This window comes from Dermacentor silvarum, chromosome 11 (genome assembly GCF_013339745.2).
Source record: "Dermacentor silvarum isolate Dsil-2018 chromosome 11, BIME_Dsil_1.4, whole genome shotgun sequence".
Taxonomy (NCBI): Eukaryota; Metazoa; Arthropoda; class Arachnida; order Ixodida; family Ixodidae; genus Dermacentor; species Dermacentor silvarum.
Genome location: NC_051164.1, coordinates 110,799,072 through 111,087,429, shown reverse-complemented (window position 1 = coordinate 111,087,429; position 288,358 = coordinate 110,799,072). Strand labels below are relative to the sequence as shown.

General features: G+C 48.0%; 6 protein-coding genes across 7 annotated transcripts in view; 3 read left to right on the top strand and 3 right to left on the bottom strand.

The window, feature by feature from the left end:
- The window catches only part of LOC119433447 (excitatory amino acid transporter-like), an 8,809-nt gene extending 8,728 nt beyond the window's left edge, over positions 1-81 (top strand). Inside the window, exon 4 of the mRNA XM_037700655.2 lies at positions 1-81. This exon is cut by the window's left edge and continues 108 nt beyond it. Within this exon, the coding sequence (XP_037556583.2) occupies positions 1-16 (16 nt within the window). The 3' untranslated portion in view covers positions 17-81.
- Positions 82-5,806: 5,725 nt separating this feature from the next.
- LOC119433006 (uncharacterized) lies at positions 5,807-13,327 on the bottom strand. Its single transcript, XM_037700161.2, has 4 exons — positions 12,913-13,327; positions 11,829-12,037; positions 9,437-9,741; positions 5,807-5,943 (listed from the first exon to the last, which is right to left on the bottom strand). The coding sequence occupies exons 1-3, from the start codon at positions 13,141-13,143 to the stop codon at positions 9,441-9,443; spliced, it is 741 nt and encodes a 246-aa protein (XP_037556089.1). The 5' UTR covers positions 13,144-13,327; the 3' UTR covers positions 5,807-5,943; positions 9,437-9,440.
- Positions 13,328-15,348: 2,021 nt separating this feature from the next.
- On the top strand, positions 15,349-30,618 carry LOC119432834 (acetylcholinesterase-like). The gene is made up of 7 exons (XM_049658408.1): positions 15,349-15,934; positions 17,271-17,543; positions 19,056-19,277; positions 20,294-20,514; positions 22,049-22,249; positions 24,677-24,901; positions 30,474-30,618. Exons 1-7 carry the CDS (start codon positions 15,533-15,535, stop codon positions 30,616-30,618), a joined length of 1,689 nt encoding a protein of 562 aa, XP_049514365.1. The 5' UTR covers positions 15,349-15,532.
- A 4,662-nt stretch (positions 30,619-35,280) lies between these two features.
- Positions 35,281-52,702, bottom strand: LOC119432833 (excitatory amino acid transporter 3). Its single transcript, XM_037699987.2, has 6 exons — positions 52,392-52,702; positions 49,292-49,334; positions 48,045-48,277; positions 43,797-44,030; positions 43,017-43,211; positions 35,281-35,479 (listed from the first exon to the last, which is right to left on the bottom strand). Exons 1-6 carry the CDS (start codon positions 52,682-52,684, stop codon positions 35,281-35,283), a joined length of 1,197 nt encoding a protein of 398 aa, XP_037555915.2. The 5' UTR covers positions 52,685-52,702.
- Positions 52,703-75,521: 22,819 nt separating this feature from the next.
- Positions 75,522-194,752, bottom strand: LOC119433376 (uncharacterized). Its single transcript, XM_037700544.2, has 14 exons — positions 194,448-194,752; positions 113,450-113,606; positions 104,820-104,887; positions 104,567-104,647; positions 102,364-102,534; positions 96,383-96,504; positions 88,799-88,913; positions 87,612-87,846; positions 85,980-86,044; positions 85,690-85,770; positions 83,287-83,538; positions 82,631-82,716; positions 81,013-81,124; positions 75,522-80,470 (listed from the first exon to the last, which is right to left on the bottom strand). Exons 1-14 carry the CDS (start codon positions 194,557-194,559, stop codon positions 80,355-80,357), a joined length of 1,773 nt encoding a protein of 590 aa, XP_037556472.1. The 5' UTR covers positions 194,560-194,752; the 3' UTR covers positions 75,522-80,354.
- A 59,654-nt stretch (positions 194,753-254,406) lies between these two features.
- Positions 254,407-284,686, top strand: LOC119433235 (endothelin-converting enzyme 1). Of its 2 annotated transcripts, none has more exons than XM_037700384.2 (9): positions 254,407-254,527; positions 267,808-268,008; positions 269,262-269,391; positions 270,446-270,623; positions 272,043-272,349; positions 274,162-274,480; positions 277,841-278,172; positions 281,936-282,448; positions 284,289-284,686. In XM_037700384.2, the coding sequence occupies exons 2-9, from the start codon at positions 267,845-267,847 to the stop codon at positions 284,572-284,574; spliced, it is 2,229 nt and encodes a 742-aa protein (XP_037556312.1). In that variant the 5' UTR covers positions 254,407-254,527; positions 267,808-267,844; the 3' UTR covers positions 284,575-284,686. The 2 variants fall into 2 exon arrangements, with proteins under 2 accessions (XP_037556312.1, XP_049514943.1); XM_049658986.1 differs by lacking the exon at positions 254,407-254,527 and adding an exon at positions 265,105-265,357.
- Positions 284,687-288,358: the final 3,672 nt, after the last annotated feature.

Genomic DNA, 288,358 nt, shown 5'->3' with positions numbered 1-288,358 from the left:
GGAATTCCCCCCATAGTAGTGCCCTCTCGCTGAGAGCGCACTGCCAGGAATCGCTCACTGGCGTCTTGTCAGTGATTAATGTGACGTCCATGATAAGAGCTTGAATACAAATTTATTTATTTATTTATTTGTACATTCCAAAGCACCAGTGGGGCTTAAATTCCATAGTGGAGAATTTCGAATTAATCGTCTGTATTTCTTTCACTTGCACCCAATGCTTGGCACACGAATCTGGAATCCATCACGCGACCACATTCTCAACAGCGGAATGTCATTGCCACTGCGCGCCACCGTAGTAATTCATTGAATGAAAAGCTGTACCAGCAATGGGCCGTCCAGCAGGCCCACGAAGCGGCCGCCAGGTATTCCCTGTCGGTCCCTACGTGGGAGACGCCCACTACGCCCTAAAAGCGTCCTGCAGGACCCAAATAAAGTTTGTCCAGTCCAGTCCAAAAGCTGTACACATCTGCCAAATATTTAATGCCTCACAAATGAGGAGTCTTCACTTTTGCGTGGCCTGAAGTGTGTAGCGCCTGTCTTGACTAACTGCGCTGTATTTTCCCCCCAGAAAGTTTACCCTATGGCATAAATTAACGATTAAATATATGAACGTAGGCCGGTTTCAGCAATGTACGTCAGTAGTGCTCGATTGTTGGTCCCATAGAGACACGAATCATAGTCCGGTGCTCGTGTGGGATGAAGGCGCACTGCTTGCAGGTAGCGCCGTCGGATCTGGTTTAGGCCGGGGTATGTCCAAATGGCGCTGTACTTGAAAAAATGTTGCAGTGGCTTAGCTCGGCTATGCCAGGATATACGTAGCGTTAGCAAAGGTTCAGCTGATTATTCTTAGCTTTCCTGGTTGTCTAGATTGTCAAGAATTAGCTTGATTGTCATGCTTACTGCTGCTCCAATGACACACACAAACGCCAGTCAGAAGCGCAGCGGCTCCAGCGCAGTGTCAGACGGCGACTGCACAGCGAGCGCGCGCTGGCGCCAGTGCGTCTACCACGGCTACGACGTCACTCCTCTGGAATGCGCAGACCGGCGGCGGTGAGTCGTGCGCGGCGGCGGCGGAGTGCGTGAGAGGTGCCGGCTCCGGTGGCTCCGGTGCGCAAGCCGTGTGACATCACTGATCCTTGCGCATGCGCAGCACGGCTCTTGATGTGCCGCGCGAAACGGGCTTGGCTAGGCCAGTGTAGCTAACGCTACAAAACGCGCTGAGATTTCTCCGTTCTGGAGCTTTCTTCTGCTGGATCACACAGCGAAACAAGGATTTAAACTTTGGCAATTTGCGCCCGCATGAAATCAAGAAGGCTTGCATGGCTTTGCTGGATGTTGGATGATGTCATGTGTAATCTATATAGCTCCGCCTAAAGTTGATGAACTTTACCATCTACTTGAACAGTGACTTTCCACGAGCCATTCCTCGTAAAGAACAATTTATTGCTCCATCTACACGTCAACCCAGCTAATTTCTATGATCTCCAATTACCCCTGCGCAAGACAGCGGTAATTCGAGATCGCAATCCTGCATTGGACATAAATATACGCTGATGATGAAAGTAGATGGACTTGGCGAATAAGATCGCAATCCTGCATTGGACATAAATATACGTGATGATGAAAGTAGATGGACTTGGCGAATATGAGACAACGTATCTCTAGCGTCTGTCCTTCGATAAGGCATCGATATACCAGGTTTGCCGACGGTCAACATGACCCCCCTTTTCGCGAGCTCATTGCGATCAATTCCACAATGTTTCGAAACCCTTTGAAATTGCATGCGATGGGCCCATTCTTCAAACCTTGTTGCTGACTCCTACAGCCCGGCCACACGAGCAACCAAGTGGTAAAGTCATTGTTTAAAATATAATGAATGACCTTTAGTGCTGCTTTCGCTCGTCTTTCGAGGCGACTCGTAGACGATGAAATGAATTGCCTCGCAGATGGCCACAACCTCCGCAACCGTCGGGGTTGTCCTGTGGTCGAGTTTAAAGCTTCGAGGAGCGTGCAAAACTCAAACGAAGAAAATATCCGTAGAGGCGTTAAATGATTCTGATTCATCAGTGCAGACGTGTACTGTAAAACGTATTCTACAGAAATTAGTGGCAACGTGTATTGCGTCATGCCACATAATAGCGACCTCGATGCTTTAGTGTTGCCGGGAGAAGAAAGTTGCATTAGAGGTGTTATGAGATCCGTGTCCTAGATATTAACTCGATTGACGTGTACATGGAGTAATAAATTGTTCTTTATGAGGAATGGCTCCTGGAAGTCACTGTTATAGTTCTGCTTGTGTTGTGTGCTATGCATGAAAGCTGATCCGGCAGAGGTAAACAAGCGGAGGTTAGATTGAGTGGTCTACGTCAATCGGAAAGGCGTCTGCCCAGAATTTGTGCAATAACAGGATATACAGCGTGGTAAGTTGGCGCATACAATCATAGGGCTTGATGCCCGAGGGACGCTCTGTCAAAACATGCAAAGTAACTTTATTAGCTTGCGATGTTAAGTTTATACTATCTGCTTTCTACCTACCTTATATTTTGCGCCACCATTGCACGTGACATCCACGATGTGTGTGTTGTGGACGAGAAACCGAGAAGCAACACTAGAAAGTCCTCCGTATTGTTGGCTGTGCTCTTCACCTTTATGATGCACATGTCTTACGAGCGAGACCAACACTGCGCAATGCTAATGACGATGCGTGCAAGCACTTCTAGGTTATAGAAAATTTTTGTGTGGTGGTAATGCAAGCTATGCATAATTAAAATAAGATGTTCTGTGTCAATGTCTATATAAATCATATTGCTGTATTTCAGAGGAAAATGCTCTTGACACACAATGCGTTGACCACCTTCGATTATGTCCAGGTCAAAAATCTCCGCAGTGTCTTGAACATATCGCCTTTCTAGGCATAACTGCATGCCAGTTTGTCCTCTCCGAGGCGCTTTCGGGCGTACGCAGCCAGCCACAGTTGTCCAGACACTCATTCACAGCTACGTTTCCCGCAACACCATGTGCTCACGTGGGCTTGAAGAAAAAATTACTCCATCTCCCGCTAAAGGGAACTATGTGTGGATGCGAAGCAGCGGGGAGATGGTTAGCTTGAGCGGGAGATGGTTTCGCGGCAGCGGCCCGAGCGCTCATGGCGGCGCTGCACAGGAGAGAGAATGAGGCGCGCGCGCTCCGTCATTTTCATACCGCGGAACTACCGTGGCGCCCCCAGCGGAGTATGCAGCTGTCGCACCACCTGTCGAGCGCACCACTCCGGATTCCTAGAGGAGAGAAGGGGGGGAGCGTAGGAGAGGAGAGGGGGAGGGGACGCGCATGCGCTGTGGAGGTGTGGCATACGGGCGCCGCTCCGTAGAGTGTTCCTAGAGGAGAGAAGGAGGGGAGCGTAGGAGAGAGAGGCGGAGGGGGCGCGCATGCGCTGTGGGGGTGTGGCACGCGGGCGCCGCTCCGTAGAGTATTCCTAGAGGAGAGAAGGGGGAGCGTAGGAGAGGAGAGAGAGGGGAAGGGGACGCGCATGCTCTGTGGGGGTGTGGGACGCGGGAGGGACGGACAGAGCCGCCGGCAAGAAATGCTTCGCATTTAAAAAATTGATCCACTAGCCTACGGATAACTCCCGTGTGGGCCAGACCATTCGCGGAGCCTCATCTGTCATAGAGAGTCTTCAAATAAATCTTTGTGGCTGCTGCACTAACACCAGCTGCAGCGTAATTATGGCCCCTGGGCCGTTGAAAGTCATTGGACGTGACTGCAGTCTTGTCCCGGACTGTGCTTGTAGAGGTGCCACAACTCGTTCGAGGTGGGGTAGCATTGATGCCGCCTAACCGAGATTTGTGGCCTTCTTTAATAGATCCCCACTGGTCATTACTTTCGCAAACTAGCATGCATGCATGCGTGTCATGTGCAGCACCCGATTTTCCACACAGGGTAGACTATCAGTGAGCGAAAACGGCCGACTTGATAATGAAGCACACTGCGGGAAAGTGAACGACCAAGCCGGTTGTTCTTGACACGACTTTACTGAGCAGTGCGCTATCGCGTGCAAAGTTGTTATTCTTGCCAGCTAGTAGACCAGAAAGAGAAAAAAGCAAGACAAAGCGTACTTTTTTTTCTTTAATGCAGCTAATATCCTAGCGGGAAATAAAGTTCGTCGCAAGTATAAATTTGTGCTCGTTTTTGGTGCCTCTGCAAGCTCCAGAAAAAGGAAGCAACTCATTAATTTTCCTTATCGCACAGTTCAATTTAGAATGCGACTTCCAGAGCGTGTCATAACAACTGCGATAGAAGAAGAATCGTCACGCGCTCGATATTGCGTGTGCAGAACAAGCCCGCTACCTCACTCTGCCAGGCGGCGCATTTGTAGATGCTTCCGAGTGGCACTCGTTTTGGAGCAGTACTTGCGGATATTTCGCCATGAGTCGTTTCCAGAAATGGGTCACGCAGCCGCAGCACAGTTTGGCAATCTATATTTACGTGGAAGTAAACATTGCCGGGGATCATGTAGCAATATGATCCATAAAAATGGAACCCACCGGAGATGTTTGAGATTACTACCTATACCTTCGACTGTGGCGTAGTGTTTCGTGCCCGATTCCATTAAAAAGCTTTTCTGCACTATTTGATATAGCATTCCCCGCTAACAGGCACTAGCTTTCTCTACGCGGTAGTAATGCAGGATTATATTTGTTCCCGGCAGTCTTGCTTAAAGTCTTGCCAAGAACCGTCACTAACCACACCCCCATCTCAACATTCGTCAGTATGCATCGACTCATTTATGCGCGTAGATGCGTACCATGATATAGCTGTTCGGAAGAGTTAAGCCCGTTTCACATGGTGCGATTTTGCAGTGCGTTTTTCGCAGCTGCGATTTCCGCAAATGCGAAATTCGCAATCCCGTTTCACATGGATCTACGGCAGCTGCGTTTTTCGCATACTCGTTAAGCATTTTGACTGGCGATGACGTATGAGCGAGCCGCTTACTATTGGTCGTCTGTTTCCACCGCTACAGTGGCTACCACCGCATCTGCGTTTTTCGCAGAGAAGTTCAGCACGCCGAACATCGAAAAAAACGCACGCACGAAGGGTCCGGCGGCCTATTTTCCGCAGCTGCGAATTCGCAGACAAAATCACATCATGTGAAACGGGCTTAAGTGTCCTGACTTGGATACCTTGAATTTTTAAGTAGGTATTAGTGTCTTCGATCATCACGTTATAAGTGCGGCTTGGAGGTGCGCATATTTCTGATTCCCGTGTGAGCGAGATGCGACCTATTTGTGCCGGAGTTTCCGCGTTAGGATAGCCTTGTTGAAGGTCGAAGAGTACGTTGTCCACAGCACGATGTCCACATTGAAATCGCGGCTGTCTCATCTGGGGCGGTATTCTCACGCGATCACTTTCGCCACATTTCGCGTGACAGCGTTCCTGGTATAGTGTGCTAAGCTCGCAATCTTCGCACAGCGAAAGTGATCGCATCCCCGAAAGTGATCGCTCAAGAATACCGCTCCCGGTTTGCCGCTCGAAACATACATGCGGGATACGAGGCATGCATTTATTCTGTCCCTCCAGACAGCAGTTCCGTTGTCGGCGGCAGCAGCAGCTACGTTCTCGTCAGACGGCCGTGGTGGAGCTTGAGGAGGAAGAGACGCCCTGTCCCTGCTTCGGCTGGTATCGGGACGCGGACTTGAAGAGGGCCAGTGCCATCAGGTCGTCTCGCAGCAGCGCTTCCCAGGCGTCGGAAGCCTGCACCTCCGGCAGGTGGGCGTCGATGAAGCGTGCCGCGTCCCGACATAGCTCCTTGTCGCTGTGTCGCACGGCCAGCTCGAAGACGCGCACCGCGTTGTCCGGCGCCAGCGCGTTGGACAGCTGGCGGGCGCACGCGGCCTTCACTGACGCCACGCCGTACTTGTCCGCCGCCACGTACAGATCCACCGCGCCCTGTCCAATGATGATGATGATGATGATGATGATGATGATGATTTATTGGCATCCCCTTTGAAACGGGGTGGCGACAAATAGTCACCTAGCCTGCTTGATTTAATCAGGTATACTACACATGTTCTTTATCTAGCATTTTTGTATACCCCCTTTCATTGTCTTTCTTTTTCAAAAATTTAGCTTGTACCGCTGCCTATGATTTTAAGAGATCAGGTCGTATCCATCTTTTCCCTGCTTTTTTTCCACCAGTACTCTAATCGTCTCTTGCTGATCTCTACGGCTGATCTGTTTATGTTTCCTTCCACTTTAAACCCAAGCGCTTCTGGGAGTTGCACGTTACCTACGGTTCTCGCTGGGTGGATCCCGTCGCATTCCATTAGGATGTGCTGAGTGGTCTCTGGATCTTTACTGCAGCATACACATGTCTCATCTAGTTCCGAATATTTGTTCCGATATGTTTTCGTCCTTAGGCAACCGGCTCGAGCCTCAAATAGCAAGGCACTGCCCTTTGTGTTATCGTACAGATTTTCCCTTCTAATTTCTTTCTTCTCATTCTTGTAAATCTCCATTGTCCTTTTCGTTTCCATTCTTTGCATCCAATTCACGGTCTCTATTTCTCTCACTTTCTTTCTGATGACCCCTGGTTGTCTATTTACAGTTTCGATTTTCCTGTACTTGGTTGCCAAGTGCACGCAGAGAAGCGACATCTATGCTAAAGTTCACTGAAGAGCCAGGCGCTAAGCGTCGTGATACGTGACTGCTTCTCGTAGCCGTCCCTGCCGAAGTTGTGATAATTTTCTATCCGAAGGAGACCGTCACAGTAACCAATTGTCTATGGCATTGTGCTCCATTGTCATCCGGTACCACATAATCTAACTTGAAACGCACCCGCCGTGATGGTTTAGCGGCTGTGGTGCAGCGCTACTAAGAGCAAGGTCACGGGATGAGATTCCGGCCGCGGCAGAAACATTCCGATGAGGGCAAAATACAAAGAACGACTGTGTGCCATGTATTGGGCGCACGTTAAAAGTTCCCAGGTGGTTAAAATTAACCCGGAGTCCCCCACTAGGGCGTGCCTCATGATCATGAGGCACGTGGTGTTGGCACATCGTGGTGTTGGCACATCGTGGTGTTGGCACATCGTGGTGTTGGCACATCGTGGCGTTGGCACATCGTGGCGTTGGCACGTAAAACACCAGAATCTAATTAAAATGTTTAAACTTCAAACGCCAGCGAATAGCCATTAAAACCAAGGAAAACAGTAAGAAAAATGGGATGCTTCTGCGCTTGAGCGGAAGGGCGTTAACATTGTGCGTTTTTTTATATATTTAACTGCAAGAAACACCGCTTTCCGTATTTTGATTTGCTTTCCATTAGTTTTGTTAGCATATGAATGAGAACCGAAATCTTATAAAAACTACTACATGTATACTATTATCAAAAGCTCAAGTTCTCCTATACGCTTTACTTCGCTTGTCAGTTGATTCACTGGTAGGTCGATTCATTTAGGTAGTTCTTATTGGCTCCTGTTCTTCTCACAGCGCTTCAGGTTGTTCAACGTCCCTAGCATATTCTTCAAATTCGGTATCATTATGTGATGATGCTTCGTGCGTTTCTGAGTCAGTATTGTGGCAGTGCCGTTTCGCTCTGTGCCATATAGCTTCGTGCCCGCGAACAAACACAGTACGGTTAAGGGCAACATAAAATGCACCTAAAAATTAGCAGCAGGAAATATTTATAATAATCACCGATTTGGTTAATTTACAACGTAGCGTGAATCTATGTTAACGAGAACGACAAGTATCTATTAGTCAGCTTTAGCTGAGTGTCGCTTACCAGTCCGCTCCGCTCACATTTCACGCGCTAGTGGGGAGGCATTGTTGGAAACTACGTTAACTTTGCGTATTTGAGAAACGCGAACGACGCACTGTCCAAGGTCGATCCAAATAGGTCGCGAAGCTTCGAGCGAAAATTGGTTCAGAAAAATTGTCACCGACATCAGCAAGGGTGGTTATGGGATCAACGATTGAAGCGCGACTATGTGAGGTGGAAACAAAAATTGTGAAAAAAAAGAGCGTTATTAATTAACTCTAGACACAACTTGATTCATTCAACTAAAATAAAATCCTAAGCAATTGTATATACACGTGGCGAGGAAAGAAAATACAACTTTATTTAACTTCATCGTTATCAATAAATACCCTTTTCAGCGCCCACTGACGCCTCTATCACTTGCAATGCGATGCAGCTCTTGAAGTGTGCACGCTAAAACAAAAGTGTGCACTGTATACACGACGTTGTGTTGTTTTGCTGGTCGACGTTTGTCTGAGCTTAGTAGCGCGGTTTATTTCATAGTTTCGTTACCTGTTCAGTCAAAAGTAGTGAGTTTCGACCGCCAGATAATTGTTTACTTTAGCTGTTCTCGTGCGGCTGCGTTGGCCGTTCGACACCCGTATACGGCTGACCTTTTGCTGCGTCGCTTTTCGCGCTCATCAAAACGCCCATCAATTTGATTGGCGGGGCATTTAAAAGTACAGCTCTAATGGCAGGCCAGCAAAACTAATTTCGCGCCTTTGACAACAACGTGACGCCACTTATGCTTTTAACGTTTAAGACCTCACATGATTCCTTCTTCCGCCGGAAGTGTTCCCTCGTCACACAAGATGGCACTAAGCCCCATGAACCGCCGATTAGCCCCATGTTTTGAACGTATGGGCTTCTATGGAAGCTTCAGTATACCAGGTATTTACCTTGCTCTGTATGCTTGGCTGCCAAATGGCAAATTAACCGAATGGATGTACCGTAGCGCGTAGAGGAACTTGTTCCCTCAATCAGCTCTGCAGCTGCACGAGGTCGTGAGTCTTATAGCGCATGAAAAAGACAAGGACGAAGGAAGAGGTGACACACACAGGCGCTTCGTCCTTGTCTTTTCCGTGCGCTATAAGCCTCATGATGTCATACCAACAAGCCCAAATCACTGCATTACTGCACGAGGTCACCGTTTTGCCTTTAGCTATATCGGAATGAGCGTTATGCGCTCGCGCACTATCGTTCTCGTTGTAGCACTATCAGAGCGGACCGTAAGTTTTCAGGCAAAGATGTCTATATTCATTGTAGTAGGTGCTGTAGAAAACAGAGGTTATGCCTGAAATGACTCCAGTTTACGGAACGTTCTTTTGCCGGTAGATATAAATTTTCGGTTAGCTTCTGCAATACGCTGTGCATGTACACCGTTGCACCATATGTTTATTCACTGTTTTTCTCTTTTTAGAGCATGACACCTCAATGACTGCTGTGCTTGTCTTCGGAGTAGCTGACAAGAATATTACTTTATCAGCGGGGTGTTACGAGCTTCTCTCTGCAACAGGGTATACGCGTTTATTGCTGAGCTTATAATAGTCCCTGCCGCTCGTGCTCGCGGAGGCTTGACTTGAGGTCTTGCGTACTACTTGTTCTGTGCGTTGTTCTCAAGTACCCGCCCTACCCGGCGCACCTGGCTAATTCCGCTGAGCGTGCCGGCGTAGAGGAACTCGAGCAGCTGTCGGACGGCCTCGTAGGACAGGTCCTCGATGACCACGACGCGGTTGACGGCCTCGGTGGTGCCGCCGGTGAGCATGGCAGCGAACACGGGCGACAGCCGGCCCAGCAGGTCTCCGTGGGCGCGCAGTTTCCTCTGGCCGACGCGTATCTCGACGTCGCCGAAAGTGGAGCTCTCCAGCAGGACCGGGCAGCTGACCCAGCAGCGGGCTGCCCGGGCACTCGTCCTGGCCCCCGCTGCGGTCCGTCATGTACTCGAACCTGCGCCCAGCACCACGATTCGCTCGCGTTGAGTGCGTCACTCGAGTGAACGGGATCGTGGTTAGACGAATGCCGTAGCTGGCAGATCATGCCGTTGTTTTAACGGGACTTGCAGGAGACATGTTGTTCTTCCGTCGTGTTTTGCCATTTCGAATGCACTACCATTGATTTCGATCATCCGCCACGGTTGCTCGGTGGCTCTATGGCGTTCTGTTGCTGAGCATGAACTAACGGGTTCAATTCCCGGCCATTGCAGCCGCATTTCGATGGGGAAAAATGTAAGAACGCTCATGTAGTACTTAGGTACACATTATAGAACTCCTTGTGGCCCAAATTATTAAAGTTGATCCGAAGTACTCCACTATACGGTGTCCCTCATAACCAACCAACCAACCAGCCAACCCTCCGACTTGATCGAGTTCGATCAGCATGTCCGAATTAGTTGTGCGGTAAGTCAAACATCATCGTAATCGTCATCATTTTCTTAAAGCAACTGTAATCAAATGTGGGCAACTTGGAATTTTCGGCCGTGCCTTGCTTGTAGTGGAGACATACTTTCTGCCATTGTGACTTTCTGATTTGACTTTCTGCCATTGAAGGAAGGAAGGAAGGAAGGAAGGAAAGAAGGAAGGAAGGAGCGAGTGGGCGAACAGGAGCTCGGAAAGCTGACGAGAATATCCACAGAGCCGTGCGGAGCTTGCGCACAGGTAGTGTGTGAGCTGCACTGCACATCGAAGCGGTTAACACAAAAGCCAGTCGATATGTAATGCACAAACGCAGCTTGTGCTAACGTACCGAAGAGTAACAAAAGACGAATTAGAGAAATTTTGAAAGCACGGCTAAGTCACGTGCCACGTGAGTGTGCCTAATCACTAGTGACGAAAGTTTAAATTTGTTACGTCTGCGCGCACAGACACATATCGAGAGGCTTCTTGCACTCATATAGGGTTGCAGCTCAGAAGATTGGAGAGGCAAAATTTTGCGGTTTTCACTTCTTGAGTCTCCTGGTACTCAACTTGGTGCCACGCTTTAAACATTTACAAAATTGCATCAGAAGTGATTACGTCAAATAGTCATCCCGGATATAAAATCAGATGCATGCGTAACTGTATGGAATTGGTGTAAGCGCAATATTGTCAGATTTTCGAAAATACCCGCTAATTCGGTTGTGTCGTCACGAACGACAAAAATCACCCGTGAAGTACATTCCGAATAAACTAGTTGATACGAAAGTCCAACCGCCGACAACCACATGCCGACCTGAATATGCCGACCTACCAGGTGACGTTACGTCATACCTGTGTTTAGACCAATAAAAGTAGTTCTTACTGCAAGGATTACGAGGAGGCGGTCACTTTCTCCACTTACATAAATAAGCTGCATTCAGCGTCTAACCTTGTTTTAAACAAAGAATGCGTTTTTCACATTTGTAACGTACGATCTGGTAATAGGAACCGACTTAAAAAGCAAATGTAAGCAAGCGTTCAACGTCTGTAAAACGTGAAGGCGAAAGCCTGCCAGCTGTGGAAGACGACGACGACGAACGCGTGCGCAGTAGCACGAGCACGAGGGGCAGTATGGGAACGCTGGCATGATCAGCGTCATCGGAGCCAGCTGTGGAAAAAGACGGCGAACGCGCCATCATTGCTACGAGCGCGTCTCTGTGACCACTTGACGTGTGAAATCAGGGCACGCACTAGGTACAGCTTTAGTAATCCCCAACCATGGAGCAGCCGTGGTTTCAGGGAAGTATGCTCGTCTCGCACCGCTAAGGCCCGGGTTTGATTCCCACCCAAACCGAAGTTAACGAAATTTTCTTTTCAAAGCCACTAATTTACTTTGTTTGCAGGAACCTCCCTGAGAAATGTGACGTAAATCTGAGCATGTTTAGACGTGTTTTTACTCTTTGTGGCGTCGGCCATTTTTCGTCATGGCGCAGTTTCGCCAAGGTCACTGCAAGGTCACCGCCAACATAGACACCTAAGGCTTTCGCCTTAATGAGGCAGATATGCCCAGTGTTCGAGGATAGCATATTTTAGGACTACCACGTGGTCTATAGTTAGAGCCCCCGATGGGCACATACACACCTGAAGAGGACGACGAGCGCGTAGCGGTCGTTGTCGTCACCGGAGCAGGCAGCGGACGCGACCGAGGCATTGCTGTTCGAGCTGCCGCTCAAGGTCAACCCTACCAGGCACTTTTTCTCGCAGGTGATGCGCGCCGCCGTCTTGGTGTTGCAGGTGACTTGCGCGATGTCCCGTCCCGTAGGGTCCCTCAGTGCCAGGGAGTACGAGCCCTGCACGGTGACGGTAACAAGCGGCAAAGACACTGCGGTAATCGAGAGCATGGCTAAAAATTGCCTTGCGAGAGAAGACCACAACACAAGGAATCTCACGCTCGTCAACGTAGAGTACACGGTCTGGTGTTGGCGAAACTGAATATTTCTCTGAAGTATCAGATTTTACTGTATACTTGAATGTTCTACGTTGTGAAATGCGCTGTATCGTTTCTGTACTAGGTGCTGGGTTGGTGGTGGGAATATGCTGTGCACGGAAGCAGTGGTGCACCTATGGTCCTATTCAGGGGTAATGGAGAATCATTGGAGAAATAAGTGTTACAGCTCAACTACATGCCTGTCTGTCTCCAGTCGTTGGCTACAACTCATTTTTAGGTGTGAGACAAGCCTGAAAGCGTAACTTTACTCCTATTGTCAAAGACTCTCGGTCAATATTGTTAAAGGGCGCTTTGCTGGTATATCCGTAAATTTGCCCCACGCTTGCTAGTATAAACCTATACGCATAAACACGGCCGGGCTGAAGCAGGTGCGATCTACAGCGCGCGGACTCCTGCCCATAAAGTTTAATAAAACTCCTAGAGGTAACTTTGGCCCTCACTCAGAGCCCTCGTCGCTGGGGCGTGGATTTGGACACCACCTTTAGTTCCAAATGAGAGGCAAGGGTAAGCGCGCAGATGAGTCAGTGTTTTCCCAATAGATGGCTAGCTCACTAACGTTGCGTCATGGCGCCGAGACAAAAACTTTACCCAGGTGGCGCTGGTTCTCGCACTCCAGAGACTAGGAATGATGCGAATAGCATTCGCGCTCGACTTCATGGCCCAAAAAAAGAGCTACGTTGTGGTCACTATAGGTTGTAACTTGCGACGAGGCTATACCTGTAGTGTGCTCTTGGTCTCGATGAAGCACGATGCCGTCTCGTAGCCGTAGTAGTCGACGTCCGTGGTGAGCCATATCTGGAAGCGTGGCTCGTCCCACTGGGCCGGGAAGGGCGAGCTGCAGAGCGAGACCTTGTTGCGCAGCCGCAACTTGCCGCAGTTGTGCACCGTCCACGTGTGCGTGATGCTGTGCGAGTGCAGGTACGTCTCGCTCGACGTCGCCGACGACATGGCGGGCCACTATAGGCTGCTGCTGCTGCCGCTCCCTTCTTTGGTAGACGCTACTGTACTTGGGCTTCTGTCGCCGCGATTGCGCCTTCTCGTTGTCGTCGTCTTCTTCCGCACGTGCAAGCGTTCACCAGTGTTGATGATGATGATGATCCCATGCATTGACCGGTGCCCACAACGGGTACTGGCCAAGAAGTGGGCGGTAGAACTTTAAGAATAATATCATTTAATGCGATTAGCATTCTTTGAGAACTTTACCCACTTTCCAGTTTCTCAGTTTGTATCCAACCTATTTCGCGCCAGCTTGGGTCACTTTGTCACCATTGCATTAACGAACACGGCAACGTTTCTCGTGTCTTGAGCTATTCGAGGCCGAACATCTTTCTTGCCGAGCGTTTAGGAGACATCAGCTGGTCTTAGAACTTGCATTTTCTGCGTAACGTTAATTCGCGAACACCATCGGATCTGATCTAAAGGACAGCATAGAAGTGCGACTGATGGAATAAATTTTCCTTGAATGAAAAATAGAATATGTGTGCAATGGATTGCAATAAAATCCTGGCAAAAGCGTTCGTACACTCGAAGCACAGTAGGGTGAACAAGAGCACGTAGACATATCTTCCAACCTGTGAACTTTAAAATTCGTAAAATCCCGCGGTCGCGACAGTGAGTGATTGAGAGGGAGAGAGCAGGGGGAGGGGGGACTGTAGTTACACGTTTTTGTTTTCTTCTCTGAAGCTTGCTCTGAATACACGCCTTGTGAATGATACATACGCACTTTCCTAACGGTCAATTACTTTAGACGCAGAATTCTAGTAGCATCAAACTTCGAACAACAGAGACTGATAATCAAAACGTTGTTTTTAGATTGCAGTGACCTTTTCAGCGACTGTGCTGTTGCTAGTATCGCGTGCTTTTGGAACTTGTCCGTATAAACGGGTTAGAAGCAGGTACCCTCTCGCATTTTTTCACCATCAGAAGACTTCCAGCGGAAAGTTCGAAGATCAATCAGTGAAACTTTCTCGCAAACATAACTTATTTTTCGGAAAACTTGATGCAACATTCGTAATATCGTAAAAGTAGCCCAAGTTCGTAAGCATTATGAAAAGTTCGCGAGGGTTAAGAGGCATGCGTAGACCAATAACTAAAGAACATTGTTTGCAGCGCCAGTGCCAACGTATGGTGACGTGTTGCAGCTAAATATCTTCTATGCCCATTTGTGTTTTAACCGTGTGCTGGCGTCGCTCTAAAACACCCGTGTACTTAGATTTAGATGCACGTTAAAGAACCCCAGGTGGTCGAAATTATTCCGGAGTCCCCCACTATGGCGTGCCTCATAATCAGATCGTGGTTGTTGTTGTTGTTGTTGTTGTTGTTGTTGTTGTTGTTGTTGTTGTTGTTGTTGTTGTTGTTGTTGTTGTTGTTGTTGTTGTTGTTGTTGTTGTTGTTGTTGTTGTTGTTGACCTGAGTGGTTGTGGCGAATACCCACAGTGGGGTATTGGCCATGAATCGGGTGGTTATATTCGGTGCATAAAAACAAGGGAATTAAGGAATAGAATACTGGAGCTTAGAAAGGAAGATTTTGTGAGAGGAGAAGAAAAAAACAAACAAGTTAATAATAGGTTTAAAAAGAAATAAATTAATAAAAGAAAACTATGGTGGTAAAGGTGACAATAAGTTTAGCATGGTAATCGATTTGATTCAATGAGATAATTTTGGATTGCCAAGCAAGCATTTCTGTGGCTGAACCCAATAATCGAGGCTCCAAAAGATAGATTTTTTGCACTTAAGCCTCAGTTTTTTTTTTTTTTGCGCATTATGATGGTGATCATAACTATGGCACATCCCCGAATCATCGAATGTCACGGGTCCGAAAGGCAGCTGGAATCTGGGGATCCTCCTTTGTTTTCATATATATTTATTATTGGTCATTCATACTGACTGTTCAAGAAAAAGAACTGTCTTCTCTACTTCCTTTCATTTACTTACTGTGATTTGTTCATTACTATATATCTTTAAAACTGATCCCTCTAATACGTTTAAGTCCTCTCGGCTCTTGGTTGGACGCCTATCCCCTCGACTCCAGAGTGGATAGGCGTCGCTGCCTTTAACATTATCATCATCATTTTGGAATCCGGGGGTCAATTGTCGGGACACCGTCAGATTGCGCTTCAGTGTCAAATCTTGTCAGCTCTGTTGGCTTGACAGGGACGCTGCGGTCTCTCTTACGGGCTCAAAACGCCAACATGGCGGAACTTGACAATGTCCACAAAAGCACCCCTGCTTGGATGTGTATACGGACCACTCGTCGCTGCAGGTGGCGCTGTGGACGCTGTCACGGTTGGTAAACACGCATCGGCCAGTGCGCAACGCTGCGTGGCGCTGGCGTGTCATGCGGCCTGCGAGGACGGCAGCTGCCCTGCTGGGCTGGGCCGTCCTCTCGCTGGTCGTTGCGGCGGCCAACAGCGCGGAGGGCGGCGCGGCCCGGCCTCCGCAGCCACTGGTGCTCACCCGGGAAGGCCGTGTGCTCGGGGTGCGCACCTCGTTCGAGGGTCGGCCGCTGCACGCCTTCTACGGCGTGCCGTACGCCCGACCGCCCTTGGGACGCCTGCGGTTCCTGCCCCCGGTGCCCGTCACATCGTGGCGCCACGTGTGGAGCGCACGCCGCTTCAAGGGGCCCTGCATGCAACGCCTCGATGAGGTCCACTACCCGGTGCACTTGAAGATGCTGCAGAACGCCTCCGAGGACTGCCTCTACCTCAACGTGTGGACGGCAGTCCCTGACCAACAAAAGGTGCTTCGGTCGGGGATGCCACATGTAGTATAGTAACTTAATGAGATCTTGTCGGAGAAGAATATATTGATTGCTTGTTTAGTCTTCTCCTTAAAAGCTAATGCCGTGGCTTATAGCTAGAGTCTTTCCTCATTCGGGTTGCTCTGCATATCGAAAAAGGAAGTGCTGCTAATCTTCGTCTATGTACGCGTCATATCTCCAGAACCTTATAACCCGTATACAATCACCTGTGCTTCGCCTATTGTTTTCGCTGTGACCAATGATCCTTCTGTTGAGGAGCTAAAGTGTTGCGTTTATTTAACGAAGACTTGTGGACAACTTATTCTTCACAGTTTTCGGCGTGTGGCCTTCTATTCCATCATGAGCATCACCAGTCGAGCATAGATGCTTACCCCGTCATCATCTTTATTTTGTCACAGTTCAGGAGAGAAAGTCGTGCTGTATTGTACACCGACCACATTTACGTCCTGCAGTGGGCATAAATAGGCTGATGGTGATGGTGATAGTGGTGGTGGATCGGTCACTGAGCAGCTTGAGATGCAAACGTAGCTGCATGTATTTTCACATTAAAAACATGATGTGTCATGCTATAGTGCGAGTTTAACTATGGCATAGAAATAAAAGTTGGTTGCGCAAGAAGGCCTTTTTGATGCAGGACTCGCCGTACTCGCCGGGACTCGCCACAGGTCAGCTCACAGTGCTCAATCGTGCCACAGGTCTTGCTCTCGCTCGGTGTGAAAAAACAAAAACAAAATAAAGTGCTACTACAAGGTCGAGAAAAGTGTAACTCCCTTTACGACCATTCACATCCAATGACGACGTTCATTCTCCAGAGGAGACAGCCAAACACACTTTTCTGTTTCGGTTGCTCAAGATTACCTCATCGCCCCTTTTCACACGAGCATGTACCTAATGCCCGTGTTTGGTTTCTTCAGTGGAATAAATGAATTACTGTAAATATTTCCTACATTACGATTGCCATGTTTTAAAGGGTAGCTACATTTGAACACTCTAGATGATACTACTAATTACAGTCTTCTCGGGCTCATCCAGCCATGGTTGCGGGGTTGCCGACGCCCAACGTAGATGGATGTACGTTAAACTTCGGTGTAACCCCCATTGCTAATTTTTGTTTGTTCCCTGTTTAAGGGGCGTGTTTGAGGTTGAAGTTTTGATTCTCAGTTTGACAGGAAAGTGTACGCTTTTGTCATGACCGGCTAGATGGCGTGACGCAATGTAAGATCGGCGGGAACTGCGGCATTCTACGACAGCTAGGTCCCAGAGTTGCTGGCGCCGCCATATAATCACGCGGAATCTGATTTGACTTGTCGTGAAGGTCACGTCTGGCACTGTCCTGAAGCCCGTGGTGGTCATCCTACACGGCGGAGTGTTCAGCTTCGGCAACACCGGTTCCCTCCTTTACGATGGCTCGGCACTGGCAGCGCTGGGCAACGTGACCGTGGTGTCGATGAACTTCCGACTCGGGGTGTTCGGTTTTCTGGACGCCATGAACAGACAGGCACCCGGCAACGTGGGTCTTCTGGACCAACGCATGGCTCTCCTATGGGTGCGCCGCAACATTCAGGCCTTCGGTGGCGATCCCGAAAAGGTAAGCCGGGCAACGGTGGAGGCTTGGTGCAAACCGCGCTTCTTTCTCTCACGTTCCCGCCATCCACACCTCCGCTGTGTCGAGCCTTGGCCAAAGCTTGTACTGTTTCGTAAGCTGTTTCCCCATTATTTGGCAGCCCACAAAGATAAACAACCGATATTTAGACGAAGTAATCTTGGTCGATTTCCCCACTCGCTGTGCTGTGGAAAAATTCACTGTACTTTGCCTGACACATGGCTCATGTCTTTCTCACCGATCTTTTCAAGTTTTACTATACATTTCAATATGCTGAAATTATTTTTCGTCACACGAAAGTGTCGTGCCGTTAGACGTACGGCTGTTAGGAGGCTATTGTCTGATATCGGCGCCTGTCGTTAACCGTAACGTCTGCTTTAGATACTCTGGACGGCTTTTCTGCGGCTTAAGAGGAGGCGCACGCTCTAACATGTGTGAAAAATCGCAATGCTGGCTGAATATTGTGTATGTATGTTGGCAATTATCAGTGATGCATAGACCATAAGCCGCGTTTTGTGGTGATATATTAACGATGGAATTTTTTTTCCTCTTTATCGATAGTCACCTGTGGTAGCCGACAAAGTTTGCAGTGTTTATAATTCTTTCAAGCTCAGTTCTATTATTATTCATCTGTTATCTTTTGTTCGTCCTCCTCATGGCATGTCTCACGATTTGGTGGTCTTTAAACGAAAGAGTGAGCCAAGTGAGTGGCCAGGCAGCTAGGGCAGATGCATGGGTGGGCGAGTGAGTGAGTGAGAGGGAGTTAGTGAGTCAGTTTGTTAAAGAGTTATTGAATGTGTGGATTTCTCATTGAGTGAACCAGTGAGTGACCGAGCTAGTCAATCAGTGAACACACCTACGTTGCCCTTTTCATACCGTTTGCTTTCGTTAATAATTTTCCGGGCTTATCAGAAAACGTCTCTAACGCTTAGGACATACCATTGATTCTTCTTTGACGAGTTGCGCTTCTTGCAATTGCCTTGAAGTATATATATATATATATATATATATATATATATATATATATATATATATATATATATACGGCGTGGACAATTCTACATCCTGTGTGTTTGGTTCGGGCTTCGGTGACTTGAATCCTGGGAATATTTTTTAAAAATTATGATCTTGAGTGCAGTTGTGATAGTGGCTGCTCGTGTATTATGGCGAATGCATGATGAATGTTCCCGGAGTATTTACCTACCTTGTGATCACTAGCGCTCATCGTGTCTTGGATCCTCAAGTGTGTACTGTTTGCATTAGATGCAGCGTGAATACACACGAAGTCTAACGTGATTGCCTGCCCCAGCTTAGCTACATAGAAACAAAGACCAGGACACGTAGTCGTATTGCTTGTCTGAGCGTGTACGACGCTGACAGTCGTGAACGTACTGGCTGATAAACCACTGGCGGCTACCTGTACCTGTCGAATACGTTTTCACTTGGCGCAAGTTTGAAAAACGCACTACTGAAAATGTCTGTATTAATGCCTGGCAGGTGACTCTCCTGGGCCTCAGTTCGGGCGCCGCGTCGGGCGGGCTTCATATGACGTCGCCCCAAAGCCGGGGCCTCTTCCACGCCGCCATCTTGGAAGGAGGCGGGCCCCTGTGCGATGCGTTCGTCGAGCCGTCCCGCCGTAGCCTGGAGCGCGCTAACCACCTGGCTGGATTGCTTAGCTGCTCGCGAATGGGCGCAGAGCTCGGGAACCTGCCCGGACAGGCGAGCTCAGCTTCTGTTTTGAGGCTTATACATGGTACAGTAAAACTTGGGGAAAAAGAAAAAGAACGGGGTTGGCAGTGTGGAGAATTAGAACTTGTGTTCGTCGCTTTCTTCACCGTTTCTTGTTGTCGGCCGGTACTGCTATGGATTCCTTTTTTTCAAGTTAGCGAAGTAGCTTCCACTTTGAATCTTGGTAACCACATTATACGTGGTGGTTCATCTAAAACCCTCTTAAACGTGCATTATCCTGGGCGGATAACTCTAAATGGTATTTTCACTCTGGTATAGTTCCGTAGCATGATCGGGCGGCGGGCATTTGTGGACGCCCGTCCACAAATGCGCTCGTCAATGCGCTCCGCAGCAGTGCTTCGAGTAAAATGTGTGGAGCTTATTCCAACTAATTTGGCAGTACGGCGTTCGAACATGGGAGCTAAGAATGTGCAGTTCAGAATTACTGCAAAAAAAAAAAGGGTTGGGGGTGGGGGGTGGCCACTTTTGTCGTTGAATTCAGAGCCGCAGACCATCACACACAAACCACGACACGAACGTCTAGTATGGATATCGAAGTTTTTATTTCAGCGTACCTGCAGATCCGTTCATATGCATGGGTTCGGCTGCGATCCCGATGATTACTTCTGCGCGGAAAACGGTATATTTCGTCATACAAGTTATCTACAAATAAAAAAAATTATTTTCTCGTGCATAAAGTGAATGTACTATATAGAATATGCGTTTATATACATTTCTGATACATTACAGCACTTCGGTGCACTGTGTTAGCATTTTAAGAGAGACCAACAACGCGCATTACCACTTTTTCTGTTTGTTTCATACTTATGCTCCTCTGTGTTCGGGCCCAGTGCGCCCCTGGAATTTAGAACCAGCTGCGCCAGTAAGCGCTGTCGCCGTTCACTTGTATAGTGACGATATCCCAGGACATGATGAGCGTATGGCATAGGAATCGCGGCGTTGGGAAATACCCCGTGTGACTGACCGCCACCACTGCGCGCTCTCAGGTGCTGGCCTGCCTGCGCAGCCGTCCAGCCGAAGACCTGTTGTGGGCGCAAGAGCGCGTCGCGTCCAGCTCCCTGAGCTCGTTCGTGGCAACGTACGGGAACTCGTTCCTTCCCAAATCTCCGTGGAAGTCCAAGTACCTGCCGGTGCCGCTGCTCATCGGGACGTCGAGCAACGAGGGCAGCCCTTTCGTTGCACGCCGATGCTTCGAGCAGCCGCCCAGGTGCGACACCCGTATACTCGCGGTCCTTGCGTTCCGGCATATGGAGCCTGGTGAACTTTATGTACGCGCTCTGCTTAGCTAAGCACGTACAGTGTTCTGAAGATTGGCCGCGACCGCCGCAGCGCATTTGCTGTACAACGCTGTTAACCGCAGGTCGATATTGAGCGTACAATCAAAAGCCGGGACATGAGGCCTAAGTTCTTGACTTTCCTGGAAATTCTCCTGGAAACAGGAACAGTTTAAACAACTTTGAAGCTGCTATAGCAATAGTTGTATCGGGAAGCGTTGCGCGTACAAATGGACAAACACAGGAAAAAAGACGTGAACGGATAGAGCGCTCTATCCGTTCACGTCTTTTTTCCTGTGTTTGTCCGTTTGTACGCGCAACGCTTCCCGATACAGCTATGCACCAACTCGCCCAGCAAGAAACTCTTCTAAACTACCTATATAGCAATAGTGTCGGTGCAACATGCTATGGACTGGCGCGAGACATCCTGAGAGCCGTCTTATTGCAGTTCATTGTATCCTGGTTCGTCCATTGTAATTTGCCATTACTTTGCTGCATGGATGCTCTGTGGGCTTCTGAGAAAAAAAAAAAGAACGAAAAGAAAAAAAAGAAACGTATACGCTAAATAAAAAAGATTAGCGGCAGGGGAAGAGGGCACTTGGACTGGCCGTATGTGCAGGACTATAGCAGCAGGTGATCTGGTAAAGTTAACAAAACATCGTTGGGAACCTTTTTTTATTTATTTTAATTTTTATTCAGTATACGCGGGTGCGAGCTCCTTTCGAGGTTGCCATCTTTGGAGGATTGGAAGACGTACTTGGAAGGGGTGCCTCTGCCTTGTGTAATTTAACATATAAGTACGTAACGGAAGCACAGTCAAGGACGAAATGATCGCGGTTCGTTCAGGATGAAAGTGGCTGGTTTGGGAAGGACGAGAGTCTCTAAAAAGCTAGCCAAGGTGATACAAATAAAAGCTTAGATGTGCTGTAGAAGCAACGTACGCCAGCCACACAAATGCAGCAAATATTCGAGGTTTTATTTCGTCTGCTCAGCGGCAACCGCTCTGCCTTAGTTTCAAAACACAATCCAACTTTCTTGAATGGGACACTTGACATAGCATTTGCCTAGGAATAGGTTTCGTGTTGCATTGAATAGTAAGAAATGACATTGATAATGCAGTGCATAGTATGTCGATACACAGTCACAGAGCTCTCTATGCGGAGTGGTGAGATTGCTTTCAGTTTTCATTTACAAAATATCGCAGGTGAACCTACAGTTTCGTCAAATTAACCAGAAGATCACAATATGCAGCACCTAGAGATGTGGGCAGAATGGCTTGCGTGTCTTGTGGCAAAACTGATTCGATGGAGGGATTGGTACCAGGAAACAGGTTGTTGCCGAATCTTTTTTGCATTTAACGACCCCCAAGATTTGTACAGCTTGGCGAGTAGTGCACGAAGTCACTGGGGGCCATTGTTTCTAACGCCTACACTCGAAGAGTGCTGCAAGATTGTGGCTGGCGCACAGGCTGAACAACCGGAGCGAGGCACTGAAGATGGTGGGTGGCCTCCTCGAGACTTACAAGATCCCACTGCCCTCCGGTCGGCCACCCATGGAACCTTACCTGGAGGTAGCCAGCAGCAAACGGAGAGCCCCGCAGCCGGAGGAGGACCTCAGGCGCCTGGTCGCCGACGTTTTCGGTGACGCCGCGCTTCACTGTCCCTGCAGGTGCTCACCTCCTTCACTCGTAGAGATTCTAGAGAATTCATGTAGTAATTGGTCGGTTATTGATGCGATTAGCATTCACAGTGGTGGTCTTGTGGTAGAGCGTCCGCCTGAGCTGCGAAAAGTCGAAGGTTGCATTCCCACCGCCGCCGGGAACCCACTGGTTATTTCAAAATGGGCACACGCGTACCCCGGCCTGGCGCTTGGATTTTTTCGGGAATGATACGCTTGGGCAAGGAGCCTGCGCCCTTAAAATTCCGTCTAAACCTTCGTGAGCACAGAAAAAAACGGAGTCTGGTGGTACCATGCTGCCAACTTCCCATCAGGTGGGTGTCCTTGAAAGCATCTGGAACTCCCATAGTTTCCGAGCACAGGGCCGGGAGCGTGCTTGTACCTATTTAGCAAGGTACCCGCCGGCAGCATTCGTCTGAACCCCACAGCAGCGGCAAATGCTGGACTATTTCTGCAAAGCTGTGGTGGGACAAGCGGTGCCCGGAGTCCTTCTCTCAATTTGGGGCCCCCTTTCGAGATGAGAACCCATCTAAACAACCGAGCGCCGGGTCGTGGTACATCTCTACTCATTAGTAAGCCGGCGCCTCTGGCAGAGGCCCCGGAGCCCTCCAGTGCGCTCTTTCTAATAGACCATGTACTGCTTTAGGACATTTGATCCAATCAATCAATCAATCAATCAATCAATCAATCAATCAATCAATCAATCAGTTTACATTTCCATAATGTGCTTCCATTTCGCGAACTTACCAGCGTTAAACTGGTAAATGATTTGTGTTTTGCCCATATATGAGTGCACTAGAAAGTGACCTTCAGGGAAAATTCGCATAAAACTTGTTCGATGTATGTAAAGCATTTCAAGGTATAGCATAAATAGCTTCAAATACATGCGAATGCATAGGAACGCCAAGTGTCACGAAACCAGAAACGATGTGGTCAGCAGTCCTGACACGTGCTCTTGAAGTCCTGTAGCGCATACGCTGCGGTGACTTTTCAAGCAGGTCGCTCAAGCTCCAATTGACGACACAATAAATTTCCTTAAAGGGCGAGGCATGGGCGCGCTTGAACGCAAGACCATGAGAAATGTTTTGGTTCAAGCACTTACGTTGACTGGAGGTATCTGGGCTCACCGAAAGCAAGACGCGCGTCTGTTTAACTCGTTCATAAACCGACCTCTCTATTGCGTTGAATCCCCGGCGGAATGGTCTTGGTAACTCAGTACATTAGTGTGAAGCGGCCGCACCGAATCCTGGTCATTGCATTCTCTCTATGGGGGGCGCACAGACGCCACAATATTTTCGAAAAGGCGTTCATAAATTGTCCGAATCGATTTCGGCGTGCCAACGGCCGGAAGCCAAATGCGGATAACTTGCGTGACACTTGACACTATCTGGGCGCTGTTCGAGTTCGGAATGCCGACAGGACCTGTTGTGCCTCGCCGCATTTCTTCTGGTAGAACCACTGTGCCGGTTGTACCGAGTTTAACTTGTCGACGTCAAACGCGGCGAGCGCAGCAGATGATTCGAACTTGTAGACAGTTTTAGAGTACCGTTTGTCGCCCTACGTACGTTAAACGTAAACACCTTTGCGGGACGCAGTGGCGCAATGAGGGGGGGGGGGGGGAATTCGGGTGTTGTAACCCCCCCCCCCCCCTGAGGCCGAGTTAATCCCCCCCCCCCCCCCCCGTGTCCAGCCCCACCAGTCCAACGTGTACCTTCAGCGCTCTGCTCATATTGTCATTACAATTCAGGTGGTGGCTTGAGGTCGAATTTTCCTGATTAACAAAAACACTTCATCACTGTCTTGTAGCTATTCATTCACGCTTAAATTACTTTGAGTAAAACGCTGAAGAAATACACATCGTCATCATCCTTGGTGTCATTATTAAAATTATTAGGCATTTTATTTGCTGTTTTATTGCTCTGGCTAAAACAAGGTGCTTGCTTGATTGCTCCCCCCCCCCCCCAAAAAAAAAAAAGAAAAAAAATTATCCCTCTCAAATAGTATACCTCTGAAATACTTCCGATATTTTTCAACTCGCAAAGCGCCATCACCGGCGTCACACTTTTTCCATATGTGGCAACGTTTTTAGATTATTTAATCTAAAAACGTTGATATGTGGTCACGCAGCTAACGTAAGTTTGACTTGGGCTGTCGATGCCAAGCTCGCCGAACATGCTTGAGTAGTGCATGCTAGATAGTGCAAAAGTGCTTCGACTGGGGCTGCTTGGTATGGTGTGATGACGGTGGATTGATGCACTGCAGAGTTGAACACACGGACACTGGCAAAGAAACAAGAAAGGAACACGGACCTAGATCGTCGCACCACCAATCTGCGTGTTTTTCTCCGATGCAACGTCACCACGTCAAGCGCGCGTTTGTCGAGGTGTTCCTTACGAGTTGTTTCTTCTCACGGCGCAGGCTTTTCGCGGAGTGGCATGCCAAGGGTGGCCAGCCTGTGTTCGTGTACAAATTCTGCTACGCGACCTCGTCACTGTACGTGCCCGAGTGGATGGGCGTTCCGCACAGCTCCACCTTCTGGTACATGAGCGGGGTGCCACTGCGGATGCCCGAGCGATTCCACGAGGTCGACAGGACGCTCAGCCGAGAGATGGTGCGCGTCGTCGCGCACTTTGCCGCGCAAAGGCAAGTAAGCCTTTGGTTGTCGCTTCAGGAAAGGGACCCGTTTGGCTGCTGGCCTTACTCGTAAACTGAGGCTGTGTTCCAGTACTTGCCGTAGACAGCTAAACAGACAGCAAAGCGGACAGCGGCCACCTTAAGTCTCATTTCAATTCTGACGAAGCCGGCAAAGAAGACAACTCCGGGAAGTCGGCATTGAACTCAATAACGATGTACAGTCTGTTTCACACTTAGGGGAAATCTCGGAGCGCATTGCATCGCGATGCGGCGAGCGCTGGAGTTAGGTGCCGGAAGCAGCTCGCGCAGGCGCAGACGCGCGAGGCGCGTTATCTTGCGTCGAGCTGTCGACGCGGTTCAAGATAACGCGCCTCGAGCGTCTGCGCCTGCGCGAGCTGCTTCCGGCACCCGACTCCAGCGCTCGCTGCATCGCGATGCAATGCGCTCTGAGATTTCCCCTAAGTGTGAAACAGACTGTACCCTACTTTGATGGCGGAAAGATGACTAAAGATGGAGGCTGAGTAGCCTGCCTGAAAGCTCGGCGGAAAGTTCGCCTGCACACGTAAAAACGTCGACAAGATTGACTTTTTTTGCAAATAAGGTAACCCACGTTACCTTTTTCTTGGGTTCGCAGGCGCGAAGTATTAAAATATAGCCTTGATCGTTTTCCTTACCCCTTTTGTCGACGCAGGTTAGCGTCAAGTCGAAGTCGGGTTCCAAATGCATTCCAATAATTCGGGTGAAGGCAGACTGCTTTCAGTGCTGACCACAAGTAAAACACCCTGAGAGGATACGGTTTATCTATCTGGTTGCTTGTATCACGGTTCTCTTGTCGAAAAAAAGAAAACGAAAAAAAAAAAAAAAACGTGAGCAACCACTAATGGTGCAATGCTGGAGTAAACAGCGGAGCTGGTGATCACCTTGCTTTTCTTCCAGGTTTTACTATAGGCTTGGTTAAGTTTTGCTAGGAAATGCTAAGTGCTGCTCTGCCAACAACCGCGCTCGTCGCTCGTCCGCACCGTCTCTTATCTCCACACGGCTCTGACCTTTATGCGCCGTGCATTCGCCGCTCAGTTTCCGTTGAAGCGATAGACCGCACGTACCTTCGCCCGCTGCGGCGTATGCTTGCTGCCAGCGTTTTGACAGTCGTCTGCAGTCATTCAGTGTGATCTATTCGTGTTTGTTTGTGCGCGCTCACACCACGCTTGTTCATTCAGTTAGTAATAGTCGGGCCACATTTTCCAACGCGCGCTACACATGTAATGCTGCCCGGATCGGCAGTGCAGCGCTACAGGTGTGTAACTTCGCACGCGCTGCCTACGGGAAGCGCTTCTCATCAACACCACCGTTTCACACGCGCCTTCTCGTGGTCATCGAGTCTCTCTTCATGTCGGTCTACTTACGCCGCAGCACACCTGCTTACTTAATCAGCTCATGTTTACTACAATTCATATTGCTACCAAAGCCGTTCACCTTAATTCGTATGACATTGCTGTGTTGCTATCGCATTCATTGCTTCGCCCTTAGGGCGAAACTGTGTCTTTTTTCTCTCTCTCTCTCTCTCGCTCTCATTTTCTCTTTCTATCTCCCGAGCATAGCACTAGCTCGCCGCTCGAAATGCTCTCCTTCCCTCTCCTTAACTTCCCCTGTCAAGGCTAAAGTCCCTAGATTTTCTGCTCTTTGAAAGCAAATATATATATATATATATATATATATATATATATATATATATAGAGAGAGAGAGAGAGAGAGACTTTTAGTCAAGGCAACATGTGCTCGGCACGGAGAGGAGGCGAAGCAACACCGCTCCGCGAGGTGGTTGCTAGGCAACGCGCGGTGACGTCATCGTTCAGCAATGTTTTTTGTTAACGCGTTACGGACTGACGGTCGGCTTAAACAGCTCCGCTGCTAAAACAATGCCTGCATGGGATTAACGTGGCATTTATAGGGGTCTTGACCCCGGCCGCTTACGGCACAGTGGTTTTATTGCCGGCAATTGATGCGCTATCGTGATGTGTGGTTTGAACTGTGAATGCGTAGTGAAACATGCTGGAATCTCAAATATATTATTTCTCATATGTTTACCTTGCTAACGCAGCACATAAAATATTTTCAGGTAACGAAATCATCAGACTGCTCTAGTGAATTCGGGAAACCAGAAGGTTGAGCATAATTTTGTCTGTAAAACCGCCACACGAAGGTTTGGTGACCTAAATTTGGCGTTGCAACGTTGCTGGGGCGATATGTTGACAGTGCTGAGAACGATGCACTCTGATGGATAGAACATGCAAAATGTTTTGCCTCTTTCTTTATCAGTGCCTTGCCTCAAGGTAATGTGTGCGAATAACAATTGCCTGCTACTTTTGAAGTTTATTGTGAGTTGAGCCTTAGCCACAGCTTGCCGCTGTTGCCGTAGTACGATTGCCACGTACGATGTTTTGTGACTGAGGACTGATATCAGCAATGCTTAATGTTACAAGTTTCTAATAAGAACATTTACACCTCTGGTCTATGTAACGTAGTAGTGCCTAATAGTAAATATACTCAACCGAGTACTTAGAATGCAAGAACTGCGTCATTGCACCCTAAATGTCTCGAACGAGAAAATGCGTCTTCAGAATATATTATTATTTAGGTTCTTGATCGAGTTGAATAGCAAGTGGCGATAAATATTTCGCGAATATAAATTATACGGAAACATCGTAATCACGCTGATTAATTTTGTCAGAAGCATGTCTGCTTTAAAGACGTGCTTGCGTTTGGAAACGCAGGAGCGGCATTTTGTGTTGGGCCATATATGGGTCAGTATCCTGTTGTGATGCGCATAACAACCCTGTGGTACCCTGGTTCGTTGCTGTGAAAACAATAACGAAAGTGTGCCGAGATTGTGGAAGCGTGTCCTGTCACGTCGTGGTGTCGTCATAAACCCGCTTTCGCGGAGGTGCACGTGACATGAGATTTCGTTGCTTCTAGACGTCTCCTTTGACCGCCTTTTAACGCGTTCAAGCGCGACGTCGTAAAAGAACACGTCTCCTGTGCATCTTCATTCGTGACACGCAGTTAGCCTTGTTGATATCGTTATAGTTATCGTGCTTCTGCGTTTGCTGTGCGTACGATATTCTTATGACCATGCATCGTTGCGGGAGGTAGGACTTACTTTAGTCAGTAATCGCAGCGCACGTACCGCACCCAGTACTAATCTACCCAGCTTTTTCCCCGGCGTATGCAGTTCCCATAAGAGTTGACAAGCACGTTCTATTTTCGCGCCCCAGTTCTTTGCTATTTGCTGCACCGTCTTATGATAAATACTGGTGTTATCAGTTGAGTTGCTGCACGCGCTGATATAGCTGTCTGGCCAGCCACATGACACTCTATTACTAACCTTTGCTAATTGCTATTAACAGAACGTGAGCCTCTTGCTAGAACTTCCCTGTAGAGTCCGGGAAGTCTCCCTGCTCTGCTTATTCTCTACAAAGCAAGCAGGTGACGTTGCGCATTTAACATGCAAAGTGAAACGTGAATAGCTTTGAAATTCTTAGAGCACAAATATATGCGAATTTGGTACAAAATCACTACTGTGCGGACCTGAAAGATCAATCTGCGCGAGCTAATCCATGCGTGAATTCGTCGTTCCTGCGTCAATAACGGTACAAAGAGAGACGTATACATAGGCTCCAGCCAGATCTGTTTGAAGGAAACTTAGTGATTTTAACAAAACATGAAAACAATCTTTTTTTCAACCGTAAATATTAAACACAACTTCAGGTATTATTGCTCTGTATTAAGGACTTCATGTCTAGCGGTGCTGAGAAGGCTCCTACAAATTGAGCACCCCCCTGAAAGCCGGCAACCTATAAACGTCAGCTCGTCGTAGTTTGTACAACGAAAAAAAAAAAGAAATTAAAAAGAAAGGAAACGTTTTAAGGGCGACAGATGCATCAAACGGCGAATCTGACGCTCTTCTTCGTTCTATAGCTTGGTTGGAATTATTCAGGTAAACTTCGAAGTCAGTGCCTGTGTATCTTTCTGTCGTATTTTTAGCGTCGTTAGGACGTTTTCGAGACGTCGAATCTCGCTGCACTTCTTTTTAGCGCGTTCCCGATCTCCTCGGTATACTCGTAGCTTACACAGAGCTGCTCGGCTGTTGTGACGTACACGGTGGAAATAGAGCGCCCATAGGCAGAGTCGTGCGCGTGCACGCTCGCGCGCGCAGCGAGAGCTGCTTCCGCCGGTAATGAGTGCGGCTGCTCGCGCGGCGCTGAACCCGAAAGGGTCCCCCGCTGAGAGCGAACCGCTTACGACGACGACAACGATTCTTCCTGCGCGATTTTTCGCGCGCCTAGCGCGCGCCTCGACGCTCCCGTCTCCGCTTAACGCGCGCGGTTTAATGGTCTGCTGGCTCGGCGAGTATCGTTTCGCTTCCAGCTGGCGCCGTGGGAGATGCTGCCGTGCGCGCGTTCGAGCGTCGCTATGATTGTGGAGTGCTTCGCAGCCGTCACGTCGACAACTGCGACGTACGGCGCTTGCCAGGGACGCGAGGCCGTGGTCGGAAGCGTGTGGACACGACATCATTAGGGGCGCGACAGCGCTGAACCTGACGCAAGTTGATGAAATCGCTTGTTAAAGAAAAAAGATAAAAGGAGAACGGCTCGTGCGCGATAAGCAAGGGCACACGCATGAAAAGGTTTACGAGATAGGGATGTTATCAAACGCATTTTAACATATCATTAAAAAAGAAAAGCACAGATGCACCTGAGAATTCTCAACGAACCTGTGACAGCGAGCCAGTTGAACCGCGCAACGTGCTTAAAGCGATAAGATCAGTCACAATGTAATCGTTGTGACGAGGAACTAACGTCTCACTGATGCGCGTGTTTTCAGCTTTGTTCGAAACAACATATTCAGCTTGTTAAGGTGTACGCTAAACGCGCCTGTTTTATGTGAGGATGGCAGTAAGGTCACTTGTTGAACGCAGCTGGAATACGGATGTAGCATTCGGCGGCTGTTTGACTTGGGTGACTGCGACTACCGTGTCAGGCGCACGTACTGCACGCACTTTGTACCTGGTGTGTCCAAAAAGGAGGCAGAGTGTAAATCTAGGGGCACAGGAAGCATTTAAGAAGGGAGGAGATGAATACTTAATTAAGGAGGAGGCTATGCGGGTTACGTGTCTCAAATCTTTGGCTGAGTGTCTCGGCCACGGCCACACAACCACGCGCTTTGATAGTGCCGAATAGCAGAGATGAGACTGCTGCCAAATATGGCTGCAAGAAAACCAGTAATTAGCCAGCACACATACCAAACAGCTATACACATGATGGATGATGGTGCTGGTGTCACCAAGGTCTAGCTAAAAGTGTACCAGTATGTGAACACGGCATCGAACATGTACATGTACGTTGAACAATTTGCCTAAAGTACGCGCTGCTCGTTACGCGTAGCATTTTAATACATGATGATGCCCATGATGCTGATTGATGTTTCTTGGCAGAGATTATCTTGTACAACGACTCCTCGCTAGCGCTCACACCCTGCGCTAAAATTCTCGGGTGGCTACATTTGGTCGTCGTGGCTCGCTCAGGGTTCCGGGGGCCTTCATGGGCCAGCCGTGGGCGCCGATGTCCAGCGGCTCCTCGCTGGCCATGCACCTGCATCCGCACCAGGCCGGCGTACGAAAGGACGAACGCTCATCGTACTGCCAGTACTGGAATTCCCGGGATCTCTGAGCGTCTGCCCCTGCACTTTGCGCTACTACCACGCGGGGCACGGTCCGTTCGAGCATTGGCAAGCTTCAAGAAGCCTCCAAAACCCCGTGACCACGAGAACGCCGCTACACCTAGAGCTGTGACCCCGAGATACGAAGGCCGTGTGCAGATGACAAACTGTAACGTCAGACGCACGCTATACCCTTCCCCCGGAAACTTTGTTTCTGAGATGGTGGTGTGGGAAGAAATAGAGGGGTGCAGGATTTAAGGACACCTGCGTGCGTGGGTGCCTGTGTGTCGGTAAATTGGGTGTCACGAAGCGAACTTAGCATGCGGATCTCAGCTTACTGGTTGCTTAGAATTCGAGAAAATAGTGAGGATACCGCGAATTTCAAAATGTGCTTTCATAAACATTTACATATAGTGGTGTACTTAATTTTGATATTGAGTAGCAAATATTTTTTATGCCTATTTGCCGAACGTTGCCTAGTTTAGTACGTTATTTTCTGACACCGAGTTTTGAATAGCCTTAATAATTCCTTACAAATATTCCGGTATTATGTTCCATATTTTTGACATTGAACTGGACACTGAATATACCGCACTCGGCGGACCGCTGCCGCGTGCAGCGAAGTCTGCTTTATTTAATTATTGCCAGCATCTGATAATATCCGTTCGCAATTACTTCGGCAAAACTGAACTTGACCTTCACCTTGACAAACAGGACGCTTAGATTAGAACCCAAGGTTACGCGACCAGGGTTGGACTGGGAGAATTTAAATACTGCTTATAGCCAGGCTCTGCGTGTGAAAAAAAAAATTATCCTGCTCATGACCGTGAGTTAGAAGCACATGCTTCAGTGATTAAGTCTCAATTTTAATTCTATTCGCATCTGGTGGCGCCGGTCGAGTCTTTCAAGACCGTGGTTGCTCAGTGGCTATGGTGTCGGGCTTCTGAGCACGAGGTCGCGGGATCGAATCCCGGCCACTGGCGGCCGCATTTCGATGGGGGCGAAATGCGAAAACACCCGTGTACTTGGATTTAGGTGCACGTTAAAGAACCCCAGGTGGTCCAAATTTCTGGACTCCCTCATTACGACGTGCCTCATAATCAGAACTGGTTTTGGCACGTAAAACCCCATAATTTAATTTTTTAAGAATAGCGCGGGTCCTGGTCGAAACTGCATGTAGACGATCATGACATTATAGTACTTGCACTGCATGCCCTCACTGAGTCGTACGTCTGATTTAAGTGTAAGCGGATAATTTATATACGACCAACTTGTGCGTAAAGCCCAACCCGACACACTTACTATACTGAACGAACGAAGCACATATCGGACCGATTGGAAGAACTTCGACAGTGCATCGGACCTGTCAAATCTCAACGTTCAAATGAGCATGCTGTTGAGCAAGTTCGCACATATTTCTTTTCTTTAATGAAAGGGCTCGACTTCAATTTTGTTTTTATTACGGGGCGGCGAATCAAGTGCCCTTAACGAATTGCCCAATACTGCTTGGCGATATTCACATCGCAACCTTTCAAGACAGTGATGTCGGCTCCACTACTTCGGCGTTGAACTAACCACTTCTCTTCTTGTCACTCGAGATTTAGCTCTGTCAGCATGCACTGAAACACCGCACAGGCCTACCTTGTGCATTATGAGCCAACTTAAGACCGGTGTCACACGGCCGCTTTCGATTGCGATCGAGCCCGATCTGGATGGAAGTTCTGGACTGCGATCGGCTCCCTCCCGCAGCTTGCGCAAAGAAGCCAAGCTGACCGAGAAACTTGATCTGCATTCAGCTCGATCGCGATCAAAAGTGCGCCGTGTGACATCCGTATTGGCCATTTTCGCGGTGATCCCGTGGGCGCTGCCATTTTTCATCACGTGGTGACGCGTCCATTGCTTGCCTCAACTGCCTCCGTTGCCTCCTTGTTTACAATGGAAGTGTAAGACGCCGGCGCGGCTTAGAAAACCTCTGTTTGCGGAGATATCGTAGACGGTGACTAGGTGGACGACACGAAGCTTTGGTCACAGCTTCAGAGAACATGCAAAAGCGATTTCGGAGCCGATTAAGCTATGTCCAAACGGCGCAAGCAGCGTATATGGTGCTTGTTCTAAAAGCGGGGCTAAATATGTATTCGAAGCTATCCAAGCTTTCCGATTATGTATTCAGTCAGGATTAGTGTGTTTTGCTCTTTGTTCTTTATTCTGAATCAGTGAAGTTCGTCGGTGCGGCCACTATCTGATTTTCCGCCTAATCGCTCGCGGGTGTGCTCAGTTCCGACAGATTTCTTCTTGCTGCGCACAAGGCTTGAAACGTCGCTGTTTTGCACACCGGGTACCTTGTAGCAAATATATATTACAGCTAGTAACTCGCTTACTATTGTGGACCGTCACGGAACATTCAGCTTCGACCATTCGTGCGCCATAGTTGTAGTCCGTCATTTATTGTGCGTATACAGTGCGCATATATTCAAGTGTGCGCCCATTCACTTATTGTTGATACCTTGGCGATAGAGTGGGCGTAAGTTTTTCTGCCATTTGGGACAGATGTATATAGATAACGTGCGCGAAACTTACTATCACAGGAAGCAGCGCTGCTCCCTTCGTCATTGTTTAACGAGTGGTTCTCACTCTTGCCGACGTTCTGGGGATGAAGCCCTTTCTTTGAAGGTTAGCCATACAAGGCCGGCGGATGAGCAAATTTCTGTATCCTTGAGGAAAGCCGCACATCTCGAAGAGCCGGTAACACGTTCCGACACTTGCAGCAGCGGTCCGCCAACTTGGCCACACAGATTCATTCTATTCCTTAACATGCCAGTCACTATTTTTGCAGCCAACTACTGCACACGTCTTCAATCCACATGATTAAATCTAGCATCATTGGAGCACAGTGTGTTAGCGAAAACTCAATTGCATTTTCGACAGCTGATCGCACAGAAGCAAGGTAGAAGCGGTAATGGTTTCGTATTCGTGCGCGGTCGCTGAGGAGAGGTATGGCGCGCTGCCGTTAGCGCCATCTTGTTTCTCTAAAACAAACTGCTCCGCGAAAAGGGTCAATAACAGGCCCGGTAGACGCGCGTTTAACGGCACCAACTTTCACAGACACAATGACCGCCGGACTGGTTGTAGCCGGTGTGCTTGCTTTCGGTGTGTTCGCAATTTGTCAGCTTATAAAAATATCAACCCAAGGTTGGTACTCATTCGCGTACCGTCTTTGCCTATACTGTTTCGGCGTCTCAGTGTACAAAACGCGAGTCTACTGCAGCCTGCACCGTATACAACGTAATGCCAAATTCCGGTTGGCTGCGAACTTTAATAGCAGTGCGACAAAAGCGGCGTCGCGAGACGGCCGAGGCGCGGCCTGCCGGGGTCACACGAAGGCCTTGGGGCGGATGGCGGGCGACACGCCAGTCATCTTCCTCGCTGTACGCCGTCCCTTTGAGATCGGCGTGGCTCAAACGATTAACCACGGCGGCACCCACGCAGTCGCCCATCACGTTCACCACCGTTCGGAAGCGGTCACTGCAGCCAAAAAAAAAAAGAATGCATTCCAGGTTGATCCAGCTATTTGTGATACAGCATCGAGTAAACGTGCATTGTTGCCCCGGATCCGGAAATCTGAGACTTGAGAAGGAAAACAAGAGGCTTGATATTCCTGGCGTGCTACGGCAGTCTGCCTTCTTCGCCATTCCAAAAAGGGACCCTGGCCGACAAAGGAGTGTCTCATCTTTAAGGCGACCGCGGTGAATGGTTAGTTTCATTCGAAGAGTCACCCTTCCGCGCCCAGTTCGTGCCGGCTGTTGATTACCACAAGAAATAATGGCAAAATTGGGGGACGCTTAAGCTTTGCCTTTTAGAGTGGAACGCGATAGCATTTAAAGGTCCCTTAATGCTTGCCAGCCTTCTCGGCAACTGCAGCTTTCTTTTTTCGCCACCCTCGCCTCCGTGCGCCGCTGTTGGTATGGTAGAAATGCTGGAAAAGGGATTTGTGTTTGAGTTTCGTCGTAACAGAATTATGTTTTCTCGCACATTCAAATTACAATCCGACGCTATCATGCGCCGGATTGGCAGACGCTCGGAGATCCCGGCAATTCCAGTACTGGCAGTACGATGAGCGTTCGTCACGCGGAGGGCCTGCGCGGTCGGGGTGGTTCGGGTTGATTTTCTCCGCCATCGATGCACGCCGGATTTTCTGCGACACGGGGCCCTTAACACTTTCGCGTTAAAAATCATTGCTGTCCTAGGCTGCGCGTACCTAGACGAGAAGTACGGTCATACGAAAGCCCGTAGCACATCACGCACCCATCTCGTCTTCATGTATGGTGAGATAGATAAGCCTGCTGACCGCACAGTGTGCAATTTTATCGAGGAGCAGCCCCCGCAGAACGACCGCCATTTTCTCTTTAACTTCCAATAAATCAGACATGGGCACCACCGCGGACGATAAGCTGTACCGGCTTCGATAACTTTGCTTTGGCTTCCACGCGTCGTAACTATTACGTTGTGACATTTTCGTGTCTTAAATTCATTCAACAACCATAAGATGGCGAACTTATTCGTGGCCTCACTGCTCGTTTGATTTGTTGCACAAGCGATTGGCAATACATGTCGTGTTGAAGCATATTGCGGTATAATGGCAGAAGCTGACGGTGCTCTTTTGACAAGCAAAATGGTTACAGCGACACTTGTCGCCTACACAAGGAGCAGAGCGAGACGAAGGAAGATGGTCGCACGCACAGAAACCAGTCGACCGTGGCGATGAGTCCGATGTCCTCGGCTGGCAGCCCGACGGCCTGCAGGACAATCACCATGGTGACCAGGCCCCCTCCTGGGATACCCGCTGCACCCACGCTGGCTACCGTGGCAGTCACGCTGCAGGCATATTTCGTAGTTGAATGAATGAATTTACGGATTTTCGTGCTCGCTAGCAGGATTCTTTCTGCGATCTTCTCTACACTATGCGCAAAAGAAGCGCCTTTTTTTTCTCTCCTGTCTTATTTATTTATTTATTTATTCAAAATACCCCCAAAGGCCCTCATTATGAGGGTATTACATGGGGGGGGGGGGGGGGGGTCACAGGCACTGGTCATAGATTATACATCATATTAAAGAACAAGATAATATAACAAAAATAATAGAGTGATACAAAGGTAATATACAAAATGAGTCACAATTATTTCAGAGAAAAACATTAGTACATATTAGGAGAACATAAGGCAACTGCAATGAAAAGCAAAACAGCAACAAACATCGAAAACACTGTAAAAGTCCCAAGATAATAATAATAAGATTAGTTGACAAGTCGTGAGCGAATTAAATCTTGAAACTTAGTCAAGTCAGGTTCCGTGGCAATGTCTGATGGTAAGGTGTTCCACTCAGTTATTGTGCGCGGTAAGAATGAATATCCATAATGGAATGACTGGCAGTTAATGCGTTTGACTTTGTATTGATGGTCACGACGTGGAAAGATAACTTGTGGTGACTGAAAGAAATCATCATGAAGTGATGGATGATGATAAAGCTTATGGAAAAGTGATAGGCGAGAAATCTTAATTCCCACCGCCCTAAGGTGTTTACTCACTGCAATAAACTAAGAAAGATAGCATCACGGTGTGTGTGCACAAAGTTCTTAATGGTGAAAAATAATTTAAATTGTTGGGTTGTACGTGCCAAAATGACGAATTGATTATAAGGTAACCCGTAGTGGGGGTCCTCCAGATTAATTTTCATCACCTGGAGTTCTTTACCGTGCACCGATATCTAAAGTTCTTAATGTAAAGGAATAGCACAGCGCGCTTTCAACAGTATGCACGCGTAAACGCAAGAAAAAACAGAACAGATGCATTCTAAGACAGGTTGGTTGATTGATACATTCGTTGGTTCATTCACTTGTTCAATCTGTAGTAAGAGCTCCAGAATCATATACAAAGCTGTATATCACATAACCAAAAACCAAAAAGTTACTCACTCGCCATACATGATAAAAAACAAACTAATAACGTTAGCTCGCACTGTAAATGAAATTTTGAACTTAACTGCCAGCGAGTAACTGCATGCATGTATGTATAGTATGCATGTATGTATTGATGAAGTAGCAAACACGGTCAGTTGATGTCAGTGCATGCTTCAAATTGGCGTTTATCATAATGTATACTTCTATTGTCTTGACAGAAAAGGCATTAGTTAGCTGTTATTACTTAGTTGTTAGTTCATAGTTGTGTTTTTTTAAACAAATTCGCGAAATTTGTGCTGCATGTACGCCACTATTATTGGCCGAGGAAACAAAAAACACGTGACGGGCCTAATCTTTCCTGTCATTTTCACTCGCGTAGGAAGACTTATCCAGAATGCTGGGGGAATACGACATTGAAAATTGCGACGTATACCTCCGATTCTCCTTTACGGTAGCATTGTTATAGTAAATAAGCGTACCTACCATTTTACTACGCCTAACCAAGCATAACCTTTATTGACGCAGATCACAGAAAACTAGCAAAGGTTTAATTGTAGGCTGTTTAACATAAGAATTCTAAAGCAAGCATGACCAACAGGAATGGGAAAGTTGCAGATAAGGACAAGTTAGAGCACGGAGTAATCCTGTCAATATTTGCTATTGCTCGCATTTCATGAACGCTGTTTGGTTGAAATTCTAATGAACTTAGTCACTGGGTATGTACCGCTCCTCAATGACAAAACAAATCCTTTAACATTTATCTGGTGCTGGGCAGAATCGAACCCGCGCGTCATTCTATTCAGATAATCGTGCCTGAATTCAGACCGGCTCCACGCGCGTAGTTCACGGCCGCGGCGCTATATGGCGCTGTGTGTCCAGGGGGAAGGTTTTCAATTGCTTGGATTTGAAGTGGACGGAAGCATCAACCTGGGTCAGCTGCCGAGATAAGCAAGAGACGTTATTGGTGGAAAAAATGCAGGGAAAGGATTGATACGACCGGATCTGTTACACTCGTAGCTAGCGGTGCAAGGTAGAGAATTTTTTGAGGAAGAGAAAAATGTATACAAAAATGCTAGAATGAAAAGCACGTGTAGCATATCTGAGCAACTCAAGCAGGCTATAGGTGACCATTTGTCACCGCCACGCTTCAAAGAGGATGTCAATAAATCAGCATCATCAAGCACAAGAGAGGAGTGCGGCCGTAGTACACGCCTCATACATAACGCGTTTTGGAGGTGGCGATACGGTGCTTCGCTATATTGCTTCAATGCTAATCGCATAAACCTAGGTAGTCATTCTGATATGGGTTCCGCCGGAATTTTCATTATGTGAGCGTTTGCCTTACGTTATGGAAAGGTACATTTTTCTTTATCCTAAACTGAAACAGCGCAGCTTGTCCTCGTTGAATTTGCTGTACTTTGGCTCCTCATTAAGGTGTACCATTGGCTTTATCATTGACGCGGAATCATTTAGGATGGCACTGTGCAACCGTTCAGTCTCTCTGCAGACAAAAAGACGGCGCATTGCACACCGCCTCGTTCTGGATATAGAGTTTCCTACAAAACATCACTAGAGGGACATCTCGCGCTAGTGTCGGCGGAAGCTGCAAGCACGGTGCTTCAGCCAGCGATAATTAAAATTGGCAGGCGCGCTGTCTTATTGCCTTCACTGGTATAGAAAAAATACAATTGCTTGGGAATTTAGGCCAATAAAGGCTGACATTGCAAAATAAATAAAGTCAGAACAACGTTTGAAGCCACAAGCAAGAAGATGAGACGAATCCGTGTACTATTAATCGTTCCTACGACAGATGAGCGATCGCAGCGCCACAGTTCCATCTGGTGATTTTAGTAAGAAACGCTGGCGTAGGAGCCTCGCACGCAACGCAGGCAAGGAACATGGACATTTTCTTTTTTTTTTCTTTTCTCTTTATTGCGATAGCAATTACACAGGACACTTCAAGCGTATTTCCACCGTCTCCGCCGTCGTGAGGTTCCGTATGAAGTCCAAGGGCGATAAAATCGTCGCCGCGCGCCGTATGTGCGAGTGAAAGCGCGCGGTGAACACGCGCTTACACGGAGAGCGAACGCACGGCGGAGAGCAAACGCCACTTCTGTTGCGCGAAAGGACGGGGGGGGGGGGTATGGGAGGGAGGGAGGTGGGAGACGCTGTGCTGCGGCACCAAATGCGTATCTTGCAACCGGGCGCAAGGGGAACTGGCGACGCAATCTCCCACGCGAAAGGAGGAAAGCGGGAAGGTAGCGCGGGAGGGAGGGAGGGAGGGGGGGGCAGCTTCTACTCTGCCAACAACTGCGCTTGTACTTTGTGCCGGTGCGGCTGTCGCGCGCACCGTATCTTGAAAGCCATCTCCACACGGCTCTGACCTTTGTATGCGCTGTGCATTCGCCGCTCAGTTTCCGTTGAAGCGATAGATTGCACGAACCTTGGCTCGCTGCGGCGGCCGCGCTTGTTCACGCCACCGTTTTGACAGTGGTTGTCTGCGGTCATCGAGTGTGATCTATTCATGTTTGCTTGTGCTCGCTGACACCACGCTTGTTGATTCAGTTAGTAAGCGAATGTGTCCAAGTTTATGCAGCCGATAAAACTGCTATCCCTACTCCGTATAGCTCTCGACTAATTTGCTATCGCAATTTATGCTTCGCCTTTCAGGCGAAACTGTTTTTGCACTACGGAGGATTTCTGGGCATTGTGTTGTGTTGTGCGCAATACGGAAATTTCCTTTCAAGACTTATCCAGAATGCCGGGGGAATACAACATTGAAAATTGCGACGTAGGCTTTGTTGCATCGCGTTTGTGCGCCCTCTTACGCGCTCGCAAAATAGCGCAGCTCGCAACAGACCATTACCCTCCGAGAACCGGATCAGGTTAATCGAGAGCTCTTATCTGAATTTTATTCTCAGCGACCACGCGTTCTCCAGCACTTCAGCGCTGGAATGCGGAGATCTTGCGCCTGGTGTCAGTGAGCGTAAGCGCAAAAAGCGTCCCGCTGCGACTCCCGCTGCCAGGATAGAAAACTCGCTTTCACCCGCTCACTGCAAGAAAGCACTTCCGAGAGCTGCAAGGCAGGGTTAGTGCTGAGAAACCGTCGTCGTTTCTTGCGCCCGTTTTTCTGGCGTCGCAAAAACACGGACGGCGGAGCAATGCGGTTCTTTTTACAACTCGAAAAAAAAAAAAAGAGGGGGAAGGGGGTTTAGAGGCGTGACAGCGATTGTTCGCGCAGTGCGCCATTCGCCCTGCTTTTTTTTTTTAATATTACTTGCTTTAACAGAAAACAAAGGAAAAAGAAATAATCCTCGGCAAAGCGACGTTCCATGTTTGTGCATTGAAGTGGAGCCTTCGCTCTTCATCGGAAGGCGTAGCTCTCCCGAGGCGACGCCGGCGGAGAAACAAAAATGGGCGCGCTGGAGGAAAGGGCTGGCGAGGGGATGGCGTCCTCTGCGCCCCCTAGGGAGAGATGCGCGCTTTGCGACTCCGAAGCGCGACGTCGCTTGAGAGGTGCTCGTTGTTGCGAACGCTCGCTTTTCGCTTCCGGCGCTACCATTCTACGGGCGTGGAAATCGCTCCGACTCCGTTAATAGGTCGTATTCAGCATCGGTGATGTATACGCAACAAGAAACTGCCATTACTACTGCGTTTATGAGAGCGAGAAAAAAAGAAAGCTGTTGGCCTTCCATGCAGGCGTGGGAAGTGGAAGAAGGGCGCGTCTGACGCTGATAAGTAAATGTGCTCTTTCCAAATGTTTAATCTCCAGGGCTGGTGACGCGCACCGCGTAATAAGTCTGGAAGTGTATAGTGAGCAATAATGCTTCACGTTTTTAACCAATCTAAACAGGTCATGAGAGGTGGTCTGGCACTGGCTCTAACTTTACACCGCCTGAACAAAGGGCGCTAGCATGCTGAGAACGTTAAGCTATTGGTTGGCACGTCGATCGGCTCCATGTTCCACGCAGTGGCGCAGTGGTTTATAAAGAGGTCGTTACGCTAAGCTCGTACACGCGTGAGACACGCCGGCTGGAATTATAGTTTACTGCTACAGGGCAAGGTGCATACGCTTATAGACCCTTTTCCCGGTGATCACGTGGGCGCTGCCATGTTTGATCACGTGGTGACGCGTCCATTGCTTGCCTCAGCTGCCTCCATTGCCTCCGTGTTTACAATGTATGCGCATGACGCCGGTGTGGCGCAGCAAACCTCTGTTTTGGGAGATATCGTAGACGGTGACTGTGTGGACGACACAAAGCTTTGGCCACAGCTTTAGACGACATGTAAGTGCTTTCAGAGCTCATTACGTCTTGACCAAACGGCGCGATCAGCGGCTATAAATGTATTCCAAGCTTACTAAACTTTCCGCTTATGAATTAAATCAGGATCAGTGTGTTTCAATCTTCGTTATCTATTCGGCAAACATTTTGAAGCAGCGGTTTGTCGTGTTTCTGACTCAGTAAAGTTCCTCGGTGCGTCACTATCTGATTGTTTATTTTCAGCCTAATGGCTCGCGGGTGTGCTCTATTGCGATAGATTTGTTCTTTCTGCACACAAGGCTTGGAACTTAAATGTTCTGTGCTTTGTGATAGCTTGTAGCAAAGACGTATTATTGCTAGTCACTCGCTTACTCTGTGGACCGTCGCGAAACGTTCAGCTTCCAACATTCATGTGTTGTCGGCGTAGTCGCCGTCACTCATGCTTCGGCGCATTGATTCAAGTGTGCAACCATACACTTACTCTTGATACGTTGGCGATAGAGTGGGTGTTAGTTTGTGTGTGCGTAGGGGTGGATGTGTGTAGATAACGTACGAGAAACACACTATGCCAGTAAGTGGCGCTACTTCCTTTTAGATGCGAAGCATCTTATGGTCGGGGATATGTCACTCCATCCCTCCCTCCCTCCCTCTACCGTGCGGCGTCCACACCCGCACTGCGCATGCGCATCCTCCTCCCCCTCCTCTCCTTGTCTCATCTCCTCTCGGCATTCATGCGCATCATCCTCCCCCTCATCTCCTCTCCTTGTCTTATCTCCTCTCCTCTCGGCATTCCTCCTCTCCTCTGACGCTCCTCTCCTCTCCGGATTGCGCAACGAATGGCAACACCTGCGGCTCCATGCGCGATAATGCGAAGCAGCTTAGGTTAGAGGCGCGACGGTAGGCGGCCCAGAGGCACCGGCAACAGTCTCCAACGCCGCGCGCGTTCGGTGCGAATGCGGGCAAAACGCCGACGGCGTCGACAGCAGTTCTGCGCGTTGCTGGTGCTGCTGCATGTCCAAGTTTATACAGCTGATAAAACTACCTTGAGTCGACCCCATGGCTGCTTCGCATACTACTCAGGGTTCCCCTACGAGAAGATGGTGTAATTTTTTTTTTTGACGAGTGGTATTCACTCTTAATTGCCGACGTTCCGGGGCTGAAGTCCTTTCTTTGAAGGTTGGGAATACAGCGCTGGCGGAGAAGTTCTTTTTTATTCTCGAGGAAAGCCGTGCATCGCGAAGGGCTGGCAACACAGGCAGTCCTTATGTAGCAGCTGCCACACAGATTGATTCCATTCCTTAATATGCGAGTCACCGCACACGTCTTCCTTCTATAGTTCCACATTTTGCAGCATGAATTGAGCACAGTGCGTTAGCGAACACCCACTTGCATTTCCGACAGCTGATCGCACAGTAGCAGGGCAGACGCAGTAATGATTTCGTATTCGTGCGCTTTCGATGAGGCAACGTGCGGCGTGCCGCCGAAAGCGCCATCTCGTTCCTCTACAGCAAACTGCTCCACGAAAAGGGTCAATATACTATGAAACAAATCGGGCGCTATGACATCCAACACAAGAAAGCTTGTGGGGAGTATCTAGTATTAAATGAAAAAGTGAGCGTGACGTGTGCGATGACTCTCGACTTCATCGTTACTCACAGTTTTGAGTGATATTCGGTGGCAAAAGAACTTTTGAAAGTGTTATTTTCTCTTTCAACAAAGCTTATGCGAGTGCGAGGTTCGTCGTATTATGCTGTCAAGTTCGTTTGCACACGGCAAGAAATCGGGTTGGCCGTCTTTGCATACACGAACTGGTGGCTGTGGCAAAGCAAATTCGTGACGTCAAATTTTGCATCCTAGCTTCGCCAAATACCCATTCAGAAAGACACAGACACCGTAGCTGAAGTCGCAGCGCAACGTAATCTTCATAGTGAAGGCTGTACATACATTGACTTCCACCGATTGTTCGTATATTTTGCTAGTTGCACATTAACCAGGACGCCGTCCGTTGCTAGGCACAGCTCAAAAGCCCCTGGAATAAGAGTCGAAATGTAATTGGTATATGTTCACACGTTTTCCCGCCGTTCATCTTCTAATTTTAATTGTACTCGCACCTCGGAAACTGCTGCCTGGATTCGTTAACTACGCATGACGGCACTGCAGGAGAGGGTAACCGTTGTGCATGCTCAGATCTTACCTGACAGCCAGTACTCGGCCGATGTCCATTTCGATGCCGTGCAGCTGTGCCAGGAAGACGGCGGACACGGCCTCGTAGAGCGCCGCGCCGTCCATGTTGATCGTGGCGCCGACGGGCACCATGAAGCGCACCACCCGCGGGTCCAGTCCAACGCGGTCCTCCAGCGTCGCTATAGTCACCGGGACCGTCGCCGAACTGCGCATTTGTTATGGGCGAGGTGCGAGTGAATGACCAGTCGCTGCCATATAGGTGCCGTTCGCACGACGTGGAGTAGCGTCGAAAACTGGGGATTGTCGTGATGAGGTCGAGCAGTATAAAGGATATGACGTGAAGACATCCAAGCTACTGGCAATGCGCGTCTCTGGTAGCTCGGGGAGCTATGACATGTCTGGAGACAGCGCCTTTGCTCGTCTCGTCTTCGAACCAATCTTTCAAAACGTTTATTATCGCGGATGCCAGCCCTTTGATATCTTTGAATATTTTATTAATGGGAATACGGAAAATAATTCTCATATCATCAAGAAACGCGGTCGTTTTTTTTTTTTTTTTTGGTGACGTAGGATGAAAGTTGAGATCTCAATGTTTTGCAAGCGCGACATGCTTGTAATACGAACGGTGAGAAGTGAACGACGTACACAAGCGCTTCTACCAACTATACCAGCTGGAGTACTAGTAGTTGGCTGTAGCGCGCATGCCATGTTCTTTTTCGCGTTGAAAGATCAAATCTGAAGTTTTCTTTTCATGCGTTTTCTTTTACGGCAAGAAATTGGGGAAGCGTGCCTGGAGGAAGTGCTGATGGCCATTAGGGCGGGCGTGATCATGGCCATGGCAAAGGAGCCGAGGCCTGAACGCACGAACAGCAGGTACAAGCCGGCCAGTACGACGAACAGGTGGCAGGCGAGCCCCGTGAGCACGGTGACCACGTACAGGCCCAGCTGTGACAGCACGCTGGCCAGATCGCCCGTGGCCAGAATGCGGTGCGCAATCAGGAATCCTACGCCTGCCGGGCAGTACCTACGCATGCGCAGGTGGCGGTGTGGGCGAGTGAGCGTTAAGGCAGAGTGCTGAAAGGATGGCCGCCAAAGTAAGTGCGACTACATAATCCGAAACTGAATGCCAAAATAATATACAAAAATTATGCAGATCCAAAGAGCATGTCGGAATCCTTGTGAAGCGAAACTTCGGTTAAACTATGTGTATTAGATTCTCTACAGCTACAATTGTGTTTACTTTGATCCTGTGCAGCGTGCGACCTCATGCAATGTTTATCCCTAGCAAATGTCTCAACTTTAATCTCATTGAATTTTTTAAAGCGAAGCTTCCTTATCGAACGTTCCCGGAATTTCCTCACCGTGGCTGCTGTGTTGCCGAATAGGCGCCTCGCATCGCGTAGCGCGTGCGCGCCGAGACCACGTTCCCATTGTGCGCGCGTGCCAATCTCTATTAGGTTATGGACGCATAAATGAAACGGGAAAATAATTGAGTGAGGTTTAAATCTTGTAAACCTAGTTATCACTAGCGAAAGGTCCGTTTGGCTTGGTTTTGCGAAGACTATGCACGCAGTGTTTCATTAATGCACGCTTCCGCGCTTGGTAAGCTTCTCTATAACCTGCTAATCTGGCCTCCCTTTGCTCCGGTGTTTCAGCAGCCAACTTTGCCTTTGCTTGAAATTTCGCAGCCTGCCGTCTAGCTGTATCTACTGTATGATTGGATTCAGCCTGTCGCTTGCGCTCAAGCGCACGTACAGACGGCCCAGCCGGCGCGCCATCCAAGGCGAGACTGAGCGACCAAGCGCCGGCGAAGCAGCCGTTATACCCTCGCTTAGTCACGTGGTACCGCAGCGGCGAGGCGTATCTGCGAAGCCTCTCGAGACGCAGCGGATCACGTGGCGTGGCGTCAAACATGCCACACTTGCGCTCCGGCGGCTCAAGGTCATTGGGACGCGATGGATGACCTTGCGAGACATGGCGTAGTAGAGCGTTCGCTCTAATAATGGTTAACCTTACACCTCGGTCTTCCGCGTCATACTTTTCTCTCAGCATAGACCTGTCCTCACCATTCTTCTCTCGACAAACGTCGCCTTCGTTGTGGTGACGTCACTGCGTCGATGTCAACGATGTCACGAGGATGAAGGCTATGTGTGAGGCTCTTCGAGGGGTGATGACAGGTGTACGCACAAAGAAATACGAACACACATCTATAGTCGGGTACAACTTTAGAAGACAGCGGCATTTGCCCCCTCAAAGGCGGATGCATACGAGCCTCCACCAATGGGCGCGTACTTAAGACTTGTGTCATGAGCTGGACGGTCGGTGTCCCCGCCGACGCAGAACATGGCAGCCCACGCTTCAAGCCGGGGCGAGTCGCGTCAGCGGGACTATTTCTTTAGTCGCGGAGGAAATCGGCTTATGCGCTTCGGTCATCTGAGCGGGGCCTCTCCTGTCTTCTTAAGTTGTACCCGACTATAGCTACATTTGAAGATTGTGCACCTCTTGTGCCGTAGGGGCGCGTACACGTTCTGGAGGATTGGCCGAGAATGGGCACACCCAGTGGCACATACCGAGTGGATAAATTGAATAATATGTTGAATATAATGCGTTATTCCATGAAAAGGTCGGTGTTCTTTTGATATACCGTATAGACTCGTGTAAGGACCACACTCCCAACTTGGCAGCCTAAAATTTGGAGAAAAAAATTGAAATGGAGAAGCAATCGTGTTCGGTGCCCCGATGCCGCGCGCGCGCATGGGCGAATTCTCGCGCGCTGCGTGCTGTTCCGCGTGCCGTTACTAGATGGCGAGAGCCGGCGTGTGCACAAGATCCGGGGTGTGCACAAATCGCTGGCTGCGCCGGAATCATTTTAACCAAAAGGTGCAGTCCCGTATAAGGGCCACACCTCATAAAGATTGTGCAAAAAAAGTGTGGCCCTCACACGAGTCTATACGGTATCTACGAGCGGACATGAGATGTTCAGGTTTTATGAAGGAATGCATTTTTTTTTGTTCATTACGCAAAACAGAGGTGCGCATACTCGCACTGATTTTGATGCTCGTTTGATGGTACGAGCATTCTACACACAGATAAACTTCGTATGTAAATCCCAAAATATATCTGCCTAGATACAGAGTGACCCACTAGCAGACAGCAGTCACGTCAAACCCGGGGAGTCAAGCAATGGAAGGCTCGCTTTAAAAGCAGTGGACGGATAGAGTGCTCATCTGCAATTTGCGATGTCTAAGCGTCACTGGTCACACTTTACCCCTCTTTTTGCCATGTGTCAGGCGAGTTCGACTCGGTGCATTACCGCACGGTTTCGCCGTGTCATTCAATTGTACTATAGTGGGCGTGCCAAAAAGCAGCTCGAAGCAGCATGTTTCAACCTTTTCGTAGCTATATAAAGGAATATGTAGCTTCTCCATTCTATGGGGCGATAGAAAGGAGGCGACAGAACTCGCAGCGACACAGAATATACTCGCAGGGCTAGGTAATGTAAAGATCTTGGGGTATTACGTGCCAAACCACAATCTGATTATGAGGCACCCTATAGGGCTAGTTAAATTAGCATTACATAAATATACTCGAGAACGTGGGCGAAAGTACGGCCGTTGGCGGCGCTAAATTGGTAGAGCAACGCGCACGTCATACCGAGGTTGCGGGTTCGGCCTCTGCCGGAGGTAAACTTGTCTTACACCATCATTTACCCTTTTCTTTTATAAGGAATACGAAATATACTTGAATTTACATCTAATATTTAACGATTACCGAGAAAGAAGAAAGTTGTCGCAGTTTCACCCGAAAGCGAAGCATCAATTGCGATAGCAAATATGCAGAGAGCTATAGGAGTAATGATAGTAGCTTTATCAGCTGTGTAAACTTGGACATGCAGGAGCACCGGCAACACGCAGAACTGTTGTCGACGCCGTCGGCATTTTGCCCGCGTTCGCACAAAACGCGTGCGGCGTTGGTGACTGTTGCCGGAGCCTCTGGGGGCGGCTCGGAGGTTTTCGACATCAGAACGGGACACTTGTCGAGCAGCATCGGAAGTCTTTACACCTTCTCGCCTCAGAACGTTTTTATATAAATAGGCACTTGGTGCCGCAGCTAAACGTCGCCTACCTTCCCTCCCTCCCCCCCCCCCTCCCCCCACGGCCTTTCGCGCGTTGGCAGAAGGCGCGTTTGCTCTACATATATGGTGATTGTAAAGGAGGAAAGAGACGCCTACTTGTGCAGCCCAAGGGAGCACGGCGCAGAATGCGCGTTTGTTCTCCGCCGTGGGTTCACTCCCCGTGAAAGCGCGCGTCCCTCGCGCCCTTTCACTCGTACATACAGCGTTCGGCGCGCGGCGACGATTTCATCTCCATTGACGTCATACGGAACCTCACGGCGACGACGACGGCGACGCCGACGGCAAAAATCTGCTTTGGAGTGTCCATATGATTGCTATCGCTATAAAAAGGAAGTTTGCTGCTAGTCCTTAGTTTACTAGGTTGGCGTCATACGGTAGTTATTAAAATCGAGCCGTTTTGTTTGCCTTAATCTTCTCGCTCATTCACAACGCTCAGTGTCTTGCGATGTTTTGCGTTTTCTGTTACGGCGTATCACTTTCGTATACTTCCGTAGTGCTGTCTGTATTGCTTGTTCTTTATTACGCGTTCTCCTCCTGTTCAGTGCCTCGTCATTCGCGAAGAGTAACCGAGCAGGCGGGGCAGGCCTGTGCATGGGCTGACAGTGCTTGTTATGACAGCAACGCAAAGGAGGTGGCGTTGTTGGAAAAGAAATATAAAAGAAAAGAAAACGAGACAAATATTACACTGGGTGAAGGCGTTGAATGATGACGGCAACCTCGATAACCGTCTCGTTCAAGTTTACGCATTGTTGCTCAGAATATGTTTTCCGGGACTGTGCAACTCGTTTCTCTCGCCTGTGCCCATCGTGAATAAAGAAAATGCCTTAATTACCGGAACGAAAACAAACAAGACATGTCGGGCCAAGCGCGGACGCCTCGTTCTGCGACGCTTCGCTCACTGACCACATGATGATTCGTATGAGGCTCATCATGATGTCGGTGATGCTGACGACCAGGTCGTGCATGGCCCGGTTTCGCTCGCCGGTGGATGCAATGATGGCACCCACGAAGACGGCGAACACCAGCAGGCCGAGCACGTTGGTGCCCTGGGCGCGCTCCACCACGAACTGCGGCTCGAGCTCCTCCTCGGTGCTGTCTGCGGCACATCTGCCGCTCAGATCAACGCTCTCGCCCCCCTTCGCAAATTGTAGTACAAACTTTCCCAGCATAACTATTTGGATAGCTTCGCAGAAGCGTGATAGTGCAGGTTGCCCTGGAGGTATATAAAGCAGATGCAGCACTGCGACGCTAAGTTAAATAAATAGATAGATAGGTAGATAGATAGATAGATAGATAGATAGATAGATAGATAGATAGATAGATAGATAGATAGATAGATAGATAGATAGATAGATAGATAGATAGATAGATAGATAGATAGATAGATAGATAGATAGATAGATAGATAGATAGATAGATAGATAGATAGATAGATAGATAGACCAATAAATCGATCAATCTGCAAACTCTCCTGTTTGCACTCCTGCAATCACTTGTACTAGTGGCGTTATTGTGCTATTAATCTGAACTCGATCGCACGCGACAAGCTGGTTCACTGCCAGTAAATTCAAGTATGACTCCATGAGCCTTCCTCCATCTCGCGGGCTGCCGCGGAACTGATTTACTCAAGCACGCTTAGGAAGCTTACATTAAACACTACCTCACAATTTTTACTACTAGAAATTGAAAAGCGTACATGCCAGCTGTAATCTAACTACAGTTTCTCTCTCTTTGCCAACCACTTCATCTCGCTCTTCCAATCATCACTTGCTCCAGCAGCGCCCAGCCATCGTTACTCAGCACAATCTGCTACTCACCAAGGTCTGCCACCTCAATGCTATTGCGTGTAACGTTAGTTTAACACTGATATCACGGCTGCAAAAAGCTTCTAGGAGCTAGACGTAAAAAGAATTTATTCTTGTGCTGCCGTTTCCTTAAGCACATTCTATAGCGCTCTATAGAGCATTCTGTGCAAACAATTCATGGGTATCGCTGCAAAGACAAGTTGCACTTACTGCTCGAGTTATCATACTCTGGCGGAGGTGGAAGTATCGCCTTGGTGGACCACTGTGGAAGAGAAATGGAGGACTTAAAATGCCTTCCTTTATCATTAGCGCCTGATTTAACATAAACATAACTTTAAAACTTACGGAATAAAGGGCCGCTTCTATGATGTTTGGTGGAATCATGTTCCTGCATAAAATTACAAAATGCGTCAGCCACAGCATGGTTTCACGGAGCGTGAGCATGGTTTCACGGAGCATGAGCATTAGTCGCCAGGAAAGGGCAGCTACTGTATACCGGCGGCGTTTTCATCGAAACGCAATTCACAGACTGAAGTCGCCACGAAACAAACTGTACAGCCAACGAGAGAGTTGACAAGCAAAGCTCATTTGTCCGTGGTTGTGGCACTGGTCCTCGAATGTCGACCGCTTAAACTTAGATGTTATTATGAACAATGTCAAATTCTGCATGTTGTCAAACTTTCCGCCTAGTCTTCCGATTGACTCACGGGGCAACTACAACCTCTGTGATTGGCCCGAAATGCTAAGATGGTGCAATCTGAGAACATGGCCGAATTTAACAGTGTCCAGAATCGCAGTTTCCTACAAAAATTATCAGAGGGAACTCTATAGCGCTGCGATTGCCAGGTTAGCATGAAAAGGATGGGTAGTACGTAAGTCTTCGAGCCTGTGGCTTAACACAATCTTGTGAAGCTATGTTCTACGTTTAATTTTCCAAATTTACGAGCCGACATGTTTTTTTGTTAAACAGACAAGGCAATAAGCCTCCGCGCACAGGCATAATCATTGCGAATTGTTGCATTCATAACGTAACATTTTGTTGAAAATGTGCAATTTTGAAAGTCGGAAAGCCATTTGAAACGAGAAGGAAGAAGTTTGCCCGAACCCTCGTTTCCATGGTGACCGTACCCCCATACTTGCAGATGCCATGGGCACTATATAGCGCCAGAGTTCACTCAGTTTTTGCAGCAAATTATGTCCACAACTGCACCCCTTGTCGTCTGCGTGGCGCACGCCTCACACACGCGCCTTTTGAAACAAACGTTTGTCACGGTTTCTCCGAGGGACCAATAGGGCGCCATATCCGCAGCGTCTTCGTGCAATAGCTTCCAACCCAAAGCAACGAAGAAGACAGTGCAGAAAGAACTGACGATAATATGTATCAAAATAAGTAAGATGAGTTAAGGGATATCGCTCAAATGAACGCCGTGATCTGGTGATAGGAAGCGTGGACAGCCTGAACTCGTGTCTTTAGTTGCAAATGTATACAAGCACCGAGTGACTGAGTTTCTGTTCCTGGCTCCGAAGGTACAGAGAGTGCAATTTGCGCTACGGTGATACTGCTTGACACAAGTCTACTCGTTAGTTTGGCATGCACTGCGTAGCGAGCCGACAAATGTGAGGACGTATACCAGAGTTCCAGATGACGCTAAAGAAAAGCACATGGCTAGCAAGCTTGCATAGTGGTCCGTCATCATCAGTGCGGATAACCACCGGTGCCCGCTCACTTGGAGGAAACGAAGCTTCTATCAGGCGGAACAAAGGGCAACATGCAAACGCTATGGCGCCATTTTGTCTTCCCGTTTCTCGATCCTGCGTTCACAAAGCGCGTGCGGTGTCCGGCTTACTCTTCCGTACTCGTTTTGTGTGCACTGTATGCTACGGTGGTGGAACTGCCCGACCACTGACTTCAATTGACAGCTTGACGGACGGCATGAAAGGCACGATCATGATGCTCTAGCGCGGTACAGACGGCACGGCATGGCGTGACCTGGGAGCACAAATCAAAATGACTTCTGGCACGCTTTGAGCCCTCACCTATGTAACGGGCGAGAAAGCTTGTTGCTTTGCGAAGCGGGGACGAAGCCGTGTGCACAGCATCAGCTGGGACCAACCGAGCTTCCCTTTGTAAAGTGACCTTTTCCGGCCGTGCTTAAGTTTTTGTGCGCAGCGAGGGCAATATTAAGTAAGCAGTTGCGAACCGTGGACGCTTTGAATTCTTCTCACTTGTGACAATAGAATACAAAATTAGATTCTGGAGCTTTACGTGCTAAAGCCACGATCTGATTATGAGGCACGCATTAGTGGGGGACTCCGAATTAATTTCGACTACCCGAGGAACTTTAACGTGCACCCAATGCACGGTACACGGTCGTTCCCACATTTTGGCCCCATCGAAATGCGGCCGCCGCGGCCGGGATTCGATCCCGCGGCCTCGTGCTTAGCAGCGCAAAGCCGTGGCTATTGAGCAACCACGACGGGTGGTGGGTCAAGCAGGACTGTTTTGTTGCAACACGGTTCGGGCAGTTACCATGCTCTTTATGCTATCGTTCATTTGCCTTTCATCCCGTGACCTCGAAGACAGTTTCAAGCAGAAAGACTGTACCGCACATGCGTATGTGTCAAAATTTAAACTAAGATGCGAAACGCAGCAGTGCCGGGGTTGGATTTATATGCGATATCTAAACGTTTTATCGTAGGGCCGGTACAGCTAAGCACGCTTTCAAGACTGCCTTTGCGTATTGACCCACTGTATACTGCATACAGATAACATAATTCTAGTCCTTGAGCTGGATTATTCAGATATTCAACTAATTAACAAAAATGATTAATTATCTGTTGAATAATATTATTGACAAATAAATTAATTATTTACTTTACAGCACATATTGCAATTTATTAATTGTAGCCGGCGAGTTTGCAAGGCGTATCCACTTGGAATGAATTTCCAGAATGACGCCGTTTGGAGATATGCGCCATCATACTTGCTGTAAAAATGCACTGTTGTTCCACTTACTTTTATTACCAAAAACGCTCCTTTATGCATTGAAGCACAAAAGTAACTAGAACGCCCATGTATTTCGTTCCACACTTTGGGAAATATCTCGAAACTGGTGTCATCCTGGAAATTCAAGTGGATACGTCTTGCAAGCTCACCGGGTACAATTTGTATATTGCAGCATTTGCCGTAAAGTAATTAAGTAAGAAGTTAATTAGTGAATGTTCGTTAATTACTTGAACATGTGCTTCGATTTCTCGTGCTAGTAATGTCCGCCTCTTCGAATAATTCAGCTCAGGGACAAGAATTATGCTATCTTCCGCAGGCGATTGCTAAAGATTGTATAAAACTTTAAAAAAATATCACCCTGTAGTTTGCACCAGAGTTCCACTTAAACGTATTTGTGGTAGTTAGCGGAAGTGCTTGAAGTGAGCGAGGGGTCGGCACCTGATAATGTCCATGATGGCATCGGCCAGGTAGAAGACCCTCTTGGGCGGCGCCTTGGAGTCCACGTCCACGTTGGAGTGTGCTCCCGGCCGGATGAGGAAGACGAGTGCCAAGCCCTCGATCTCGGCGATCACCGTGGTCGCCATGTAGTAGATGAAGGCCCGCCTTCCCAGTCGACCGGCCAGGCGGAGGTCCACGCCGCCGATGGCGGCCACGATCGAGGCCGTGATGAGCGGCATCACGCACAGCTGGAGCATGCGCAGAAGCATGTCTCCCGGGAACGCCACGTACATCAGCTGCACGCCACGGCGGGGACGGTATATTTATTTATTGATTTTATCTTTTTATTTATTTGCCATTCATAATCATCATCGTGATATTTATGATGATGATGATGATGATGATGATGATGATCAGCTGCATACCCTTAAAGGTCCTGTCAGGGACATTACATAAGGAAGGGAGTGTAGACAGGGGCGCGAAGCGGTCATACATAGGCATGGGAAAACAGAAGTGAAGAACAGCACAATAAGAATAAAAAGAATAACAAAAGGGGTAAAAGAACGTCAAGTAAACCAATTAATAAAAAGCCAAATATGACAAGCAATGTACCAGTCTATAAAAGTACAAATTCAGCTGTGCGGGTGAGATGAACTGCGGTGAGCAAACAAGGTGGCCAAAGATAAACACAAAAATGGGAGATGACGCAATAATACAAGCAGATCGTATTGCTGGGAGAGGAGCGCGAAGGAAGTAACTATGGTAACCGTTGTTTTAGACTCAGTGAAGGTCTTGGATGGCAAGGCTAAATAAAGGCAGAGAGTAATCTACCTGACTGTCACCCGTATACATTGTTGAACAGTGAATAGCATACTTTATAATAATAATAATAATAATAATAATAATAATAATAATAATAATAATAATAATAATAATAATAATAATAATAATAATAATAATAATAATAATAATAATAATAATAATAGTATGTGGGGATTAATGGCGCAAGGGCCAATCATGGCCAAACAGCGCCTATAGAAACGTATACATGCCATAAATATCTGCATCATTGCACGTCTTCTGAACGAGAACAAGACAGTAAGTCCAGCACAATACTTGTAAGAAATCTGGACAAATATATACAAGCAATGAATGAATATGATGTTATACGCAAAGTCTGTCTCCTTGTCTTGTTTCACAAATGACACACAAACGTCTGTGATATACAGACATTGAACAAATTATGGAAACAAACATCGGCTACCAGATTATGCTTTTATCTAATGACTACCCTTGTAAATTGATATGGCAAAAACGTGTACGTGCCGCCGTTCAAATTTCTTTAGAAAATACGATCCATGTTTATCGTATAGATTGGTGTTCCTGCAGTCACATATGGCGCTGCTCCTAACTTGTAAAAAGCAAAATAGCATTTCATTGATGATTCACGTGCAAATGTTATGTTCTCTCATTTTCTATAATGCTTTTGTGAGTAATGTTGCATCACGCCAGTCTTTGTATCAGTTATGCCCTTATGAGGCACACCCTTTCCCTCATTTGCGGTTGTATAATTAGTGTTTGCTCGAAGCTTACTTAATTTACCATTTGACTAACATTTCTGGCATTGTTGGTAACCCAGCGTTAATCTTGACCTGTACTGTGTGTTACTACTGTTGCCACTGTGCCCGGCGGGTTCGGAACTTGGTCAGGAGGCTAACTACTGTCTTTTGTCCTGCCTCGTGGGCAATACTTGTGTATTGCCTCATAAATAAACAGAGAGAATAAATTTTCATTCTGAGCAAGCGCAGTTTGCGCCCTAGGTGGGCGGCCTCCTTATTCCAGGCAGCCGCGGGCCATCTCCCGTGCCCGTTCGATCAGGCTGCGCTGTCTCTTCGGGTCCGGGTCTGTTAGCTTGACCTCTCGCTGCTCTTCGGTTAGTGTTTGGGTGTCTACGGTGCTATGTTTTCCTACACATCCCCGTACCATCTGGCATAGGGCGTCTAGGATATCACAGTACGTGTAGAAGTATGAATGCTGAGTAAGTGAGATTCGGTGCAATAGTATACCGTAGACGTAGCTGTTGGTTTGCAATATCCTGAAGGTTACTGTCTCTTCCCTAGTTAGGCTGGGGTGACGTAGCGGGTAACTTCTTCTGTCTAGCCTGTAGTGTTGCAGAATATCGCTGTATTGAAGAAAAAAAAGTGTGTTTCTGTGTGTTTATTGGACACAACCATGCAATGTTGCTTTGGACGCACCGAGACGCATGTCGTCGGCACGATTGGGTTATCAGCTACAGGCGTGTTTTCGGTACACGACGTGCGCGTTCAACTCATACGCTTTGCAACGAGCCATGTCACTGTGGACAGATCTTCCCGACGTGACTGCTGACCTTCCCAACCGCGATACATTCCGCGAACAACTACAGTCTCATTGTCCTTAGCATCACTTCATTACGCACTTCCATAAATCGATGTATATTCAGCGAGTGCTTGTTTAAGTGTTGCTATTATATTTGTTGTTGTGGTTGTTGTATGTATGTACCTAATTTATATAGTTGCACAGTTCGTGCGCTTTTGTATCTCCACTCCTGTGTATACGCCCCCCCCCCCCCCCCCCCCTTACTTACACTATGGACCAACCTTCAGAGCTTGTAAGGCATGCTAAATAATTTAAAAAAGTTCCGTTGGTCCGTTAGAACGGCAGTCTACGAGTAGGCCGCCAACGTGCAATACTCAATTTCCAAGTATCCATAGAGTCACGTTAGCAGTTTCAACGTTCGACAAATAAAAGTTCCTCCATACAATTTTAACGTTTCCAAGGTGGCAGTGCCGATGGCGCCAAGTTAAACACATGGTCAACTCTGGTCAGTTTACTTCCTCAAAGGCCATCTTGCAGGACTGTTACATAAAGGACGGCATACGTTTGAGTTGAGCACTTCCACGGATCTTCAATTACACAATAACCTCATTAATCAGGAACGAAGGACATAATAACATGCAAGAAAGAAACTCAAAGAAGCAATGACCCTACAGCTTCAGGATATAGAAGAGCAAAGATTACAAGCCGAGGTGAGAGCGTGATGTCAATTCGATAAACAAACATGTTGTTAAATCCAGAGGGGCAGGTGCCTAAAAAAATTACTGCAGAAACTCCGTAGTGGTACTTGTCAGATAGTGCGTAAGCATTATTTGCAGTCGCTCATCTTCTGCAGATACGTCCCTGACGTACCTGAACGCATCTGGTTATATATATATATATATACAGGGTGTTTCAGCGAACACTTTCAAAAATTCTTAGTTTACCTGTGGCAGATAGCACAATTCTAGGTAATGAGACAGTCTACTCGAAGCTGCGGACATTACTTGCGTACAAAATTGAAATGCATAATCAATCATTTAATAAAAAAATCACTAATTAGTTTTTAACTAATTACCTGATGACCCATATTGCAATCTACAAATTGTATCCGTGGAGTTCGCAAGACGGATCCACTTGGAACGAATTCTCGGTATGACACCAGTTTCGGGATAATAATTCCCGAACTTTGCGGAGAAATGCATTGGCGTTCCAGTTAATTTTGTGCTTAAATGCATAAAGCGACGTTTTGTTAAGAAACTAACTGGAACGCCAATGCATTTCTTCGCAAAGTTCGGGAATTAATATCTCTAACGCGGTGTCATCCCGGGAATTCGTTCCAAGAGGATCTGCCTTGCGAACGCCACGGCTACAATTTGTAGATTACAATATGGGCCACCAGGTAATTAGTTAAAAACTTAATTAGTGAGTTTTAATAATTAGTTGATTATGCATTTCAATTTTTTGCGCAAGTAATGTCCGCCGCTTCGAGTAGACCGGCTCATTAACTAGAATTGGGATATCTGCCACAGCAAACCTTAAATAAATTTTGAAAGTGTTCGCTGAAACACCCTGTATATATAACCATAACTCTCAGCAGTCATACGTAGTCATGTGGCATTCTCATATATACATATTTCTGAGGGAAGTAGCTCTAGTTGTCTGTACTTTGCGAAAATCACAATATTTCATTTCATTTATTTCTGGGAAGTGCCCAAGGACACCTCTAGGCCTTAGTATTGGCGCACTTGTGTTACACAAAGAACAGAAAATAAAACAACAAAAAACACTCAGAAAACCTGAAAGTACAGTGCTAAAATGCCAACAAAAATTGAATTACATTAATGACAGAAATCAGATAATGAGCAAATGCAAGAGCTGAAAATATCAACATCGTAACTCAAGGTATTTTGTTGTGTCACAAGACGTGTTATAGCGTTATAGGTGCAAGAGGAGTTAACGTACGAGGCACGCCGTAGTGGGGGACCACGGATTAATTTTGGCCACGTGGGGTTTTGGCCACGTGGAGTGTTATTGCATTTCGCGCTCATCGAAATGCCGCCGCCGCTGTCGGGATTGAGCCCGAGAGCTCAAGCTCAGGAGCGGAATGCCGTATCCAGTAAGCAACCGCGGCTAGTTTCAGATGATGGCAGCATCATGGTAGGGACGGCTGTTCTAGGTGCTGCTATTCGGAAAAAGGAAAACAAATTAAGGTTTTAAGTAAGAAACGCATTTAGTAGCCTATAGCAGCGGTACTCAAAAGTGTGGTCGCCATGATTTTCATGGTCCTGAGGTAGAATTCGCGGGGGGGCTTCCTGTTAAAGCTGCGTTCTATTAATTAGGCACTGCAAACAAAGGCAATGTTTAAACAGACAGACGACTTCAGCTATACCGACATTTTAGCCATTCTCGTTGGTCCGATGGCGAGTGGCATAACGGCAAAAAATAACAATAGTAATAATGATGAGATTCCAGGTGTAGCATGTAGCTAGGACTTTTTGTTATACGTAGCATTTTTATGTGTAATCTAGAAGGGAAAAAATGTCTTGTGTGTCGTGTTAGCAGACCAACAGTGGCTACAACGCATTGACAATTTCTTACTGTCTCGAGTTTCTTACAAAGACCTAAACGGGAATGTGGAAGTGTCAGGTGCACGATTCTTCTTCTTTTCTTTTTTTTTGAAAAAGCGCCTTGGCCAACACGCGGGAGCTGATATGTTAAATACACGGCAACGGAGAAATAGTTATTTTCTCGGCAACCACTGCACCGATTGTAATGTGTAGTGCTTGCGGTTGGGCTAGTTGCTGCATGTCGAACGTTAATGTTCGATTGTAATTAGGCTTGTTGCATTTGCAAAACGAACTCTAATAAATGTTTATCAAATTTTAATTTGTGCCATCATTTCTTTTAAATTGCAAAAAAAAATCAAGTATCGAGTTCACAACTCCAATTTGGCGGTAAAGAACCGTATCACAATTCTGTAAACTGCACCTAATAATGCATCTAAAGCGGACAAAGTTGATGTATCACACACCACTCTGAATTATACCGCTCATTTGTGAGAAAGTACTCTTTCAAAACACGCGTAAACATAGACTTTAAATTCCTGTACAACACATTTGTCGGCTGAGAACAGATTCAGTTTGAAGAACTGCGATATTCGTTTTTAAGTGCACGCAGAGTTAGGGATTTGTTAACTCCGTGCTTCTATTTTTAGAACCTTACTGATTTTTGGCAATCTTTGTAAAACAAGTTTAGCTCCTAAATCAAAATTCTGCTTCCTACAATTGTTACAATGTAACTTTCCCTCTCTAATGCAAGAATTTTAATTCAAATCGGTTCAACGGCGTGTCTCAAAAAACAAAAAAAAAAAAATTTCTGCGTTTTACTCTAATGGAGAAACGGGTTGGCCCCGAGCTCTAGCTTCCTTTGAGCCAATCCATGACTGAGTGACTGAAGCTCCGAGGCATGACAGAGCAGCGCGAAAGAAAGGGCGAGAGTGCGAGCTCAGGATAAGCGCACGACTGTGCGACCGTAGATATCTCTGCTGATTACTAGATTGCAGCCAAGCCACTGAGTGGCAGCCCGTCTGTAGTGAAGAAAGGCGCCCAGCGGCCGACCGTGAGAGCACGTGATACCAATCGCCGCGTGACTTCAGAAGAAATGCCTGATTTACTGCGGTAACCCGTCGGCTTTTGTAATACCCATTACAAGTTACATTTACCGCCGTAGGAACGAAACGAGAGCACACTAAGTGCTTTCGAGAGAGCCGAAGCGGGCACGGTAATGCGTTGGCTATATTTCACTGGTGCTGCAACCCTGCGGCGAAGTCCGTTGCCTGCCCATCATGTGCCCGTCACGAAAGCTGTTTGGCGGCATTGTTTCCCGTGCTTAGCAGACGGAGTTGGCTTGTATTCATGCTGCGTTGATCGTCGCCGTACTCGTTACCAGAAGGTAAGCCTGCTTTTGCTGCCTCAGTTAGAACATTCCTGATTATCTGTCTCGTTACATCACTCGCAAGCGATGTCTATTATATAAACGTGGTTATCGGCGCCCACTAAACTGCGTGGCTAGCTGCCGGCGCACGTTACGTGTAGCGCAGGTCATGTATAGTATCTCAAAGATAGCAGAATAAAGCCAACAGACAATGAAGCCAAGGAAATCATCGGGGAAATTAAGTGAGGATCAAATTAAAATGTAGAAAATAATGAAGAAAAGGGAAATGAAAGTGGACGAAAAGATAACTTGGGCGCCGGCGGGAGCCGAACCCGCAGCCTCCGCATTACGCGTGGGTTGCACTACTGTGCTACGGCGACGTCCATCAGTTCGTCCACTAACTTGGGTATTTATGTTTACTAGATCTGGCCCTAGGAGTGTTAGTCAGCGCCACTCAGAACCATGGTGGGCGGATGTGGAACATCCTTTTTATCCGATGGCGTCACGTAAAACGTGATCTCAGGAGAGCAGGCGCGTGGCTATTAAACCCTCGCACGTTACCTAATTACATCAAGGCTGCCAGATTCGAGACCCTCGCAATGAATAAATGAAAATAGAAGGGAAACCGAGGGGCTGAATAACAGCCCTCGGTTCCCCTTCTTTCTAATAACCGAGGGTTGAATAACAAAATCGAGCCCCTCGGTTCCCCTTGTTTCGTTCAAGATAGCATAAGCGTGATATTCCAGCAACCCGCCGCGCGGTAAGCTTAGTGGCTGTCGAAAACGCGGCCTATATCGAGGTCGCGGGTTGAGTCTCGGCCCCGGCGGCTGCATTCCCACTGGGCAAAATGCAAAATCGCACATGTAGTCAGATTTAAGTGCGGGTCAAGAAAACCCCAGGTGGTCAAAATTAATCCAGAATTCCGCACTACAGCGTGCCTCACAATCAGATCGTGATTTTGCCACCCCAGAATTTATTTACATTCCAACATTGGGTTCGCAGCATACACTCGTCCGTAAGCGCTGTGACGACGCAAATCAGTTCCTATGGTTTAAGTCTGTGATACGCCTTAAATTTGGCACCGTGGGCTGTGCAAGCAAACCTTCAGAAGAAATGAACCTCTTGCCCGGTTTTATCGCCTTTCACTTTTCACCTTCGTTTGAATTCTACTGCCGATATCGCTTTTCTTGTTCGCCTGCTTTTTTTTTACCGGTTTGTTTCGCGCCCATTTCGCCGCCGCGTCACTGTTATTACCGATCGGCCAGTCAGCTCTCGTGCCAAATAGTTAGTAAAATCGGAATCGCGTGTGTGCGCGCGTCCGTGGTGCTGCGGTGTGTCCCTGGTCTGAGACGGCGGCGGGAGCTTGCCTGCCTATTGGTGAGCGGCTCCTTGAGCGTGTGTCGCAGCGTCAGGCCCGCCAAGACGCCGCACGAGACGCCGATGAAGAGCCACAGGTTGAGGTAGCGCTCGGCGCCGCTCGTGGCCAGCGCCTGGTGCGACGCCTCGTGCAGCCGCTCGGTCGACGATCGGCGGCGCGCGCCGCGCTGTCGCTCGTTCCGGCCCGACGGTGGGATGAGCGCCGTGTCGCTGCGCGGTGCCACGAGCACCACCTTGGAGCTCAGCCGCCGCGGGCGTCGTAAATGGGCCGCATCTGTTGGAGCCCCGCTTTTGGGGAGGAAATGAGAGTCACATGGTTTCTGTGCCAGGGACACTTCGAAAAAAAAAAAAAAAAAAACGCTTCGTGAGGGACTTGCTGGGATCCCGGCCTGCGGCGGCCGCATTTCGATGGGGGCGAAATGCAAGAACACTCGGTGTACCGTGCATTGGGTGAACTTTAGAGAACCCTAGGTGGTCAAAATCATTCCGGAGTACCCCATTACGGCGCGCCTCATAATCATATCGTAGTTTTGACACGTAAAACCGCAGAATCTAATTTAATTTTTTTTACTTCGTGACGAGCGAAATGTGAACATTGTCTTCAGCAGTAAAGAGTAGTGGGCGGTAGAGCATTGAAGCTTATTCACAGTAGGCCGACACGACACCGGGAGTTTGGTCGGCCGACTGTTGGCCACAGCGTTTTCCGTCCTGTAAGCTGCTGTCGCCAACAGTCCGCAGACCAACATCGGTGTCGTGTCGATCTAGTGTGAATGAGCCTTTAACGGTAATTTGTCAAAACCTATCCTTATCACAACGGTAGCTTAGCTAGAGACCTAGCTGTCGTCATGAAGCGGGTCTAGTCTCTCGATGCTGAGGCGCTCGATCAGTAGCCATATATTAAATGATGGCGGGAAAGGTCACAACAGTTGTCTTTGAGAAAAACCTGCATTACGGAGGAGCCAAGCACTGCCTCCATTAGCGATAGAGTATTTATCACTGACAATTGATCTGGAAGTGCCTTGTTGTTGGATCCAGGCGATTAAGATCGCGACGGTGGGAATTCAGTTAGAAAAACGTTGTAAATAATTATTGGCAGTGTGCAGAAAATAAATGCCGTCTTGAATGACCCGGGTGTTTTTGCTCCATTGTCTATACACACTTCTGGTTCTGTTTTACGGTTTTCACCGAAATAAATGCAGCGACGATTCCGGTGCGAGACACCGTCTATGCCATGATTGCTTAGAAGATACATTTGGGATTGACTCTCATGAAGCTTTCAGGCATCTTTGTCGCATATATTGCGATGAGAACCCCATATATGCGTATCGAAGCTTGTCTTTCTCTCTCACTTTTCCTCTTTTTTTCTTTTTACTACGCTCTAATATATGCACTTCAAGGAATGCCCTAAATGTATCTATAGTAACGTTATCTGATTTGACCAAGGCCTACAAAAAAGCGCCCATCAGGGGCTTTCAGACACCTGAATTTCAGACGTCCTATGGCGCTGAGTAACGTCACAAAAGCTACAGAGCGGCGCCTAAGTAAACAGAACTTACAAATAATTCAAAAATAGTCAGACGGGGCAGGCGATCGACGTTACTGCCGTGCATTCTGTTCAGAAAATTCCGCGCAACAATGTTTTATCGGTCGGCGGTGTTATAAGCTTACGCGCTGCGGCGCTGAGGGCTTATTGTATATGCGTTCACCCCAGCTATCAACTCCGCATAGCTACCGCGCTTGGTTGCATTGACTGACGGTGTGTGAATGTATTTCTCTGCGGGGTGTGCGTTCTAGCACATATGACTGGTAGAGTAAGTAAATGATTTCCGCAATAGGCACGAAGGGTTACGGATCGCTCGCTCATGTGATGCGCAGATGAAGTCGTGGACGTAGCTTTACGTCTGTACAGTGCTCTACTAAACTACCTAAGAACAGATGGGCCTGGGAACTACGGAGCGCACTATAATTCGGTTCACTTCGTGCTTTTCTTCTCTCAAGTGGAGAAAGGAGCAAACGCAAGAAGCAGCTGCAGTTTAACGCTCGAGAAGGTGACTGTTCTAGAGGCGTGGAAGCAACGGACCACCGCTTGTATGCCTCCGCGGCAACAGAGCAAAACATAATGTCGATACTGTCGTTCGTGCTTGATCACAACAAGCGATGCTTAATGGTATAATGCGGTGTGAGATTGCACAGATGTCACAATACATTTTGCAACATTGTTTCGTCGCGGCTACACGCACCTCGATGCTGGGGAGCTTTTCGCTGCTACCTCCTTGTCTGTTTCGGGTATCGGGGCCAGTTCGGGCTGCGTGGCTGGTGCTTCGGACCCCGAGGGAAGTAGAGGCCCGCTTTCTGCAGCCGGCTGCTTCTCGCTGCTAGGCTCGGTGCTAGGCTCCGGAGCCACCGGCGTTAGGGGAACTTGGGACGTGCCAGCGCTCTCGTCCGGGCTGTTCGATGCCATCTTGTATTGATCAGCTGAAATAGTTTTCCTCATTTTTAGTTGACGTTACCAGTCGCACTTCCTGACGATGCGTGTTCGCTAGGACTCTTAACAACGGTTATTGCATAGACGCATGTAAACTTTATTGCAGAAAAGAGAAGTACTGCATTATGACACTAACGCGCACCGACAGTGAACGCTTCGGTGGTCTCACCACTACGACGTCTCGATGCCAGCATTCGAAGGGACGCTGGCATCAAGAAGCACTACCAACGCCACCTAGGTGGCGTTGGTAGTGGCGTTCACCGTACTCAGCACAGCGGAGCGTGGCCTTTGCAATTAGCTCTGAAAATGTTTCTGAAGTTGATCGCGGAGGCTGCAATTACGACGCGCTGTACGCGCTGATTTGACTCGGTGACGATTCAGTTACGTGCTTTGTCTTGCGCGTTGTATTAGTGTGTCAGTTACGTGCTTCGTCTTTCGCGTTGTGCTAGCGTGTGCAGCGTAGTGCAGCTTCCATATGCACGACGGTTGCTCATGGTCATCGACGTTGGTAGTCGTGATGGAGGAGACGTGCCACCAGGCGTCAGCGTGGGTGCATCAACGTCTAAGGGCGCTTTAGCCACAAAACACCAATAGACATTATATATCAATGTGTATTCGCCGTATATTATCAGCACACATAATCATTCATAGACAACGTATTTATCGAATTTTAGCCTATAGATATTGAAAGCAGTAATTCTTTCTTATTATTTGTATGTGTAAGCGTGAAGTTTACAGCGAAGCTGCACCATACGTATTGCTGTGGGATTACTTATTGTTGGGATAGTTTGTGATGCATAACTATTAGAAGAGGCGCTCGCCCTGTCTCCTTCCTCTGCACGTTAATTTGCGCTCCTCTTCTAAATGTCATATAGAGGTGGTTGAGGACGTCCCATCCAAAACATGCGCTTCTACAGAGCCGTCAAATATTGATTGACAGAACCACTATATAGATCCACAATTTTCTGCTGCTACAAACCTCGAAGAATGAACCAACTAGCTGAGTTAAACGCCCTTTTGAAGCTATATAGAGCTAGCGCAGTGAAATTTTGAGGCACGTTAGGTCTGTCGAGTGTGATGTGTGGGGTTATTAGGCGGGCCGACGGAAATTATGTAAAAGTTCGTAAGCGTTAATTTAAGAGCGCTGATTTTGAACGATTCGTGTCAGCGCTGCTTCAGGCGCTCGTGCAATCGCCGTAGCTTCGTGGCTTGATGTAGCGGAATTATAGGATGTGCACAGGAACTGTCGAGACAGTTCCACAGGAGCCAAATCTCCTCTTCACCAGCAAAATGCTCCGAGGAGCTTGCTGAAACTTGGCGGCCAGCGTTGCTTATGGGACGGTATGCTGAAGTCCTGCCATCTGCTGTTTCAGTGAAGCCACTGTATTAGCGAACGATCGGCCTTTTTGTGTACAATGTCGTTATTTCTATTCATTATAATTATTCCTAGACACAATGATGATCTGTCAGCCCACAAAGATAAATCCTATGTGATGTATTAGAGGAAATCTTTTATAGCAGTTGACTGAAAGCAAAAGATGGTTGATGGCGTTTGGGATACTAAAACATCTGAGCTTGTACACGTGTCCACGTCTATTGTAGCACGCACTTAAAGCACAATTAGCTTGTCAGCTATTATCATAATCGAATTTCAATGCAGTGGCATACTACCAAGATTTTCCGACTCGTGGTACGCAAGCACAATTAAAATTCAATGAGCGCAGAAGACTAACCATTCAGTCGAGAAAGCCGCGTTATAAAAATCTGATAACTTGAGAGGACTAACATTATTGTTCAAATCAGAAATAGAAATTTTAATCGTTGAGAGTTGGTCAACTTATAACCAATATTTTGTAAATGTTTAATTGGTGGTGCATTATGAGCACGCGATTGAAGACCTCCGACTCCTGGCTATTTGGGACGCCGGAACTTTACCTATTCCTATCACCTATTCTATCGCACGGAGAAAATAAACTGGCACATGAGCATAAATCACCACTCCATCGCTGACCTCGTGTATCACAGTGCCTAGAATGGAAATGAGAAAGAAAACCATGCCATATGACATACATTGCTGGCCTTGATGTAGATGATTAGCGCGAATGGAAAGCTTTGGGCATTGGGAAGAGCACCCCATCTGTCAACTTGAAGTGCTGCGCAACCTTTCTGTAGACTTTCATATTCCTGCAGTTTGCATCCGACGGAGGACCACCACCATTCGTTTATGAAGATATCGAAAAGTTTCTGAAGTAAACAATAAATTATATAGGTAGAAAGCGGGCTCCACTTTCCATCCAAAGACAAATGAGGGAACCGGAAGATTGGGCTCCCGATAAAACAAGTTTTGGTCAGGAGAGGATCTGTAAACTTTTGGCGCACGTTCGTTCGATTTTTTTTCTAGAGCACTCTACAGTGCACGCACTAAGACGACATCATGCGGCTGCTTTGAAGGCTCGTTGCATATCGTTAGCTACAATTGGCTGCATTCGATGCGGACCATCATAACCTAGCTGATGCTTTTGAGTACAGTTCAACGGAGACGTTGAGAGGAATGACAGCCGGGTAATTTGTTTATATGAGGCATTTCCCAGAAACGCCTCAGTGCATGGTGAGAAAAAATCAGTTTAGGGGGCTGGCAGCAGGGTTGGCTCATTAAGCGCCGGCAAGCGGCATCCAGGGGCGATATCTGAGTTCAACGAAGATAAGAATGGGTACAAGTGGTTATCGACCTTTCATCGGTTCGCAGCAGGAAAATGACACCTGGACCAAACTGTTTCTTGGCAAGCACGCACGACAAACAAGGTTGCATATTTTAACGTTTAGCGCACGAAATATGCAGGGAGAGCGTAGACAGACGTGGACGAAGCGGTCGTGTGCATCAGCCTGCACTGTCCCCGTGTCTTTTGCGCGCTAAAGGCTAATATGGAATACCGAGATGCCCAAACTGTTATTCTTTGAACGTTGTATACTTCAGTTTGCCAAGCCAAGCGTACTCGATTCGATCCATGCCGCTGCAAGGGCGGAGAAAGCCAGGGCGTCTTGAAAACCTAGACTTAACTCCGTACAACGGCACCTATGCTGACGAGCGCCTCGCGACCTGCTATGGTGGCCGGTAGGTTATTGTATGCAACAAAAGCACAATGCGCATTTGAACTAATTTAATGCATGTCTGTGGCCGCATTTTCACGTGGGCTGAGTAAAGAATGTTACAAAAACTAAAGGGGCATCCACGTTTTTCCGAAATCCCACCGCATCTAAAACCTCTTAGTCTGTAGACACTGGTCCCAGGCGTAGTAGAAAGGAGAGTTGGGTTTGTTCTGAGTGGCACATGATAGCTGTTACATGGCCACACAGGCACGGTAACGCCACACAGGCGAGCCCTCAGCTACATCCAGACAATCAGAGAGGATTTTAGAAAAGTTCTGTAGTGGCAGCCTCCGCCGATTCTTACAAGCAGAGGTGAAGCCAGGGCTTTCTCCTGCTTTGACCTTGAAATCGTGCTGAACTAGATAGAGAATAGTCGCAGTTCAACTGCACTTGTTCTGGTAATATAACTGGTAGACTAATTGAAAAACAAAAGCTTGTTGTTTTGAGCTAAAATATTGTCATTATGTGAGTAGCGATATCATGATCTCTCATAGGTGCCAATACATTCAAGGTTCATCTTAAAACCAGTGACACAAACACATCGAGAAGTATCTGCGGGGAAAATTGACCTAGCGATAGCCAATGGAAGTCAAAGAAAAACACTTCCTTTTTTTTTTCACCACATGCTAACGCTAATCGATTACACTAGTTACACGGCGGTTGGCTGCACTTTTAGGACATCTCCACTCCAGAATTTCTTTTTAAACCTCCTTGCTGCCAACTCGGCGCTCCACCAAGTCTTGCTGGCACACAACGTAAGGAACACTCTTACAGGGAGCGCTAGCGATTTGACTACAAACAGAACCTGAAGAGCGCCGGTATTAAATCTGACCTGTGAACTACTGTCGCCCTTCTAGCTCACGTCCGAACGTCGGAACATAAAGGGGCGATCAAGTTTCCTGCAATTGTTGGCTGGAAACGCTACAGTTCCTGTAATCTTCTGCCCACTTGGCTCCCTACCTGAATGGCCGAACTTTGTAGCTCTGGTGGTGGATGTAGCCCTGACCGGGACGTGGAGATTTGCTGTTTCTGGCCTGGTGGCAGAGCTCCGGAAGGATCCAACCGTCGCGCAGCGCTTTGGGTGCACCTGCTGAGGGCCACGCGGCGCGCGTGCGTATGATGATGATGATCCTCTGTATAAATGGCACATACCCACCGTGGGGGATCGGGCAAGAATGAACGAAAAAGAAAAAAAAAAAACTAGGAAAAAGAGAAGAAAAAAAACTTGGGGTATATGTATTCTGCTCGGTGTTCAAAGTGGAACAGTCGTCATGCTAAAGTGAATCCAAAAGAATGCTAATTAATTAATATAACTGACTGTTTTAGGAAGGCAGCCGATTTAAATCAAGAATAAAGTTCTTCATAGCAGTGCAAACAATGGTGCATCGCGCGAAGCAGTATACCAGACGTCAGGCAAGCACTGCTATCTTAACGTAAAGCTGTTTTTGATACTATGTAGGGTTTGCAGTGCAGTAGTCCAATTACTAAATAAATAATTAACATACAAATTATTTTTCTCTATTTGCATTTTCTTTCTTCTTCTTTTTTCTGTATTGAAGTACTTTCCACGGCCAGAAATAAATGTGAATAATTTGTTTTATTTTCGGGACTGGTGTTTAGTCAGATTGTGGGGCGAACTGAGGCATGGCGTAAGCCAACACTTTTCTTCTTCCAGAAAGAATAGTCCTTTTAGTGTATTGTTAACAGTCGCCGCCATGGAGGAAGTTTTGCCTTCCTCCGTGGTCGCCGCTGCACATCTGACCGCCCGCCGCCTGCCGAGCTAATTCGCGCCGCATCCGCCAGGTACGTGCGCAGTGCGAATCGCTAGCGCGCGTGAAGTATTTCACATTGCAAGAACGTAGCGCTATGCTGTTGCTGCCTAGTAAGTACAGTCATACCATATTCATCGGCCAGAAGTCTCTCCGTCCTCTTCTGTTACTCTCTCCCATATGACATGCATTAATTTCTACGATTCTTGCATCTGTCGCTGGTCTTTATGTCTGGTTTCGACTGACACTGTGCACGAGAAAGTCCGAGTAAAGATCGATAAATTGCTGTACGCGCTAAATTAATTATGTTCTGTTCAAAGTTAGGGTTGCACGGTCCCCCCCCCTCTCTCTCTCTCTCTCTCCCCAAACAATTCTCGAGACATCTGTTGGAATAGTATATATATCCTTCTGATCTTATCTTTGTAAACAAACCGTTGCTTCTTGACCGCTGGTGCTGGTAGTTGGTAAAGACGATGTTTTCGCCGATGGAGCATCTGGGATTCTTTTGAACGACCCTTACAGTATTCGATTTTGGTGTGTGTATGTCGTAACATCGGTGTCTCAGCATTACGAACGTCGTCCTTTTGCGGGTCGTGAGGGCAGCGCGCTTATGAAACGCCTACCGTGTTTATACACTCCCGCAAGGGCTCGACAAACAGCTGCGATGTCGTTCGTTGGCACTTATAAAAAAATATACCAGTGTTAAGAACGCATGATGACGGCACTTGCACGCAGCTTAGCTTTTGCCTCGCACTTTATTTCAAATCAAGTCCCACAGATGGAGGGAGAAAAAAAAAAGGGGGGGGGGGGTAGAATGTGGCGGGTCCTGCTGCGCAAACAGCGAGATTCATAAATTATTTGAGCACATTCGACATGCTATCATGTCGTTTTGTTTAAAGGTGCTGGTTGCGACATCGTACGGAAGGCCAGTTTTAATCAAGTGTGTGTCATATTAGCTCAATTTTTTTTTCATTCTGCCTCCTTGGGACAAAACGGCAAATTTGGTAATACATATCATTAAATGCATGGCCCAGGAAACCGCTCTGCCGAGGAACTTCGAGAACTTACCGTTTCTTTTAAAGACGATAGTCTTTCTTGGGCTATACCTAAACGTGAAAAACTTTGTCTGTCACTCGATTCAACCGCCCGTCCAAAACCAACCAAGCTACTAGCACTGGTGGCACGGGGTCGTACACGTCAACGCGCAAAGGAAACCTGAGGCCTATTTGAGGCAAAATATATGTACATAACCGTGATCCCAAGCGTTCATTTAATTAAAAATACACATTGGACTGGTTTTTACGTTAGTAAATGAAAAATCAACGCGTTAGAAATGCTGTCGAAGAGACGCTACGCGTTAAAAACAAGCCGACTGAAGCCGCGGCTATGTAGCCGGCTTCAAGCCAACAGTAATAAAAGGTCCCAACAGATGGTGCGAGAGCAGGGCGAACGCAGGAAATTTGAATTGAATTCAGCTAAAACCTTCATTGCATCCATCATGGGAGGAGTGAGAGGGGAGGTGGAAGAGCGTGAGGGGTGGGAGGGGGATAAGAGAGGGTGTTACGTATCACGGGCGGCAGAAGACTATCGTCTTTCGACGTCATTTGCAGCGAAGCAAACAGATATGCTGCCAATTTTTTTTTTCTTTTCGACCTGGGTAGTGAGAATGGCCGCAGATATATTTTCATGAGTGTTCTGCCGCTTTATTCTTGTTTCCTATTCTCCTAATGCCACCTAATGAAGGCGGCAAGTGCTTTACATGTAAAAAATAAATAAAATAAAACTTACCGATGTCGTCCGCATTTATAGGAATGCGCGATAAGAAGGAATCTATATTTGCAGAAATGTAAAGAGGTTGGCCTGAACTATAGTTTGCTGCGGCCTGTTACTCTGCACTGTGGAAGGGTGACAGGGAAGAAAAGCAATGATGAGGATGAAGTGATGGTGATGAAGACAAAGAGGGGGCGTGTTAGCAAGTTCAATACTTTCCAGCTTCTTCTTAAAGTCGTGTCGCTTTTATAAAATGCACTGAGAATAGGCGACAGGTTGTTACAAACAAGTTTAGTGCATACGTAACGGGAGTACTGCGAAAATGTCTGCTCATCAACATAGCTCAGCAAAGAATTCAGCTAGACCTCAAGCGCCTGAGGGCCCTTACCCACGGCTGCACACGTTATGAAAAACCCTCAGGCGCGTTGAAGTTGTTTGCAACAACTTTTCTCCGGGGGCGATTCGAGTAATTTGTTGGTAATAGAGAACTCGGAAGTTCCAAGATCCGAAAGTTACATATCGAATGGTTCCCCTGCTCGCTGAACTGCCACATCGGCGGCTCCCGTGTCTGCACCAGCTTGCGCCGCACTTATTGGTATACAGTAATCCTCGTAGGAAGAAGGTCCGTGCTCGCACATCGTTTTCGAAGCGTGGGCGCCGGCCACACCGCCATCTCGAGCGAGGACACTTGTCTTTGGGCCGTTAGAACACGAACCGGCGGCATTCGTGTCCCCGTAACTGGCAGTTTCATTTCCGCGCGGTAATGGAGGAGGGACACACACGCGCGCGGGGCTGCTGCCGCTGGCTGGGCCTTCGCGGCCAGGGCACAAGCAGCGGCGGCGCGCTCAGCCACCGTGCGAATGACAAGCCCGCGGGGCCGATAAGGGAGGCCAAATTTCCGGCACTGGGGCCCCCGGGGCTGCCTGTCGCCCGCTCCTTTGGACACACCGCGGGCCGAGGCGAAGAACATCGCGCGCGCGTCGGGGATGACAAAAACAGCCTCGGTGCGATTGTGGCTGCCAGGGGGGAGACACGTGCGCATTTTTTTTTTCTTTTATCGCTTCGCTACGGCTGCGAAGTAATTACGGGTATCCGCGCACTGCCTGAATAGAGGCACGCCTCGCCACTGTTACTTCTCGGTCTAAGATATCGGAATTCACTGGCGGCTGCGCAGGAAGGACTTTATTTAAGACGAAAACGCGAGCTCGCGTGTGAATGGTTTTACGTTTGATAAAAAAAGCTTTGAGCTCGCATTTAAAGGTATACGTTTCAGGTGGAAATTGAACGGCTTTTACAAACTTGTAGCGCGACATTCTGAGGTGCAAGAAATTTCAAATGGAGTCGTGGTTATATAGGTCCAGTTGGAATTTTGTTCTTGGCCGTAATCGCGAAGGTTCCTGTGCCGCGGGCCTGCAAGGCTAAAGCGTGTCAATCTGGAACTATTATGTACAACTCGCAAACACACAGAAAATGTGTTTGATTTTTGTTCAGAATTTGCTGATCTGTTGTAATATTCAAGCTAATCTGGCTTCACTTTGAAACTGCCACTAACAGAGTTGCTAAGGACTCGCGTAAAACTATCCCATTTTCTTTATTTAATATTCGTTGTTCAGCAGATTCAGGCGGGAACAGATTTCGTGGTTTCGTAGTGTTCAGTCGTATGACTATATTCATGAATGTCTGTGTTTCGAAGCTGAAATGGCAGGGCAATTTCCGCCTTGATTCTCGCCGTCACTGCCGGGTGGGAAGTTCAGATCGTTCTCGTGAAAACGACAAGAGACTTCGCCATGAAGACCCTGTCGTGCGTGGTGCCGAAAATGAAGCTCCTATGAAGCCGCTCCTCCAGTTTATGCTGTGACTATGCTGCGAGTGCCGCGCAGGCCTGTGACATTTTTTGAACTAAGTTGAACCAAACCAACTATAGCTCAGAAACAACCCTTTTTGGTAAGACTACGCTGAACGATACAGGCTGATGTAGTATGTTCGGATGGCACTGCGGAGTGGGCTGGTTCTATTGTAACAGCTTGTACCTGTAAATAATAATAATAATAATAATAATAATAATAATAATAATAATAATAATAATAATAATAATAATAATAATAATAATAAAACGAGCGACTGTAAAGTAGACGTGATGGTAGTGGCCACTGGCTGGTGGCAAGCGCCGGAGAGGCGCCTCCACCGGAGTCAACAAGACACAAACACACACACTGAAGACGCCTTGCGTGCTCTCCTTTAATCGTCGGCTCTCTCCAGGCAGGGGGTATGGGGCTTCACAGTGCGGGACATGAATTCAACAAGCGCCTGTACGGGGAGCCTCGAAACGAGCCCGAAGGCGGCAGACACGCGGTACATGGGCGTGCAAGCGCGTCCACACAAAACACAGTCATCACTACTGGAAGAAACAGTAAGGCACCAAATATACCGCGCATATCACACTACGAATGTTGCGCCGCGGGACCTTGCGCGTCCGGCGTAGCGTTTACTACAAATGTTACTACACGGCACTAGTGTCTATGGGGACTGCAAGCATGGGCATTTATCCAGCACGGGAATGATGGTCAGTATTGGCTAAAATGGCGCAGAATGCTTGTCTCACAGAACCCGCCTGAGTCAACAGTTCACGTGGGGGCGACAGCGCACGTGACCATAGATTCTGCGGAGCGTCCTGTAACGTTAATTGGGTTTTCACGGTCTAGACACCGTCGAGAAAGTGTCTTAATTTTGTACGTTCGTAGCGCGAGGTATATTTCAGCTAATACGACCCTTCAACTATAGGAATCGCTGGCACAGTGTAATGCATTCTTTTGACCGAGGTTGCGCTTCTGTTTTTTTTTCGGCTGCGGTGAAAGCGGTAATTATACTATCAGTAATGCGACATTTGACTTTATTAGACGATGCTCGGTGGCCCTGAAAACGACCGAACGTTTCTATGGACAAAAAGAACAACTCGTTTTTGCGAGTCTTTTTCTTATCCGTGCACAGATAATTCTGGCTAAAGCGCTTCGCCGCCTACTGGATTAAAAACAGATAGCGACAAAGTTCCTGATCGTGCACGAGGGAGCGTTAAATCACCCAGTCCTCGAGAAATCTGAAACAGTTTCACAAAATGCGGGCATGCACCATCGCGCGGCACGTTAGATCTGCGAGGCCGTTGCGTTATCGTTGCAGAACTGTCGCTGGTTCTGGGAGGTGCTGGTATATGAGAGGAAACGTAAGTATTGACCCCAAAGCAGAACGCTGTGTACTTCGACCGGTGGCTTGCGCACGCGAGATGACCACTGATGTAAAAAACAATTAGTTGGAGACTGCAGCTTATATCAGCGGATGACGACGAAGTCTCAGCTGACAGCGGCCAAACTGCGTAGGCCGCTTTGCTCCACAAAGTGGCTCTATGCGCATGCTGACAAGCCAAACAGTTTGGCTGCATATTGGTCTTTGCGAGGTCGTTGATACAATCGAGTGTGCGGTAAGAGAACGTCGCATATGAGCAACCTTCCATAAACAACGACACGTTCGAAAGTCGAGTTTTGAACGCGTTGTTTAATATGAAGTTAGAGTAAATCGAAGCAGTCTTAGAAGCACTGTCGAGACCGAAATAATGAAAGCCGGCTATACATGCGAAGTACTGCCATGACTTCTGAGCCTGACAGAGTAGATGACAGCAATATCTTGATCATAAAAGCGTTCTTATATCATTGTTGGGAAGAGCTCTTACCAGTCGAGACGACACCGACATGTCGCATGAATTCTACTACGGCTGGCAGAAAAAAAAAAAAAAGGGAAAGTGCAGCGGCCAGCGATTCGAAGGCGTCTCTTCCAAGAGAGTTGGCCTCTTTACTTCATCGCTGTGCCTCTTCTCGCCTGACATTTAGACCGCGAGCGGACACGCACAGAACTTGTTTTATCCGGCGACGGAACATTCGTACCACAATATTCGCGGAGTATTGGATACCGTCTTTACCGCGAGTGGCGTCACACCCACAGACGGTGTGCTACGCAGTTTAGCGTGGAAAACTATCGAGCGTTGTGCCTTCCTACGCGGCTCTGTACACGGTGCATGGTGAATGGACGGACGTCGTCCGCGACAGAACAAACGCTGTACACTATGTACACTGGCAGCAATCGGTCAAAGGACCGCGGGGCTGCGGCGCGGAGCAGTTGCGTCACGGGCATGGCTTTTCCAGCTCCGTCCTGAACTGCAAACCCACGCACAAAAGTAAGGGGTGCGCGCTCTATTTGTGGCATCGCGTCTCCTCGCTATCTAAGCCCTCTGAGGCAGGAATGTGAAGACATAGCGTGGTTTCGCACCATCTTGTAAACCAGTGCTTCCCAAGCTCTGGTTGTGAAACTGCGACCTGCCTCAGATATATAAATTATGCGTAGCGACGTTCCTCGCCTATGCAAGTTCGGTTTTCTCTGTGCGATGCTGTAAGCTTTTCTATTTGATCACGTGAACAGCAGTGCCAGAAACTCGCCCTGAGGTCTTTGCATGGCATTCATGAGTCAGGATTGATCGGCTCAGCTGGGAACCAGCTCGGTGGCTTTCATTCCAACGTGGAAGCAGTGCGTCGCGAGTGAGAGACTTATACCCTGCTGCATGTGTATTGTAGTCCCTGGTGGTCACGATGCGCAGTTTTGGGAAGCACTGGTGTAAACCACGCGGTGCATACGAGCGCTCGAAACTTCGCACTTGGCGTTCGATAGGTTTTGAGTTTTCGGGCTTAGGAAGCCACAATGCGCGTACCCTTTACTTTTGTCACGGGGTGTACATAGACACGCGCCCCAAGTTACGGAGCATACAGCCGCATGTCGTCACTGCTTAATTCACAACGGCGAGAATTTCGAGCTCGCGTTGTGTCATCACGATAAGCGAGGACGACATGCGGAATGGTTTGCTGGAATGGTTTGTTGTTTTACAAGCTTCGGCACTCCAGTAATTCGGTCAGCAGGCGCTGTTTTTTTTTTTTCTCATTCTCACAAGCATGGACACATTGCCCACCTAGCGAGCCAACGTCCCCAGCTGTTATAAATGATCACAAACCGAGCATTCACAGAAGCGCCTACTCGGTCTTTGTAGCGATGGAAAGCCAAGTGAATTCAATGTAGTAGACCATTCCCGGCTATATATTCCCTATGCTATATATACTGTCGCAGACATACAAACTCCAATTTCGGCAAATTTTGGCGTCGGGCTGCGTGTCGCGCAATGGCCCAGTTACCAATCCTAGACGGCAATGCCTGGCGTCGCCTTGCCGCGCTTTTGCCCGTGGAGAAAGATTTTGCCCGTGAAGAGACAAGGGCACAACAATAATTTTATAACCGCGTCTCGTGCACGGAAAAAGCAACGGCGGGCGTGTTCTCGTCTCCTAAAGGATTATAAGCACTGTTCTAGATTCCGTGAAAACAGCCAACCATCAAGCAGATTAGGGAACAGAAATCCACAGTGGCATGTGGATCTTCACACTTTTTATTTATCCTTATCTGCTTTGATCTCGCACCCGGCCCACCCTCACAACCGACCAGCTAGCCCAGCGTGCTTGTGGCAGCCGAGGCTAATGCGATTGAAATGCAGCTACCATTTCTGCTGCACTATGAGGAGAACACGCTGCTACAAAAGTCGCCTCAGCAGGTCAGTTCTGGCAGGATCTGTCCACGTGTGAACGCGTGATTCTGCGTACGCCTATTGGCAGTCGCTATTATTTTCATGTTCAGTAGTGTAATTGAGTATACCTATAGGCCTTTCTTTTCTGTTATTGTGAAAAGCGAAACAGTCGCTTGTGAAGACGGTCGGTATTTTCTAAGCACTCTGGGCACTAAATTCGCAAGAACAAGCTCATGCCTATCGTGATGCCAAATATTAGTAAAGGCGGCCAACCAATGCAAACAGGCGAACAACTGACCGTTGAGCTAGTTGGTAAACATCAAGATCTGGTTAAAAGTGTCCAGAAGGCGGATACATTGAAGAGGTAGACAAACGTAAGTTTTGGAGAACATATTTCATATGAGTGTACGCAGTAAAGCCATCAGTTGCGAGACGCACGATGTCTGTCCACATCTTCAGTGTCTCTGTCGTTTGATCCCTGAGGACCAGCGGCAGAGATTTCTTAACAACTAATACTTCTTGCAAATTCGGCCTAAAATCGTGTGTTTCGTTGACAGATGCCCCTTCTCTAACCTATGTAAACAGTGACCTTTACAGATACTCAAGTTGTCAAAATGCGCACGCGACACATACATTTGCTGCCGGTGTGTGTTGCAAACATCGGGAATGTTAGACGCACGTACTTAGCTTCTAGGCACACCTTCTATAATCCGTATATCTGACAGCATAATATTCGTAAAGGCCTCGCGATAGCATGCCCTCGTAATATTGGTCCTTTCGATCTATAGTCGGAAGCAATCGTTTACATACCACCGGTGTCGCGAAGAAAAGCTTCGTTTCGTAGCCTAGACACACAGCCTGAAATAGTGACGCAATACGCACGTGCGTGCTGGAAAAATATACTGCATGTCTCGTATCAGGACTATACGGTCGCCCCAGAAGAAAAGTGAAAAATTTCGCTGCTTCCGTGGTCTCTTAACTATTCCTCGCGAATGTCACTGTCAGACATTTATGCGTTACTAATGTACACCACGACGGCCTGAACTGAATTCTCCTACAGTCTCATGTTTAAAGCTCACAGGACACATTTTCGACAGCCGTGATTTTGTCGTTTGTTAGTTTAATGAGCGATTGCTGGCCCTATGGAATCAATGCGTCTGACCTCAATTTCGATTGCTTTTGGTTTGTTTATGGCATCGTGCTCATTGTGACATCACTCGGGAGCCAAGCAAATGTAGATCTAAACTGAGTACGTGCCTATGTGAGCGTCGCTGTGCCGACACTGGCATGATGATGCAGCTAAAAAAGCTTTCCGTTGCAACAGCATCACATTGAACTCGTCGTAAAGTGAACATATTGCTCGCACTGGAGTGTTTTTAATGGGTGTACGTACACGCATTTTGTGTTTGACTTGAGCCCTCTCGGCAAGTCTAGACGGTGCTAAATCAGTGCTCTTGGCTATTCAATATGAAGAGTCGTCTCGAATGAGTGACGACGTAGCTTTAGCGGACTATTCGTTGCTAGCCGGAGAAAGTAGATTTGCATACTGGGCCGATACACCCTTAAGGTAACGTCTACAGCCTCCTTCTGCAATCATCTGAAAACAAACCTGCGGCGCACATCGTGTGCTCGAATGCCTGGCAGTTCCTAATTCCTGATATCACTTTCACCATTGCGTGTTTGAATGTGTGGCAGTTCCTAATTTCTGGTATCACTTTCACCCTAGCCTAGCAGCAAGGCGTTAGCACAGCTCTACTGAAACATGTTTAGACAATAAAACTGTCAGTGTGTTTCGCTTGGCGCCTTATTTTGCTGGCACCGCTGTCAAAGAAAACAAATATATATATATATATATATATATTGATGGCGTGATCGTAACAAATTTCGCCATCAACTAAATCAACGTGAAAAACAGTGCCATGATTGCACATAAGGCCCGTGAATAATGATATCTAGTGAACGAATTCATAGAAAGAACCTCTATAACCAACTATATCTCTTTATTACACAATATAAAACAAAACATTTCAAAATGACTAAAGATTGACAGCTCGCAGCATCTAAGTAGCCCCACGTGTCCTTGGACTAGAAAGCATCGCGCGATATGCCGACTAGAATAGCACAGTGCAATAAATTGCCCTTCTTATTTTACCATAACGCTTCTTCTTTTCTAAGTGCCCTTGTAATTCACAAAGGCAGTTTATTATTCCTTTTTCTCGCATCGCGACGAAATTCCTTTCAGTGGAGGACAGAAAATAAAGCAGCAGACCGTGGACTATATAATGAGCGCGCCTTATGCATTTTTCTGCTGCCTTTAAAGTTGGCTAGTCCGCTTTGGTGCCGCAATTAATGGTACAGTACCCTCACTGATGAGGCTCATATTTAACTGTTTTTCAACGCAGTCACCTCATTTTGAAGCAATATTCTTGGACTGCTCGGGGGACAATTACGGCTTTACCAGATGTAAAGTTCGCGAACTACAAAACTCAGTCGACGGAAAAGCCTGGGACCTGAATTCTAATCAGCCACGAATGTCGCAATGCGGTCCTAATTTGCGTATTGTTCGCACTGTGGACAAAAGGTTGGAATGTTCAAAGGACGCCGGTCTCGGGAACACATTGAGGACAATTTCTCGATCAAAGCGCCAGCGACGTTCTCGGAGGGGTTTTGTGCATAGAGCGATTCAGATCACATGGCGGGCAGCCCTCCTTGACCGAAGACGGCGATAGTCGCGCAAACAGTTACTCGGGCGGCGCTTCGCTTAGGGAAGCGATCACAAATTGCGCACAACTGCGAGATCACTGCTACATGTTTTAGGGAGAAGAAAATTACGCCATCTGGTGCCGTGAGGCAGCCCGTTCTGGACCATGTTTGAGGTACCTCGCCAAAGCATCCAAATCTACGCGCTATGCCCTGTGCCCACAATATTCGTGCGTCGGTATTCGACCTAGGCTCTAGAAAGTTCCATGTTACGCGGCCACTGTATTGTGTGGTGTGGTCGCGCACAACCTCCTTGAGCACACAGGACTATCACTACGCAGAGCTGGTAACAGATGGCGCCACATAGTAACATCAGTTCCCTTTAACGCAGTTCTGGTTTGTAGCTGAGCCCGCACATGCCTCAACAAAGCAAAAGAAGACAGACGCGAGCAAGGTGACCAGAACATAAAGTTTAAAATAGCTCCGCGAAGAGCATCGATCTCGCCTGTTTCGTGGTTGTCACAAAAGCTAGAAGAACGGCGACTGAGCGCCGCCGGATAGCAGCGCAAAAACTGAGGAAGACGGAAATTTCCAATTGCAAGATTTTTCCAAAATCCACAATATCCACGCTTATAGGTAGCTGGGGATGGTTGGATGGAGGCTATGAACGTCCCATTTAACAGGGAGCGGTGGGATGCGCAACCAAGCTCTTTTTCTTATTTTGCCTGATGTCTTACCTATCTTATTATTATTTTTTTAGATCTCGGCAGGACGTGCTGTGTTGCGTTGCAGTATGCTGAGTGTTATATCCTTAATGGCGACGAATATGGTGTGCCCTGCACATCATTGGGGGGTTTGATCTCGCATGTTCAGTCTTGTTGAACGTCTCTACTTCATTGAGGTAATTGCGTGCATTAACAAAAATAAAGCGTGCCATCGCCTGCGACGGTGCTTTACGAAAAGAAATCCTGAGGCAAAAGGCGCTGACACCATCCTTTGCAAGGACGGGGATTTACCTGCCGTGCAACGTTGCTTAGAGCACAGGGAACTTGCGATAGCGGAAAAGTTTTGTTATTTGGAATGGGCAAAACGGTACGCATCTTTTCGGACATCGTCTACTGATGAACGTCTTTTTTCTCTCTCTGTCTACAGATAGCGACACTAGACTGTGCATTCTGAAATTCGTAATTCAGACAGGAGAAGAATTGAAGAATTTATCCGTGCCGTCATTAACACGATGCATACGGTATGTAGCTGCCGACCGGAGAATCAAGACTGTGCCGCCGTACCGCTAATTCTCGTGACCACCACTTCTCTCCGTTCATTTCGTCAAGCCCGACGAAACTGCCATTGATCGCCTTGTATTGGCGACATGAGCTCGTGAAATGTGAGTTCCTCGTCCGGTGTTTATTCCGCCTGCTTGCACTCAGTGGTGTCGGCGGAGCGCTACTCCGCGTCAGGACAAAAAGTTATACTGATTATGCAGCTTGCATAAGTATGCCCTGTTGTAAACGCAAAAGGAAAAAAAAAGAAGTAAAGAAAAAGAAATCACGCGGCAATTAGCGAAGTTTTTCAAAACTTAATTCTGGGCAGAATGCATCGTGCATGAAGCTACTTGGTGCAACGATTGTTTTACGTGCTAACTGAATAGACTTTTTGATATGCGCCTTAATAACAGAAAATTCTCGGTTAGAGCCTATTCTAAGCGGCTATAACGCCACAGCGTCTCTCGTATGAAATAAGGATTGCGGCCGCAATGTCTCTCAAAAATATGTGCGCTTATTTATCGTTTACGTACATGGAGCAATAAAAAGAAACGATTCGATCGTATTGCATTTTTGAGGCCCTTATTTGATTGTTGGTATATTAAAAATATTGACAACGTAGCGATCGCGTATAGTAGCATTTTTTTTCTCGAAAGTGTCCTTACAGAACACACGTATTGGACGCAATTGCAACTCCGGAAGCTGGTTGCAGTGCGCCAGGTTTCACACATAAAGAAAAAGAAGCACTATTTTTATGTTTTGGAGCTATCTTATCTGCGCACTTGCATCTGGAGCTGCGCTTCGCTTCTACCTGCACGCTGGCGTATCTGCAACCACGTTTTGGGCGCATGCGCGATGGCTATCTTTCTGCAAAAAGCTCCTTTTTTGCGTGCTGGTTGCATCTGACCGCTAAACAGCGATCGAAACATATACACAGCTAATCTGTCCCCTCATGACGTACCGAGATATCACCTCATCACGCTGGTTGGAGCAGGGGCCTTAGCTCGTCGTAGTGACACGCACATCACCGAAAAGGTCACCCAAAGGTCTCCCACAAGTCAAACACACGTCACCCACACGGCCGCAAGAGTTGTTGGCGCTGCCGCCACCGGGCGCTGCGAGCCAACGCATCGCGGAGAGCTGATGGTCGACAGGCTTGTTACGGAGCTTTGGTGCACAACGGTGTCTGTAACTGGGGTGGTGATTTGCGCGTGTGACGCCTTCAACGGGCCGCTTTGCTCACAGGGTCTCCTAGCGATCCTTGGGAACGCGAGAACACGCTAGAGAGCGCGCACGGCGTTCTTCCAGCACGTTTGTTCCATCACGCCAAGAGGGGAGCGCAGACCTGCCGCGGGACACTGTGGACTGTTCGGTGGTCACCTAGCGCTCGCACAGACACAGACAAACACCGAAGGGTTGTGACGTCACGCTCTCTGGGACGTCGTCTTGTCGGTAGGTGGTGGTCGTCCTCCGGGCGCAATCTTCCGGCGGGCGGGGCTGGTCTCGGGGTGCAGGCACGGCGGCAGCGGATCGGTCTCTCGCTCGAGACCGTCACCGCGGCTGCATCCATCTCCACAGGCAGAGCAGCGCCGCGAGCAGCGAAATGATGGACGACACCGCACTGGCCGACGGGCACGGCGCTCCGCTAGGTTGGAAGTCGCAGTCACCTGCGTTGCAAACGGAAAAACGAGCGAAGGTGGGGCTTTACACGCGCGAAACGCGAACAAACATAACGCACGCATGAGCACAGCCGCGGCTTCTTGTTGAGGCAAAATATAATGTGTTGTACGCTATATATCCGCGTTATTCATAATGCATCTGTACACTAAACGTGAAGTTGGGGAAGCAAGATAGAACAGGTGCGTTTATTAGCGCCAAAAATTTCTGTTTCTTAATTCGGCTCTACAGGAATTCTTACCAACCACCAGCACAATTCGACTAAGTACCCGCCGACTATATGATAGAAACACGCACAGGCACAGGCACACACGCACACACACGCATCTAAACTGAAGCTCCTTGAACTGCAATGATTCACCCTCAGGCTAACATACATTATATACATAGTTGGATTACAGCCTTCTCGTTCCGTAAATGAAGGTGTTTAAATTAGATCAAATCACGTTCTGTGTTTGCAAGCATGTGCCGCAGAAGACACTTGTCAGACCGCAGTGCCGCTAGAAAAGGGTGCACTTGCGCTGCCACTCACCTGCGGCGCTGATGTTGAAAGTGATGTTCCCCGTGACGCCAGGCAACACCGTGCGACGACACGTGTCGTGCAGGCCGGACAGCTGGGTCACCTTGTCCGCCTCGGAGAACACCTGCGAGTAGCCCCACGAGCGTTAGAGCGCGTTTGTGTGCGTCGGGCCGCCTCGGCTCAAGCGTTTGTCGTGAAGGTGTCATATGGCACCTTCACGACAAACGATGTGGCTCAGGAGCGCTATGCCTGCACCGTCCGCTGGCATGACCATGCCCTTGCTAGAAGTCACGCGCGACCACCCGTCCAGGATTTGGCCGATCTCTGTCTGCAGACATTAGTAGTGACGTCACAGTCATCAAGGCGTGTGGATGTTCTAGCCTAGTCTCGTTAGCATTTCCCCCATTCTTTTTCTTCGCTGCGGTGACGCGTAGTGCTGCTTGCTATGTCGCACAAAAGTTAGAATGTCGCCCAAAGGGTTCATTTCAGAACGGTCCTCTCGTTAGAGAAGATTGTCATCCACCCGAGAGGGGCACGAAGCTACAAACGAAAATCCTCCACCTGCTCCATCTGGCGGACTTTCGCAGCACTGATTTGCCATATTATGTCCCTGAACTTCGAGTTGTCGACTAATTCGGCCTTGCGCTACAATATGCTAGCCTCCTGGGGAAGGAGGGGGGGGGGGGGGGGCTATTTTGGACATCGTCAAATTCAGCCATGCTGTCGAATTCTGTAATGGTGGCATTTTGAGCCAATCAGAGACGGCGTAGCAGCCCCGTGGGCCATTCAGAGCTGACAAGATGGCAAGTTCGACAATATGGCGGAATTTGACAATCTCCGGAATATCACCACTGGTTAGCTGAGGTAGCAGATCGACCGCCCCGAAAATGTGTTGGTTTCGTGTTCGATCTATGGACCAGGAAAACATTTTCAACTGCGACGCTTTCTGAGAAACCCATGTGGGTTTCCTTTGTAACTTCCTGCTATATTCGGGTGGATGCACTTTCTTTCTCCTTCCACGAACGAACCTTCTTACAAATTGAGGATTTCTGTATAACTACTCTGGCACATACCGGTCGTCTGATTCTGAATGAGCTGGAGCTCGGCATCGCTGCGCATGAACAGAGGGCTCAGATGTGGCTTTGCGCGCATAATTCGTGACTTTGAGACGGCACCGAAAACCATTCTCGGACCAGATTTCCGATTTGCTGTGCAACCTTAAGAAATAGTGCACAGCGGAACTGCGGTTAAACCTGTGAAATACGGCAATCTGTAAATCTCCCCGTAACAATATAACAGGCGATGAAAGATCCAGTCCACGCATCGCAGCCACCTGTTTATTCTACAATACCCGAGTTACGCTTCCGTTGCGTTCGTTATATCGCCTGCCCGCAATCGTTTTTGAGGTCGTTTTTCCCGCTACACGGATTACGTCAGGCAACTCTGACTAGCCGTGACCTGAACCGCATTTCCTGAGAGCCCGCCTTACATGTCTGTAAATGCTACAAACTGGGTTAGCGCTTCAGTGACAATCCCGCTGCGAACGTGTGTGCGTTTGTCTCTTTAAGGAGCGACTCCGCGGGGCTGGCCCTAGTGCCACGAACAGAGATGACGGCTGCAGTTCACTTACGAAGCAGAATTTGTCCTTTGAGCCCTTAAGACCCGTGATGAGGTAGTTCCGGCCGTTTTCCTGCCAACCACCGTGGCACTGGAACGCTGAAAGAGAACACCCAGGTCACACATACGTGCTGCTTTCGGGACACTGCAGAAAAAGACGGAAGTCCGCCAAGGAAACGCGCACTGCGAGCAGTTCATGCCATTCAGAACAATCTGTACACTTTGATCGTGAACCGACGATGGTAGGGCAATCCCTTATATTTCACAAATGTAATGCAAAGTTCCCCTACAACATTTGGTTATACTATTTTACTGAGAGCCAGAGTAAGCTGCCTACGTTGCACAAAAGTCGGACGTACAGGTTGAATGCTGGATACAGCCATTTGCGACTCATAGACCACGCGTGGAGCTAGCAAAGTTTTCTCATTATGGCGTTGATGGCTCGGGCGAGTCCCGGCTCATTTTTTCCTCAACTAACCGAATTTCTGCTACTGGTGAGACTGTTTGGCAAAATACGGCGACACCTCACGAAAGTTTCGAGACTCTACGAGGATTTGTCAGGCCTTGGATGAAACCTGGCTGAACACCGCCTGTGAGCGTTTCGTGCAGCCAAGTGCACGCGGCATGTGGCGGTAGCACACGTTCGTAGAGGTAGTCGTGGCAACTCACTCCGGCTGGCGACCAGAGCGTGGGGAGTAGCGGCCGCCGACGACGTGGCTGCAGCCGGCGAGACCTGCTCTTCACTGCCGCATCCCGCGGCCCGGAACTCCAGGTGGCTGTGGCGCCGACAGCCGAGCACGTCCCGGCACCCGTCGGGCTTCCACGAGGCCCGACCCGTGGCGCGCAGGCCGTCAGTGAGCGCCAGCGCCGGGCACGGGTGCGACAACGCAGAACCGTCGCTCCCGAACGGCGCCGACAGCGCTGCAAGCGAGGATGCCAAAATTAATGCGCGGAAATGTTTGCGTGAAGGTACAGGTAGAGAGCATTGGGTTTCTATACTTCGGGTCCCGAGGTCCTGTCGGGATCCTTTCACTACGTTATTGAAAGTTGGAGGGGTGCCTGAAACCGGCTAAGGAAAAAAAAAAAAAAGGAAATGCCGACAGCCAGAGTCAGTGCATGGCGTCCAGGTACAACCAAATTAGGAAGGTCACATGGTCTTCAAATAGACGCACTCTCACCAGAGCAGAAACTGACCTCCCTGGCGCAGTATTTCGCCATTACCTCCTTCATGAATCGTGTACTTAGTCTCCAGCAGCCGCGGAGCACCTGACTAATGCGGCGGTCATACCTGCGACGTGGCAGAGGGTGCGAAGCATCTCTGGCTCCGGTAGCCACTCGAAACTGAACCTGACAACCTTGACCACACGAACCCACTCGAGTGAAGCTAGCTTGGCAGTGCTTTTGGGGAATTATCTGGCATTGCCAAGGATTTCAATGAGTTGAGTGAGGTTAGGAGAACTGTTGAGATATGTACATTGCTGACTAATGGCCAAGTCCTCTATTAAACAGGTTTAGAGGAGAGACTACGCGGTAGAAAATAACCGTGCAACGAGCGATGAAACGAAGAATAATAGGCGCAATATTAAGTGGATTACATAGATAGCAAACGGGGATAGCCGATAATCTAGTTGAGATTAAAAGGAAGAATGGAGTTGGGCAGGCCATGCAATGCGTAGAGAAGATAAACCGTGGTTGCAGAATAAGTGCTAAGAGAAGGAAAGCGCAGTCAAGGACGGCGGAGAACGAGGTGGTTGATGAAATTAGGAAATTTGCAGGCATAGGACGGTGTCAGCTGGCGCAGGAGAGGGGTAATCGGAGTTCGATTGGAGAAGCCTTCGTCCTGATGACCACTGCCCGATTTAAGAGACCCTGAAAGGGTCTCCTCGTCTTAACGTGCATATAATGACTTCGAAAAGGTCTCTGAAAAGGCACAGACTCACAGATACTCCAACTGTCTGCATCTGTTGGTCGGAGGAAAGGATGGCTTGTTGAGGCAAGAAAGGCCAACTTCGCTTTTGGAATTTCACGCTCTTAACATGGCTTCGCCGGCGTCAGTGTGACTTGGCGTTGCTTTCACAATTGTTCATAAATTTTTCTACCGGCTCAAGACACTTTTTTTTTCTTCTCCCGAGTTTTACTTCGGTGACTAGGTCATGCACTAGCTGGTCATGCACCAGCCTATGTAAAGTTAGCCTTATATAGGCTAATCTATTGTATTCTATTTTTTATCGCGATAACAATTATACGGATACTCGAGACGCGTTCGACGTCGTCGTGCTGTCCTCCTATCGACAGCGCATGCACTGCACGCGCGTGGACGGTTAGAGGGCCTCCAGAGGCGCGCGGTACGTTTCGCTGCAAAAGTGACGAAGCCAAGTGGACGCGGCTTCGCGCTTTGCTCAATCGGATCTGCCGAAGCCAGGGCAGGGCTCTGGCCACCGCTGCTGGCTTGAGCGTGGCGCTCCTGCTGACGTTGGCGTTCCTGTATGAGGGGCAGTGTGCGCACCACGCCGCTGTGCATACACCGGTCTGACCGGAACGTGTAGTAAACGTCAAGTCTATAACCCTTTCATTGGGCGCGCGTCGAAGGTTTTCCATCTCTTATCCATGGCACTATCAAGGTGCGACGCCTGTAAATCTGCTGCCGGCGTTCTTCATCGCGCCAACATTGTGACACGCCTGGTATCTGCTGTGGCGCTGTTCTTCCTGAGCAGCAGTAGTTGTCTCGGCGTGCTGCGTTGCGCCATGTCGCCTCCGCGTCTTTTAGTTTTTTTTTTTTTATTTTATTGTTTGACATCGTGTGGGGAGCTCGAGCTCAACGCTAAACCTTGCTGTCGCTTTCAATGCTACGCCTTCGGGCGAAACTGACAATTCCTTTTTATTTGTCTAAAAATGTCCGTGCTTAGGTCGAACCGCTTGCTTGAAGCCTGTTATGTGTATTTAATAATGGCCTCAAAAAGAAAGAAAAAAAGGCCATTCGTTGTCTTGTTCCACCTCTCCGACTGCGAAACTGCAGTAACTCACGTCTACGTAACATCAAGCACAAGCTTTGTAGCATTTTCTTTTTCTCACCCAGCAATGTGATGAAATCCTGTGACTCTGGGTCGAACGCGGGTGGCACGCAGGCGTCCCGCGCTGTTCGGCTCAGCTCACCTGAAAGAAAATCATTTTTGCATTATTTGAGGCTGCTCTACCATAACCACGACAATTCGATATGACGTATACAGCCCAATGAAAGCTTGCATCCACAAGCTATCTCTTCGTAATGTATACGCAATACTCTCCTAGTGTTTCTTCTACATTGGTGTTATCAGGAAATAAACATAAAACGAAGCCTTTGCTTTGGTGCAGCAGACACTCACCCATTTGAATTTCCAATACATGCGAGTCTCTCCGGTGGATAGCCACGCAAACGTAGCCATTGTTGCTGAAAATAAATGACGAAGCGAAAGCAAGTATTTATGGAAGTGCGAAGATAGTAACACGCATGAACTGTTCTAGGCAGTATAGCATGCACAACAGTTTTAGAGAAGAAAATGTATCATATAGACAACTCAACCGTAGAGTCTTCTATAATTCCCACATGAGCATGAGTGGTTGAATTTTTGCTTGGAAGATCATTCAATTCGACGAGAAAAAATGTTCCGTTTTTATTTATTTATTTATTTATTTATTTATTTATTTATTTATTTATTTATTTATTTATTTATTTATTTATTTTTAGTGTTTGTGATCCCGGTGCATGGTGGGGCCAAGGACGCTGATTTGACTGTTTGTGCACCGGCGTCAGCGCAACCGGGGCTCGTAAATGACTACAGAATCGGTTTAATTTGGTGGCCGCATTCTTGACGTCTTGTTGCTTATTTTATTAGCCAGATGACGTTTCCGCTTCGGTTGTAATCTTTGTTGCTCCTACACGAAAATAACGCTCGCGCTTTCCTCCTCCTTGAGTACGAGAGAGGACAAATTTTATTAAACATGCCACTTGCTTGCCTTGCCTCAGCTGTACATGGGTACCAATGCCTCTTTTAGACGCGTGAGCCGAAAATCTGGTTCCTGGCCCTCTCCTCTTTCCTCCTCTCCACTGGGGTCGGCTGCGAGCGCTAGCTGCGGCGGCCGCTCCAAACCTAAATCCCGTGACCCTGCCTCCGAGATTACAGCGGCGTCTGTAGCGATCCCGGAGGCCTCTCGTCAAGCCATTGGTCGAGCGCGTGCCAGCCTCGTAATCGTCACTTCCTCCGCAACAGGAAGTAGGGTTGGCAGCGAGCGCCGTCCCTCCGCGACTACCCTGAACTACGGGAACCTCTGATCCAATGGGAAAACGAGCGATGCGACAGGCATCTAGTAAAGGAGGCATTGTGGATACTCATTGTCCGACCTTCACAGAAGGATTTCAAGCTGTCGCATACGGCATCTGCTCTAGGATTTCGAGGCTATACTATGGCGTATATTTTAGAAACGATCTAGATATTTCCAGGCCTATCGCATTCAAAAAGTGCATTCTTTTATTGCTGCAATCTTGGTAGGTGACTGCAATCACCAAGCAATTTTGAGCCAGAGAAAGAGAGACCCGCCGTTGTAGCCCAGTGGTTATGGCGTTGCGTCGCTGAGCTAGAGGTCAAAGGGTCGATCCTGATTGCGGCGGTCGCATTTCGATCGGGGCGAAATGCAAAAACGTTCGTGTACTTGGATTTAGGTTCACGTTAAAGAAACCCATGTGGTCAAAAAAGTATCCGGAGCCCCCGTCTACGACGTTCCTCACTATCATAAAGTGGTTTTGGTGCCTTAAACTCCGGGATTTAATAAATAATGAGCAAGAGAGGCCAGCGCCTACGACCCCATTTTTTTTCTCCTGCGCAGCCGAGTACATCGGGATTAACGACAGCAGGAAACGCCCGTGCCATGCTCTTGCTCGTTCATTCTTGAAAGCGGGTCTGCACAGGGCCCCCGAAGCATAACCGGGCACTATTTAGTACATGAGCTGGGGAGCGTACCAGCCGGAGGTGCTGTACCCGATGAGGGTGCTGGCGTTGGTGCCCTGCGCCAGCTCCTGGATGCACGTGACGCGCAGCTCGGGCTGCTGCGTCTCCCCCGACGAGTGCTGCGCCCGGTGGACGCGCATCTGCCGCGAGCCGAACACGAAGCTGCGCCGACCGTCCAGGCTGTGCCAGCGACGGGAACCCGACGCGCTCCACGGCGGGAAGTGGCAGCCTGCGCTCGGCTGCCGGCCTGGCAGAAAAAGATGGGGGGCTGTTTATATACGGCAGCGTGCATCGGGCTACCCTTATACATAAGCAACTGAAGCGGGTGATCGATACAGTTTCCCCGGACACACTACCGCAAGTAATACAACAACGTAACGTTATCTAACGCGTGGAGACTTGCATACTAACAGTGCAGCGTGTTCTGGAGAAATATCCCAAGAGCTTCCGAAAGGGTCATGGAAAATATTTAGTAGAGCCAGCCGTTGGTTTGCTTTCCCCCTCTCGTTCATATTGCAAGCGCGTTCTCCCGCGTTGTATGCATAACGGGCCAACGACTGCAATACCCTAGTCAATTTTGCTTTTACGTGAATGCGACAAAAGTATGCCGCGTCATGTTGTTGGAGTCATCTTTTTCTGTCATTTCGTGCAAACAATAGCTGTGGAAGCTAAAGCAGCGTCGGATACAGTCAGATCAGCCAATTGGTAATGGGTGGATTAGATGAGCCCCATCCGTTTGTAGAGTGCGGACGCGGACTGGTCGCGTGCCCACGTCCACCAGTGCGAAGAGTGATTGCTCCTGCGCGTAATTTTGTTTGAAATTGCGAACAACGGTGGATTTATTTGGACGCTGAGGCAGTTCAGCCGCGCTTCTAAAAGTTCGTTTTGGATATGGGATTACAGACGGGAGGCTTTGGAAGAACGCAGGTCGGTGGGGGTGGGTGTTCATGCAAAGCATATTATCGGTGACCCTTCCGAAAAATGAAGCAACACACACGTAAACATTCTCGTACCAAACACCATATTAATGGGAGCATCGCGCTATCCTAAGCATCCCCTCTTATTGAGCATCGTACTTACGAAGGAGAGAAAGAGAGAGCACACTTCAGCAAGGGGTGTGCTGTCCTCTGCTCAGTAAATCAGACACGCTTCGAGGTTGTTTGTGCAAACGAAGTGTGCAGTTGTGGACGGTCGCTTACTCTTGGTGAGTGTCATGATGCGCGAGCCCTCGGAGGCGGAGACGAGGCCGTCGCAGGTGGCGTCCGGCGACTGCGACACCCGGAACGTGTTCTGGTGGCCCACGTGCTCGTACACCTGCGCAAGGGCGCGTGCAACGGGGGTTATAGCTCGGCGACGCTGCGCATGGGTGAGCCAGCAGCTGTCTGTCGCGCAAAGTGTGTCGCGGAATGCAGGAATCCGCTTCTTAAGTTGTTTAAGCGTGCGCATTTCATCAGCCTTCGGAATGTCATAAAGTGGAGAGCAACCGGCGAAGTCATTGTAGTGCTAATTATCATACTAGAAGCTTGGGTCAGCGCTAATATATTGTTGCGAGGTAAAAGCGAACACGTGAACAGCCCGTCTGACGTACCTGAACCATCGCTAAGGATACAGACACGTAAAATTAAGGACTGCAAGGAGGCTACACTGGTCGCACGGCGGCACAGCGTCCCGAGTGATTGGTTAAGGCTTCGTTATTTATTTGAAATATGGTCTGTCGTTTTCTTCCTGTGATCTAAACGAAAGAGTAGGTATCGGTGGTATCGCGTCATGTCCCAGCGTGCTTAGCCGGAGGTGATAAACTACTGTAGGAGGGGGGATTCGCCTTCTTCGTTTTGGCGAGCCACCATGTGCGCCTAGCCGGTCAGCGTAGTGGAGCGGTCCTGCAGGGCAAGGGTCAGGATTGCCTGGGATTTCCGACTCGGAGCGTGTGCGCTTTGCCGGAGGTATGATAGGACATGATCGAGTGTTTTTTGCAAAGCGTTGATGATATCGCTTTTTAAATGACTTCGTCGGGGGGATTCGTGAACAAGACCAGCTTTAACTTCGGGTGTCATGGCTCTAACCGCGAAGATGCTGCGTAAGTGGGCCACTGCGGCGCAAAGATAGCACGCAGCTGTTATCGTTGCCCGGGGAGGGCGGCTTTAAGCGCATGATGCCTTTCTTTGCGCCCGTGCTTATCTCATAGCAGTCGGCTTCGTCTGGATTGTCATCGATCAGAGCAGAGAGCTTCGTAGCGTCTCCCTCACTTGTACGCGACCTTGCCGCGGATTTCGCTGCGCCCTGGGATCTATGTAGTACAGGTCTAAGGTATTTCAGTTTCGCAAGCAAGATGTATTGCCCGAAACCCCGCCCTTTACCGCGTGTTAGTGCTTTATACGTTGTGCGCCGTTTGTGCCGCTTTTGTGACAGCAGAAATCAGCAGCCGCAAACGCCAGCTTCTGAAACTGTGAAGCCAATATCAGCCACCACGAAGTCAAACCACAAGCAAGTCAAGCCACAATTGCCTATCGGCACCAAAGATATCTGAGTTACGCATTTTGTGAACTCCAATGCAATCAAGGCCGGAGCCAATCGGAAACCGCGCTCTCGTGGACACGCGAGAGTGTCCCGCACAGCCCGCAGAGCCCGCAGCGGACGCTACGCAGCTTATGGAAAGCTGCGGGCGTACGCAAGAGACCCTGCGTGCTCCTGCGTACTGCGCATGCGTACTGTCGCCTCCGCGGGTTGTTGCGGATGCCGAGCTGTTGCGGACGCCCAACTGAAGCTGTCTGTTGTCCGGTTTATCCGCCGCACTACGGGCTAAAAACGCCCTCCCCTTAGCTTACAGCGTCATGTTGAAAACTACTAAAGAAGCTGTTTAGACATTGTGGAAAGTGCACGGGTATATAGTGTGTATGTGGATGGGGAGCATCCCTCCCTTTCCCCCCGCCACCTCGTCCCCTTCAAGGCTACCCTGGATCCGCCCTTGATCACCGGCGTAAGAAACCCGAAGTTTTATTCGAGACTTTCCACGAGGGACAAAGCGCCATGTACTATCAACATAAATTCAAATTTACACAAGTGGAAAGCGGCTAAAACGCGTTGTCGCGTTGTCGTGTTCGCCTGCATTTGTAACAGCGGCTTAAGTCAAACTGCGAAGCGTTCATACTATAGGTCTACCCCGTGCTTAGAAATGTGCCACAGCACACATAACTGCGCGTCTCACTCATGTGTAATCACGCGTAACGGACGTCGTGGTCAATTTTTCTTTTCCTGTTCGTGTTTCACGCCATGACCGCTCAGGCCACCTAACCGAGTTGAGTGCGTGTGCGGTGCATAAGACACTTCAAGCCTGCGATGTCGGCCTTTTGTTCGCTTTATTAGGATCGTTCATATGCGTGCAGCAATTTCAAGATTGATTGATTGATTGATTGATTGATTGATTGATTGATTGATTGTGATTACATTTTGGTCAGATCAGCAATCGGGGCATTGATGGGCCTCGCCATTGCACACATACAACGATGGATCCACTTACGCCCCCACGCATACAGGCTCGCGCGCGTTGTGCTTCACTCCCAAGCGTGCATGCTAATGATCTCGCTTAACTATTCCGTGCGCGGCAACTCATTCCCGAAATTGCTGCACATTGTTACTGAGCGGCCACTAAAACGCTATTTTGAAAAGCGCAGGGTGCGGCTAAATAGGATACGTGAACTGCAAAGGCCGTACGCAGCGCAGGCGTAGCTGATCTCGTAACGCGAGCTTTGTTGTGGCGTAACTTTGCATAATGCGTTGGACCTCTTCCTATGTGCATACTTGTGCGTGTCTGAGCGCGTGCGCGTGCGCGCGCGTTTGTGCGCGTGCTCTCCTCTGTATTCACAACGAAAAATAGCAGAGAGCTTTGAGATCAAAACACCTGAACGCAAGTAGACCGGAACTATCGCTCTATACCCACAGCTGCGCATGCAAATGGAGAACACGTTTTTTTAAGGATAAGCTTTGGAAAGCGAAGTGCGTGCGTGTTGCGTAACTTTAAGCAAAGTGCGTTACAATTTCTTTTGTGCTTTTCTTTTACCTGTAGCTTCAAAAGGAATGGAATTTCACTAAGAGGCTTCCGCTAATGCTTCGACCACGAGCTCTTTATTTATTGAGTGCAGTCGCACGGGGAAAAAAAAAATAGAGAAACCAAAAAGGGATGCTCTATCCCTGCGACGAACGTTTAACGTGCTCTAGTCAACTAGACTACCAAGAGCTGCAATACGGTGGTGATAAATAGAGGTTTTGCAAGATATTTGGCAATAAATATTATCTTGCGTTGAAAGAAAATGAAAAAAAAAATGGGGGGAGGGTGACGTGACGTACGCAGTTTCTTCATGCACTCAGTGCTTGAAATATTTTTTTTTTTTACTTCAAGTTTCCCGATCGTTCTTTTTCTTGTTATCAGTTCATATCACTTGCGGTTTAAAGTTTTAGATGCCGCATTTCGCCACTAAAATGATCTGGAACGTTAACGTCTCTGCGCAAGCTAGCGGGTATCCTAGTCACGTAATGTTCAAAATGACAATTTTATTCTGTTTGCGTGCCCTCCGGTGCAAGGTCCGAAATTTGCTTGGTAGAAAAAGAAAAGCCTTGCACGTCAGAAGGGTACAGGCACGTGGGACGCATTTGTTGCTGGATGCGTGCTTCGAGCTCAGTACATCGAGCATTGTACGAGTCGCGGTGCGCTTTCACAAAAGCGAGAGTCGTAGCCCGGCGTCGCTTTATTTCTCCGGCAACCGTGGCCGCGAGTGCCTCTGCAAAGAAAATGCCACGGCACAGCGCGCGAGGGGATGGCTGTCCCGGCGGCGCGCCGAGCCGAAAACCGAACCGTGTGGTGGGGGCGGACTATCCGATTCCCATTTCAATTTAAAACCAAGAGCGACTCTCTTTCTGTGCGAGCTCGGAGGAGAAAGAAATGAAAGCAATCAGGCTCGCATCAAATCTCCATCAGCTGCCGCGGCGTATCGGATGCCGACCGGGCGCCGCGGCTGCCTGCCCCCTTTTTTTCTGTCCGTCCCCCTCCCGATTCCTTTTGAAATGCCTTTCTCAAAGCAGCAGCCAGGGCGGTCCACGCGCGGCGGGAAATTTGAAACCCTCTCTTTTTACCCTTCTTCTCTGAAGCGCCATTTCAGTCTGCTTTTCACGAATTACCTCGGCCGAGTCGGCTGGATGCTCCCTTCGCTGTCGCGAGAAGGGGGGAGTCGAGAAAGCGTCACACTGCGTACTCTTACGGCGGAGTGCTTTCTTGACGACGCTGGCGGCGGAAGTGGGCGATTTGTGGCCACTTTGGTGGCGAACCGCGCTAAACGGGCGATTTGTTACGTATGGCTCGAACAAGTCCTCGCTTCTTTGTCCCAGCTCGAGCGCCTTTCGGGCGTCGGAATTTTCAAATCATGTTCTGTATTCGTTTCGAAGCAGTCGGTGTGCTTTCTGCCGGTACTCTGCAGGGTAGGCGCTGATTCGGTCCGCCATCGTTGCTTTCATTGCGCGACTTACATATAGGTTGCCGTCGACGCCGTGGCTTGCAACATCACGTGTGCGGAACAGTTCCAACGCGATATTCGTATGTGCGAAGAAATGATTCAAGTCTGCCTGGAGATGAAAGTACGTTCAGGGATATTTGAAACGAAAGGAAATCTTTCTCTTTCTTCCTTTCTTTTCTGTCTTTCTCGTTTTCTTTCTTTTTTTTTTTCTTGCCACGACCTTGGAAACACTGTCGCAACTTCTCATTACGAATGCGGACCGCTTTGCTAGCTGGCTAGCCATTTCGCGGAACATTAGTCGAGTACTTCATTACTTAAAAAGCTCATCGCTGATCGAAATCGGCGGTCCCGTGATAAGCCTAGCTGGGAGAGCGAGAAGTGAGCTCATGCACTGCGCATTGCCTTCGAAGTTCAGGAGATAAATAAGGCGAGTTTCATTCAGTATTGTTAAACGGTGGCCCGACGCTGTACTGGTTCGACCGTTATAGAAGATTCACCAATTCTACACAATTTGACGTTGGGTTTGCATAGGCCTGTGCTTTCATGCTCAGCGCTAAATATGGTAAATAAAGAAGAAAGGGAAAGCATGACGGGCATCACCTTTCTCTTCGTATACCGGGTGTTTCAACGAACACATTCAATATTTTTAAAGGTTGCCTGTGGCGGATAGCACAATTCTAGTTCATGAGCTGGTCTACTCGAAGAGGCGGACATTACTTACACAAACAATTGAAATGCATAATAAACTAATTAACAAAGATTCACTAGTTAAGTTTTTAATTACCTTATGGTCCATATAGCAACTTACACATTGTAGCCGTGGAGTTCGCAAGGCGGATCCACTTGGAACGAGTTCTCAGTATGACACCAGTTTCGAGATATAATTCCCGGTCTTTGCGGAAACATGAGTTGTTCCGCAAATTAGCTGATTATGAATTTCAATTCCTTGTTCAAGTAATGTCCGCCTTTTTGAGTAGACCCGCTCATGAACTAGAATTGTGATGTCTTCCACAGGCAACCTTCAAAACATTTTTGTGTTCGCTGAAACACCCGGTAGATGGACCTTACTTTATTTACGCTAGTCAATAACATGAATGCCAGTACTACCCGCCCAGTTCTTTAGTATTCTCCTTTGGTTTATTGAGTGCGTGCGTCCTATCGTTCCGTCACAGCTGTTATGTGCTCAATATTCTTAAATCTGTTTAGCCCGGAATTGCTTATTCGTCCAAGTTTTTCATTTCAAAGACTTCTGAGCTTTTTAATGACAGCCAGTGGCACAAGGCCGGCTGACTTATTACACTGATATATACGTACGCGTTTCCTTCTGATTGACAACTTCTGGCCTGCTGTCGAAGCTTGCGACAAAATGTCGAAGTTATCTGCGATCAGCGACATTTCAGTGACGTCATGTTTCTAGTGTGTGATACATATTCAAAGCACCAAAAAGTCATGTCTCTAATGTGTGATGCACATTCAAAGTACCACAAAAATTCAGATTCTACCTGAATTTATGTCTAGGTCAATTATTTAAACGTTGTTAAGCCTTCTTTTCTTTCATCTTCAAATCTTTGACGTTGATGCTGCGATTTATATTTTGTATAAGGCCATTTACTGCCGATTGACTATCAGAGGTCCATTTCTTCAGGACGTGGGAAAAAAAAAGATCGAGAGAGAGAGAGAGAGAACGGTATGGATGAAACCATATTTGATCATAAGAGTTCATTTTGTAACGTGCAGCGCTTCTCTTCTGAAAGTGTTGCAGTAACTTAACTTGGCTAATTAAACTTTATTAAAACTATTTATAAAATTAGAATGCAGCCGGGACAAGGTATCTTGATTCAATTATATTCGTGTAGTGACGTCACACTGACACGTGCACAGCATTTATCTTCTTCCTGTGACCGTTTTTTTTTTTTTACCGGCCTAATGGTTCGCCCAATAATGTGTTAGATTCGTGCCTCACAGTTATCGCACTGGCTGGTTCTTCACCATCGTCACAATATAAAGTGCACAGCACATTTTTTTTCCAATCCCCTCCCTCCACTTCAAGTGCGTAACATCTGAGCTGCCTTATTACCGACACCACTAAAAAACAAACGAGTGCTGAACATTATCATGAATACTGTCTATGTCGCCAACATTTCTGCTGATTGGAGCCGCTTTATGTGTACGAAAATTAAATGTGGAATAAAGTAATTCCGGCGAAGTGTCAATAGTTCTTTAAAAGGGTCTGAAGTTGAACTTGTGGGTAGGGCTTCGTTACGGGAAAACCGCGCGAAAGAAGCAAGACACAAAAGAAAGACAGAACAGGCGCCGAATAGTCAGTGTCTGTCCAGTCTTGCTTTCATGTCTTGCTTTTTTTTTTTTTTTGCACTGATTTACCGTAAGGAAGTCATTTCTTCGACTTTCTTGCACAATTTCTTGCCAAATGACTAATGTAGCATAAATGGAACAGCTTTGAGCTTTCTCGCAATTCTGATAGCAATGGCAGATGATGCGCTTATTCCGCTGAAATTATTGTACTCTGCGAAGCGCCAGCTGGCCGATTATGATGATTTCAAAATAGGAGCACTGACTCGCATAAGTGAAGAACGGCTAACAAATAGGATGAGAGCAGTGCTGAAACGTAACGGGCGTATTATATTAAGGCCAAAATTTCAACACTAATGACATTGCACAATATGAAATGGATATGTTCTAGCGCCGGTATCGTATTTTTTTTTATTTATGCACACCTCTTTCCAAGTGCGTATATCTCAAATTGTGTATAAGAAAGAATTAAATGCCTTGTACCAATACCGTTCCTAGCACTGGAGAAACTTCCTACGGTGACATTTTCGCATTATTACGTCGCTTGGAGCCCTTCTGACCCTTCATGAACGTTGCAGTTCCGTCATTGGCAGATACGCATTATTCGGCTCATTTTATTGTAATCTGCGCAGCGTTAGCTGGCTTATTATGATGATTATGCTGACTCGAACCACTGGAAAACGGCTAACAAATCGGTTGAGAACAGTACTGAAACGCGTGCTTAAGTTCACTGTGGTAACCATTCTGACCCTTCGCGAACGTTGCAGCTCTAAATATTCGGCCGTTCGGAGTCGGCTTTCTTCCCAGGCAGTTTGAGGCACCGACTTGTGCAGAAATGTGCATGAGAATGGCGACAGTTGTATGTAAGGCTCGCGTCGTTCTAAGCTACCGAAAAAAAAAGTGTGACGACGTCACTCGCAAAGCTCTGCCCGCAGAGGCTAGCGCCGCTCGGGCGCAGCTGAGACTCACAAAGCAGCGATAGCTGTCCCCGTCCGAGTAAGGCAGCGCGTGCAGTTTTCGCTGGACCATCTTGCCGACGAGATAGTAGGCCGAGCCTTCCTTCCACGTCGCCAGGCACGTCAGCTCTTCCACTGCGAACGCAACACAATAGGAAATTCACTTGGCACTATGCAGCTGCCATAGCAACGAAGTCGCATTTTAGACGTGTATATATACCAAGATGCCAAGCACAGTTTCGTGTAATGCAGTATTTTATACGGACAGAATACGAAAAGGTGAGCATCAAACATGCATATGTTTTGGCTCTGCAATGTCTTATCAATGTCCGTTCATTCGCTGCAGACCGGAAAAGCAGCAAGTTTCAAATAATTTTTCTGACCTTCCACTACACACTATACACTTTTGCACCATGCCTGCTCAAGCAAGATTTTTGAGACGCTTTCGGTTTAATTCCCGTGCTTTGATTTGGATGCGTAATCTTTTTCGCCTATTTTGTTATTCATAATTATTAGAAAACCATGTCGCAAACTCACTCGCGCCGAGATTCTGTCAAATTAGTTTTCTCGTATGTGCTTAATGCGATGGTTATCAAACAAAGAACTCTGGTACCTTGCGCACACGCCTTAATGCATTGACGCCAACGTTGTCTGTTGTGTCTGCCATATTATTATTTTTTAAGAGAATAGCATCTCTTAGCCTACTTCAGCCATTTTGGGTCTACTTATGTGGCCTCCGTACGCCGCTCTACAAAAAAAAGAAAAAAGAAAACTCATTTAGAATGTATCCGTTGCAGGTTCACCTACACAGCAGCCTGACGCACTGCGCTACGAGAAGCGGCGTAGTACGTGGCCGAAACATGACGCGTTTCTCTGCTGGCAATACGGTGTGTCGGTACATTGCTTGAATGCAAATCACAACGACAGCAATTGTGGAATCGGTTCTGCCGCAATTTGTTTCAGTATATGCTCGTTAACCTTTCAATAAACGGCAGTTGGAAGGGGATCCGTGTTTCTTGTACGAGGTTTTTTGCCTAGTCCCGTATGTAACGCGATTTCGAAGATTACTACAAATAACCAATTTGCCCAGGTTCACACCTGTTGATAAAAATTGTGACACGGCTTTCGAGTGCCTTAGACAAATATAGGGGAAATAATTGTGAAAAAATATTGTAAATATAGGGAGGAAATCGACTAATTCTCGCTTACAAAAAGCGAGAATTAGTCGCAATGCAGGTAAAATTAACTGTACGGGCGTAATTACCGCTAACCACATTGCACTATGCACCTGTAAAAGGTGCACCGCCGTAGATGTCAACATGTTGAGGGAAAGCCGACGTACGGCACACTTTTGAGAAACGGATTGAGTGCGCTTGAACTAAGCAGAGCTCGAGCGAGATAATGGTGCCTTGAATCCGGCTTCAGCAGTGCTTACAAAATGCGAGAATCAGTCGCAGAGCAGGTAAAATTAACTGTACGGGCGTAATTACCGCTAACCACATTGCACTATACCCCTGTAAAGGGTGCACCGCCGTAGATGTAAACATGTTGAGGGAAAGCCGCCGTACGGCACACTTTTGAGAAACGGATTGAGTGAGCTTGAACTAAGCAGAGCTCGCACGAGATAATGGTGCCTTGAATCCGGCTTCAGCAGTGCTTACAAAATGCGAGAATCGGTCGCAGAGCAGGTAAAATTAACTGTATAGGCGTAATTACTGCTAACCACATTGCACTATACCCCGTAAAAGGTGCACCGCCGTAGATGTAAACATGTTGAGGGAAAGCCGCCGTACGGCACACTTTTGAGAAACGGATTGAGTGAGCTTGAACTAAGCAGAGCTCGCGCGAGATAATGGTGCCTTGAATCCGGCTTCAGCAGTGCTTACAAAATGCTAGAATCAGTCGCAGAGAAGGTAAAATGAACTGTACGGGCGTAATTACCGCTAACCACATTGCACTATACCCCTGTAAAGGGTGCACCGCCGTAGATGTAAACATGTTGAGGGAAAGCCGCCGTACGGCAGACTTTTGAGAAACTGATTGAGTGCGCTTGAACTAAGCAGAGCTCGCGCGAGATAATGGTGCCTTGAATCCGGCTTCAGCAGTGCTTACAAAATGCTAGAATCAGTCGCAGAGAAGGTAAAATGAACTGTACGGGCGTAATTACCGCTAACCACATTGCACTATACCCCTGTAAAGGGTGCACCGCCGTAGATGTAAACATGTTGAGGGAAAGCCGCCGTACGGCACACTTTTGAGAAACGGATTGAGTGAGCTTGAACTAAGCAGAGCTCGCACGAGATAATGGTGCCTTGAATCCGGCTTCAGCAGTGCTTACAAAATGCTAGAATCAGTCGCAGAGCAGGTAAAATTAACTGTACGGGCGTAATTACCGCTAACCACATTGCACTATACCCCTGTAAAGGGTGCACCGCCGTAGATGTAAACATGTTGAGGGAAAGCCGCCGTACGGCACACTTTTGAGAAACGGATTGAGTGAGCTTGAACTAAGCAGAGCTCGCACGAGATAATGGTGCCTTGAATCCGGCTTCAGCAGTGCTTACAAAATGCGAGAATCAGTCGCAGAGCAGGTAAAATTAACTGTACGGGCGTAATTACCGCTAACCACATTGCACTATACCCCTGTAAAGGGTGCACCGCCGTAGATGTAAACATGTTGAGGGAAAGCCGCCGTACGGCAGACTTTTGAGAAACTGATTGAGCGCGCTTGAACTAAGCAGAGCTCGCGCGAGATAATGGTGCCTTGAATCCGGCTTCAGCAGTGCTTACAAAATGCGAGAATCAGTCGCAGAGCAGGTAAAATTAACTGTACGGGCGTAATTACCGCTAACCACATTGCACTATACCCCTGTAAAGGGTGCACCGCCGTAGATGTAAACATGTTGAGGGAAAGCCGCCGTACGGCACACTTTTGAGAAACGGATTGAGTGAGCTTGAACTAAGCAGAGCTCGCGCGAGATAATGGTGCCTTGAATCCGGCTTCAGCAGTGCTTACAAAATGCTAGAATCAGTCGCAGAGACGGTAAAATGAACTGTACGGGCGTAATTACCGCTAACCACATTGCACTATATTCCTGTAAAGGGTGCACCGCCGTAGATGTAAACATGTTGAGGGAAAGCCGCCGTACGGCAGACTTTTGAGAAACTGATTGAGCGCGCTTGAACTAAGCAGAGCTCGCGCGAGATAATGGTGCCTTGAATCCGGCTTCAGCAGTGCTTACAAAATGCTAGAATCAGTCGCAGAGACGGTAAAATGAACTGTACGGGCGTAATTACCGCTAACCACATTGCACTATATTCCTGTAAAGGGTGCACCGCCGTAGATGTAAACATGTTGAGGGAAAGCCGCCGTACGGCAGACTTTTGAGAAACTGATTGAGTACGCTTGAACTAAGCAGAGCTCGCGCGAGATAATGGTGTCTTGAATACGGCTTCAGCAGTGCTTACAAAATGGGAGAATCAGTCGCAGAGCAGGTAAAATTAACTGTACGGGCGTAATTACCGCTAACCACATTGCACTATACCCCTGTAAAGGGTGCACCGCCGTAGATGTAAACATGTTGAGGGAAAGCCGCCGTACGGCACACTTTTGAGAAACGGATTGAGTGAGCTTGAACTAAGCAGAGCTCGCACGAGATAATGGTGCCTTGAATCCGGCTTCAGCAGTGCTTACAAAATGCGAGAATCAGTCGCAGAGCAGGTAAAATTAACTGTACGGGCGTAATTACCGCTAACCACATTGCACTATACCCCTGTAAAGGGTGCACCGCCGTAGATGTAAACATGTTGAGGGAAAGCCGCCGTACGGCACACTTTTGAGAAACGGATTGAGTGAGCTTGAACTAAGCAGAGCTCGCGCGAGATAATGGTGCCTTGAATCCGGCTTCAGCAGTGCTTACAAAATGCTAGAATCAGTCGCAGAGACGGTAAAATGAACTGTACGGGCGTAATTACCGCTAACCACATTGCACTATATTCCTGTAAAGGGTGCACCGCCGTAGATGTAAACATGTTGAGGGAAAGCCGCCGTACGGCAGACTTTTGAGAAACTGATTGAGCGCGCTTGAACTAAGCAGAGCTCGCGCGAGATAATGGTGCCTTGAATCCGGCTTCAGCATTGCTTACAAAATGCTAGAATCAGTCGCAGAGACGGTAAAATGAACTGTACGGGCGTAATTACCGCTAACCACATTGCACTATATTCCTGTAAAGGGTGCACCGCCGTAGATGTAAACATGTTGAGGGAAAGCCGCCGTACGGCAGACTTTTGAGAAACTGATTGAGCGCGCTTGAACTAAGCAGAGCTCGAGCGAGATAATGGTGTCTTGAATCCGGCTTCAGCAGTGCTTACAAAATGCGAGAATCAGTCGCAGAGCAGGTAAAATTAACTGTACGGGCGTAATTACCGCTAACCACATTGCACTATGCCCCTGTAAAGGGTGCACCGCCGTAGATGTAAATATGTTGAGGGAAAGCCGCGGTACGGCACACTTTTGGGAAACTGATTGAGTACGCTTGAACTAAGCAGAGCTCGCGCGAGATAATGGTGTCTTGAATACGGCTTCAGCAGTGCTTACAAAATGGGAGAATCAGTCGCAGAGCAGGTAAAATTAACTGTACGGGCGTAATTACCGCTAACCACATTGCACTATACCCCTGTAAAGGGTGCACCGCCGTAGATGTAAACATGTTGAGGGAAAGCCGCAGTACGGCACACTTTTGAGAAATGTATTGAGTGCGCTTGAACTAAGCAAAGCTCGCGCGAGATAATGGTTTCTTGAATCCGGCTTCAGCGGTGCTTACAAAAAGCGAGAATCAGTCGCAGAGCAGGTAAAATTAACTGTGTGGGCGTAATTAGTGCTAATATAGTCGAAAATACCTTGCACCATAGAGTGCACTGTCTCTGGGATCGGCCCACTTGGCCTACTGGTAAAAAAAAAATAGTCGTGCCAAACAAAGTCGACGCGAAAGAAGACAACGTCGACGTGCATGCGCGTGAAATACGATACGAATAACATAAGAAATTAGTGAATAATCAATATGAAAAAGAGACAGAATAGAGATATAATCAACATTTAATTATCGAATCACTTGAAACACCATGTACGTCGACCTTGTTTACTTTAGCGTCGACACTTGGTCAACTCTTTTCTTTAATGTCATTGTTTTCGCACTGTGAATTTAAATTTCTTAAAATACTCAAATGCCTCGCCTAAATTAAGTGGCTCCAAAATGCATTGAAAGCATGGTGGTGGTGCCCGGCTGTTGTGATGGGAAACGATGCCACGATATTAATTAAAACGGTACTGCTGCATAATTCGAGATATCTCGCATTCACCATATCCATGGAGATGCGACTATTTTAGTATGCGGCATAGTAAAGTGTGGCGCAGGCAGATGCCTCGAAATAATCAGATAATGTACCAATTCTACCACGCGCCTTTTGTATTCCCCTAGTTCGAGCACATGCACATCCTTCTGCACGGCTCCTTCTGCACGCGAGACCAGAACATGCCTCGCCAAGAGGCTTCCTGTTGACGCTGATGACATCAACGAAAACGGCTGATTAAGCTGATTAAGTTCACACTAAAAGTTACTGTACTGAAAACAACGACGTTTGAGATATCATGGACGAAAAAGAGCTCATTCCAGATAAGTGCAAACGCAAACGGCAGCGACCGAAATAACTCTTTTATTATCCTTGCGCTGCCGTAAGTACACTGAGACACGAACACGAATAAGGAAGACTAAACGTGCGAAGCGATTCACTCGTTCAGTCTTGTTTTTTTCGTCTTGGTAGTCTTGAGTACTTGCGCTAGCTCAGGAATCTAAACAACTAGCCCGGTATCAAACGTTGTTGACGTAACGTCTTCAGCTCTAGTGACATTGTTCATTGTATCTCGGCTATTGGATATGCACACTATGGAAGTCTCTAGCAGCGATCGCATGGCGTTATCAACGTGCAACACCGACCGCTGCTCTCGGTGCCCTGGACGTCGGCGCAGGCCTGGAATCTGAAGAGTATGCGCCAGTCGGCGGAGCAGGAGTCCACCGTGGATACTGGGTGCCGGCACTCGCCGTGGCCGCGGTTGTACGTGAACGTCAGCGGGCCCCGGAACGGACACGCCACCGGAGATGCCTCCACTGTAACAAACGCAGAAGGTGGCATTAGGATACAAAATGGCTCGCATAAAGACGGACTGATAGAACGACACGCACCACCAGCACCGATGCGAAGAGAAATTCTGGGCCCCAACGCAATGCGTACAGAGGAAACACAGGACGAGAACTTGACGTTCTCTATCCTCGTCAACCTTTGACAGTTTTCAGGATATTCCGTACATGGTCATCGAAACCAGCTCAACGCAAAGCGATGCAGGTCTTTCAAAGTTTACAGACAAGAACGATATAACCGAGCGTGCGTTAGTACGGAGCTGGTGCACATTATTGACCACCTCATGAAAGTGATACCCATGAAAGAAGCGTTCTAACCTTCTTCGAATGTTATGTGTTCTTTCTTTTTTCCTTTTCTTCTTTTTTTTGCGAATCCTCTCTGACCGCTCTGGGCTGCGTACCGCATTTGCACGTAAATAACGCGACCCCGAATATAACCCGAGGGGGTACTTTTGGTCTCTCGGAGAAATACAAAACTATATATATTACGAGTATAACGCAGTGTGATGCCGCAAGGAAACGGGAAAAGACGCATAAAAACAAATGCCCGAGAACCTTCACTCATGGTTACTGGGGATTGACATCGCAAAATAAAGTTTAAGGACTAGTAATGGCGTTTTTGTCCCTGTCGGCGAAGAACGGCGTTGTCCTCCGTGACACCCACCAAGTTTATTGGGAAAACAGCACTTCAGAAATTCGCGTAAGAAAATCGAACATGGCAAATCTTTTCATGGATTGCGCGTTGATGTAACGCGCGACATCGAAGACCGTGCGCTTGACGCGCCTGCACAACGCCTGCGGATTATCTTGCTCAAGCTTGCAATGAATACACCGTAACCGCGTGGATGCGGCATTAAAAGCCTTGTGAATCCGGAGCAATACGACGCAAAATGCACAGTGGCAACTCCCAGTTCGCCGCTCTTATGCGAGGCGATGTGGCAGGGCACAGACAGCACCGCGAGCACGAAACAAAAAATTCAGAGAGCGAAAGGAAAAGAAAAGAAAACGAGTTTCATTCGTGGTCAAGAACCCGAACATAACGCGAGGCGCGTTTTAGGCTATACATTGCAGAAATTAACCCGTTTTACATCAGTGCAAATGTTGTATATGTATCTGTATGCGTATACAGTATGCGACAAGTGACTGGTGGCTGGAGCGGTAAAATCACTACGCGCGGATCAAGTGACTGGTAGCCGGAGCGGCACATTCCATGTGCCTCTCCGGCTACCAGTCACTTGTAGTCACTCAAAGCAGGAGAAAGTCTGTCGTGAGTTTGACGCTCCGGCCGCCAGTCACTTGTGTTAATCTTTTTCCGTTGGGACTGTACATGTACACCCGTGAGCAAAAGTATACGGACCATGGGGTCGGCGAAAAAAGTGAATTTCTTCATAATTAACAAGCATAAACTGGAATTGATGGGTACACTGAAAAGTTCGCAATGCCAAGTTCGGACTGCAGTCCTCAATTTCAAGTTGCGTTCATAGGCAGAGGAAAGAAATCAGCTTTTTCGCGCAACCCCTGGTCCGTATACTTGTGCTCACGGGTGTACATGCATTTGGGGCCACATTGACCCCTTCTGTGTGTCCTTAGGCGTCTTTGAACTAGCGTTACTGAGCGCCTAGGCAAAAATAGCGTTAGGCAAACGCTACGAGTGCGTTTGTTTTATATTTCTTCTTATTTTTACTTTTATGCGAACAGTGGTAGTTGTTCACATTGGCATTAAAGAATATTAGGCGGTCAGGAAGAGGGGCGAAAAAGAGCTTGCGGCCTGTCGCTTCACGTGCCGTCGGTTAAATGTGCTACGGTGTGCGTGGTACAAATAGAACCAGTAAGAAATTTATCGCCTGAAAACTCGGTTGCAGTTTCAGAGACATAATAAAGGAGATGAAAACAAGATTCGCGGCATCCGCCACTAATGCGCCAAAGGCAGAGCTCTCACTACCCGTCTATCTAACTAGTGTGCCCCGGGTCACACGATAGGAGGCGACGGGCTGTGTCTCACCCCTGAACAACGAATGCAGGTGGGCGTCCACGTTCAGCAGGTGACAGGCTTCCTTGAGGTTGTCGAATTCGTCACAGTAGGCTGCAGAATAGGAAAGAGCATCACAAATGCAAGTTCATGGTGTTGACATCGTGAGGGTCCGTATTACAAGTATCCTGCTATTATGATGCACACGCTACCCTCACACATTGACAGAACGGACGAGGCAACAGTCCTCGTACGAGCATGCTAGAAAAGAGTCAAAGAAACCTACTTTCTCGGTACTGAAGAACATTCTCGTGCTTCTCGTAGATGGCAACGCAACGAAAACACCGCTCCCTCCTGAAAATAGAATTAAGATATATATACATTAGCAGTGTTCATTAGCGCAGACCTTAATGGCCGCTGACTGCTGTAAATTGTTTGAACGAAACAGCTCAAAATATGGAACACGGTGAGTGGCAAACAGACCCACAGAGTCGCGAGCGTTGCTTGTAAATGTTCATTGTAGTCGGACACGAGACATACGAGTTATCGATCACAATGACCTCGGCGGCTCTAACTTTATCTGTATGACAGACAACGCAGAACATCAATACAGAGGCAGTTGAGAACCCAAATTATAGTCGCTTTTGAGTAGTAGAAAACTGCGATTAAAGTGAGAAAATTACACAAATCGATTAAATGATTTCATCCCATTTCATGTGGCTGTGCCCATGGTTATAATAGCTTCGACTGTCTTCTTCGTTTAATTTTATTGTTTCGGTTGAGATCGGTCAACCTTTATCCGTTCCCTAACATGTACATTTGTGTGTCGGGTGGCATGCTAGGCAATTATTGAACGCTATGTATTTGAAGTACAAATTTGTACAACTTCTATAAAGTACTGGCTGAAGAAACGCCTTTCTTATTTTCGGATAGTAACAAGTTACAAGTCAAAATTTGTTTCGACTTTAACTGTGGGCAAATTATACATCCATTACAACGACTATGTATCGATCAGACGATGCTCTAGAGTAGCTAACTGTATCTTCGTTACCGTTTCTTAGATCCGCTGCATGTTTAATGAGAGAGTTTCTTTTTACCTGTGTACTAATTGACAGACAACATTTGCTCTCGCTGCAGTGCCGCCTATCATCATCGTTCTGCAGAACTACGTCCACTAACCGTTGAACTCTTTACCAGAAGTTTAATACCAAGGATTCACAAGAAATTGCATCTATTTTACGGGCATTGCAGATTGAAACACCGGGCGTAGAGACATGAAAATTGCCAATTAGTACGGGCCTCTAGAGTTCCGAAGTAAAGAACAACCAAATTCGCAGTAATTGCACGCACATATGACCGTATCAAAAAGAAAAGTTCAGAGCAGGAAGAAGCACTGCCTAGTGGCAAACATGTCTTTAAAAGTCATGTCTGGTTAAGCAACGCTTGCGATAACGAAAAGCAAGATGTTGATTGCTTTAAGCGCTCAATATGTAACATTATCTGCCGCGTTAACTCAGTGGCTGTGTTATTGCGCTGTTGAATCCCGGCCGCGGCGGCCGCATATGGATGGGGCGAAATGCACAACAGCGAACAGATGCACACGCACACGACAGTATCCGGCTGCATCCCAGTCATAAACAGTAAACAATCGCGTGTCTCGCGCTATTAGTCTTTCTGCGTTGTTTCTTCTTTTTTTTTGTGAAACGAAGGGCACTTGACCGCGAACAACACGCACGCAGAAGCTGTTCTGGTTGGTTGAATGCTGGACACGGTAGAGGGAAAAAACAACAACAACATAACATTGACACGATGTCTTATTTCTCGGTTCACACCTCGCTTTAGCGATCAAATTCGAATACATGCAGAAACCAACGCAAGAAACCACAGTGTACGTTAAGTATATACGAGGTAATTCGTGTTGTCCACCTCTGGTGTATTTTATAGAATCCCGTCGACGTGCTGCTCAGTATGTATATATATATATACAGATTAATGAGTGGCCAAGGGAGCACAAAGCGTCACTTTCGCCCACACTGGCGGTGCTCATTTAACAGCGCTTTGCAAGGCTTGCGGCTGCTATCTGAAGTTAGAAAGACTGGGGTGATCTTCATTGCGCTAAGGTAACGAGAAACGAGAGGTAGGAGCGTGTGCGTGTGTGCGTGCGTTTCTCCGACAGAAAAAAAGCCGTTGTCGTTTTCTTCAACCGCAGATGGGGCTTTCTGCTCGTGCGCTACGGATAAGGATTTTTGCAAATTGTTTTTTTTTTCTGCGTGTTCTAAAGTTTGCTTCCTTTCTTGGTCTTGTGTTACGTAATATAAACCGTTGCATGCCACACCTTACACTACACACCTTTGTAACCTTGGAATGATTTTGGCTGGCTTTGCGAATGCGTCATGGTCTACCCTGGCGAAAGGCTTTCATTCGACATTCTGTTGTTGCTTGTAAGTTACCACTCGTGTGTCCCATTCTATTCTTTCATTCTCGTGTGTTTCGCACTGCTTCCAATTTTTATGCGATGTACCAATTGACCCAAACATCTGCCCTTCTGGGGTTCACTTGTTTCTCGCAATGCCGATTTCTTGTGAGGGGCTCCTTGATATGTACCGTCACGTTCAATATGAGCTGCAACACGGTGCTCGTAGTCGAAGGGGATTCAAGATGGCACGGTGGCGCCTGCGTACAAACGATTGGGGACCCGTTCCAGCACCGCTGTGCACCAGATTTAGTTTCCACGGCAACTGCTGAAGCGTCACATTTTAGTACCAACGGTTTGTCCGGGTCGTAATGGGCAAGAAACTCTGCTTTAGACGCTTCGACCACGGCACCGTGTTTCAGATTACTAGATTTAACGCGACTGTACATAATGATGCGTGAAGACACACGACCTACAAAGAATTGGTGTAGTAACAGTGCGTAAAACAAGGAACTTGACAAGAAGAAGAGACAGGCAATGCTGTGTATTCTGGTAACGTCCCTTGTCCTACGCGGTTACCGCGTCACATAACGCGGGTGATTTGGAGCGCTAGAAAAGTTGTCTAATCCATCCCGGTGGGTGCGATATATAGTACCTAGCAAAGGTTCGTCAGTCAACTCTGATCTGCAAACGAATTAAATCCTCAGTGGCGGCATAAGAACATTTTTTTATTGTTGTGCTACAGGTTCAAATTTCTAGAATGGACCAAGTAGTCTACAAATAACCTGTACTTCTACAGTCATAGTTCACTCCAAGCTGGTATACGTAGCCTTTCTAACCTCTATGTGAATTATGGTGAAGTTTCATTGCCTGCCTTACGTACAGTTAATCAAATGTGTGTTGCAATCTTTCTTCTTATGTTTTGCCACAGCCGGCAGCCTATTTCTTATGGAGAGAGACAACTGGCAAGTTGCTACATGTTCACGGTTGCAAAAGTCGCGCTGTTGCTTACTACGAGCGTGTTACTACTTATTTCGAAAAAAAGATCGTGTCGGTACCAGTCGAGCTATAATGTGAACACCTACAAGTGACGAACTTATGCCTGTCCTGTCTTCGTCGGTGCTGTGACACTCTACACACGTGTACCTAAAATACTTGAAGTTGGTTCGATCATATATATGCATTATCGTTCACTTGGAGGCCGTCACAATCCATCAGCTTTTTCCCGCCGTCCACTTCAGTTTGGTCACTCGAGTTTTCTTGCGATCCAGCAAATAGACCGCGTCTCCGCTGTTATCGTCGATTGCGAGAGTGCGCCGCTGGTATACGACAGGCAAAAACCGTGTTCTTACGGAGCTGCGCAACTTCGGCTCCCCGCAGCCGTCTTCGCCGTCACGAAGAAGGCAGGCCCGCTCGGTGATTCAGTCACGTATGTTCACAATCAATACCAATAACGTCACCGGTTTACAAATAGCCGGCCCGATGCGAGCCCGCGCACCGGCCAGAAGGAATGGCCTTGGCCGCGGCGGCGTCTCGAAGCCAAGAGATCGAAAGCGGCTGAGGAGAGCGCGGTGCGGAAAGGCGAGTGAGGCAACCGCGCTATTGATCCGCCTTCGGATCCACACGGCCGAGGTAAGGGCGGTCTCAGGCCGGCCTTAGGGAACTAATCTCACCCGGCTCCCGAGTTCTTGGGCCATTAGCCTCTGACGAGTCGGCGGCCCGTTTGGCCGCTGTATTTACTAATTTGTATCCGAGGCAACGCTAGGTTTGCTGTGAAGAAGGGCGAAAAAAATCAAGCTGCCAGAGGAGCTGAAATGTATGTTTTTTCCGCGGCACTTAGGGCCGGAATGGTGGTTGCGTCGGCCGGCGAGCAACAGAGCTGAGCGCTCTCAGGTGGTCTTTCAAGTCTGCTGGTCGAAGGAGGCTTCGTCATGCTTCGACGCAGAAACGCCGTGCACCAGTGCAGGAAACGTTATGCGAACTTCGACGAGACGTGGCCTGAAAGCGGCCGAAACGGAAGTTAAGCGATGGTTAGGCTTAACCCTGAACGAAAAAAAAAATATCTGCTGCGCGTGTGCTTTTATCGGAATATGTTGAAACATCTAGTTAATCGTTATAGCGGGTAACAGCGCCTAGTGCATCGCGTCATATATCGTAACGCAGAAGAAAAAAAGGGAGACGGATAAAAATGTCTGTTGAACGCGTAGCTAAGTCCATATATCGAAGGAAACTGCGGACGTATTGAAAATTAGTGCTTGCGAGTGTTCGTGGGAGTACTCGTTAACGAGCACAATACGCGAGACGCACGAGCACTCACAATAGCCATAGAGCGCTATCTCAACAAGTCCAGTTTGGGTTGAACACGCTTCGAGATGGGCATCAAATTTTGCATTTCTCGCCATTCGTGTCACTGATATTTATCGATTGTTTGCCGCAAAGCGTGCCGCTAACCGAGATTCCTAACCGTAATAACCTTCTTTACCTCGGCACCGCTCTTGAGTGGAATACTTATTGATCTTGGACGCGCGTTGGTTACCTAATTCGAGTTCGATGCTTATAGTCACGCGATGGTTCAGTAAAAGTGCTTGTGGTTACACTCATTAGCGGACCCGTTAAGTTTACACGTTAGTAGAAGTCGCTTCCGCTACCTACGGTGGCAACGCCGAACCAATTGCACCTCATACGTGAGCCCGAAAGGAGCAGGTAGAGTAGGATACCGGGATTTCCAGTCAGCCTGACACGCAATAATTTGAAAAACAATATACCTGAGATAAGAAAAAAAAAACCCTGCTCAAATCCTACGCTTAATGTAGCTCCAATTTCGCTCAAATTCTGCGCTTGTGTAGTTCAAATCCAGCGCTAATGCAGCTCCACTAACGTGAAACCTGGGGAAGTGCGGAGCGGTGATGCGCTGGTGTTTCCCTTATGTTATTCTTGTGCTTATTCTTGCACAAGTGAGGAGGAATCAGGCCCTTGTGGGGTGGTGACGCCCTCTCTTGAGCTGCGCTCAGACTGGCGTTTTGGAAGCGATTTTTACGAGTTTCTGCTAATTCCCGCATATCCCTGGCTCATACACGCACATCCAATGCGGGTACGTGCCACACGTGATTTTATTATCGTTAATCGTGACGTAACTGGCGAGCATGTGATGTTATTGATTTCATGACCTGACATGCCGATTTCGGTGTATACCAAGTGAACGAGAAGCGAGTTTTCGGCAGATATTGTTTTCGCAAATGACCACGACGACATGACATCACATTAGACACCGACAGCCCGGGCCCCTAAAGTGCTTCGCATTTAAAAAAAAAAAAGAAAGTTCTCATTCGCTTAAAGTACGTAGCGTAAAACAGTACACAGTGTACCAGTTTGTACGAAACGTCAGAGGGGGGGGGGGGGGGGGGGATAAACATTATTTAATGGACGCTGGAGATATTCGCAGAAATATCAGAGTATTAGTACGATTGAATACTTAGATTATTTTAATGAGAAACAGTGTTACGGTGGTGCTACATGCAGGACGAACAAAAACGACGAAGTCTGCAAGAGCGTTGGTTGCGCGACAAACTTGCGAGTTGATCAGCGAGTTCAGAAGTTCGCGAATGAATTGTGAAAGTTCCCATTAAACGTCAGCGTGTACTGGTCCAACTTTTTTTACGCTAGACTTAAATGAGTTTCGCAGCCTTGAGAGGTGCCCCATATTCTCGTTCTCGTGTCCCCGTCATTCGTTTGGTCGAAGCCCGTGTCCGCCATGCCCAGACTGCTTGGCACGAGCGGAAACTCGTGTTCCGCATAGCTCAAGCCCTCGGGGCGCGAAATTCCTGTGCGCTGACCGCGTCGAGTTTTTTGGCGGGGCAATTTCCACAGACCGGCGTTGCCGGCAGCTCCGGGAGGAAGTCAAGTGACGGGAGACTGCGATTCAACGCCGCTCAGCGTCGGAAGCGGAAACGTAACCAGCAAAAAAGAAAAAAAATGGCCAGAAATACGCGAGGTGAAGCGCCTCAGTGGCAGCTTAGCGTATACATGCGCACTGCGCACGAAACCATACTTGCGGGCGCGGAACAACACGTCACTCAACGGGCAGAATCAATCACGGCTGGCCTGTCGCGCGCTTCCGTGAAGAGCGGAACCGCGGGACAGCTGCGGAAGCAGGCGAGGAAGCGGAGGGGGAGGAAGACAACGAGACGTCGAGACCCCCCCTCCCCCGACTCGAGCCGGGGGCCGCCAATCAATGGGATGGCTAACGGCGTCGCGCACACATATTTCAGCCGCCGCCGCCGTCGGTGCACTCGCTCGGCTGCCCCCAAATTTCCCGAAACAAATCAACGCGCCCTCCAGCGGACGGCGGCCGCCGCTTTGCTGGCGGCCTTCCAGAGGAGCTTCGATTGCGCTGCCAGTGGATTCACCGAAAACAACAGACACTGGCCCCCCCGAGCGCCCCGTTTCTTTTCCCGTCTCTCTCCGTCCCTCCCCCATCGCCGTGCGCAGCGTCGTCTGGTTTCTACGCGGGCAGAAACCGAAGCCAAAGCCAGAGAAGGAGAGAGAAGCCGAGAGCAGCCATCGCCGGGTTCGTCGCACGGATCGAGACGCCGATGAGCCCCGCGCCTGCTCATTGTTCCGAGCCGTTTGGTCGCAGCGACCCCGCACCTGGCGCGCGTCACACCCTGGCGCCGGAATGACACCGATGAGGCCGAGCCCTCCGCGGATGGAACTCATCAGAGCGGCCGCTCGCGAATTCCGATGATGGCTAGATCCAACACGTCGCGAGCGGCCAACGGCGATGACGGTGGGGCAGCTTGGTCGTGTGACAATTTGTTGTGGCATTACAGGGTCGAGCTGAAGGATCGAAATTCGACGATTGCACCGACCTGATGAAAAAAAAAAACAATACACGGTGCTCAACACAAATACGAAGATCCGATATTTGTGGAGACAGTCTGCCTAAGGTGTCACACTTGGTTTAGAAATTACTGTAGAGGGAGCGCCCATTGGTGACTCTATGATCAGCAGGCATAAGTAGCAGTCTTGTTTGTTTCGGTTTCTTCTCGAAGTGTTCTCGTATATATAGGTCGCTACCATGAGGAAGGAAAAACTGAGAGGCCCTGACGTCACTCTTTGTGAAGCCAAGTGACGTCGGAAGTTGGCGTTACTCCGCCATATTGTCGTGGCAGATTCTCCTTTCTTGTTCACATTTCTCGCGAAACCACGACGCGCTGGGCGCAACCGGGCTGCTCGGGCGCACGCGCACCACAGCGATCCTAAACCGAAAGATGTAATCGCGATGTGTCATCGCATTACCGTTGTCGACTTCATGTTGAAAGAAGTTAATCATGAACTTCGGAAATTCGACCGTGCGGTCGAATTCGCTGCTTTTACCGGCTTTTATGAAAATAAAGATGCTTCTGGCAGCTTAGCCCCGGGCACCAACAGCCATAACCGTTGGACAAATTCCTATCCTATCCTATCAGCCCAGTCAATTGAACTGTTCTCACTAACAGCAGGTACCGGCCGCTGCCCAGTTCTTGCGTCTTTTTAAAACGATACCTTCATCGCTCACTTCACCGCCGAAGAGGGCAAAATTTCCCGCAGATATTCCTTAGTCCGTGGCCATTGCCGTGGCGCGGTACATTGCGTACATCGTTGCATGCGCATTCATATCACGCGTTTGGGTTCCTCCAGTCCCACCTGGTCACATCAACATCCGGGAGAGCACGGTCCAGATAAAACAGCGGAACAAAACGCAGACACTAACGCAATAAACCTGCTCGCACGACGCCTTTGCCACGGTACGAAACCTACGGTGCAGCAGGTGTGAGCGCACACACCGTAACAAAGCCGCCATTGTGCCACGACAACATGGCCGCTACAGGGCAAAAATCGTGAGAAAATAAAGAAAAATACCATGACTACATCACCATGCTACGTCACTTCCTCCATACTTTTCTCCTAGCGCGCAGAGGGGGTAGGGCCCCTCCTCAGTTTTTTCCTTCCTCCGTGGTCGCTACCAACATCGTGTGTGAGCCAGCGTTGCTAATGTTCCCGTCCGTCTAATATATATAACCATATCTACGTCAATGAACCCTCGTTTTTCATCTGAATACACAGTCTCCTTGTCTCCAGCAGCCTTCAGATCCGATGCCTGAGCGCAGTGTTCGAGAACTCATCATATAACACCGTGAATTCGCCAGTTTGCGTTCGCGTAACAAATACGTTATCTTATGAAAGACGCTTTGAGAGGTTCGTTGGCTCAACGCGCTATATGATTAGTATTGCAGCTTTTCTTGTTTCTTATAGATTTGGCCCGACCCTTCTCGTTCATCCGCGGTAGTTGGTCGGTCGCGTTGGCCCGGTCAAAATAACGTTTGGAACAATGCACAATAACAGCCAACAGTGCTTCTGTTTGCGCGAATATGTTTAGTTTGAAGAATGAAGAACCATGAGTCATTTATTTGCGCGGCTCCACAAGCGAATAGCAGGGTAAAGAAAAAAACTCGGTAGTATACCTGTCTTCTATGAGGAACATGTCTCCGTCTGCTTGGACGCAGGTTCCCTTGAATGTGATCTGCGTGCGCTCTATGCTGATGGCCGGGTGGGCACCCTTCTGGAACCAGACGCCCCGCCAGCGCTGAGGGAACTCGCACCCTCCTCCGCGGCCCGGGTCTGCACACAGGAAAACGAGGGGGTGGTGAAAGGCATGGTAAGCAGTGTTCCACGAAGGGTTCAATGCGCGCACAACGCGCGTAACGTTTTCAAAACGAGCAAATGAAAAGCTTTTTCTTGGTGAATGAACGGAATACGCCAAAACGTCACTGAAACTTAAGGAAGTATACAAAGTAGTAGTAGCATAGAAAGTGGTAGTAGCGTATCAGACAAAGGCGTAAAATAAATTCCCTAAAATTTTCTCCGTTACGGGTCTACAGAAGCTTGGACAATATACATGTTCGCACAATAACTTGCACGGCCGACGTCGCAGAACTAGAATCTTAACTCTCAAGGTTGAAGGAATGGTGCAGTATTTGGCAAATGGAAATTAACGTCGAAATAACCAAGCACTTAAGATTTACTAAGATTTCTTCTGCATGCTCAAAGTCTCATAAAATAAATGACACAGTAATCGAAAAAGTCACGTCATTTAAGTACCTGGGCGTCATACTTACTTCCGATTTAAGCTGGGCTGCTCACATCGAGCATATTACCAATAATGCTTTCAAGAAGCTCGGCCTCCTTAAACGATGCTTGCATTTCGTTAATAAAGATACAAGACTGCACGCTTTCAATTCATTGATTCGGCCCTCTCTAGAATATGCTTCTATCATATGGCATCCTCACCTGGTAGGTCTTACTAACATGCTCGAAATGGTACAGAACAAAGCCGCGCGATTTGTCACGCCATCCTATTCACATTTCATAAGCGTTTCATTCCTAAAAGCAGAACTTAATCTAGCTATGCTTGTCATGCGCGGGCGACATACTCGACTATCGTTTTTTTTTTTTTTTTTTTTTTTTTTTTTTGCTCGCTTTACCACGGCAACGCAACGTTCGCCCAATCGCACATTTTTCCAGGCACTCGTACTTCAACCCCGTCTCGATCATGCGCGCAAAGTATCACCCATTTTCGCTCGGACGTAGAAGTACCAAAATTCGCCTTTAGCATTGTGTATAAACGAATGGAACTCCCTGTCGTCCAACATCACCGAGATATCAGATACTTCAATATTTCACTCAGCGCTGCTGGGCTATTTACAAAGTGAAAAACATTGCTAACTTGTGTCTGCCTGTCTTCGTTTCATATACAGGTATTTGTACGCGATATGCATGCAGTGTTCTTTCCAATGTATTCCTGATCAGTATTTTAATGGCTATATAACAAAATGCTCTGTACTCGTCATCGATGTATTTGGCTTACTTTTTTTTCTATGCTATTCTGGACACCTTGGTTCAAATTAACTCGCGGTTTCTTTTTTCTTGTTTTGTTGTAAGTATTCTTGTCTTCGATTTATAATCTTTATAAATGATATTTATGTACTCACCTGACCCCCCCCCCCCCCCCTATGTAGTGGCCGCTAGGGCCTTTAGGATATTGAAATAAATACAATAAAAAATTAAAATAATCAAAGACAGCTAGAGTAATGTATTTTCTACTGCAAATACTGCCATGCATTAGTAGGTACATGGACTATGCACTTCTTAGTGCTAAACTTGAAAAGAGTGAATAAGACGTTCAAATTATCCTAGTGCAAGCTGGCCTGCGCTACCGTTAGGTATATGACAACATATATCACAGAACGCTGCTTAAATAATGTACAACGCAAGCATTACAGAACACATATACTACATACCAAACATTACGCCTTAAAACAAGTACCCATAGTACCAAGTACCCATAGTACAAGGAACACCACTGAACTGTCTGCTTATGCCGCTACATTAGTTGCATAAAATAACATGGACGACGGCACATTTGAGTAGACAGTTCCAGCCATCTTCTAGACATTTGCTGTGTATAATACCGTTGGTTCAAATAAGCATGCTGCATCTTGACCCTTTGTATTTCTCTCTATCTATAAAACAGCGATGCTGAAACTCCGGATTTGCTCGTGCGCTACGAGTGTGCAGGCAGCTATGAAAGGCGCAAAAGAATGTTAATGTTAAGCAATCAATTGAGGACCTTAACCGAGAAAGTGTAAGAGTAAGGTTGAAGATTAATATGCAGAAGTGAAAGATAACGTTCAATAGCCTAGCAAGGGAACAAGAATTCAGGATCGCCAGTCAGCCTCTAGATATAGTCTGTACAGGAGTACGTTTATCTAAGTCAATTACTTACAGGACGCCCCGATCATGGGAAGGAAATTTAGAGGAAAATATAAATCGGTTGCAGTGCATACGGCAGTTATTACCAAATCCTGACTGGAAGCTTACCACTGTCGTTGAAAAGAAAAGTGTACAACCATTGCATTCTGCCGTGCTAACACATGGGGCAGAAACTTAGAGCTAGGTTAACAAAGCTCGAGAACAAGTTAAGGACCGCGCAGAGAGCGAATATATTATATCAACCACTAATGTTTGTCCAACACGTGAGTGATAAGGAACAAAAGTTTCTTCGCAGTCAACTGCCGCATCTCGTGCAACACAGACTCTTTAATTCTCGTATCTGCAGACAAACTAAGAGGAAATGCCTACGCATTTTCCTTCGCGGCTCGTAAATTCGAAAAAAAAAATGTTTGGCCGGGCGGCGTACATCCGCTAAAGATTTCACTCCACAGCAGGTTTCAATGCGGAACTATACTTTAACCGCGCCTTGAAACCAGTACGCGTACTTTGACGTCTCTGAGCGGATTCAGGCGGAACATTTTTTTTTATTTGTATACTCTTTGCCTTGACATCCGGTGAAGGCGGTAAACCGGAAGGCACAGCGAACTGCGTTGAGTTCGCGCGCTGAATCGGTTGATGCGTGCGTCTTTTTTCTGAACGAGTTTCTCTCCGTGATAAAGGACGGTCACTCTCTACGTATGTTCTCCCGCATCTTCCAGACGTTTGTCGGTGGTCTTGAAAAAACGCGGCAAGCGCTTAGCTTCATCCCAAACTGGAAACACGTGACGATGAAAACTTGTTTTCCGGATAACAAATTGTTAAGCAACGACGAAAACGAGAGCGACACGCGCGGCGGCCACTACCAACGTTTTGGCCGCTCCTTCGTGAAAACGGAAGTGGCACCAGTTAACATTATAAATACTTAGCTCCATCGCTGCTCCCACAAAGCATCATGCTCAAACAAATGGCGCGCCCAGGCAGCCGCACAGCCGTCCAATAAATGTGATTGCACCGTTTGTCGTAAATCGCAAACTTTTCGCGGCGTTTTGGAGTGCGCGCTCGTTGAAGCAGTGGGATGTATACTTGTACCCCCCCCCCCCCCCCCCCCGCTCCCACTATTGTTATACGCGGCGGTTCCTGCTGGCGGCAGCACATCCGGTGTTCACTATGCATCAACCATTCCTCTCCTGTGCGTTAAGCATTCTTAACCTTTACTGCGCATTAACCATTCCTCCCAAACCTATGCTGTGCGTTCTTTTACAACTTCTATGCGCGTCACAACGTAGTGCTGTATGTCCTAATTACATCATGGCGTTTGTATTATTGCGTAGCCTCGGTTTCGAGTGCAGTAGGTTCAGTGTTATCAGAAACCAAAGTAGGTTGTGAAATACTGTAAAGTAGACGTTCCTTAGCGCCAAATTCTTCATCGTGATTACTCAAGAGTGAGTGCAGCTGCTTTCTTAATTGTGCGGAAATAAACGCAGCCAACATATTGGCATGTGCGCTGTTTTTGTTTTACACCGCCTGTACTGCAGCGTCGTCTGCAGCAGGCGAGGGTGTGTTTCGACTTTTGCGCCGTGGTTGGAGTAAATGGGCCGACGCCCTCCTTGTGCCGAGTGGGAGACGAGAGCTCGACCTTTCGCAGTGGTGCACAGTTTTGTTGAGGCCACGAGCGAGGCAGCGTAAACAGCCTCCCGTGCATTCTGTACCGCGCTGCTTGCCTGCTGTTTCGAGACAGGAAGCGCGCCGACTTATTTGGTCAGGCGTACAGCTTCGGAGACCGATCGGCCTGCTAGAACAGAAGCGCGATGCCGGACGCTCCTGGCATTCTAGCCTCGGCGTGCCACCGTCGTTGGCCGCGAGTCCGAGAACGTGAGGGGGTTCGGAAAGAGGGAGGGGGGGGTAATGTGTTGCGGCGGGAACAGCAATCTCGTTTCCGCGCAACTGGGCAGCAGGCCACGAATCGGCACTCATTGTGTGGCCGCAGCGCGCGCATAAAACGATAGTGCGCGCCGCCGCCGCTAAAGGCAGCAAAGCGCGCGGAACCCAGTCCGCGAGCTCGCGCCGCTATTAAAGGCCTCTTATCGGCGCCGGCCGCGCATTGTGCCGCTCACGGGCTGGACACGCCGCGCTAGTTCGGTGCAGCGGGGGGCCGAGCCGGGGATTGAACGCGTAATCCCGTGCGTGACAGATTGAATTCCCTTGCCTCGCTGCCGCGGTTCCTACCGCTTTACTCGTTCAGAGGTGACTCGCTCGTGCGGGTTTCCTCCTCTCCTACTTTGTTTTCTTTATTCGTCTAGGGCGTAAGAATTCAGAGCAGTGAATTTAGAGCAGACCGTCTCTGCTGCTAGATGTCATTCACTAGAATGCGGTAAAACTAAGGGAAAAAGATAAAGAAAACAGAATGCAAGCCGTCTTACATAACGTGAGATAGGTGCAGCAGAGTTGCCTTATATCTGTATACATCTCACGCATCGCGTGCTGCTTGTACATTTTCGACTGCGCGGAAGGCTAAGAAGTAAGACTGTGTCTTTAGAGAGCGTAATCCTTGGCGATTTAGCCAGTTGGAGTGATCGATGGTTCATATATGCACGAAGCTCGCGCCACGTACAGCCTATTGACCCGGGGCTAACCATTGCCAACAATCGATCTCCCTTGTGATCAATCGACGAACTCGTTGTTTGCAATAACGACGCTGTCTGCTCTCCACATCAGGCGCAGTCATTCTGATTGCTTTTTGTCGACTACCAAAGCCCTCACATTCTGATGCCCTACTTTGTGGTCACAATTTACTTTAACATAGCCTACAGTGGTCCAGTACCATGGAATGTTAATGACATTTTCCATCTGAATATAATAATCTCAACCCGCCAATAAACATACATTATACTCACATAACAGAACATTTTGCATTGCTTTTTATCCTTTTGCTCTGTTGCAATCACCAACAAGGAAATCACGCCGAAAATAACAGCTTCAACTTCGCTTCATTGTTACAATACAAATATATGTCATCTGCTGTATATGGCTGCCAGTACCACTCCGCGTCAGTCCTTGGTTGGCATCATCATTGTCACAACTGCAAATGTCAGCCAATATATTACGCACGCCCACCTTATTAGGCGTTCGCTGCTGCTTTCAGCCTCAGCCTGACATATGCCGTTGTGGTAACGAAGCATACAATGCTTCGTCCATAGTCAGGTCAAATAGCGTCATGCGTTCAATATTGGCCGTGCCTGATTCGTTAATGTACTGCGTGCGCACTCCGTGACTATGAATACGCATGCACGAGTGCAATCACGCGAGCTGACTGGCATCTACGGCGCACAAAGGATGCTAGGGCAAAGTAATTGTAGCTACAGGCGAATAATATAAAAGCAATAACAGGAATGGATCATAGGTGATTTGTGAGGGTTTGCGATTGCCACAATATTTGCTGCTTCTTTTGAGCTTTAATCGTTCAACCAAGTACGGCTCCTCTGCGAGGGTCAATGTAAATCGGGTGTCGCTAAGCAAAACTGATTTTTTTTTTTAATGTCACGTTTGGAGGCGCTTTCACTAGGTCCCGTGGCCGAAGCTAGAATGCCTAGAATGTACTTCGCTTGCAAGTTGATAGTGAGCAGGGCGTCACGAATGCGGGCTAACTGTCCCAGTGGTGCACGCAAATACGGCGATGGATCAGTCGCGAAGCAGCAGCAGCGCCGGCACGAGGCACAAAAGCGTGCGCTCCTCCCCCCTTCCCGGTTCTTCTCCGCGCGCTGCTCGCAGGACGGTTCGCTGGGTAACAAATCTGCCGGAGTCCCCGGCCGACGTGGTGGTCCCATGCCGCGCGCTCCCGTTGCCGCTGCAGCCGCCGCATCGATTCCAGCGCACCGACGGGTGTGGAGCTCGCTTTGTCCGCCGTCGTGCGAGGATCGTGACTCATGGCGGATGCTTCCCCGCCGAACACCCCGCCCTCCTATCCGTGCCACGAGCGGACATCCACTCCCCCGCCGCCCTCGGTCGCAGTTGGGAAAGCATGTGTGCCGGGAGGTGTTGGCTGCGCCGGTGCTTAGGCACATTCAGCCCTCGCGAAGGAGACGTCACTGGCTTCGAGACGTCCGGGGAGAGCTCGGCATCCAGCAGATGGTTTAGTGGCCCCGTCGGAGCCTCCACTTGTGGGTTTGTCGAGCTTTCTTTGCGAAACATCGCCTTTACACGGTTCCCTGAAAACTACTTCTTTTTTGCTGGGAAGAAGAAAACGGCGGGAAAAAAAAAGAAAATGCCACGAACGCGCAAGTCAGCCGATGACTAAAACCCCGAGAAGGCGTGTTTGCTTCGACGCACTAACACTCACATTGTGGCAAAGCCCGCTTCGCGGTTGTAGTGTACTACCAGCTGCTCTTCTTCACATGAAGGAAATGAAAATGCATCACACATTATCACAAAGGCAGAAAATACATTACAAAATGGCAACATTCTGCTGTCGACATGTCCTCGTGTGCCCACCTCTAAGTTGCGCTGCAATATCATTCAGGTTGCAAAACACATGGCGTTGCTTCAGGCATGTGGGCGGAAATTGTCAAAATGTTCCTAAACGAGCGTAACATCATAAAAAATTCGTACAGAACTCATCTACGATGACTACCCAAGTATGCGAATAGCCGAAACGCGCCATATATGAGGCCTGTACTACGACCGGGCTCCTTTCTCGCGCTTGCCTTAAGACACGTAGTGCCTTCTGGCGGCGTCACCGCCGCGAAGTCCGCGTACTGGCACATATCATTGACCCAAGTTCGCGTCATATAGGTTCATTGAATATTGACACATATCCAGTGGCACATACCCACGTGAACGGCTCACATTTTTAGCCTGCGCTATACCTCCGGGATCGGTCCACATTTTTAGTGGGATAGCTAGATAGCGAAATAGGCGGAAATAAATTTGGTCTGACAATTCCAAGAAGGATATTCGTATTAAAACGGTCAAGAATTTCAGTGCAAGCTTACTTCCGCGAACCCTAAAAAGCGCTTTGTGTTTGATGTTGAAAGCAGTGTCATTGTAGCCAAATGATTTTAAAGAGACATGGGCAAGCGACTCCAAGGTTAGAGGATACAAAAGAGATTTTAACTAAAGCGAATTAAAGGGAAACTCCCTTTAGGTTTCCCTTTAATTACTTATCTCCACCTAGCGGATTTCCGCTGAACTATTACGTCAACTAAAGCGAATGTACGCCACCTCCATTTTGTAAGCAGCGTCTTTATGTGAACTAGAAAGGCATCCTAACATATACCCCTCATATGTACATGTGCCGCCCACATACATATACCGTGCAGAGCTTCTGTGAAAAGTAATAATAATAAGCTGCCACCGAAGCGGAAGCTCGGTGTCATCGTTAAGAGCAGAAGCTGTTTTCCCGCCTGGCTTGCGGTACATACTCACGCAACTATGACAATAAAATAATCATAGCCACAATTAAAAACGAGCCGGTGGGAAAGCTTTCGCTGTTTACGATATATTTTCTCAGTATTCCCTACTGAATGAAATTGCTTACTTGACTACTTCACTTATCCATCTTGCTCACATTCTTAGTCTATCACTTGCTGTATTGTTTTATCTCGGTTGCTACCTTTGTCAGTTTCTGCCTACCCATTTCCAGCAATACCAATAAAAAAGCAACAAAAACAATACAGCATCCTTGGTTAGTGCACACTTACCCTGTTTGATCGATACCGTCGTCTTTGTCAGAAGTAGTAACCAATCGTATACTCTGCTACGCAGTACTTCTATCTTTAACTGTTGCTGTCGTTGCAAGTAATCTTATACGAGGTGGCAAACACGTTGCACACGCCCGCTGAATCTTAGATTTAGTTTATTTTCGCGGTTGTTAAGTTGCATACGGTGGAAATTGCCTAAGGCTCTCCATCATTGCATCTCCCGCGAATGCTTTAAAGGGAAGCTTTACAAGACTACAATCCCGGCCCCTCCGTCCCCCTTTCGAACCCAGCAGGGACTTCACAATAAAGAAGTTTTATCTCTCTAAGAAAGTGTAATGAACGCTCTAAACTACATCGTAGAAACGCGGCAATAACTAACGTTAAAAGTAGGTTACGTTACGGAAACTAAACCAGGTACTACACTTGTCACGCCTATGTACCGATTCTAGCGCGCCATTAAGCGGTGCCAAACATTTTAGCTTACAGTAAAACGGCACGGAGACAATCGGTATGCCTTAGGCTACGCATATGCGTCGTCAGGCGTTTCTGCATAAATAATTATTTAAACGAGTTGTCGCAGAAAGAACAATGGGTATATCTAAAGCGCATTGAATTGGTTTTATTAATTGACTGTAACGGTCTCGTCGCTTCCTTTTGAGCCAAGCGTAAGCGAACACTTCAAAAACCGTTCGCTGCTTGTTGAACGTGATAACAGCACAATCAGAAGCAGGTGTACGGGGGAAGAGAAACGGGTACTGTCTCTATAGAAATGTAGCCCGAGCACAGATGTATCACGGCACCGCAATGGTATAATAAATAAGACATAAAAAGAACAGTTCTCGCTCGCTCCAAGATCCAGACTCCAGTACTCCAGACGTTTTATTTCAGCTCGCGCGGTGAGAATATCTCGAGATGCGTGCGGCCAGCCTCGTTGTTGTTTGCGGCCAGCGCATCCGGCGCAGGTGTGTACACATCTCCTTGCCACCCTCGCCCACTATCGACACGTTCGCGCTGTAGCGCGCGCTGCGCGCAGCCCCAGCTTCGCCCCCAAGCATTTTCATCTCTCGCGCACAATGGCGCGCGCCGACCGACGCACAAAGAAGAGCGGCGAAGAAGAGCCGGCAAAGATGCGAGCCTGCAGCTCCTTTGTTGCGTCGCACACACTCGCCTATCAGGCAATCTGCGAGGCTCGCTCGCCAGCGCGTGGGCTTTTCTTGAGTTCGAGCGAGGACTTCAATTTGTGCTTGGCTCTCACCCCCACTTCGCACTGTACCGGCTGCGGTGTACTGGTCGCAGGTTTCGAGTGCTTAGGCACTCTTTCTCACTGAATCCGCGCGCTGTTGTGAAAGCCAGATTGGTTGAGGGGAAGCTGGGCCAATCGGAACCTAGAACGTGCCAATGCGCCCTGTGCCGCTCCACGCTGTATTCTTTTATGCTCACGTTTGGAAGGACGATCCGACGACGTTATGGCAAGAACACGTGTGTCTGGTCAAAATCTTCTGCGAAGGTCGGAAACTTGCTTACATCCGCACTCACTAGGAGATTGTGTAGGTTTCGTCGATAAAATTTCTTATTTCGCTCTGTATTTGTCCATGACCATTTGACAATAAAGCTACTAGAGTCGATAAATTTACGTGGCTCCGCCCCTGTGGCACGGCATCAAGAAAGGATAGTTGCTTAGTAATGATATTATAAACATATCGAGTCGAAACATGCAGTTAAATTGGTAAACATTTGCTGACTCTTTTATCGTGATCCTTAGGGCCCCCGTTTATGACCTGAAGACAAAAAGCGTACGCCGTTCTCGAGTGCTCGTTTTCCTGCAGTCTTGACCGCACCTGTGCTCGATCTGCAAGCACGAAGCCATGATCTATAATACAGGTGCGCGGAATATAACGTACGCCCACAATATCTCTTTTGTGACGGACTCTATTTGCAGCTCATTCATCCTGCGAAAGCACTTGCAAAACCTCTCCCTCACTCACAACACCACAGGCGCAGCGCACGCTAACCATTGTTGGAGAGCAGTGACGCTGCCTGGTTCGTGACTAAGGCCATGGCAGTGGTAACGAGGGCAACGTTCATAAATCAGCAGTGTTGCTTTGCTTGGAATCGCTGAAACGGCCTTTGGTGTCGATGACCAAGAGAGCGGACCAGATCTTCAGTTGATGATTTCTTTAACTTTTAAGAAAGCCCTTAATAACGGGGTTGGCGAAAAGCATGTATGCACAGGACTTTATACATAGAAGTAGACTCTGGTGGCTCATACTCCGCAGGCTTACGATTACATGATCAAAACGATGCGTGTAGACCAGCTGGAGCGCACAAAGGCAAAAGACAGTTTTATTAGTGTCTCTTTAAACTTTTCCGCTCTTGCTTTGTTTATCATGTGAGAATCTCGTATATTTGATTCCGCTGTCACTCGTTGGGGGGAATAAAAGGAAATGAAATGTGTTCTTATTGCTGGGTTTCTTTATGGATACCAACATCCGCTTCTAGCACGTCTCCCTTTAACAATCGATATCATAGTCTGCGCTATTTGTTTTAAAACCCTATAGTAGAGTTTTCAAAAATCTTAACTCTTTTGGTGTAACAGTACAACTGCCCGACAGAGTAGCACCATAATAAGTGGAATTATCGCGTGAAAGAGTAACACGCCAAAGAGTGTAAAATATTTAATGTGCGTAAAATCAGGTACTGAATCCATGTGCCTTTCTGTGATCTGACTTAGCTCTTCACTCTTTTTATTTTCGCTCACCTGCCTTTTATACATTTAATTTGCCTGAATTTAGCTTTGCGTGCGTTTTATGGTACTTATTTCATAACTCTGGCCTTTCATTTGTTTTCTTCCATCCTCGTTCTTGCATCGTCAATATACGTAAGTTTATTTTCAACAGAGTATTCGAGGAGGACGCTCAAAGACGGCAACATTTTCTATCATCTATTAAATGAAAAGGTATATCGAAACGACAGCTGTTCCCTGCACCGCATAATTCGCTGAGTAGGCAAAATGCGACTAAGGCGCTGGCGGGTGCACCGTAGACGTCAGCGGTGCCCTAAATATATAGAACGTATATAGTATATAATATCGAAAGGCCAAGCGGGCCGTTTTCCTGCTTCGGCGTCGTCGGTTTTACTTGTCAGGATAACCGGAAGCCGACAGATGGCTGCCCGCTGCGCGGTTTGCCATTTCGCCGGTCGCACTCGACTGCCGTCATCGCGGGTACAACCCCCCCTCCCTCCCTTTTGGTCCAGACACGATCCGGCGCCATGCTGCGACACCGCGTCCATCGCGTCCTCGGAGCACGTGACACAGTCGCGCTGCGCCTATAGGGCCGTCCCTTTCCCCAGTTTGAACTGTGACTGCTTGCAGTTCTTTACAGTTTCGTTTTTTACTGCGCTGGCTGCAACCGCGTCCGTCGTAATTGCGTTTGGGAGACACGTCCCTAACCGATTATATAGGACAGCGGGTCGCGACTCGGGTTTTTGTAGCCTTGACGGGTCGCGTCGCGGCAGTGTTTGAGAACGAGTGAACCAAAGTAACAGTGACTCCAACGCGCAGAAGATGAGGAACGATGACGCAAGAAACCACAAACGCGGTGCGGTCGCCATATTCCTACTCGCCCTCCGCGCGATGCTTATTGATTCCGTAAACCGACTCGCATACAGTTAATTACAGGGTGTGTTCTGGTTTTTGTTTCGTTCCACTGAAAAAAGGTTCCGTTCTCGTTACCAAAAACGAAAAAAATGATACGTAACGGTTTATAACGGTTTTGGCTCACATGCAAACATTTTCGAATCAATTTAACGATAAAAACATAGTATTAATTTTTCTCAGAAAGCAAATTTTGAATTCTGAGATCGTGCTCAGTGCTTGACTCAAGGCACTGAGCATCATTTCAGAAACAGCACGTCATCGAGTGTACTCGCCGTAATTCGAGATCGCTGTTCCAATAAAACCAACTTAAACGAACACAAACGAAACATAAAACTTCGGTAACAAAGCGTTGTACCCATAGGAAATGAAACCATAAACTAATAGCGCGTAAGCCCTGGGTTTTTCTACGATGCCGATCTGCTAGTGCACCGAGTGGCACCGCGCACCACTAGTGCACTAGCACTAGTGGAGCGCTCGACCGGCTTTCGCTCGCACTATGCCTGCCTGAGATACGCGCTTATTTTCTTTCCTCATTTTTAATTTCGTCTATTCCCTCCTCCTGTAAGAGTAGGCAGGCGTTGTGCCCCTCTCGGCGGCAGTTGTCAGCTTGCTTCCCCCCTGTTTCCTTCGTGTCCTTGTGTTGTATGTATACAAACGAAATAATAATAATAATAATAATAATAATAATAATAATAATAATAATAATAATAATAATAATAATAATAATAATAATAATAATAATAATGGCAACGCCTGCAATGGTGGCTTATAACTATCTGCACAATGAGTTCTCAAAAACGAATGAAAGTGCGAGCTCATTAACAGTTAATTTACGTTTGCGGTGACCTCTCAAATCTTGCCCAGTCACAAGTTCTCCATATACGCCATAGAACAGCAGCAATTTGAAAGCACCGTCTTCACTAGAGCAACGCTAAACGAAGTACACCACCCAAACGGCAAACTTCCTCGGACATTCGACATAACGCAAAGGTTCCAGGTGAGGAAGAGCCACTAGGAAGGCCATAGCAACTCGGATGGAGTTGTTTTCGATTGCCCAATGAGCATATTCTCGTGTTTTCCCAGCCTCAGTTTCTCAGAATAAATAGAAGCGTAAATAATTTACACACGCCCGCCCTTGTTCTATTCCGTACGCATCCAAACCTTAATCAGGTTACCGCGCTACGTCAAACTATAGAAACAAAACAAACATATCTGGTCCGCGGAGGTTTCCTTTAACGAGACTGTACAGTAATTACGTAAGATAAATTATTCCAGAGTTGAAACCTTCACCTAATAAAAAAAAGGTTAATTTGAAGATTTACCATTCACGACTTTTTTACGGATTTAGACGCAGTCAGAAGGGTGTGTGTATGTATGCACTCGCGTGAACACCTCCAATAACAAGCCGCTGCTGACAAATCGAGTTTAGCACGCTACGCGAAACTACCATTAAGGATATCATTTCTATAGCAATTAGTATGTGCGGACGCTCGAGGCGCGAAAACGTCGCCGCCGCCGTTGTCCTGCTGTCCCTCTCGACGGCGCATGCGCGGCTAGCGCGCGCGGTTGGTTATAGGACCTTGAGAGACGCGGGGTGCGTTTGGCTGCAACAACGACATCAGCGAAGTCAACGCACCGTCAACGCAACGCTAAATCGCCTTAAAGTCCCTAGATTTTAAAGCAGAAAATGTCTAGGAACTTTAAATCGCCTCTGTGCGGAGGCAGCGCTCTGCCTTCCGATGCTGGCTTGAGCGTTGTGCACGCACACTATAGCGATCCTGCTGAGATGCTGCGTCTATGCACTGCTCCGAGCAGAAAGCGCGGTAAACGTTATGTAATATTTCACTTGGTGTTGACTGACGCCGATGGCAATTCCCGTCGGTCCCGTCTCGACCACCGCTGAGGTGCGACACCTGTATCGCCACTGGTGGCGCCCTCATCCCGCCAGCGGTGTGAGACGCCTGCTAGCTGCCAGGGTGCTGTTCCTCCTGCGCAGCATAGTCTCGCGTGCTGCGTTGCGCCAACATATCGCACCAGCGTATAGTTAGGACATGGTCCAAGGAAGCCAAGCACAACGCTAAACCTTGCTGTCGCTGCCAATGCTTCACCCTCTGGGCGAAACTACCGAATTTGTTTTAGACGTAGAATCCCTTGTTCCTGGCGCGTTATTTATTTACGTAAACAAATAAGTGAATCTGAAGTGGCTCATATTTCTTTAAAAAAGCCGTCTAAACAGCCTCAGGAAAGCTAACATGGGCGCTCTTTTATATGCAGACGTCGGCGAGAAGAAAACACGTGAAGAAGTGCCTCGGAAACAGCACGTAAATGTTCAGCCCTGCAGCAAGCCGTTCAGTCTCGAAGCTTAGCTGGAGGCGACGACCATAAGAAAATGGCGCCTGAGATGTTCTACATGCGGGGGAAAAAGCTCATAATATAAAGGAAGGAAACAATGGCGCATCGCTGCGAGAAATGGCCGAGATCATTTCTCAGCTGTCACTACACAGACAGGTAATACGTATCGGGGCGCGTATTTCTTGTCGAATCGAAATGTAGCGCCTGCCCAATCCTTTGCATCTTTTAGGCGTTCAGGTGGTTTGTTTGTTTGTTTGCTGCTTGCATCACGGACCGCCTCTGCTCAGCCCTTCTTGGTCCTTTCTTTTTTTTTTTTTTTCTTGAACACCGAGATTTTTTTTTCGCGTTTTCTTGTCGAAAGTCTTTGTTCAGCTTCAATTGAGTTAACTGGGTGTTATGCGGCACTCTATATTAATTTTTTATGGCGAAATGCAACTATCCGTATAAATCGGCAAGAGCTACTTTAATGTACTTTGTTATCTATTTCAGTGGAAATAGACTGATTATAGATCCCCAGCAACACATACAGATCGCAAATGTATCACAAACTGAAGAGTCATTCATACATCGACGTTCCAGTTAACAATAATCTGCAGGGTGGAAAATGCAGTGCGGGTAAATGTTACCTGTAACATCAATACATTTCGCCACCGATGTTCAGAAGGTATTTCTCGAAAGTGGTGCTAAGCACATGATTAATGCTGAATGAATACGACTTCATTACTCAGTTCAGCAACTGGAACTTGTGCGGTTGAGTGATTAATTACAGTGTTAACTTGTCAGAATTTGTAAACTTTTCAAACATAACTCTTCAAGTTGTATTTCAAGTAGTGTCGGACTTATCGAGATATTCAGTAAAGGTTATGGAATTACGATATCTACCAGAAGAGCTTTTGAATGAGTATGTTCGCGTTAAGAGAGACAGAGGAAATGTAGGGAGGTTAACCAGAGGCGAGTTTCCGGTTTGCTACCCTGCACTGGGGTGGGGGATATAAGAACTGGAAAAAGGGCAAAGTTCACATTAAAATTGACAACTCAGTATTTTAGGTGCACAACAGTTGGACAGTCCAGGCGCTTCTGGCGGGGCTGCGCAGTCTAAGCCTCATCAAATACGCATGGCGAAAACTGTTGGGGACATGCTCAGTTAAACGCCGTGTTTACTATACCGTTACCATTTATGACTTCATGAGCAATACCGCATGTATAATGATATCATCATGTCATGATGCTATGACTCGTGCTTCTAACCGCACCATCCGATTCTTCGTAAGATTTGTATTTCATAGCTAATGGCGCCAACAAGCCAACTTTAAAACAAACCTTTATGAGACGACGCGACAGAGGACAGACATGCTTTCGTGCTTCAACTTTGCGTCATACAGTCGCCAACCAACGCTTTTCCTTCGTAACTATTATTTGCCATTGGCCATCTGCATTCGCTAGTATTCCAGCATCAAAATTCACGGATTTTCTTTTTCTTCTTACGAACAATTCTAACGTAAGAGGTTTTTGTGAATGCGGACCTAGATGAGTAATGTTGTATCACGCACAGTCTAATGCACTGTACACGATGCTTTCTTAAAATATTTAATGCGTGTTTTCCCCGCTTAAGGGTAAAACAAAAGAATTATTTTTTTCGGAGGACAGCCACCATGTAACAACGATACCAGAAATAAGTGGTCGAGCTCTTTACAAATCGTGTCATCGTGTGTAATCGAAAACTGAAAAAAAAATGCTAACCAGGTCAGAACTTTTGAAGGAAGCACTGTTTTTTTTTTTTTTTTTTTGCACTACTTGCGTGAACAGTTACGAAAACGCTGATCAAAGATACCGAGTTCAACCGGAAGGGCAGGATAAGTGCACGGTCCTGACGGTGTGTGCGTTTCCTAATATATATATATTAGGAAACGCACACATAAGGACCGTGCACTTATCCTGCACTATATATATATATATATATATATATATATATATATATATATATATATATATATATATATATATATGGAATCAGCTAGTGCATGACAAGGGTAATTAGATCGCAGGGAGAGGCCTTCGTGCTGCAGTGGACATAAACAATAGGTTGATGATGATGATATATAGGAAACGTTCTAGGCGCGTGTGACATAGCCATTTCAATTTCTTTTGGTTCTTTTTTTTTGCCCAACTTTACCTAACTTCCGTTTATGTCGTCAATACATCGAGCAACGCAATCACCGTTCCTTACACTTACCAATGTGAGCGACGCTTCTTTCTGATTCGGCGTTTTCCTCTCTCCCCGTCCAATATAGCACGTCCCCGCGGGCCTTTAGGGGTAAATAAATGATGATGATGATAAAAGAGCGTGTGCGCGAATGCCAGCCGCACCTCCTCCGCGCGCGGCAGAAATGTGGCCGCGGAGGGGAAGGCCGCCTCCGTATATATAGAAGCGCGTCGTGAAGAGAGAGGGAGGCCGTTTCCTCGTCCCACCAGGTTAGCGGCGGGCGGACAAGCGCCCAGCCGGAGGATGGGCGACGAGGAGGCGCCATCATTGGCACCATTATCGGCGCTCGCCGATCGAGAGGTTTGAGCCGCCGATGGGCCAGAGCCGAGAGAGGAGCGGGCGCGTTCGCTCGCCGAGATGATCGCGGAGAAGCGGCCGTTATATTTAGGCCCCCCTCGGCTGCACGCCCTCGCCTGCCGGACGGCCGCCACGGCTGCGGCCGCACTTTGAAGGCAGCTCGGACCCTCCTGCGTCCGGCCCTGCGGCCGGCGAGTGTGGAGGAGGGGGTCTACGGCCAATCGATGGCTGCCCCGGTGTCCGCTTTCCAGCCGGTGGTCGACGGTGCGCGCGCGCTTCACCTCCGACGAGATGGACAGCCGCCGAGGAGCAGGTATACGGAGGGAGAAGGGAATCACCTTGTGCGAGAAGGCCATCGACGTCAATGAAGAACTCCGACGGGTCCCAATACGCCTGATACCTTTGCCGCCTTGATTTGTTGTTTTCCTTTTGATCTGTTATCTATCTTTCTTCTTTACTTCCAATTTTGCCACCTTCCATTTCTGTGTTTGTCCTGTCCTTCCTGAACTGCCACCGGCGGGCATTGTGCCCCTGCCGTTGGCAGTTCCCTGCTGGCCACTTGCTTTGTTTTAAAGCTTTAGCTTTTTCCTAGCTTGTTGCTCAGTTTCTGCGCCGTTGGCACCGTTGACAGTGTTACGTGGGCCGATCCGGAAGATAGTGCAGTCTAATGCTCCCATGGGTATGCGCTGGTGGGTGGTGTGTCGTCAGGCCTCTGGGTAGGCCCATTGTTTTCTCGCCGTTGTCGTCACGCCATCGTCGTCATCCGATTCTCGTCATGCTGTATTCGGCTACTATTTAATAATAATAATAATAATAATAATAATAATAATAATAATAATAATAATAATAATAATAATAATAATAATAATAATAATAATAATAATAATAATTTTGTTTCGTTCAAGCACGGATCGTCGAAAGTGATTGCTGAACGATCACAGGAAGCTCGGGTAAGGCAATGCATGATGCGTGTACACCTGTGTGCAGCGGTCCACTGCGCAAATGCATAAAAGACAATGACAGAACACATTGGTCACATGACCGTTCTGAAGGTTTTGTTAACTTAGGACTGCTAAACACATTTTCATTACAGCGCGTTCAAACAAGTGGGCGAATCAGACGAATAACTCTTTTTGCCTTATTTTGTACGCGTGGTCCGTGTGACTTTAACGCCAGCGTTGACAACGAGGGAAAAAGTGGCACAATTACTCCTGACGCCGAGCTCGTTCATTTTGAACACAGGTGTGTATTGTGGTTCAGAATACTGGAAACTGTATTTTAACTTTCTGGAATGATGTCACATATTTAAATAAATTTGTTTTGAACTTGTGGTAATGTTGAAGCGTTGATGAACTGGAAGTTTGCCTTCCAGTTCATTCCAGTTCCAGAAAAGCTTCGAAGGTTTCTCCATCAATTCACTTTCAAGAGACGCAATTCTTTGTTGAAAAGAACGAGTGATGGCTTGCTGAGGCATGTGTCGTTCGTTCTTTCAGTTGAAACACGGGCTTCGGAAGGCTACTCTCGAGACGGGTCAAGCCGCCTTTGAGAACGACGGCAGAGCGAGAGTGACGCTGATCGAGTTAACGACGTATCAAGCACAACCCAAGTGCCCGAATGCAGCTTTCAAGATAAAGGATCGCGTATTAGTAGCTAGATTTACAATAAAAAGCTAATATAATACTAATACTGTCAACGGAACAGACGGGAGCGTGCGCAAGGATTCGTTCGATTCAGTGCGAATAAGCAGCTCGCCTGGTTTCCGAAGCTTCAATTAAACGCCTTGACTTGGACACTGACAACAGCGCTTTGTTTCGTAACTGCGGTTCTGTAATGTGTTCGCCCCGAAAGAGGACGCAAGCAAAAAGTTTGGTAGATTGACGAAGTCTGTTCCAAGTTCACGTGACAAGAGGTCCAGCTCTACACTCGCAGCTCATGTGTCTAAAAGGGGAGAGATCGATCTGCTTCGTCTAGGACAGTTAAATTAATTCGAAATATCTTAACCGATATTATGGGTTCGCAGAGGACTCGCTCGGAAAGTGAGTGAATCAGTGATAAATCTGCCCAAATGTTCGCCTCGCAAGGGAATACACGTCAATATCATTCCCCCGTAGAGCCATTCGATCAAGACGGAAGGACGAATGACAGCTCCGTATTTTCGCAGGCCATTCTGTGAAAGCAGGCAGACTGCCAAGCGACAGCTGAATTTGGGCTGGCCTATTGCTTTGTACTTATTGAAAACAGCGAGGCCGTTTCGCAGCTATATTTTTTTCTTTTTCAAGAACACAGATGCTAACGGCAGTATGCTCATGACAAAATAAAAGAAAATAAAAAATAGAAAAAGTAAATTATTACGCGTAGAGCACGTCCTTCCGTGATGCCACGTCAACGGCGTAATTGCTAGCTGTCTTTCTACCAAAAGCTACCAAATGGCGTGGTATCAATAAAATAAGGCGCTTTACCAAAGCATAACTTTCCTTCGCGTACGCCGTACGTACTAAGGTAAGTCTTTGAATGTCAAGGCTACCAGTGGCCGACGCATGAAGGAATAAAAAGTAAATGGCAACGCTTACTTCACTCGACGTAATGCGAAGTAGTGGCGAGACTAGATGTGACGGCTTTGTTTCCCGCCGCACGACGCACGGCAGGCGTTCCGAGTTGCCGTGATTACAGAGCAGCTTCATGAATTCTGACAATCTCGCGTGCGCAATATGTGCGCGTCCTCTGAACATTGGGATGGCAATGCAGGCCGTCTCTAACTATAACAGGATCCCCGCGATGCTCGGTTTACGCATGCTCCGGGACTGCGGGCGAGCCGAGGGCGAGAGTAGAAACTCCGTGCCATCTGCGCACATTTCATAAATGAGGAGCGCGAAATGAAAGATTGCTTCCTTCCGTGACGAGATCCTCCGCGATGCCGCGCGAAGCGCAATGAGAGAGAAAGAAATAGACGACAAAACGGGGAGCGCGCAGCGAAAAAGCGGTTGAATCTGGCGAAAAGCAGCGCCATTGGGCCAAAGCGGGGAGCAAAGGGGAAAACGAGCGGCGTCGGCGACGTGTGGGGGGGTAGGGAGTGCTATACGACGACGATGAGGACGACCAAAGTGAGGAGAAGGGGGAGGCGAGGGGGGGGGGGAGCAAATGCGGCTCGCAATAGCGCTCCAACACGCCAGCAGTCGGACGGCCAGAACGGCCTTCGTCAGCAAAGGAGGAAACAGAGTGCGCGGAGGTTGCATCGCGCTGCGAGCGAGCACCAACCGAGCGACCAACCAACCGACGGAGGCCGCGGGCGCGCGCGTTGCAGGTCTGTAGAAATGAGAAATCGGCCGGCCGCGCCAGCTCGCTCGCCCGAAATGCGCCGAAATGTGCGCGCACAAGGCCCACGCCTCTGCTGTGTCTCGTACACCGCACCTCCTCCGCCTCGTCGCGCAGCCGTCGAGGCTCCAGATGAAATAATCATCTCGCTCCTCCGTCAAATGCCTCTCCTCCCCCGCGTGCAGCGAGGTTCATTTCGTTACCGGCAACTTTCCCGCCCTGTCGGCGTTTCTCTCTCCGGCACCTCCCGTCACCGGCCCTGTTTCATTTCTTTCCGCTACAGACTCGACGTGCGTTTTATACACTTGCTTTCGTTCTTTCCCTCGACGAGCGCTTCGTTGCTGGTTCAATTTAATCCTCCACGTGCCCTCAAAGACGAGCTGCGTCTAATGCTCTCGACGCGGTAGGATTACCCTAGTGACAAAGCTGTGAGAGCTGCGACGCACAAAGACGTGACCGAAAAGGGGCAGACAACACTTCTTAGTCGGAATTCAGCGCTGTCTCTCAGTACGTTTGGGCAACTATAAACATGCGTGATAACACCGCGTAGAAAGAGATAACATGAAGCTGGCCCATGTCGCTGTGCCCTGCAGATTTAACATGCATCACCTAATAAGTCGGACCTACGCCTTTGTCTGTAACCACCATGAACCAACGATGCACTGTTCGTGCAATGGACGATGACCACTGGTCATCTGAAGATTATTACTCAGAAAGCAATTGATAGGAAGCTTGAACTTCCGTTTTGGTATTGCCGTTGTAAGAATTGTAAGATCCTAAAGCAAGTGGCGTCATTCTGCACTTCCACGACTATCATCATACTTATCGCCGGCATCGTCATAAGGATGGTTACTTCTAGGCTCCTCAAGGTGCGTTACTCGACTCGGTGGGCAACGAAAGCTTCATTTTAAAACACTAATCGAAGAAACGCATGCGTACCCCCAAACACGCACGCACACACAAAAAATAAAAGCGAGAGAGAGAGCGGCCAGCTTTGCTGTCGCCAGTATATTTGTCACTCATTTTTGTTGTCGAAAACTAACGAATTTACGCAATCACTGTTTCTGGGAGACACCGTTCTTGTTTCTTTAATTTACGTGATGTATTACAGGGTGTTTCATAACACAAGTGCTGATGAACGCGTTGTGAAACTTGTTAAGGTTTAGCCGGAGTAGTTGGCGCTCACTGCAAAATAATTTACACCCTCATACCCAAAAATGGTGTGAAGGTGCGAGTTATACACCGACTTACACCTTTTTGCACTTTTTAAGGGCGTAAATCATTTTACAATCTAGGGGGAAGAATATCGGCGGTTATTTTACATGCGCTTGTTTTTCTTGCGGTTGCCGTGAACTTATTCGCTTATTTTTCTGCAGAGTACCGAGGTAAAGCAGGCCTGCTCAGGTCGTCGCCTTCTTCGAGTCCTGAAAGTAAGTTGCCTATCAGACCGAAAATTCGTCGCCTGTTCAGTATGCAGGACACGTGCGGCGCCATTTTGCGCGCTAGCAAATGGCTCCAACATTTCTCACGCACGCGCATTTGGGGTCTAACTCGTGACGCTTTCTACAGCTTCACTACTATCTCGGCGCAATGTAATGTTAAAAGAGGCGAGAGAATATAGCGTGGCGAGTACAATTCCCACGTTGTTCGTGATGTATAGACCATTTGTTGAAGATCACTTTTAAGTGGCACGCAAGTACTCTTCCAGTTGTAGAATGAGGTTTCTTATTATTAATGCGGTAACGCTGAAATTGCTTTCACTGCAACGATTCCTTGAAGAAAAATACAAAGACATTATTCGCAAAAATTGTATGAAAGAAAACACGATCGCTTTTAGCTGTCATGCGTGACCGTTGTTGAAAACTGAGAAAACGAATATTAACGTTGTCACTGATTGTCGTTTTCCAATACGATTGTAGTGGAGGAGGCTCCAACACGCGGAAGGCGGCTTCTGCTTTCTTTGACAATCCTAATAACTGTCCTACCAGTCAGGCGCGCTTTGGTTTGTGACTTGTTATCATTCAGAAATTTTCGTCAGTACACCACGTACACCCGGCCACAAAATATTACGGACCATGAAATCTGAGAAAAAGCTGAATATCTCCGCAGCCTCACAACGCAGCCAGGTATTTGCATATCGGGCATCCACTAGAATCTGCTAACAACATTGCCGTATACAGTTTTACTGGCTACTGCGACAGGCTGCTCGGGAATTGAACGTTTTCCGAGATATCGTGGTCCGTAAACCTTTGTGGCCGGGTGTACGTGGAGCTTGCGAGAAAGTGATCATGCTTGTCGAAGCAGGTTAAGAATCAGGCATGAAAGTCATGACATCACTCTCGGGTCATCTCTCTCGCCTCAAGGGCTGATGCTACAAATATTATGCACACATTCGATAAGTCAATCAACTAGACGTCCCACGTGCAGTTGGCTGTCGAGCCGGGAGTAGATTAGGCGCTCGTCACCTGCACTTCTTCAGCGCGTCGTTTTTCTTTATTTGTGATTCTTTCCGCTATACGCAGAGGAGCAGGCCAGACACACTTCTCCCATCCTACCCTCCTGCCTTTATCTCATTAAATATATACCTCTCTCTGGTCTGAACGAACAGTGATTCCGCAACGAAAACGTGCCCATTAAGAAGGCACTGGGTGGTACGTTTTGCAATCTCCGCGCCGGGTCGTTGCTCGTTCTGGCGCCGTTGACTTAATACAAGCTATAGTGCGGATGGTCATACAAGTACTCCTGCTTGGAGGAGAGCTCTGCGGCCGAGGTCGCAATGTACGCATTGCGAAAACGTTATACCGGGCGAAGCGGGCAAGAATAAGTTCAACGTGCTGCACCCTGCACTTCGAAAGAGGAAAGAGCGCGGACACTTTAAACGGGCAGAGCGAACAGTCGAGATGATGTGGTGACTATAGAAAGTGGGAGGCGGAGGAGGTGATGGGCGCCCGTTTACGCCCCGTCAAGCGGTTCTCCCGTTGAGCCCGCCGGCGGAGTGTAGGGAAACTCGGAGGATGTGTGTGTGTATAACGGTACGGCGCGCGCGGCCCAGTGGCTTCACGCAGAGGAGGCGGTCGGCCCAGTAGCGTCGCAGGCTGGCCGGTCGGCAGTTCACGAGCGGAACCGGAAGGCAATTTCCCCTCGTCGAAGGCGCGCCGGAAACGGCCGTGGGACGCGCACTTCCGGCCAGCGTCGTCGTCGTCGTCATCGCCGATGTGCCGCCGTCGTCGGGGGTTCATCCGACTGCTCTCTCTGCGCCGACCCGCCTCCTTCTCCACGGCTGAGAGGGCTCGGCGTGCCAAATTTACGAGCTTGCGGCACCGAAGGCCCGAGAAGCCGCCCAGCGAACGCCGGTTCTGTTTCTCGGGCTTCGAGAAAAGATCTCGGTGAAAAGAAGGAAAGAAAGGAAAAAAAAAAAAACACCTTCATCGAGAGCCGCTCTCGAAGATCCGTCGAGACGGAGGAGCTCTCATTCTCGAGCCAAGAAGCTTCTCTTCGCGCCGATCGCCGACGAGGTGCCACAGACACCTTGGCCAAGAGGCTTTCCTCGAGCACTTCTTCCTTTTTTTTTCTCTCTCTCTCTCCACGTCGGCTGCCAAAGAGAGAAGCAGAGAAGCGGAGCCAAGCCGTATCGCTTATAGGAGCCGTTGTCTTATGGAAGAAATTTGGACCCGTCGTGTCGCTATCGATTTTCGCACCTTCTGGTGCTCCTTTTCTGCTTTTGTTCTTTCTCACTAGCTTCGCGAGCGCCTGAAGCATTAGAAGACGGCACTGCACTCATGTGTGCCTTAATAATGTAGCGCACAGATGCCTTTTCCCGGGGTTTGTCTCTGCTTACTATGTTCGGTTTCATGTATAAAAAAAATAGTATCGCTGCACATTTTTGTTTTTTAATAGGATATCTCGGAGGAGATTCTAACTAGTCAACGCAGGGCGCAAAGGACTTCATTTATTTCTAATAGATTTACGTAAGAGAAGTAATCAGCGCGTTAAAAACGAGGGACAAACATAGAACTGACATGTCTCTTCTACCTTTATCCCTTGTTTTTTACGTGCTGAATGACTGACTGGCCTGACGCGGTGGCTTTGCCATTCTTCTTGCGAGTGCCAGACCGTGCGCTTGATTTGCTGACACGGCGGCCGCGTTCAGAGGGGAGAAAGAAGCGGAGAAAAAGAGAAAAAAAAATTACAAAAAACCCCGTAAAGCTCGTGCTCTTATATTCAGGAGCAAGTTAAAGAATTACACGCTGCAATAACCAATCTGGATTCCACCAAAACGGCGTCCCTCACGACCCACTGTGTTGCGTTGTAACGTGAAACCTCAATTCTTCATCATTACTGTAGTAGTTACTAGTACTAGTTGTAAGCGAGGTGAATTAGGAAAACCGAGGGGCTCGCTTTTTTTTTTTTTTTTTTTTAGTAACAACCTCATAGAGCCGAGTGATACACAGGGGAAATCAACTCTCCTTTTTTACTTACATGCAAAAGTAAGGGTGAAAGGAAGGAAATGAAACTGGAAGAACTGACAAAATGCAACCGGTAGCAGCCGAATTCAAACCTTAGGCATTACGTCTGCGATGCTCTGCCAATTGAGCCGCAATGACAGTGGTAGCAGTAAAGAACAAGTTACCAATTGTCTATCCTGAATATACGAATAAAAGTACAGCGCGAGGAAGACAACACGGACAGGAGGAGACTCACACGGCGCCACTCCTGTCCGTCATGAATCACCAACATGCACAACGCCCCACAATTCGCTCCTGAATAGTCTTCTCAGGCAGTTTGAAATAGCCGAATAGAAGTTCTCAGCAAAATTTCGCGGCCCTGCATTCAATAATTCGGTCGAGTACATAGGTCACGTGGCACAACAACAATGAATTGTATCTGTCCACGCAGGCTGTGTACGAGCTACAGGTCTCAATGAGACCTTGTGAATGGTGTGTACGTGCGTATTCTTGGGTGTATGTACCGTGTGTGTGTGTTTGTGTGGTCACGATGCATATCATCTCATACCTTGGATTAGTATACCAGTTCCTCAGCCTGATAAATGTCTCTCTATATGAGCACAAAAAAACAATGCTAGAAACCTTTAGCGCATGCATTCAACGCTTAAAACAATGGTAAAATGACAAGCTAGTCCGTGTCTTAAGAGAACTAAAAGAAAGCTGTACTTGAATGAAACCAGCTACGATGAACGGTGTGTGTCATCACTTCAATTGCTACAATTGATGTACTGTAAGTGGCCCTCTAATCTCGGCGATTTCGTAACATGCCATACATGCCGCACATTTTAGTGAAAGCACTGCATATTTGAGGAAATCGGCCTAGTCACATATCGTGCTTCGGCACATAGAGGTCATGCCTGGATGTGCCGATTTCCAGGAAATATTGTCCAAAGCTTTTCGTTCTCTAAGATATTGAATCAAGTGTGTCGGTGCTACTTCTTTTTCGCTTCTTGCTCGAATAACTCAAATGAAACACACGGCATATCTAACGACGGAGAAAACCAAAAGATTTGATTCTGTCCTTTTTTTTTTTCTAACCTTGTCTCTAGCATGTCACCCTGAGGAAACAAACAAAAGTCCCGCTGACCTTGGCATGCAAATTGCGGCCCGACAAACCGCACTTTAATGCGATATAATGACTCTTCCTCGACGGGCGATCACTTGCAACCTAGTTCAGGCGAAGCGGCAGTGATTACACATCTTTTTTTTCTTGACCCAGCGACCCAGCCAACGCACGGGAGGCCGCTACTCCGTTCTTCGCATTTCTCTTATAAAACCGAGCGGCCGCGTTCTTCACAGTCGACCATCGCTCACAGGGAGCGGCTGCGCGCCATTTCGAAGCGAGACCGGGCTGTCGCCGTCTCACTCGAACGGGCCCCGCAGTGCGACAGAGTCAATTGCCAGCGGACAGTGGCGGCAGGGTCGTTTTATGGGCGCGCTGCCTTCAGTGGGCCTCCTCCTGGCCAGGCGGGGTGGGTTGCCCCCACCCCCCGTCCGCGACGCTGCAGTGAAAACGCGATACAAAGACAAACGGCTCGCCCCATCTCCCAGCCGTGCACGCTGCAGCGAAGCGCCGTCGCTCGGATCAACTATTATGGATGGCCACCGGATCACACATTCCTCTTCGCTCCCCTTCTGCCTTCTTTGTGCTCTGTTGCATTTTTTTTCTCCTACTACATTCGGAAGAGATGGCTTCGTGAATTTCCAAGAGCTTCACCGCGGGGTTCCGCGCTGGTTTGATGCGCTTTTTGTTTTTTAGTTTCTTTATATTTCTCCGTCTCCGTCAGACTTGACGAACAACGGCATTTCGCTTCCAAGAAGGCGCCTCGCCCTCCATTCTGTCGATGGGAGAAAAAAGTAAGGGGTTAGTCCCGAAACAAATGGTGTCGTTCCAAAGTACCTGCTCTTCATTTCGAGTCTGAACGCTCTCTTTTCGCCATAAATGGCTTCCGGTGTGAAAATCGAAAGAAAATAAAGGAAGCCAAACCGGCGTGTCTAGGCCCATTAATTCAGGTTTTTTTTTCTTTTTTTTTTTGTCGCTTACTGCAGCTTCCATTGCATAATAGTGATGGTCAGCCAGACATGCTTCAACAAAAAGTGTTTATATGTTTCTTTATTGTGCGTTATGAATGTTTTATTACTGTGAAATACAGTGTTTTTTTTTTTCTCTACCCGAGTCCGCTGTAATACACAGTGGTGCGTTCTCTCAATGTATCTTCGAATGAGAGTTTGGTAATGTGCGCGTTTATGAATGTCCTTCATTAGTAAGTTTTCTTTTCTCTCTTATTCTTGACAAGTTCAGCTGAGGAACATTTTGATGGTTTAGCATGTATCTACGCATTTCTTGTGCGCAGATGACATCAAAATTTGACGTCGGAAAATTAGGCCCATTGAAAAGCATAATGCATTTATGCTTACATTTCCCATTCAGGCCTGCTGGCTGAATAACAGCATTTACACTACTGTCTTTTTCAGGCGCGCGTAGCTTATACGCCTGATATTATGATCGGGAAAGTACTAATAGCAGTAATGAAAAATATGTGTGCTGTTCTATTACTGCGAATAGCATTCTTAAGGTACTTCACGCATTTGAAGTATCCGATATTGATCTATGTCCGGATCTATTCATATTAATCATCATCCACTTTTCATATTAATCATCATACCATATTAAACATATCATCAATTACACACCCTTCTTAAGAAAAATTGCTAATCACATTAGCATTGCCAATTTCTCCATGGATGGATGAGCCACCAATTTGTTTATCAGGTGGCGTAAATGAATATTCCCTTCCAGACAACCGTAGAAGCCGCCGTTGCCTGGCAAAGTGTGTCTGGAGAAGTACGTACAGTCAGGATCAAAGGTTTACGGGATTCAGTGTTCGAGAAAAAGCGGAATATTTTTTTGACCCTGGGCACAGCAGCCTTGATTTCAAATGTGCTACGCGTACGCGATCAACATAGTATTGTACTGTTATAACGGCTTCAAGGTAAAACTGGGCTGATATTCGACTTTCTCGCATAAACCGCATTCCCTGACCTCCTGACCCTATCTGTAAGTGCCAAGCTCGTTATGAAGCTGTAGACGCATGCAACCATCGCGAATACGCTTTACTAAAGTGTTGTGATGCGACGCACAGTTTTTCACAAAGGGCTGATAGATACGCCCTCAACCGCGAGTGTAGTGCCGCTTTTCTAAATATGTCCCGTGCCAATATAAACTATTGTGTATCGTTGCGGTGAGCCATTGTATAATTACCACTTTCAGAGTAAGATGTTTTTCAGTGTTCCGTATGGCAATAGCTGGTGCACAATTTAAGCGGACATTCGGTTCCCGACTATTTCTGGAACCTGCTTACGCCAACAGGTGTTCTAGAGTTCGCTCTTTACTCTTCCCGTTTTTCACTCTCTTAATTCTAGACGACAAACGAACTCGATATTTTTCCGGGTACATTGAGGTACGGAAAAAGCGTGGCCTCCAAGGCTCTAGCTCTGCAGTAACAACAGAGCGCCACAATCACGGGGGCTACACGAAACTGTTGCACGTGGAAACCTTTATTGCAGTATCATTATGTTGAGCAGGTCCTATTGAAAACAAAATTATCGCATATCGCTGCCTGACTTCTTCTACTGCCATCTTAGCTCGCGACGGCGCAATGCACAGTCCGAACCGGTCCGAACTATCTTTTCTTTTCTCCTCCTTCCGCGGGACATTTGTCATTGAATCACTCGCCGTTGTAGCTCACTGGTTATAGTCTTGCGCAGCTAAGCGTGATGTCGCGGGTTTTACCCCCCCCCCCCCCCAAAAAAAAAAAAAACGGTTATCCGGTTATTCGATTCACCGGTTATTCGGTTGCTTATTCGGTTAATAGTATCCGGATGTTCGGATAGCCGAATATTTGTTCTTCTGTACTAGTGCCGAAGCTACCTCTCTTTCTCTCTTGTATTGTAATTATTTTTGCAACTGCTCGTGCAAATCCGATATCTGCTCTCGTTAACCTCATTACCTTTCCTTTTCTAAACACCAAATATTCGTGTCTGAATATTTGAATGTCCGGCTCACCGGTTATTTAAACCGGATATCACTAATATCCGTTTCTGGAAATCCGGATAACCCGTTTTCGAGACCGGTTTCATTTCCCTCCGGTTAAACCGGATAGCCGGTTTGACGGGTATTTGCAAGCACTAGTCAGAATGAATCCGGAGTCCCCCAATACCGCGTGCCTCATAATCCAATCTTGGTTTTCGCATGTAAAACTTTATGACAAAGAAAAGGAGCAACACAAGGACGAGCGCTTTATAACGCAATTATTTTTTTTAATTGTCATTGCATTGTGCAATATATACTCTGCACCCTTCCTCACGCGCGCAGCGGTCTTTCGGGCGTTTTTGCGTTACTCGTGTGTTATGCATGACACCATGAGACTTCCCTAATTTAGTAAAACGGCGTCAACAGGAGGCGATTGCTTCTAACTTCATGCGCCAGGATTTCCACTGTGTTTCACCGCCGGGTATGGCTCAACATTTCCAGAAGTTCAGTTAGTATTGATTATTACCGGGCCTGGTGGCGAAGTGGCATTGGCGTTGCGCTGCTAAGCCCGAGGGTGCGGGATCGAATCTCGGCCGCGGCGGCCGCATTTAAATGGGGGCCGAAATTCAAAAACCCCCGTGTACCGTGCATTGGGTGCACGTTAAAGAACCCCAGGTGGTCAAAATTAATCCGGAGACCCTGATTACTACGTACCTCACAATCATATCCTAATTTTAGCACGCGAAACCCCAGATTCGAGATATATTTTTTAAGTACTGCCTACCACATATGCGGGTGCTTAGCGCGCCGAAGCTGCGTGTCTTTACAGAACGCAGGACCAACGCGCGCGAAGACGATTCGGTCTCAAACGAAATATGAAAATGCAAATGAAAGGAACGTCAGGTCAGTCCGATGCGCCAGATACGCCGTTGCCTGAATTGGAGCGAGACAAGCACAAGCGAAAGCAATCGCAAAGGACTTCCGATTACGATCGCAAAGTTCAATATATAAAGCAACCGCTCGCAAAGTGGTCGGCGCTGATTGCGTACGGTACGTATGCTTTGCGCGGTGCGCTGGCGCCTGCGCAGAACACCTGCAGTTATTAATATGCGCTATGCTAAGACATTCTATGAGCTGGACATTTGCAAACGATTGTGAGGCTCTGCACGCTGACCAACAGTACGCCTTTTCGTCTATGATTACGCGGCGAGCTCGACCAGCCCGCACACAGACGCAAGTCTGTTCGGACAGCGCCAGAAACGAGCCGTAACTCACAGATTTCGTTAGCATGCAAGCGCTGCTGCTGCGGCATCGCTATAAACTTCAAGAGCCACCATATTTCTCCGATAAGCGATGATGATGAATGAATCGTTAAATAAAGGGCGGAGCATCGGAGAAGGCTCCCCCGTCAACGTTGGCTCCCCCCGATGGTTTGTTAATGAGAAACCGTTTCGTGGACGGGCAGTTTTCGCAGCGCTTGACTAATTATCCAGCCAAGACGTGACCCGAAATCGCAACGGAATGTCCCGGTCGATAAATTTTTGATAGTCGCAGGGACGGGTCGTGGGCGTGGCATCCGTCGTTGCCTGCCTCGCATAACCTTTCTTTAAACTCATTCCCGGTGAAACTTGTCATTCATAACTTTTGATGCCTTGATCACCGCTGCTACCGAGGCGTGCGCTGAGTGCGGGAGAAGCATGTGATCATATCTGCGCGAGCTCGCTGTCTTTTTCTTTTTTTTTTTTTTGCTTCAGTCGATGGTAGGCTCCTGCGTTTGCTTAACGCCGTGCTTGTACCATGACTTGACTGCTGCGAAATACAGTGGTCGCTACTGGAGAAGTTTAGCCCCTGCACTCGCGTGAGAGTTCTGTCTCCTAGTTGTAGCGAGGACAGAGAAGATCGCTCGCAATCGCGATAGCGCGCCGCTTTGGCCAAAAATCCTTTAACAGAGGAAATTATTTTAGAATGCCGATATCACAAGTAATCGCAGCGGCGAGCGACGAGGACACTGTTGCAGTCTTTAAGGACCCGCTCCCATGTGTAGGGTAGCAAACCGGTTGTGCTGAACTGGTTAACCTCCCTTCCTTTCCTTCTCCACTTTTTCCTTCCTTAAGGACAACGAACTTCGACAAGTGGCTGTAGCCTGAACTGGTGCTTATAGTGCTACAAGTGCTACTGTGCTGTGCGTTGATAGTATGCGGTGACAGTGACCAACTGTGATTGTGTATCGGTGTCTCCTTTCTTTCGCTTAATGCGAATAGCATTCTTGCCATTGTCAGACCCGTTTTCTTTCGGGCCGTCTAACAATCCCACCAAGAATGTGGGCCGATGTTGAAGGTAGTGAAGTCTACAAATGTGGGTCAATCCCGATGGTTGTGCCGTCTAAAATTTGGGCGGTTCACGTGGGTATGTGCCGCTCGTCAATGAACCCCTGTGACAAGAACTTTGATCACTGCGTATGTGCCTCTGGGTATGCGCCGACCTCACGGTGGTGCCAGCAGAAGGCACAGCGCGTCCGGAGGGAAGTGCAGGAGATGATCCCGGTTAGCTGTACATGACATGTTTCGGCTATTCGCATAGTTGGACCGTTATCGTAGATTAATTCTGTCCAAAATGTTTTAAATTTGTCGTTCGGATATTAGCCTGTTTGTGATAGCGCAGGTCTGGATACGCTGCTATTAAAAAAGTGTGGTTCTATTTATGAAGAATGAATAGTTGATAAAATTTTCACCTCCCGGAATGGACTTGTTAGGTGATTACTGTGAAATGTAGTCACAACAAACGACCAAGAGCTCTTGGTCGAGAGTGTACTCATGTACGTATACTAAAGAAAAAGTGAGACAGAAGATTATTTCTCTGCGCTTCTAAAATAGTTAAGAACATACTGTTCCAAATGGAAGTAGCGCTCTGCATGACCTACCCTTATCAAATTCAGAGAAATCCAATTATAAAGTATTCATCCGCCTGAAGAAGCGGCGAGCTGGTGCATGCCTGAAATGTTCCTGCGCTGAGATGGATCGTCTCCCAAAATAAGCGCCCTCTTGCGAGATATCTCGCTGACGTATAAGGCTATTTGGTGAACTACAGCATGCCGGCTACTGCCGATCACCATTCCAGGCACAATGCTCTTGTTATGCGAGCGAGTGAAGTGAGCTGGTCGGGTGCGTTAACGAGGTAAAAATAGCTACCCGAGCGGAATCTCTGCCCCTGTTAGACTGTCGCATGTCTTCATCGATTGCACGCACGGCCATTTGTCCTGAGCCGGTGTATTACCTTCCCATCCTGTCCTACTGGTTCGTGGGACCTTTTTTGGGTTTTAACAATGACCCGTATGACCCGGACAATCATTAGTGTTCTCCTTTCTTTCGGTCATTAGGCGGGATCATTTGGCATAGAACTCTGAGCTCGCAACGCAATCTCGGGGATTCTCTTTTTTTTTTTACCCGGAAGTGGACCTCTTTACGAAGACTATCCATCCATGTCGTACAATCCATGCAACGATAGTTCACTTGCCGTATTGTTGCACTACGTAATGGAAAGAGCCTGTCGAAGAATATCTGCGTTCCTGTCTAGCAATTGAACAGAGCATCCGCTACTGCACTGATGAATAATTATTAGGCTACATCAAAAGAAGTTCAGGGTATGCAAGCTGTTAGATGGGAGAATATTGAGAGGGAGTAGATTAGAGAAGAAATTTTTTTTTAATTTGCAGATCCGACGCACTATAGGAATCTATGCCATGCGAAGCATACTGCAGTCACCTGGCTGGTCCAGCATTGTGGTTCCGCAAAACGATTCCATATGGACCAACTTGTTCTTGCAAATTCATTAGTTGTGGGTGTGGGTCGCGAGCATACGTGTGTGTGACGAGAGAAGTGCGACGACAACCACGCTGTAGACGATCGTATCACGCCAGTGGTATGAGTTCTACACCGGCCGTTCGACCCGAGCCTATGGCATGGTAATTGTTGGGTTCTGCATAGTTAGTAGACGAGTGTACGCGAGATAAGGATGGATTATGACGTCATCAGCAAGTACGTCTTATACAATACTACGTACATATGACTATTTCATGTGGTGTATGTTAAAACGACACCGGCACTTGCGCTTTGGTGAAGAAATGTTAAAGATTGATTAACTTGTTCCGGTCATGAAGTCTGTACAACGTCGCACAGTTTTTACATAGCGTAAGCTGCTACAAGGAAATACTGGGCAAAATTGGCCGGTCCCGGAAATAGTGAAGCCTAACACGGCGCTTCATAGCGAGACCTCTCACAAGGAAAGAAGACAACAAAGTGGCAAGGGGTGCACGCGCCGCGTGTGTGAAAGAGCTGACGGGCTTTGAAACGAAGGAAACATTCGTGTGATCGTGGCCTCATGCTAGTACGGTGAACCTTTAGCTGTTGTTCGCTGAATACATGTTATGAGTATTTCGACATGTGAAAATAAAGTTACAATCTGGGAATCTACTCCGGTGCATACGTCTGCACTTTCTGCACTTCGAGAAAACGGGACACAGATTCGCAAGAATATTCGCGAGCAGGTCTACCATCAATATCTTCATTGTGCACAGTCGTCCGAGTATGCCATATGCTTGTTCAGGTCCAGGAGCATAACAAGATAAAAGGAACGCCATTATCGTTGTCAACCGGTATGTAAAGAATTCCATGCGGACTGCTATTGCCCTATTGTTTTGAGTTTGTAAGCTATGCTACACGCTAGGCAATAAATAAAAGAATGATCCTGACTCAGGTTAGAGCACCCGGCTGCTGTTCGATTCCCACAGCGTTCAACCATTTTTTTAAATTATTTTTCTTAAAGCAAGGTGAAGCAGGAACCTACCTACCTACCGCGAAATGAGGTAGGTACCGCAAATAAGAATGAGGCAAACAATGCTTCGCATTAAAAGCTGCTGTATCAACGCAGCTAATTTCTTTTTTCTTTCTTTTTTTTTCAATCTCGACAGTTATACATGTAATAACTAGCCTTCGTCGACAGGCTTGGTGAGTACATCAATTTTTCTGGATATTTCGTAGTTCGTTATATATATATATATATATATATATATATATATATATATATATATATATATAATTGCTGACCGCTTTGATATGGTGAATGCAACCTCTTGCTTACAATGAGAACACTCAAGTGTTCGGCTTCTTCTATCGTTTGTATGTCTTGCAGACAAAGCACGCTTTACAGGGGGAACACGTACTAGCACGTGAAGGGAGTAATCGCGCGCGCAGTTTGTCAAGGGAAAATAGCTAAGACTGGGAGGACGTACGTGCCACTTCGTTCAAGTGGCCGAAGATGGCTCCTCGTGGCACACGCAGCTCCCAATGGCTGCTAGAGAACAGCGTGCGAGACATTGTCCGAGTGAATTCTCATTTTCGACGTAACGATCAATTCAAGAGTGCATGACAGAACATCGCACAGAGTTCATGGGGGCATATGTCACGGTATTTCTGGTGAACGACATAACAGCCGGGAAACAAAGTCGAACAGAACGCTCATGAAGGCACGCAGACGTGATTTATCAAAATCGGCTTGTAGGTCATACTTTGGTACAGAGGAGTTGTCTCTCGCATAGCGACAATAACGCTCGTTCACGGTTAATTTAAGCTTTCAGACCCTCGTTTATAAGGTTTGTAATAACCCTGCTGAGCCAATTCTGTCCGATCTAGGTTAGCGGGTCAAGAAACATGACAGAACGCGATCATTGACTATCTTCGTCTCAAGATAGAAGTTAGATATGAATTTATCTTGCCGCTGACGACATTGTTCCAGGGTTGGCCTACGTGCTACGCTGGGCAGATTTCACCTCATCAGAGGTGCGCGCACTTCTTTCTCTTGCACAAGTACAGTAACTTGAACCCTTGTCACATGACTGCAAGGCAAAGATGGCATGACGGTGGCGTCGTAACGGAAAGAACTGTTGGACAGGCATAGCGCAACAAATGCGGTTTCGAGTTCTTGAGTTTTGTCGCGGCAAATGAACGAAGAACTGTACTTCGGTTCCGTGTTGTTACCTTTCTGCGTATTGCAGACCTGTATGTATGCGTATATCACCGCATGTTTCTCTTTCGCTGTGCGATGCGGTGTACCGGCGGCATTTATTGACGACAATCTTTTTTAATTTCCCGTCATTGAAAAGCATGCCAGAGGCTGCATCCGCGAAGATACGCCTGCACTGCCAGATAGTGGTTTTAGAGAATGTTTACAAGGAAAACTCGACACTGTTCTAAATACGGATGAAAAGTGGTTTACGAGCGTGAAACCGCGCTCTTACACGAGTATCTTGACGGTTGTTCCTAGACGAACAACTAATAGGTCGTTTTCGTTTACTCCGCCAGAAAATTTGCGTGCTTGCTCTTCGTCAAAGCCGTACAATCGTTCCTTTGCCCCATATAACGGTGACGGCCCACAACCTTCAAAGGAAAAGTGCGCAGGACGGCGCGAAGTACATCAGCGAAAGAAAATAAATTAAAAATTATATTCTTGGGTTCTACGTGGCAAAAACATATGATTATGAGGCACGCCGTAGTGGGGGACACCGGATTAATTTTGATCACCTGAAGTTCTTTAACGTGCATCCAAAACACGGTACATGGGCGTTTCTGCATTTCGCCCCCATCGAAATGCGGCCGCGGCGGCCGGGATTTGATACCGTGACCTCGTGCTTAGCAGCGCAACGCCCTAGCCATTAAACAACCATGGCAGGTAGGAATAAAGAAAAAAGTTGTCGCAGTTTCACCTAAAAGGCGAAGCATCAATTGCGATAGCCAATTTGTAGAGAGCTATACAGAATAATGATATTAGCTTTATCATCTGTATAAACTTGGACATGCAGCAGCACCGGCAACACGCAGAACTGTTGTCGACGCCGTCGGCGTTTTGCCCGCGTTCGCTCAAAATGCGTGCGGCGTTGGTGACTGTTGCCGGAGCCTCTGATATAAATAGGCACTTGGTGCCGCAGCTAAACGTCGCCTCCCTTCCCTCCCCTCCACCACGGCCTCTCGCGCGTCGGAAGAAGGCGCGTTTGCTCTACATATCTCGTGATTGTAAAGGAGGAAAGAGACGCCTACTTCTGCAGCCCTTAAGGGAGCACAAAGCAGAACGCGCGTTTGTTCTCCTCCGTGCGTTCACTCCCCGTGAAAGCGCGCGCCCCTCGCGCCCTTTCACTCGCACATACAGCGTTCGGCGCGCGGCGACGATTTCATCTCCATTGACGTCATACGGAACCTCACGGCGACAGCGACGACGACGGCGACGCCGACGGCAGAAATCTGCTTTTGAGTGTCCATATAATTGCTATTGCAATAAAAAACTGTCAGCCCTTCCACAGGGGTGAAGGTGGAAGACCAGCGAAGCTGTACTACAGTGGGAATTATGTATTTCTAACTATGCCTATTAGGATGTGATGGTGTAATTGGTTATTTGAACTATTAAAGAATGAGAAATATATATGATCTGGTGGTTTTCATTTATTTAGTGACCACAAGTACCATGGCCTTATGGTCGCTACGGTACACCACCATAGGGTGTACGGCAAAGGTTGGCACGCTCTTCAAAAACACGTCACCAACGCTGCGCGGGTTCGGTGCGAACGCGGGCAAAACGCCGCCGCCGTCGACAACAGTTGTGCGCGTTGTTTGTGTGGCCGCACACAACCGCTGTCAAAACGCTGGATACATGACGAATGGCTAAACGCCGTTGTCGACACTGTAAGGGAGAGAGGCGGGCGAGATCCCAGAGAAAGTCGGCGGCAGAGGCTGGCAGGGCTGCGCGCATGCGCCGCAGTGGGAGAGCGGGAACGCAGACGCACAGTCTAGGGTGCCTCGATGCCCTCCTCGCCCACCACTCCACTTCCACTGGGAAGTCGCGTTTGCTCTCCGCCGTGCGTTCGCTCCCCGCGAAAGCGCGCGTCCCTCTCCCTCACGTGCTTTCACTCGCACATAAGTCGTGTTTGCTCTCCGCCGTGCGTTCGCTCCCCGCGAAAGCGCGCGTCCCTCTCCCTCACGTGCTTTCACTCGCACATAAGTCGTGTTTGCTCTCCGCCGTGCTCCTGCGGGGAGCCGGAGCCGGAGACGATCGAACATCTCCTGCTGGCCTGCCCGGCGTACCTCCAGCAGCGGGGCCCACTCCTGCAGGAGTTCCGCCGCCTGGGCCTCCCCTCTGGCAAGGAGGAAGATCTCCTCTTCCCCGGCCGACACCACCTTTCTGCACTTCGAGGCGTCGTGGAGTTCCTTGACTCGTCAGGGCTCTCCGCACGCCTCTAAGGACATTTCTACAAGCGGGAAGGCCTCACGGCCTCCCACCCCACCCCGGGCCTGACAGGCCTGGCACAACACCCCTGCAGACTCTGCAGCACACCAAGGCCTTCCATCTCGGCCTGATACGTGCCGCCTATGCCTGCCGGTTTTGCTTCGCCCAGCCGTGGCGACTCCACTCTATCCCTTCTTTCGCTCCCACTTACCCCTCCCCGTTGGCGCTGAGCCGTGCTCCCTCAAGGGCTGCAGAAGATAGCGCCAACCTTTCCCTTTCCCTCAAGAACCACTTATCATCCGCCGTGCGTTCGCTCCCCGTGAAAGCGCGCGTCCCTCGCTCTCGCTCGCTTTCACTCGCACATACAGCATACGGCCAATGAAAGTTTCTTTTTTCTATAGCCGGACGCGACGATCGAAAGGTGAGCCCTTAACAGGTTCGCTGTAAAAAGAAAAAAGAAAGCGAGACTCAAACGCGGTAAGGTCGGTGGACTTGATTATGGTCCTCAAATGACTGAGGTGCAGAGGCACCGACTAATAGGTCGTTTTCATCTACTCCGCCCGGAATTTCCTGTGCTTGCCCTTAGTCAAAGCCGTAGAATCGTTTCTTTGCGCCATATAATGGTGACGGCCCTTATACGGCACACCATATATTGTTTTGGAATAAAAATGGTCTAAATTTATGGTGTTAATCTCCCTCATATTCCGCATATTTCGCGTTACATATTTGGCGAACGAGGCTGGCTTCCACATTTTCACAGTGCTGTAGATGTGCGATCTCGCCTTATAAAGCCAGTCATGGCATGCGACGAACATACCGGATATTCTGTACCGGGAAACATCAGCATCGTCAGAGATGATAATTCTCGCGTAGAGATAATCGACATTTATGCGCATTTGTGATTACAGACACGCCTCACTGACTAAATTTCAACTCCAGCTGAAGCTGTTTTCTCATGTACAACATCCCGCATTTTCAGCTATATCGCGCGAGAACACTATAATATGGTCGTGCGTCGTTCTGTAGGGAACATTGCATTAAACGACTCTTGCACAGGAGAGTGCTTAGTGCACTTGAGAGTACTTCTGCCGGTCTCGCTGATTATCGCCGCTTAAAGGCGGTAAAACGACGCGTGATGAACGCTCGCGCGATATAGCTAGAAATGCGGGAGGCTATGCATATGTTGTACATCCCTTCTCTACCTCCTTGGCTTTCTTTATTCATTTCGTCCTCCCCTGCGTGGGGTTGCAAACCAGATTTTGGGTTCTGTTATCCTTCCAGCCTTGCCCCGTTCTTTGACCCTCTCAACAAAAGAAAATTTGGAAGTTTATTCTCTGCAATCTTAATGTTTTGGAATAAAAATGGTCTAAATTTATGGCGTTACACACCTGACTAGTGCGTGCTACAAAAACGACAGTACCGATATTTTCAGGTAAGCTTCGTTATACGCAAGGGTTAGCATATGACTACTGCGGAGTTGCCAAGCTCAAGCCAGGGTATGGAAGCCTGGTTTGAGCTTGCGCGAACAGCTCAGTCGGCGTTTGCTGCCGAGATTAAAAGGACCATTTCTTTAGGACGATGTGCTGTCGGTCCCGCAAGCGTGCCAGTCGCGGAAACGCCTTGCCTCACGCACGAGCGTAGCCCCGGAGTAGCTCCAGGTTGGCCAGGAAAAGGGGGCAGGACCTAGCTCGTAAACACTTCGGTAGGAAGCATCGATAGTTGCCAGCCCTCGGAGAAAACGGAAGTTTAGGCGGAAGCTTTTTGAGCTGCGCTGACCTCCGTTAGAAGCGGCGTCGTCAGCGCACCGCGGTGAACGTTTAGTACGAGCGCGGCTCACTTAGGCGCCGGAAACGGGGGCCCGCTTCGGTCCTTGGCCGCAAGAAGCGCTCGCGTTTCGCGACGCCACAAAGTGGCCCCGGTCTCGTTCCTTAGAAGCGTGCAGCACTGCGTATGTTAGAAGTACCACCAGAGACAGCATTCGCACAATGTTTAAGCACAAGTTCTGTCACCATGCATATATTTCGTCATCCCCATGTATGTGGACCCTTTACTGTTGCCCCATAACTGAAGATTACTGGTTTACAACCTCAAACATGCTATATTGTCTACAGTAAAAAAATTATTCGTACAGTTGACGTAGGAATTATTCCATTCTCACGTATCGTGTACACCTTCGGTCATTCTGCTGTATGGTTCGCGCTTGGAAACAGTTCGTGATGAGCCAGGCAGCTTGCGTTTTGTAACTCTGTTCTGCCCAGAATTATCTGCTGTCGACAGCTTGCGGCCTTGCCTACCTCGGCTCTTCCAATGCTGTTCGAGTTTCCCAATGATTCAAACAATTAATATTTAACCAAAAGTAATGGTTCATTCTGACACCTGCATCTATTACATGGACCTCGCAAGAAGCTAAGATAAACCTACTCACCTAAATAAAAGCAATCACGGCACCGTAAATATCCAGCAGATTGATATGAGCATACGGTAACTTAAAGCGTCTCACCTTCGGGTCTCCCGAAAACGCAGTACATCATAATGGAGACTAAGCGCGCATCCGAAAAGCACAACACTCTCACGTCACCGTTCATGGCGCAGTCTGCAGCACAGCTTTCTCAGAAAGAATGACCCCCGTATTCTTAAACGATCCTCGACTCAAAGATCTTCATCCACTCCATTGAGTTGAGCACAGCGACTCCCTTCGACTGATAAAGACACCACATTTCTCAAAAACCGCCGTGGATGATGACCACGTCTGACGAATGGTGGCGCTAGAATCTACTTTCTTGAGTCTAGGTGGAATTTAGAGTGCCCGAACGTTCTGGAATACAGGGGTGAGTATCGCTATACCACTTCACACCTTTGGTTGGTCATGCACGACTCACGTATTGAGGTTTTTGAGCTGCTGTGAATCATTACCGCTAGTTATTGGGCTTGGCCAGCGCACTGACTTCATCTACATGGTATTCTTTCATGAAGTGTTTATGCTGCGCACGAGGTAGCAGGATCGAATCCCGGCCACGGCGCCCGCATTTCGATGAGGGCGAAATGCGAAAACACCCGTGTGCTTAGATTTAGGTGCACGTAAAAGAATCCCAGGTGGTCTAAATTATACCGGAGTCCTCCATTACGGCTTGCCTCATAATCAGATCGTGGTTTTGGACGTAAAACCCCATAATTTAATTGTAATGAAGTGTTTGCATACCCTTTTTATCATTATTTTTTGAAATACGTGCTCTCGTTGGCTGAGACGTCAGCTTCCACTATAATGCGTGGTTTTAACCAGATCAACTATGCACAAAAGAAGGGTTGGCATAAACAAATTCGTCGATTCACGCCACCAGGCCATTTGCGCCAGGACAAAGTTTAAAAGAAGGAAAAAATGTACCGTTCGACTAAAGCATCAGAACACAATAGTTTGGCTGCGTCCGCTTTTGCGTGCTGTTGTTTCCCCTCCGTGGGTCTTGATCTACTGGCGTGCTTTGAATCAACCTTTGCCCGACAAGAGCACAACGCGCTTCGATGTTTCCGGTGCGTGATCGTTAGTAATGGGCCGGACCGAGGTTCATGCACGTTGCGAAGTGTGCTATCGACATGTTCGCGCACGTGTCTGCTCTTTTATGTAAGCGCGTGAGGCAAACAGGCTACAACGGGAGTCATGAACACGCCGCCTACGCACTGCATCCGGCCTCCGACGCAGTTGCTGGCGCAGTGTTCACCGCTCAGTGAACTTGTCAACTTTCGTCACTGAAGTGGATGGTATGCTGACATAAATATCATAAAATTGGAAAGACAAAATCGAGAGGCAGAGAAATCATTTTCAATAAAAGCTACAGAGCCTTTCTTTTCTCTCCTCATCCGCCGCGATAGCTTAGTGGCTGTCGCGTTTCGCCGCTAAGCTCGAGGTGGCAGGTTCGCTCCCAGCCACGGCAGCCGAACTTCGATGGGGCGAAATGCAACAACGCTCGTGTAGTTAGATTTAGGTACACGATAAGGAACCCCAGGTAATCAAAATTAATCCGGAGTCCCCCTCGTAATTAGAACGCGCTTTTGACACGTTAATGCCCCACAATTTTTCTTTCTACATTTTCTGGTTGCGTGCCTGTATTTAGGCTTCCCTTCAGTTTCGGACGTGTGACAAGTCGAGGGACGAAATTGTCGCTCCTGCAAGCAGAGTTGGACTTGAGGCTTATATCCATACGAGCGTAGCCCGTTAACCCTCTCGGCGTCAGAACCCTGTGATACATGTCCCATTTGCAGTACGAACTTAAACCTTGAATTCGTTCCTAATTAGAATGGTGGAGAGTGCCAATTGCAAAACAAGCGGCGTAGAAGAAACTTTAAAACACCTCCTCCGTGACTGCTCATCATATGAAGATGATACAAAGATGATATATCATACGAAGACGATCTTAAGGCACTTAGATGACTAGCCTTTTACAGAAGAGAAGATCCTTGGACTGTCATTGCACGTGCGTCTGCGACGGGCAACGCCACAAAAGCGCTGCTGAGCCCCTTAAGATGCATCAGCCTATACGACCACCTGTAACGAACTGCACGATGAACGGTTCACTCCATGCGTGTCCGTGCACGCTACGAACTTCTCTCTTTCTTCTCATCTTTCAGCCTCCCTGCCTTTCAGCATCCATGCCTTTCTCTTATCACTTCTCTCTCTCTCTTTCTCTCCGAATCGAACGCAGAACTTTGCCAGAAGAGGTTTTAGAATAGCAAGAAATCGATAGTGCAGTCTTTCAGATCGAAGAAGGACGTTCTTGCCCGGGCACAGGTGCGACTAAATGGCGAGCGCTTCTGTTTTTACGTATGTTCACGTGAGCTCTTGCCGAACGGCCCGCAGGTCCGCGGCCACACGAACGTTCTGTAACAAGATGCGCGTTTATTGCACCATGCGCGATCATCGTACATGTTCTTGTTTGTAGAGAGAAAGGATAAATATTTAGAAGTCGATTTTGATTTGTAATTATATCTCGGAGGGTACCTCTGCGATGAACAAGATCGAACTTACGGGAAATTTATATACCGCTCTTGAAACTTGCCCAAGATGCGCCGGCTGTCAAGATAAAATATTTATACTGGTTCACCCTGCATTGCGATAAGGGCGCCGTCGGAACTGTTATGTGCCATAGCCTCGATGCCTGGAGCGAACGAGAAGTTGCAGCAGCGATTTACTGTGATACGCTCAAGAATGCTCCACGTACATTTGCTAAAGATAGTTCATGACGTCAAATTATTGAGCAGTAAAGCAGCGCGTATCAAACCTTGAAAATGCACAGTTTCTCTGATTAACGGCAGCACGCTTCGTTGCAACATTAAATAATCTATGATAGTAAGTAATAAACAATATTTTTATTACCTTAATGCCCTGGGCCACCAGCCATTTTACGACCTCGATGCATCAAAATTCTTGCGGGCAGAATTCTGCCGACTCCCGAACGCCTGATTTTGAATAAGCCGTTCCTTTGTTTTTTTTTTTTCAGTGAAAGCGCCGTGCATATAAAGGCATCGTAAAGTGGGGCTGAAGTTTTTGTTCCCTGGCCGTAGCACGCCCGTAATTCTCGCAGGCGTCACAAGCACCTCGGATACGGATTCTTTGTTGCACTGCGCACACATTAGGAGGCGCTCGGGTCGGGCGCCGCTCACGCTTCAACCCCCAAGAAGGACGTACGAGACGGGGTCAGCGGGCCGGCAACGTCGTGGCATGTCGGGCCCGCGTCCATATTGAGCGAAGACGCAGCGTCCGGAAACAAAGCCGACGCTGCGCGACTACACGTGCAGATGCTGTTTACGGATTCCCTGCAACAACTGATTTTGATGAGCAGCGCGGAACTATTCATCAGGCTAATTAAAACATGACGCTGTCTTTAATTAAAACGGGTCTCGCTCCTGTCCCCCTCCCCCTTGCTTCTCCGCACCTCGCTTCGGCAGGCAATCTCTCATATTGCTGCAAGGTCGCCGCCGCGAGTAAGCGCGCCTATCCAAAAAAAAAAAAGAAAGGGGGGGGGGGGGGGACAAAAGACGCAAGAGTGAGATGGCTGGCGGTTTCATTAATCACGCTAATGTGGCTGTCATCCGGGTTGTTCGGCGGCGGTGGCGCTGCGCGCGTGCGGGCCGACACTTGACCGCTGTCGCGGCAGCTTCGTGATTTTGCGGAGGAGATGAGCGGCAGACCGCCGTGCGCTGCGTGGTGAGCGCGCGCGACGTGCAAAAGTGACAAAGCGGATAAACGTTGTCGCAACAGCCGGCCGACATTTGAAACACGTGGCCCGCGTGGTGATTGTGCAAGCCTGCTCCGTATAGATGACACAGCGTCGACGTTGCATGCATCTCCCACGAAGGAATGGCGAAACTCTGTAGACAGCATCGATTACGCACGGTTGCGTTTCGTGTACGTTTGCTCTGTCATTGCTTTACCCACCACGGTCCGCCTTGAGAAGCGCACTAAACATAAGTGGCTTGGATAAGCATAAAGAGTGTTTTTAGCGTAGTCTGTGTCACCCCCCGCCCCACATCCCTCTCTCGTTCGTAGCACACAACTCACTCCAACACACAGCGCAGGAAACTGCCGACATCTACGGAGATATATGCATGACCGATGAAAACATGGCTGAAAATTTGTCAAGTTGATGGTTGCGTAGTGTGACGGCACAGGGAACGCAGATGAAAGAAATCAGACAGGCGCATGCGCACTTCCAACTACGAGTTGGCACACGCGTACCTGCCTTTCGCCCTCCCGTGTCCCCTGTTACGTCATCGATGACATAGAGTCACGGAACTTCAGAACGGGGGAATCACGGCGCAAAAACAACACGTCTCAAGTTTGCAGACAGGATTCGAATAAAATAGTGTCGCCACAATAAAAACGAGTCAAACAACAACCACTTTCTTTCGTTTAGTCAGGACCCACGTCATGTCGTCACACGGCCCCATCTCCGTGTCACCGATGTACCAGACGTTGAGAAACGAAGCTAGCGTAACACTGTCCTCGCGGTGACCGAGTTGTATTCGACCACCCTTGCCCGCACGCAGTGAAACACTTCACGTTGCAGCATCTTTGTCCGTTGCCTAACGCCATTCTAGCGAAACCACGTTGCCTGTTTTACTCCTACCACTCGCTGTCGAGTGAAGCTTTTGCCACGATATTTTTTTTTCTAGATGCATCACGAGTGCAGAACAGTCGAGGACAATTCTCAAACAGCACCTACTGTGCCCAAGCGCAATGCCACGCCGCTTAAGAACTCTTCGAAGGGTAAATGCCGGATAACCGCGTGATTTACGTGCATTAAATGTTTAAAATGATTAAAACTCTCTAATATTTCTATACTTAATTTTCTTCTTGTGAATTTGGTGCGTCTCCCGCATTCGCAGTTTTTTTAATGCCGCTGCCTTTCTAGCCAGAAGCGTCACGTTGTCTTTTCCCCTGTGCTTTCCGTGTTCCCCTCAGTCTAGCAAAACTTTCCGTTTCGCATAATTCGCGTAAACTAAAAGCTCGCAATCTAACCGTTTCACGCCGTACTTGTATCTGATACTCTAACAATAAATTTCCATTAGTTGTCTTTTATTGCTGCCAAACCAGCGCTGTCAAGCGCGCTCTGTCCAGCTTTGCCACCCCTTGACGTGCCGCACGGAGGGTAATAAATAAATATTTAACCGCATAAGGGACGTAGCTGTAGATAAAATGCTCAACTGCCGTCAATATCACTTCGTCTGGTGCCTTGCCTTGTACTTAGTTGAAGTAATGTACGTCGCGTGTGTACGCGCACGCGTCAAAGCCGCCTCAGTGCACAGAACCATCGGCACCTGTCCCTCAGCTCTCCTTAACGCGGGGCACATTGAGATTCCGCCGGTGTCTGAGCAGCAGAAGGGAATGCGCGAGCAAGGAGAAAGGCCACCGCGTCAACCGGGGTGCCGCCGCTGACAAGCCCGTCTTTTTAGAGAGTGATTGTGTGCGCGCGGCGTCACGCCAGGTCCGCCGATTGGTCCCTTACGTGCCCTGCAAGCGTCTACTCCGCTGGCCTGGCCGACCGACCGGGGGTGCCTTCGCTCGAACGGGCCCGGGCGCACAAAAGTAAAGCGTTTTAAAGCTTAGTGAAAAACGAGCGTTCAGCAGGGCGCCCGGGGTGCGCCTCTTTCCCACCAATTCACACACACACACACACGCAGTGCTGGGAAACGTGCCCTGGCCTCCTCGAGTGCGGCATGAGCGGAGAAGGCGACAGAGGTGGCAGACGACAGCCCTGAAACCTTCGGAAGGCTGCACGCCGAAGGTTCGTGCAAGCATTGATTCGGACTCCAAAAAGGAAAGTCAACAGGGAAAGGCAGTTACGAAAGGGCCGTCGCTGCATCGACCGACCTGCCCTGTAAAGCGGCCTTGCTGCACGCCAGGGGCGCCGCCCCGGGAAAGGATGCCGGGCCAGCGAGCGCTTTGGGACGCTGACGAACGAGAGACCTGGGTTCGAGCTCGGCTTTAAGGCCGTATAGGCGCGGCCACGTCTACCGAGAGGCAGTAAAAAAAAAGAAAGAAAGAGAAAAAAGAAAAGAACGGAGCTCGGCCCCTCAGCATCGCAGAAAGACGGCGGCCCGATTGTTCTTGCTGGAAAAGAAGGTTGCGACGGGAAGGCTTAGCTTGGCGTACGGACTTATCTTGGCGTACCTTCCTACAGACAGTTTGCTTCGGAGAGTGATTGTCGCGTGGCCCACGCCGTCGCTGGCTTGTAGCACCGTTCACCGGCGAAGGTCTAAAACACTGACGCAGTTAGGAACACGCCAACAAAGCACTGCCCTGTACACGATTTTTCCACCTTTTATAATAATTTCAGATGATACACGTGACAAAGAAACACCAGTCAAGCGGAGAGGCCGAGTGTTCTATATGGTACTGCGGCCGGCTTTTAAGTGCGCTGCCAGAACGCTTCCAACCATTAAGTTTAAGGCTCGGAAGTAGGCGGTAGGAGAAAGCTGGGTTGGAATAAAAAAGGAAACAAAAAGAAAAAAGTGACGAGACCCAATGGAAGATGCTCTTGAAGAAAAGGAGTTCGAGAAGCAATGGATATATAATTGAGTCAAATGGGGAAATCTTCGGCTCGTTTGAAGCCGCGACACTATATAAAAATGGGGCACAGCTATTCGAATAAAGATGAACTAGTGCTTCGTAATGTTCCGGAACCAAGACAGTCCAACACATTTTGGTCGACTGCACGCGCATTCCAGTGATGAGATGTCGTTGCCTGGAGACTTTTCTCCGACGACGAGGCTTAACTTTGTCCGAAGTCCTAATTCTATTACTCGGGACGTCGTCAGCTGGCTTCCCATTAAAAAGATATTAGCCGGGCGGTTCTTTATTTTCTCGTTGGGCCTTAGTGGCTATAGACTATTAAAGTCATCGCCTGCAAGAGGTCCAAATGTCTTGGAATCCTTTCTTACGAGTTGCAATAAAAAAGAGCTAGCTTGGTTGATCTTCCAATGTGGAATGCGTATACTGCGTCGGAAAGAAGAAATCCACGTCAGTGTTTTACAGCCGCATTTTTTATGCTTTCCATTTGGTACGAAATATTTTTCCTTTCTCGCTGGCCATCTCGAGACTTAAATCGTGAAAGATAAGAACGCCAAGCGTGCCTTGGATAAAGCATCTCAGTTTGACGTAGCTTTTGGTATTGTGCAACTTCCTAATTGACACGTCGCAAATTAACACAACAATTGAAAGCTCGGCTAATCATTTTTACTCAACTACTTGATATCAACTAAAATATTACTCGCGGTTTCTGGACTCGACTGTGAACAATGAGTGCTTGGTTTTGTTCACACTGAATTAGTATATTCGTATCTTTATGCTTAGTGCGTGATAGTTGGGACACCACGTGTGCGTAGTGGAGGACACGCTGATGAACAAGAAATAAAAATGTAGTTCGTAGTTAAACATTGTATCGTCCACTGCGTATATACAGTATGTCTGCTGATTCCTGCGAAGTATGAGTGAGAAGCACTCACAACTTTACCTCACATTTAAGCTGCGCACGTACAGTTCAATGCGCTACGCCTATAGCATGGAGATGAAGGGAGAAAGTGGTGTCCAGATTAGCATTACTACTGTAATGCACTTAGATGCGTCAACTGTCTGCAATACCGCGCGTTTCGTAGCCGATGTTAACTTAGACATCTCAGCGACCTTCCAGTGAAAAAAAAATGTGAATAGCAGCTGTTCGTCGCTTTTATGCTGGCGGTCGCCATAGCTGCTCCTATCAAGCTGACTCGGGTGAAATGTTTGTAGGCCGCAAGTGCGCAAGAACTGCTTTCATTATTCAAATGGACAATATTTTCACTAGTAAAAGTGATATCTTTCTTTTGCGTTTCTCTATCAAGACTGAAACGTTACACGCCTGCGCTAGACTGCAACTCGACGAAGAGCACACAACAGGCGTTTCAGTTTGCAGTTTCCTTCGTGAGCCTGTAAGCAACCATCCCCATAATATTTTAAGTGTAGCGAGTGTTCCGCTCTTACGCTATTTACCTCTAGCCAAATAAAGCGCCTGTTTCTCGGTAGCCATCTATATTTTTAAAGAAGTCGCAGTTTCGCCCGAAAGGCGAAGCATCGATTGCGATACCAAATTATTAGACAGCTATACGAAGAAAGGGTAGTAGATTTATCAGCCGTATAAACTTGTAAACATAGGCATACTAACTTAATTAGCAAGCATGTTGTCACGCGCGCACAAGCAAACATGAACACATCTCACTCGATGACCGCGGAAACTCTCTGTCAAAACGCTGGACTGAGCAAGCGCGGCTGCAGCAGCGAGCGAGTTGACCTTCGTGATGCGTCTCGCATCAACGCGAACTAAGCCGCGAAAACACAGCCCACGGCGGACTGTCTCCACGTCACAGATGGCTCTCAAGATGCAGCGGCCGCCTGGGCCGCCCGTAGTAGAACCCCCCCCCCCCCCCCCCGGAGCGTTGCGCACGACGAAAGACGGAGCGCTTCCTTCTCGCTTTCCTTCCTTGCGTGTGCGAGATTGAGCCGCGATCGCCGGCTCACCCTCGCACGCTTTCACTCGTAAATACAGCATACGGCGACGAATTTATCACCCTTGGACTTTATACGGAACCTCACGGCAACGGCGACGGCAGAAATGCGCCTGGAGTGTCCATATAATTGCTATCGCAATAAAATAAAATGTGTGTGTTTTGGAGTCTGTTCATTTTTACTATACTTGCGATAAGTACTAAAACACAAACGGCAAACACGCGCGCACACAAATGGAACGCGCGCGTTACGCTCTAATGATTTATGCATAGTAAAGATGAACAGTATAACTAACTGAAGCCATTCGTGGGATTTTGTGCGATGTCCTTGTGAAAATGCCAGAATGCGCTAACGTCAGTGAAAAACGAGAAAGCGTATAAGCGCTTCATGGGCACTTCATCTTCAAAGCACATTGCCAAACACACTGCCTGGGCCAAATCTTTAATGCTGCATAAGCAGACGCTACAGCTTACAGCAGGCATGCTGAGCTAACTATCAACTGTCTCATTTCGTTTTTTTTTTTTTTGCCAAACCGTATTTTTTTTATTTTTTGCGAGAGTTAAATATGTTTGTGTTTTCTTTTTCCTCTAACAAACAGTGGAAGCATATGAAAACGTAACAATATATCGCGTACTAACTAAAGCTCGGCGATCGCAATAGGCTACCACGAGCACAGGCGCGCTTTCTACGCAAACGAAAAAAAAAAAAAGGTTCTAATTTCCCGTAAACATTTAGTGCACGCTTGACTTGCGTTAAAAAATGATAATCGGTCAGGGGAATGTTTTATCTTACAAACGTGTTTTATTTCACGCTCAGCCAGAGGTCGCAATGAAGTGGCCTCCTCGAGTATACCTAGCACAGAAAGGAAAGACTGCGTGGTCGCCGAATAAGCGTTTCCTCTCTTCAAGCATAATGAACTTCTTTTAGGTATTCTAATATGTGCATATTCGTATCGTGGTCGTCCAAAGAAACGGATAAGTGCGGTTTGTGGCCTTCTTGCGTTCAAATTCGCCGCTACCGTATTGCAAAACACTCAATACGACAGAATATATCAAGGTCGCAGACGTCCAAATATAGCTGGGTTTTCGTTTTCACCTTTTTATCGGCTGACAATTTTCGTCGTTTTTCGGTGAAAATCAAGAAAGTGGCGAGGCCGATATATAGCTGCCGACAAACATTTGAGTCTCAGGTATGAATTTGTCTCAACGACTATATTTCTGCGTTAGCATGAATTAAGGTTCGCCTTATAGTAAGGATTAGTTGTAAGTGTTGCACAGTATTATTGTCGCTGACTGCCTGCATTCTCAGCTAGACGTTCAAAGCTAGATCTTGCCGTCATTAAGAGAGAAAAAGGTTTCGCTGGCAGATCAATTCATAGAGAATCAATAACTGCTAGAACGGGAGCTTGAGAAGGCACGACGGTGTCTATGTCGAAGGCCACGCTGCGCGTGGTAGCCATAGAGAGACAAGACAGGTGGTTCCGACGTGCCGAGCCCCGCCATGTGAAACATATACAGACAATATCGCGCAACGCTCGCCGAATCTCGACCGTAGCGTTCCGCATATTGTCGACAACTGCGCTCGCCTCTCGATAACATGGCTTTGTGATGCGAGACAATAGCTTTTCGGTCCCAAACACGGAAACCAACTCCAGCGGAGCAGGTTCTCTGGGAAAGCGCCGCCTGACGACAGCCGTTTTCTGGCGGGCGAGGCGGAGCGCGGGACATCGCTGATTAAAAAGGAAGCAACGAAAGCATTAGGGCTTGCAACATTGTACATTCTAACATTAACGCTAACCTACAAATAGAAGGTGAACTTCAAAGTCGATATTGCGACGCTAGTAAACGCTGCACTCTTAGTTTTCTTTCTAGCCGCGTTGTTAAGGGAACAGACGTTCAATTGCAATGTTTTGTGAAACGGGTACTTTGGGCGCCTTTTGTCGCCTGGACGCCGGCGTGCTACCCACGTACGTGCACAGTGCACCAGCAATTATGACACTGTGTGCTGGCTTTCCTTTCTTTCTTTCTTTCTTTCTTTCTTTCTTTCTTTCTTTCTTTCTTTCTTTCTTCTTTCTTTCTTTCTTCTTCTTCTCTCTCTTCTTTCTTTCTTTAATTGTTTCCATTGCTAAAAATACAATGGCAGGGGCTAAGATAAAATCTGCAGCGAGGCAGCTTGAGGTGCCCTTAGCCCCCGTGTTTAACGATGTTTCTCCTTCGTTATTGCATTATACTCGATAAGAAAAAAATGTACAAAAAAAGCCTGCAAGGCCCGAAATGTTTCTACGGTAGTCAGCAATTGCCCAGTGTACGTATCCTTAGCACCGAGAATACAAAGGCGTCTCGTACCTGATCGGCTCCTGACCATCGGTGCTGCTTTCAAAGCCGTTCACGTGAAATCTATCCCGCGGTCACGGTTCCCATACTGACCCTGCAAAGAACGCTCGACAGTAATGAAGAACGTCCTGGAGACCGAGGACACGTGACGTCGCAAATGTGTATTTCACATCCCCCTGCGGTCGCTAACTACATTTAACAAAACGCACGAAAAGAAATCAAATGACAGTGGCACCCTGCTAAACTTGGCGTGCGGCTCTACGCATGCCGACACACGAATGGCATTTTTTTTTTTTTTTTTTGCTACCGCGGCATTTGTAACGTGGCAGCTTGCGAGCGTTATCATCCAATGGCTTGCATTCTACCAATTTCCTAGCGGCTATGGTGCGGAAACCGCGGCTATGGCGTTGTGTCCGTGGCTCGACTCACCGCCGCCGTGGCCGCGTTCAGGTGAAAGCGGAATACTTTTGTACCATGCTATTGGTGCACGTTAGAACCCCCAGGTAATCAAAATGGTTCCGGAATGTTTTACTACGGCGTCCCTCGTGAGTCATAATCCACTGCGTAGTTTCTAGACGTTAAACCCACGATTAATTAAAATCTACAAATCTCTATTCCGTTGTAAACTTCTACCAAGCACCGATGAGCAAGAACGATGCTTCGGAACCCTGGCACATTTTGTGCAATGTTTTAGGTGCGAAGCACCTTATGTGCTCGGGCTGTCGGCGTCTCCTGTCGTCGTCGTCACGGTAAAGCAAGCGGCTCGTGCTCGCGCTCGGCACGCGCTCGTGTCCCGCGTTCGTCGTCGTCTTCCACAGCTGGCTGCGTTGCCGCTCATCATTCCAGCGTAGAATTTCACTTCTCTTCTGTCGTCGTAATGGGGAGGCCGCGTTTACAGGGTTATGAGCCATTGCTTAAGGCAGTATGAGCCCATTAGCGGTGCATCACTACATGCTTCGCACCTCCCCAGGTTTCACGTTAGTGGAGCTGCATTTCGCTCAGTGGATCATTTGACACTTACGCATAAAATTTAATTCACCGCTCAAACCGAGCCTACGACTTAACCCGTGCTAACTGTAATAACTAATAAAAACTAAAACAGTAAGAAAGGCGTCCATAATGGCGAAATTGCTGAGGGAGCTAAAGAAAAAAAATTATGGTTTCGCTAATACTTCATGGTAAAAGACATCATCTAGTTTGTCCTAAAATAATACTAGTGACGGTTCTTGTAAATGCGTCCTTTTGGCCCACTGCAGGACTTTATGTGCTCTCTCTCTCTCTAAGATACTCAGTTTTCTGTTTTCGTTTTCCTTGTCTCTCTGTTTGCAACATTCTCGCATGTCGTTGAGTCTCAGCCAAGGCTTTAAAAAGATGGCCGAGATAGTTTGGCAACGTAGTGCGAAAGGACAATAACTTGCGCGTGCTGAAATATCCTTTTTATTATCGTTATTGTTCTTTCTGTTTTAATGTATGTATTGTTAAAATGAATTTATATTTTGTATGAAAGCGGCATGAAGTATCCGGAGGCATACTGCTTCCAACCTTAACTTAGACCACATTGAACCCTACCTACCTACCTACCTACATTGGTAAACAAAAAGGGCGCGACGCTAAAATAGGCGGCAGGAGAAAAACGAGGCAGTCTTAAGAAGTTGCCGTAGGACACTATCGAGGAACATCTTAAAGTTCAAGAAGGCGGCGAAGTCGAGAATTAGTAACTGACACGACAATGCCGAAGACTCTCGCACGAACAGCCACACCATATACAGAACGTCAGTACTGAAGCACTGACTGAACAACCCCGAATCCCCGACCCGAATATCGCGCAAGCGCGCCCGTCCGATAGGCGTGCCGTGCTCTTGGCCTCTAGTTTTCGGCGTCTATACGTGAGCGGGGCACGTCTCAGCGAAGCCGTCTTCGATTTTGCTCGACTCTCTGTAGAGAGCCGCTCGATCTTCGCCCCTGGGCACTGGCTCGTTGGCAGCGTAGCACGAGAACGCGGCGCGGTCCGCCCTGGCTTCCCTAATCCCCCGCTCACGTTCTCCTGTGACGCCCGCGCGGATCGCGCGTCGGTTTCCGCTCCTTTTCTCGGCTGGGAGAGAGCGTGCGCAAACACGGCGGTCCCCGAATGCCGGGAACCCCTCGAGGCGTCGGCGCACAGAACGCGCCGACGCCGCGGGAATAAGAGCGATCGAGCACGGGCCCGCGCCACGGATAATTGCCTCCTCCGCGCGCAGCGGGGCCTACTACGCACGCACGCCGAGCGCCAGCCACGGAGACGCGATTCTCGAGCACGGGGTCTCTCGCCGCGTAGCCTCGAGTTCCAAGAGACACGTGAGCTGAACAACTACGCAACAGTCCACGAATAGTCATCGACACTTGTTCGCAGAGCGCAAAAGTTTTGGCGAGTTCGCAGAATCGCGCGGGGGGTCGTGGCCTCGTGGCCTCAGAAGCGGCGCACCGAATGGTCGAGGTTTGTCACATTTATGAGGAACTTGAAATAGCACTCCGTCATTTCCCATTAAGTGCGATCAAGTATATCCCAGTAGCTTTAAAGCGAATAGCTTTCTGGCTCTCTCGCTCGTTTTTGTCATGGTCGCTACTTGGTGGTGGTCAGACTTTCACCGCCGATAAAAATACGCCTCTGCAAAAGGCACGTGGTCTCGCACAACCGATTTGCAGAACGTGTTCGTCGCTTATCACACCAGCGCTTTGAGGCGTCTGAAGCTTTAGATGCTGTGATGGAGACCTAACTTTTGCCTAATTTGAAAGACCGGTGTCTGATATGCACACACCGTTAGTTTCGCACAAATAAGCAATGTGCAAATGGATTTCATGGAAGCGAATGTTGCCAGCCGTGTAAAAACTTTTCCTTTATTAATTTTCGTCGACAAACGGTTTTACGCGCTTTCCTTTTTTTTTTTTGTATTATGTCAGGATGCTGCGCACTTTACGCTGCGCATAGTAAGCCTCAAAAGAAAAAAAAAAATATCGTATAACTCCGCCCACAGGAACTGACATATTCCGATTAGTAGGCATAGAAAGCTTCACTTTAAAATGCATAGTAAGTCTAAACACCAATGTGCCCAAGAATAGGTCCTGGACTATTTATCGCTTTCCTTTTCCGGCCAATCTCAGTGTACCCGACACATCGACAGCCGTTGAGACGGCCACCGTGGTGACTATGACATTATGCTACCGATCCAGCACGAGGATCGCAGGTCCGATTCCCGATCGCGGTGGATGCATTACAATAGGCGCGAATTCAAAGAAATGAAAAAAAAAAACGTTCGTGTGCCGGTTATTGGAAGCTCATTAAAGAACCCTGAGTTGGTCAAAATTAATACGGAACACCTCGTCACTACGGCGTATTTCAGTACCTATGTTGTTTTCAGGCTTGAAACCCATTCATCCAGCAAACACATTCTCGTTATTCCTACTTATCGACTACAGCCGCTGCTACAGTGAGCTCACCGATTCAAATGCGGCGTGCAGATGAATTACGTACGGCGCCTGTATACAGGCTGTTCGCGTGCGAAACACAGCCGGTGCTATGGTCGAAACGTTCCCACGCACCGCGTCTCGATTTTTTTTTTCTATGCTTAGCTTCCTCTGCTTAACGAGCGGACGCCGTCGACGAAAATAACTCGGGGGTGCTCGGCGCAATAGCAAAACCCCCGAAAGAGAGCGAGCTTTTTTTTTTTTTATCGACGCTAATGTGAAAGTAATACTCTTTCCTGCCTCGTGCGCTAGTAATCTGTTCATTGCCACATAAGTGAAGCAGTTCGCCGTAATGGCTAGCCTGTCGCCATCAAAACTAGCTACTAACAAACATTTTAAGACCCGCTTTGACGTCAACACCGATCGAGCCCCGCCACGGGCAAGAGCAATAACGGAAGAGGAGAGACGGTTCTACGCTGTTGCGTGGGGCATTCCAAGAACGGAAAGCGTCTCCCTAACGACACGTGCGCGTCCTTTCATCTCCCAGCTTCTCGTCGGAGACGGCGGGGTTCTTTAATGTCGCAGCGCTCGCCGCGCTCTTCAAGACGACCGCCCGACGAGTGCATCGAAAGCGGTGTTTTACCTGCATAGCTACGGAGAAACACCTCAAGGACCGCACCAGCTAGACGACTGCATGGATTGGCAGAAACATGTCCTTTTTGCTTGCTTCTCTCTGTCTCTCTTTGAGAAGTAATACCTTGCTGATAACAGATCATTCGCCGACTGTTGCCTTATAAGGCAACGATATACCTGTTCGGCTTTACAGAGTTAAAATCGCTAAGAACTTGCGTCCATTCGTGTCCGTCCGTGCCTAGGAAACAGAAACTTCAATGAGAGAAAGGTGGAGAGGTCGGCCTGAGTGGTGTGGCTCCAGCCTGCTACTTCACGTTGAGGAAGGGGGTTGTGGGAACAACAGGGACAGGGTAGGAAGATGGGAGTTGGTGTGAATGAGGTGATGATGAGAGCTGCTGCACATTTCTACTCTTTCTGTGCAACACGCAGGTGTACGCTGCACGGCATATCCACCGTAGCGGAACGGGGTCGAGGATAACTGGAGCGTACGTATAGCCAGAAGACCGCCTATGGCACGCGTGATTTCCACAGCCGGTCTCGCCACAGATAAAGTCGATAGACCAAAGCTCTTCCTCTCACTTTTTGAAAGCGACACTAGTCGCGATTGCCATAGGGTCCAACAATATTTTGTGCACATGTAGTGAAATCTTGGGAGGAAATAAAGAAAATGTAAGAAAATGTACCGTCACGAGCAACTGCCGAATTTCTGTTTCTTTAAAAAATTTAATTAAAATTATGGGGTCTTACGTGCCGAAACCACTATATGATTATGAGGCACGTCGTAGTAGGGGACTCCGGAAATTTGGACCACCTGGGGTTCTTTAACGTGCACCTAAATCTAAGTACACGGGTGTTTTCGCATTTCTCCCCCATCGAAATGCGGCCGCCGTGGCCGGGATTCGATCCCGCGACCTCGTGCTCAGCAGCCCAACACCTTAGCCACTGAGCAACCACGGCGGGTTTCTGTTTCTATATATTAATTTCTTGATATGTTTGGTTCTCTTTTTGTGTGCTGTGCTCACAAAATCACGCGGGCCACTGAGCTGCCATGGTTAAGCACTCGCGAGCAACGCTTATCAATTACGACCTCGAGATAGAGCTGGCTGAGAAGCGCGCCGCAACAGCATAGACTGGATGCCTTTGGCATGGACGAGCCTATGGCATTTGGGTGTTCCACTAAACTGAACCTACCTCATGAATGCATATATGCTATTACGGCCGTTATTGCTTCGTTTAGGACACGTTGGAGCTAAGGTACAAATGTATGCACACATGCATGCAGCCTTTCTTCGACATTATGTAAAACGCTAGAGCGCAAAGCACGACGGGAGATTCGAGACCTACGTAAGTTGTGCCCTCTGTATTATGTAGGCGCTTTCTGAATGAATAAACAGCGCTACAGATGGTCACGCCCAGTCGCAGCAAGTAGAGTGGACGGAACGTTGTACTTTTGTGTAGCCGTTTTGTGTAGCCGTCTATCGCGCTATCTTTTCTGTAATGTAATTTTTTACCAAATCATTCCACCTACATTCTTGTTGCTCATTCCAAACATATTTTATTTGTCTTCTATTGTCTATAGAAAAAAAAAACGCGGCATTCACACTAAAGCGTTCTTGTTCTTAACTGTTACAAGCAACACTGAACTATACTACAAATACGGTGGCGACGGAGACTTAGTCCGTGTTCTAAAATCATTTTAAAACCGCCTGTATCTCGACCACTCATTCGTAGTGGGTAAGTAACATCGCTTGGGGACAGGAAAGCAACGCCTATACTGTGTTTTTCTTTTTTTTTTTCGTCGTGTGCACCAAATACGAGAACGTAATACTATTGGGCAAACACATACCAGTAAGCCGCAGTCACCAATACAGCGTCATCGAGCCCATACCACACGTTTCTTCAAAGGGCACCACCCAGTCCACCGGAATTTCAACGCGTAGCTCCATCTTCGGCTAGTGAAGTATTTGAAGGAATCGAAATGAACGTATCAGGCCAACGTCCGGCACCTTCTAAAGGCTTAATCCTCTCATATCCGCGTGCGCGAACTCGGATGTCTCGCAGTCAGCGCAGCATCTTACAGGAACAGCGGAGAAATCAAGTGACGCTGTGACGCAGCTTTAACTTCACATACGGGAAAGTAAGATGTCATCGATGCGGACAAAGCCTTAAGAAGAAACACGATGGCTGCACAAATTCCGGAAGGGAAGGCCCGATACGCACCAATGGCTGCTTAGAGAGACTTCTTCGCTTTAGTATCAGACTTGCCTCCACCTAAGCCTTCTGAATAAAAGATGTCGAGGCCAAAGTAACACTGCTATTGACGGGCTGAAAGGCAAAGAGACACCTCCCGTAATTTCTGGCGTTGCTCGCGCCGCTTGGTGCATTAGTTACAGCGGTGACGGAGCTGAGAAGAAACGAGCACGCACACACACACACAAAAAAAAGCTCACTATTCATTATCACGCCAAGTAATCGATTTTCGGGAGAAAGAAGGTCGTCGCCAAAGCACACAAATGTTGAAAGTGGAGAGAAGATGGCTCAGAGCACACGTCGTCTTCGCAGACTCTCGTTTCGGCTCGCAAGAGCCGAGCAATAGCGCTTTCACTTTTTTTTTATGTACTCCGAGCAAAAAAAGAAAGACGAGAAAAAGGTAGAACTAGACTCCATCGTGTTTCCTCCTTCCTCCCCCCCCCCCTCCCCCTTTTCTTGAGCCGTGTTCAAAGAAGCATCGGGCCTTGGCGCTAGCAATGGTTCTGCTAAAAACCTCTTGACGCGGCGCCGATCGTCCTGGCGCGGACGGGCAGCAAGGTAAGGCGAAACCATTTGAGGAAGCGCGCCCGCTGCCGACGTGCTTCGGGTGACCCGTAATTACGAGGGGCGACGCTCGCCATCCTCTCGCGCGGAATCGCGCCGTGCCGCGCGATCGAGCGGGGCTTCGTGAACTGCGCCGATCACGGGACCCGCACGACGCGCGCGCGCGAGCGCTGAGCTGACTGCTCGTGGCATGCACAACGAAGACGTACAAACGCACGAGCGCGCGCAGTCGTCGTCGTCGGCGGCGGCGGCGCGTAATCGAGGCTGGCACGCTCGCGAGTCCACGCCCGGACAAATTCGCCCCGCGGGTCCTTTTCCTCTGCCGCGCTGGGTGTGAAAAGGAGCAGTCGTCCCACGCTGCTTCGTTCTTGTTTTTTCTTATACTTTTTTTTTCTTTGGAGTGGACAAAGAAACGGAGCTGTCATCTGCTGGCCGCTTTAATCGTTCCGAGACTGCTCACACGCATGCAAGGTGGTGCGCGCGCAGCCGTACTCGTACTTCGCCGTCGCTCTTCTTGCGATTCTGCCGTTCACGAAACCGACGGGGACACTTTAGCAGACGTCACTCGACGTACGAATTTCAGCGTGGCGTGCAGCGGAGCTCTCAACGTCGAGACCCGGGCCCCGACTGCGCGCTTTACCCGACACAAGTCAAATGTTGGCGACGAGAAAGGCGGATTTAATGACGGGGAACTCCCTAAAATGCCTTCTTCGGTCGATTTTACAAAACGTCCCAGAAACGGTGAAGCACCATTTCGGGAAATGTCCTTTCGATAGAACGGTCCTGAAATCGCACTTACGGCAGCGCAGTTACGGCAGGCTGTCGTTTTTTATAGTGCCCCCCTCCTCCAGTTTCTTTCTTTCGTGTCTCTGGCCAAGCTATAGGAGCCGTGCTTAGCGGGTACGACATAGCGGTGCGGTACAGCAGCGCAAGCCGGATTCAGTCGAACTCTAGCTAAGATGGGGAAGGAGAATTGAGCTTGTGCATCGCATATAGAACGTATGTTCCTGCAATATCCACTTCTCCCCCTGCGCAAAATGCCGAAGTACGTATATTGCGAGCACAAAAATCGTGCTCAAAAGTAACTTTAATATGTTTTCTCTCGCGCAGTGAAACCACCCATAACCGCTGGAAGATTGTTTGCCTAAAATTGTGTTTTTGCACTGATCATCAAAGAGATATAAACAGGTACGGGTTTTATTATTTGCCTCGTGCTACAGTCGGGTGGATGACAATTTTTCCCTTTCATTAACTTCCCTCAACCTTACGGGCTTCCGCATAGCTGATTTGCCATGGATGATGTTTGTTGTTTCGCTCGTCACAGGATGATGCCGCAAATCGCTTTGCAATGTTACGGTTGCTGCTTGTATTAAGGTAAAATGTGAAATTGCTTTATTCTTACATACGTTCTGCTTCAAAGTTGGCAGCACAAAATTACAGGTATCTTTGCTAAAAGGAAAGAAATGAGGTGGGCAGAAAGCTGCAAGTTGCCGTAGACCCGTAACCTCACGAACAGTGCGGTTTTATAATCTCACGTTCACTTCGCTGTCTTGCGATCGAATAGGCAGTGTGTGTATATTTGATTCATTTCGAAAATGAACCTTCAGTTTAATTTCCCACTAGTGTCCGTGTCATTCGCCTTCGTCGTTGACATTACCGAGCTGTTAGTTGCATAATGTAATAATATAACTGACAAGAGGTTAGTGACACGATGGACACTAGGTAACACGAAACGTAGCTATAGTCGGCGAAAAATGGGACGTTCTTTAGAAAGGGAAGATTGAGAAGTTCGAACTACGTTATGCTTTTCCTGGGAAAGAAGAAATGCGGAACTATTGGGCAAGACATTCACCCTGAATTTAGGATTATAATCACATTTATTTATCAGACAATAAAATTGAAAGTCTGCTAGGCTAAAAGCCGTGAAAGCGGCTTGACAGGACCCTGGTGACCGTTACGTGGAAGCAGCTCTTAAAGTGCATATGTTCAGATATAAATACGCCGTGACAAAAGCAAAATGAGAACAAGCAAATTACAATGCATAATACAAGATATTTAGCAATCATGCAGATACGCTGAAAATGTAGCAAACAAAACATAATAATAATGTGAAAGCAGCATAGTCGATGTAATTTATAAATACTTAGTCATTTTCTATGACACATATATTATAAGAAAACTATTGAAGTAACTTTTTTTGTTTTACTTCAGCTGGTTGAATTTTTATATGTGTTTAGTGTTGTCGCGACCATTGTATGCCAAATTTGGTACTTATAAAAGTTGTCCGAGGACGTTCTATACATTATAAGCTTGTAATGAAGTTCGAGAGTTCATTGTTGGAAAAGTAGAGTGCGTACAAAAAACGAAATGGTCATTTCAACGACTATATCAACTGACCTAAATAACTGGGGAAAATGCAGGCAAGAAATCGATACGACTGGATCCGTTACAGGCATACGTAGCGGTATACAAGGTAGATAGAAAAGTTTTTAGGAAGAGAAAAAAGATTGAGATGCATACAAAAATGCTAGAACGAAAAGCATGCACAGCATACTTGAGTAACTCAAGCATGCTAGGTGACTATTTGTCACCGCACCGTTTCAAACGGGATGCCAATAAATCAATGTTATCATTATTATCGTCATAGTTGCCTCCCGTTTTTCCTAATTTGCAGACACCAATGCGACGTAGGTACAGCGCAGTACGCGTCACCGCTTCGGGTTATGAGATCGTTTGTGCGCGTGTGTAACTCATATCTGCTCATTTTCTGAGATCTGGAGAGAGAGAGAGAAAAAAGACTCTATTCCAGGTCAGACTAAGACCTAGAAAACGCTTATGGGCTCACTGGTTCCTGAAACCCACGATTTGTAAGGGCAAAACAAATTTGCACGGGTCAAACGTGTGCACCCCGCGCTTTCTATTCTTCGTCCTTTCGTAGAGCCTCACAAATAATCACACTCTTTCTACAGCTTGGACTACGCCTTACTTAAGATGCTGCCCTCTTCATCTACCTCCCTCTCATTGCTGTATGTCGCAGGCTGCGCCTATTATTATTTTTTTTTCTTGCATGGAGGCAGCGCTCGCCAACAATGACTTTGTTTACGTTTCACACGAGTCAGAAAGCCTGCCCTAAAGGTTACCGCAAAACATGCTTCCGCGTGAAACACAAACGGCGTGGCTGCACTTAATATTACGAATAGTGTTTCTTCTCGTAATCTGGGAGGAACGTGGGGTGTTTATACAGTACTGCGCCTGCGTTGCGCTGTGTTGCTGCGCTTGTGAAACGATCGACCTTGCTTGCACTTAGGAGAAAAAACAGCTGGTGAGTCTCGCATTGGCATTTTGCCCGAGGCGCGGGAAAACGAGAAGGCTGCCATGCCGGCATGTGCCTCTTTGCTGAAACATTTCTTCCAGCGTTCTGGTAACGTGCACAAGTAGTGACGTCAGTTCCGTTACATACGTGCTAAAGAGTGTACTCTGGCTGCGAAGGGATACAACGCGGCCTATCGTCAAAAAAAAAAAGAAAACAATGCAATGCAGCCACACAGAAGATGATCATTCGAATGGCATCCCCTGCGGAAAGGAGTGTCGAGAAATAGTCAACTACCCTGCGTGAGCTAACAAGGTTATACTATATATAGACATATTGCAGTGTATATAATGTTGCCTATCTCTGCTTCATCGTTTAGTGTTACATATGCCGGTAACGACCCCCCCCCCCCCCCCCGCACTCCTTTCTTCCATGTTTTCTTTTTTTTTTTTACCCACCAGTATTCTAGGCGTCTCTTGCTTACCTCGACCGCTGATCCATTAACGATCCCATCAGCTATGAACCGCAGCGCTTCCAAAAGGTTGACGTTTCCTACGGTTCTGGCTGGGCGAATATCTTGGCATTCCGTTACAATGGGCTGAGTCATAGCAAGCAGGGCTGCAATTGGGGCTATTTGGTTATATGTGAACTGTTTTGGATAAACGCGTCATTTTGCACAGAAACAACTTTAGAAAACGCACACGCCATCTGTGTGGTGTATGTTCCGTCTTGTTTCAAGGTTGTTCCTTTACCAGCAGCGCGTTCATCCAGGACGGTGCTGAGTCGTCTCCGGACAATTCTTTTTCTGATGTAGACACATGTCTCACCCCGTTGCGAATATTTGCTCCTGTACGTTTTTGTCCTCAGGCAGCCTCAGACCGCTGCCTTCGCAACGCACCTTCTGGGAGAGTCGTCAAACGCCTATATACATGCTTCTCCTCTCCGCGTGACTGTTTGTTACATTTCGCAACGACTCTGTAGCCTCCGGGGTTGAGGAAACTCCTTTCTAGCGCTCGCTCTTGTAGCCTGCCTGGTCTCTCCTCGGGGCAGCGTCGGCAGTGACCGAAGCGAGTCGGCCGGCGCAAGCGAAGCACGCCCCTGCCGCCGGCATGTCTCCCGCGCCGCCCAGGCTGCAGCAGCGCTCGGCTCGCCGCGCGGCCAAACAGAGGGACCATGCAAATGAGCGGCCATTTGCATACGCGACGAGCGAGACTCGCATCCGCGCTACAATCAGCCGGACGACGGGGAGGGAGGGGGGTCGCATCTCCCCCCTTAGCCGTGCACTCGTAACCCCTTCTCTCGTTCTTTACGCTATACAACCCGATGGAGTGTGGCGGGGGCCCGCCCTCTAGCTGAAGCCGCGTATCAGCCGAGTACCCCTCATCTCAACTTCTGTGGTAGGCAAACTCCCGGCCGGCGTCGCAACGGTGCGTGTTGTTTGTAACTCGCTTCCACTGTTCGCGAGTAGCCGCCGCCGAAAAGCAGCCCGGCCGGCCATGATGGCCAGGTGTGCTGGCGTGCTCCGCTAAAGAAGTGCACGAACAAACGCCCCCGTCACTCGCTCTGCTGCGCTGTTTGATTTCCAGGGAGCGCGCACTGCTCCAGAGTCCGGCGACTAGCACTCCTCCCAGTGGAGGGATGAGGCGCGCAGATTGCAAGCAGCCAGGCGGGAAAACGCAGAGGCGAAAGGTCGCCGCGCGCCAGTACTCTGTCGCATTCTATCGCGCCCGTTGCCATAATAACCGTAACAGTTTTAGTTCATTAGTACTCAGCCAGGATGTACTCGACCGCGGAATTAACGAAAAGACAGCGGCCCAAAAGAACACCAATCAAACGGAGCCCCTTTTAAAACAAGCTGCATGGTTCTCACTACTGCAAATTAATATTGCGGGTAAAAGCTTCTGAGAAAGTGAAGTCAAAACTGTGTGTACAGCCGACACCATAACAAAACAGCATCAAAACAAATTTGGAAGCTGGAAAAAAAGTGAAATGAAAGCTGTTATGTGAAAAGAAACCCTGCGTGTACTACTTGAACAAACATATATAAGCCAAATGTCACATTTCAACAGTCCCCTGTACGTGCACAATTAAGCCAATAGTTCGAAGCGCCGTCAGATTTATCAGGGCATCAGTGTGCGTCACGGTAAAATGCCGTCGAGGAAACGACTGAACATGGGTGAAGAGTTGCATCGGTGCACAACCCTACCTGCTTCTTCGGAGAAAGAGAAACCGGTGTGGAAAAAACTAGAACTTTTCGTCTATTTGGGTTTTTGGCATTCGCTATTTTTCTTGATTGGAGGCTTTGCAAGTTTCTAACTGTGCTCATCGCCGTAACCGTAGGAGCCGCACTTGCGAAGGCAGGTGCGGAGCTCTTGTCTTTTGTACAAGCAGGTGATATATTTCATCTTGAGACCGTGAATGACTGATGCGTGCAAGTTTGACAATGACTTTGCCAAAGCGATGGCTCATGCTCTAGAAAAATAAACAGTAAGAATGCAAACGGCATATGTCATCGGCTCTTTCGACTCTGAATTCATTTACTGCGGCAGCAACAGGCTGTCGCAGCGCACCTGTTTTGAAGAACTTCTATGCAGTGCGTGTCCGCTACTGTATTGCCTACCGTGGGGCCTCCGAAATACATGCACAGATGCCGATATTCTCGGAGTCATTGTTTGCTATGGGGTGAAGATGAAGTTTGCGTGACGAAGATGACAGAATAAAGACGACACGACAACAATGTAACGAAAAGGAACGACGAGTGAAGAGAACCCAGTTTCAAACTGTCGCAGCAAGAGAGAGAGAATAAATAAAGAAAACAGAGAAATTTAACTTTTTAGCATCGCTGGTTTCTCGGAAAGAGAAGTGATCCGTTCTGACCTCTTCTTGAAATGGTGCACCGAACAAAACGTTGGCTAGTTGGTAATAAATTTTTATTCCAGATTCTCATACGACAACGCTTCTTGTCGTCTCTCCTACTCTTAGCTAAAAATGCAGGTGCATTGGACATCTGCTCTTGGATGCGAACTAAACTAGAATATTCTGCCTCCGTCTGGGATCCAAGCCATGAAAACCTAATTCGGTCACTAGAAATGGTTCAAAATAACTCCACGCGTTTAATTCTTTCTAACTGCAACAGAACAGCAAGCATATCTGCCATGAAATTAAGTCTTGACCTATCAACCCTTGCATCCCGTCGTAAGTTGTTTCGTTTGAGCCTTTTTCACTCCATATTTCATCATCCTCAGCTCCACCATGAGCTTATATACCTCCTCAGTATGTTTCATCTCGCTTAGATCACGCACAAAAAGTCCGAATTCCTTTTTGCAGAACTGACGCTTTTTTTTTTCAGTCATTCTTACCACGGACATCCGAAGAGTGGAATCACCTTCCTTCGGATGTAATCTCCATCAGAAATCACCACCTATTCAAGAACGCCCTAGCTAACATTGCATAATTAGAATTTTATGTGTTTGCTCATTCTTTGTTATGTATATATGTACATTCTTTCACATGTAACCCACTCCCCTCTCTAATGCCTTTGGCCCTGAGGGTATGTTTAATAAATAAATAAATAAATAAATAAATAAATAAATAAATAAATAAATAAATAAATAAATAAATAAATAAATAAAGTGAGATACAAAAATGTAGGTGCATTGTTCTAACGTTGCGAAAAAAGTTCTGGTTTTATTTCGCCTATGTGAGTGTACTACCTTGAACGGCGCCATGCATATTCCTTTTACTAAAAATATCTGTGCACCAGCGTCGTCTAAATCACTCCAGAGCTTTATATTTCCGGATACAATTATGCAAATTGCCGCATAGAATGTTGAACACCTTTACTATTGAAGTGCCATTGAACCGCGCCCTACAATGGTACTGGGATAAGGAACTTTTTCATCAGCAAATGTAACCGTTCTCCATTTATTTCGTCTGTTTAGCATGATAATTTAACCCACGACTCCTATTACTGCGAATGTTAATCAGATGTCAGTCAGTCAGTCAGCCAGTCAGTCAGTCAGTCAGTCAAGTATTTAATTAGTTAGTTAGTTAGTTAGTTAGTTAGTTAGTTAGTTAGTTAGTTAGTTAGTTAGTTAGTTAGTTAGTTAGTTAGTTAGTTAGTTTAAAACCATGGACGCATGCAGGAACGTTCGCACAAAATTTTGCAACGCCGCTTCTATAATACTATTCGCGAAGTCGTGAACGTTAGATAAACCACTCACAAAGTTCTGCCAGAAAAACGGAACCTTCTAGCCGAGAATTTTTGCTATCCTTTGCCACATGACCGCAATCTTTCCAAACGGGCATGGAAGCGAGGGACGGGCGAGCTGTTCATGTCGCGGCCTTGCAGAAAAAAAGAAAGAGCCGATACCCGTGCATTCGTACCAAGGCCACCGATTCCCTCGCTATTTGAGCGGCGAACACATCATCAGACCAAGACCCGCCAGCGCTGCCGAACCGTCGTGCGCCGCAAACGCTCCGTCTGGCCACGCGTTCGCCTTTTTTGCTGTTTCCGCCGGTGTTTGTGTTGTCGACGTAATTGTTGTCGGCGGCGCGCTGCGTTTGCTGTGCCGGGGCTGCAGCGCGGCGACACAATGGGCCGCCTTCTGAACCCCTCTCCCTTGACGGCACGCCGCGAGAAACAATCAATCACGGGGAGCCCGCTCGCTGCGGGAGACAAAAATGCAAACAGACGGCGCCTTTCTTCGCCGCGTTCATTCTTCAAGAACATGGCGTCTAGTCTTACGCTGCGAAGGACCCAACCTTGGGTGCGTCAGGCGCAGAAGGCGCTTCTCTGGCTTCGTCCTCGTAGCTCTCTCTTTCTTTTCTTTCTTTCTTTTTTTCTATATGTGCTCGCTCTTTCGGCTGCCTCAAGAACGTCAGCACTTTCAGGAATCTTCGACTTGCATGCTTGCGCTTGAAAAATATTTCGGTGGACGTGCTTTCACGAGGGTGCAAACATCCGAATTTTCGCTTCTGCAAGCTTTCTCCAGGTGTTTTTGTTTCCCGAACGGTGCCGACACGTCATTTCTTGTGACGGAAACATGAGAGGCTCGCTCGCGAGAGCCCGAACACACCACTTGGTGTATAGCCTGCCCCAATTAGTATGTTCGTGAGACTGGACCGACTCAGTTGAGATCGCAATGACCTCAGGAGTGAATGCGTACTTTTAGTTTTCACTCCGCACGTGGACAAAAAGATGTGTGCGCCAGTGTCATCCAAATATCAATATTTCTTACTTGTTCTGTTGCTGTTGCTTGCGCATCTTAGATGTTAAATTACTCCCAAAAACCCCAAACACCATTCCACATTAGGGATAACTTGAAAAACTTGTTTATCTTGATTTCTTGCAATAGGGGAAACAAAAACACCTGGAGAAAGCTTGCAGAAGCGAAAATTCGGATGTTTACACTCCCTTGAAAGCACTCATACCAAAAATAATAAAAAATAATTGACATTTAAGTTAGAAATTGATTAGTATAGTAATTAAGTAATGACCGGTTTTCTGAACTATACAGAACTGAAGCGTCGCCCTAGGGTATCAAAAAAACCTGATACGGGCTTTGCGTTAAGCCTCTCCCTCTTAAATCAGAAAAGTTATACGTTGTACTTCTTCGCGTTAATGTTTGTTGTACGCTCTGTAGCTTTATGGTTGTGTGTGTGTGTGTGTTTTTTTTCATGCTCTTTTTCATGCGTGCAGGCTCTGGAAGGTTCTCATTATCCTGAACAAACTGCTTTTGAATAAGCATATATGAGTATAAGTGTATTAGAGCATAAGAGTGCCCGACGCCGTGTTCAGGCGCCAACTTCCTTTTTCTGTCATATCAATAAAAAAAAGGTACAGTCACGTTTGAACTTCGTGAACGCAGGTTACGCGCAAGCGTATGTACGCCGCGAACATGCACAAAAAGCACCGCGTCGTCGAAGGACGCGGTTGCGGTTGACCTCGACGGTGCAACGCCTGGTGTGTCACAGGGAAAGCGCATATTGATACTGATGCAAAGAAAAGACTCCTTGAACATGCACAATGAGCAGCGTGGCGTCCAAGCACCAACGGAAAGGACGCGAACGCGGCGATTCTCTTCTCCATCTCCTGGCGTTTTCCTCCTCCACGTCACGAAGCGCGCTCGTGATGTGGCGTCGCAGCCAATGGGAAATTTCGCTGCTTTTTCGCCCAACAGGTCATTTGATGCTTTCGCATCAAAAGGATTTGGACCACCTCGGGCACCTCGTATAGGATCATGCACGATATGTGATAATCGTTAAATTTTATTGCGATATCAATTATACGGACACTCAAAGCGGATTTCTGTCGTCGGCGTCGCCGTGAGGTTCGGTATGACGTCAACAGCGATGAAATCGTCGCCGCGCGCCGTATGCTGTATGTGCGAGTGAAAGCGCGCGAGGGACGCGTGCTTTCACGGGGAGCGACCACACGGCGGAGAGCAAGCGCGCGTTCTGCGCCGTGCTCCCTGAAGGGCTGCAGAATTAAGCGTCTCTTTCCTCCTTTTATTGCGATAGCAATTATATGGACACTTCAACCGGATTTCTGCCGTCGGCGTCGTCGTCGCCGTGAGGTTCCCTATAGATAAAATCTTCGCCGCGCGCCGTATGCCCGAGCGGAAGCGTGCGGGGACGCGTGCTATCACGGAGAGCGAACACACTCAATCTCCCACGCGCAAGCAAGGAAGCAGGAAGCCAGCGCCGGAGGGAGCGGGAGGGGGGGGGGGGGGGTGGCGCACTTCTACTCTGCCAACAACCGCGCTCGTCGCTCGCCAGCACCGTCTCTTATCTCCACACGGCTCTGACCTTTATACGCCGTGCATTCGCCGCTCAGTTTCCGTTGAAGCGATGGACCGCACGTACCTTCGCCCGCTGCGGCGTATGCTTGTTGCCAGCGTTTTCACAGTCGTTGTCTGCAGTCATTCAGTGTGATCTATCCGTGTTTGTTTGTGCGTGCTCACACCACGCTTGTTCATTAAGTTAGTAATAGTCGGGCCACATTTTCCAACGCACGCTACACATGCAATGCTGCCCGGATCGGCAGTGCAGCCCTACAGGTGTGTCCGTTCGCACGCGCTGCCCACGGGAAGCGCTTCTCATCAACACCACCGTTTCACACGCGCCTTCTCGTGGTCATCGAGTCTCTCTTCATGTCGGTCTACTTACGCCGCAGCACACCTGCTTATTAATCAGCTCATGTTTACTACAATTCATATTGCTACCAAAGCCGCTCACCTTACTTCGTATGACATTGCTGTGTTGCTATCGCATTCATTGCTTCGCCCTTAGGGCGAAACTGTGACATTTTTTTTTTCGAAAGCTTGCCCTTAGGCATAATACAATTTACAATCACCATATATCTAGAGCAAACGCGACTTCTTCCGTCACGCGAAAGGCCGTGGGGGGACGGGAGAGAGAGAGGGAGGAAGGGGAGGCGACGTTTAGCTGCGGCACCAAATGCGTAATTATATAAAAACTTTGCGAGGCGAGAAGGTAGTAAAGACTTACGACGCTACTCGACGAGAGGACAGTAGTAGTGATTTTATTGAAGAAGATAAGCGTGATTTTCTTCTTCAATAAAATCACTACTACTGTCCTCCAAGCCGCCCCCGGAGGCATGCACTGGCAACAGTCACCAACACCTCGCGCGTTCGGTGCGAACGCGGGCAAAACGCCATCGGCGTCGACAACGGTTCTGCGTGTTGCTGGTGCTGCTGCATGTCCAAGTTTATGCAGCTGATCAAAGTACTATCCTTACTCCGTATAGCTCTCTACTAATTTGCTATCGCAATTGATGCTTCGCCTTTCGGGTGAAACTGCGACAATTTTTATTAATTAAATGAACGGTAATGTAAATTTGAACGACTTTCCCGACACCTGCAGTCCACGCAGCCGGGACGATTGGCAGTACGACTTGGGGTAGGGCTTAACTCAGGATGCAGTGATGGCTTATTAATTTACTCTGCTCCCGGGCGTTCGCTATTTCTATCCATTGCGCAAAAACGCATAGAATTGGCGACACCTTTTCGTTGATCTTTAGCCGTACCTTGGCCCACGGTTAACGGACTGGCTACTGCTGTTTCGAACGCATTACAACGGCCTGTGAGCGCCCCGCTATAGTTTCGGCAACTTTCTTTCCGATTGTATTTGTGGGCGGCGAAGCATATTATGGATGGACATGTTCCGGCGGAGATCGCATTTTATGCGGTAATTGCCAACAAGATCATAAGTCCACTAGTTTTAACGAATTAAAGCATTAATTAGTGTCTTTTGGTGAACTCGATTCTTCCGATTTGCAAGCATATATTATTGTTATCGAGATTAAAATAAACAGAGTTGTTGCTGTCGCAATTTGCATGGTTACGACTACCCCTTTTCACTTCGTCAATAATGTAAGACCAAAAAAGTTGTCGCAGTTTCACCTGAAAGGTGAAGCATCAATTGCGATAGCAAATTTGTAGAGAGATATACGGAGTAATGATATTAGCTTTATCAGCTGTATAAACTTGGACATGCAGCAGCACCGGCAACGCGCCGAACTGTTGTCGACGCCGTCGGCATTTTGCCCGCGTTCGCTCAAAATGCGTGCGGCGTTGGTGACTGTTGCCGGAGCCTCTGATATAAATAGGCACTTGGTGCCGCAGCTAAACGTCGCCTCCCTTCCCTCCCCCTTCCCCCCCTCCCCCACGGCCTCTCGCGCATCGGAAGAAGGCGCGTTTGCTCTACATATATGGTGATTGTAAAGGAGGAAAGAGACGCCTACTTCTGCAGCCCTTAAGGAAGCACGGCGCAGAACGCGCGTTTGTTCTCCGCCGTGCGTTCACTCCCCGTGAAAGAGCGCGTCCCTCGCGCCCTTTCACTCGCACATACAGCGTTCGGCGGCGCGCGGCCACGATTTCATCTCCATTGACGTCATACGGAACCTCACGGCGACGGCGACGGCGACGGCGACGCCGACGGCAGAAATCTGCTTTTGAGTGTCCATATAATTGCTATCGCAATAAAAAAAATCACAGCATATCCACGGGGTGAATGATGATGAGTGGGCGAAGCTCCGGAGGGAATCATCGGATCTCCCGCTTAAGGGGACGCTAGCACAAACGCGTTAGAAACGTGCAGTACTCTCTAGTAAGGGGGAGCGGCCACAGCGTCTTACGCAGCCATTTACACATGCCGGAACGTGCACCGCGTTTGCCGACGCCATCACATGACTGCTGAGAGAGTATACCCCCCGTATTCATAAACGCTCCTCGACTTGAACTTGACTTGCCACCGCTTTGGGCAGCGCGTTCGAAACGCGTTGAAGGTAAGGCGGAGAGGCCACAGCGTCTTCCACCAGCTTCTTACACGGGCCGTAACGCGCTAGCACAAACGCGTTAGAAACGCGCTAGAAACGCGGCCTTTCGTTAATGTTGGGTATTTATTGCCATCGTAGTGCATGTGTCCATGTCCGCTTCGTGGCCTAGTGGGCTAACGCCGCGCGCTCGGAAGCGAGGGGTCCCTGGTTCGATTCCGCGCTACGGACACAACTTCGGAATTTTCTTTTTTTTTTCTCATTTTTCTCAGACTGGTTACACACTACTACTACGACGACGGGGACGAACGGGTGCCGCTATAAGGAGCTTCGCCCCTAAAAAAAGGACGACTTCTTGCGTTAGAGAAGCGTTGAAACGATGCCATTGCTTTGCGATGCAGCACTTATCTGTTCAATTGAGATCTGTTCAATTTGAGCAACTAGTGACACATCGAGTTCCAAGTTGGCCATGAAAGGCCAGAGGGTGACAAACCGGAAAGTGGAGACAAGAGATAGAAAAAGAAAAAGCTGTCGCTCTGTTGCATTGTGCCACTTGCTCATCTCCACGCATCTCCGAAACGCATCGGGAATGTGGCATGTTTGGCATTACATGTTAGGAAAATAGGAACTTTCCTCATGACTACAATGCTCCAAGTCGGCTCTACATGGCTTTTGTTTCACCATCACCAAATATTTCAAGACAGAAACCGTTATTCATTGTTATGTACTGCTGGTACAACACATTGATATGGTTCAGACTTTCTGCAAGTGTGGATGTTTGGGTAAGACACTCAGCTTCTGAGCGTGCGGTCGTAAGATCGAAACTCACCACCGCCAATGTTTTTCCTTACGAATTTATTTTGCTTGATACATTCATTTCTTTATAGCAATTCGTCCTACGCGACAGACGGACGGATGAGTTTCCTCGTTGAGTAGGCATAGAAATGCTTACGCATTTAAATTTTGCCACTTGTAGTCGGGAACCGCCGAAACATATCTTGGTGGCTGCACGGCGGCAAGATGTGCCGTCCGCTACAGTGGAAGACAAGCCCCGACTGAAGAACATAATATTGCCCCCCACGTACCATTTCACCGGCTCCATGTATACTGTCGATCTCTCACTTCGTTAAATTAAATTCTGGGCTTGTAAGTGACAAAACCACGATTTGATTATAAGGCACGCCGTAGTGGGGGACTCCGGATTAATTTTGATAACATGGGGTTCTTTAACGCGCACCCAATGCACGGTACACGGGCGTTGCCGGGATTTCGCCTCCATCGAAATGCGGTCGCAGCAACCGGGCTTCAATCGCGCGACCTCGTGCTTAGCAGTGCAGCGCCATATCCACTAAGCAACCACGGCGGGTCTTGCTTTGTTTGTTCACTGCGATTTCCCCGCCGCTGTGGTTCACTGGCTATGTTGTTCTGCTTGCGAGCACAAGATAGCGGGCTCAATAGCTACTGCGGTTTCCGGACCCTCCCGTGCGGTCTTTGTTGCCGACCGGCACTTCCTGCGCACCTCTGCTCCGTGATGACTACGTCGGGAAGTGGCGGTGTCGCTATGTGCGTTCCTTGTAAACCAACCAATCAGCCCTCGGGGGAGTCTACCAGCCCTTCGTTGTCAGGTTCTTCGCAGTAGATGTGCTCACAATACACATAAGAATTCGGCTGGGAAATACGAAATCCTTCATTACACAGGTCATTTCGTTGCAGAGGTGTTTGACTGTATAGCAGATGTGCCTTTTCTTATAATTGGGGTGTATATTCTTTCACGTGAGCTCGGGCCATGACACTTGACGTGATGTGCATTGTTTGTTTCTGGCCAGTTAGACGCGTTCAGTACTTATTACTCCCGCGAGGTGACACATCATCCTCGCGCTTTTGGTAAAGGCTTTTATGCCTCGTCTCGTCTTCTCAGCGACGTGTGCTAGTGTACCGTTCTCTTCTTCCGTAATTTTTATTTGTTTCCCATTACCTCAATCAGGAGATCAGGGGACATTCTTCTGCGTAGCCCGCAACATTACCTCAAGTCAATTTAGCGCAAGTGCCAAATACACAACAACGAAGAACATGGAGCAGCCGCCTGTTTTCGAACCAACTAGCGAACGAGCAGCTTTCGTCAAGCTGTTATCCCCCGAATCGTTCGACGTTCTAGTAACCCTGTTCGCAGCATCGCTGCTCACCCAGATCACGCACAGAAGGAGAGATGAACGTCTGCCGGAAATCGTTTTACGTCAGCAAAAGAAAAAAAAAAAAAAGGGGGGGGGGGGGGGGCGAGCTGTCGGATACGTCGCTGTCATCATCCGACAATGACGCTCACCGAAGCGGCGTTTTAGCCGTCAGGCAAACTGTGTTCGGCGGCTCTGCAGATATAGCGTCCGCTATTTCTGGGCCCCGTCTATAGCTTGTGCGGGCTTGCGCGCGCCGGGGTCCCCGTGTCTGCAGAGAGCGGAGGGCGGGAAAACTACGAGCCGGCGTCGGCAACCGGGCCCACCTGGGAAATTAGGCGGACACAAGGCGGCCTTCCCTGCAGAGCACGGCCTGCCGCTTCTGCGACTGGCCGCGCTACGCGAGCCGAGCGCCTGGGAATCCGAGGCGCGCAGCGCATTCCGCGAATGCCCCGGACCCGCAGGTCTGAGCCAGCTGCTGCCCCCTTTCTACCTCTTTATCTGCTTCCTATTTTCCTTTTCTTCTTTCTTTTTTAACAGTTGGATCCACGTGCGCTATAAAGAGTGAGCTGGAAAGAGGAGGCGCGCGCCCTGCTTTTCTCCTGCACACTAATACCGTGCAGCATTACGAAGGCCACAGCTCGCACAAACCCAGTCAATCTGAAGGCACTTGCGCAGTACGTGAGAGTGCGGATAGCTGCTCGCTTTTCGCAACATTCTGCTCTGCTCGTATATCTCTGTTTTTCTTTTCCTGAAGTTCTTTTGGTAGGGAATTGTGGTAGGGAATTGTGCGAATCAATGCCACAGCATATTAGAACTAAGGACCATTATCAGGTAGTCCGCACTTATATCGCTGCCTTCCCTCAGATGAACGAAAACGAGCTGCACTTCGCTAAATTCCTCTTGGGTTGCATCATCTGCTGTCGAGTACAAGCGGAGCAGTCGTGGCGTGGCGCCAAAAGTTCCTTAACGAACGTTGGGCGCTTTTAACGCAAATTATACAACGATCGGTATAAGCGGCGTATAAACTCTGTCGAAACTCGGTTCTGCAGATTCCTGGGTGTTGTTGGTGAGTGGCCCAGAAATTGTCCCAGCTTGAACAATACTGTATAGTATTGGTGGGACTAGAGCCCATGGCTTTGCAAACGCCCTCTCCTCTTCACAGTCCTTTCATTCGCCCTCTGAGCGGCGAATGACGTCGACCGAGCTCGTTGGCGCCCAAACCTCGGCCGGGGCTTTGATGAGCCGCGCATCATGCCTTGTATACGAAACGGCACCGGCTTCTTTTTTTTTTTTTTTCCCTGCTTGAAGCGCTGCCCAGCAGGTCTCGCTTCTACGGCTCCTTTTCGTCTCTCATTCTTTCCCTCTGCCTCCCCCGCTTTCTCTCACCCAGTCGCCGAAGTGGCGCAGTTTCAAACGGTCGCCGCGCCTTGAGCCGAGCGCGTTTCTCGAGTCCGGTGTTCGGTTCCGCTCAAATTAGCCCACCGTGTCCTCGCGTGCCTCAGCTAAAGCACGGAATGCGAGGAATGCCTTAGCGGGGATAAGAAGCCGCGGATACTGGCACAATGAATTTATCTCTAGCTCTGCTTTTCTTTATTTTTTATTTCTTCAGTCTATTCAGGAATTTTATGGGGAATCAAGGAGCCTTCAAAGTTCTGTACTGTTCAGATTCTTTTATTTATTTATTTTTTCGTTTCCAACTCGTTAAGCAGGACTAAGTCGTTGTTAGCTGCACATGCACATTTCTTTCGATGGTTCGCGAGGAGAATTCTCTGAACTCAACAGCCTCGTATAACAAATATAAAAAGACCCTGTAGTTCTATAGCAACTCAGGACATACCATAAGAATCCAATTTAACGCGTGTAATCGTAAGTGTGACACATATAGTTTGGTTCGAATAGTTCTAATTACTCAACTACATCCTTTGAATTGTGGTGAAGTGCTAGGAATGTTTTTTTTTTTTTTTTCGAACTGGAGGCGGCAGCGCGAAGCGAAATGGGTCTGATTCTACACGTGCTTCACGACATCACAGGTTGGTATCCAACAGTTGCCGTGACTCCACGCGCGCGCCCTCCTCGAATCCGGCGCTGTGCACCGCGTAAAATTAGCACGCGGTGCCTTTGCGTGTCAAGGGCCCCGCGTTCGTGGAGCGGGAGGAATGCCTTAGCGGCGAAGTAAGGGCCCACAAACGTTCGCGAGAAGAACAGAAGATCCCTTTTTCAGACTGAGTAAAATTTAGCGCGGGTGCATGCCGGCGTGCGTAATATTGCAACGGCAGCCATAACGTTATCCTTTCTCTCGGAAGACCCTCCACTGCAGTGAGGCGGCCGTGGCTTTGAGCTGCTAAACACTATGTCGCAGTTTCGATCACGATCCTCGTCAGCTAGAGAGAAACGGGGAGGAAATTTATTATGGGAAACGCACAGAGGTCGCCTTCAACTAGATCTGCTCTAGCCTGCTATTCTGAACAGGGGAAATAGAAAAGGAGAAGGGAAATAATGACATATATTTATGAAGACAAGAATGGAATGCGTAGCCCCGTCGGTTATACGTTTCGGCGCAAGCAGCGTTGAGATTTGGGTGTACGCTTCAAGATCTTGCGGTGACCGTTCTAAATCCGGGCTTGTTCCCTACGTCCGTCGTGAATCAGGTCTAACATTGGCCCGAGGCTATGGTAAGACAATAGCGTGTCTGCTTTGTGTCTGCGCACGCCCCATGAAGTAGAGCGGCAAGTGTTGTGTTCAGAGCTTGAGAGACTTCACAATCGCTGAACTATCGTAACAGAAGTTGTTGTAGTTTTTGTGGTTGTTGCTTCCTCTGCACAATGTGGCACCTTTTATTCCGATCAAGAATTGCCCTAAGGCATAATGTACGGGGTGTGTATTATATGTATGCTGTGTGGCCAGTGTTGTGTAGGAAATCAAGCAACGTTTTGTGGTATTTGTTGTCGTACGTGTACCCAGCGATCAAAGGCGGCACCTGCCCACCGTAGAAGATTGGAGAATAACAAACGTTGTTCGCTACAGGACAAAACTTGTTCTAGTGGTGCCCTCTTCTTGTTCTACCTTCAGCTCCGGCCGCCTTGACGAGCTTCTGCGCCATGATCGTGCTCATCGAGCCGCGCGATTATGTGATTATACCGATGGCTTCTGATTGCTGGTATGAACCGTTCGCCTATGTGTCTGCCTAGTCTACTTCTCCCGTCCGCTGCGCCACTTACAGACCCGACATCCCGAGAACCTTCATCATCACTTTCGGCTTCATACGGATTCGACCTCGGCTGCCTGACGGGCATTCCGACGTGATACCCACGTATAGGGTTTCTTCCTTTTCTTGCTTATTCTTCCCCTTTCAGCCTCCCCATGTGTAGGGTACAAACCGGGCAAGTCCTTGGTTAACCTCCCTACTTTCCCCTCTTCGTTTCTCTCTTTCTCTTGCTTCTGATCACGAGTCGCGGGCGTGATCGCGGCTGCGGTGGCCACATTCGTATGGGAACAGAATGCAAAACGCTCGTGCACCGCGCATCGGGTGCACGTTAACCAACTCCATTTGGTCATAATTAGTACAGAGTCCCCCACTACGGTGCACCTCGCAATCGGATCGCGGTTTTGTCACGTAAAACCCCAGACTTTACTATTTGTTCCTGCTTCTTTTCTAGTACACATCTTTTTCAATCACGCTGCGCAATAGGAAAGCTCGGAGGGCCTCTAACGCGGCGCGACGATCACAGGCAGCTTTGGCTGAGGAAGGTGAACGCCGCGATCTTAGCTCGTCATCACTGAGCTAAGATCATCGCCGCGTCTAATAGATATGGTCGCGGTCACCTGTGACTGCAACCTCATTCTTGTTAGGACGGGGCTCGAAACAGACTTCAGCGCTAAATGTTCATAGTGCGCTGTACTTCGTATTCTGCTGTATACGGTTCTGCGTCATAAGGTGCGATAGATGTACTACATGCTGTCCCAGATACGCGCCGCTCGTATTTCCTTAATTGCTTCCTTCAGTCCCTTCCCCCTACTTTCCTTGTGCATCGTTTTTCGATGGTAACAAACTAATCTAAGTGCAGTTCAACATAGGTGTCATGTGTCTCCTATTGGCTCGCCACAACACAACCGCCGTTATTCTTTTTCTGCTACCGCTCCATTGCCAATCGTTTGGCATCAAACATTCGCCTCCCGTGAAACGTGGTAAAATATGAACAAATTTTTACCCCTCGTTACTTCCATGCAATAGTTCAGATTCCTCGTTAAAACAAGTGCAGCCAAACGCATATAACATAAAAACAACTCGATAGAGAGATTAAAAAATTACACAGTGCAAAAAATATGTATGAATGGAAAATGGGGAGGGCGGATCATGATGCAAGAGCAGGTGAAATGTTTGTCCAGCTTATTTTATTGATCGCTGTATTTTTCACGCAGCTTAGTTTCATATTGTTAACGACGATCCGTCCATACATTTTTTTTTTTTTTTTTTACTTCGAGCAGGTGTCCACGTGGAATGATGGAGCCTCTGCCAAAGGGAAATGATTGAGCCGCCGCTTGTGCAAGAGGTCGAGAGATGTTATGTTTTCTTGATTTAGTTTCATTAGATACCATGCGACAGGCTTGGCGTTCGCTCTGCTATGCGCTCTTTCTTTTCCTGTCGGAGTGTCGGTTTCTCTCCGCCAGATGTACCGTGCCGTTTAACAAAACCGCGGGCTGCCATAACGCCTTTGTCGATCACCATCCTTCCAGTTCAGGGTTTTTTTATGCCGCAACTGAGCTACGGGTTTGTAAGCAAATGGCCAGAATCCTGGTAAAAGGTGCAGACAGATAGCATGACACAGACAGACACCATACTTTGACATTTCGCTGTTCGTCCCTTTTGACAGCATTCATTGCGCAGCAACTTTTGAAGACTTGGCCACTTCTTGTAATCTATAACCTTCCGAGAAAGTTCACGCCTGTTGAATTTGTCCATTTAGTTTATTCGCCTGCACTAAATGTGACGGCAGCGCCGCCGTATCCTGGTGACCTGTACGCTTTGAGGCCCGTTACGTCATGGGCAGACACAAAACCACACATTTTGCCTTATTGGGAGCAACCGATATGAGTGTGTGCTTGGACGCCGGATGCGTAACCGTCAACTGAGTGTGCGTCGTGTCGTTGTTTTTTTTTTTTTTTTTCGTGGTAAGTTCAATTCGTACAAGTCATCGGTCCACTGACGCAGTCGCCTCATCAATCACCGCCTCATTCACACTTTTTCGCGTACAAGAAACGCACTGTCGCAGTGTATTCGTTAACGTTGCATACAGCACGTTAAGGCGTTGCGTTACGAATAATGACGCTGCTAACGCGACGTGCGCAGAAACTGGATACCGCTGCGTATACGAATGAAAGGGCGTAGAAGTAACTTGACAGGGTTCAGTTCTCGTAATACTTGTCGCGAGCCTCTGCGCATGCGTATACATTTAATGGGAGATGCGGAAGGGAGATGTCACCATTTCGAGTGAAAAGGAAATGGCCCAAAACACGGGAGACACGTCACTTACGGTTCTGTATAGAACCGTTAGCACGACTACCGATGTAAGAGCTAGGCAAGTACTACAATATAAGCGTCGCTTAATTCCGGGGTGATCAGGGTGGCACACCCCGATGCTAAGCGAGAAAGGCCCGTCAACAAAGTGCGTCACAAATTATACCGAGGCAAAATAGGTCGCCGTCATTTAACACGAACGCGAGTGCGCCTGAGAGGGGGCACTGCCGCTGGCACAAGAGCCATCATTTTGGCTCGGCGAATGACTGCCGCCGTTGTTTGTCGAGCGTCGCGAACCCTTTGGGGACAGCGGAAGCGCCGTGTAAGCAAATGACGGCGTTCACTCAACGACATCAACACCCGTACGGCCGCCAGAGTTTCAAAACCGCTCGCTTTGCGCCACTGCGAACGCGCCGGCGCCTGACCGACATGAGTGGCCCCCGCTGCGCATCTATACTGTCCGCATTAAAGGACGGCGGGAAGCTAAAAATGAAAGCTCGAGCGGCGTGAGCGGCCTGTTCCGTCGTTTCATGCACGCTTCGTTAGAAGCGTGCAGTCTTGCGGACGCCTGCGGTCGACGTCGGCTAAGCAGACAGCAAATCTGCGAAGCTGGTACGGCGTAAGAAGTAACATTTCGGGTTTGATGGAAGCCGCGGTCGTCACTGTGCTGGTGATTTCATGAAAGAGCGCTGACCCGATGGGAACAAGGCCAGAAGGCAGACGCTCATTGGCTACTTCTTTTAGTCCGTGTTGGCCAGGCATGTACTACTTACAAATTGTGTTAGAGCAAAACAAAAACACCTTCGCATTTATCAAATGAGAAGGAGGGATGCGAAAGTCAAGTTTGGCTGCCGCACATGTAATCTTCAAACCAAACTAGTTGCTAGTGCACGTTCCTTGATGTATTCTTTTTCTCTATTATTATTATGTACTCTCTCCCTCTCTCCCTGCCTTGCTCTTGTCGTTTTCAAACTTTTCTTTAAATTGCGAGCATGCCTATCGGTTCATTTGCAATATCCTTACTATGTATTGGCTGTCTTTATCCGCAGCTTTCAGCTCCCTGGTAACCAGGGTAGCAGTTTGTGCAAGCAGGTTATTCATGGCGAAGTTTTCTTTAGCGTTTCGTGCGTCCTATGTCCCCCCCCCCCCCCTTTTTTTTTTTTCTTTCCTTTGTCCGTGTCTGTCAGCTCTAAAACGAGCTCCCCCATAAACACCGTTACGTATACGAACAGCTCCGCGCTTTCGGCTTCCCGCTCACCACGACTCCCTCGGCTGCAGCGTATAGCTAACGCTGCACCGTATCAGTGTCACGGGCCACGACAAAGTTGCGCGCGCGGGGAAACAAAAGGCGACCCGATTTTTCAACTGCGCGGCGAACACGAAGGCCGTACATCTTGTCCGCTGCGACGACGACGCCTGGCCCGGCGGCGGTCTCCCTCTGGGCCGAGCCACTTTTTGCTGTCGAGTGAAAAGAATGCACGGCAGCGGGTAGAAAGATAAAGAAAAGGGAATACGAACACGCGGCGTCGTGTAGTCGACGAGCTCGGACCCGTGCTGCGCCGGTCGCGTCTCGCTCATCGGGAGCCTTTTGCTTAGCGTACCCGAAAACGGCGCCGCTAAAGCGACCCGCAGGGCCGGCCGCTACGGCCGGCGCCGTGTCGTGATCGCGGCCCGAGAAACGGCACGCCCTTTAAAAATGCAACGCCGCGGGAACTCTTAGCAGGGGCAGCATCGCGGGACGCCCGGCAAGCGTCGCGGCGCCGCGTCAGACAACGCGACAGGCGCACCAGCGGCGCGCTTCCCTTATTAATGAGCGCGAGGGCCCGTCGGGCGGGTAGGGAAATGCGCATGCGCACTGCTTGCCGCGCTCTCCCCGCACCCTCCTCTCCCAGTGGGTGCGTGAGGGGGGAGCAGCCGATGAGGAGAAAGAGGACGGACCCCGCGACAGCACGCTTCACTGCAGAGCGCGCAGTTCTTTCTATATTTTGTCCTTCCCTGCGCGCCGGGCTGTTGCGAGCGTTCCCTTATGGTGGTTTTCGAGCCCCTGATCCGTCGGCGGCGGCAACCGAAACGGCGACGTTTCGCCGTCCTCGTCGCATTGTGCGCGACGTCGACGCTCTTTGGAGCGAGTGACGTCAGCGGAAGAACGCGCGCGTCTTTCTTTCCTACCGGCGAACGCGTGTGCTGCCTGCTTGACTCGCTCGATTGGACGAGGCGGCGTGGCGTTTACCATAGAGAATGCGCACCGAGATGACAGCAGAGCGGCCAGATTTCTCCAGCCTCGAATAGAAACGGCCGCCGTCGGCGTTGACTCCGCGAAACTAGTTGTGCCGATCGAAGTGGTGTGTATGGTCCCAGCGTGCTGGAGGATCACGCTCGATGTCAACGCCGATACCCGCGACGCTGCTGGTGCTGAATGATCGATACGGAAACACGCAGCCATCCGCAATGGGCCAGCTTTCTGCCGAGTGATATGTTTGTGCAGTGCTCGCCAGCTCTCAATGCTCTCGTGCACTGGAAGGTCGATGTTCACCGCCAGGCTGCCGGAAGGCGCGTGTAAACAGAAACTCAGAAGGGGATAAGAGCCACGTAACGTATTTCTGGGCTGCTGCGCTACTTTGATACTTCCAAAGAAAACGGCAGGCGCACATTGTTTGTGTTTGGCCTTTTGTGACGTGGACGAGGCTGCGCATACACGCCAGTGTCATGCTCCCACGCCAGAAGCCGACGCGCAAACTCCGGACAGTGCAAAGCCTGGAGCTGTCTGTGTTTCAGCCACGTCCCACCGTCAAGCGTCTTGTGCAAGATGCAAAGAGATTTGGCATTGAATATGAGCAGCTTAGTTTCTCTTAACTATAAAGCGAATGACGGATTGGCACTTGCCCGTAGTTATGTCAGTCAACGCAACTCTTCGTCATTGTGGCGACTGGTGTGGCGTAATTAAGGGCTACTCGATTCAGGTAAACATTCCTTTCGTACCCTACCTTTTTCCACGTTACTCGTAAAGAAAGATAAACAGGATCAGCTTGCAGATCTAAGAGTTTTGGAGTATAGAAGCAAAATGCCCGAGACAGTTTCAATCAACCGGAGAACACATCTCGTTTGGAACGCAAGCTCTCGCATGATTATCGTCAGTTGCAGTACTGGGTACACTCCTCAGGTCCAATGCTTCAGTGCCATAGTGAAGTGGCACCAATACGAGTGGTGAAAACACGCCGTTGAGCGTAGCAGACCCGCTACGCTGACAGCGTGGGGAAAGAGCATCGATTCGCGCGTGTGTGCGCGTGCCGTAGCCGAGTCGAATTGACCGCACGTTAAACAAATTGTGGGCCTGCAGAAAGCAAGCACTGCTACAACACAAACACGAGAAAGCACTTTCCTTTGTTTTCTTCGTTATCTTATTGTATATATTTTTTTCTCCTTTTGACTATCCATTTCATGGTCATAGGAATAGCCTGTCAAGGCAACACAAGCAACGCGGCAGTAGTTGCGTGTATTGCAACGTTTATTCCTCGGGGTTAAGAGAAAGGCCTCTATCAAGAATAAACGCACCGGTTTTTCTCTCTGCTTAGGTGAATACAGAAAAACAAGTTGCGCGCGCATTCGGATCATCACTAAGAGACTCCAGTGAAATGAGAACTAAGGAACTCTGCGCGGTAGCGTAGCGTAGCCGAGTCGGGTATGCTACGTGCGCGTTCTTTTCGACATCGGTGAAAAGCCAGGCAGGGGAGGGCCACTATAGCGTAGCGCGCGTCCGCTCACCTGCGTGCGAGCCGGGATCGGCGACGCACACGACGACCAGCGAGAAGCAGCAGCAGACGGTAATCCAGCAGCGGAAGAAGGGGCCGCCGCTCTCTTCTACGTCCGGCCGCATCGCTGCACAGCGAGACGGGGCTTGCGGGTCACCCCGGCCGACAGCGGGGGTGAACGCGCTCTCAGTTCCTAGCTGGCCCGACTGGTCAAGAATCCCGAGGAAGGCTTGCCCGGAGGCCGCCGTCGACGCACGCTCGTTGCCGTCATCTTGTTGTGGGCTCTGCGGCCGCGGGCTACGTGCGGCGACGCTGCTGCCGCTGGCGCACTCTGCCGGGACGCGCCGGGGGAGGACCCCCGCTTCTCTCTGCCGGTTTTGCCTCCTCTCCCCCGGACTCCAGACCGGCGCTGTCACCTGGCGGTCGCGGCTCGCTCTACGCCCCGGTCAGCCCTCTGGCTTCCGAGATGGCGGTTGACGCAGCCAGAAATCGCGCGTTCGTTACCTCGTCGCTCCGCACCAAAGCGTATTCTGCGCGTGAAAAAGACAGGCGACCACTTTCTCGGAGCTCTATGACGAACCGATGACCGGTCATAAACTGCAAGTGAGTCCGGAGAAGGTTACGTTAAACTTTTCTCGCTGTCCCAAACTTGACTCACTACTTTAGGGAAGTCGCACTTGCTGCTATGAGCACACGCGCTCTCTCTCTTCTACGTATCTTTCTCGTCTAACATGCAGCGACTGGACATGAGTGTGTATATAGGCCACTCTGATCAGTATCATGCGGAATTTGTTCCTTCATGAGCCTTTCGAGCAGCTTCAAATTTAGCGGGAAGTTTCTATACCTTTATTGAGGACTGACACAGCGCAGCACCGAAGCAATCTAGTGCATAATTTGACATTGCAGAAGTGGCACACTTTACTCACCATTGGTTGCACTCTCACGACCCTTTTATGCAACTGCTTATGCTACCTGGTCTTCAAGAGACAGTGCTTAGCCGCTCACGCCTGGGCGTTGTATTCGCCAATACATACTTATTCTTCGTTGGAATTACCGATAGCTCCTAATGCAATGCCTGTGATGGCGAAGAAACTATATAACATCTTTGAAAAAGAAAGGCTTGACGTGCGCACATCCCTGAACCAGCTAGACGGAAGACATTTCTCGTTGGAGAAGATCTTGGGACCATGGACTCGCACATCCCAGCTGCAGGACGCCACAAAAGCAATGCTGGGATTTCTGACTAAGCGATCGAATGCGATGCAGCGCTGAGAATTTTCACAGCGTCGGCGACATCAACACCGGACTATTTCTCCCTCTCTCAATCTTTTCCTCCCCTTCCCCAAGTTCAGGGTAGCCAACCGACTTCGCTGTCCAGCAATTCTGTGTAGTATTCTGAGTGAGAGGAGTTTGTCAGATAAAGCTTTAAAATTTTTTAAAAGATCCTTTTAAGAGGATCCTCAAGCGTCGCTCTAAATAACGTTATCATACGACGACAGCAAACTCTGCAGGGCAGAGTGTTATCAAACCAACGGGGCACAAGTTCTTCTATCCAATATTTTGTGAATTTTATAAACTCGAGAGGGGCATCACAAACGTTTTCTTAGCGTGCTGCTGCTCATGTATTATAGCCTTGGATTATCGCCATGGTGACATGATATTCTTCCGATATTGTGTACGGACAGAAACAGTGAGGGCTTGAAGAAATCTTGACGAGTACTGAATAAAAAATCCGGTTCGTACTAATTCATAACTGGCAGAGTGAAATAACAAAAAAAAAACATTTTGTGTAGTTGTCGCCTACCGCTTCTATAACGTCGTTTTCAGCACTGTCGAAGCTGCAGCACTCCTTAGCCAATAGGAAGGCCGAATGCCCCTCAAGATGTGTTAATCTGCGCCCCGTTGTCTACTCAGCGGCTGCTGAATTCATGGTATACGACATGCATGCGCAAACGCTCTAGCTTATGTCACGTATCGCTGTAACGTATGATGCACCAAGCTAAAACAAAACTCTCTAATCCCGCCAATAGTCGCACAGTTACCCCCGGAACTATATTCCGCTGCGCAAGGATATTGCCCGTCTACAAGTGGAATTGTCACATCTACTGTACACCTACACTTTGTCATTGTCGTTTCGCGCTGTCCCTGGCTAAGGGTTAGCCTTGCTTCGCCGTATTGTTTCATATGTTGTACGATGTTCCCTCAGGCATTGCATCTAAATTCGCGTTCTTTAGTAAACGCAGAGTATCAGTAGTCATACCTCTCTTCTTATAGTTCTCAACGAGCATGTGAACATACCGAATTACAAATAATCTCAATGAAATTATCAAATTTGGCAGGTTTGTGATTGTTGCACTTAAGGGAGCAGGGTAGACAGAGTAGTATTGTGAGCGGTCTGACGCATGTAAATTTAGCTTAACGACGATGAATTGGGATGATTTTACTTAACTGATGTGTTCTTTGCGGCTTTTTAACACGAGGCATCTTTGTAGAACGTAGGCTGATTTTTCTTGCCGGGTATCTGGCCGTTTTCGTGGGCCGATCCCGAAGGCAGTGCAGTCTAACACAGCGTCTCCAACAGTGACCTAGTACTGCACTTGGAGCGCACGCCTGTCATAAAACGCCCGAATAGTGCTCAATGTGACCGTCAGACACGGTAGAGCTCCGATGAAACTGCGCAATCATTTATGGCTTGACACATCCGCTCTCGGATTCTTGGTATAGCGTGCATGGGTTCTTCGCATTGAAGTCAGCAATGACGCACATTGGGCTTGCTACGCCCTAACCGGTGAATCCAACAGCGAAGGCACCAGTGATGTCACCGGTCAAAACATTGCCGAAAGCACAATCAGTGAACCGATGGACATTTAGTAAATATGTAAATTGATGCACATATGTATAATTGTACATAATCTAATAATGTAATTGCTGGTAATTACTTCGCCGACAAGGCCGCCCGGTCTGCCCGACCAGTTTCGATCCTCTTATCCAGAACTGAAGAAAACTTAATATCGTGGCTAAAGCTATGACACCCAAATATTGGTCTTCTCCCAACCTCCCGAAAAGTCATCTGCATACACTTGATCCATCCCTATAGCTAGCTACAAGTGGCATCCAAAGTTTGCCGCTCTGAGGCGACATTCTTGTACTGCCTCTGGCTCGGGGTGGCAGTTACAAAGGGATACTCGTTCCGCATCGGAATGGGGGATGCGCCCATTCATTTTAGACTCTTGTGGAGCAACAGAAACTACCAAACACATTTTGTGTCTCTGTCCCCGGTACGACGCCGAGCGTGAACCTCTCCGGACAGCATTGAACCGGCTGGACTTCGACCATTTTCGACAGTGAAGATCCTTGGACCATGGCCATGCGCGTTGATGGCACTGAAAGCCACGAAAGCGTTATTGCAGTATCTCAAGTCGACAGGTCTTGGTGAGCGTTTATAGAATAGGTGCGCACCTTCACATGTGCAAGGAACTGTGCTCTCTCTCTCTCTCTCTTTTCATCCCTATACCACCTTCCCCCAGTGCAGGGTAGCAAACCGGACGTGCGTCTGGTTAACCTCCCTGCATTTCCTTTCTTCTGTTCCTCTCTCTCTCCCTAAAAATGTAAAATTGTAAAATTATACATAATCATCCTCTTATCAATACAATGTGATATAAACATTTCATCTTCACAACCTGCGATATACGTTTCGCGTCAGAAAATTACCAAGGTTTGTAAGTGCCCCCTACTACCGAACAACAATGCTTCGCATTACGTAGCGCTCACCTAGAGCTGTGGCTGCCAATTATTATTATTCTTTTCTTTCATCATTACGAGGTCTTACGGTCAACATTTCGAACAAAGACTCACTAAATCGGGTAAAAACTAGTGTTTAGACTTTCGTGGCGTGAGATCGGAAACACAAAAGATGTCGACAGCTTGCTTTGCTACTGAACGTCGCACCCAACTGAGGAGTTTTTTTTTTTTTTTTTTTTTTGTTATAATGGACGGTAGGTATTTCTCAACATAATCTGTTCGAATCTCCGGAATATTGCCAGCTCGGCCACCTAGTCCATTAGCAGGTCTTTGTAAACGCAGTACAACCCCTTGGATGCCTTAATTTAGACGTACCAACAACTGCTACCAGTTCTCACTTAGTGGGAAAATGCCTTAGTCTTGAGACGCATGCAGCGTACGTGTTTTCCGTGTTTTGGTTAGGTTTTTAAAGCTACGGCCGTGTTTGTTGCAACGTGACCAGAAATGTTACTAAACTGCAGAGTATTTACCGAATCAGGCGTTGATAGGCAGACGTTTCGCAATCATTAATTGATTGACTAAATAGGTAGCGATGTCAACAGTACCAGCCAAAACACCAAAATATCTTCATTCTCAGATGCTTTAAAAACTGAATAGTCGGGGCACTTTTTACCCGCCGCGGTGGTTCAGCGGTCATGGCGTTGCGCTGCTAAAGGCGAGGTCGCGGGATCAAATTTCGGCCACGGCGGCCGCATTTGCATGAGGCCCAAATACAAAAACGACAGTGTGCCGTGCATTGGGGGCACGTTAACGGTGGTCAAAATTCATTCATTCATTCATTCATTCATTCATTCATTCATTCATTCATTCATTCATTCATTCATTCATTCATTCATTCATTCATTCATTCATTCATTCATTCATTCGGAGCACTTTCCGGAACCGCGGCTGTTTTGCATGCGAGGTTAAAACTTGATAAAAAAACGACGTCTAAAACAGAAGCTATAACAGCGTGAAAAGAACAAGCTAATGGTCAATATTATTTTCTGCATATTGGTGACGAATTTAATGACTGAAATCATAAAAGAATAGTACAGATACCGTCGACAAAAATGTTGACCGGCAGTTTTGAAAATGCACTCATTCGCTATGCATTTTTCAGAATGTATTTTTGAACATCGATACCCCCACAGTGTGGACATGCAACCTTAAGTGTAAGATCGCTATCTCCTCCTTATTTTAAATCTGCCTTCCAACCCGATTTTACAGGCTTATACACCGCAAGAAAGCAGATTTTCCCCCCTTTTGAGTGCTCCTTAAGTTCCTTCAGAAATACTACAAGATAAACGTTACCATAAGGATAAAACTGCTTTTAATCGTCTAAACGAGGGTATTTTCTTGACCACCGCCTGGATAGTGTGAATTAAATATTTCGTCTTCTAAACTAGTCAGTGACAGACAACACGCTAAAGTATAATACAGTCTCCGAAAAGAAAGAAAGAAAGAAAGAAAGAAAGAAAGAAAGAAAGAAAGAAAGAAAGAAAGAAAGAAAGAAAGAAAGAAAGAAAGAAAGAAAGAAAGAAAGAAAGAAAGAAAGAAAGAAAGAAAGAAAGAAAGAAAGAGAAAAAACTTAGGGCGAGAGGTTAGTCCTTTCGGGGACTAAATGTCAGTGAATAAACTATTAGCCTCCACGAAGTTACTTTTTTGAAGAGTAACTGATGCTCGTTTGTCATGATAGTTGATGGAATCCGACATTGAAAGTGACATTGCTGTCGCGAGGTTCAAAAAATAACGTGTAAGAGTCTTCGCATTACGTTCCTTTCCGAGGTTTATTTGCCAGGAAACGAACGTTTCGACTATCCCACAAGACGGCACGCAGCACAAGCACGTGACACGGTGACTAAGTGCTGCCTTTGACGCGACAATACATCTCCCAAATCTGCTCACAACATTCTCGTCCTTGTATTTAGTCGCAATAGAGACTAAGGATGGGTTTCTTAGGATTTAGTGCGCAATTACGCCTGCTTTTCCGGCACTTTTTGAGAGCGTAGAGAGCGAAGCGTCGCTGCTGCCTCGGATGACATTGGCCGTGACCCCGCAAGTGGCTGTTGCCCGAGTAGCACTTGTGCTGAGCGGACAGCAAACAACGCAGATAGCTGAGTGCATGCGAAGCGGGGCATTCGCTCGGACTTTCGTACGCGCTGTCGGATGTGTGATGCCAACCACTCAGCCCGACTTAGCTGAGGAGAAACACATTGCTATAGCGCGCTCCGAAAGTGACGCAACGGGGTCCAGATGGTTTGCGTCACGCGCAAGAATTGAAGGACCAGCATCGGCTCGCGGGCTTATGCTCAGTCTAGCGTCAAAATCTTAAGGAAAAGCCAACGGCGCTATAAAACGCCACGTGCACTGGGATTATTCAGCAATTATTGCATAAGCAGCTTAAGGGAGGCTTAAAGACACTGCTTAAGGGCTAGTGCGTTAGAGTAGTGATGCTTAAGCTCTCCGGCGGGACGAAGAGGTTGCCGGGGTCAAAAAAAAAATTCTAGCCTTCCCGGCGTTTTCATTATTTCAACGTATGCTTTCGTAGCAACGTAGCCTTCCCGGCGTTTTCATTATTTCAACGTATGCTTTCGTGCAATGCTAAAAACTTGAGCGCCGCGCTTCTCGCTATACGCTGATAAGGTATTATCTTTCTCTCCTCGGCCTCCTGCTTGTGTTTAGTTTTGCTACTGTATGGATAAGCCCGCACTGTGTGCGATTATTAAGAAATATCGAGAATTAATTATGAAGAATGTATACGCATATGCGTTGCAAAGAAAGATACCTTGAGTAAAAGAAAGCACTCTAAGTGTTCCCCGAAGAAGACTTGACACGAAGATCATCAATGATGAACGGAGTGCTAAGCCTTCAGCTATGTCGAAATTAGTGTCGGTATATGTTGTTCTTTTTTTTCGGATTTGCCGCGTGGTTAATTAGGCCAGATTAGTCAGGGCCCGCATACTTGTGCTGCGAAACAGTTTCAAAACTTGTTGTCCTGTCACAACCACAAGAAAAAAAATCACTAACACTCCCCCTGTCGAAAAAATAGGGGTAAGCGAAGCTTGTCGTGTGTGTATCTGACCTTCGTGAGGGTAACGTAAAGTTCACGACATATCACAGTAATAAAACGTAAACGTTTATTAAATGTATGCATCGAACGAAGGAAACGTACAACGCAACGCAAGGAAATTTTGCACGAAATGGAAACAAAAGTAGAAGGAAAGGGAACAAAAAGTACCACGAAAGGGAACGAAAAGTAGTAGGAAAGGGAAGGGAAAGTAGTAGGTCAAGTACACACACGAAAACCTTCGCTTACTCCCCATTTTCTCGACAGCGGAAGGGCTGGTGATTTTCTTTCTTTCTTTCTCTCTATTTTTTTCCTTTTCTTTCTCACTCTTTATATATTTCTATCTCTCTTCCTTTCTCTATTTCTTTCTATATTTCTCTCTTGCTATCTTCCTTTCTTACTCTCTCTTTCTCTCTGTCTTTCTCACTTTATCTCTTTCTTTTTTGTCCCTGGTATGTGCCATTGAGCTTGGACCCTTTCTGCACTATCACCAGGATCGGCCCACTTTTCAGCGTGACACCACCACCACCACCGCCGCCGCCGAAACTTGTCAGCCTATACTTGTGAGGAGAGGGTAATTGTGCGGTTGTGCTTGTTTTGTTGATTCCGACTGTTTAAGCCTGGGAAACTGGGCTGACAATCACTCTGCCTGAAGCTGCCTGTGTATCATCTACTGTACCTCAATATTGCCGCCCAATCATCGTAAATGTAGTGCGAGCTACGGGCTTCCAGTGCCTCATGAGGACGAAGCATTGTTCTTACGCAGTCTACACTGTTTCGAACGAACTGCGACTGGCTTCTTTCTTCCTCCAGTCAGAAGTACAATTCTCCAATCACTTTTTAAGCATTCTTATGAGCATACGGCCAGTTTGCATTTCCTTTGTCCTTAAAACAACGGTGACCCATCATTCGGGTGAGTTGCATCACTGAGACCATTTTAAAAACTAACTGGTCTGGAAGGATAAACCTATTGGAATTCTTGACTTAATTGTTTTAAAATCAAAAACTAAGAAAACAAATGTTGTGCCACACAAGGTAGCGCGAGAGGCTACAATGGTAGACGACCAATTTTTCAAATAATTTTCGTTATTTATGATTAAACTGAGCTATCATATAGATCATTGCATCCTACCGGTGCTAACATATATGGAGCAGAAACTAAGAGGTTAACAAAGGAGCTCGATAAAAAAAAAGTTGTCGCAGTTTCACCTGAAAGGCGAAGCATCAATTGCGATAGCAAATTGGTAGAGAGCTATACGGAGTAATGATATTAGCTTTATCAGCTGTATAAACTTGGACATGCAGCAGCACCGGCAACACGCAGAACTGTTGTCGACGCCGTCGGCGTTTTGCCCGCGTTCGCTCAAAATGCGTGCGGCGTTGGTGACTGTTGCCGGAGCCTCTGATATAAATAGGCACTTGCATGGTGCCGCAGCTAAACGTCGCCTCTCTTCCCTCCCCCTCCCCCCCTCCCCTACGGCCTCTCGCGCGTCGGAAGAAGGCGCGTTTGCTCTACATATATGGTGATTGTAAAGGAGGAAAGAGACGCCTACTTCTGCAGCCCTTAAGGGAGCACGGCGCAGAACGCGCGTTTGTTCTCCGCCGTGCGTTCACTCCCCGTGAAAGCGCGCGCCCCTCGCGCACTTTCACTCGCACATACAGCGTTCGGCGCGCGGCGACGATTTCATCTCCATTGACGTCATACGGAACCTCACGGCTACGGCGACGGCGACGCCGACGGCGACGCCGACTGCAGAAATCTGCTTTTGAGTGTCCATATAATTGCTATCGCAATAAAAGTTAACGCCCGCGCAAGAAGCGATGAAACGAAAAATGTTAGGCGTAACGTTGAGACAGGACCAGAGCGGTGTGGATCAGAGAGCAAACCAGGATATCCAATATTCTAGTCGACGTTAAGAAAAAAAATGCAGCTGAGCAGGCCACGTAATGCGTAGGGCAGATAAAACGGTGGACCATTAGAGTTACAGAATGGGCGCCAAGGGGAGCGTAGTTGAGCACGGCAGAGTATTAGTTGGGGTTATGAACTTAGGAAATTTGCAGGCGGAAGTTGGAATCAGCTAGCGAAAGACAGGGGTAATTGGAGATCCTGGGAGAGGCCTTCGTCCTGCAGTGGACATAAATAGATGATGATGATGATGTAAATTGTACTTACATATAAGGTGCGAGGTATATTTGGTCAAGCTTTTAAAAGCAAGCATGAGATAGCTGAGCGGCTAGTTTAATGAGGTGTCTCCGCTCATTTCGAGTTCGCTTTTGCCCGCTCCGCGCGGCTCATTGTGCGCCTCTTTCGAGATGGCTGCTCGTTCCGTGGCGCCTGGCTTCGTTCGGCCGGCTCTGGTTCTGTTGCGGCATAAGCGCGATCCACCGCAATCAGGGCGTCGGCAGCGACAAAGCGTATATAGGGACGACGTCTGCACTCGCTCGCGGACCGCGACGCGAGGTGCGTCGAGCTTAATCGAGCGCGCGGCAATTAGGCGACCTGTGCGTTACAACCGTCCGTCATCAGCCGCTGGCGGCCCCGCTGCTGGCGCAGGCGTCGGTTCTCGAACCATGTCGCTCGCACATATTTTTGTCGCCCCACGGCGGCTTCCAGGCGGCAGAGGCCGAGTGGGAAGAACAAGAACCAGTGCGCCCTGATCGGACGCCGGAAAATAGAAACGCTCCTAGGGAGCGCCTTAAGCGCTAGAGGTGCGTTTAGAAAACGCGATCACGGTGAGGCATTAAGAGGCACCTGCCCAACAACAGGTGCCGATGACTGCGCCGCTGAGAGATTACAAATGAGCTGCTTCCTCTGTGCCGCAACTGTAAAGCAGACAAGTTAGAGCGTTAATTCACGCTTTATTTTGTCAAGCTTCTTTTAATCTCCGATAAGGAGCTAGATCACGCTGCAAGACAAGCAATAACGAGCAGAGACATAAAGAAAACCTACAGCAAGTTCTTCACATTTCTGCATCGACTAAATAAAACAAAATACCTCCTAATGACGGCAGCGCAGGAGACCGAACGTTTGTGTTATTGGGCGCCTTAATTGATCTGTGCACGTGGTAAGGTAGGCGAAATTTCTTAGCTGGAAAGAAAGAAGAAAATAAAAAAGGAGTTGCATGCTTACTTTGTTCATTCATGCACCTGCGCGTCAGTAACCGGGCTTTTGTTGGTTCGTACTTGCACAATTTAGCGCGTGAAGTCACCTACAAGGGCACATTCGCTCACACTTGAGTGCCAAGCGCTATGTTTAAAATCCTATATTTACATGTAAAGGGTTGATAAGTGGGTTGATGAGTTTTCTTTCATCTTGGATTCAGTACAATGTTCTCAATTGGCATTCTGAGCGTGTAGATTTTATGCACATCGGGACTTCTTGCCCCAATACTTTGTACCGTGTTGCACGTTTGCCTTGTATTCAACTCGGCGAACAAGGAAAGAAACAACAATGAACTAGTCACGTTTATCTGCCTTATACGGATGGTGCATATTGCGTTCTTCACTGATATCAGTCGTGAATGATGATGATAAAAACGTATTTATTGTAGGATGGCTCGAATAGGAAGGGGAGGAGTAATTAGAGCCGTCCTAGAAGCTGCGCGTCCTTGGCGAAACCCAAGAGCGAGTCCAGAATGGCCCTGTCGGAATCCGCTAATCCAGTTACCGGCCTAATCCACTCCTCGTAGGACGTACCCGCTGCTTAGCGTAGCGCTGGCACTCCCAAAACAAATGGGCTGCGGATTGTCGCGTGGCCACGCCGCAGTCAGGGCACCTGTGCGGCTCCTGGGGTGCTTCTTCGTCCTCAGAGGCTGTCGAGGGGCCAGGCTCCTGCGACGTAGGGGAGTCAGGAGGAGGGAAAGGATGGCGTCTCTCCCGGCGTGGTTGGTACCGCCGCCACCGCTCCAGCACGTCCGGTGTGAGGACGAAGCCGGAACGGCCGGAGTCTATGCGCAGCACTTGCCCCGACCTGGGAAGACCCACGGGAAGTGGGTTTGGGTCTGGCGGGACACTCGCACGGAATTCCCTCTTGCGTCGGTTGGCTGCTACTCTCAGAGCTCTGTCTGGGTCATACGGTGGTCCTTTTGTCGTCGACGCGGTTGAAAAGAAGGGCGCGCGCCGCCTCATGGACTCTTTCATTTCCCTCGATGCCCTGGTGACCAGGGATCCAATGAAGTGTTGCAGTGACCCCGCGGGCCTCCGCACGCCTGAAGGCCTGCTTGACTAGAGCTTCTGATGAGGCTGTGTGGCGAGACTTGCAAGCATGCGGCGCATATTGGGAGTCAGTGTATATATCGATCGATGTGTTTTGCATGCGTGCTGCTTGAGACCCGGTCTACTGCCCAGCCTATCGCCCGGCGCTCAAGTTCAGTTGGGTCGTCAGCATCAACAGTTATGAAGGTAGAATGTGTCGCACAAGAACCGACTACGTGGTAGGCGACTGTTCCCTCAGTGGTGCATGGGTCGAAAGCTGCGTCAGTGTACACTTGTTCTTGGCTTGGTGGTGCGTCTGCCAGACTCTGCGCGTGACGCGCAGCAAATGCTGCCCGACGATGCGCATGTTGTGCGCCCATGTTTCGGGGCGTTGGCGTAGTGTCGACGACAGTATTGTCATCCCAAGGTGGAATTTCCGATGGCAGTTGGGGTAAAGTTGATATGTTCCTTTCCCATGTAGGCCAGTAGCGTCCTGCCTTGTCTGGTGTGCTTCAGGCGCTCCTCGTGGCCTGCCTTCGATGTTTCGATGGTTGCGCGGAGGGTAGGCAACTTCGCATATCGATGCAGCTCCTCGACACGTGTGTGGTTCGGGAGCCCTGTGATGATGCGGAGAGCTGCTCTGTGGAGCACTTCTAGCTGTGTCCAGTGCCGAGCAAGCAGGTCATAACAGCGTGCTCCGTATCTCGCTCGGGGGGTCAGCAAAGCACTCACAAGTCTCCGGCATACGTCGGTACCAGCACCACCCATGCGGAAGCAGATCCGTTTTATGAGGTTCATTGTCTTGTGCCACGTCCGGCGAAGGTCAGCGAGCCACGCATCCGCTGTGCCTTTGTGGTCAATAGGTATCCCGAGAACGCGCACTGGGTTTTCCGATCACTGCAGTGTTTCGCCTCTGAGAGTGAGGGTGAGGGCAGCTTCATCTTGCGCTGAGCCTCGGATCACCACGTACGTTGTCTTCTCTGGAGAAGGCCGCATGCCAGTTTGTGGCAGGTAGTGGTGAATCAGTCATAAATAAATATTTGTGCGCTGGGAGCCGGATTAACAATCACTGGGCGTTGTCTAAGTCACGAACACTTACGCGGTTGCGCATACGTCTGTTTTCTCCCAGTGACATGATGATGATGACAATTATGTATTGGCATACCCTTTGAACCGGGGTGGTGACAAATAGTCACCTCTCCTACTTGATCTAATCAGGTAGGCTAAGCATGCTTTGAATTCTAGCATTTTATTGCGATAGCAATTATATGGACACTCCAAAGCAGATTTCTGCCGTCGCCGTCGCCGTGAGGTTCCGTATGACGTCAATGGAGATGAAATCGTCGCCGCGCGCCGAACGCTGTATGTGCGAGTGAAAGGGCGCGAGGTACGCGCGCTTTCACGGGGAGTGAACGCACGGCGGAGAACAAACGCGCGTTCTGCGCCGTGCTCCCTTAAGGGCTGCAGAAGTAGGCGTCTCTTTCCTCCTTTACAATCACCACATATGTAGAGCAAATGCGCCTTCTTCCGACGCGCGAAAGGCCGTGGGGGAGGGGGGGGAGGGGGAGGGGGGGGGAGGCGACGTTTAGCTGCGGCACCATGCAAGTGCCTATTTATATCAGAGGCTCCGGCTACAGTCACCAACGCCGCAAGCATTTTGTGCGAACGCGGGCAAAACGCCGATGGCGTCGACAACAGTTCTGCGTGTTGCCGGTGCTGCTGCTTGTCCAAGTTTATACAGCTGATAAAGCTACTATCATTACGCCGTATAGCTCTCTACAAATTTGCTATCACAATTGATGCTTCGCCTTTCAGGTGAAACCGCGACAACTTTTTTGCATACATCTCCTTAAACTTCTTTCTGTTCCTAAAAAATTATTTCCGTCCACTTTAAATCCAAGCGGTTCTGCTCCAACCCCAAGACCAGTCCAGGTTCTAGCTTTCGTGTTCGTGTTTCTCCTTCGGTATGCCCTGGAGGCGCTGTCAAGGTGAATAATGACACGTTGTTTACACTTCGTACTTGCGCAAATGCGAATGGGTGTGCGCTATAGATGGGCGTACCTCTGGATGAAGCCTGATCCCCAAAGTGCAGATACGCGGCGGCATTGTACTTCCCGGCGCTGCAGTCGCCGACTGTACTATTGAAGAAAGAGTACTTTTGACGAAAGCGAAACTTCCTTCGAAGAACCTACTTTGAGAAACTGTACTTATGAAGAAAAGAAACAGTACTTTTTTATAGACTGACTAAGAAACATGGATGAAAATTAACGGCCGGTTAAAGTGCACAAATATATGCATCTGAAAAGCGTGGACACGCAATCGAGAAGGAGGTCTAGAAAGTTGGCAACCAAGTGCAGCGTAATTGAATGTGTAAATCGACAACCAGGAGTTATAAAACGGAAGTGAGAGAAACGGAGACCGTAAATTGCATACAAAATAGAAAGAAGTAAATCAGGAAAGAAAATCTGTGTGCCTCGCTATTTGAAGCCCGAGCTGGCGGCCTGAGAAGAAAAACATACCGGAGCGCCACAGGATGAGGCATGCGTGTGCTGTAAAAAAAATAAAATAAAATAAGAAGAAATTTTAAAAAACGTGAGCGACTCGGCCCATAGTAATAGAATGCCAAAATACGCGTATTCACCCAGTGAGACCCGTAGAGACCGCCCTCCTCCTTCCGAAAGCGTTGGGATGCATTGGGATGCGAGGCAATCGCGCCACACTTCGCTCCCTTTGCAACGTGCCGCAAGAGACTCCGCGCCAGCCAATATATCGCGAAATGAAAACACGTATAGAGCTGCACTCAAATTTCGCATTAAGGCGTATCGTAATCGTCGGTGAATTTTTTACATACGGCATCATGACACTTGGATGATAACGCATTGATGATAAACGAATAAAAAGCGCTATAAAAGCGCTAAGTTACAAATGTTCCTGTCACCTTTTGGCATCGTTTGCTTGTTGTTGTTTTTTTTTATTGCACACTCAAAAGCAGATTTCTGCCGTCGCCGTCGCCGTGAGGTTCCGTATGACGTCATTTGAAGAAGAAATCGTTGCCGCGCGCCGAACGCTGTATGTGCGAGTGAAAGGGCGCGAGGGGCGCATCTTTCACGGGGAGTGAACGCACGGCGGAGAACAAACGCGCGTTCTGCGCCGTGCTCGCTTAAGGGCTGCAAAAGTAGGCGTCTCTGTTCTCCTTTACAATCACCATGTATGTAGAGCAAACGCGCCTTCTTCCGACGCGCGAGAGGCCGTGGGGGAGGGGGAGGGAAGGGAGGCGACGTTTAGCTGCGGCACGCAGTGCCTATTTATATCAGAGGGTCCGGCAACAGTCACCAACGCCGCACGCATTTTGAGCGAACGCGGGCAAAACGCCGATGGCGTCGACAACAGTTCTGCGTGTTGCCGATGCTGCTGCATGTCCAAGTTTATACAGCTGATAAAGCTAATATCATTACTCCGTATAGCTCTCTACAAGTTTGCTATCGCAATTGATGCTTCGCCTTTCAGGTGAAACTGCGACAACTTTTTTTCAGTCGTTTGCTTCTCTCTCTGTTTTTTAAGCTTGAGAACTGATGAGTATCGGTAAGCAGGCCGACATAAATGTCGAGAGCAATTTCCGACACTCTTTCGTAGGCGAAGTCCGTCTGTTGGTAGGAGCCGTCGTCTTCTCCTTTAAAGCAGGCTTTTTTGCGACCACATAAGTATTGCAGACAAAGCACGCTTTACAGGCGGCGCAGGAGGGAGCTGAGCAAGGCGGTAAGACGTCGATTCGCGGCGCGGACTGTGGCTTTTATTAAACGGCAAAATCAGACCACAGGGCGTTAGGAGAAGACTCACAAAGGATAAGAATAGAGAAGGTGAAATTTGTTACATAAACATGCAGGGTGGTAGCAAGCAGGAAAAATGGCTGGAAATTCAAACGCAGCTGAAGGACGAAGCGATTAGCGCGTGTACGCTTTGACCGAAATGTCTCTACGAGATTTGGAACAGCCGCATGTTATTTGACAATTTTGTATGGGAAGGGTACAACAGAATGACTGGGTCAAGGAAAGGCGGAGGCGTAGGCATACTAATCAGGCGAGGTCTGAAGTGGCAAAAGGGAAAAGAGACATGTAAGGAGCATTTATGGATTAGCAGCACATGGCAAGGCAAAAAGACGTGGTTGCGAGTAGCTTGCCTATTGACAGGCAGTGATAGTAGAGAAAAAAATAAGAAATTGGTTGATTGCATTAGAAGCGATATTAATGAGTTCAGTAAATTAGGCCAGGTGATATTAGTGGGAGATATGAACGCACACATGGACGATTTAGACGGATATACTGATAACAACGGCTCTCTAGTGCTGGATCTGTGTGATGAACAGAACCTTATAGTAGTTAACAGGGAGAATTGTCATGGACTGGTAACGTGGCAACCATGTATTGACTACGCCTTGGTCTCACAAATGGTCTACGAACAACAGACCAAATGATAATAGAGGAAAATGAAAACAAATAGCCTGGGTAGCGATCATAGACGTTTAACATCAAAGTTTGGGAGAGATACTAACGCAAAACAAGAACCAATAGCATAAGAATTTCTAAAAATGAATGAATAGCAAATAACAGATATCGCGAAAGAACATACAGAAGAAAATTGAGGCTTTTCCTACAGCAGCCTGGGAATATAAGGAACTGGTAGACGTTACAGCAGGAAAAAAGACAGACACGAAAAAAATTTGTTGGATTGGAAAGAGGAAACCACGTAAGTGGTGAAACAAGGAAATAAAGACAGCTGTAGAAGAGCGTAAGCAGGCGTCTAGGAATCATCGAGAAGCCAAAAAGTTGGGATCACACGAAGAAGAGGTGCTCCTTTGATGGAACAAATATCGAGTAAAGAAAAGGGTGGCGAGTGAGCTCGTGCAAGAGAAAATTAAATGCGCAAGTGAACGTTGGGTGAATGACATTCGGAAAAGAGACAAAGGCACCCCAAAAAGATTCTAGAACCATATAAAAGCACTCGGAACTCCAACTAAAAACTCGCAAAGGGCTATAAGGGATGAAGACGGTAACATTTACGAAGGAGGCGATGCGCTGTGGCACATCACAGACGTTATTAGGGATAACCTCGGCACGAAAGAAGTAGTTCAGATAACAGATCCAGCAACAGATAGAATCCTTGGCGTTTATTGCGACTTGCCTGTGATATAAGCAGGGAAAATTAAAACGGGAAAATGCGAGCTATAGCAAAGTTAACCTAGTTTTCAGTTATAAAATATAGTGAAATGAGCCCTGAAGGCTGGTTAGCGCAAAGACAAAATGAAGGGTTCAATTAAGAAATTTAAAAATAGAGAATAAAAATAAATTATTAAAATAACGTCAGAACAACATGATTTACGCAGTGTAAAAAAATAAGGGCTCTTTGCATCAGACTGCGAGTGAAAATACTTATTCACTCACAGCGTTTTCCTTCACGCGGTGCTGTTGACGTGCATGTTGATGAACTTGCGCTAGGAAGGTGCGTACGCTACAAGCCTTGGTATTGGCTGCGGCGTGGTATTGTGGTATAGCATGGATTCGGCGAATGAAAGCTGTTGCCTTCGACATTTCAGTACACACCTTTGCCTATGACTGTGTTCCAATACTCGCCTTAGACGGCAGAACTAAGCGGACAGCGGCCATCTTAAGTCTCGTTTCATTTCTCACGAAGACGTCAAAGTAGACAGCCTCGCGAAGACAGCATCGAAGTCACGAACGATGCAGGCTACTTTCCTGTCTAAACAAGATGACGACTGAGAAGGACGCTTGGAAACTCGACGGGGAGGTCCTCTGCGCACGCGATAACGTAGATACGCTTTTCTATACCCTCAATGTAAGTCAGATCGTGTTTTTCATAGGTTCGCATGCGAAAATACCTAAAATAGAGAACTAATGTGTGCTTTTCTCAACTTTCATTTTGTCGCCGAGAGGTGGCGTCACGTCGCAGAAGCGTCTTCCAGACGGCTCGAAACGCGTTCCATTACTTGGACGCGAAGCTGTCTCGGCTGACTCCTTAGCTGTCTGCGCAGACTGTCTCCGAAGCTGGCCAGAATTGGAACACACCCTATGTTTCCGTCTTTTTAATGCGAAGCATCCTTTGCCTCAACCCTCGACTTTACGAGTAGCTGCTGCTCTTGCGCATATCTGCTCCTGAAGGCTCCCCGCCGCTTGATGGCGTAGCGTGTATCGAAAGCGACAGATGGGCGGCAGTCGGCGGTGGTGACGGCGGTTGAGTGAGGTTGCGCAATCCTCTATAACCGCCGCTAGGCGGCAGCGTCGAATGTCGCTGCCGCAGTGCTCCCCGACACACTGCGCTGCACGCACTGTGGAATAATGTGCAAGCGAGTAAAACTCATTATCGCACGTAAAATTTCGTGAGATTATGCACATCTCGGAGGCACACGTGACAGGCTTCCTGAATCAGTGAAAACACTAACTTTCCATCTCAAGTAAAAATACACCCCAGCCGTGGTAAGAGAGAAAGTCTTTCAAGGCGGCACTACACCAGCAACGGGACTCGAGCTTGTACGTACGGCACATTCTCGGCCCGTGGCAAAGCATCGCCTGCACGTTACGCAGGTGATGTGCGTGCGTGCGTGCGTGCGTGCGTGCGTGCGTGCGTGCGTGCGTGCGTGCGTGCGTGCGTGCGTGTGTGTGTGTGTGTGTGTGTGGTGTGTGTGTGTGTGTGTGTGTGTGTGTGTGTGTGTGTGTGTGTGTGTGTGTGTGTGTGTTGTGTGTGTGTGTGTGTGTGTGTGTGTGTGTGTGTGTGTGTGTGTGTGTGTGTGTGTGTGTGTGTGTGTGTGTGTGTGTGTGTGTGTGTGTGTGTGTGTGTGTGTGTGTGTGTGTGTGTGTGTACGTACGCGCGCATGCGGGCGGACGGGCGGGCACCGGGCGCGTCGGAACACATTGGCCGCGCGTCCGGTTACGTTGGCGGCGCCAGTACGTCGAACCATCGGTCGCACTACAGCCGCTGTTGTTCTCGCCAACGTGACATAACGTGTGCGCGCGTTCACGCTGCGTCAGACTATATTTAGGCATTTACCATAGGTCATGAATGACAGGCTCCTTGAAATGGGCATCTATAATACAGCGTCAGAGCTCTTGCAAGCTCATTATATGAACTAAGTAATTCGGCTCGCATGCACCAAAGCAGGTTGCGCCACACTAGAAGCACTGGGCATCAATCCACCCACGCAGGTCGCCGGCAAGCGAACACTACCAACAGAATGGCAGCAGGATATCCTCACTCGCCCGTTGCCACGTAATATGCACCCCGTCCACCAGGAAAACAGGGGAGCTGCCAGAGCCAAAGCCTACGACAAGTATTCGGATCAAGCAGGCGCCTTCTTTGTAGATGCCTCCGGACCCCTGCACAACCGCTCCACGGCAACCGCTGTACACAGGGGACAGGTGTTAGACTGCATCTCGGCCACCGGAATAGACATCACAGCCATGGACGAGGCCGGTATAGCCTTAGCCATGCGTAATCCAAAAGCCACCTTTGTCCTCACGGATTCCCAGGCGGCGTATCGTAACTTCGCAAGAGGTCAAGTCGGCCAACTCGCACAGTCAATACTGCAACAGGCTGCGGCCAATCGTCAAGAGGGACAGTGGAAACAGCTGCTGTGGGTACCAGGGCACGCGGGAGTTCGAGGTAATGAGATTGCTCTTGCCTCCGCCCGAGAACTTTAACACCGGGACTCCGCCGATTCCTCCACAGCATAACTTCTCGCTGACCAGGACAATCCCCAGCCCCTCCTTTCATATTCTGAGATCCTGCAACACCTCCGGCTGAGTAGACGCACTTTACCCCCGCCTGATCCCAAATTAGATAAGACAACGCAGGTAGCATGGAGACGCTTACAAATATTGTCCTTTCCGAATCCTTATGTGTTATCAAAAATAGATCCTACGACGTAAAATCCGCAATGTAAATTATGTCCCCAGACGGCCATGTTATACCACATGATCTTGGCGTGCCAACAGAATCCGGAAATATCGGCCAAGCATAATCCGACGATAGTAGAGTGGGAGGCGACCCTGACAGCTCGGACCCAGAACAGCAACAAGCCCTGGTCAGCCGAGCCCGCGGCCGGACGGCGGTAAAAGCCAACAGTCTTCCGGACTAGGAGGTCCAACCACAAAACGACTAATTATTTTTAACCATTAAATGTTTTATTCTCTCTTTACGGAGCCCCTGAAAAGAGACATTGCCGCCGTTGTCCGAGTAGAGTTGGGCCCGGCTGCGAGTTGCAACCAAGTCTCACTACTTTACTCATCACCGCAGTGTCTTCATAGGCATAAGAAAATAATAAGCACTGTATTCATTGCAAACATGTCTGTATATCATTCCGAAACCACACCTCGGCCACAGCTCGACAATGGGCCTAGCCAGGGCAGTGAAGCTTTCGCTATCAACCAGGCTTAACCCAAGCTAAACCACACCAATTTTGTTCACTATAGACGACGCAGTCATCTGCGAAGAGATGCATTTGTTAAGTAATGTTAGTTGCGATGTCATTGATGTAAAATGGATACCAAGAGAAGGGAAGCGCAGTCGAGGATGGCTGAAAATTAGGTGGAGTGATGCAGTTAGGAAATTTGCAGGCGCAAATTGTAATCAGCTAGCGCAGGACAGGGGTAATTGGAGATCGCAGGGAGAGGCCTTCGTCCTGCAGTGGACATAAATATAGGATGAAGATGATGAGGAGGATGATGGTGATGATGATTTAAAACATAGCAATGGACCGAGAACGGACCCTTGAACTCCCGAAATGTACGGGAGTCACTTCAGGAGCTCCGGAGTTCGAGAGAGGTCACAACGTTCGCTGGCAAAAGAGAAAGCCAAGGATGGGCCAAGTGGATGAGAGGCGCTAAAACTAAGTGAACGCCACAGTTACAAAAACAGTATGTACAAGCTATTGAAACGCTAGAAGTTACGGATGGTATTAATATAACGAAATTAAATAATGGTACTAATAGTAAGGTTAGCCAAAAAAAAAACATATTGTGAAAGACAAGTAATGTGCCGTTTTGGGATCTGTTCATAATAAAAACAAACATTACAACATCAGAGCGGGGGACTCGAATTCCCATACCACTCAGAAGACACCAGAAACAAGCGGAACTGGCCGGGTGGCTGCAGGCTGAGGGCAAAGTCACCTGCGTGGTGACAACGAAACTCCCGGTTGCCAAAATTATTTCTAGTCTTCTAATACGGCGCGTTCCTGGCACACCACACTGCAGACCTCTAGTGTTAACTTTAACTATCCAATAGTTATTATGTGTTCAGGCAAATTACTCTTCCTTTGGGAACGTCCGACGAGTGTCCGAAAAATAGTTTTCTTAGACGAGTAGGAGGCACGCAGCAATTTCGTCACTGAACGCTGCAGCAGTGAGGGAAAGACTGTGTCAGCGATGATAAGAGGAGGATGTATCGACCCTGCCATATGCGTCAGAAAAAGAGCCGATGGCGTCGTTTGAATATTTAGTCGCACTGATAAAAAGAACAGCCATGGCGGAGATCAACATGAACCTTGGTGACGTAATAAGATGTATCTCATGCTTGCAGAAACTTCGAAAAGCGCCCTAGACGGCCATCTCATTCTTTATAAACGCTGAAAAAGGGGAACAGATTTTCTCTCAACCGTACCATATCTTTCCGATCATAGCGAGTGAACAAAAAATAAATTCGATTGGATCACAATTTTTATCAGTTGTAACATTATGTAAGGTCCACCAGGAATCGATGATAAGTTATGTGTCCCCTGCAATACTCATAAAACAAGGCGTTTTAAAACACTGCTCTAGAGCTATTCCTCAAACAAAATTTTGTAAGAATTGCGAAATGTCAATATCTATTCTGCATACTTGTTTATTTTGTATTTCTAGAAGGCAACTCTCCAAAAAAGAAAAAAAAGGAACTGAAGACAAGACGATATCTCCACGTCGCTGTTTTGTCAGCCGCCTGTTTACTACCGACAAATATTTGTACGTTTCCCGTTTTTTTACTGCCATAGTGTAACAGATGATAATAGCCAGTGCACCTTCATTCGCCTAAGCGACTACAAATGGGGAGCGTTTTGTCATGTCACAATTTCTGACTTCCACCAGCAAAAGTATGAAGGGTGAAAGAAATCTTTACCCCTTTACAGCCACTCTTTATATACGCGTATAGATTTTATTTTGCTTCTCATACATCGTAGGCATGAATCTCGCCTCAGCCATCTTTATCGTCGCTTCAGTTCTTTCGTTGTCGCGCATGCTTTGCGGAGGCGGAGCCATTGTGTCTCCTAAGCGTCGAATAATTCACCGAACCGCTTTTATCTCTTTTTTCTTCGCTAAAGTAGCGTGTCTCGCGCGAGCAAGCGGGCATATTTGTTCTCGGACAATCGCGTCGCTTGGTTAACGGCTGCGAAACATCTTAACGCGCGCATCCACCGCTGCCGCCTCATGGAGTTGCATCGGCGACGTTGGCATGCGGAAAAAAGAGAAGAAGCAACGAGAAACAACAACGGAAGTGAAAAAAACAAACCTATAAGACGCCCGAAGTGAAGGCGTGGTGGAACCTGGCCAGGCGGTGCAGCTCCGGTTGGAGGACGAGGGGAAACAGAAAAGGGGGGGGGGGGGCGGAGGGGGGAGGAATCCGGCGGCCGGCGGAAGCATCGATCGCTGTTATTGCATTTGCGCGTCTTCACATCAGCGATAATTCCTAATAACTGCAGCGCCCGCTGTTCGTGCCGAACGACGCCGGGCCGCTGCTCGCTGGGCCGATCGTTGTGCCGTTCGCCCACCGTCGTCTGCTACGGCGACGACGACGTAACAGACGGCGGAAGCAGGAAGAACAGACGACGAAAGAAGAACGCCCAAAGGAAAAACTGCCGGCAGGCGACGCTTGTGCGTGCGTGCGTGGCTGCGGCAGCGTCTGCTTCGTACTTCCCTCCGCTCCCGTTTCCGAGAAATCAGAGAACGCTATTTGTCTTTCGCATTCGGGGCACAAATCAAACTTAGGAGCGTGGAGGTGTGTCCCCGCCGCCCGCGCTCTGGCATCGTACTAATGCCGGGTCCCTTCGACGCTCCCAATTAAAGCGGCGGCCGGTCGGCAATCATGAAGCGTGCCCAAGACGATGACGCCGGAACCCGTGTATGCGTGCTTGTCTTCTGTCCGTGCAATCGCTCGCGAAGAAAGAGAGGAGAACGTAAAGTGGCGTGGTGCGGCAGGGCGTCGTGTTTTCTTTTTAATCATTTGCTACGTGTACACGACGGGGCCCTGACTTGAAACGGCACCGAGCACTCTCCATCGCACAATATGAATACAACAGTGACGAACGACTCCAGTAAGCACGCGCGCAGACACACAGTTCAGACAAGCATATGAGCAGGAAATGACAAGTCCGCATAACAAAAGCGCAGCGACAGAGACACAAACGCATGGAGACGCCATGCGTTCTTACTTTCGCGCCGTTGCTCCGCCCCCTGGTTAGGTGTCTCAGTGAAGCGAAAAGTGCCTGATTATGTTTCTTGTACGCGTGAACGCTTCGGCAGAGCAAGTGCGGGCAACGGCGCATTATCGAAACGTGCTCGGGTTTGGGGCGCAGCGATGTTGCCTTCCCTTGGAGCGAAAGAAGAGCTGACACAATATATGCGGGTTTTTTCTTTCTTTTTTCTTTTTTTTTTCATGGGACAAACTATCAACGTAGTCTCTAACGTGCAAAATAACAGGGCTGAAGAAGGCGTGCTGTTCGGGACTGTTACGTTGTAGTGACAATGAAGAATGAAACACTGCCAAAAGTGTGAGTTAACGCTAACTATTTATAGGGCGTAATTTTTATTTTTGTTTATTTATTCATATTGCAGGCCAAGATGCTGGCACATGCAGGGAGGGGCAATACAGTGACAAGTTAATGGCAATGCTTAATGACAATGCTGGTAGTGCAGGTAATGACTTGTGCCCGGAAATTAAAGCAATACTCAAAGCAGAACAACAGTGACGGGCACAGTCGACGGTCGTCGAACCAGGTTGTCTATCTGTGTGTGTGCAGTAATCGAAGCTACTACTTCGTACTCGGCAGCTTGACACCACAGCCCTTTAAACCACCGTAGTGGGCCTAAGAAAATTGAAGGTTAATAAATCACCATGTAATCATTTATCCCATCAAGCAGTCCAACTGCATGCTAAACGCACGGCAGAGGTTTTGTTACTTGCGAGCTGTGATTAGGGCCCGTGGTGTCAGGGGATGATTACTGCGATATTTTTTACCCCACCTCGTTCAAATGCATCCACCATCATCATCATCATCATCATCATCATCATCATCATCATTACCCCTGATTCCAACTTGCGCCTGCAAATTTCCTAACTTCCGCAATGTTATCGTTGGTTTTATAGCGAAGGAGTCGTGCCTGAACAGATGGCGCATGGCACGAAATAAAGCTGTGCATTCTCGATTGTACGCTAGCTACTCTGGAAATAGTGGGCGGACTTCACCACCGAGTTCTGGAAAGGGGGGGGGGGGGGGGGGGGGAGGTACTCTGTAGATTTTTACATGTACAGGGTCGTCCACTCTTAGTACGAACATGGCGCAGCGTCCGCGCTCCGCGGAGCGCCAGCGCACCCGCCGCTGGCCGCGCATCGAAGCTAAGCGGCGCAGGCGCATAGGGAGTTAAAGGCGGGACTTCGTGTCGTCTGCTGTAGCGCCGGAGCACGCCGTGCTTTAGCAGATGACACACGACACGAAGCCCCACCTGCAAGCCCTTGCGTGCCTGCGCCACTTAGTTTCGATCACGGTGTAAGATATATACTCATTAGGTGAGGACACTCGCCAGACTCGATCGACCAGATAAAGTAGCAAAGGCGCGCGCCGATCGGCCTGGTGACGGTAGCGGATACCTATCAGCAGTACGACGCAACTTCAACACAGAAAGCTTTTTATTGGTTTAATCTCCCGATGTTAGAGCAACCGGCGGTTCGCGGGAAATCCGAAATGATTGAGTGACGCACGAAAGTAGATCATCGGGGAGAGGGCATGCGCGCGTTCCTTGTCGGCGAACGCTCTCGCCTGCGTTCTAACTGAAGTTGCGTCGTTCCGCCGATAGGTATCCGCTGCCGTCACCGCCCCGATAGACGCGCGCCCTTGCTACTTTATCTGGTCGATCGCGTCTAGCAAGCAAGCCGAGAAGTGGGGACGATGCGCGGCCGCGCCGTGTGCCCTGGCGCTCCGCGGAGCGCGGCCACGCTGCGCCGTGTTCGTACCAAGAGTGGACGACCCTGTACATTTCGTATGCTGCTGAAGTGATGATTGGGTGAAGGCATGTATGCCTTCACCCAATCACACACACACAATCACACACACGCGCGCTCAAACAAGAAAATAAAAAATAAACAGGTGGTCCACATTATTCAAGAGACCCCTCCCCATATCGACGCTTCTCAAAGCCTGTGTGTTACATTGGGACGTTCATTTCCTTAATTATTCGTGCCCCCAATTACTACCACAACTGCTATGTGTGTGCTAGCCTTCAACGTCGATCAATATAAAAATTCTGCTGCGTCTACGTTTACGCCCGGTGACAAGAAACGTCATAACGCGAAAGCAGTGATATTAAATATCGTTTTTTTTTTCTTTCATAGGCGCAGCAGCACAGCCGGATCTTTCCAATCCGCACAATTTGCCGTGGCACACGCAGACAGCGCATGCCAATTTATATGCCTGCGGCGTAAGGCCGGTCGAGTGTATGGATTAATTTCGATCATTTGTATTCCTTTCTTATCATCCACCGCTCACACCAATCACCAGCACCGCCGGTCAGTGCCGGTGATAACGTAGGCAAAACGCCGATTCAACCGTTGACGAAGCGCGAAAGGTTTTGAATAGAATCGTTGCATTATCCCGGCGTAACAGGCCGTCTGGCGCTCTTCCGTGAGTGTACGTAGTCACGCCAAAGCTCTGGCATACAGGAGGGTACAGAACCTGCGCAATGTTTCTTGAACCATGCAATTTCTGGTGTTCGCTGCACCCGTCGCCCGGCTGCCCGCGGTGCGAGCACGAACGGGCTGATATGGCCCATATGCTTTGGGAATGCCAACGCCATGAGCAAGAAGCACCAAGAGGAAGGGAGAAGACAACAGCAGGACCCTCTGAAGCGGGGCGCCTCGCTGAGAGATGGCAAGCCGCCCTCCTCAGCGAGGCACCCGAGGACCAGGAGTGGGCCGTCCAGCGGGCCAGGGCCATTGCCGAGGATCTCGGAAGATCTTTCTCCGGCGATGAACCCCTGGCAGCCTAGCCCCTGGCACCAACAGCCATAATCGTTGGACAAATAAAGTTTATTCCTATCCTATCCTATCTTCAAAGCGCGTGACCGCACCATCTTGGGACGTCGGCAATAATGTGATGGCGTATCTAAGATGGGTTAGAGGGGTTTGTTACCGCAGCTAAACGTAAGGAAAAGAAGAAACGGTAAAAATTATTGCGTGATGTTTCAGTGCTATTCCACTCCTACGTGCTATTTTCCACATCACCGCTCTCCTAAACATAGCCCAACAGCCCCATTGTCGGGCATGTTTCTCCGACCCACATCCTTTTCGCACTTTTTTTTCTCTTTCTCTATCTCTCTCACTCTCTCTCTCTCTCTCTCTCTCTCTCTTTGTAATAAACTTTCTTCGCTCTCTACCTCTCTTCAACTCCGCCTCCTCCCCCAAAATGCAACCTATAACATTTTTAGTAGCGAAGCGCAAGCCGAATGGTGCTGTCAGTTTCTTGTACGTGTCAGTTTTGGCGAGAGCTGCTGCTCCGGATTTATTACGCAAGCCAAGAAAATGGCTTCGCAAGCCTATGAACCTATGACCGCCTTTATCGTGTGTATGTCAACCTCCCGCATTTTTAGCTATATGGCGTGAGAACACTATAATATGGTCGTACGTCGTCCTGAAGGGAACATCGCATAAGCGACTCTTGCACAGGAAAGTGCTCAGTGCACTTGAGAGTACTTCTGCCGGTCTCACTGATTATCGCCGTTTAAAGGCGCTAAAATTTTTAGCTATATGCTCGCGCGATATAGCTAGAAATGCGGAAGGCTGTACATGCGGACACCTCAGTTCATTCGGACGATATCGATACATGCATATTGCGTGTTTCTTCTGGACGATGCGCGCGGGCGCCCAGACGAAGAAGACTAACTGCTCCTTGCTCTCGAGCTGTCGGCTGAACTGGCCAGCGCTGCAGCTATTCTTTGTAAATACCCTTTGTAAATAGTCTCCAGTACGTAATCCTTTGTTCGCGTAACATTTTGGGGGAGATGCTGGGTTTAGGCTAATTTACAACTTTTACAATAATTTTAGGCTTATTTACAACTCCACACCGCACATAGTTTCAAGTACAATGACGATAAATATTTTTTGCTTGCCCATTATTATATTCTGGTCTGTTATACATCGGTTGTTTTGAAGATATTGAGGTGTAGAGTACCTAGGCTACTTTATTTGTCTATGTGCTAAATAAAGTTAAAAAATCGGCAAAACCCATCTCACGATGACGATCGACGGTAATACGACGGACATACAGTACACACGCATACTTATTGTCTCGTGGCGATCCGCCTGTCTGTGATGAATGCGGTGAGCCACTCAGGGTACTTGTCCTCCTGCAATGCCGTGAACTGGAGCCCCAGAGAAAAAGACATTTTCCATTACCATTACGGCAAACTCTTCCATTCCATTGCCCAAAAGCATACATCCCTGTATGTTTTTGGGCAATGAACCTCTTTTTAAATGTCAATCACTTCTCGCGTTTTTAAGAGATATACATAATTTCCGTGTTATCTATCCACGTGACTGGTAGCACGGCCTCTCTGCAGAGGCCGCTGCTGCGGTATTCTATTAAATAAAGCACGTGCCTCCTGGTCTTTGTCCACAAAGGCCTTCGGTAGGCGTCGCGCTACTTTATATGTTTAGTTTCAGCACCATGACCATTTCTCATCCATTCACTACCCGTAGATCATTCCACACGTCACTGCCATAATTCTATTCGATATATGTTTTACGCTTCTATACCACGATTTGTTCTTAATCCCCTTTACAGCCACATTGCAACCTGTCATCGGAACTCACTGATCATGGCAGACATACCATTCATTGTCTTGGCGCTCTTTGGCCACACTTGGCCTTTGCGCCACAAAACACCAAGTATCGTCATCATCATCGACGGTAATGCGCTTATCATTGAAGCAATATAGTGACACAACGTATTGCCATCGCCGATACGCCTTATGTAGGAGGCGTGCTCTGCAGCTGGTCTACTCTCTCGCTCCTCCTTGTGAACAATGTGCGTCGCCTAGCGGCGCCGCAGCGAAGCCTGCGCGTGGCCTCCGAAATCCATGACGCGCCAATGCATGGGTTGAGAAACGCATCATGCGACAGCCGGGCTCCTCTCTCGCGCTTCTTTCTAGATACGCTGCGCCATCTAGTAGACTAGCCGAGAAGTCCGCACATGGCCTCCTAGATGCGTGGCGCGTCGTTTGCGCGCGAACGCTGCGAGTTGTTCCCTCTCTGGCCACACACTCAAATGCACATACTCAGTGATCCAAGTTGACAAGAGATTTATCGAAGAGCGGTATATACCCAGTGAACTTATGGCGCAGCTCGTTAAAGCGTTGGCGTGAAAGACGTTCATTTAAAAGCGGCACACAGCCAGTGCATTTGTGGTGCAGCTTGCTAACGCGTCGGGCTGCTGGCCCTAAGGAATCCGTGTGAAGTGGGTTTATTTTTATTTTTATTTTTTTTTATTTAAAAATACCTTACAGGCCTCCATTGAGGTATTGAGTAAGGGGGGCAGTACATAGAAAGCACACAGAAAATGCATAGAATATTTGACATACATAAAACAGAAGCAATTGACATAACACAACCGGATCCTCAACCGGAGTACTAACTACTAACCCGACATAGTAATATAGCAGTAAACACGGCGACATAACTGTACCATCGCTACAATGAGGTGCAAGACCGTAGTGTAAATACAAGAATGCGTGGTGCGACAATCATGAAATTTCACATTTTATTAGACATATAGTCTATCAAGGCGTCACGGAATGAATCGTGGTGGGACAGGCATGCGATGGTATCCGGGAGAGAATTCCAAAGCCTGACGGCACGAGGAAGGGCAGATTATTGGCGAGTATTGTTCCCAGCACGGGATAACCTTCAAAGGTTGTTCTAATGGCACATTCGGCTGGTCAAAATGAAGCCGGGCTCCCCTCCCGCTGCACTGCTGCTACTGCACACTGCTTCCCACTTCGCACACTGCGCAGTCTATCGGCGCCGCCGTAAAGGCAGCCTCGGTAGGTTCGATTCTACCCAGAATTGGAAAATTAAAAAAATATATTTTGTCATTATAGAGCGGCACGTTCCCATTGGCAATTAGTTACCGAAGTTGGCGTCAAAGACGTTCATAGAAGAGCGGGACACACCTACTGGCACATACCCAGTGACACAGGTTTGTATCAAACAGGTTCATTGAAAAGCAGCACAGACAGAGTGGCGCATACACAATGCCCCAGGCCAGGGTGAATTGAGGTTCTCGCTCCTCATTTTTGATCCCATCAATATATTCGGGCGTGCCTGTCCTCGCGACGCCTGAATGTGCACAAATGTGCACGAGGGCTGTCTAGACGCTTTTAAAGGGGGCGGGATTTTGCGAAATGTAAGGAATGCGTTCGAGCAGATGACATTGCGACTCGCTGTCAAAGTTGGAAGAAACTGTGTACGCGTGGTGGCGCAACTTGGCCTCGCCTTTTACCTTTGTGTGTTCTTTTGTGTGTAGGACTGTATGCTCTGGATTTTTTGAACCTATGACATTTGTATCTTCAAATCTTACAATTCTTACAATTATGTGAAAAGGGGTGCGTAGCCGTCACCATTATAGCGTGACTACATCTCTTTTATTTTCATTTCATTAGAAAAATAAAATAGATCCTTTTTTCTTTCCCACAGATCAACTGTGTAGCCGAAGGAGGCTGCTCAAGAGTCGCACCACTGTCAGTAGACCACCTCGACGCGGAGCGCCTCCGCAAACACGTGAGAATTTATTTGTGCAGTCTTCATAGTTGTAGTTACAGTCGTACTTACAACTGTGCATAGTACAGTAGTTCCCGTAGACTTAGTTCAAGTATAGTACTAGTTGTCGTTCCTTCTTACACGAACAGAGCGCCCACTGCACGGTTTCCTATTGGAAATAATCATGATGAAGCAAAACAAAATTCTACAACCGCACTATCCAGAAGCAGAAGCATCAGCGAGCAGCGTGCAATTATCTTAAAGTTCTCCCTATGTACTGCCACGTGCGCCCTCTCTACGCTACAGGGACCACATAAAGCTTCACGGGAAAGCAACAAAGTCGACAGGCAAAGTAGCAAGCCAGTAACGGCGCCCATTCACAGGCGTCAGGCAAGTGCGTTTGCGAGCTGGGCACGATGCGCTCCAGTCTCTCGGTTTGCCCCCCTCGAAAGAATCGCCGGTTGCAGGGCCCCGCACTCAATGTGGGGCCAGGTAAGTGCGCGCTCGTCGGCTGCGGGCGGACTCCCACGGGCCGCTGCCTCCGCGCTGTCCCGCCAGGTTTGCTGCCCAGCCGCCGCCGCCAAATGGCCTTCCAATGGGCACGAGCGAAAAATTAAACTCGCATTAGCAGCACCCCCTTGGCCCCTCTCTGCAGAATGGTCCTTCCCCCCGGCAAGCGCGTGCGCCCATTTCCGTGGAACGTGACCGGCCGGACACCGGGCCGCACCGACGAGAGATTTGCCGCGTGTCACCACCGCGCCCAACACCGCGCTGCTGCGGTGCGCGAGCGCCGAACTGCTTCGTTGTGTGTGTCCGCGTGTTAGGCGTCGTCGCGCAATGGGCGCCCCGTGACACAGGTTCGGAAAGGGGGGGACAAAAAAAAAAGGCGCGTTCGTGTCCCTAGGACTCTCTTCACGGGTTCTTTGCCAAGATTAATGGTGCGGGCGTCGACGCCTGCGCTTGTCGCTAACGCTTGAACTGCACCGACGGGTGCCGCGCGAACACTTTATACGGACGGACGCCGGAGCGCCAGACCGGAATCCCGGCCGGACCAGAGGAGGAGTCGCCAAGAGAGCAAAAGTGGGCACGCTGCAATCCTGCACTTCTTTAGGTGTAAAGTAATACTAGGAAGCCCACGACATTATACTCAGCGCGTGGCTCCGAAAAGCATGTGAGGATGTCAGCAGAGTGCGTCGTCCAATGCAAACCACAATGTTTCAAATGAGCGCTAAAGGTGCGTGTCGCTGAAAACGTCGGTGGGAATCTTCCACCGATAGTAACAGTAGGGAAGATAATATACCTATATACGCCAGCATCGCGCCTATCATACGCCCGGTGCTGGACTCCATTTCACTATCAGCAACAGACAAAACTCTCATATCCCACTCCGTACCTTAACCCATATTCTCAAGATCTCCTTAAGCTAGTTAAGTTTGTGAGAACAAAAGCCGTCCAGTAGGGACAGCGAACATATTATTAGCGAATGAGGCAGACCAATGAGAAAAAAGTTCTCATGAACGAAAAGCTTTATGCATTTGCCCCCTTATGTTTTGCGCGCACACATTCTGCACATTGTTCTTTCAAGCACCACACAAGGCAAGTGAATAATGACGCTAGGGCAGGTGTTGGTAATTCCAACTTTTGTTTTTAAGTGTCTATGTTGACAGACACCCAAGGCAGGCACTTGAGCTAGTGGGTAATCGATTACTTCGAAGAGGAGGTGATAAAGTGGGGGGGGGGGGGGGGGGGGCAGGCCTCCAAATATAAATCACAACGCTTCTCTCGGCTCCAAACGTGGCTGCAAAATCCAGTTCGACAACGCCAGCGACAAATTTCTGTAACTAGCCCTCGCGCCTATATACGCAGCGTGGTTGTGTAATTTTGCTTGTGTCAGGCGCGAGAACGAATAACGGCTGAAACACGGGTTCATTTCTGTTATGACGCGCCTATGCTAAATCTCGGAAGCGTGGCTGTATGACACTTTTGACGCCTCCTCAAAGGCTATCCATACGCACACGAATGCTAGCCTTTCGCTCCCTGGGATCATTTCTGAAAGCTTGCTTTACCACAATAAGAGGCTTTCTGGGGAACAGCCCGCTTTAGGGAACGTCTTTGATTTGTAGGCGGAGTAGTGGTAGTTATTTGTGTGTAAGCAAGATTTATACCGCGGCAGTGGTATTATTAATATTTAGGTATTTCGGTGCAATTCGTAATATGTCTTAAAATATACATAGAGACACATTAGCCATGACAACATTCGGACCATCAAGAGTAATTTAGGCGGTCAGCTTGTAACGAGAAATGGCCGAATGTTTCCCTACGTGTCACACAGGTCAAAGGACAGAACATAAATATCCTAGACGCAGGACACAAGATGAGCACGAACAGGGAGTGTTTAATGATTACGACGCAAATGAATAAGTTTTGAAAATAAACGACTAAAACGTACCCGCACGGTAATTCCTATCCAGGTCAAATTTGCATGCACGAATGTTTTTAGGTAAACTCTTTTTTCAGCAGTTGAATTTTTTTTTTGGAACTTTTTGTTATGGGTGGCGAGCTGCCACGATGTCATGTCAAAAGATTCGTGGATATTTCTTTGGTTCGGCTTGTAATAAGTGGCAAAGATTACGGTTGTATGAAATTTTGACTGACAAGTACACCTCGGACGACACTTGATTGATTGATTGATTGATTGATATTGATTGATTGATTGATATTGATTGATTGATTGATTGATTGATTGATTGATTGATTGATTGATTGATTGATTGATTGATTGGTTGGTTGATTGATTGATTGATTGCGCGCCATTCGTGGGAAGGTGACAGCTGCTGGCGGTTCGCTCATGAGTTATGGACGCCTGTTAGCTCGCTCGTTTCCCCGCTCATAATGCAAGAATTTTCAACTTTTGGAAATCGGGTCAAATCAAGCGACATTCGTTTATTTATTTGATTCTGAAAAATGGGGCATAAAGTGAACTTTGCAGCTCGTATGATTAACGAGCTCTGCGATCAAACATCATACGCTGCGGGTGCTGACGATCTGAATTTCATGTTTTATGTTCGTGGACCGCACTTACCACAACCGCACGTTCGCGCCGCGTCCCTTTTCCGTGACGTAATAGCGATATCTGATGCCCCACCCTTTTGGCTTCCCCCCATGAGACACGGCCGCTTGTTACATTGATGACCCGCTCAACTTGGTCGTCACGATCGGCTTTATGGAGCAGCACTACAAGGACTGAAAAGGCACGCGTCCTTTAACGACATATTTGATCACGATGAAACATTTCCTCCGCATACAAACTGCAGTCTCGAGGACAGTGCGAGTATTCTAACTCTACAAAACGCAGTAGCGAATCGATGCAAGTGAGTCCCGAGCCTGTGTTGATTTCGCGAACTGGCCTCGTCGAATTGATTACGTGAGGACTTTCTTCAGGTTCCTTGCTCTGGAACATCCGCGTTCAAACGTCACATATGCGTTACCTAACGCACTCTAACGCGCACAGTGACAAAAGGTGCGCCGAAAGTCGCGTGTGGTCACAGTGCTTCCCCTTCTAGTGCTACAAAAGGCTGTCAACCGGCGGAGTGGACGGTCCACAAAATGCTGCGAGCTCAATTGTGATCATGACTCAGGCTACAGAAGCTGCTCATGCGCCAGCGTGCCTTTGAGTGGCCAGTGATATCTGCGGTTTATTCTAACCAGTTTTTAATATTTGGCATTTATCGCTGCCTTGTTTGGACTGAACTTTTGCAACAAGATTCCAGTCTTTGGTGCCCGTCGTTATTTTCCTGGTTCATCCAGACTTGCTGACAGGCAGCAAAAGCATTGCACGTCTCCCTAACAACTTGCTTCTATACGATGGCTAAATGCACATACAACGGTTGGTATTGTTGCGGCGGTTGTCGTCGTCGTCGTGTCTATCTGTCTTGTCTATTTTATCCCAAAGAGCCGGGCAAGCAATGATACCAATTTCTTTATTTAACGCTCTGAACCAAACCATTCAATCTTGTTGCGAAGATTGAATGCACAGAAAGCAGTGGTAAGGGGGAAACCTTACTTTAGAGACGTTAGGATAAAGATAAATGTAACCGTACAGTAATATTTTTAGCACAGGCTCATTTCCTAACGTTTTGCCATTTACTTTTCTGCAGCCATCTACATTATACAACGATCGGTTTACTCTCTTCGCGGTTCCCCCCATTCTAAGCTTCGCGCGAAAAACAGCAGAAGGAGCAGGACGTTGGCTGCAGGAGGATCTAGTCTTGTTGAAATTGCCGTCAATTGTTACCCTCCCCAACTCCCTCCAGCGTTGCCTTTCAGCAGAGTTTAAGAAACCTAACATGTACAGGGCCGTCGTTCAATGCGTTTTCATTCAAAGCGCAGCGCGAAATGGGAGAATAAGGCTACGCGCAAAGCGCTGCTGAACGGAACGCAACCCTTAGCTTGAGAGCCATCCAATGCAAGATGCCGCGCCGGCCCGCCCACCTCAATGACACTAGGCCCCGAAATGAGTCTGCTAAACGTCATCAATCACAATCTAGCTGAGGACGTCGACAACCGATACCTTATGTGTTCGTTCGCCCACTAAAAAAAAATACTATTTCGCAATAGCAGTTAATACGGGGTTGAATACTCCCGTTAACTTGGCAACCTGTGGAAGCTACAAGCTGAGCGAGACATTAATACCACGGCTGTTGAGCACAGCCACCGGTGCCATTCCGGTGGCATCGAATTATCATTGCAGGAAAACTGCCTGCGACAGCTATGGATATCACGAGGGAATGCTCAAAATTGCCCAGTAGAGTGTCACGGTGACGTCACAGAAGGCGAGCGCTACGCAGGGTGCAAACTTAGTTCACATACAAGAGCGACAATCAGAAAGAAAGCACAAGATTTGCCAGCGAGACGACATCAGCGTTCCTCACGCAAATTATTGGTCATGTGGTGCATCACGTAGAGGCAGGATTCAATGCATCGAACGGACCCCCCCATATCCTTAGTCATAATTGCTTTTGGCAGTAAAAAAGTCGCAGTTTCGCCCGAAAGGCGAAGCATCAATTGGGATAGCAAACTAGTAGAGAGCTATACAGAGTAAGGATAGTAGTTTTATCGGGTGCTTAAACTTGGACGCATTTGCTAACTGAATTAACAAGGCTGGTACGAGCACGCACAAGCAAACATGAATAGATCACACTCGATGACTGCAGACAACCATGCACTGTCAAAACGCTGGCGTGAGCAAGCGCTTGGAAGAAAGCGCGCGTCCCTCGCGCGCTTTCCCTCGCACATACAGCATACGGCGCATGGCGACGACTTTATCGCCCTTGGACTTTATACGGAACCTCACGGCGACGCTGACGGCAGAAACCCGCTTGGAGTGTACCTATAATTGCTATCGTAATAAAGCAAAATACACACGAAGTCTAACAATATTCCAACTTGCTTGCAAGTTAGTGGAACGACAAAGAAAGGCAGAGCGGTCAACTAGGATGCTCTTTTTTGAAATTAAACAAGCGCGGGGGCGCACATTTTACCTATAGGAACGGTCACTGAGATGAGTCGACTTCGCAAACTGTAGCGTTGCCTGCGTCGCTTTCCGAGCCAGCGACGCATGCATGCAGCCATGGAATCGAAGGCCTAGCACCGTCACAAACCGCCGCACAAGTCCGGCGACCTGAGAACGTGAATCAGCGTCTTCGACCCATCTTCGATGAAGCCGATTGTCCTACAGCGTTTATGGATCCCCGCTCTTATGCTTTGCAGTTTGGGACCCGTGTTGTATGTCAGAGAAGAGAGGAAGAACACACATAAAGTTACCCGATAGTACACTTGTAATATTTTATACGACAAAGTTGCCACAGAAAGGAAGCAACCACAACTACACCGAAATGTACTCTACAAGCACAAAACTCCGAACAAAATCCGAACCGTGTACATTGCAGTGACATCGGCCCCACCGCCTCTAACACGGGTAGGGACTTCGCCCACGACAAAACTGTAATTCTCTTTTTGTCTCGGCGAGGACCTTTATCGATCTTTCGTCAATTTGGCAGATTGGTCAAATCCTAGACGGTTGCTCCACGTATACATTTCCACAAGATGACCAATAATCGAACGCTCTTAGGGCCTGGAAACGGAAGAAAGACACGCCCAGTTATAGTTGACATGTTTCCTGACTAGGTGGTTCTTTGGGTTTACTTTTGAAATGAGTGAGAAAACGTCTGCGTCGATGTGAAGTAGTGACTCCTACTTCCTCCGATATAATAAATAAAATCAAGCGTATACGCTTAAGCTGACTAAGAAAAAAAAACGCCTCAGGGGAAGCGCAACGAGGCGTGCAAAGATGTCTCAACAAGTAGACATCGGAAAAGCAGAACGCCTGAAAGGGCGTGACTCGCGACTGCAATAAACAACAGACGCTTACTCAACTCCAGTAGCACAGCTCGTAACGATATAAATAGGTAAATAACGAGCCTCGTTACAACAGCTATAAACATAGTTGAAGTCTTCTGCCAGAAGAAAGTGAGAGACGGGTGATAAAGGAAAGACAGAGAGCCCGGTTGGCTACCCTGCACTGGGGAAGGGGGCAAGGAAACTGATAGGTGAGAAGCTGGAGTGAAGTTCACGGTATGCGCAGAGACACGCGCACTGAAGCGTTCGTCGTTAAATTCATCATAAGCGGTCACATAGGCTGGTACAGCAAAACGTTTCTAAGGCACTACGCTTCGTGACTGCGCCTGTCTCTGGGTCGTGCAAATAGGTTCGAAACGTGCGACCCCAGTTCTAGGTCTCTAGAAAGAGAGGACAAACCTCGATCTGCAAAACATGGGAGCGCCGATTGTGGCACTGCAGCTCCGCCACCGCGCCGTAAGTACCGTTTACTTACGACTCAATAATTCTGGCGGTGTGGAGAGAGTTGTAGGTGCAGCGCTGCCATTTTTTCTCGAAGGAAAGCGTGTGAGCTCTGGAGCAACCATCTCCTAATCATCAATTACAAGAGGTGTTATGAGTCTTTCCCCATTATCGATCTTGCTATCAACTTTGCCTGTTGGTAAGGTAGAAAGGCGCGACTCATGTCAGGGTTCGCAAACCGTAACGGGACGTGAGAAAGGCACGTGTCTGTTCTTCTCACGGCGTGTTTCCGCGGCGCTTCCAGCGAGGAGAGCCGTTCGCTGCGCTCTAGTGATGTCATGAAGATGATTTCAACGTTCCGCTACGTTATTAGCAGTGATTTTTTTAACGATACGCTGCGATGAAAAAAAAAGCAATAACGCTGCAATTTCACGTCAGGGTTTCTCTTATGTAGAGCAGCTGAACCGTGGGCGGACCTGAGCCGCCAGCGGTTCAAGGGGCGGTTCACCGAAGGAGGTCGACGTCCCCCCCAGGGCCCCTGCGTGTCGACGAGGAGCGACAGATCAAAGACGACTGCCGCGTCGGCCCGCCCGCCTCCCTTCGCTGCCGCCCCCGCAGCGCTACGGAAGGGGGTCGCATCCGCGGAGAACACAGCAGCAGAGGATCGTCGTTGGTGGCCGGACATTAGGCAGTCCAATTAGTGAGAGCGAAATTCACTGTCCCACTTGGCAGATCGATTCGGGCGCGCGCGTCGGATAGCTGCCGCCCGCCTGTCCTCCTCTCTCGCCGCGACCGGACAGTGGAATGTCCGAACCCTTGCGAGCGCAGCTCCTTTCCTCAGACCCCGAGGGACAAGACGCAGTTTCACTTAACGCGCCCGCGGTTCTTGGAAAAAAAAAAAAGGAGCGTTGCGGCCAGTCGTTGCTGCTACGTACCCCTGTCGTCACGGGCATGCTCGGTTCTACGCTGAGCCTCCATCTCTAACACGGCGAAACCCGAAGATGCGCCGGCACGGCCTGGCCGCTCGGGACGCTATACGCAATGACAATGACAGGTGGACACTGTTAGCACATTAAGTGCTCTCCTCACCTTATCTCTAACGAGCGGACGTCCGAAGGCGTGTGTCAGCCCACGGCTTATTTCTGCTTCACTGTTCCAGTATCGCTACACCACGCCGACGCGTTGCCTCAGACTAAGTGTTGATGCCTCTATCGCGGAAAGCACCCTTCTTTTTTAATATATTGCTGCTACTCGCGGATTCCACGTTCTTGATTTCATTATATTCTCCAAGTACTAATATAAGCTGATTTTATAGTAAACAGATTTGTTTTTACTTGTGGCAGTTACTTCCCCAAGAGATCGATGGAATCTGCACTTTTCTTTCTCTTTTGTATGCGGATACTTTGCTGCGGAGAGCCACATCGGCTGCTAAATCCTATTAAATTCATCGAGAATGTGAAATGAAATGAAAATTGCGAGGAGTTTTGCAACGTTTTTTAAAACATTTTTTCAATATTTCAACAACATATAGAGAGAAAGAAAAACCTTGCTACCAGGAAAAGTGTGTTGCACGGCGGGGCCCTCAGCCCAAGACGATCGCTTCTTCAGTGCATCGCCAAGTGAAGACCGCAAAGTGTATACTTGGTATTGGTATGAGGTAGATTGGAGGGAGAGGCCTTCGTCCTGCAGTGGACATAAAAATAGGATGATGATGATGATGATGATGATGATGATGATGATGATGATGATGATGATGATGATGATGATGATGATGAGGATGAGGAGGAGGAGGAGGAGGAGGAGGAGGAGGAGAAAGATGAGGAGGAGGAGGATGTAGTCAATGTCCAGCCACGCGGCAGTGTGTTTAGAGCTGGGTGATGTGGAGGCGAGTAAGAGATGTACGAGTATAGAGGAATCGTTTAGAAGAACCGTTCCTTACATTGCATAGGAAGAGAGTAAATATATAATGTTGCGGCAGTAACTTCGTATAACGTTTTCTAGTTAATCATTCACATGGCCTTAAGAACACATTCAAATCAAATCAATAAAGCATTTCATCATCATCATCACCATCATCCTATTTTTATATACACTGCAGAACGATGGCCTCTCCTGGCGATCTCCAATTATCGCTGTCTTGCGCTAGCTGATTTCAAGTTGTGCCTTCACATTTCTTAGTTTCATCAGCCCACCTAATTTTCTGCCGTCCTCGACTGCGCTTCGATCCCTTCCCTTGGCCCCCATTCTGTAACTCTAATGGCCCACCGATTATCAGCCCTACGCATTACATGGCCTGTCCTGCACCATTTCTTTCTCTTAATGTCACTTATAGAATATCGGATGTTCCTGTTCGCTCTCTGAGCCACACCGCTCTCGTACTGTCTCTTAGCGTTACCCCTAACATTGTTCGTTCCATCGCTCTTTGTGCGGTCCTTAACTTGTTCTCCAGCTTCTTTGTTAACCTCCAAGTTTCTGCCCCATATGTTAGCACCGGAAGAAGGCAATGACTGTACACTTTTCTTTTCAACTACAGTGGTAAGCTCCCATTCATGAATTGACCATGCCTGCCGTATGCACTCCAACCCATAAATAAGATATTTATATTCTAATAATCACGTACAGAATTGTTATAAGGGCAGGACCGCAAACATTTTTCCGTAGTTGATGGAGGGGTCCATAGATTAGGAAAGACGTCAGTACATTGTGAACAATCACTTACATAATAGAAAACGTGTCCATAGGAAACAAAGTGCAACAAATAGTGCGTATTCTATAAAAAAAAAGTGTGCGTGCGTGGCTGCGCGCGCGCAGTTTAATAGGTTACAGACCGGTTTCTCGTAGTTACGCATGGCTTTGACTAGTATTCATACACAAATCCGGGAAAACACAACTACGATTTTTCATTACAACTGTCAGAAGAACACAAAGTGTGAATCCCATTAGCAGCAGATTCTCGTCACAAATAGGTCAATATTACGCGCACCAACATCACAATGAGCAGCAATGAATAAGGAAAAGCAGGATTAATGTTCGGAGACCGATTAAAGGTCTGGTCAAATTCTGGGTCTTTTCGCAAGTATTCATGCATACATTTCCGCCTTACTTGGGGACTAATTTGCAATTGAATGCTTTCACTGAGCTCCAGGGCTTCGGCCGAGCTCGGCGGGGTCCCAGTGCCCGTGCGGCCGCGCGGAGGTCATTTATATGGCTTTTGTGTTGCGTGAATCAATCGACTCACGCTGCATGCAGCGTCGTCCTTTGGCTCCTTTCTTCTTCGTCGCGAATCATTTGAATGGAACCACCGAACGCCTAATTTGTAGCCATGCATGTACAGCCCTCGTTATACACGGCATAATTGGTTGTTTTATCTTGTGCGCGGTGACATTTGCTGCGTTTAGATAAAGGCCATTCTTTACGTTTTTTCAGCAGCTCTTCTTTAAGCGCACTTGACGCGGATAGTGTGGAATGAATGAATGAATGAATGAAATGAATGAATGAATGAATTAATGAATGAATAATGAATGAATTCATTTTGAAAATTTTAATTCATATTTATTGGGCACAATATATATAGTACAAGGTTGTGTATATACAGAAAGAGGTCCCACGATTTAATCACAGGGGCTGAATCTCCTATGCAAGTAAAATGAGTGAAATGCAGAGTATAAAACAGAGCAAACGAAAAGAGATTACATCACAAAAATGCGTATATAACTGCATATCTGAATTAATTAACTATATAAATAATTAATCTACTAATTAATTAAAATAAGCTGCAAACTGTGTCATCCTAAATTACGCGTACGCATGACTAATATATTATGCATGTTTTATTAATTTCATTTTACTAATTCCCCATCTGAAGTAGCGATTACTGCTATAGAAAGGCTGACTTCTCCGGTTGTCTGAAGTTCCGCTTCCTGTGGTGCCGTTCAACGCAAAGGTTTTTTATCTTTAGGTTGGAACACCAGCAAGCGCTTTCAGCACGCCTGAGACCTCTATAGTGGTAGAAAAGGAAATGCCCACCTTCACACTAATAATTACGTGCGAAAGATGTTAAGAAATATTGTTCCGAGACCGTATTTCCTGTTGACAATGTACGTCGCTTGCACGGTGCTGATAATATTACCAACAAACACACACACACGTACACTCGCTCCAGGCGCGCCCGCGCCCCACGCAAGCACGAGGCAAGCAAGTACACAACATTGCTCCTCGCGAAACCACCACCAATGCGTACTTGCCTTTTGCTACTAAACGATGCCAAGACGCTCTGTTGTACATACAAGAGCAAGGATCTGGGCACCCTGGACGCTTTTGCGTATATATTCTGTCTCAATTGTGAACCACCCCACAAACTCTGCATGCTAGCAAAGAACTTCCTCTCCAGTTGCATGGTTACCACATAGCTAACGCTGATACAGTATACCGACAACTGCAGGCAAATCACAGCTCATACATTTTATTCACCCTGTATATTACCAAAACGAATGGCTGAGAGCAGGACCGCCTAAAACATGGGCCGTCCATCCCCTTAACCTAAGCTTATCAGTGAGCTCGTTACGTTCGGCCATTAAAGAAAAGCGACGGGACATTTCGTTATCGGCTTCTCGTGTCGTCGTACATTACTCCGCGCCGAGCGCCCGCGGCACTGCTGGTCGCCCCTCTCGCTGGACGATATTCACCGGGGCGAGACACCACGGTCAGAGGAACACCGCGCGTGAAACCCGGCCGCGTGTCGAGTGGCGCAGAGCCTCGGCTGGATTAGTCGAAACCGCGCGCGTTAGCTACCTGTAGCGGCGCAGCGCGTAATCGCGCGTGACGCGTATAACCGCGTGCATGCGTGGAGTGCGGCCACTTTTTCCGGGGCTCGTCGTCGACTCCGCAGCCAGTTCACCGAGCCGGGTAACCGACCAGGCGAGCGAGTCCACCTGAGAGATGTGCGCTCGCCCTCCGGGAGCTGGCGGCGAATGCGGCAGAGACCTCGATCGGCGGCGTCGCTCGATATACTACCACTCCGTGGGGCCCAAGGCGCCCGCTTATCGAGGCCGGCGCAGGCGGTGCTCATCGGCGCCGCTTCTAATGAGGAGCCATTTCGAGCCCAACTTCTTCTCGAACCGCCACCCGGTCGACCCAGACCGTCGCTCCCCGTCGAACCCGAAAGTGCTCGGTGATATATACCGCATATACGCCGACGGGTCGAAACAGCCAATTTCCGCGTCCCGCGCACCTCACTTTTCTCAACCATACTCGCGCAAGTAACGCCGCATAACCATTGGAAGCGTCGGCCTCCCTTCACCACGTGTCAGTGGCCACACCAGTTTATGGGCGAATGGGAGAGATCAATCAAAATAGTGTGTGCTCTTATTCTGTGCCCTCCTAGGAGCGCGCATCATTCCACGCCTTCAAGTTGCATGTTGCACGCCGCTGTAACTTAGCTGGCCTGGCGTTATATCGCTTAACGTAAGTTTGCAGGTTCAGCAATCTCCAGCCACTGTGGCCGGCTTTTCACAGAGACAGAGTGCCTCCACCGCCCGCGTACCCAGATTTAGCGCAACATTAGAGTTGATATACGTTAATCCGGAGATCTATATGTACTATACAGCGTCTCACCGGTTGAATGGAACCTTGAGGCGTAGAAATACTTAAAACAATCCGTGATGTGATATGGTGGTGTACGCCTGAGAAGCGGGAAAGGCAGTTCTGAATTTCGGAGCAGCGAACCGAAAACGTTTCGCTGATAAGAAACCCGTGCAAAGATACTTGTATATCTGCGGGAACAGTTGGGTAAATGCTACGGTGGTCGCTGTGCACTATCGAGTACTTGTGTGGTTAGCTTACCTGGTTTTGGCCAAAAGAGACAAGATTACCTTATTAGTGAGGGACCTCATTACCTCAGTAGTGCTACTTGATATCAGGGTAAGTCTACCGATTATTGTTTCCTTTGGTGCCATTTCCGCTCTGTCCCGACGTGGGAGCGGCCCGCTGCGCGCTAATCGCGCGCACCGAAGGGTATCAATAAAGTTATTCATCCATCCATCCATCCCATTCTTTTTTTTTCTTTCTTGCAGTAGTGTATTTTTTAGTTAGTAATTCAATGCATATCTGTATCGCGTAACTCATAATTTAAAAATGTTCATTTACAAACTCTATGTGTCACAAAAAGAAATCGCATTATTGACCTCTCTATACCGTTCCATCTTTAGCCAATCCTCCGGAGTGGGTTGCGCCATTACGGAGGAATAACCCTGTTATCGATTGTTTTTTATTAATGAATGCTTTGAATGAACGACTCAATTCACCGTGCAGGGGCTGCAGTGCGCACCACGCTGTACGGGAAATAATAATAAGCCAGCAGCCAGGTGAAAGAAGCCAAACGAAGCCGTCAAGATGTGCAGGGAGAAACTTTATTGATTCGATTGATTTTAATGTCACAAAGCAACACAGGGCTATGAGAATCGTCGTAGTTGAGAGCTCGGGAATTATTTTGAACGCTGCGTGTGCCACGCATGTTGAGTGCACGTTAAATAAATTTTGCATTTTCCATCCTCATCAGCATCCGGCCGCCATGACTGCGAGAGTCACCGTGGCGGGTATTGAAAGGATGCGAGATAGGCGAGGGAAGAGGCTGGCCGCTTTCCAGAGCAGACTGTTCACCTGGCTCCGCCAATAATTCCCGCTTCTAATACTGCGCAAGAAACAGTGCGAGTCTTAGTACGTTTAATAATTCGCCATTACTGTCGCTGCCTCGCACTTCGGTTGAAACTGCAATTTGTCTTATTATTGCGAGGCACCTGTTTCATCGCAGAGCTTGAGGAGGCGCATTTCAGGGCTCTGTCTTTCGTGGACCCTCATATAGTTGTATGTGTATGTGTGCGTACTCTTTCATTTTTTTTTTGTAACATCTCTTTTCTATTATCGCATATTCCCTTACCCCATTTCCCCAGCACATGGTAGCCAGCCGGTCTGAAAACTGGCTAACCTCCCCGTCTTCCCGTCTATTCCTCCTTCCTTCCTTCCTCATATATAGTTGTGAGTGAACTTACCGAGAAACCGAGTTTTCATCTCGTATCATTTCGAGAATTGCTACAAAACATGTTATTACGGACACAAGAGCACTGCGTAGTTGATTAATGGTGAACTTAGATTCCCGAGTCCTATACGGCAGTCTTAGTACTACGCAACCAGAGCATATATAGCAAGCTATAGCCTTCACGGACAGCGACTGCTGTGACGCAGGGTTAACCTCAATTTACATGAAACAATAACTTGAGTTTTCGTTATACCTCTAGTAAAGTCCACTACAGAGGCACGGTCTGATTAGTGCTCCTTTTGCTGAGTTATCTCATTCAGCTTATTATTGGGTTTCCCGCTACGAAAACATTTGAAATTGTGTAGCACATCGTTTCAGCAAGTGTGCGTGCGTGCGTGCGTGCGTGCGTGCGTGGTGTTTGTCCTCCTCTCATTCTCTCTTCTCGTACGGGGTGAGGTTTCTGACCGCGAGCGAGCGGCGCGAGAGTTTCTATGTCAAGACGCCTTTCAAGGCGCACTCGTTGCTGAGGTTACTTGCGCGGTTGCGCTCGGGTGTTGGGGGTTAACATCGCTCGTTCGTTCGCGACATTTGCCTGGTTCGCCGCATCAGCGAGGAAACTAAGGCGAGCAGAAGGATCTCCCTTCCAGCTCCGGGCCGACGACATTCGCGCCGATGCACGCGTGGTGCAAGCAGCACGACCGAGTGTGCTGCTGCTGCTGCCCCCTGGCGGAGGCGCTTAATGCCCCCCTAACGACGGCTCTGCCGCGGGCTCGACACCGAATTGCGGAGCTGCGACCCGAAAGGCAGCAGGAGCGCTTCTTCAAAACGTTCCACGCGTTAATTGAGCGGAAAGGAGAAAAGTGTTCTCTCTCTCTCTTTCTGTCTTTGCTTTTCTTCTTTTTTTCTTTTTTTTTTTTCGCCCCCACGGAGAGGGCGTTTCTGTCTGCACACTCTGCCACACTACAGCTTTCTCTCTATTCTTCTTTTCTCTTCTTGCCATCTTCTTTTCTTGCCACCGCTGCTGCGCTGCCGAGGAGAAAACTTGTGCTGTCATCGTTTCTCCTTGCCCACTGTGCGCTCTTTATCCCCCATCGCGCTTTTGTTCGTGCGTTTTCCGGAGGAGCGCTGAAAAGGGAACAAGCCGCCGGGAAGACCGAAGCTGCCGTCGCGCGCTCGCCGGGCGCCGGCCGTCACGACTGCCTTGTCGTCCCTTCGCTCCTTTCACTCTCGCCCACGAGGCTCCCTTGCTGATTATGCAGTTCCTTTTCTTGCTCCTCTCTCTCTTGTCAGGCGTGCTGTTTGTTTTGGACTTCTTGCTCCTCCGGCGGGCTGCTGCTGCTGCTCCTGCCTATCACGGAGGAGGCTTTTCTATTAGCTTTGCCGCTCGCCGCCGTTTCGCCATCGCGCGGGATTTGTGGATGAAAAGGGCCCCAGATGACGACGGGCCTTCTTCTTCATTCTCCGCCGCTCATCCAGCCTTCGCTTTCGAAGCGCACACACGGCTCGCATTCGAATGGCGAGGTTGAAAAGCCAGATTAGCCTTCCCCCTTCCGCGACCGCGGCCTCTTCTGCGGCCGAGGAGTTTCCTTCCTTTTGCCGGCGCTCTTGCGGCCTCTGGAGGAGAAGATCGGCGGGAGAGAGATATAAAACCGTGCTGCGTGATGGATGCTAGGCCGCTCAGGTGACGGATTCACGAAGCTGTACGGTCGCAAAAAGAGTTCGCGACTTGTCGGCACCTCGGCTGTAGTGACGCCCCGACTGGATTCGGTGTGCGCGCGCTTGGATCATCGCTATATAGCCCTGCCGTGAGTCTGTTTGGCCGCGGCATCACGAATACGCGCAGCGTCATCATGCCAGGAAGCTCAGGAAGCTCTCGCGTGAACGTATACATCTCGGCGACATCGAGCACTTCTGCTTTTAGTCACCCCGTCAGGCAGGGGTCATTCATTCATCATGTCATGTCAGACGTTGTTCTTAGCACTCTCTTCTTTTTGAACAGCTGTACCTGACTAATAGCCTATCCTGTCGCTGTTATTGACGGGTTTCTTTCGCTTCGCCCTTTGATATACAACCACCTTGCTAATTTATTTCATCTTTTACTTTCTTAATTGCGAAACTTTCTCTTTCACAATGACGAATTACCTCGTTTGAACAATTCGCGCAAGTCATAGCTCGTTATGAGATATTATGGTGCGAATATCATCAGCTCCAGCATAGTCATTGCCTTCCGATCTGTGTCCTAAGTTGTGTCCACGGAGTCAGTTAAAAAGTAAGGCAGACTTTCGCAAATGCCTACATGCCACCTCGTGCGCGTTCACTGCCGGCATCCCCAAGAGACGGACAGTCTCATCGTGGTACAAGGGCGAAGAGGATGAGCGGTTTATCCGTGGATGGGGCCTGCTGGTCGCGGCTTCGAGGCTGAAACTTTCTTAAATACCGGCAGATTACGCCACAGCAAGAAATCAAAACTTATATCTCTATTATGGAAAAACGTTTCTACAACTCAAGCACCACAATTTGCCTTGGGGCCGTATTGTGTAACGACTCCCTTCTATACTCCATTATTCTTGTCATTCGCTCTAACTTAACACAGCCACTAAGTGTGACAGATTATCACGAATTTAGAGTTAAAACTGAAATGCGTCGTTACAAAGTGGGATGTCTGACCTGAGCCATAATTTCTAAAGATCAATTAAATTTTTCCCATTCTTATTGACCGTCACGCCGATTTGCCGATCCCATCGAGAACATTCGCGTGGCGGCGTCAGTGTTGCCGAAGGGCGATAATAATGCAAAATGAAACGGGGTTCGTCACGCAATACGAGCCCTGAACTCGCTCGTTCTCGCTGTCTCTCTTCTGCAGAGCGTTGACGACGCAACCGCGGAATCAAATTTCGCAGATCAAGACTGTGGGTTGCTATGTGCGCACTTCTGACTGAGTGACGCTACCGCAAAACTGCGCGGTTTTACCGAGCTAAAGCTTCCCACTCTCCCGGTCGCCCTTTCCTTTGCTGCGTGTACGGTCATGCGGATTTTCATTCTGCGCGCTCTTAAGACGGTGCGCGAGCAAGGACTCAAAACCTTTGCAGCTCTCCGACGGTCCCCCACTCTCTTTTCTGAAAGGAAATATCCACGGGACCTGCGCGCCTCGAGTGCACGGCATATAGAAATAACCCCCTTCAAGTTCCGTCCGTGGTCTCCTCAACGCCTTGTAAGGCGTGTCGCGCTCTGTTATTGGCCCTCTCGACACTGTGTAAATCCTATCGTAAGGCGTCAATCTCTCTGCTATTTTAAGCGTTCCTTATTGGAAATACTGAATACAATCGCCTCGCCCTGATGACTCGAAGGCTGCGCGTTAACGTCTTCGTCTCGGTCAATACAGAGCGGCACGTCTTCCGGAAGTCGCGACTCTTAAATCGAAAAGGCCGACAAAAGCAAATCTCGAGAAACTTCCGACTCGGGTTGGAGGTGCCGCCATAAATGGAGTAATAATTTCGTGTTTGTCGAACTACCGATGGCGCTGAACAAACGTGGCAACGCGATCAAACTAGCTTTTTAGCCGAATGGGAGATACGTGGCGTAATGTTAAGCTCGCTGTCGTCACAAGTTCAGATCGCGCGCCTCGACGCAATACGAGAATAAAATAGGGATTTATGTTTTTTTTACGGTAACATATTTTGATTTCTGTAATTATTTCTTTTTTGCTAACCTACTGATTTTCGCCACTTAATTGGTCCTCTTAGCTGCAATGCATCAGCCGTCTCCGGTGCTGTCCTCTTAACCCACGACGCAGTTGGTACAGCGATGAATTTCTCGGAAGGACACAATTAAGGGGGGGGGGGGGGGGGAGAACAGGTATTGAATAAAGCGATGGTACAACCGCATTACGTCCTGCACGAAGCTAGTAGAAACGACCTTGAGTCAGTCTGTTTCCCCTGGCGCTATGTGTTACATCGATGCCTGGAGCAAGTTTCGTAAGTGCGAGGTTAGTCGCTAACAGTACGCCAAGGCCGTTAACTCCGTGTTTATTCCAGGTGTGGTCGCACCCGTATTACCTAACCTTTCAACTCGAGTCATTGAGTTTACGAATGACCGTTTCTTTAGAGCTGGTTCGTGGCGCATCTCGAGTGCAGAAGTTCCTGTGTTTTAATCGCTCAGACGCGATCCGAAGCACTTGTTTTGTAATTGTGAAAATTACGATTATAATTCACCTTCTGGAGCTATGCGTTCCTTGTAAATTTTACTTTATATTACGGCGAACGCTCTCAAGAATTTCGCTGACACACTCTTCATCGAAAGTATTCACGCCTCCACACGCGTGACCACATCTGTCACCGAGTCACGCGGATGGGTCTCGTGCAGCATAGTCTTGCAGCTCTCAGCTGTCGTCTGGAATGTCGAGAGCGCTGGGCGTCCAGAGAAGCTATAGGTTTCGCATTAAGTTCTGCTAGCATGCGCATGCGTCGCTGGAAATTGAAACGACAGATGGCATGGAATTATTGAGCGATTGAGCTCCCAGGAGGATGCCGACACCTCCCCAATAATTATTCAAGACCTACCCCCCTCCCCTCTTACATACAGGCACTCATCACGGAAAAAAATTACACTGATCCCATGCACTGTGGTTACGCTGATTCCATACTGCTTCTTCCTGTAAGGACTGCTGCCGTTGAAAGAAGCTTTTCCATCATGAGCAGGGTCTTAACATCAGATAGATATCGCATGACGCCGGCTAATGTCGATGCCCTGATGGAAATTTATATCGAAGCTCCGAGTATCCCCAATATCAGGAACGCAACAGACGAAGAAAAAGAGGAATATTTGCAGTTTGTGGACCGAGCCTACATGATGTTGGCCAAGAAACCACGTCTGGTATTGTAGATACCTGCGAGGTGGCACGGTGCAACTGTATAGTTTGTATAGTTCCAGTTCTTTTCTTAAATTATTATTTCGCGAATGTGGCAGCCACGGTTGGCCTAGTAGTTTCTTTGGATAATATATGTGCCGGAGTGTACCGGACATGATGCGCATATATACTTCTTGTTCTTAGTTGTTATATTTTAATTGTGTTGTTTAATTAAAATGTATGGCTGCTTCATGTCTATTGTGTTTTGTATTTTTTTATCGTGCAAAATGATATCGTAGTTAGTTTTGAAAACGTCTGCACTTTTTTTAAGACTTGTAGATTAAGAGCTTGCTATACTTTTCACTGCATAGAAAAAAATTAACTTGGTGCAATCAAATGAAAACTCTAAACGCTGTCCCTTCTTGCAATTTTCAGACGTGGTGACAGAACGCCATGGGTGTTAAATATAGTATTGAATTTATAATCCTGCAAAACAAGCCACAAATTTTGGCCTTCTATACAGCGTTCGTTCGGACCCGCCGTGGTTGCTCAGTGGCTATGGTGTTGGGCTGCTGAGCACGAGGTCGCGGGATCGAATCCCGGCCACGGCGGCCGCATTTCGATGGGGGCGAAATGCGAAAACACCCGTGTACTTAGATTTAGGTGCACGTTAAAGAACCCCAGGTGGTCAAAATTTCCGGAGTCCCCCACTACGGCGTGCCTCATAATCAGAACTGGTTTTGGCACGTAAAACCCCATAATTTAATTTTAAGCGTTCGTTCGTGCACGCCTGTCTGTGCCCGTCTGCCTCCACCTTCGTTGCATGCAGTATTCTTTGCGCAACAACACCAGCTCGCATGCACCAACAAGGATGAATTCCCTTGTATATTGGGTTTAATATGCTTGCTTAAAAGGTTAATTAGTGTACTTCTGCTAATTAACAGCTCTCCCGTCACCACTTGTAGAAAAGAAAAGCCTGCAGTTTTAATTAAATCGAAAGACAAAGTGGTAAAAAGAGCGCTGGCCCCTTGAACCCCCCCGCCTTTCGCTCACAAAGATACGCGTATAACCACCAACTTCGTAACCCCCCCCTCATAAATAGAAATTCCTGATAAACCCCTGATGGAGACAATAATCAGTGAGCTGTTTGCTACACAACTACAAATCTCCTTGCCGCATTTACGATTGCTGTTTCGTAAACGGGGGCTACGGTGATCAGCTCATCTTTTCGTCAGACCCATCCGTTTATGTACTACATTTACGTATACACTTGGCCACAATGGATCTTTGAACTCTTTCCAAACACCGGGCCTGTTTTCGCAGTAAGCTCGCTCTGCACTCGGCTTCGTTCTGCTGGACGGCGGTCGCTTAATCGACTCGATCTGCTCCACCAAGTTTGTCCCCGCCTATTGCGTGCGAGCCCTCTCGGAAGAGAGCTCCGGATCGACCCAGCTCCCTTCCTTCCCTGCGGGGCCCGCCGAGTTTTCCTCAATGACCCGTCTTCCCTCTTCGTTCACTCCGCCCGTCGACGTTTCCCTATGTTGAGCTGGTGGAAAGCGAAAGAAGGGCAAGTTGAAAGCTGGCAAGCAAACGCGGCCCAGCGAGAGGGAGGTTAGTTTATCGGGCGATGTGCGCTGCGACAGCGCTGAACGCTTCGATCTGCACAGCCCTTGCACGCATCGCGGTGGCTCAGGCGTGCATATATTTTTTGCTTTGGCGACAGGAGCCGGTTGGCGTGCGCTGGAAGGCCGATGGAGCGACGCGGTCCCATTCCGAACGGGATCGATGCTGACCACGGCGATCGGGCGCCGTACACTCGGTTCGGGCTCTTCCCGGCGGGGATGCGACCGGAACCCGGAGCTTTCAGGAAAAAACCGCGACCACGCTCCCTACGGTACGAGCCCGTCCGCGCACGGACGCTAATCGCCGTACCTGCGGTTGAGCCTGTGACTTGCAGTTTACCCGAGCCGCGATCGCTCCAGCTGCATTCCTGCATTTCGCGTGCCGATGGCCGGAGCGCGTGCCACAACAGACGACATCAGCTTCGGCCCGTGCATTGGCACAGCCGTGCCGGGCTGTGAGCAGCAACTAGTTCTGCAGCTGTGCGTGGGAGAGACAGAAAGCAGGCACATTAACTAGACTTTGCCCAGTTTGCTACCCTGCACGTGGTGAGGGGGAGCGAAACAGGAGACAATAGTTGAGATTATACACGCACGTTGGACGAGGCACGGCGTTTCTACAGTCGTACGTCTGCGACTGTGGGACGATGGATGAAAGTGGCAGCGCCTGAACTTCGCCTTTCGTGAACAGGACCACCAATTAAGGCATCGCCTGCAGCCATGTCACATTGCTTTCGCGCAAGTGGCCCCAACATGGAGACGTTCCTAGCTTCACTTAAGACGAAGCCATCCGTGCTTAAACGCGCTTGCATGAGACGTTTATCATGTCAGGTGCCCATGCTGCCGTAATTTTCATTACTTCTTGTAACTGCTTTTATGCTCACTGTAGACATGTATGCGCGGTACGCAAAGCCTTTCAAGTAGTGGTTTGATGCTGTTTTTATCTCGCCGTCCACAGTTTATTCTGTGGAAAATATGAATTGAAACGTTTATTTATTTATTTATTTATTTATTTATTTATTTATTTATTTATTTATTTATTTATTTATTTATTTATTATTTATTTATTATTTATTTATTTATTTATTTATTTATTTATTTATTTATTTATTTATTATTTATTTATTTATTTATTTATTATTCATTCTGCGTCTACTTAAGGCCGGTGAAGGATTCCTGTGAAATGTTCATGAATCCCTGTGACGAGAAAGCACCGATAAGGCTCATTTCATTCTATTTCGCCGGACGTGCTATCACATTTTTGCATACGCAACTGCAATATGATGTCAAAACTACCAATGCCCAAAAAATAGACGATAGAGAATCGGCAAAGAAATAAAACGTTGTAAGGTGAAGCAGACACATGTCTGATGTGAGTAGTGCCGATCTCGGTGTACGAGGGAGGAAAGACGGCCCAACGTGCAACAGACATGCCGGTTTCAAGCATGGCAGCAACATTGTATACTGGCATATCTATGAGCTTGCACCAAAAAAAAAAGAAAAAAGAAATATTCGTCGGCCCTTGCACTCCGTGAAATGCTTAACCAGCAAAGCTGAAACGTGCGACCCCGGTGTTTATCACTGGGTTAATCCCGAGAGTTCATTAAAGTATTTCTCAATTATGAAGTTACACACACGTTCGGCTGCGACGGAGAGAACGACGTCAATGACGGTATGCCCACAGTCCGCCGTTGTCGCCTGCCATTGATGTCTCGAGTTTGCTCGGCGGCGTGGTTAGCAGCATCTGCCCGCCATTGCCGCTTGCGATTCTTCGAAATTAAATTGCTTCAGAATTAGATATGTCCGTCACGGTAAGACAATGAATGGCTCATACCCCCTTAACCAATGGCTCATAACCCGTAAACGCGGCCTCCCCATTACGACGACAGAAGAGAAGTGAAATTCTACGCTGGAATGATGAGCGGCAACGGAACCAGCTGTGGAAAAGGACGACAACGACGAACGCGGGAGCAGTGGCACGAGCGCGTGCCGAGCATGAGCACGAGCGCAACCCGAGGGGCGCCTACAAGCCAGCTGCGGAAGACGACGACGACGCTCGAGCCAATGCCGATGATGATAGTTTTCTGTACACAGGCGATTTCGCCTAGCCATATGCTGTTTTTCTTTGACATATGAAGCTTCGCTTTAAAAGAAAGAAAGGGTAAGTGGATACTGTCACGTGTTGGTGACAAGAGCGCGAGCAAGCAGTCAACTCCAAGTCACGAACGCGTGAACACTTTATTGGGAGAATTCCTTCCCAAGAAAAGTGCAACTCAGCAGTGATAGCAGGCGAGCACGGTCGGTAGCCGTCGGATCGAAGGATGCGGAGTAGGCCTTTCTACGTAGCGCCATTGCACGTGCCAGATGAATGTGGTTATTGCGACAATTTCAGAAGTACACACGGCGGGACGAATGCAGCTCTCTGATACGACGCGCCCTGCGAGGACGCCTGTTCTAGAAGATGCACAGTACACATATTCACACCTAAAGGTGTGTAAATAGGCGTGTCACACTGACAACATCCTAAGGGCGTAAATACAAGCGAATTTATGCGAACAACAACGTTGAATAAAAGGGTGTTCGGTCGAACTATACTATCAACAAACAAATTATTCGTAAATTGGTTGCGTAAGAAATGTACGAACAAACGAGTTACACGTGAAAGTCGGACACTTCTCTCCACTGCGCCGCAGCGCAGCCACGTGAAAGCTGCTCAGATATTGGAATCTTTTTTTTTTCTGAGGTTTTACGTGCCAAAACCACAATCTGATTATGAGGCTCGCCGTCGTGGGGGACTCCAGATTAATTTTTACCACTGGGGGTTCTTTACCGTACTCCCAATGCACGGGACACGGGCGTTTTTGCATTTCCCTACATCGAAATGCGGCTGCCGCGGCCGGGATTCGATCCCGCGACCTCGTGCTTAGCAGTACAACACCATAGCCACTAAGCCACCACGGCATTGGAATCCATGCGTATAACTTGTCCAGAAACGAGCGTGATTTTCTCTTGCAACTCCTGCGCGGTCCAAGCTGCAGCAAATGTTTTTATAATGCTAGAGTTGGTCTTATGTGGCCAGAAACTCAACATACATAAGCCGTGAGCTGACGGCAGTGGGGTGACTCGTTGATTTCAACCAGAGTGATATCATTGCGATTCCTGATCCTTTGTTATATTGCAGTTGTAAAGCAGTGTGGAAATTTTAGTGTGGTTAGTGAAAAAAAATGCTGCCCCCACAAGAAATAAATGTACTGACATGCAAAAATTTTCGGGAATATGATTGTACAATCAAGTTATTCAAGTTATACAATCAAGTTAGTCCTAAAAGAAAAAGTTTAACAGTGGTCGAACAAGGAATGTCGCTGAAGCCAACATTTCGACTGGGAGACTTGTCGAAACATTAGCTCCAGTAATATTCAATTTTTCGTCTGCTGTTAATCACTGTAAGCCTCTATCTTCCTGTGAATCCTTGCTCTTGTTTTGGATTCCTAAAAGAAAAGCTTTTCTATCAGCAAGCTTCTTCGTTTATTAAAAGAAATTTCGCGTGAGGCCGCACCTTCCATCGCAGCAAAAACGGTCGTTATGCTTGGAACCTGTCCTTTAACACCCTCTTTGATTTCAACTGTGAACACTGATAGCTATCATAGCTGTAATCTACGATAGCACTCATAGCTATCATCTACTATCTTAAATTCATGAATTCTATATGGCAGGTCTGTGCGTATGGACATACGGGTTGACTTCGCAAATACCAGACATGCTGAATCAATACCCAATTATACTACATTTACTGGGGTGTGGAACTTCATGTAAAGCATTTTAAAAATAATAAAAGAACTGCTAGCTGAAGAATACGAAAAATCTCAGGGTGTCTAACATTTTTAAAATTGTACTTGTATTGGTCTGTGATAGTGCTAATAGTCCCTTTCACAATTTTGTTTAGTACTGCATCTTCTCTCATGTTGACACCGATCATGTGTATGGGTAATTAACTCGCTCTTCTACTTTGATTTGTTTTGATAACATGTATAAAGCATAAGTATGTGTTTGTTTATGGTTTCTCTTTTTTTTTTTCCTGCTGTTCTGTATCATGTAGTTGCTTTGCTGCTAGGATGGCACGGCCAAGTAAGGCATTTCCTCAGCCCTGTCTCCCAAGTAAACTTTGTACCGAATTTACCTTGAATAAACCAAGAAGAAAGAAAGAAAGAAAGAAAGAAAGAAAGAAAGAAAGAAAGAAAGAAAGAAAGAAAGAAAGAAAGAAAGAAAGAAAGAAAGAAAGAAAGAAAGAAAGAAAGAAAGAAAGAAAGAAAGAAAAAAAAAGAAAGAAAGAACATGCTTATGGGCATAACAACACCCTTCTTAAAGGGTGCACATAAACACCCTGCGTACAGAATCTTGAAAGGGTGCAGCAATGGCCGGGCGTCAATTTTAAAAACACTTTTTTTAAGTGATGTTATCGCCCGCACCCTAATTATGGGGTGTTATGAGCTTAACGGGCACCCATAAGGATGTTAAAACGTTTACTGATGTGGTGATACCAAAACAAGAACAAAACAACACAAACAGCAAAACGTACCATGAACCGCTCACTACGAACAAAGTTGCTCATAAAGGAGCGCAAATACAGAAGAGAGAAATGAGTGGAGTCTTAATAGGGGAAGTAGTTCTCCACCACTCCCCTTCGGCCCGTCTAGCGTCATTGTTGAGGGCGTAACAGCACTGACAGTCACTCGAAAGGCCGCTTTCGGGGCCTCGTCATCCGAAGCATCCGACAAGCGTGCCACAGCGACACTGTGTGCCTCGATATCTCTCATAAGCTGGAGTGCACTGGCGGTTCTTGTTCCTGCAGCTCAAGTGGACGCCATGAGCTGTTCCAAGGCTGCCTTGAAGAGTTGTTATTCGTGGGCGGGAATCCGAAACACCGTCCGCAGACAGCTCAGGCCGTTTGCCGCGCCGTCGCAGCGCCAATTACTTCATCCGTGAACGATCCTGATGGGAGCTGCCTGCCTCCCGGCCCAGAAGTTAGCTTGTATGAATTGTTCGGGTGCGCGCCCAGCGGAATTGAAGAAAGCGGCTACGAGGCCAGAAGCGGGCGACCTGTTCCATAGTGGGAGCATGGATATTCGTGGGTTTCGTGCTAATATTACTAGCTGAAAAGTGGTGCCAAAGTCGTTCGGCCATTGCGTGGATCATTAGTAGTACATAGTTTTTTACGCTAGTTAAACCACAATTCAAACAATTCCATCTTTTTCTACAATTTCGTGTAGCTTCTTTCATAAAGCACATTACGACTTCTTGTATTATTTACTGTGATCTTGTTATGTTATGTGCTAGCCTTGCATTTCTTTAGTGCAGGTCAGTATTTTAGTAACTATTTATTTCAAGCGTATAAAGCGCACTACTGGGCATGCGTGTCGCGAAATCGAGATGGCGTTGGTAATTATCTGATAATCGTCATGCGTGCAAATTCTCATAACTGTTTTTGTTTGACATTTGTGCAATCCGTCGTATGACGAGTTGTCGCGCAAAAAAAAAGAAAAAAAAAAAAAAGCACATGCACAAGAGAAGGCACATGGAATACACACGCACACGCAGTGCTGATGGGTATAAGTGAGTGCATACGGCTATGCCTTCTGTTCTCCCTGTGCATTTTCTTGGTCTGCAACTCGATCTTCCCAAGATGAATGACTGACAAGGCCATATCGCCACTCGTAAAGAATGGTGCCTATTAAAGGCTATCGGGTAAAATCAATTACTGCCAAATAAAGACTTTGCGACAAAAATTTCTTCTGGAAGCTTAGTATAATAATTCACAAGGTCGTTAGAAGCCACAAGGACGACGTTTAGACAAGTACGAGTGCTGCCCATTATTCGCATCGCGAAGGAAATCCTAGGAATCATGGAAACTCTAGGAATCTAAAACACCCAGCATGGTAATCCTAGAGCTTATGTGTACAACGTGGCCCGAGAGATTCGGGGCGCGCTCAAGTGCCGTTTAAGTTTTCTTCTTTTTTTCATTATGTGCATTCTTTGCAGGGACTCATATTCGCCACCGAAATGCTCTTGCATTGCCGGGCGTGACCCCTTGTGTCTGAAGAATCGAATAACAGAATCGTGTAGATCTCTGGTTTATCGTGCCAGCAAGGCTGTCATCAGTGTCGGAATTGCTGATCACTATGCTCTGATGCGCTCAATCTCTAGGCCACGCCTCACTGTTTCGTAAACCTTCATTAAAATGGGTTTATATTTATAGAGCAGATTTAAGAACTTAGCTTTGATGGTCCTCGTATGAAGCTTCCAAAGATTCACTCGGTTGGGAGTACGTCTCCATTTCTGTGAAGCATATTTAAATCATGGATTATAACTCATGGGCACAGACTTAACAGCGTGACGGTGACTGTTGCGCGGTTTTGTTTTAAAGCTGAAACGTTTTTCAATGGCGGCTGCTACCAACTCTCAGTAAAAATCTGTAAAGTTACGTTATCACTGGTCCACATTTAAATCGCCCTGCTTATTCATACTGGCACACTGTAATTGTCACCAAGTGCCGTGTGAAAAAATGCCCATCATCAAGGAAGTCGATTCTACTTTAACGTAATTGCGTTTCTGAAATAACATAGTGCCGCGCTTTTTTCATTAACTCATGTTCCCGTACTAGGTAGGTAACTGGTCAACATGAACATGTTCCCGTACTAGGATAATCTGGTCAACATGGACCTTGCCGCATGTTAATGGAATTCCCTAAACCCTACCAAACACGCGCGCACCCCCATAGAACCTAGCGAACTCTGTCAGCATGAATGATTCTTATTTCGTTCTGAGACAAACACAAGACAGCCAATATATGAGAGGATGCTGTAAAAGGACTGCCATAAATTCCGACTTAGTATATTAGATCCGTGGACACAAGAATTATTATCACTGTAGAATACTTTGAGAAAGAAACATTGTGTTTATCTTCAATCGGTGTGACCCTCGGTCATGCATAACAGAGATCCTTGATCCAGTTTGCCATCTCAAATCACGCGAATAAAGAACAGACTGGAAACGTTGCTTAGGCTCGCGTAGATGACCTTGAAGTGTAAGGCCCGTTATCAACAAACAAGCACGGACAAAACCGGATTAGACGATCTAAGATTTCTTTAGCCGCAAGGGCAGGTTTATATTATAATAGCTGTTCCCTACGTAACACTCGCTGAATGTAATCAACTGCCCGTTGAGATTAGAAATTAGATTACTGTATATTCTCTACATCCTTCAATTATGAATGGGCATGCACTGAACCTAGTTCGCCTTCTAGCTGTCTTCTCTGTCCATTTTTCTTTTTTTATTCCCTTTAGCAAAAGTGTTTGATAGTTGGATCAACGCTTTGAAACTTTGCTTGTGTTGCATTTCGCCGTGTTCTCAGTATACCGTTCAGCAACATGCACACGTTTCATTTAATAGCTACACGTGATGCTTTGATGCAAAAAAAAAAATTTGATGCGAACGCAGTTCTCAAGAACATTTGAGTTCTAGATATGCCATTTAAAACGGTAAAATAAATATTCCGTCAAATTTCATTAAATGTTCAGGACTATTCCGGAGGTATCGAAGATAGGCAATGGGCGCGACAAAACGAAGTTAGAACTTGGCTACATTGAATACGTACCGTTGTAACGCAATAAAGCAACATAATCATCATCATCACCATTATCATCGTCAGTCTATATTTATGTCCACTGCAGGACGAAGGCTTCTCCCTGCGATCTCCAATTACCCCTGTCTTGCTGATTCCAACTTACGCCTGCAAATTCCCTAACTTCATGACTCCACCTGGTTTTCTGCCGCCCTCGACTGCGCATAGTGATCAGCAGTTCCGACACTGATGACAGCCTTGCTGGCACGATAAACCAGCTATCTACACGATTGTGTTATTCGATTCTTCAGACACAAGGGGTCACGCAATGCAATATCATTTCGGTGGCGAATATGAATCACTGCAACTTTCCTAAAGCGAATAGCTTTCCAGAAGCGTTCCGCTATTCGCTTGCACTGACAATCATGTGGTCGATGGTTCCTGCACAATTTATTTATTTATTTATTTATTTATTTATTTATTTATTTATTTATTTATTTATTTATTTATTTATTTATTTATTTATTTTCTTCTCTGTCGCCTGCAGCATTCCGACGACTTCCACTAACACTTACCAAAGGTATGCTTACATTTCCTTGCTATCCTTAGTGCAGGCAGAGCATGCTTGCGCTTACGTCTGTCGCAACCCCGAGCTACATCACCCGAGCCAGAGTAATGAAAGCTAATCCCGAAGTAGAATACAAAGGTGAGCTGGTCGGTGAGCTAGTTAGTGGAAAGTTGTCACATAAAAAAAAGATAATAATAAATAAATAGATGAATAAAGCTCGAAATACGGGACAACCAGCGCTGTCTCTTTGGCCCGTTTTTTTTTTTTTTTTTTTTTCGTGTTTCCCCCCCCCCCCCCCCCCCTTTGTGTGTGTGTGTGGGGGGGGGGGGGGGGAGCGGGGGGAAGGGGGCTGTGACTGTGGCTGGCTATCTCGAAGGCCATACTTTGCCGTGCTGCAGGCACCGGGAGCTTCTGGTGGGGTAATGACCATTTTTCATACCACTTCCAAAACGCGAAACTATTTAGTAGACGACATGAGCCTCTTCGCTCACGCTGCTGCTGCAGAGAAGCTTTAAACTATTGCCTCCGAAATTATTAATAATTTTGCGCAGCCAAGTAAAGGCTCCGAGATAAGCATTTAGCCCCTGCCTACTCCTGCTATCGCTTTGAGCCATTGTAGTATGAAAAAGCATAGCCTTCGAGATTAATATTTGTTACCCAGGGAGCTTCGGAGGGGTGCCTTTGTTGAAAGGTGGGATGTGTTTCGAATCTCAAAATGAAGCTTACGTTATATCAAGATATTTAAAAAAATTTGCAGAAGCTGTCTTGTAATAAAAATAGCTGTTTTATTGGTATCACATTTGTCTGCCGTGTTGATGTGCTTGCCGAACACAGCGCATTCAGCATTTAAACAAAGGCAACGTTGGTCAATTCTGCTCGTCGTGCGTCTTGCTTGCTGCGTATTTCAAGTTTATTTCGCGTAGTACATTGCGCAACGTGTCAGTATGTATTGGCGCATCTTTCAACTACCAGTGCCACTGCGACTAGTTCAAAGTGCCCTGCCTAAACTCACATCCACACCGCGTGTGTTGTGTGCTTCCCATATCCACACTTCCGGTAGCAGACGCGACGCGCATCCTCACGGCAAGAACCGATCACTCGTTCTGCAAAATCCGTTCCGCTGGCTCAGCCTATTCTTCGATTTTATGTACCTCAAAAACCAATGGGACCCGGATTTTAATAGGTCTGAGTTTCTTGAAGGAGCGAAGCAGGTTTGTACGTTGGCTTCTGCTGAAACATTGCTTGAAAGGCGATTTGTATAAATGTGCTTGCTACACAACTGACGCGAGATCTGCGAGTACTGTCCGCAGCATGTGCTATACGAGTTGGCATACATCTTCCCTGTACCCTTCGTGGTCCGCTGTCACCAGTGCCTCCTTCATTTGCTGCAGGCGATCTCTACTGTCCTTTCGCTTATCGCAACTCAGAGGCTAGACGACTTGGCTGGGCTCGTGAAGAGAGAGGTGAGGTCATAAGAATAAGTGGCAGCCTCCTTTTCTTGTCATCTTTCTTTTGCATGACGCGCTCTAGACTTATGCCCGTGAGCAACGGAACAGCCCTGTCAAAAATTTTCAATTGGTACCAATTGGAAAATTTCCAATCGTAAATTAGTACGTAACTAGACCAGTTGAACCAACTGGAACGTGATCAATTGATTTTTGTTGGAGTGACCAATTATTCACAATGAGTGCCAATTGTTTGGAATGGCGAATTGCACCAATGTGCAATACCAATACACATATATACCCCTCAAAACAAACCTAAATAGGATACCAGCTGTCAGAAACAGGTTTGCTATAGCCTTATTACTGCATGCATGTATAGCTATGACTCATTCCAGTTTCCTTGAATGGGTTCATAAACTGAAAGTGTTTCCCAGTTGATTACGTTCTAGCTAGATTATTCCTATTGGTAGTCCAATTAGACTCAGTTGGGAATGTAAGGCGGGCCTAGCTGGTTCAAACTGCCAACTCCAATTGGGCGCAATTGGTTGCATCCCTGACTCAATCGTAACCAATTGGAGGTAAGGATTTCCCGATGGGCCCAGCTGATTCGAATTGGAAAGTCCAATCGGACTCAATTGGTTCCACTTTGACTCAATCGTAACCAGTTGGAACTAGGGATTTTCCAATCGGTTCCAATTGGGTCCAGTTCATTTCAATTGGCAACTCCAATTGGTTTCTCCTTTGACCCAATCGCTAACCAGTTGGAAGTAAGGATTTTCCAATTTTGTGTACACCTCCTTCCTAATTTTTTCTTCTTTTCTTTGAGTTGAGCTTTTCAGACACTTCACGTTGTGTTCAACATCTCTTATTCCCAGGCTGTCGACAAATTCATCCAGGAAGTTTCGCAGCAGTTGGGTTATGGAAACGTGCACTATCTCAAAGACCCAGATGACATTGTTGCCATGCCACACAAAGTGACACTTCAGTCTATTGTAGGTAAGGTGCATATCTACTGAGCTTATTTTAAGCCAATTTAATTTGCGATAAGAAGGCAACGCTCGAAACATGATTTTGCTAACTAGTTGATTAATTGAACTCATATGCTTCAAGTAGGTGGTAATGGTCACTTTCTTGAATATGGGTGAACATTGTCTGGGCACAGTTTCCATGTTCAACTAACCTGCCTTCTTTCACTGCAGGTTAATGTGCGCACTATACCAAGCAGGATAGCGAGCACTTGAAGCAATGCCACTGTGCCATGCAAAACAATACCTGCCATACTGTATCCAACATTGTGTCAAGCTTTTGTATCTTTGCGAGTTCTTAGAGTGTTGTGACTCTTCATCATGCACCCCACCCCATTCTCAAAGGCCATAGTATTGGCCCCAGTGGTACTAATCTCCACCAAAACTCTACGATTTGGGAGATTTCTCCACTTTCGCTTTCGATGAAGGGACGGCTTAGTCTAGACATCTGAAGTGTGGCCAGTAGTCATTACATTTAATATTGCTTAGAAATAAATCCCCCAAAGGCGGCCAGGTTATTAGGGGAAAGAAGAGTTATGCAGATGCAACGCATATTTGGAATCTATATGAAGCGAAGCTTTCTTGAAGCAGCATGAAAAGGTAAGTTAAATGCTATAAATTTGTCCATTTCATTCCTGTGTCTCTGGTGCAAAGGACATTGGAGCATGCACATGTGCTCTCGCGCACTGTTGCTGTGCCATGTGAGAGCTATTGTGTAGATTGTGTTGCATTTCGTTATTTCTTCTTACTCATTTAAAATGTACCGCCCACTTCTTGACCAATACCCCGTTGTGGGTATGTGCCATAGTGTGGAAGTCATCATCATCAACATGCAGCTATCATCTCAAAGAACTAGTTGGGACTGGCACATTAGAAGTATATGTGCGATTGTGACCTAATGGGTATCGGGCTGCTGTGCTGGGTATCGAGGTTTACTCCCTGCATCAGGCATGTAATTCTTTTTTTTTTTACATACCCACTGACCCACGTTTGTCTGGTGGCTGGTATCGCACCCGATTCCCTGAGCTTAGACACCTGACGCTCTACCCATTCTACCATAGACCACCTAGTGACCCAAGTTGTGAGCTATTCAGCAAGACAGTAACACCAGCCACGGTCAGGAAAGTCTGGGACGGTCCACAAAGAAAGCTCTGCATTAAACATTCTTCGGTTTTACGTACTAAAACCACGGTATGATTATGAGGCACACCTGTAGTGGAGGACTCCAAGTTAATTTCGACCACCCGGATTTCTTTAACGTGTGCTTAGAGTTAAGTACACAGCCATTATCGCATTTGGCCTCCATCAAAATGCTGCTGCCGTGGCCTGGAATTGAATTCGCGACCTCATGCTTAGAAGTGTAATGCCATAGGTGCTAAGCCACCGTGGTGGGTAGGATTTTAGGAAGTTTAAAGAACGAGCAATAGTCTTTAGGACAAAACTGTCGTCTGCCTGCTGCAACTACAGTAATATTGGGCTCAGATGTTCATGATGGTGTTGTTTAGTTACTAAACTGGTTTATCTTTCATCTTCATAAGTTGTTGCATGGCCCCTTTAACTTCACTGGCACTGTCTCCAAGTGCAGCGTGTTCGTGCTCTCACAAGGAAAAGCAGCACAGATTTGGTTATGCCATGTGTCCTGTCTCTGCGGGGCGGGCGAAGGGTGAGGGGGGGGGGGGGGGTTGAAAGAAGCACCTATATTTGTGTATGTAACAGCCATCCATATATGAAAAACTGGTAACTCAGTTATGCATCAATAGCATTAAGTAAGTGGTGCATACAAGAGCTAAAGTGCAAAGCTAAACAAGACCAAGGTACACAGGGAGGTGGCAACTTGAACTTATCAACAGTGATTGAACAACGGTTGTCTCAAGAGCCAGTGTTTCAATAGAACCTCCTTTTGAATATGACAAAGTAGACATTGTTATCAATAAATAAAGTAGTGCTTATATACCACAGGAACTTGCGTCAACATTCACTTTGTGTGGTGCTGTTTTCTTCAATAGCTAATTTGCTCCCCATTAAAAAATTAGTGAGTAAACAACATCATGCACCATGGGCCTTGCACTTTTCTGAGAATTTTGTTAAATGGGTTCCTGCCTTTCCTTGTTTCTAGCTCTCCCTCTGTGTTAAATGGGCTTCCGATTCATTAATGATTTGAACATTGTACCTACATAATAGTGTTAATGCTCTTGTTTTTACTCCTACACTGTGCATTAGTTGTCTTGCAGTGCACCAACATTACAAATTTCAAAGTACATGCACGTGTATGTGCATTCAAGAATCAAAGAAACATAAGAAGCAATAAAAAGTGTTTTTTTGTTGGTTGAATTTACACCTTGCAGCAGCCACGAAGATCACCTACCTTCTGTGCTTTGTAAAACTACTAATTGGAAATCAGTTTATTAATATCGAAAAGTATATTATAACCAGTTCATTTTACAGCACTAACTTGTGGGTTTGAGGATAACAGAGAATGGAAAGCCAGGAACTATGCAATTAGTTGTAATAGAAAATAATTGGCTTAACTCCCAAGGACAGAAATAAGGCGATATGAATTAGCGAAAGCAGGCAGCTTATGTTCTAGATAAGACTGAGAGCAAGGAATGGAGTTGGGCAAGTCATGTGATGCAGACAACAGATAACTACGCTCGCGACAACTTTCTGTGGCAATGAAGGGAAAGCTACAGAGACGAAGCTTCTGCACGTCTGTTACTGCACCAAGTATTTCGGACTTCTTGGAACAGGTGCTGAATCGCCGCTTGCACCTCTGGTTTCGCATTTGCTTAATGCGGAAGAGCACATAAGTCGTATTTTACACTCAGTAGGTGTGTTATGTCTTATTTTACTGTTGTAAATAAGATGCTAATGTTTTATCTTCTCCAGTTTAAACTAATGTGGATGACAATGTGAGACTACTTTCAGGAGCACTCTTCTGTGTGCACACTTTGCCTCCATAGCTTTTCCTTCATTACCACTAAAGTTGTCCACGAGTGTAATAGAGTGGGGCAAAGGGAAGGGAACAGCAAATGAGCACAGCAGAGGATAAGATGGAGTAATGAAGTTTACGGGCATATGGTAGAGTGTGCTGGCACAAAATGTGGGTAACTAAAGGTCACTGGGATAGGCCTTTATTCTGCATTGGACTTAAGTACCCTGATCATCATGACATTGATTACTATTACATTTGGGTATTTTTTGTGTAGTTGGTTATTTTTAACACATGATATGCCCAGTTTACTCAATTAGAAAAAATAATTACTCAGAAATGCATAGTCATTTGCAGGCATGCTTCAGCGGGAAAGTGGGAGTGCTTGAATGCTGTCACATCAAATGGCTTTGCAATGCAAAGAGGTTGCTCTTTCTTTATAATCATGTCTGGCACAGTTTCATAACGGAAACCCATTACAACATGAGATGCCATTGAAATCATAATCAATACTGGCTACCAGCAGCTGGTCCTTGCATGAAGCATTTATTAGCTACACATATCACCCCTGAAATTGATGCTAATTGCCATGATGGTAGGAGAGGGTAAACTTATCTTCTGCACTTTATTACAGCAACGTGCATAGCTGATTTCTGATTGTGCGTATCACACTATGTATTGCTATAATGGTTATTATTTTGTCTTGAATTGCAGATCAGAAATACTGCGACATTCAAGTGAATTTTATTGTGATGAAAAACCTGGACAAGGGAGAGTCCTCACCAGATATTCCTCGTGTCTTGGTGTGCTTTATTTTAGCCAAGTTTCATCGCACCTATACTGCAGGAGTCTTGCCTGATTGGACCATTGCAGACTTGTCGCTCTTGAAAACATCTTCGCTTTTAAGATAGTGTTGTTGTTGTTAGTAGTGTGTCCTTGCATTGAACTGTGGCAACCTACCTAGTGGCCAGAACCTGGTGTGTGTTGTATGTAAATACAGAAGGAATGACTTGCCTCACATAGAAACTGGCACAAAGACAGGTGCCTTGAGAACTGATGCACACTTATACAGATTTTTTGACTATGGACAAATATTTAACACCACTCAACCTTTTTATAGGAGTTTCTGCCATTTAAGGTGTTGCATATTTGGGTAGAAACAATGTTTTAAAAGGCTTTCTAATAATTTTAACACAGCAGGCTGTGTGAAGCTTGTGGTGGCTAGTTGCATTCCTTATTGTCCCATTTCCTGCTGTCTCAAAACTTTTTTTATGTGTTAGTATTAGGAGTGTCAGGTGGAAAAAGTGTGTGTGAAGTGTGAGAAGCAGGTCATGTGATATATATGTATTTATATAGTGCAACTGACGTCGGTCTGCTCCGGACCACCGTTAGTTGCACTTCACTCCTCGAAGAGGCAGGACGTATGTCGAGTGAGCTCCTTATCAACACTTTGCAGTTTAGTGAACGCGGTTTAAACAATGGATCCAGGACCTCAAAGGTGCGACGTAATGATAACGCATTTCTCTCGCATTTACCGCTAAATCGCCACTGAAAGTTTTTTTGTGCTGTCAGCCATTATTCACATTTACAGGGATGTGATACCATGACATATTTACTAGTATCCCATCATTATATTCCTAAATGTAAGGCCTTCTCATAATTGTTTACTAAAATGACTTACAAAACAATGTTGCCTAAGGACAAGCCTTTAAGCCTGTCATTTCTGTAGTCAATGCTGAACACAATAATTGTTGTTTTATGCCATATTATTTAAGTATTCCTCTCTAATAAAAGAAATCTGCAAGGATGAAACAAGTAGGAAATTATCAGTTGCAAAGATATTGCACTGTGCTTAATACTAATTAACCAGTTGTCCTTCCACAAAAAATGCCTTGATTGTGGTACCGCACCTGCAACACATTTGTACAATGCAACCATGTTTTCTGCATTTTTTGTAAAGAATGAAACGACTTGAAATTTGGTCTGTCAGATATACTTCGACATGTTTATTTGGCACCTTGACAGTGGCTATTAAATGATTTGTTTGGGAGTTTTCACAGCGACAACGTTGTCAGGGAGGCTTTTAGTCGCTGACACGGGTGAGCATAGTGGAAGAAATTGTGCAGATCCCATGGACTGGGGTCACCAATGCTATGCAAAGCATCTTGCAGGTAGCTGGCACACCAGCACCCCACGGTACCCCAGTACACTTGGGCACTTATGTGAACTCCACTGTGGTGGTGTTTATTGTGGAGCCTGTCACTGTTATATGAGTGACATCTGCTGCTGTGCCGAGTGCTTTGATGCAGTGTGTCGTGGGATTGTATTGATAATGATCACCGGACACTTCACATTCGATGCCGTGTAGAATGAGTTTTATTGAAGATCTCTGACTTAGCAGATGTGGTTGAGTTCTGTGCCTTCTGTCCAACGTGGACGCACAGGTGTCATTGCGAGTGCGTTAACGTTGGCAAGAACATTGCGTCTCACAGAATTCGTCATTAGCTATTTTGCCATGCAGTCATAAAGGTCTATCATGGCTCTTTGAATAAATAATTAAGAAAACAGTTGTGTGTGTTGAACATAGCTGTGAAAGCATTTGGGACGAGGATGGTATACAGTCACAAATGGGTGCAGCAGTCCTTTCTGTCATGTAATGCCTTCCGATTCGAGGGAAGTTGGTCATCTCCACCTTTGCTGGGACTACTGTATAATATACACTCCATTAACGAAATTGTACACATCGAATGCTCACAGAGTCGGAAACGTGTGGCGACCCATTAGCGACATCCTATACCTGCAAGAAGCCGCATTCTACATTTCGAGGTGAACCAGATCAAAGAGAAAGTGGGTAGCTGTTCTTGTGTTTGTTTAGCGCTTTCATAAATAGGAATCCGACGAGAGAACGTCCGTTTCCAACGTGTGAGATTGCCTTTCGAAAAGATCGCATAACTTAAAAGAGTTATGGGTTGCGCTATAGTTTTTAATTTTTCGTGGTAAATAATACAGTCGAATTTAATACAGTCAACTCTTTGTCGGCCCTAGTGCCCATTTCCAATATACATTTCTCTTCATGCCCTTTTTATAAAAAAGGACATGACGAGAAATGTTTCTAAATCGTGACACAAATGATTAAGAAACTCAAAAAAGAACTTGATCCATTCTCGATACGTCCCCACCAGCATAAGTAGCAGTTTGACCTTGTCTTCCTCAAAATGCCCTATAGGTGAAAGTAAAATGGAGGAAAGTTAAAAAGACAACTGCAGCAGTAGCCATATCTCTTGGTAATATTTTACTCGATAACTACTGTCTCGGTAGGGATCGTAATCTCATTTGTTGTTTCTAACATGCGTAGAGGTTTATGTATATTGGAAAGTTTTGCCTCATTTGTGCATAGCCTGTATGCAGCACACCACTATCTGAGTGTCCTATATATCGGACACCAGGGCTGAGTGGTTGTCAAGTGCTTTGCATGTGTTGAATGCAGATTGGGGACACTGTTGCTTGGGACAGCTTCCGATTTCTTGTTTTATTATTCCAGAGGTGATAAATCAGCCTGAATTCCTGTACTCAGTGGCAAGGGGACTCCTATAGTGAAAAGTCCGTGTATCAACGTCTCATATATGTTTTCTGCACTATTGGAGCGATGCGTGTCGGATGTAGATTACAATGAAATGCAGTATGGACAGCTTGTTGTCAAAGTGCTTTATTAACATTGTATTTACTCTCTCCTTGATTGTAACCTCTTTTAAATTTCACCCTTCAGTTATAGTCTGACTGCTCGCTCGCATACTATTCTTGTTATTCTATTATCGTTGGATATCTTTTTTTTTTCTTTTACGTTTCTCGTTTTCAAAAAACTTGGATGACGCTTAAGCTTCGCTTTTAAGAGTGGAACGCGATAGCGTTATCAGGCGCCGTTGACGCCGACACCGGATTTTCTGCGACACGGGGCCCGATAGTAAACAATGGTGGGCCGATCCCGGAGGCGTGCAGGGCAGAGCAATAGCTCATACTCCCATAAGGCAGAGGCCACAAGCATTGACTCATCAATGGTTCGTACCCCCGTAAGCAAGGAGAACGGTTTATGTTTGAATTTCCGCTCAACATGCTTGCTTTCTCGTAAATTCAAATTACAATCCGACGCTATCACGTCTCAAGGTTGTGTGTAAGTCGGACTTTACGAATTTTCTCAGGGATCTATTTTACTTCGAGAAATTCAATTAGTTCAGTAACGCCTATGCGCCACGCGGAGCGCCTGCGTGGTTGTGGTTCGGGATCATTTTTTTTTTTTTTTTTTTCTGACGGACAACGCTGACACCGAATTTTCTGCGACACGGAAGAATTGCCTTGAGCTCCAGCTGCCCGATTCTTGGCCTATCCCCATTAGTGGGTACGAGCCATGACAGAGGTTCATCATCATCATTTTACAGGCGTGGGGAACTGTAACCCTGTAACTGCTGCGCAGTACACAAAGAATCCACCATCTTTGACGAAAATAAGTCTGGCAAAGCGACCATCAAGTAGACGGAGGTCATTCACTTTCAATGAACAGCTGTGTATTACGATCGCAAGGAATTGCTTTCAGGCAATAACCACTATATGAATACTATCATGCAAGTTTACCAACATTTTCATGGTGTGAAACACCTGAGAATAATTTGCAACTTCAAAATACTTCGTATTTCTCTTAACAACCACTAAGCCCTGATGTCCTATATATAGGACATGTCGATATAATTAACCCTTTCAGCCCTGGCGTCGTCAAATGACGACATGACTTAGAATCGGAATTTTCAGCATGTGAAAAGAACCGAAACTGCTTGTATTTTTCCCGCATCATACTATTGAAAGTGCTAGTGCCATTGCCATGGTTAGTCACCTGACTCTACGGAGATGTGTCGAACGAAGAAGAAGAAATGACAACAACAAACATGGCAGACGCGCCGTCAGGTACGTGCACTTTTTTTTCTTTTATAATTCAATAACCCTTGCGTAGTTTACGTTGCGGTTTTTTTTATAGTGTCTAAATAGATTGCAGAGAACGCATGTACTTGAATAAGTGTCATTGCATTTTGATATTACTTGTAAGAAGATGTTTTTTCCGTGTGCGGTTTTGACGACATCAGGGCTTTGTGGTTGTATATGGCGTGCCGTCGGCTAGCCAATGCGTCCGATTTCATTGGTTTTTTTTTTCTTTTTTTTTTCAGGCACGCCTATACCGTTGTAAGAGGGACACGAGGACGATGGCATAGCCGGTATCATGGTCTTGTCGAGGACATTGTGCGCGTACTCGCCCGAAAGAGACCCCTGGAGAGAGTCGGAAGCCGGGGACGGTGCGGTAGCACATCGGGTGGTCGACGAGACGGTATCGGGGCAAGTCCAGGGAGGAAGGCTTGTCTGATGGTGGCTGACGGGCACAGGACGAGATGTGGGTAGCGCTGGCGGTGGGAACGAAGGCAGCGATTCGCGCACCGTGCGGTCAGCCACTGGAAGAGGGTAGTACAACGGCTGTACGAGCAGTGCCATCGTTCCTACTCAGAAGGGCGAAGGCGGCGAGCCGAGCGGCGGCTGCGACGACCAGCGTGGCAAGCTTCTGGAACGACACTGCGCGTGCCGAGCTTGCGCCTCGAGCACGCGCTGCGCTTCCTTATTTTTCACTTCTTTGACAGCCGGCGCCAAGGCACCGGCTGAGAGCGCCGACCAAAACGCCCAGCGTTGTGGCGTCGGTGGGCGCTACACCGTGTATACCGACAGATTCATTCTATTCCCGCCAGAACTTGCGTTCTAGGCATCTGGAAGAATGCACGGATGCAATTTTCCCTGAACTTGATAATGGAAACTTGTCTGATGTGGAGGGAGAAATCGACGGATCTTCAGACAGCGGTGATGAGTTTGAGCAGCCTGAGCCAGATATTTCACGTTATCAATGCCTCAGTTGTGAACGCATGGCTGGAGTATAGAAGTGATGCAGCTGCACGAGGACTGATGCCTGGCAAGCAACTGGACTTACTGGACTTCACCCTCCATATTACTGAAACACTTGCACGAGCCGACAGCCGGCCAAAGGTGCAAAAGCGAGGAAGGCCGTCACTCTTCCCTCTGGTGACTTCGAAAAAAGCAAGATATGCTGAAAATAGGCCTGTAGAAGACGTCAGGCTTGATCAAGTGGGACACTGGCCTCTTCGTACCGACAGCAGGGAACAGCGTTGTAAGCTTGAGGGATGCACAGGACAAACCCGTATCATGTGCGAAAAATGTAACGTGCACCTGTGTCTTGCCAAGGCTCAAAACTGCTTCAGAGGCTTCCACATGAAAAATTAGTGAAGTTTGTGTTTGCAATGATTGTGTTTTCCACCTCTGAATAAATGAGCTTTTCACTGCGTTTCGCAACCACTGAGCCCTGATGTGCGGTTTTGACGACATGACTGTAAATCGGCAAATAATAACAGAAATGACTTATTTTTTGCTCAGGCATGTTTCTAGAGTCCTTGTGGTGTAAAATATGCAAAGCAAAAAAATATGTGCAAGAAATAGAAAATCCAGGGCTGAAAGGGTTAATATTTTTGTGTTTCTTCGGTGGTAGTAAATTAATACAAAACTAAACAAAAAATTACTGCACTTTAAAAAATTCAGGGCTGGAAGGGATAATTCGACCTCTCGCCTAATTCGAGCGCACTGTAAAGTCCCGGCGAGAAACTATACATTGCTATGGAGGGAAAACTGGTTTAGCTCGATCGCGAAAGCATGCCGCATTGGCGAATTCGACCCTCATCCGCGCAGCGGTTAGTAAAAGCTAGAAATTAAAAAAAAAAAGAAGCACCGCCCAATAACCGCTTAAGCAATGGCTCATACCCCCGTAAACGGGGATATGAGCTATTGCCTACTGGGTTATGAGCCATTCATTGTCTTACGTAACGGACATATTTATTTTGATGCAATTTAATTTCGAAGAATCGCAAGTGGCAATGGCGGGCGATTGCTGGTAACCACGCCGCCTAGCAAACTCGAGACAACGGCGGACTGCGGGCATACCATCAATGACGTCGTTCTCTCCGTCGCAGCCGAACGTGTGTGTAAGCTCATTAAAGACGAAGACGTAACCACAAAGACGTAGCCAATAATTGAGAAATACTTCAATGAACCGTCGGGATTAACGCAGTGATAATTAACACCGGGGCCGCACGTTTCAGCTTCGCTGGTTAATCATGTACGGAGTGCTTGTACGGCGTGTCTCATAATCGGAACTGGTTTTGGCACGTAAAACCCCAGAAAGAAGAACCCCCGTGAATGCGGCCTGCCCATTACGACGATAGAAAAGTGAAATTCTGGAATGATGAGCGGCAACGCAGCCAGCTGTGGAAGAATACGACGAACGCGGGAGCAGTGGCACGAGCGCGTGCCGAGCACGAGCGAAATTCGGGCGCCAATGAGCCAGCTGCGGAAGAAGACGACGACGCTCGAGCCAATGCTGCTGATGATAGTTTTTTGTGGACAGGCGACTTACAGACACTTTTTCGTTTCGCCTAGCCATATAAAGCTTTGCTTTAAAAAATGTTTAGCTGGCGGCGTTACAACACCCCTTTGTGACGATGGTACGTAATGGCAGCAACGCGTCCTGTAGTGATGAGACGACATATATACAGTCATTCTAATACTGCATTTAAGTAGTCTTCAAGAAATAAGAAAGAATTTGAATTCGTTCATTTTGCCGACCGGGCCGGCACCTTTGTCGCGGCCGAAAAGAAGGAAGCGTGAAGAAGCACGCGCGCACGTTGCACGAGCCAAGCATCCGAGAAGGGCTGTTCGCCCTTGTGCGTTGTGACCTTCCGCTGCGATCTCTAGAGGAGTGCCTGCCGGTACTTTTTAAAGGTGAGTTCGTTCAGTCAGAATTGTTGAACCGTCGTTCGGCAGCTTTGCGGAGGTGAAGCCTACGATTAAAGACTCCCAAACGAACACGCCATAACGTGTGCATGTAGACACCCAGGGTGGCTTGCACTGACTTCAATTCGGCAGCAAGTTCATTCACGTTCACCCGATGTGAGCGGGTGGCGTCGGAAGTCGGGCTAATCCGTCCCGACAGGCGTTTGCATTAGTTCGTTGTTAGTGCCTCGAGATTTCGGCGGTAACCATGCATGAGGCGGCGAGAGAAAATGGCGCGCAAACGCTGCGTCCGGTTTGCTGCCGCCATGTGGTTTGGCCGAGTCCATTAGTACCAGCTAGCGTCTACATTTTCCCTACTGGCAAATATCAACCCGTCAGTCAGACCCGACCCACATATGTTCGGCCGTGTAAACTCCGAACATATGCCGTAGGGAGACATGAACTGTAAAAGCTGCGTCTGGTTCTAATAAGCTGCAGAAGTTGCGAGTGTTCCAGGAGTGACTTTTAGGCAGGTTTGCAGTGTATACTGGCCGCCAAAGGACACCTTAACATCTGCCAAAGGTTCCGGAGCCCTTTCACAATTGGCAAGTCATAGCTGGCACCTACGGTAGTGTTCCTGCAGCAGCTCTGGGGCCCCGAGGCGCAAGGATCAACTCCCCCTCTGTGCTTTCGACCACGTCAATTCAGGAACGGTTCCATGGCCAAGCATCGTCATATGTCGTGTGCGGGAGTTTCTAAGCTTTGTGAATGATATGTCGCGTCTGGACAATAAATAACTACACGGTGACTGTAGAAAATGGAACATTTATTGTGGGCTCCGCAGTCGTATATACAGGGGTTGATGACGTACACTTCACGTGCTCCAGGTTGTCAGCCGGAGACACCTCAGTGAAGTTACGGGATTGACTGACACATCATACAGATGACTGAATTGCTGTCTTCCGCAGTTCTCTAAAGAATTGAAAAGCTTCGTTTCCAACTTGCAAGCGCAGCTGTCCTGCGGAAAGCTTTACAATAAGAGTGGTAATTCGTTTGAAACGGGTGTCATGCCATCGACAAGGTCGCTTGTGGTCCAACAGACGCCGTTCACCCTGCGACTGTTCGGCTCGACAGCGTGCATGGTGTTAGATGCGGTCCATTAACCAGCATCGGTCTAGTCCTTCGAACGCAACCACTCGCCGTCGCACGGCAATTATGGCGCGCAGCCTGCAGGTGCGCGTCGACCATGATATCGCACGCGGACCCGTCAAACAGGTTGGCAATCCCACCCCTGTGTGCTGCGCCTGGAACTTTTGTCTCCCCCTGCGTGACGCTTCCCAAAATTGCAACTGGAAGCCGGCACGGTTCGAGGTCGTTGACCCTCCGTCCAGGAAAAGCTGCCTTACAGCACTGGAACGTCGTTAAAGAACGACCCGTCCCCTCCAGCTGAGCGCCTTCCAGGCGGGGGGAGGCAACGCCGGACGCTCGTCAGCCATCGGAGCCCATGGAGTGTCCCCATTGGCCGAACATGACGCCACTTGTACGGGCCCGACGATTGGATGAACATGACACTTGCACCGGACGCCTGCACGGGCTCGACGATTGGCTGAAAATGACTTGACCCCGACGGACTGAAGGGGATATAAGCCAGAGAAACATCTGGAAGAGAGAGACGTTCTTTCCGTGGGCCGCAGCGTCCGATTTGCTGCCGGCCGTAATGATAGCTTTTGTGCTGTTATTTTGCTTTTTTTCTGTTCCTGTACTTATGTAAATAAACCTTCATTTTTCTAAGACCTCTTAAAGTCGTTCAACTCTCGCACTCAACAGCAAGATCAAAAAATGGCAAGCACTTACAATCAATGGTCGATTTATCAGACTATTCGTAGACGTCGTGGCCTACTAACATTCGCCGCTGCAGTGAATACACGCACCAAAAGTCTCGTAGGCATACATGCTTACATATCGGAAATTTGCACCTTGCAGCTGTGCGTTTTATCACACGTCTCAATGAAGCTGACCGTTTTCTTTTTCAACTATGGCGGTCTGTAAACTCTGAACGTTACCAGGCTTCCCGAGTGCTGGATACGGCGCTGGGGAGCATTTACTCCTGGCGCTGAGAAGCTGCCGAAGGTTAGAAGGAGAGTTGTTCTCAGCCTACAGAACTCGAGAGCCCTGACAAAGCAACATGAGCTTGTTCTCATGGTTCTGGTCACATGCGCAGCGACCGTGTAACTCTTGTTAACGGTTGCTTATTAAGAGCTCCTGTCTTTCTAGAGGACCTCAGCTCTTGCCTTCGCCTAATGGGACTCGCTACGCGTTTGCATCCACAAGAGACCAGAGTCCACTGCCTCAGAAATAAAGCCTCATGTCATAGCAATATTTATTCTTACGTTCATGCTCGCATTGTTTGTCTGTGAGCATGCGTGCTTTCTTCACAGACAGCTTTTATTCCCTAACAGACCTACTGGTGCAAGCTTTGCGTCTCCATCGACCACCATGATCCTCGAGGGTGTACCCAAGGAACTGCAGCACGGCATGCCACCCATTCCGACCGTGACGCTCGGCTACGCAGAGCCACGCTGGAACGTGTACCTGGTAGTGGCCGTCGTCGGGGCAATGCTTGTCATCTCGGGGGCATTTCTGGCGCCCGCAGGACTACGGTACGCACAGAGTCGATCGGCCAGCGGGCTGCCCGTGGCAACGAAGATAATAAGTGTAATTGCCTTTGGAAATTGTCCGTAAGCACCGAGAGGTGGACGACGCAAGTCGGAAGCTCCCATAGCGCTCACGTTGGCGCCTACCGAAAATGCAGAGATCTCAGCGAGCTTACGTTGCGAGGTGGCAACGCGCAGCGGTGTACACGTCAGCAAATATAAGGGCATAACGCAACGCAGCGACACAACCACGGTAACAAACATGAAAACACGTCACAGGTGCTATAGCGTGTATCTGCGCCTTTGTATTTCATCGTGGTTGTGTCGATTGTGCCCTTAGGCAAGCACCTTAACTAGTCCAAAATGTCCCCTTATTATAAGGGAGCAAAAGAGGAATGTAACTTTCTCTCATTTTATAAAATGCAGCATTTAGGGAATCGAAAGGGAAAACCTGCGCGTGTACGTAGTTGCGCACACAACTCTTCAGCTGAACTCTGTCAAAGTCGTATAGTGTCTTGCAGAGCGTGCGAACCCGGCATCTCGTTTACCATGGTTCGTTACAGCCGATGGTCATGCCTTTATTTATTTTTAGACGGCCAACTTTGCAGTGCTTGTACATAAATTACTCTACGTATAGTAGTGAGGAATGACTTTCAACACCACCTTCATGTGGATCTGGCCAATGCAAAGCAGGCCACATTCTGGAACTTCGGGGTTCATCTGGTTCTCTTCACTTCACGAAGGCCACATTTACAGTGCCGGGCACTGCCGGCAATAGGTGCTGTCCAACTAGATCAACGCCCCAGCGACGGTTGCCTCAGAAAACAAATCTCGAAGGCTATGCTTTTGCGAGCTGCATGCGCCTCAAGTAATTGCGGAGCCGGATACACGTCATTGTCGCCACATTTTAGACATCACCATTGTTTGCCACGCATCAGCTCCACTACTTCAAAATATGGTACCTTCAGTAAAAGATGTCTTGTCCTGGTCTTGCCCTGGTGTCGAGCGTGTCCTCCAGTGTATAGTCGCCATCATACTTAACACGAACACGCCTTAAGCGCTTTTTTGCTTCCCCTGCGAGGGGTGCTGGATATTTGTGGTTGGGGTGCCGTGAATGTGCTATCTTAATACGTCTTCCTTCGAGATAATTCAGTGTTTCCTTTTTAGAGCCCATGCTTATTAAAACTGGCACATTATATATAGTTGTCTTCATTGTTCTGGTTAAATCTGGCGGCGGTTGTACGTCTGTGCGTGTGCAGGTTCGTGATCGGCTGCCAGTCCCCCCAGTGCGGCGACTGGTTCGAGGACCTGGCTATGTCCATCAGCCCGCGGCGCAAGCCTTGTGACGACTTCTACGAGTTCGTCTGCGCAAACAGGAACACCACGCAGGTATCTGCGCCGGACGCATTTTGGCCCGCGCACCGTGTTTAAACTGCAAAAGCACTATGCATGTACGCGAGAGCGATGCGCACCGCTGCTATAACGTCTGTGATAAAAGGACTTGCTCGGGCGTCCCTGAAGCATCATTCGAACATCGTAAATGACTTCTCACCCCAGTCGCCAGATGATGCTATCATGAACACCGGGGCGAGACATTTGCCTTGACCCCGCTGGGAGCTCACAATGTAGCTCTGAAGATCGGCTGCGCATTGCTGCGGCTCTTAATGTATCCTGATCAATGTCCTCTTAACGATATGTGGTGGGAATAAGGGAGCACCTGACGACCTTTGATCAAAATTATTAAGTCGTTACTATCAGCTCGACTCGCCCAACGATCAGGGGCCGCGTTCAGCAAACCTCATCATGCTTCATTATGGCCGCGTTCAAACGTACGAGGGTGGAACCCCTGTGGCTGCCTCCCGCAGAGCGAAGAACAGAAAAACGGGGCACGGTCAAGCGACAGTGGGCGAAGCATTGCGCTTCGAGGCAATGCGTCGCAACTTGCAGTGTGACAGGCGCGTTTGCGACTGGTCTTAGTTCACCACAATGCCCTGCTCCGTTTCTGTTGACACAAATGAAACCATGCATTATTACAGCCAAACAATTATAAAATCTAACTGCTAGAAGGAGAGTTTCGAAGCTTTGACGTCACTTCGGAAATTTTCTGCGGAGCTCTCATTATGCGTACAAATCGGTATTTCCCCAGCGCGTGCTCCTGTCAACGTATTTATAGGAAATTTCATCTTCATACGCCAAGTAGTTAACCAAATTGCAAACGTTTTGTCCACCGGCAATCATTGAGAGAAACCCCAGCTATAGCACAAACGTGATCATTTACTATGGTACCCTCAGACACCTGCACCATTGAAATCTCTCCGGAGTGTTCTTCCTAAGACACACTTGACTATATTACCGGCAAGCCCGGTGGTTCTGAAACAACGCGCACTTGATCTTTACCCCATGGATCTCAGAGCAAGCAACGGAACTCGGGTAAAATGCGCAGGGTGCCACCGTGAACGCGTTCCTGAAGCTTCAGATCCGCGTGGCGCTGTCCTTCTTCAAGCAGCTGCTGCTCGTCGACACCGACGTGCCGGACACCAGCCTGGTCAGCGCGCACGTGAAGACGGCGCGCTTCATGCAACGCTGCATGCAGGAGGCCATGAACGGCGCCGACGACCTGCGTGAGCACGCCGCACAAGAGTAGACGTAATCGGCGCACAATTAGCAGTGTGTCCATAATACTCCCGATCTGTGTAACGTCTGTAATATGTATATATATGTGCACCAAGAACTGAATTAGGACATTTTTGTTAATTAGTTGATTATGCATTTCAATTTTTTTTTTGCAAGTAATGTCCGCCTCTTCGAGTAGACCAGCTCATGCGCTAGAATTGTGCTATCTGCAACAGGCAACATATATATATATTCACCGATGCTGTCAAGTATGAACCCTGTGTCGCTGACACATACCAGCGCATATGACGCAGCAACGTTTAAATTTGCTATTTATTTGTTTATGTTGGATACATAGAAGCGTGTACATTTCACAGACTGCCCGAATAACTTACCTGTGCTCCATATCACAGTGTCACGCCATTTTTCTTCGCAAGCCTCGCACGCGACTGCAGTTTGATCACTCAGGAATTTTAGCAGACAGAAGGCGCACTGATGTGTACGAACTCTATTGGGCATTTTAGGGTCAGCTCTAAAGCTGGTCCAGAAGTCGCATTCGACAAACGTAAACGTGCCGGAACGCGTCGTTATACTGATGTCAAGGAAATAATTGTTTCCGAAAGGAGAGAAACTGTGCAGACGACAAAATTGTCGTCAGCACAGTTTCAATTTTGAAAGGTATAGTCGTGCACAAATTGTGCATGCCTTACGCGTACATGATATTTTTTTTTCTTTCTTTCGTACAATATATGCGCTCTTTTTCGTTAGATGATGATGATGATGATGATGATGATTTATTGGCATCCCCTTTGAAACGGGGTGGCGACAAATAGTCACCTAGCCTGCTTGATTTAATCAGGTATACTACACATGTTCTTTATCTCGCATTTTTGTATACCTTTTTCAAAAATTTAGCTTGTACCGCTGCCTATGATTTTAAGAGATCAGGTCGTATCCATCTTTTCCCTGCTTTTTTCCACCAGTACTCTAATCGTCTCTTGCTGATCTCTACGGCTGATCTGTTTATGTTTCCTTCCACTTTAAACCCAAGCGCTTCTGGGAGTTGCACGTTACCTACGGTTCTCGCTGGGTGGATCCCGTCGCATTCCATTAGGATGTGCTGAGTGGTCTCTGGATCTTTACTGCAGCATACACATGTCTCATCTAGTTCCGAATATTTGTTCCGATATGTTTCGTCCTTAGGCAACCGGCTCGAGCCTCAAATAGCAAGGCACTGGCCTTTGTGTTATCGTACAGATTTTCCCTTCTAATTTCTTTCTTCTCATTCTTGTACAGGGGGCGCTGCACGTGTTCCGTGCAGCGCCCCCTCTGTTCTTTCACGCTATAACTCGGCCATGATGCGCCGCACGTGACGGCGTCTTCTCTCTCCCTCGGTGACAGCATCGTGTGTGTATGTGCCCTTGCAGGCTTTGTGACCAACTTCCTGGCGCAGTACAACCTGTCGTGGCCCCCCGCGCATGAGCCGGCGGCGCGTGCGGCCCAGGAGGAGCGCTCTGTGGTCGACTTGCTAGTCGAGCTGAGCCTGGTGCGCGGCGTGCACCTGCTGCTGCGCATTGTGCCCGACGTGTACTTCAAGCGGCGCGGCTACTACTCGCTCCACGTTGAGTTTAACCTGGCCTTCATGTACGAGTGGGCCGCCGTGCGCAAGCTGCTGCTTGCCTCGGGCCGGCTCGCACCTTTCTTCGAGATCACCGCTCTGCTCCTCTCTGGGAGGTGCGCTCTCGAAGGCTTTCTCCTTGGTGGAGGCGCCTGTTGCATATGCGGCAGCGCTTGTTCGTGAAAACTTGTCGTGTACAGTGTAGCGGAAACGAACGCGCATGGCGATAGATAGACGGGGCACTGCGCCTTCAGTCCAGTCTTTCTGTCGCCTTGTGTGTTCGTTTGCGCTACACTGTACAGGAAGCCATGCCAACGAACCCGTCAGACAATCCTTTTAAACTTCGCTCGAGATGCCACAAATCGAGGCTGTTATTATACAGCCGCTGCATGGCAAAAGAGAGGCAAGTGGGGTGACCGATGTGCACCCTTCTTGAGTTCGTACTGACCCAAGCGGGAGGAAAATTTCGCCGAGAAATAGTCTAGAGCCTCGCCGGTCAACTGCGCGACGCGAGGGAGTCGAGAACGCCGTCGTGTGAGCTTGCGTTCGCATTGCTGTCTCCTAATTGTAGTGAGCGGGAACGTGTGTAGCGCCGCACCTACGTCACACGCCAACTTTGCGTAGTACCTACGTGTTTAACTTGTCACCCATCTCCACTACTTCACCTCCCTTTCTCTTTCCGTCGCTTTCTCCATCGTCCCTGGCCTGTCCGGCCAACTGCTGTTGTGCCACACACTGAAACCAATTTTTGTCCGCCTGCAAAATTTTGCACGTGCTGTCCGTGAGCGACACGTCACCATGACAATTTTGCCTGTAAAGGGTGCACCACTGCGTAGTTGTGCGTTATGCAGTGAAGCTACTTTGCCTCCGGCAGAGATGACTTCGGCAGAGACGTAGACGCGGTGCGCACTTACGCGACTTTGCGATATCACCGTTGCAATGGTGACGTCAGTAGCACTGGCGTGCGTAACTAATGCTAACCACACTGCGTTTCCACGGCTGCAAATATCGATGGGTGTTCACGGCGAAGGCCTGAGCGTGTCTCAATCGTTACGTACGACAAATGTAACGATCCGATCGTGAACTGCTTCAGTTTAGATTGGCAGTAAGCGCAAAGTCTTGCAGTTTCACGCCATTTCTTGCGGCCGCATTGTTTTGGTGGCACGCACACGAGCTAGCGCTACTGCTTTGGTGCCTACACAAATGCAGGCGTCAAGATTTCGCGTCGACGTTGATCGAGCGTGCGAGCGAGCGGGCGTTTGTGATGCATTCAATGTGGTTAGCAGATTTCTTACCTTATGCGTTCTAAAGCTTCATTTCATACACTAGGAACTTGTCCAAAATTTGAAGGCCTCCGAGTTGTCACTGCACTTTACAAATGAGCAACGCCGAACAAAGGCAACCAATTCCACCTTATATTGACTACATGCTGTTAGCGAGCAGTTTTTCGTCAATGGGATGAGAATATGCATCTAGCGACGTTCTGAAACTGAAGGCGACGGCGGTGCCCAAAACTGATCACAATAGGCAGCCTCATCGTGCATGAAGCGGAACTTTGAGAAAATGAGATGCGATGAAGGCCACCGGATACGCTTAGATATAGGCAGAACGGACAGGCCTCTGGCGGTTTGGTTCACGTGGAAACCGGAAACAATAGTCCAAGATTAATTGACGCATTTTCGCATTTAACTTCAAAGAGTAAGTTGCTGCGGTATAACTTATTTCGTTAAGCCTACATCCGCAAGGTAGATCGAAAATCCCATGAAAGGAAAGGCCCGCTCTGTCCCAATGCTAGGAAAGAAACGGGCACAGTCCTCACTCAACCCTGACGTTCGAATGGCCGAGCTGGTTTCTCTGGTATCATTCGCTGGAGAATGCGTGCCGCGTCGTTTCTGGTTGCGCCACATGATCCGCGCATGGAAATGCAGGCGCCCTCATCCTCAGCTGGTGGAGCGCCTGATGGCGCTGGACAACATGCTGCTGACGGCGGCGCTCCCGCCGATGGGCGACCGGCCCAATATGACCACCTCGTACGTGCGCTTCGGTGACCTGAGCAACCTGACGAGCCCGTCGTTTCCAGGACAGATGCTGCTGGACGCCGTCAACCGCGTGCTGCCACCGAGCCGGCGGCTAAGCGAGGACGACGAGCTGGTAGTCACCAACGGCCCTTACCTGCGTGCCATCGGACAGCTGATGGGGCCCAGCCCGGCCTCCGAGACGCTGCGCGCATACGTCAGTCTCATGCTGGTGAGGGCCCCCGAGATCTGTGGCTGCACGTGCTTCCAAGGGTTTCGTGTGACTATATCAAGACGTGGACGATGGAAGACGATGAAACGAAAGTTATTAGGTGTAGCGTTAAGAGGCAGGAAGAGAGCGGTGTCGATCAGAGAGAAAAGAGCGAATATTCTAGTTGGCATTAAGAGGAAGGCTTATCTAGGAAGGGTGCTCCTATCTAAATACATGTAAAAGGAGAATTCATTTTTCTCGGCAACCATTGCAACAAATTTGACGAGGTTTGTTGCATTAAGAAAAACGTAAAATCTAGTGACTGCTGTTTTCGAATTTTTTATTTAGGTCGTCAATTCGTTTAAAAATTGACAAAAAATGCAAATTTTCAGAAAACTAAACTATCAAGATTACAACTCCAACTCAGCAATGAGAAACGATATCACAATTCTGTGCATTGCATCTAATAGTACAGATAAAGCGGACAAAATTAATATGTTACACATGAATCTCAAGAAAATTAATTATATGGAAATACAGCTTTTGCAGAACCCTATGTACAGAACGTAACAAATACACGTAAATAAATTAACATATCGAATTTGTTCGCTATGAATGATCTAATCGATGCCATTTACAGAACCGCGATATCTATTCTTGGTGCAGAGCTATTTGTAGACTTCGTGCTTCTATGTTTTTTGAACTTTCGAATTTTTTAAAAACTCGATTAACAAAATTCAGGCCCTAAATCTAAATTCCGCTTCGAACAGCCACTAGAATTTAACTTTCTTTTTCAAATGCAACAAAGTTCATTAAAATGGGCCCAGGGGTTATCTCAGAAAAGCGTTTTTTTTTTACATGTATTTGAATCGGCCTGCGTCAGAGTTGGGCCCGAACTAAAGCTTCCTCTTAAAAAGTGGAGCTGGCCAGTCCATGTAATGCGTAGGGCAGATAACCGTTAGAGTTACAGAATGGGTGCAAGAGGAAGGGAAGCGCAGTCGAGGTCGGTAGAAGATTAGGTGGGGTGATGAAATTAGGAAATTTTTGCAGGCGCACGTTGGAATCAGCTAGCGCAGGACAGGGGTAATTGGAAATAACTGGGGGAGGCCTTCGTCCTGAAGTGGACATAAAAAAAAAATACTTGCTCTCCCGTAATCGAGAGTAGATGTACGCATGAAATGGATACAATATGGCGTCTTTTGCTGCCTGTGGTGCCGCCGCCCTTAACCGCTTTTCTTCCAACAGTGCAGCGCGCTCAGCGTCTGTCGCTACTTTTTCTTCCTGTCGCGGGCCGCTCACGACTCACAGACCGCTGGCGCTCAAGAGTCCAAGCAACCTATCTGCCTTTTGAACTTCGCTATTGGAAATGACAAATAAAACTTCAGCGTACTAGGAGTTACAGCTTGAGTGATGCTGTGAACAAACATTAGGAATAAATCGAAAGCAATATTTTTTGTAACTTGTTTTGGGCAGTAACTAGCGTATGTAATGCGGTCCTGTACAATGGGTTGGGGGCCAGAGACCGCATTTTCTTAAGTTATGACTGGTTGCCCGGATGATCTCGTTTTGTTCTCGCAACTTGCCCGGATAACGGCTCTAGTTTTTGGCTCAAAGTCACTTAAAGTTTCGCCGAAAACAGGGAGCCAAAAGCATTTCATGCTTAAAATTATGATGATGATGATGATGATGATAATGACAAGACAAAAGTCTGGCGCCACGGTTGAGACCGCTCTAGCTTTCTTGGCGTCTAGCCTTCTAGCGTGAGTTCGTGCATCACTGCCTCAAATCTTAGGTCTATGTCCCTTTCTTCATTACACTAGACCACTGGAACCAATCTTCAAGCCGTAAATGATAACGTCTTAGGCACCGTTTTAGTTAGAAACTTCATGGGCAGGAGCAGGAAATGGTCGCGCCGCTGCAATTGTATCTTCAACGCGTATCTTCTTTGAGCCGGGTGCTTTGATTTTACGCTTTTAGGCGCAGCAGCGAAGCACAGCAGTGCCACTTTACACTCTGGATACTACAGTACGGTACTTGTAACTGCATTTATAGCGTCGAGAAAAGTCGCATGTGTACCGCTCTCGCTATGCGGCATTCGTTTATACCTGTGTAATCGTTTGTGCGTATGTTGCACACAAACAGTTCGGAGAACAGATGCCTAAGATTTCATGAAATCTAATGACGGACACGTTTATCAGCATTGGTGGAACCGAGAAAGAGAGTTCCGAGTAACGAATTAAGCGTTGCTGGTGAGGAATTTTGAAAGAAAACGACACAGACTGAAGTAAATGCAAGAGCTATACCGCCAGCATCAGTGCCACACGAGAGCAGAACTTCATTTTCAGATCCGTAGTTGTAAGCCACGTTTATTTAGCGTGCTTCTTTTAACGCGATAGCGTTAAGGGCCCCGTGTCGCAGAAAATTCGGCGTCGGCATCGGTGTCGGCGTCGGCGTAAGCATCGGGGTCTGGCGGAAATAGTCATGCCGAACCACATCATCCCGAACCACCCCGACCGAGCGGGCCATTCGCGAGGCGCAAGGTGTTAGTGAACAACTGAACAAGTAACTTGGCGCAATAAGAAACACAGACACAAGAAAGGCAGACAAACACAAGCGCTGCCTTTGTCTTTGAATGATATCGGATCTTGATAACGGATCTTTGAGTGATATCGCGTTCCACTCTTAAAGGCGAAGCTTAAGCGTACTCCAGGTTTTTGTGCTGCCTTTCGAATAGGCATAGGTATTGTGCCTTTTCTCTGTAGCCTGCTGTGTTCTGCCCCGCTAAGCGCTAACAGCGGGAAGAGTTAGTTCGCAAAACACTTCTTTTTTTTTCCGCGGCCAACTACAGTCGTGCATTTCAATCTTCCCATGGAGCAGATAAAGTAATGGTATGGTGGCTAGGCCTTCTAGCCAACATAGTAATCATGGTAACAACTATTTGTCGCATACAATCGAGGGCGCGGATGAGATGTTGGGATATCCGCCTTCCGATTCCCTCAAATCATGGTCAGATTAACGACGCCCCATGTTCGCCATACCGACGATGGGATTATACGAGGCAGTTGCACAAAAACACCGATTGAAGGCTGCCGCCTTGGAGGATCTAGTGCAAGCACATGCAAGTACCTTCACACACAAACAAGCTGACTCCTCAATACATAATGGGCCACTGAAGTCGATCGCCAACAATAGCGCGTCCGACGTCGATATTTCGGGGAGATCCTTCAAACGTCACTACGCGGCCCCCTCGAAAGCATCTGTAATATATTTGACAGCTTTCACTGGGGGAAAGTGTTCGAGACCGGAGCTCTAAATACTAAAGAGCATACGAGACTACCTGCCTTGCGCATTGGCGGTTAAACGAAACGTGGTGCGCTGCAGGTTCGCTACCTGGCACCGTCGACGTCGTCTCGTCTTGTGAGCAGCCAGCTACCGGTCGAAGGGAACGCGCTGAACGCGGTGCTTTTCCGGCTGGCTCACTGCGTGGCCGACGCCATACAGCTGGTGCCGTACGTCATGGGTGACCTGTTCGTTCGCTGGCACCTGGACGAGAAGGAGCTGGACGGCGCCCGAGACATCGTCGTCCGGGTGCGCAACGCGACGCGCGCCGGCTTCTTGGCGCTGCGCTGGATCGACGAAGAGACGCGCCGCGGAGCCCTGCGGCGCATCGACAACCTGGCATCGCTCGTCGGACACCCCGACAACGTGTCCAGGTATGCACAACGCGCGCCCGCGTTGTTAGAGAGAAACGACGATAAACTAGTTTCTTTATTGCGATAGCAGTTAGATGGACACTCCAGACGCGTGTTTCTTCTGTCGCCGTGAGGTTCCGTGTACGTCCACGGGCGATAACACCGTCGCCTGCGCGCTCCAATCTGTATGTGCGAGTGAAAGCGTGTGAAGGGAGCCAGCGATCGCGGCTCAATCTCGCCCGCGCGAACGGGAGGAAAGCGGGCAGGGAACGCGCAGTCTTCTGTCACTCGCGAGCCACCTTACTCAGTGGTGGCGAGGCATCGGGGGGGGGGGGGGGGGGGGGGCATTCTACTCTGGCTGCAACTGCGTATGTGGCGGCTGCGCGCGGTCGCGCGGCCGTATCTTGAGAGCATCTGCGTGATGGGCAGAGTCTACAGGTGTGTCGGCGGCTCGTACCTTTGTGCGTGCTGTGTGTTCTCGGCGCTCAGTTTGCGTTGAAGCAATAGACAACACGAAGGTCACTTCGCTCGCTACTGCTGCCGCGTTTCCTCACGCCAGCGTTTTGACAGCGAGTGTCCGTGGTCATAAAGTGTGATGTGTTCATGTTTGTTGTGCACGCTGACATCATGCTTGTTAATTTAGTTAGCACGCGAATGTTTGTTTACAAGTTGATACGGCCGATGAAAGTACTATCCTTACTTCGTATGGCTCTCTGCTAATTTGCTATCGCAATCGATGCTTCGCCTTTCGGGCGAAACTGCCGACTTTTTTTATTGCGATAGCAATTACATGGACACTCCAGGCGCATTTCCGCCGTCTTCCTTGGCGTTGCTGTCGGTTTTGCCGTGATGCTCCATAATAAAGTCCAAGTGTGATAACAACGTGAAAACGTGCGAGGGTAAGCCGAGGATGGTGGCTCGATCTCGCGCGGGCAAAGGAGGAAAGCGGGGAGGAACTACGCAGTCTTCCATCGCGCGGTTCCACCCCCGCCTTCCACCAGGGGTATGGTGAGGGAGAGGAAGGGGCGTTCTACTCCGGAAGCGGCTGCGTATGGCGCGGCCGCGCGGGCCCTATCGTGAAAGCGCTCTGCGATGAGTACAGAGTTTAGGCGTGCGGAGGGCTGATGGCTTCTTGTGCGCTGCGTTCTCCCGCTTAGTTCGCGCTGAAGCGAGAGACAGCACAAAGGTCAATTCGCGCGTAGTGGCTGCCGCTCTTCCTCACGCCAGAGTTTTGACAGCGAGTGTCCGCGGTCATAGAGTGGGATGTGTTCATGTTTGCAGTGCGCGCTGACATTATGCTTGTTAATTCAGTTTGTAAGCGAATGATTACAAGTTTATACGGCCGATAAAACTACTATTCTTACTTCGTATAGCTGTCTGATAATTTGCTATCGCAATCGATAATTCGCCTTCCGGTCGAAACTGCGATTTTTTTTTTTCGGAACACTACTTTCGCCAATTTGGTCATTAGAATAGAAAATGAAGGTTACAGTTCGGTTTCTTTTATTCTGCATTGAAACTGCAACGTCGGTACGCCAGTGTGACGTCATGAATATCAGAGTATATTTTCTTTATATTTGGTCTGTTGTGGCTAGTTAAAAGTTCTTGAAACCATGCTAAGTTCAGTCTTTGGCTCTTTTAGAATACAACGTAGTCCATCTTTACCGATAACAATTTCACTAGCCCCGAGCACGTGCCGTCAAAATCTGTGACGTCACGGCGAACTGGTGCAGGAATGTCAAGACGGCTTCGCCACCGGTATTTCTTTCTTGTGCCTTTTCTGGATTACCGAGCTTGCTATTACGCTAAGTGTGGCTTTTTTTCCGACAGCGGAGCTGTGTAAGCCGAGCGTAATGTGTCAACCGCGAACAGAAAATGTGGGCCGATCCTGGCGGTAGTGCAGAAAGGGTCCAAGCGCAATGGCACATACCCCTGTGAACTAACGAGCTTTGGCGAAGTGTAGCTAAGCATGGTTGGGACTACTTAAGCTTAGTCATCGATAGCCAATCGATAGCCAACCAATAGCTAATCTATCAATAATCAATCAATTCTGAAAAATTCTGAGGATGACTTGGTAGTGCTTAGCCTAGCCCAAATACGTGGCCAATACTTTGCTATATAGCCAATCGATAGCTAATCGATAATCGACCAATAATCAATAAATCCCGGAAAATGCTGTGGATGACTTGGTAGTGCTTAGCCAAGCCCAAAAGCCAGGACTAGCTAGGTGCCCATCAGCTCCGCTGTCTCTTTAGCATTGCCCCTCCAGTGCAAGCTACGCAATATTTTTTTGTTGTTCATTGTAGTAAGGTTTTTGAATACATTGAGAAAGGCAAAATCGTTTTTCTCGACAAGCACTGCGCCGATTTTGATGAGGTTTCTTTCATTTGAAAGAAGTTAGTAATCTAGTAACTGACTGAAGTGGATTTACAATTTGCACCAATAGCTTTAAGAAAAATTTTGAAAATTGCGAAATTAAAAAAAAAACAAGAAAGCTCCAGTATCAAGTTTTACAACTTCGTAACTCCGCAGTAAAAAATGATACCACATTCTGTAGACTATACAATTAATAATACATGTAAAGCAGACAAACGTGGTGTATATTATACACAGCCCCTAGTTATTGACTAGTTTGTATGTAGGACTGTCGGGAAGCCTTCGTAAAGATAGTAACAATTTCGCATAAACTGTAAATTCATACATCAGATTTGCCCGCTTGACCTAATCTAATCAAATCCAGTTTACAGAACTGATATGTTTTGGCGCAGAGTTAGGGATTCTTAAATTCGCCCTTGCATTTTTTTTTTTTACTTACCGACTTTTGGCAATTTTTCAGAAGTTCGCCAAATCCAGAATTGTGCTTCCTGGAGATACTATAGAATATAAGTCAATTCAAATTGGTCCAGCGGTTGTCTCGGAAAAGCATTTCTGCGTTTCAGATGTACTTGAATGGGGAGATCGGAGGTGGCTCTTTCTTAGCTGTGGTATCGAACGTATGTGGGACAAGGCTTTTTGAGCCTCTAGGCCAGTCCGCTAGTCAACTATGTACTGGTTGACTGAATAAAGATGGATGACTTAATGAAAGCTAAACCTTCCTCTTAACGCCGATTCGGAGCAGTCTGTCATTGGAGCGCTCTATCCTCCGGTAGACAACTCGCAGCGAGACACGAGTAAGACAAAGCGTGCAGGAAACTGAGGAAGCTTATGGGGCGATTAGAGGCTGCGGAAGATTCTATAGAGTATCCCACTGTTTCATACATTGCAGAAAATACGTTAGTTACGCTTGAAACCTGCCCTTAACACGCCGCTGCAAGCACAGGTTTCAAATGAAGCAAACACTCTTATGGGCGTAAGAACACCATTCTTACGGGGTGCATATGAACACCCCACGTATAATGTGCTTATAGGGTGCAACACTGAATGTATATTTAAAAAGAAACACCCATCTAACACCCTTATGGGTGTTAATGTTTATTGTGCATCTTTTGACGGGGGCACCGTCTTTTATTACGCGGGTTATTCCGCTGGAGAGAGAACGTCGCGTACATCCTTATATATACCGGCAGAATCCTCAGATATTTCTGGGTTGGTCTAGACACTTCAGCGGGGCGATTTTGGCTCGACATCTGCTTTCGACCTGCCTTTGTAAAACGCAATTTCGATGCGCAAATTTCGACATGCAAGTGTTTTGAATCTACAATAATGTCATTCAGTATAACGTTCACTTTATTTGACCGACTGGACGGACCCCGTCATGGCATCCACAATTACGCTTCCCCAATAGGGTGGACCAGCTCAATCGACACTACGCGTTTTTGCCGGCCATGCGGGGCAGCTACGCGCACATGCTGACCGCGAGCCGGGACGCGGACGCTCGTCGGCTGCTGCGGCGGCTGCGCGCCAGCGACCCCATCTTCCCGGCCGTGGACGTGGAGCTGCCCATGATCCTCGTGAACGCCTTCTACCTGCCCATCTACCACGTGATGGTCATCCCGCCGGCCATCATGTTCGCGCCTTTCTACCGACGCGCGCTGCCCGCCGCGCTCAATTACGGCTCGCTGGGCCACGTCGTGGGTCACGAGATCACCCACGGCTTCGACCCCGAGCTCAGCCTGTACAACGAGTCCGGCCTGCGCGAGGACTGGTGGACGGCGCGCTCACGCGCCAACTTCGAGCAGCGCGTCAAGTGCCTGCGCCGACTCTACAACGAGGCCCCCTGGTCGCGCGGCGTCAACTACGGAGACACGGCGCTCTCCGAGAACTTCGCCGACTGCGGGGGACTCGACAAGGTGTACCGGTGAGCTGGCGCGCATCTGTGTCACAGCCAGGCACATCCCATGTCTTATGTGGTTTTCCTTGTCTTGTATACGCCGTCTCGTGGACGTCTGTTGCTTCTGTAGCCCGGTAATGAAGTGTTTGATCTTGACTTCGTATGCCGTATGACGTGTTGTTGACGCGAAAGCGAGCACAGGCCGCGCGCACCTGGCTGACTGCTCAGTGCACATACTTCTCACCGTTATCTCACATGTCTCATTAAAAGACTACAATTAGACTCGGATGATCTCACATGTGATCTCGCGTAGTATGGATAACCGGTGGACTATTAGAGTTACATAATGGATACCAAGAGAAGGGAAGCGCAGTCGAGGATGGCAGAAAACTAGGTGGGGTGATGAAGTTGGAATCAGCTAGCACAAGACAGGAAATAATTGGAGATCGCAGGGAGAGGCCTTCGTCCTGCAGTGGACATAAATATAGGCTGATGATTATCTCACATATAGGTAATCAATGCGAGCGCTGAAGCGCGCCTGTCACGCAGCAGTCAACGACATTAGAAATGAAAGTGCCGGCTTTCCGCCGGCAGAGTACCCGGCTGGTGAGAAATTCCCCTGACCAATGACGTGCTGACACTTCATAATAATTCCCTTCGCTCCACTCTCACCCACAGATGCGGTCGCTGAACGCAACAGAAGGCGCGCGCGCTTTTGGCCGTGAGCTCACGCTGAAGTGCAGAGTCGATACATTGCATTGGGGAACGCGGCCAATGCTACGCGCAATCAATTATTATTGATTCTCCGAGACATCGTTTTAAGTATATGTTTGTGATGTCAAAGTACGAAGGGCTTGGTGCTTTTTAAAAAAAGGTTTGCTTAGCACAAGTACAAGAAGAGGAAAGGATAGACAAGATGGAGCGCTCTGTCTTGTCTTGGCGGTCGGTTTGAGTGCATTATTTGGTTGAAGCACCAAAATAAATGTAGGAACGACTCTTCGTCAGTGCCATGGCCTGCTCGCAATGGTAAGCAGGTCTAAAATTGACATGCAAGGATATTTTTATTAAGCACAGTCCAACTTTGACGCAGGCTTTTGTTGGCTAAGCTTCTGTGATCGACGTCGCGCTGTACTCAGTAAGCACTTTAACACCCTTAAACGTGCTAGAAGGGTGTTTTCGACTTACAACCTTCGGTTCCACCTATTTAGCACCCATTTTACTCAAAACACTCTATAATAATGTTGTGTGCGAGAACATGTCCATGATTTTGGCGCAGTGCGATGTCGTTGCTTGCTCTACAATCGGAAGTTGCTGCTCACGAGGTCAAACGCGCGGGACAGGCCATGTTCGTTTTCCTGAATTGAATTTAGTGTCAAAGGCGTGGGTAGTAAGATCTAACTCCATAACATACGATGGTGTCAGCTTACCATTGCTTAGATGCATATAGGGTGCCCCAGCTAACGTTAGCCAAACTGTTCAATGAGAAATATTATTTAAAAGAACAACACTGTGCAAGGTACGATTTGAATACCTACCGTGTTCGGTTGTCAGAACGCTGACGATCGAACGCCATACGTCTAACACCGTATTTTCTTTGAATTTATTTATTTATTTATTTATTTATTTATTTATTTATTTATTTATTTATTTATTTATTTATTTATTTATTTATTTATTTACTTACTTATTTATTATTTTTTCATGAGCAGCTTAGAAACAGCTGGCATCGCAGGCAATGGTCGACGAAATGTGACAGTTTTGGACACCATCTATATTTGGATGGCACGACAAAGAGGAAACGTGTTACCGCGCTGTTCGGACACGCGGTGTTCGGTGACCACGTATGGACCGTGATTCCCGCGTGCAGGTCATTCAAGTCGCTGGGTCCTCAGCCATCGCAACGGCTCGGGGACGAGATCTACACGGCCGACCAGTTGTTCTTCATCAGCAGCTGCTACAAGTGGTGCACCGTGGAGGGCGCCATGCGCGGCCGCTCCTCGTCCCCGAGCGACGAGTCCGAGGCCATCAAGTTCTACTCGCCCATGCACATGCGCTGCAACGTACCGCTCATGAACATGCCCGAGTTCGCGGAGCACTTCAGCTGCGCGCCGGGCACCGTCATGAACCCGAGCGCGCGCTGCGAGACCTTCTAGCGACGTGCGCTCCACTTGAAACGTCTCATAAACGTCGCGGAATGCCCGCCTCTTGCGTTCTAAACGCTAGACGACTTGAAGCCAGCGTCGTAGGCTATCATTTCTATTTCTGCAGATATTCTTGGGGTTCTAGTAACTTTCTTTTGTTCCAATTATTGCCTCAATGAGTTCTATATAGTAGCCTTCTTTTGTTCCAATTATCGCCCGAATGATTACGACTACCATTATGTCGCCAAATCGTGCGCGTAAAATACATATCGCAAACGCATGACCCTCCGAGATGGCCGCTTAATTGTGGACCATATATATATATATATATATATATATATATATATATATATATATATATATATATATATATATATATGATTAACACCTTCGTGCACGGTGTGCTGCCAGAGTGTTGACGATGCTTATCAACATGCAGGATCCCCGAACATCGGCACAATTTAATCCACGTCCACTACGTATAAAGCTCTATTTACATAAATGTATCTTTCGTATAGAATATAAACAACGCTGTTTTTCTGGAACATGTGAGAGATTAGGTTTAAACTGACGCTGACGACCGGTCCACTCGTAGCCAAAGTGTGCGACAACACCGCGCCAGTAGTCACAGCTTCAAAGGTTTTTTCGAGCTGTCCACACCGTCAACAACCTTCTGCCACAGTCGACCGCCGTCGGGTGCCGTGAAGCCGGGTTCTCTTATCTACCTTCCACTGTGCGGTTTCCAGCGCGAACCATAAGGCAAAGACCCAACATTCTAGTACAGTCTTCCAACTATAGTTTTAATAATGCTGGCGAAGACCTGTGTACGCGGACCTCGAAGAGGACCTCACTATGCAGCGTACGCCTTTAAAGCTGGCTTCTCCACATTGAGGCAGCACCATGCGTATGGCAGTGCGTAACTGCGAAGTTTCCTGACAACAGTAGGTTTCGTAGGTGGATAGTCTACACAGGCAAGTCACTTGAGATCAAATTTACCTAGCGCCCTCTCCGATTGTGAGACTGGCGGTAGAGTGACTACACCAGGACCTGTCGCCCCAAGACTTCTTGTGCTGCGCTCGTTCGGCATGCTTGAATAGCAATGAGAGCGGAGTAGTCTCTGCAAGTTCTTAGAGTCACTGTGGTTCTTTGGCGCCTCTTTAAATTCTATGTTCTTCCGCTCTTTTCTCTTATTTTTCATGTAACGCTCTGGCTCTTCTCTGGTCAAGCGATACAGTTCAGGTGTTCGTATCATGCCCACTTCATGCTACTAGCGCATCCGCGGTCCGCACGTGGAGAGACTGAAGGTCTCCCGAGATGCACAGTGTGTTTGGCTGCAAAAACGACGAAGCCAAGTGAACGCACCCTTACGCTCCGCTCAAGTGGCTCTGCAGCAGATCCAGGGATAGCCTTCTGCCTCCCACTCCTAGCTGGCATGACGAAAGAGAGCGTCATACCCACTATGCTATACACCCACGCTTATGTCCTGGCATGACTGTTGTGCGTAACAAACACTATAGCATTCCTGCTGAGCAGTGTGTGCAAAGCACACCGTGGTACATTCAGATGGTCTGAGCAAAACAAACGGTACGCTTCAAGCTACAAACGCTGACGGTTTTCCTTCGGTCTCGTCTCGTGCAGCGACCGCCTCATTCGCCCGCAGGGCGAAACTGCTTTTTTTTTTTTTTTTTTTTTTAATACGAAGCATTTCTTTGCCTAGTAGGAGCCAAGGTTGGCGCCTCCTCTCCTTGCAGCAGTAAGGGTATGCGCGTCACAAATAGACGTTAATCAGTTTAGCTAGTTGCGCTTAAGCTACTACATTTCAGATACTACCATGGGCCCTCGAAAAGATCCAAGCGCAAGAGTGCAAAGCATTTACAGAGACTACAGAGGTATGCGATGCGTACCGAACGGCGAGGCAGGAGGTGAAGCGACGCACGGCCGAACAGCGGCACGCCAAGCGAACGGCCGCTGCGAGGACCTCCACTTGAGGCCGCAGACGCGTACTTTCAAAAGCACTTTGTCGAAGACTTATTTCGTGCGGCGTGCAGCGTCTGCGACCGCCTTTGGTTCCGATCGTACGTCCTGATTCCGATCGTACGTCATCAGGGTGTCGCCACCCGCCGCCCGCGTATGTCGCGGTCCTCGAGCGAGCTTTTCCCCGGGAGGACGCGAGTTCATTCAGGCTTTTCGCCATGTGCAGGAAAGAAATGTTTGGCACTGACTTCGATAATCGTTGAGGGCGGTTTCTGCCGTAATGTTGGAGCGTAGCTCTTAGGCGCCCGTTCCTGCAGCGAGCGTCGGCGGCGTAACCGAGCGAACGAGCACAGCGAAAGATGAAAGCGAACGCGGAGCGCAGCGGGGGATGAAAGACGCGAGGGGAAAGCGGAGAGGAGGGTGCAGCGGAACCATGAGGCGGAAAGCGAAGGAGGGTATGGCGAAAGCGTAAGAAAAGCGCATTGCTGCGACGATGGCTACGAGATTGCTCCAGAGTAGCGCGCGTCGTCTGGGAGGACTGTCAGCGGCGGCTGCTGTGAATCGCGCCCATGCACTGGCTCTCTCGATCTCGAGATTAGCGAGACAGTAGCGCCACACTTCTCTCCGTTTGCAACGTGCCGCAAGAGACAGATTGTCCGCGCCAGCCAATATATCGCTAAATGAAAACACGTATAGAGCTGCGCTCAAATTTCCCATTAGAGAGTATCGGAATCGTCGGCGATTTTTTTTTCTATTTTTTTTTGTTTGTTTTTACATACGGGTTGCACATCGCATAAAGTCAAATAAGTGCGGGCTAAATGGCCCCGTTTCTTTGTCTCCGTTCTATGCTTAAATATACTGCGCGTTTTTTTTTTTTTTTTTGGTACGGAGGATCACACATGCAAAATAGCGCACGCGAATGATTAGACTTGTGGCTGAGCTTGTGGCGCCTCATTTTGCCGCAGCCCTGTATATTGTAACCCTAAATTATAGGCTTGGTGAAAAAGTCGCAAGCCAACTTCTTTTTTTTTTTTTTTTTGCGATTTGTGGGCTACAAGAACTATTGTAGTTGGCACACCTAAAGTGCCCACTCTTCGTGGATGCATGCGTTCCCCGATTGCGTTCTCGAAGCTGGCTTCACCGCAACATGCAGTATTGTGGGGAGAAGCAATTCTGTCACCTACGTTTTACAGGTGATAACCTGTTTCATTGAAAATAGGTACCTGCGTGCGTGTATAGCCATGAGTGTTATAACAGTAAACATTTTCATAGGTGAATGAGTAAATAAAGGCATATAAATTGGGGTTTCTCAGTGCGTTTAGCGGCGCGCAACTGGCTTCCACTATTGGGCACCTTCATCCGCTAAGAATGCCTCATGATGCAGTGTATGCTGCGAGCCCTATGTACTCAACGCTGATAGCTCCAGCGGTCATCAGTGAAGCACAACACTCATGGTCATCGCTCTGCAGTGGCATCGCGGTGGTGAACCACGGAGTTCCTTGACAATTACAGGGCGCATTGCAGCTCCAATAACCTGTAAAGTCTACTCACCTCTATATTTATGGCCAGCTCGCTTCTCACTCTCACTGTTCTGAGCATCTGGCAATTCACCGCGACTGCGTTTTTTTTTGTTTTTGTTTTTTAAAAGATAAAATATGCATGCTTCGACTATGCTTGAGATTGACCAGGATTTCCTGCTGTGGTGTCAATAATGAAGGAGGTAATTAGTTCTGGCCACAGGTCACAATTTGAGAGCACCCAACCCAAATTTTGGTCAAATTTTTTAAAGTTTTCACAATGAAAGGACTGTTTAGACCGTGGT

Bases quoted from the DNA above. Each gene is read 5' to 3' on its own strand.
- LOC119433006 (XM_037700161.2), bottom strand. From the start codon at position 13,143: ATGTCGTCGGCGACGTCGAGCGAGACGTACCTGCACTCGCACAGCATC. The intron at 12,038-12,912 runs GTATAGCCTCGT...GTCACCGTGCAG, and splicing joins AGACCAAGAGCACACTACAG to GGCTCGTACTCCCTGGCACT. The intron at 9,742-11,828 runs GTGTGTATGTGC...TGCTGGGCGCAG, and splicing joins GCGCTCGTCGTCCTCTTCAG to GTTCGAGTACATGACGGACC.
- LOC119432834 (XM_049658408.1), top strand. From the start codon at position 15,533: ATGCGGCCTGCGAGGACGGCAGCTGCCCTGCTGGGCTGGGCCGTCCTC. The intron at 17,544-19,055 runs GTAAGCCGGGCA...AATGCCTGGCAG, and splicing joins TCGGTGGCGATCCCGAAAAG to GTGACTCTCCTGGGCCTCAG. The intron at 22,250-24,676 runs GTGCTCACCTCC...CTCACGGCGCAG, and splicing joins GCGCTTCACTGTCCCTGCAG to GCTTTTCGCGGAGTGGCATG.
- LOC119432833 (XM_037699987.2), bottom strand. From the start codon at position 52,684: ATGTACGTGGCGTTCCCGGGAGACATGCTTCTGCGCATGCTCCAGCTG. The intron at 49,335-52,391 runs GTGCCGACCCCT...AATTTTATGCAG, and splicing joins GCCATCATGGACATTATCAG to GAACATGATTCCACCAAACA. The intron at 48,278-49,291 runs GTAAGTTTTAAA...CAATTTGCGAAG, and splicing joins TAGAAGCGGCCCTTTATTCC to GGGGGCGAGAGCGTTGATCT.
- LOC119433376 (XM_037700544.2), bottom strand. From the start codon at position 194,559: ATGCGGCCGGACGTAGAAGAGAGCGGCGGCCCCTTCTTCCGCTGCTGG. The intron at 87,847-88,798 runs GTAAGCGACCGT...TTTTTCTGCCAG, and splicing joins CATCATGACACTCACCAAGA to GCCGGCAGCCGAGCGCAGGC. The intron at 82,717-83,286 runs GTGAGTTGCCAC...GTTCTCTTTCAG, and splicing joins CGCTCTGGTCGCCAGCCGGA to CGTTCCAGTGCCACGGTGGT.
- LOC119433235 (XM_037700384.2), top strand. From the start codon at position 267,845: ATGATCCTCGAGGGTGTACCCAAGGAACTGCAGCACGGCATGCCACCC. The intron at 268,009-269,261 runs GTACGCACAGAG...GTGCGTGTGCAG, and splicing joins CTGGCGCCCGCAGGACTACG to GTTCGTGATCGGCTGCCAGT. The intron at 278,173-281,935 runs GTATGCACAACG...CTTCCCCAATAG, and splicing joins CACCCCGACAACGTGTCCAG to GGTGGACCAGCTCAATCGAC.